The sequence below is a fragment of the Conger conger genome, chromosome 1 (assembly GCF_963514075.1).
Source record: "Conger conger chromosome 1, fConCon1.1, whole genome shotgun sequence".
Classification (NCBI taxonomy): domain Eukaryota; kingdom Metazoa; phylum Chordata; class Actinopteri; order Anguilliformes; family Congridae; genus Conger; species Conger conger.
Window position 1 is genome coordinate 58,658,047 of NC_083760.1, and position 288,358 is coordinate 58,946,404.

The following is a 288,358-nucleotide window of genomic DNA, read 5'->3' on the forward strand; positions in this document are numbered from 1 at the left end:
GAGTTTACTTGATACCCTTGTCTCCTTAACATGCTGAAGGAGCAGGGTGTGAACTATGGAGTCTTTTTTACAATTTTCCCAAAGGTTCACCCATAACTCATCCCTTGCTTTCTGGCGTGTGTGTGTGTGTGTGTGTGTGTGTGTGTGAGAGAGAGCGAGAGAGAGAGAGAGGGAGGGGGTGATGATGGAGAAATAGAGATATTGTGGATATTCTTCCTACAACATTCTTCCCAAATGCTCTTTTACACAACAAAAACACAAGACAAACAAGCAGGTCATTACAGAGGCTAGATTAAATATACTTGCAGTATTTTCTTTTGCGTAGGAACAAAACTCTGGTATAAACTTCCCACTGTATGCTATATTTGTTGGTTTGGTCCCACTTTCTCAAGAGAATTTGTAAGAACAGATAACAAATAGCTTCAATAAATAAATCTGTGTATAAATAAAAATAAAACTCTGTCTGCCTTGCAGCCCTGCAACTCTCCCCTCGAAGACTCCAATTCTCTCCCCAAGGCCTTTTGTTGCCATTCTGTTGTAACTCCTTAGAACATGGAAGCTGAGCCAGTGAGCAAAAACTGGAAACATGACAGTGTTCCAACATAGAAGGGGTCTTGTGCTTACGTAATGGTGTAATTTACTGAAGGGATGGATGCACTTACAAGGTTCTTGTCAATGATGTTACTGAGCGATCATCCTATCATGTCAAATCACACTGACGTTCTCTATGTGTAATGTCCTTATTAGTAACCAGATATGAACCCAGCCAAGTGTGAATAATTGATTTTCTGGTGGAAGAGGGTACATTCCTACTGCTGAAATCCAGGTGCTGGATAGTCTGCGCCAGGATTTTACAGGCTGTGCTGGCCATTCTTAATACTATGAAGGTGAATGTGTCTGTGTGTCTATTCAGGGGAAATTAATGCTAAAATGGCTATAACAAAATCTGTGTTTTGGAACTGCTGACCAAAGTAGCACCATGATGAAAAGAATCAGAATTTTGGACAGTCTATGAGGAGCCTTTGGAATGAAGAACAGGTCACTTCTTGAGTGGCAGACGAAGGAATGACTGACAGGGGTGCAAGAGAGGATGAGGAAAGGATGTTGAAGAGACATGGAGTGGTTCCACTTTCGAGCCCATGGAAAGTCCCACCTTCCAGTGGAAATATTTCAGTGCCCCAGGCAAATGATTGAGTCAGTGTGTGTGTGTGTGTATGTGTGTGTGTGTGTGTGTGTGTGTGTGTGTATGTGTGTGTGTGTGTGTGTGTGTATGTGTGTGTGTGTATGTGTGTGTGTGTGTGTGTGTGTGTGTGTGTATATGTGTGCTTGAGCATGTGTCTGTGTTGAATGAATGTTTGTGTATAAAATGTGGGTGTAAGAGTATTTACGTGTGTTTGAGTATGTGTGTGAGGTCATGTGTGTGTGCCTGTGTGCGTGTATTGTGCTTTGCAATCCTCTCAATTAAAATTATTTGTGAAAAGGTGGGTGGGGTTTCCAGTTTTTATGTACAGCATGGAAAGTTACAGGTGCGATTGATGCTTTATTTCAAAGCAAATAGTATACCATTCCTGGCGCATTACACATACACACGCATACACACAAAAGCACATGCACACACCTTTTTTCCTCAATGAGCTTTCCCACGCCCACTGATTCACCACAAAGCACTTTAATTCAAAGGAACTGCTCTGCTTCTTCCTGAGTGGTTTCAGGAACAAGCAACCACAAACAAGTCCTGCAGGTTGCCAATGATTTCACTTCACTTTTCGGGCATTTAGATATCGACTTATTCTGAGGAACTTGCAATGCAAACACAAATGCAAAAATCACAAGATCAAAGTGCAGAAATTTCCAAGAGGGGAGGAGTATAGTACCAAGAGAGACAACAAGTGCAAGGAGTGCCGACTACATTGTCAACTTGCCAACCATCCTATTTACCATTAAATTAAGGAACAAACCAGTCCTTTTGAGCATAAATCTATATTAAAAGAACAACCACAATGACCCACAGGCTGAAGCTACATCGTATCAGATGCTCACTAGGTCAGTACTAGACATAACTTGAGCAAAGAAATCAAGGTGAAGAGGTGGGTCTTCAGCATGTGCCACCATTCTGTGTAGTATAATTACAGCTTTTACTGCAAGAATGACACGTGACAACATTAAAACACAATAGTCAGGGATTAAACATCATGTATTGACAGTGCAAAACGTTTAACAGAACGTTGACAGTATACTATGTTATTGACAGTATAGTATGTTGATTGCATGATTTGACAAACCTGTGTCTGACTCAGTGATCTGTATATCCACCAGAGTGAATAAGAGTCACTGATCTACTAAGAGTCAATATTGTGAATATACTGTAAGAGCCACTGATCTACTGTACTATAGTGAGACTGAGGGTTACTTATTACAGTGTCCTACAAGATTATGGGAACTGTAGAGTGGATTGTGTTATTTTTGCTACATATATACTTAAGGCATTTGGATTTGAGATTTATTTTATGGTATTTACAAGCATATACTGTATGTTTAATCATTAAGGAACATGTGTTTTTGTGTTGAGCCCCTCCATTTTCAGCTGTGCAAAAGTAAATTAGCAGATGACTGACAGGTGTTAACTGTTCCTCAGGTGCTTCATTTTCCATGGATTTTTCACATATACAATAGTATTGAGTATCTAGTCTTGGTTTTAACTGTGGGAATTGCATTTGGAATTAGAGACATACACCATCATGTCCAGATAACAACTCCAGTTTAAAAACAACTAATCTGGAAGCTGAGACAACAGAAGAATTCATTACGAAGGATTGCACAGAGACTGGGTATACCAAGTGCAGAAGTGTGGAAGATCTAAAAAAAATCTCTTGGCTAAAGAACTGATGTTGGTATCACTCATCAGCAGCAAGAATTAAAAGGCCAGATTATAATTCACAATTAAAAATACATAAATCACAGTGAAGAAGTTTAATGTACAGATCAGACCAAACTACACTTTTTCCAAAGAACCCCCCACCCCTGTCATCTATATGGATGTAGTGTCAAGGCTTGAGCATGTCTGGAAAGGTCTAATTTGTCTTTATTAATTATGTATTGGATGAGGGCTGCAGTATGATGAATTTGGAGGTGTATTGGCGAAGACACTCACCTGATTAAAATCCTATCGAACATGCGTTACACTTTCTGAAGCCTGAATACAGAAACCCCCCCCAAAAAAAGATGAACCGAAAGCAGTTGCGGTGAAGGCCTGTGGGGTGTACTACGAAGGGAGCTTAACATGCTGTACATTGGGTTTCTTTGCGTAACCAGGCATCACAAAACCAAACAACCGCAATCGGGCTTAACCGGTACTACGAAGGTGGTTACCAACTTGTTATGTGAAGATGGCCTTTGTTAACCAAGAGCTGCGTGCCTTCCCGGAAAAGTGGCGGTGTATGGCATGGCATGAGCCTATATCAGTGCAGCTTTGGCTGTAGGCTACTTGAGTGCCATATTTCTCACCTGAGCAAAAAACTGATATAAACAAATATAAAGGACGGATTTAAGGACTTGGTGAATTGCAAAAAGGAGCCCTGATTCTGCCAACAAAGCCAGGGACAAGCCCCTAAAACTTAAACTTAATACAAAACAGGCTATTTAAACTATGCCTGAAGCCAAAAAGTGTATTATTAAACTCACACCAAAGTTTATTCTTAAGCTCAATGACTGTTTCTCTTAATTAAATGTAGATATTCAAGCACAGGGTTCAAGAAGCTTGCATTATGTCGACTGCTGTATTTTCTCCATTGAGAATATAGCCTTTTTCGCAATCGAATTGTGTAACCATGGGGAAAGCCAGGCAAGGGAATGTCGCTTAGGTTAGCTGGCTAACCCCGTAATCTTGCTGCGTGGTACACCAGCCTGGAAAGGCATTTCCAAAGTAGATACTGTACCAAATATTTAAGTGATGTCAGACATAGACTGCAGATGTTGGATTTAAGGCAAAAAATAAAAACATCTCCGGTATATGTAAAAGATATACGTATTTGAATACAAAATAAAAGCTGATTGTGTGTATTCTTGTCTCATTGCCATCTTATTGTCATTTGTGCTCTGCAGTCCACATTGGATATGAAATGAAATAAATATCCAATGTGGGTAAATAAATATGAGGTTGAAATGCAGACTGCCTCCCGTGGGTATTTACATCCATATCTGTTGATGTGTGTGGGAATGAAAATGGATGAATCACATCCCTTTGTACACATAGACCCCCCCCCCCCCCCCCCTCCCAGTTGTCATTACTTGTGTCATTTTCTTTTGTTATTAGGATGATACCTTTGCTAGTTTTGTTTGGGTAGGTAAGCGGTTTATTCATATATTTAAAAAATTCTGATGACCAAATAGGCCCTAGTCCTTATCTTTGTTGTAAAGGTAGCAGTTGAAATTGTTCTTCCCTCTAGGGTCTTTCAGCGCACTTATCCCTGGTTATGGGTATGCACTTTGCACTTTGTTGTAAGTCGCTCTGGATAAGAGCGTCTGCCAAATGCCATTAATGTAATGTAATGTAACATTATGACAGATTCAAATCCACTGGACCAACAAAATTCCAAGCTTCCATGCCCTGAAGCATCTTTCACTTTATCTTTCTCAATAGGACATCAGCAGGAATCATTCAATGCTCTGAAATGAAATCATATTGTATGTATAATTAAATGTTTTGGCTCAAGAGAAAAGAGTCTTAAAGACTCACATTTTATCAGGTGTATCACCTGTACATCTCCCTCTGAGTCTCACCCAGACAGCAGAGCATGACTATGTACACAGAATAGATGCACATGAGAATGAATCACAAATTATTATATTGTACATGACATTTATGAGTAGCATTGTGATTTATGTTGATAGTTAATGTCTGGTGCTGATTCTCTTGTATGGACATGACATATGCTCTGTCAAGAAATAAGCCAGCCCAGTTTCTGTGGTACAAATGGCATTCTAGCAAAATCATTATCCAGAAAATGAAAAGGCATGCCCTGTCCCACAAAGAGAAGCATAAATATATCTGTCAAACCTTTTCAGAATCATCAACACATTGGCCACAGCCTTGTGTGGAAGCTAAAGCTGCATTAAGATATGCTGCTGAATCATTTATTATACATTTATTCTATATTCACACCTTGGTATCAGTTAGTGGCAAAACAAGACATTAACAAAAAGAAAAACCAATATATGTGACATGTGTGCAGGCAGGATGACGTGACATTTTGCGTGCACAGCACCTCTATTTTCCCAAAAGGGATATGGATAGTGGCACTTTGAAGTGCCTATTTTATTACCTGTTTTTTATTAAAAGGAGAGAGAGAGAGGTTCTGTGGTACTGACCAATAGACAAGACACCCAGGGTTCAGGCAAGTTCACATGTTTTTGTCACCATCAGTCATGCACATATGTCATGGTACAACAGGAAGCATTTTGCAGAGGAGATGTTGTTTTGGTGTAAACCATCTATTTGTTGAGTGATAAAGTAATAAATGTCAGAATACAAGCTGGGAACATGTTTACACAGGCAGGAAGTGTGTTGCGTAACATCACCCCGTTCACAGTGTGCCTTACATAAGCGGTCCCCCCGGATCATGGCTGCTCTTGAAACAATTAGGCTGTCCGGATCACATGATGCTTCCCCCAGCCCGCTAGATGATCACATCTCTCTGGGCCTCTTTTTTTGAGCACCCCTCCTCAGACACCATTATTCTGGAACTTTCTTTGGACCCACAATCCACTCTGCCCTAGTTTCTAGTCATAGATTATCATGCTTCGTACTGCAGCGCAGTTTTACCCTGGAGAATATCTTAGGCCTTTCCCTAAATGGGGTCCCCAGTTTCCTTCTTATCTGTAGGGGCTCATAATGAGGCTCCCACATGGAATAAAGTGCAGCCATGAAGGAGAAGCTGTCAGAGGTGTTGCTTGTCTGTGCTGTTTGTTGTATGTTGTGAAAGGGTAACCACGGCATTGTTGCAGGGTTTAGGTAACATAATTGGATTGTTTACAAAGTGCTGTTGAAGAAAAGATGCAGCATTTTTATTGGATTACAGTCTCTGCACGCCCACATTTTGAGTGGACGTGTCTTCTGCTATGGTTTCATTGTAGTAGAAAACCATTATTGCAGGACACAACACAGTACAGCAGAAAATGTCTGAAAAAAATTTGTTAAATGTTTTTCTCTGTAATGCTCCATCATTGGTAATATGAAGAGTCTGTAAGACATGAGAGTCTGTTTATATTAACAACATTACATTTTATTTTGTTTATTTATAGCAACTAATAGAATAACTAATAAAATGTCAAATAGAAACATTTAAGCAATACATTTAAGTAATTTCTAAGGAAATGTATGAAGTAGTGTTACACAACATTACAGTACGTGTAATTGTTTCATCTACATTATATCATGCAACATTATATCTACAACACAAGACAGCAATGAACAAGTTAGGGAAAAACTAGCTTGCCTGATGCAACGCTCCCTAGACTAACCAGCTAGCTAACATTAGCTCACACTACGAATTGTGTTCTGTTCGTAAAAAGTAACATATATTTTGAAAGTACATTAATGTAAAACATTTCCATCATTAATATATGTCCTACCTTAGTGAAAGGATAACTTGGAAGTAATAACATTTTGTTCCAGTTTGTGGTGCGTTAGTCACCCCAAATACTGGTCCACTCTGCTTTGCAATGCAGTCTAATGAGGCCATGTAAACAAGCCGTGAGATCCCTATAAAATAACCTCCCTCAAAATAGTAACTGAACAGCCTGAAGGGGACATTTACGTAATTTTCCATCAGTCCATTACCAGGCATTTGGTGTTCCAGTTGACAGATTACTTTTTTAGTTGAAGCATACATTGTTTTCAGTGAGAACTACAGCAAGCAGTGAAGCGCACAACACACTGCCAAGGAGGTTTCTGTAGCGAGCAACTCTACCAATACCTCCACGTACCTGGATATAGCCAGCCACGGTGCAAGTAAGGAAGTGTTTCTACAGTGCAAAGAGTTTCGAAAATTAACATTATTATTGATGTTTGGAGCAATAACTCACAGTTATCTCTAAAATACATTTATATATGCTAATCAAGCTTTTATGTTGTGGAAAACCACACTTAGAAGGCATTCTAAGGCTTGTTTGTGTGGCCCTGTTACACTGCATTGTAAAGCAGAGCGGAGCAGTTCTCCAGGTGACCAAAGCTCCACAAACAAAGATGTGAAACAAAGAAAATTATCATCATCAGCATGGAGGAATTAGTTTAGAAAAATGGGTTCAAGGAAAAGTAAAATCCTTTAATGTCATTTCTAGCCAATCTGAGAAATCCCTATTTTTTTCCCCCACCTGAGATGCAGGTGCAGATTTTGGGAAAAAATGAGGGGGGATTTTTATATTAACTTCAAAGTATAGCAATGCATTTATCAATCAAGTAGGATTTATTAACACATAATCAAATATACAGACAGATGGAAACATTTCATGAATCCAAGGTGATTGACAAATATTTCTGATGAATATGTGAAACTGTGAGACATTTGAAGAAATAAAGTCTGAAATTGTTTTCTCAGGGTGAAAAAAGAACAGGTCCTCTCTCTGATACCTCTTTTGCACTGGCACATTCAAGCCAAGCTTTGGTTTAAATGTGACCTGGTCCCAAAGCAGCCCGTTATAATTTCTGGTAATCAAGCTGAGAGCTATCAGTTACATCAACAACAATAACTTCAAAATGGCCTCAAGGACGCCAGTAAACCATGGGACAGAAAAATGCAGGCATCCCAGTCAACAAATAAACATATAAAACAAAACTGTTTAGCTAATAGTACAATGACAAATAGAACACATGGAAGAATAGACCCCCCACTGAAGCATTAAAAAAATGTTTTTTTTAAGCCATGGCAATATTTATCCTCGATTACAGAGCTCAGCTAATATTGTTTTCCAATACTACTTTTCTGAGATAAGGCTATGTTTACATACTGTAAAATACACATTGCAAAAACTGATATATAAAGTAGGCAAGGCATTCTTTTATAGCAGCAAAATCCATGATTTCTGTTGTGTTGTGATCATTCAGCACCTGCATAGTACCCTATGTCCATCAACACTGCATGTCTTTGGCACCAAATATACGCCTGCTTCTTTGAAGAAATAAACAACACCAGTGTCTCCTCATAGCGTGTCATATTTCAGTCGATTTAAAATGCCTGTGCTGGCCACACTGCATTTCAATGCTGATAATGATATTGGTTGCCCCTGGGCTAACAGAGTATAATGCGAAAACTGTTTGAGCCATAGCCACCCACTTGGGTCTACTCTGAATATGGCTCGGCTCAAAGTGCAGAGCTTTTGAAGTGCTGGCTTCTTAAATCTGGCATGGAGAGGGTTTGGCTGGTGTCTTAGTAGTGTTGGGAGGTGCATTGGGCAGCAGTGATGCAGAACACTAAAGAAGAAGAGGGAGCCAGGAAGTAGGGAAGACTTGTTTGACTTGTTTTTTGAAGATCCAAGTCTAAGTGTTTGTTCAGTGTCCCTATTCACCAGAATAAACAGGAAACCTCAGCTTGGACAGTTGGGGAGGGGGCTAGGGGTCAGAGGCCAAGAGCACAGGGAGGGGAAGGCAGAAGGGGGAATTTGACCAAGAGGAGTGATAGACTGGTAGATTAGAATGACTGAGATGTCATCTTCTTCCTCAGTCAAGACATGCCAAGGTTCTTGAATCAGCTGGAAATTATTTCCAATATACCTTTGTTCAGTGATAATGGTGGTACCTTACTCATACATTAATTGATATTAAGCCATATATCAGTGCAGATACTTATATATTGTAAATTATGGAAATTAATGGAAATTAATAACTTTCCAAGTGCCTTAAATATAAATATAAAAATAAATAAATGTGACATTTCAAGCCTCACAAGTCTACTGTGAATCATTTGTTTGGGGACATAAGCAGAACATATACCTGAAACTAAGAACTAGGAACTTGGAGAAAGTATTTTCTGTCAAGATAGCATACATTTTTTTCACAATAGCATGCCTTCATTTGAAACATTAATACGACTGTGGTAAGGTGGCTCAGTTTGCGGAAAGGAAGCAGGGCTATCCAAGGACCACGCCTACTGGTTGAGACGGCACGCACCTGGACTACATTGCAAATCAGTCCAGGTGTGTGCCTAATTAACCAGTAGGCATTTCTTCCCTTCCCAGAGTTTGCAGACGTCAGCTGATGGATTACCCGGAAGCGGAATGGCTGGAGGGCCAGATACCACTGGGTAATCCGTGCGTTGGTGTCCTTCATCCAGTGGAGCCACTGGAGCGGGGCATGATCCAAATATAGGACAAAGTGTTTTCCCAGGAGGTAGTACCAGAGAGTCAGTACCATCCATTTTGTGGTGACATTTCATCTCGATGATACTGTACCGACAGTCCCTGGGGCTGAGCTTGCGGCTGATGTAGAGGACCGGCCATTCCTCCCCCTCCACCTCCTGGGACAACACCACCGCCAAGTCCTGCAACGGTCTGTGGGAGAAAAGGTATAGAGAAGACAGGGCTAATCATTACATTACATTACATTAATGGCATTTGGCAGACACTCTTATCCAGAGCGAGGTACAGTTGATTAGACTAAGCAGGAGACAATCCTCCCCTGGAACAGTGTAGGGTTAAGGGCCTTGCTCAAGGGCCCAACGGCTGTGTGGATCTTATTGTGGCTACACCGGGGATCGAACAACCGACCTTGCGAGTCCCAGTCATGTACCTTAACCACTACGCTACAGGCTGCCCAAGGCTAATCAAGAGAGGACCGCCATACAAACACCACCTGGCACTGGGACTACATCAATCACTGTGCAATTCCTTTATTACTCCTATGTCTGGCAACTTGCCAAATTCTTCCTGTAGCACTATTTTCTTGTGTTCAGATAATCGATACAGGCGACTTCTAAGCGACTTCTAACAATAGTGCCTGGAGGGTAAGCATGTGGTGTTCTATAAGGTTTGTCTTCCTGGTTGGGGTGAGAATACGTCCTCTTCCCACTGCTCCCACAATCAGATGGCTGTCAAGTGAGACCGGATGAGTTTTGTTCAGAATGGGAATTTTCAGTCCCAGCTCATCTGACATTACATCTGGTGTGGCTAGCAAGGCAGGGTCTACCTCTCTCCACAATTTCAATAAATTGAGATGGTAGATCTGACTCGTCCCTCCCCTATTGGAACCAATAACCTCAAAGTCTACATCCCCTATACTCCCAGGTTTCAAGGGGTCTTCGCCCATACAATACTTAAAGGGGGATAACCCCTTGGAGGCTTGGGGAACCTCTCTTAGGTCAATTTGTTTATCCCAATTTCAGATATTGGTAATGATTTACAAATCATCGTCTTCAGCGTCTTATTGAACCACACCACCAGTCCGTCGGTTTGAGGATAGTAGACACTGGTTCGAAAAGAACTGACATCCAACAATTTGAATAGCTCATTCAGTGTCCGTGACATAAACAAAGTGTCTCTGTTTTATCTGGTTTCAAGCCAAACCATGACTAAAATTACCAGTATTAGATACGAGCAGGGAAGAAACCTACCCCAATGTCTCTGGCACACTCTCCTGACCTGAGCCAGGGAACTGGCGGGGAATTAAAGGTGGGGCCAGGCTGTGGAGAGCTTGATGCTGTGTCTCCTGCAGTTGCAGTTGCTTCACCTTCTGCAGCAGTGGAAATGTTTCCATCTTCTGAGAACTCTTCTGTCCTGGGTTTTGGCACCAAAATATCACACAACATGACACACCCCAGAGAGGACATAAGAGCAGGTAACGAGGAGATACGGAAATTCTGGATTCCACCAGCGTTTTATTTGTGGTGAAGAGGGGAGGAGTGAGAGTGAAAAAAACTAAAAGTCTTCACCCATCCCCCTCACAGGTTCTGGGCAAAAATAATAAACTAAAATAAGAAAGGCAAAATAAACAAAAACCCAAACGGCAGCTTTTCAGCTTCAGCTTTCAGCTTGCCTTCTTTCCCTGGCTCCACACACACAGCTCTCTCTCATACAGTGTCAGTTCCTCAGTCTCAGTCTCAGTCTACTGAGGGAAGAAGCACACATTTTAAAAGCCTGGACTGATTCACAACGTAGTGTAGGTGCGTGCCTACTTAACCAGTAGGTATGGTCCTCGCATATCCCAGCTACAGTCATATTAATGTTTCAAATGAAAGTATGCTATTGTGAAAATGTATGCTATCTCCACAGAAAATACTTTGTCCAAGTTCCTAGTTCTTAGTTTCAACTAATGTTCTGCTTCAGTCCCCAAACAGTAGACGTGCCCTCGGATTGCCCTGCTTTCTACCCGCCCACCTTGCCATAACAACCTTACACTAATAATTCTACAGTTGAAGTTGGCTAATAATGTTACTAAAATACCACATTAATGGGAGTGCTTTCATGCAAAGAATAAAATTGTACATTACAATGGATACAAGTGCCATTTTATTGAACATGTAGCCTAATTGCCTTTTCAATTATATTTTGTTGGATACTGTACTCCGAAAGCAGGCAAATAATGTTTCTTTATTCAGCGGCACCTCCTGTAACAATATTTCCATTTTGTTGCTCTGAAGCTAGGGGAGCGTTTCTTTTGTTGTTTTTTCCGCCATAGATTATGTTGTTTTTCATATTGGTCCGTTTTATTGAAAACAACAGCCAATCAGAGAAAATAGTGAATTACACCAGTAATGTGATGGGGCTTCTGGCAAATCAACCCTGATTGAAAAGCCATTGAAAGCACAATGACAATGATATTAAAATAATATAAATAGAACATAACATGCCAAAGAAGGCATATTGCCAGGTGGGGTTGCGGGATGAGGTGTGATACCGCAATCTGAGGTTCTTGCACCCATTTGGCAAAAATGATATATACAGTAGGATAATTCAGTTTGTATGTTTTGAATTCTATTAAGAATTCTGTTTGAATTTTAAGTTCCCACCAGTGGTGATAAATGTAATATTTCTAAGTATTCCTGCAGTGTTTTATTCATAAAGAACATCACTTTTTCTTGTAATACATTCAAGCAGTAACTGCATGGTGTGAATAATCGATCCTGGAGCCATTGATGGGCTTAGTAATGTTGCATGTAGAAGCTTTCCTTTAAGCAACCTCCTTAGGCATAGTTTGGGAAACACGGCTAGAGAAGTAAAGAACTTTAGTAAGGTATACCTAACAGCATCCATTTCATCTTCTGTGAGTCATGTGCTTCAGTGGGTACAGTATTTGTCCTCTCTGACCTGTGATTTCCCATGTCTGAGTGCTAGTTCACACTGAACTTTGTCAGCAAATGGTTCTGTTCTAATCTGATACTGTTCTGTTGGACCCTGTCCTGAACATATTTCCGTCTGTAACGATGGGTTCTAACTGTTGCAGTGTTCCTTCCTTCCATTTTAATTCCTTACTTTGTTTTCCAATATCACACTTTATGTATATTCATGAACCAGCTATTTTGTATTTAGCTATATAGCTATTCACGAAATGGCTGTTGATGTTGGTGAAGCTAATAACTGGTGGCTTTAGATACTGAACAGAACATGACTGGGATGGATGGCAGATGGAGTCCTCCATGGAGCATAGCAAAGCAAACCTTCTGGAACATCTTTAATGGGCCTGCACACTTCCTTCCCTGGGGAGACTATTTTACCCTTTCTGTTTTCCTGTTCAAATACAGCAGAATGTGAATTAGAGCGCTCAAACAGCCGTGCGCTCCTGTCCTCGCTCTCCTGCAGTTTATGCCTCCCCTCCATTGAAGTCACATAGTTACTTATTTTCTCCAAGATGATTTGTATAGCAAATCAGCATTCCACCAATGAAGACTGTTATTTCAGTGTACAGTGTACTGTATTTTAAATGTAAAAATGTGAGACTACAATGCTGGAGAGTCCAGACAGCTTGTTTCCAGGACATTGGCTACTGGTTGAAAGAAGCTGCAGAAATCTCCTGATACTGTGGATCTCCAGGATTTGAGATTCAAAATAGGAAATTCATTTTCAATTTCATATTTTAGTTTTTAATTACATGCTTTTATGAAGGCATATCACATTTATAATAGGTGGCATGAGACTTTTGTGTCATTGGGCCAGGGTATAGACCCTGTATTAAGATGTTTTCATCACACACTTCACATCACATTATACATGTGTTCAACATGAACATAAAAATAGCGCTGTGGCTCAGTCCCAGTGTTTTGACGTGCGAATGAGCGCTTACGTTAACAGCCACACTGCTGTTACGTGGGTTCAGGAATCTCTCTTAATAATGTGCCATCTCCCACTTTCGGTTTCACCAAGAGCTTATCTGCCTGTGTATCTACAGCCCTTAAGACGTTAGAGTCTGATTTCCGATTAACTAGATCGTGTAAGGACAGGTCTGAGCGAGTGGGTCTGCGTGCAGGCTGCGCTGCTTCTCAGGGGGAAATTATGCGCCGCAGATTGGAGTGAAAGGGGATACTCCTCGCCGGATCACTCAGGCCCGTAATGACAGGGATTTTATGGGGTGACACTTCTCCGTAGGTGGTTTTTTGTCAGGAAGTCACGTAAAAAATCGCGGAAATGCCTTGTAATTGTAGTGTATGAGACCACTGACTTGAGATCTGTTTCTATAATTTCGTTTCTTAATAACTGAAACAAAGAAAAATCCCCCGCACGAATACTAAAGAAACGGCACAGTTCTTTACAATGTAGCCGCACTGGGCGGAGTTATCGGGAGTTCTAGAAAAGCACCTTTGAAGTGGGGACATAATTCACAAGAAGTTTAAAAGTAAAACCGAGAGCAGTTACTATTTGAAATCCCCTTAATCGGCATCATATCCGAAACAGTTTCGAGTAAAGGATTTCTAAATAATGAGATACTTCTCTAGCCTGAGTGCTGTCTGATACTCTTCATATGTTTCATTAAAAATATAATAGACTTAAAATTACTAGGCCTATCATTTGAAAACTTAAATGTATTTTTACACATAAATTCCAATAAACCGAGGTCAGAACTCATTTATAATGTTTTGATTAATCTGTTGTCCTAAAACTATTCTTAAATTGTATAAATTACATATAGCTAGTAAATGTAATATATTAACGCCTGGCTTGCCATTTGTACAAATGAAGGTTCAAAACCAGAGGTGTCCAGGCTTATACCAAAAGGGATTTTGTGGATGCAGATTTTTGTTTTAGGCCAGCACAATAACATCTGATTCAGTTATTACAACTAATCATGGCATTCAATGATGACTATGAATATTTTGGAGGTGAAAGTCTTCTAGCTGATTACGAAGTAGCCAGCCATCATGGTACAATTTGAGCTATATTGAGGTTAAACTAGTTTTTTTTAAATGTCAAAACGTCTCTCAACCTAGGTTTCCACCCCTCAAGACATCTAGACTCCTACTTCTGCTCACTTGGTCAGAAGTAGAATCAAGTTTCCTAGTGCTAGGCTAAAAGAAAAACCTGTGCCCACATTGGCCTGATTGGACACTCAAACCTTTGATTCAAAAGAATAAACACTGAAGAAAAGTTATGCAAAGATGGTTATAGCACTTTATAGATAGCACAACGAAAATCTGAATCTCATTCCTATGAGAAATTATTGTACATTCTCCAATTCTTTTTCTTCTATTGAAATCATTCTCACTAAAGGTAGACTGGTATGAGGTGTTCTGAAAGAGTGTGATCTGTTTTAATGGATTTATTGGATTTTTTTCACTTTGAGTTCATGGACTCAATCCTTGCTTCCCTAGCTTCATAGTGTCACTCTTTTCTTTTTGTCTCATTATAAATGCCAGTGTCCCCCCCATTCAAATTCAAGATGGCTTTTAGCAGGAAATAACTACCTGCAACAAAAGCAACTATGGCCAAAGCAAGTTGTTATACATTTAAAGGTACAGGGAGTTCCATATGTCCTGGGAAAAATACATATTATTTTAATGACAAGGTGGCACGGATGGTTCAGTGGGTAGCACTGCCGCCTCACAGCAAGGAGGTCCTGGGTTCGAATCCCCATCGGCCGGGGCCTCTCTGTGCGGAGTTTGCATGTTCTCCCCGTGTCTGCGTGGGTTTCCTCCGGGTACTCCAGTTTCCTCCCACAGTCCAAAAGACATGCAGGTTAGGCTGATTGGAGAGTCTAAATTGCCCATAGGTATGAGTCTGTGAGTGAATGGTGTGTGTGCCCTGCGATGGACTGGCGACCTGTCCAGGGTGTATTCCTGCCTTTCACCCAATGTATGCTGGGATAGGCTCCAGCCCCCCTGCGACCCTGTTCAGGATAAGCGGGTTAAGATAATGGATGGATGGATGGATTCTAATGACACAGGCCTCTACAGTGGATGACTGAAGAATCCTCATCATTATAAAGATAACGCTCTTCAGGAGCCAGGTGTGACAGTGACTACTGTCTACAAAAAACTTAATGAACAGAATGACAGAGCCTTCACTGCAACATGGCCAGGTTACAGCTAGCTGAGAAGTACCCAAGCAAATGCCTCCAAACTCATTGGAGTGTGCTTCATCTTACAGCAAGACAATGGGCCGCATGCAAGAACATTTTTATATTCTTATCATACATTTCTCTTACTTTTTTCACACAAAGGGCTCATAAAAGTTCCAGGTTGGATTAAAAAAACACAACTTCAGACAACTGTCCTAAATAAAGATGTCCATTATAATATACCGCACAGTATACTGTACTGTAGGTAGGTTCCATCGGACAGATGGCCATCGGGATTAACAACAACAAGGGATGACCACAGATACCTGATTGTATAGACTGCGGTTAATTCGTTTTTGGTAAAACATAATAATATGGCGGACCATTGATAAAGGTGAGAGGTGAGAAATAAGTAATGCTGTTGCTGAATGTTGATTCATATTGATCTAGTTTGAAAGTCTAATTGATCTAGTTTGACATGAACTGCAAGGTGTTTGTTTACATGACAAGACTAATAAATATTGTCCCTACCTAAGAAAAGAATCAAAATAAATCTATTTGTATGAGTGGTTCTTGCATGAGGCCCAATGATCCCAGACATAATGATGCAAAGCCTGTGGAGCCGCTCACATGATGCTTACATCTCAATAGGAGTAGCTATTTAACCACCAAGCTTACCTGTTCATACCATTGCTCATTCTGCATGCTGCTGCTGCACTGTTGCCATTGCTCATTCTGCATACTGTTGCTGCAATGCTGCCATTTTGCATGTTGTTGATGATCTGTTAGCTGTGCTGCTGCCCTTGCTGGAATTGTCCTGCTAACTCGCAAATCATGCCTTTCAGAATGTATTGCATTTGTTTAGTTCTCCTCACATCCCTCAATGTCTCCGGCTGTGTCTCCCAGCTGTTCAAACAAACACTGCTCAAACAATTGCCTTCGCTTAAGAATTGCTTGAGGTCATGTGGGTGTAGGCCTACCTGTTAGGCATGTTTTTTTAAAGTTAAGTCTAAAGTCCTTTGAGTTTAGCAGAAGTAGAACACTGCAAATGCCATGTAAAGCTAAGTAAAGCTAACTCCTGTGTTTCGGCTATTGCTGTGGTAGATGGCGAATGAGATGTTTCCCTCTTGGATCTAGTTCAGCATTCTAACATTCCAATTTTGCACCAAAAGTTATAAGTCTCCAACTTGGGCAGCAGAATAACAATAATAATTGTCTTTTAGATTCACATTAGGCAATATGTTGCATGGTACAACAGTTTTCCTAGACAGTGCATCAAATTATGGGAATCTCGGTTTCGAAGATGTTAACAGGGACATTGTTAAAGTCGTCCCGATGTTCCCCCATGTTGAACGCTTCGAGGAACCGAAAACGACATGCTCTAGTGGCTAGCTTACAGACTAAATTGCACATCGGATGCAACCAGGTAGTCTGCTCATCTGATTTACATCCTGGAAGAAAGTATGGGAACATGACATCATACAAAGCAACTATGGATGTCTTCCGCATAAAGTTCCCCTCTGAAGAGCAAGCTTTAATTTCTAGCTCACGAAAGTGCCATGCATAATCCGCACAGACATTCATGCTCCATGTCAACCCGCTTCAATGCTGGAACTTTAAAATGTCTGCACAACTAGGACAGACCTTTATGGTCTGCCAGAGTTATGTTTAAGTAGCTGAGCATACAGTTATTTGAAACGTGTGGACCAGCATTTATCTTCCCTATTAAACATCATTGGCCAATTTGGGGGTATTTTTTAATGTAATCATTCCTGGAGTTTGGCCGATGGAGATCCTATCCTTGCCTCCATATGCAAGTCTAATGCTCTGTTTAACAAAAAGCTCATGATACATGCACCGTAAGCTTGCTACAATATACGCTGCCTCACTGCTTCATAATGCATGATTCACAATGATCGCTGGGTAATGTTTTGACAACCAACACTGTTCTGTTTTCCAGGGAGGCAGTACTGGAGAGTCAGTACAGCCCATTTTATGGAAAGACACTCTTCCTCTAAAGTACTGTACCGACTCTTCATGGGGCTCAGCTAGCGGCTGATGTAGAGGAACAGTCGGTTGGTTTGCAATGAGTCCCACTCTTTGCAGCATCTTCAGGATGGCTCGTAAATGTTGCATACCGTGCATCCGGGAAGTATTCACAGTGTCTGCTTCACTTTTCCCACATTTTGTTATGTTACAGCCTTATTCCAAAATGGAATAAACTCAAAATTCTACACACAACACCCCATAATGACAACATGAAATTTTTGCAAATGTATTAAAAATAAAAAACTAAGAAATCACATGTACATAAGTATTCACAGCCTTTGCTCAATACTTTGTTGACGCACCTTTGGCAGCAATTACAGCCTCAAGTATTTTTGAATATGATGCCACAAGCTTGGCACAGCTATCTTTGGGCAGTTTCGCCCATTCCTCTTTGGAGCACCTCTCAAGCTCCATCAGGTTTGATGGGGAGCGTCGGTGCACAGCCATTTTCAGATCTCTCCAGAGATGTTCAATCGGATTCAAGTCTGGGCTCTGGCTGGGCCCTGGCTGGGCCACTCAAGGACATTTACAGAGTTGTCCTGAAGCCACTCCTTTGATATCTTAGCTGTGTGCTTAGGGTCGTTGACCTGCTGAAAGATGAACCGTAGCCCCAGTGTGAGGTCAAGAGCGCTCTGGAGCAGGTTTTCATCCAGGATGTCTCTGTACATTGCTGCATTCATCTTTCTCTCAATCCTGACTAGTCTCCCAGTTCCTGCCACTGAAAAACATCCCCACAGCATGACGCCTGGCATTCATGCCAAAGAGTTCAATCTTTGTCTCATCAGACAAGAGAATTTTGTTTCTCATGGTCTGAGAGTCTTTTAGGTGCCTTTTGGCAAACTCCAGGCGGGCTGCCATGTGGCTTTTACTAAGGAGTGGCTTCTGTCTGGCCACTCTACCATACAGGCCTGATTGGTAGATTGCTGCAGAGATGGTTGTCCTTCTGGAAGGTTCTCCTCTCTCCACAGAGGAACGCTGGAGCTCTGACAGAGTGACCATCGGGTTCTTGGTCACCTCCCTGACTAAGGCCCTTCTCCCCCGATTGCTCAGTTTAGATGGGCGGCCAGCTCTAGGAAGAGTCTTGGTGGTTCCAAACTTCTTCCATTTACGGATGATGGAGGCCACTGTGCTCATTGGGACCTTCAAAGCAGCAGAAATTAATCTGTACCCTTCCCCAGATTTGTGCCTCGAGACAATCCTGTCTCGGCGGTCAACAGACAATTCCTTTGACTTCATGCTTGGTTTGTGCTCCGACATGCAAAGTCAACTGTGGGACCTTATATAGACAGGTGTGTGCCTTTCCAAATCATGTCCAATCAACTGAATTTACCACAGGTGGACTCCAATTAAGCTGTAGAAACATCTCAAGGTTGATCAGTGGAAACAGGATGCACCTGAGCTCAATTTTGAGCTTCATGGCAAAGGCTGTGAATACTTATGTACATGTGATTTCTTAGTTTTTTATTTGTAATAAATTTGCACAAAAAAAAAAAAATGTTTTTCACGTTGTCATTATGTATGTAGAATTTGGAGGAAACAAATTAATTTAATCAATTTTGGAATAAGGCTGTAACATAACAAAATGTGGAAAAAGTGAAGCGCTGTGAATACTTTAAGTGAAGCGCTGTGATACTTTAAGACCACATTCTGCATATGCCACTGCCTATCTGGATGACATTACAGCCTGCCCTTCAGATGCTGGAATGTACCTGGATGTAAACCGAACGGGAGAGTGTAAAACTGGTGTTAGCAAAATCCAGTATCCCTTGGCTAAAACCAGCGCAAAACAACGAGCAGTGTCCGACCAATCCAGCAGCACGTACACCTGAGGCATAGGATAGGCATCACATTTCAAAACTGCATTTACCTTTCAGTAGTAAACGCAGAAAGGAAGAGACCCAACTTACTTATTAACAAGCACGATGGGGCTATACAATCATCAATGTAAGATTCCTTGATTACTCCTATGCCTAGCGTCATGCCCAATTCATCCTAATTCTTCAACTTCACCATGTTCATTCATTAATTGTGACTGCATAAATACTGCATTGTAATTGACACCCAGCTTTAGCTTTAGAACAGGCTGATTCATGTAATAGATTGCTATACATGGGAGAGGCACACAAAGAAAGTTCTAGATATTTGAGTTGTTTGAGTCTCCTAGACATTTTGAGGGTGCCAGCAGTGATCTGGAATTTTCTGTGGTAAGGAAATTTGATACAATATAAAAGTAGTGTTTGGTTCATTGAAATTGAGACTTGTGGTTGGTCACATGGTAATATTAAGTTGGACTGATGGTCGATTTGGAGATCTCATGATACATCTCTAGCACTGATAAGTAAAACATATGTGCAATATGTGGTCTGGCCCTGACTCCTCGTTCTGTGGTTTAGGGGTCAGCGGGCTGGGATGACCACATGCGTGTGACCTTTAACACCTTTCCAAAGTGGAAGGAGAGAGAGCTGTGGTTTCCGCTGTGCTCCTCTGGGGTCAGTGTACATTAACATACTGTATTAGGTAAGGGATAATCCATGACGAGGTGGTCAGCTATCATTGCAACAGTGCAGGGAGTGTGTTTTGTGGGCCAAACTTGCTCTCGAGTAGGCACTAGCAAAGTCTGTAATACAAGAGGGGTCCGGTCCACCCAGCCGTGTCACGTCGATGACACTCTCCCGCTAAAAAATCAGGAATGCTTCTGGGCTTTCCATTGAGGAGGATGGGCCCTGGGTGCAGCAGGGCTTAGTCCAAGCATTGCCGCAGGCAATAGTGGTAGTGTCTCTGCGACCACTGGGCTGCTCTTCAGATGAGCAGCGGGTTTTAGCCCATGAACGCTGATCCTGGTGTCCTGTTTCCGATGCAATAGGCAGATGCTTTTACAGAGTTGGTCTCTCCTCATCCAGTCATTTAAACCCCTGGACTGAAGAGACCTTTGAGAGAGACTGGGGTGTCTAAGAGGGGGACCTTGTCCGCTTCAGGGAGCACAGAGTTGCTCAACCATAAGTGCCTGAGAGATGCTACCATGGCCATAATCCGTCCAAAATCATGTGCCAACACCTGGGTGAGGTGTAATATGGTGCCCATGTTCTTCCCCAGCTCTGCAGAAACATAATCTGTGAGGGTGGAATTGAAGGACTCGATCACGTTTGTCTGTGCTATCGCCAGAATAGCAAGGTTGTTCGTTGTCTCTGCGCCTTTGGAACCACAGATAAATGAACATTCAGACAAGGCAGCTGATATCTGCTGATACCCAAGTGGGAAGATTTTCTTGTGCTCCACCTTGCTGTGGGGGTGAGCAGATGAGCAGCCAAAGAGTCCTCCAGTTGCGGGTTCAGCTGACACCACCGTGAAAGACGACACTACCCGGGGCTTTTGTAGAGAAGGTCTGCTTGTCCCAGGAAGGCTATATGTAGTGCTGCACAGCGGCACACAGGAGACAGTTGCACACCGTGCTTTGATGTGTCACGCCTGTAGATTGGAGTCGGCAGTTGGTTAACAAGCGCTGCAGGAGGAGGGGGCCTGACTTGAAAGTCCTTCAACAGGGAGTGCTCTAAGTCACCTGCTGCTGTTGGGGTAGCAATAGAACCGGAAGGTTCCAAGTTGTCTTCTGGAAGGAATCCTAATCTCTAGAATGGAACAGGGGGTACTCATCCTCGTCCCCATAGCTATTAGCGAGTGTTAGGAGCGACTCTTCCCGATGGGCCCTGTCAGTCAGAACCCTGCCTCCACGAGGGTTCGGTCTGTTCTGCCGAGGATGCATGGCGAAGTCAGCTGGCGTTTTTGCGGTGTATGCCTGCCTGGCGCAGTAACTCCTGCACCCCAAGAGCAGTACATGTGGTGCAGGTCACCTTAGTTGGCTGCGAGAGCGTGACTCTCGCCGAGACACATGGTACAATTGGTGTGAGGAACCGTGTCCTCCATGGCTGTGTTGCACCCTTCGCACTGCATCACGGCGAAAAAGTTCAAGTGCGTCGTCTTCTAGGAAAAAAAGCTCCTTTCTTGTAGCGGCGCATTTCTGCTTGCAGACGAAGAACTTTGGTGTGCTAGAAATGGCAGTCTACAGCTAGGTTGCTAATCTTCTGCTGAAAATTTGAAAACGAAGATTGATGGCCTGCGATGTCGCTTAAATCGGCACTCGCTAAAGCACATGTTGGCCTGATTGGCCATCAAGATGGCGTTCCTTAGATTGTTTTTCAGTCTCAAAATTGCATAAAATCGGATTCCCATAAGAGCATAAAAAGAAGCTAATAAAGAAATGGAACTAACCTAATCCTAAATGCACTGTTTCTAAAAGTGAAGTTCCAAAACTGGCCTATAAATAGGGTGCGTAAGGGTGTGTTTAGTAATGTAAAACTTTCTGATCTTGAACATTGCTTAGGCCTGATAAGAAATGGGTTGTAATATTACCATTAGGTTACATTTTATGATCCCCACATTATAGCTACTATCTTGGGGATTATACATTTTTCATCATGTTGGTGTCGTAGATTGGGGGAAATTGACTGTGTGCCCCTGATTGTTAACCCTATACAAAAACGATTATTTTAATATTGGCATTGCTTTGTATTTCCTTTGTAATTATAGAGGTTGGAGGGGAATACTGGTGTGTCTGTGTGCCTGCGTGTGTATGGCGTACCACCCAGGTAAAAGGCCACCAGCCTCCACTGTCAAGGGGGATATGTATCCATTCTGAAAAAGAAAGCAGCTAAATATAATTCAGAAGTCAGAATTCCTATATATAAAATGGTAAATATTCAATTTCTCATTCAAACAAAATGGTACAAAGCTTTTTAAAGCTATGCTTGTGTATGATCAGAACTAATGGCCATAATAAACTATCATCCTTGCACAACATTGTGGATATGTGTGCTTTTTTCTGCTTGAGGTCATTAATCAATGTGATTTTACCACTGAGGAGGAATTGGGAAGAGCGTCTGGTAAAACCATCAGCCACAATGCCCACGATGGAATCCCTGAGTGTCCATCACCACAGCACAAAGTTAATATGTATTCAAAGTCAGAGGTCAGCTAAGACAACAAGCTACCACCCACTGGTGTACTGACTAGTGTATAGCCTACTCTGACACACACTCTCATGCATGCACAGACTCATACACATATAGGCGGGAGAGAGGAAACATGAAAGGTGAGGATGAATAGCAGACAGATATGAGGATGAAGATTAAGGGTTGAGATAGGATAAAGAAGTGTGCAGGAAAGAAGAACGAGTCGAAGAGTAGGCTGATGATAAGAAGAAGAGAATGAAGGAGGGTGAGAGACAGACAGGTGTTCAGTGAAAGATAATAAACACACTCCAAGATTGTCAGTGATCACGCAACATAGTGTTGTGTAACTCCCTCAGTGCTTGGAACCCAGCACAGCAGGTCTTGATTAAAAGCCTGTGACGTCAGAGCAGTGGAGGAAATACTGTGAGTCAGAGCTGGAGGAGTGGGGGCCTCTATGTCATGGTGACAGAGAAGATGAGAGCCACTGAAGAGCAGCACAGAACAGGAAGTTCTGTAAGCTATGGCATTAGGCTGTTGTGGGGAACGTGTTCCTAGCTGGGGCCATTTACACACACAAAAGAGGATTCTCATTGGTTATCCAGCAGCTGCTTTGTCACTATGGAAACTCACCAGAGGATCCAGGACATAAATGCTGTACAGTAAACTTCAAACATGCTTGCACAAGCGAGGGCATACATATATACATTCAATGAGCACTTTATTAGGTATTTATTACTTATTTTTTAGACTTATGCGGCTGTAGCCTATCCACTTAAGAGGTTTGACGCGTTGTGTGTTCAGAGATGCTCTTCTGCATACCACTGTTGTAATGTTACTTATTTGCGTTACTGTCACCTTCCTGTCAGCTTCAACCAGTCAGGCCCTTCTCCTCTGACCTCTCTCATTAACAACACGTTTTTCCCCTCAGAACTGCTGCTCACTGGATTTCACACCAACTCTAGAGACTGTTGTGCATAAAAATCCCAGGAGATCAGCAGTTTCTGAAATTTTTAAACCACCCTGTCTGACACCAACCAACATTTCACGGTCAAAGTCAGTTAGATAACATTTCTTTCCCATTCTGACCTTTGGTCAAAGAAACAGCTGAACCTCTTGACCACGTCTGCATGTTTTTAGGCATTTTAGTGTTGCTACATGATTGACTGATTAAATATTTGCATTAACAAGCTGGTCTACAGGTCAACCTAATAAACTGGTACATACAATCTCACGCATGCTGAATGTTTGGTGTCGAGTTTCTATGCTGTAGTGTTAGACAGGTATGTTCTTTCTTCACTCATTCCTGAATACCTGGAACACTTGGGGGAGGAGGGGTTGGATCAGATGATATCAATTTCCACAAGATACCCTTACCCTGCTCCCAGTCTCATTCCTTTCTCTCGCCTTTCTCAGCCAACCCATGATACAATACAGAATGTGATATGAGTATGATATGATGCTATACACAGTAAACAAATAATGAAAAACACAAATTAGATTAGCAGGGAGTTAACACTGATTTCACATGGATTTCCACCTGATGAAGCTGCAGGATAGATTTTGACAAAAGGGCAGAAGACAGGGAGAAGTGACCATAAAGGACAGAGAGTGAAGGGAGATTCCCCAATGGTAGTGTGTCGATAATCAGTGGCAGCTTCTCAAATAGCAAAAATGCTGTTTTCTTCTCAAAAATGTATTCTACGATTTGTACATTTTGTCTGCAACTGCAGGATCGTGGCAAAAAATTGCACAGTGTATGCCCAGCCTTAGGGATACTAATATTAAGACTCAGTATTCAAGAGTTTGCCCCATTCGCTTATCAACTTCAATCATTATATTAGCCATGATAGATAGAGGGAAGGTAATTGGGAGAAAACGAAAGAGTCACTTTTCGTGGGATAGCTACCTGGCAAGAAGCAATTACCTGTTCATGGGGATATCAAAATCCGTGGGCACTATTTGAAATATTATTAAAAATATTGTACAGTATCTCAATAGGGAGAGCAGTTTTTTTTCAGTGTTTTGAAGTTACATGATAATGGGGGAGTCATGACAAAATAATAAGGAATAAGGGAAGTGGAAGAATGAAAAAGGTTTAGAGTTTAAAACTAAATTAGAGGTTCAACCACAGATATGCATTCTTTCATAATTTTTCCTATTGGTTTATCCTTATCATCCAAATAAAATTCATAGTAAGCACTGGGTTAGGGACTACACAATCAATGTCATACAGTAGTTCCTGGTTTGTGGGTTCTTGTTTGATGGGAAAATCTTTAAAGGCAGTTTTCTAAAAAAACTGTGTTTTACAAAAATTCAACATTAAAATCATATATCCAGAAATATTTACTCAATCTCTCTCTCTACAAAAATTCTACATTAAAACAATCATATATCCAGAAATATTTACTCAATCTCTACACTCACTCTCGCACGTACAACACACTCACAGTGGCACACCCACTCATACCAGCACATTCACTCATACCAGCACACTCACACATACCACACATTCATGCTGATGCACTTAAGCCCACGTTCCACACGTACAGTGCCCTATATAATGTTTGAGACAAAGACCCATCATTTATTTATTTGCCTCTGTACTCCACAATTTTTTGAAAACAGATTTGTAAAATCCCCTTTATTAAAATCTGACAATGTGCACTACCCAAAAAAATTTTTTTATTACAAAACTAAAATTGTGGAGTACAGAGGCAAATAAATAAACAATGGGTCTTTCTCCCAAACATTATGGAGGGCATTGTATACCTACACACAGTGCACAAAGACATGCTCTCTCTCTCTCTCTCTACAAAAATTCAACATTAAAACAATCATATATCCAGAAATATTTACTCAATCTCTACACTCACTCTTGCACGTACAACACACTCTCATTTTGTTGCTCTTTACATCTGCACTTTAACATGCAATGTAGAACTTAAGTCCAATCTTGAAACATGTATCTGAATCAAGGAGCTGGTCACATTTTGTCGAGTTAATATTGTATCCTGATACAGCACTAAACTCATTAAAAGTGGATAGAATACAGCATGTGGTAGTGAAATGGTAACATCATTAACAAAACTGGACCTCATCAGCATACAAGGATATTTTATGTTGGGCGTTAACACTTATCGGTTTGATGGATATTGACTGGCGGACCAAGCGAGCTAGAGGCTCAAGGGACAGAGCAAACTGAAGAGGTGAGAGCAGACAGCCCTGACGAGTGCCTCTGGAAACGGGGAGCTGTGGAAAGCGAATTATTAGGAGGATCCATTGCAGAAGGTTTGGTATACAAATCTTTGATCATATGAATGAAAACAGTTCCAAAACGCATGTGTTCCAAAACCACCCAGAGGTATCCCAGTCCAGCCGATCAAAAGCCTTCTCTAATTTTTATTACAGGAAACAGGGTTGCCTGTGAGCCAGATCCATGTTATGCTAGCATAGTTGACAAAATTCTGATGATTATTATAATTCTGGACATAAATCCATTCTGAAAGGAAATATTTGCCATAAAAGAGGTGGAGCTCAATGGCTTGCTGAGATTAAGGAGTTATTTTTCTGGGAAAGGAGGAGGAGCTTTTTCACTAACAAGAAAATATATTGGGACAGGCTTGGTCTGGGTGCCAGTCTAAGGATAGTTGTTTATTCTTAGTTTATTGATCCCAAAAAAAGAAAAATTGACTTAACACCAAGCATTGCAGGATGCAATTTTGACATTGCACAACATGTTTATAAACTTGTATTCTGTATTTGATATGTAACAAAATACTGTGGTCACTGTAGGCACACAACCATTATGTGTCACTAGTAACAGATGGCGTAGTGTTTTGTTGTTGTTAAGGTTCCTTACTGCAGATGGAAGAAATAAATACTGATACACCCCCCACCACCAATTATCATCCAATGTTTCATATATAATTGTTTTGGCAACAAATACAGTTGCTATATCAATAGCACAGTAACATTTTCTTAAGCGTAAAGTTTAACGTTAGTTTTCGTTGAGAGTGGACGGATATATGTACGTTTTTCAGTTCATCCAATGTCCTGGTTGCCTAGACTTTAAAACCGGGACCAGGGTGAATTAAGAATCTTTTTATTTTAATAACAATGTCAAAACAACACATGATAAACAGCACCGCAGTAAATAATTGTGCACATTAAAGGATTACAACTTTTCACAGTAGTTTGGATTGTGGGTTCATACAGGCTTCTAGAGTTCTCCTTTCAATACATCTTACTGTCTACAATTATCTCCAGGAATATTCATGACTCATCTATACTGGACTGATTTCCACCCCATTAATAAAAAAGGGGTTGAGTTCATCTCTCATCTTAATTTTTAGAGACATTCTGTATTTGTACAGAGAATCCAGATGTGAGATTGATTGCAAATACTTAAAATTGTAATAGCATAAAAAAATCATCATCTGCATCATATGCAGTGGATCATTTCTGAGCTACTTAATGATCAGGCACATCAATTAAATTGTTTCTTCCACATGTAATCCAGCTGTAATCATGCTCAAACAAATCAATGAACATTGTCCTTTCAAAGCTCACTATTGTAAAACCTGATATTCCACCATTCACCCAGTATTCAATAGTCTCATAGAAAATGATGATCTACTGTATTTATCAGTACCATTCATTCCTGTCACAAAACAATTCCCCATTCACCAATACTCTACGACCCCACCATAAACACTCATCCATTCATCAGTACTTACCATACCCACAGAAAATATTCACCAATTAACCTTATTTCACTTATTCGCTGAGTGCCAAGCATTCCCACAACAAACATGTTGCCTATTCACCCAGTTCTGTCAAAATCCACATTCCAGCCGAGAATTGAACTTTTAGCCCTATTCTCTTTGGAAATCACAGGACACTTAAAGCAGGAAAACAAATTGTCAACAACTTAATACAGTACAAACATGCTGTGCTGAAATGCTTTTCAATATTAAAGTTCAAATATTGGGCTTAGTAACTGTGTGTCGCAACCAGAAAGTTCTCTGAAGGCCAGTCACACCCTTCTTGGAGGCACCCTTCCAGCATGGCTGGGCTGACCTCAGACCGTTCCCTACCACTTCTCCTTCCAGAGCAGCTGTTTAACATGTGTCAAATCACAGCAAGGAAGGCCCACCCTATGGCGGGCGCCCTAGGCCACCCCAAACACATATGCTCAAGGGAGAGAAAGTTGACTCTCTGCCTAGAATGGATGTTACCGAGAATGAATGATCAGGTGAGGGATATGGAAGGCTAGTAACACCATGTGCGTAATTGCATCTTAAAATGCAATTTATCACTTAAGTTTACATACATGCCAACAATTAAGCCTAACACAGAGGAATTATTGGAGAACATTGAAACAAGGGAGACTGAAGTGCTGGGACAAAGTGATACAGGTTAAGCTAATTAAATAAAGAACTTAAAGAACTTCATGAGGACATTTGTAAAGCATTAACAGATGCTGTATCGTTGCTCAGTCCATTAGAACTGGAGGGTAAAGCCAGAAATAATTAACTATAGCGCCACCAATCTATGAGATTGGGTATCACAATAATGCATTTTAGTTAGTCTGACTTGCATTCCTTATACAATTCTGAACATATGCCTGTGGTACCTTTTCAAGTGTATGGGACACTTTTAGAGTGTCTTCAGCTATGTTTACAGAGTCAATTAACTTCAGTGAATGGCATCAATCTATTATTATTATTACATGTCATTTGGCTGACACTTTTATCCAAAGCAACTTACAGTTGATTAGACTAAGCAGGAGACAGCTAGGCATCAAACTGGCTCAGTATAAATAAATATCTGCAATTCTCATGCAGAATGTGAGAAGGATGAAACAGACATTGGCCATAATTGGAAAACAATGTTAATAATGTAATATGACTGTGATATCTGAAAGTCACATGACTTTTTGTGCAGAATTTTATTGTCTATGTTAAAATACGGGCTGCTGCTTTTGCATTGTTGCCAATGGAAAGTTGCTCTCGGAGCTGAAAGCTTGTTGAACTCATAACTAAAGTCAAGCTTTGATGAAGAATCATTTGTCAGGAATACAAATGTATATGTGTTTTCAAGTAAAACCAAAATGTTTAACCGTCATTGGGAACATTCACATTAAATGTTTGCTTAATGATTTGCATATCATTAGCATACATCAGTTGTTATTTCTGACCGACTGCTGTAATTAAATATATTTTTATTTTACATTTTTAACTATTGAAATAAAATACTTACTAATTAGCATAATTGTAATTGCCAATGTGTCACATCTTCACAAATCTTCACAAAACCAAACCCTACCTATATTTAAGTAGGCTAACATATTTGTTCAGTGGTGATTGAAGCAAAGTAATTTCTTGAATGAATACAAAAAATCAAATACCAAAGTTGCTGAAACAAATTCAACTTTATATTTCAAGTCATGTTTAATTGAAACCAGGCCTCGTTCTTTGGTGACAATTAAGTGTTGGCAGTGAGGTATCCGATGCAAGTATGTGTCTGCAGAATAGCAAACAGTACTGTTTATTCATACTGAAATATGATAAGTATAGCCATATAAGAAGCAATGCCTTAGCTTATTTTCAGAATATAACTATTTCCACATTTTCCTCAAGGTAAAACTTAATACAGTCTTTTGGCTCACTCTCCCATTTAAAGCTTTGTCCCAATATTGCTCTCTTGGGGTTTTAATAGAATTTTAATACAATTTATCAATATACAGTAATTGCATTTATAGCACACACATAAAACATAATTTGAAATATTATTTGGTCGATGTGAGGTTAAAGAATGATAATCCTTTGAATAACAGTAATTTAAAAATAGTAATTGTTGATGTACATTCTTTTAAACACATAATTGCATATTAATATGTCATTAATATTGCGGAAAAGTACCTTTCAATGTGTTCAGAGCATATTCATATATTACAGTGAATGATTTACTGCTGTACTGGCAAAATGTAGCAATATGCAACATTAACCTTTTGGCTGGTATATAGCCTTCATCATAAATCTGAATTCTGATAAAGGTCAGGTCTAAAGCATCAATCATTTGAATATTGATGAATATATATTTTTTAATCGTATGAGCTAGTGTTAGACAGAGCTTCTTGCATCTTTAGGACTGTGCCTGGCTTGGATTGGTTGATCACTATCATCTCCTATTTCCATATGAATTAGAAAATTATTCTTGATTACCTTTTTTTGTAGGTAATCTAAACATGCAGTCATCAGATTATGACGTGGAACAGGATTTGATGTAAATCAACCTTTCAATATGATGGTATTCAGACCATATTCAAAAAACACTCAAATTACATACCATATCATACTATTTCTCAACATAAAGTCATTCTAATTCTTAAAGAAATGATTTAGCAGCTTTATTCGATTCAAGACCACTATTGTAATGAACAATACTAAGTTGCCTGGTGGTTTCTGCTGGCATGAATTTTCCAACAGGAAGTGCATGTGCTTCCAGGCTTTATTCTGGAGAATGGCTGAAGGACTGGAGTGGGCCAGGCTCCCAGCTGTCTGCTGGCTGCCCTACTGACTGGATTAGTGTACCAATGACAGAGAAAGTGGAATTGTATAGTGGGTGTGGGTCAATTGATAATAATCATTTCAAACTATCTTTGAAGTAGATTACTGTACTACCCTTATTAATCACTTGTATTTCTTTTGGTTTGCCAAAAGGTGACCACAAAAGATATCAGTCCCCAATGAATAAACCTTAATGGTGCCCTGTGATGGGAACAAAATTGGTTCAAATGTTTTTTAATTAAATAAAATATATCCCGTCTTTTCACATCCCAGATAACCTCATAGCAGGAGGGAGTTCTACTGGCAAGAGAGTAGGGTATTTGGGCATGAATGCATGCATGTGTGTGTATGTGAATGTGAGTGTGCGTTTGTTTATTTGTTAAAAGTGATTGTGTGTATGTTGGGGGGGGGGGGGGCTTGAGTGGACTCAAGAGTGATTTTCAGATTTTTCTTGTGTATGTGTCCGGGAGACTGTGGTGCCCCATGCTTTGATCTCTTGTGAGTAATAAAAAATAAAAATATGTATTATTGATAACTATGCGATACAGGGAGGTCCCCACACTGCTCTCTTTCTGACTTATTCTAGCCCAGTTCACATATTTTGGAGAGGGATCACTCTCATCATTAGGCCTGGTGCACTCTGTGGGGGAGCTGTACTCTGTCACTGAATTCCAGAGGCCTTGTTTTCCTCTCAAACTCTTTAGGAACATCCAATACCACCACGGAGTACAGGTCACACATGAGCTTCACTTGCGGTTAGCATGTAACAAAAACAACTGCATGCAATGATTATAATCTGGACCGCTCTGACAACACTGCTACCCGTAAGTTTCTCACTCTTCAAGCTGCGTTTTTGGCGGTACTATTTTTTCTTATCCAACAACAAAATGTGAAGTAGAAGCAAGTTCATATTTTAATGGCACAAAAAGAAGGTTATCTTGCTACACTGCACAATCAATGGCAAAACTAGGTGACACTGGTTTACTGACAGGGGTCATGTGAGGGTTCAGGCATCAACATGCTTTTCCATAACTAGTCAGCTGATCTTCACTAAAATTCATCACTAGACTGATTCCACCCATTCAGCCTCCAGTCCTGATGTTGAGGTTTTTGTGCGTGCGCTTGAATGTTTTCTTAGTAATCAGCATGTGATTTTTATATTTACCTCAACCTGTCAGGTAATTGAATCTGAGGTAAAGAATTTCATGTTATGAATTACTTTTGAAGTTCAAGGTTAACAAAGTTTCTTTTTGGTAAAATGTGTGAAATAGAGGTCATATAGTTTATTGCCTTGGAGAATGTAAATATTGACCTGAAGGCAGGGAAAAGAATGCAGTATCCGTAATAATTCATCCTTGTTGCACCGGCCTTACATGCACACTTTCTCACACATTCTGCCCGCTGCAAAAACACTGGAACACTGGTATTTTTACACTTTGTCTATAACAGCACATTAATTCTGGTGAGACATCAACCAGCTTGGTAGAATTTGTTTCAGTCTTCTTAACATGCTATTAGTCACCTGCTCTCTAATATGCAGATTCATTTACACACACATACACACACATGCACACACACATACACACAGAAACACACACACACTGTCACACACACAGACACACACAGACATTTAGATGCACACATGCACACACACGCACAGATACACAGACACACACATACAGACACACACACACACACACACACAGTGACACGCTGTAAGAGTTTTCAGTTGGTGTAGGCTGCTGCTGGGGGTCAGTGCCCCCTCCCTCCCTGGTTTTGGATCAGTGGTGATTCTGTCCTCTGGTCTGAGACCCTGAGATTGAGGCTATGAGAGATTCTGCATGAAGACACCCAACCCTAATCCCCTCATGATCAAAGAAAGAAGGAGAAAGAAAAAGATAGAGAGCCAGTCAGTGTGAGAGACAAAGAAAGAGAAACTATGAAAAAGGAAAAGAAACAGAGAGACTGGGTCTCTTTGCATCACTGTCTTCATGCATGCTATTATAAAGTTTGTTTAAAAAACATGAATAAACACTTTTTAATGGCAAAGAAACACAACTAAATTGATTACAGGTATGACATTTCAAAGTTGGCAAGAAAGACTCAAGATGCTCACATTTAGGGATTTGATTGATTGGCATTTAAAAACAGCAAATAAACTGAATTAACAATGGTATTTTGAATTCTATCCGTATAGGAAGAAGCCAGAGAGTGGGTAGAAATCAGCTAAAGGTAAATTTTGTACTGATAACAGGAACGTCTTTCACATGGATAGCTTTGTGATACTCTAAACAGCAGATCAAATTGTCTAAAAGGGCTGCATGGTTTCACCATCAAACATTATGGCCGCACTTTGTAATAAGGTACATGTTATTGGCATTAACTAATGTAGTTGTTAACATGAATTAATGATGTACGAACAAATACATAAAGCTGTAGCGTCAGACTATTAGTTAATGCAAATTCGTGTCATTTACTGTATATTTTTATGCCTGCCTCCTGCCTCCACCCTCTTAAAGCTTGCAAATGGAAATTGAACTTGCAGCAATAAGCCCCATTAAACTCTAATTCTACCCATCGATTGAAATGGGTAGCGTGCACAGCACCACTAAGCATCTGAAAAAGTTGGAGAAATCCAAAAAACTGTAAGTCTGTGGCAGTAAATCTAAGTAGAACTGTTATTTTCGGACGTGAGCACATAGCTAATGGTCTTGTTTCATTGACAAAAGCAATAACTTTCCCCACACCAGGCTCTGTGTAGAACAGGCACATTTTAAAGCATTAATTATTCACAGCCACATTGATCAATGTACTGAGAACGAGTGTTAATTTATTTAAACAACAATCGATGGAAATGACCCCTGGGGTTATTCTGTGACACAGACAGCTGCTCTAAATGTAGTGATGTTTTAAGGACTACAAAAGAGCCCTGGGGCTATGTGCATATCCTGCTTAGAATGACCAGCAGGATGCCTGTTCTGAAAACAAATACATTTTAAAATAAAATTGGAACTCCTAGCAACATTGCTTATGTCTTCATGTCTTTGCTGTCCATGTAGGCCAAGTGTCCATCAGCCTGCTAATTAACACCAATTATACCACGGCACAGTAAAAAAAAAACAGTCCACTAAAGGCAAATGCGGCATTCTGATCGGCCGAGATGTGTCACGTGGGTGGTGATTAATTTCATATAATCTTGCTAAGGAGAACAGATCGACCAGGTGTGTAGAATTCTTTCAAAGCTAAAATATCCAACAAATACCAATGCGTGCCTCATACACTACTATGCAATGCACATCTAATTGACCCAAGTAGTCCGGTTATCATAGCTTACCTGGTGACAAAAATGTTACTGTAGGCTGCATCGCACTTTGCATTACAGTTACACTTTGTCGGAAAGATAACCATGGGAGATGTTTCAAACATAACGCAACCTAGTGTTTTCACTTAGGCAACAGTGATGCATGGGCTGCAGCAGAAGAGTCCGAAATCAAAAAGAAAACAACGGGGAAAGAGACACGAACAATTGGACGAGGAACAGGTTGACCAAATAGAAAATGGAAAAATAACTAGACTACATGGGCCATTGGCTGCAAGAACAAGACATGCCGGCTGATTTTGACAGCTACAGTGCTGTAAAACTCAATGAAATACTGAGGTCTTTCCATGCTTCAGTTACAAATGGGAAGGGTCAGCCATAATCCATTCAGTCGCATGCCACTGAAGTCTGGAATACCGCATCAAATTTCTAGAAATGCTCGAGCTAACATTCATTAATAGCCTGACGTTATATCATGTCCTTTCGGCGATAGTCAACTAGTTTCTTCGGCGATGATACAGTTAACTTTTAGTCGCAGCAGGCAATTTTAAGCTGCGCATAATAATATTGATTTCTAAACCAAACATAAATACGCCATAGCTAGCTACATTACGTTGGCAAGTTAACCATAGTATAAGCAGGGTAATACCTTATGAACGATGTAAGTGCAGCAGTCGTGTCGTCATTCCCTTGGGGAAGATCTGTGGTTTGTTAGCATTTTCTAGACTTCCACATGAAAAATGGGGGTTTATTTTATTTTATAGTTGAAAAAAGTTATGTGTACATTGAAAAAGCAAATTGATACAGCTAAATGGTTAACAACAATATTACACACAGGGCTGGATCTGGCTGTATTTTCAGTAACCATTCAAGTATGTTGCTTATAGCTATTACCTGTTAGTAATAAATTAAACATTTTCTCATCTGTACAGTTGTATATATTGCTGCAAATATCTTTATTGTGGTTATTGTTGTTGTTCTCATTAGTACTTTCAAGTTATTTGAGTGGTTGCTTTAAATTTATTTGCTGGCTAATGGTAGCTTTTACGAGCCTGGGAAACCTTCTCACAGAAAGGATACCAGTGACATATATAACTTGGGCACCAGTGTTAACTTTGTGTGAGCAGAAATAATGATTTTGGTTGGAAAGCAAAATATCCATATATGGGCAGTGGTTTTGCTCTGGGTTGTTTCAGACTTCCAAGGCCTATTGATGCAGAAGGGGATGTGCCAGCTAACCTAGCTTGCTAGCCGGGCAACTGGGGAAATTAAGCTATATTATTGTTAAAACAATGTGAAGGTAAGACGTTTTGCGCAAAACAAAGCAGTTTTTATTTATTTATTTTTTAAAGGGTATCTAACTGGTTAAACATCGTAGTGACTTTAATTAATTGGTCTCTTTACCAATGGCGGATGACATATTTTTGTAGACTGACACTTTCACTAATAAAGTTTATACAAGTACTTATTATTATTATTATTATTATTATAAATGAATAATGTTAAGTGGCCACCAGCTCCCTGCCCCCAGAGCATGTGATATGCTGTTGTGTTGACTGTGATGGCACCCTTGATCCATATTCACTGACACACTGTGATCATGCATTTTCACCAGAGCTTACTCATGCAATAGCCCCCGTGGCTAGACTGGATTACAATTCTCCAAAGGAATTCCTTAATGCATTATTGCATCACTTACACTCGCAATTCAGGGGATAAGTCCCTCAGGAATGAGTCACTTGCCACATTCAAATGCCACATTGGGCTTGTACGCTAGTGTAAGTGATCATATCAGGAGGTGTTGCAACTGTGAGGGAATGTCATTCCTCTGCCCACAGCAGACATTCTCTACATCATGAACGCCCACACAACCACCGCCATCATCATCATCAACATCATCTCAATTATCATCATCTTTAGTTCATACCTAAAATGGCTTTAGTACAGAGTGTGACCTGGAGGTAAAATTCCAATTTTAAAAACATATTTGCTTTATTCCATTTCAGTCCCAATGCTTGCATATGGCACAGCCTGACCTAAGCATGTTTTTTTTCACCCTGTAATACAGATTACACAAACTGACAGTCTTCTGCTCACGTCATTACTCTGGAGACTTACACTTGAGAATTCATGCATGATCTATTGCAGCACTCACATGCCAACAGATGCTTGTCTGAAACTCAAAGGAAAGTGTATCGTCTGAGGACACAAGTTTCTTTACGTAGTTGATGTGTATGCAGCACAGTCTCTCTTTTTATTGGCGGCTTTTGCCACTTTTCCCCATTGTTGAAACTAATATAACTGACCATGTTTTCTGGATCAGAAATTACCACTGGCAGCTCACATCCCCACAGTAACATTAGACTGAAATGTGACTATAACCATTTTCTATGTAAATGTCAGAAAATGTTATTGCCATCTAACTTGTGCAAGCAAGCTTGAACCAATTATTTTTAATTTCACTTTAAGTTTTGCCACTCCTATTTACAAATCTTGAAATGAATGAATCCCTCTTTCTGTCTTATCTAGCAAAAGAGCATAAATATGTTTTCAAGTCTACATATAAGACTGAAATACTTATTAAGATTGACTTCTTTTCTGGTTTTGCAGTGTATTTCAATTTTAAGGGGCAGCTAGACCTCTTACTGCAGACCGTGGTACCATGGTACAGGGCAGAACCTGCTGAGTCTCGTCAGTAATAAGCAATCTGAATGTGTTTGATAATCCTCTTCCGCTCCTTCCAGCAGGAAGGTTGGCAGATGCAGAGCCCTGCTCTGCTCAATCCTCCCACAGTAAGAGCGGACGCTCAACAAGCACAGAAACCACCAAGTACAGTGCTCTACACGGAAAGCAACGTTCTGACACGCAAGATTTCCGCTCCCGATTCTGAACTAAAAACGTTAGCATCTGTGAGCTTACAAGCCGTATGTTCGCAGCTTGTGTTTGGGAAATGGCTCCAAGTTAGCACTGATCTGCGGTCTTATGAGTAGGGGGGTAGACCCGGGGGGAGTGAGGGGGGGGGGGGGGGGGGATGGTAAAGCCCTGCGTTTCTGTCCCATCCCTGCAGCTTAACGTTCAGCAGAGCCCATAAATACTCCAGGTGTGTAAACATGCCACAGCGCCCCCCAGAGCACAAGCTCAGCGCTGCTTCCTGCTGCGCCAGCCCTTCTGGGACAGATGGCCCTGGTCCCCAGTCAGAGATGGGGGCCCTGGTCCCCAGTCACAGATGGGGGCCAGATCAGCATGGTGCTGCAGTGGGGTACGGCGGCAACAGAATGGGAGGTTTTAAGAACCCTGGTATGGGGTGAAGCCCCAACCCGCCGTCAATCACTGTCTTCGCTTGAGCTGGTCAAACGCTTTTCTCTCCACAGGAAAGCACAATGGTTCAAACCATGGATAACATGTGATAGGTTCACCCATTTTGGGGATTTATGACCCTTACTTTTCCTGTTAGCCGGGGCAAGCAAGGGGTGAGAAGGATTGGCAAGCCATGAGACGATGGAGCAAGGGGTGCCGGGTAGGGGCACGTAGAAGTGGGGGATGGGAGATGGGATAGGGGGCAGGGGAGCCTCACTGCCTGATGAATGTTAAAGTTCTGGTTTCCCCCCAGCCTGAATTTATATCCCATGGAGATCACGGGTCAGAGGTCATCCCCTGCACCCAACCAGACTGTAAACACAGAGGGGCACAGCCAAGACCACACTCTATACAACAATGTGAAGACCATTCACTGCTTGTAGGATTCATGTGAAGGAATGTTGCATTTTGGGAGGGACTGCCGCCTCTCCCACCATGCACCAGATCATCAGAGAGAAGGTTCTGTGAGCATGGATCAGAAACTGAATTACTTGTGTACTTCCACACCAAATCACTCCATTACAAAACTGCTCTGGAATCGGCTTACAAGCTGAGGAGGGATAACCCAAGCTCAAGCACGAGAAACGAAGGCTTTTTTGTGGGCTGAGACATTTAACACAGCCACAAAGCAAGTCAGCAATTTCCCTCATGGTGCGAAAAGACAGAAAGAAGCAATAAAAAGTAATGGTTGTGTAGTAAAGTTTTAGTGCTCCACTTTCTGTATGAGCGTACGGGGAAACACCGTGGACCCCAGTGGGCCTGCACTGGGCCTGCCTTGGACCTGTGAGGTCACTTCCTGCACCCCTTGGTGTGAAGGAGCCTTCTGTGGTTGAATGGATCTCTGCAGACTCCCTGTCTCACTTTCCTGTGCTTTGATTGGGCAATAGGGAGTCAGTGTCTCCTTGCTGTGCTGTGAATGGGCATTCTGGAGACAGTGTCTCTTTCCCCTGCTGTGATTGGGCAGTATGGAGTCATTGTTATTATTCATTATTCATTGTATATTATGCCTCAGTGACTCTGTTGATGGATGAAATTTCAGGTAACAGGAAAGATATGCAAACTTTTTCCAGAAGGAAGTGACATTTGAAGCCACAGATATCTCATGCGTCAAGGAAGTGAAATCCTACCATGGAAAGTTAGCGTAAGTTGACATGTTTGAAGTGAAATTAATGGTTACATTTCCGTTAGTCACCCTCCCTGCAGGCTGAGACCAGGCGTTAGTGGTGAAAGTGTGATATTTCACTCTGCGTGGAACCTCTCCTCAGACCACCTGCTTTGTGGTTCTGTTATTCATCCCTGGGTGTATAAGCAGTGACTTCCTGTCTGTTTCACAGGGAAGTCTCAAATGTGTCCACAGCTCTGAGTGATCAGACCTGCTGGGGCAAAAGAGGAGGTTGGGAGGACAGTAACCCCCTCCCCAAACAGAAAGTATTATTCATGACTATTTAAGGAATAATACACAAGACATGACCTACAACAAGTTGAGTGGTGAGGCTTGGCCTGTAGATGAGATTTCATTTGTTAACTATCTTTCTATCTGCTGTAATTTATCTCATTGTTGCACCTTCAACATAATTGATCACCTTGGTACATCCATAGAACAGATCCCAACCCTCCACCCCAGGACAGATCCCATCCATCCACCACAATACAAGTAATTGTTTAGGATTGACAAAACCAATGACATACTGTACTTTCAAAAAGTGCAAACCTTTGGCCCTCCCAGTTGGTTCAAATAGACCAGGCAAGATCATTCATGCTCAGAGTAGTATTTGGATCCAAAACATATTTCTTACTTATTTCAACCAGGTCTACTATCCACCCTAGAGCAGATCCATCCACCTATGGCAAGAAAAGTTCCTATCCCTCCTTCATTCCCCAGAACAGATCCTTTCACTAAATCCACAGTCTAAAGCATTCCTCTATCTCCTGAACAGATCCTATCACTAAATCCACAGTCTAAAGCATTCCTCTATCTCTCAAACAGATTCCTTTCCTGCTCCCTCAGAACAGATTACATTCAATCATCCCTAGAATAGATCCCCTCCCTCCATTTACTGAGCAAATCCCATTCTTTTCACAGAATATAATATATTATATTCCTTCATCCCCAGAATTGGTCACATTATAGGTCAGCAGATTGTTTTTCTTGTTGTTTTCAGAATCACTTCAATAGAGGAAAGGAAAACATTAGTCCTTTCTGTCAGGGCCAGCTTGGTTTAATTTACCAACTTGTGGTTTCCTTGACTTCAATGCAGAATCTGTTGTGCAAGGTTTAAAAAATATACATATATAATTATACACTCAGCGAGCATTTTATTAGGTATTTATTAGACTTTATTATACCCACACTTGTTCTGCTGTTGTAGAAGATCAACAAGCTTGCCTATCCACTTAAGAGGTTTGACATGTTGTGTGTTCAGAGATGTTCTTCTGCATACTACTGTTGTGGTTATGTGTGGTTATTTGCGTTACTGTCAGCTTTGATCAGTCTGCTCCTTCTCCACTGACCTCTCTCATTAACAATGTGTTTTTGCCTACAGAACTGCTGCTCACTGGATGGTTTTTTGTTTTTCGCACCATTCTCTGCAAACTCTAGAGACTGTTGTGTGTGAAAATCCCAGGAGATCAGCTGTTTCTGAGATATTCAACCACCCTGTCTGGCACCAACAATCATTCCATGGTCAAAGTCACTTTATCATCATATCAATCATATTTCTCCCCCATTCTGACATTTGGTCTGAAAAATAGCTGAACCTCTTGACCATTTGCATTAACAAGCTAGTGTACAGGTATACCTAATAAATTGCTCAGTGAGTATATATATAATTTGGACAAATTGCAAAAGAATGATTTCATGTAAATAAAACTGTGCAACTTTGAAAGGCTAGCTGAGAATATTTAGAATAGAATTGGGATCTGTGCTGAGCGGGTAGCAGCTGTCCCTCTTTCTGGGTTTGTGTGTCATTAGATATAGAGGCAGACACCAGCACCACACTGTGCCAGTTTGAACTTGCACATGCAGACTGAGAAAAAGTTAAAAAAAACTAAACAAAAACATTCCTCGTGGGTTTTTGGGATATGCTGTGCAAATTGAAATGGAAAACAAACAATCCAAATGAAGTATCCTGTAAAATTAAAATCTACGGTCTGCCATTAAACGTGGGGTCAGGAGTTTCTCACCTCTGTGAAACTGGATCCAGATCAACATGTCCATTTAGCGTTCACTGGAGCAGAACAGGGCAGAGAACCTCTGAGCTTCCCCTCCCTGCTGTGACAAGAACACTCTACCCCCATGCACATTGACACACGCGCACTAACGCACATACACACACACAAATGCACATACGCACTCACACACACACACACCACCCATACTCTCACATATATGCACTCATGCGCACACACACAAAAACACATACACACTCATACACACATACACAGAAATACGCACTCAGACACAGACACATATCACACATAGCTACACACACTCATACATACAAACACACGCATGCGCTCAAGGGCATCATTTGGGGTTCCAGGTAATGGCAATTGCCACCCCCAACTTATTGATCTAGTTATAGCTTCAGTTATTTTACGCATATTTTCTACACATCTCTAAATGCTGATCTAAAATCTGCAAACCGTACAGTTCTTTGACAATTAAAACATACATGGATCTGTAGGCTACAATGAGGTTGTTTTTCATGCAGCGAGCTCAACCAACATCAGTAATGCGTGTATTGGGGAAAAAACACAAGAAAAGTGCCAGGTGGAACTTAGTAGAACAACAAAATCTAAAAAGTGAAATTAATCCAAAAAAAATGAAACAACAAAAGCAACAGGAAACTGCTCTTTTTTATTAAAACACTTCAAACTTAAAGTTGGTTGCGCTTTGTGATTGTGGGCTGGAGGTAGAATAATTAATAGTCAAATTTATAAGCAAGCTCACGTCCTTGAACAGTAGTAAACATAAATGTGATAAAGCAAAAACTAGTTTTTCAAAACGATTGACCATATTTTAAGTGACTAAACCAGCGACTTCCCTTTTTCATGTGATTGTCTACTGGTTAACGGTGTTGTGGGCTATGCACCATTCCACATGTAGTATCATGAATCTATGTTCAGCAAGTAACATGCTTAGAGTTACAATTTTCTTGTAGCCTACTCAGCCCTTCACAATGTCATAGAATGAGTTTTGAAATATTAAGGAGGTCTTAAACAATGCGTAACACTTTAAGTACACTGGGTAAGTACACAGTTACTTGTGTAACTATTAGGTAAGTACTTGATTTCAGTGTTAAGTTCTATGGAACAAAGTCAGTAAGTGCCATATGTAAGTCATATATAAGTACATGTTACAGCCAATTTCATAGTACATACCTCTGAAATCTAAATAATTACCTTATATGTACCTGGTATTTACCCAGTATGTACTATGTAATCAATGGGCTGTAAACTAATTTCACTGCAAGTTTCACTGCCTCTGAGGTATCATTTTACATTACATTATTACATTACTGGCAGACGGTCTTATCCAAAGAGACTTACAGTTGAGACAGCACAGTTGACTGAGCAGGAGACAGTCCTCCCCTGGAGCACATCCCAGTCATGTACCTTAATCACTACGCTACAGGCTGCCTATTTTAGTGGGCCTACTGTGATCCAATGTCTTAAATTATGCATTTATTTGAGTGTAAAACATTCCATTTCGCGACATTCTTGTATGCATAGCCCGTCTATGGGGTTTTCCATTATTATAAGCATGAAGCTAATCATTTTTAATCGGAGATAGCAAATATATCAAAAGTAAATCAGGGTTTTTCAATACCTTGGCTGTGCACAACAAAATCTCTTAAAACGACTGCCTACACTACGGAATAATATGTTTTTGGATTGTACTTGCACGAACAGAACTACAATCTCTGTGTCAGAGAAGTTTTAAAAAGGGGTGTATACACGTTTTATATATCCAGCAGAATTGGTTAGTTCATTTCCGTTTGCACATAAATTTACACACGGATTTACAAATATATTGATAAATGAGGCCCATACGCCCATTTCTCCTAGCGTAAATACATTACATAATTTTAATTTATTCGGAAATAACGCCCCTGCATGCACACACACGTGCATACACATTTGTACACATGCCCGGAACACCCAAATCTCTTGCCAGCGATACACTATGTACATTTTCTTGAGTTATAAAACACTTGAGCCAGCATGTTTTGACATCGGGGTGTTGGCAGTCATGAGAGGGGTGTGTGTTGTACATGAGAAACAATACATCTGCCTTGTTTTATTGTGTTTTTGTGATTTACATGTGGAGGCAGCGAGGCCGAACACTCCGCTCTCGGGGTGGTGAGTTGTAGCACGACACCCCATTCCAGCAGCTCTGACGAAAATGTTTCATTGGATAAACATAACATTTTTACTTCAGTTTGTTACACCTTTTTTTTGGGTTCTTCACATGCACACACACACACACACACACAGACATACATTACACGTACACACATACTGTATGGACGTACATACAAATGCACATACACACACTTGTTCAAAAGATACACAGGCCTACTACACACACACACACACACACACACACACAAACTTATCCTCCCAACTTGAAACCAGACCCCCCTAAGTTCTCGGTCTAATGGAGAGGTCAGGTGACAGGCGTGGCCTGTGTCAGTCTCGGCACTGACCAGTGTTACGGATCAGCAACTGTCACTGCTCTGACCGGCCTGGCACGATGACTGATTTACTCCGTGGCTCTTTCGGCCATAAACAGTAACCGGCCATCCGCCTCACACCCATTATTCAATCTAAACATTTACATTCCACTGGGCCTCCGAGTCTGGCCCTTTTGTGTCCGTCCCATTCTTTCTGTTCAGCCATCAAAGGGTGTTGAGGACTCCCTCCTCTATCTGTTGAGTTATTTAATGCACCTTTGATGGCGATACGGTTTTTTGGAACACAATGGTGCAATTGTTGGGCTGGTTGTTGGGCGCGACAGGAAAGGGGTGACCTCATGCTTTTAGGAGAGACTTTGTGATGCCAAACAATGCAGTAATAAGTGAGTGGCAGACCGCTACACACATACACACGCATGCACACACAAAAACACACACATAGTGCGGACCTTTCACACAGCCGTAGAACAGAGCTCGGTGCTGCACAGGCATACACATGCACATGTACAAACACACACACGCACAGCCATAGTACAGAGCTTGGTACCATGCAGGCACACACACACATACACACACATAGCACAGACCATTTACACAGCACAGGCATAGCACAGAGCTCTGCTCAGGCACACACACACACACACACAGGCAAACACACACGCACACACACACCCACAAATACATACACAAAAGTATCGCTACAAAATATATTATGCATGATATACAGACAGCACTTATGGAGTATCATATTCACCTGCATTCTCACGCTGTGCAGTTGTGAAAGAACAGATAATGTTGAATATTCAGGAAGGCACCACCACATAAGGTAAGTGGCAGTCAAAACATTGCATCAACGAAAAAGGTACAACAAAAAGACTTTAGTCACATGATGTTGTGAAATTTGAGAACTTTCAGAAAACTTTCCAAAGTTACAATATATGGTCCTTCCTGACATTAAGTGACATCAGGATTTGTACATCACACTTATAAAACAGGATATAGACTTTATGTAATATTCGCTCAGGTTTAAAATCTTAAGTAAAGGGTTCAATGCCAAGGCCAGAAGTAAAACCAAGCATTAATGCCTGAAATATCCAGACACTCATTTGCTCCGGTAAGAGTCTATAATTACATCTGCCTGGTAGAGGGAGAGGTGCTTTTGCAATGCTGATTAAAAACTGTCTGGAAATGAATCTAAATATTCCTCCATAGGTGCTGCATGCAGCCATCTGGCTTCTGGAGTCTGGATGATTAATGAGAGATCGGAAGAGTTTAATCTTTTGAGCAGCAATGATGACTCACAGGTAATTCTCCCCATAGACCGCATAAACACTGCACGCACTGCACATACACTCACAGTGGCATACACGCACTCGCGCACGCACTCAAGAGACGGTCTGTCTGCTTTAGCTGAGTCATCCTCCCTTTCTCTTTCTCTCTGCTCTGTGTAATCACTCTCGATGAAGTCGGAGGTATTTTTTTTAGAGGCTTTGATTCATGGAAATATACTTTCACTATAGGGAACAAGTCACCGTTGGTTTGAATCAGCAGGATCCCATTCAGACATAAACTCGCTGATCCTTTTCCAGTTCGGTGTGACGTCTGATTCCAAATTCCCACAACACAAACCCCCCACCCCCGCCCCCCTCCCCTCCCTAGTTACCAAACCAGTGGCTCACTGTTGTCTAATAGTTTGACCTGTGTGTCTGGATCTCTGTCTGAAAAGCCATAGATAAGAGGTGACTGCACGTCAGGGGAACTCCATACAATACATCTGGGCAGAGACTGTTAGCCCATTGGTCCAAGTCCAGTCCGGAGATCACTGTTCAGAATTCGGTGATAGGTATGCATTATATTCCCATAGGATTTTGGCAGGAGCCTTGGATAATTAGGATAAAGAGTTACGACTGATTCTAGATTAAATCTTGTTGAAATCTCATGTATGAATGACATAGAATAAGGTGAACTCTGAAAGTCATGAGGCACTTCAGCGGCTTAATGAATCATAGTAATGAATCTTTACAGTGTGTGTGAGTAATGCTCTCGTACGTCTGTGAAGAAGTCCTCTTTGGGGCCCCTGCCGTCACAGGCTCCTGGGGCTGGCGTACTCTGCATCTCCACCCCTCCCTGCTGCTCACATGTTCCCCCTGGGAGGGGAGTAAATCAAAACCCAATTTGATACTAATCCCCATAATTGAGTAGCCAGATCTCAAGACAGAGGCAGCTTTGATCTCCAGGATAGATGAAGAGGAGGGCTTAAAATGCTTAAATCCCAGAAAAAGTGAGAGAGAGAGAGAGAGAGAGAGAGAGAGAGAGAGAGAGAGCAGAATAAAGACCATTTAACAGACCTTAGCTCCTTTCATTTGTTTCACATGGGTTTAGAATCATACTTATTTTTGAAGTGATAATGTATTTTACTATTTCGGCGTATACCTTTTCTCCTTATGTGTGACTTAAGTGGTATGCCAATACGGCTCCGTTTCTGTGTGTGAGTGTGTGAGTGTGTGCGTGCTTGCGTGCGTGCGTGCGTGAGTGTGTGTGTGTGTGTGTGTGTGTGTGAGTGTGTGGTGTGTGTGTGAGTGTGTGTGTGTGTGTGTGTGGGTGTGTACATGTGCAGGTGGCCACCATGTGAAAAAGGGTGTGTACGTGCATCTCGCTGTGTAGAAGGGGAAACAGCTGAGTGGACCACAGCTGCAGGCTTTTAAGTTGTCATCCATTCAAGTCCTCTCATCATGGCTGGGAGTACAATAGCGCCCCCTGTCCCAGCCGATCAGGACAGATCCCCAATGCCATGTCCGTTACACAAGCGCAACTCCACACAATTCCATACAAGGGTGAACAGAAAATACACACCTGCGCTCACACACCGATACACGAAAGCACATTCCATATAATAATACACACATACACACTGTCACAAACACACCACCATAGGCGCACTGACACAAATCCTCATAAGCATAATCACAAACACACACTTTAAAGAGCAAATACTTGCGTAGGTGCACAAATATATCCACTCAAATGTCTTGGAGAAAGCATACTGTGGGGCATCCAATCTTTCTCCTTCCATTGCACCAAAATATGCCTTTAGAACATTAATGACGCATGCAAAGGTTACCACAGATAATCCAGAAACTTTTAATGAAAAAAGTTTCATTTAAATCGAATAAAAGCACTGGATATTGCAAGATTGGAGGGCTCAGACAGCTATTTATCTATGGATTACATAAAATCCTATCTTACTTTCACAAACTCAGAGAGATGATCGCTGGTTATCCTACAAATAAACACAGCCTGGAGAATGGCCAGACTGGTCAAAGCTGACAGGAAGGTGACAGTAACGCAAATAACCACACAACATTACAACAGTGATATGCAGATGAGCATCTCTGAATGAACACACAACACATCAAACCACTAAGTGGATAGGCTTCAGCAGCAGAAGACAAATAATTCTAAAAAATAAGTCTAATAAATACCTAATAAAGTGCTCACTGAGTGTGTTTCACATAGTCATGTATTATCTGCATACTCTAATTTTCCCTTTCAGTTTAGAATTTACAGTTCGATTTCTTAGCATGCGTTATTTCCACAGTGTTCTCTATCACATGGCACAGGGCTTGATATCAAATCATGGGGCACACTCATGCACAGGATTCAGAACTTATACAGAATGTTCCCTGGCTAAACCGGCATGGTATGGTACCGCAAATGAACTCCAAACAAAATCGAGTTGCCTCAAAAAAATACGTCTCAACTATCAAATGAAGCACACTCTATTACATATATAACGAAATGGCACACAGTGCAGTTATTAATGTATGAATATACAATCAGTGACAAAGTATTGTGTATCTGTTATTAATTCCAGGACAATTTGGAAAGAGAATAGAACAGAAAATATATTTCACTAGGGAAATGTATTTTCACAAGGGAAAATTGACAGACATTTGGCGACATAAAGGCACTGTTTTTGTTTATAGGGAGGGCAAGTATGCAAGTCACAATTTGTTTTCTTAACCCACATTTTGACTGATGGACATGACAGTGCTGTCGAACGGAATATCCTGTTACAGCAGGTTTGCAGTGTTTGCACAGACAGAAGATGTACATATTGCTCTTTGGACATGCCTCTGTCAGTATTTAATCAACAGCAGTTCCACCTGAGCACGAAGACGCCACCTCACTTTGAATTCCATCATTCTCCACAGTCTGTTTCAAAACCCCCACACCCATGTCCCTGACCAAAGTAAAGACTATTTTTCAGAGCTGTTTACCTGACATGAATCTGGCAAATGTTCATTTTGCTCTGTGAAACTCTAACCCTGCTGGAAAGCATCCAGTCAGGTATCATGTGCATTATGTTTAGTTAGCTATCATTCTGGGAAATTTTTGAAATACCAGACTCGGGATTGCTGTGTGGCTCATGCGTTTAAAACACTGGATTCCAGTGTATGGATTCAACTCGTGGCCTGTTGCCGAATTTTAACAGTGGCAGCGCTGAAAGGGACTGTCAGCCCTGCAGAGTTGCATGTAATCGGCCGTAGCATTTCCCTGTAAGGGAAGGCTCCGGCAGCAGGTGTGACCTCATCTCATTTCACAAGAAAGACCCCTCTGGTCAACTGGTGAGTCCGCTTGAGCCAGCTGCCCGCTAGTTGAACTTCCCATTGACTACACAACCCTGGAGAACTCCAAGGCGAAAAGAAGCAGCAGCTAGCACCACATAGTCTACAGGAGGGTGTGTTTGTCAGTGCTGTGCTCATTTTAAAGCAGTAATTTTAGTGGTTGTTCAAAAGAAATTGACAAACAACAAACTCCACAAAAACCTCACAAACCTTGATTCTGAACACCAAGCTGGTACAGTACGGCCCACCTGCACCTGAATGTGGCAAACGGTGGCTCTCCACCATAATCAAGGCCAGTTTACGCAAAGATAGGTTGAAAATGTCAACAGCTCTCAGCTGTATGACGGACAGATAAGCTGGCTCATCCCGGCAGCACAGGTTCCGGCCCCAGCCCAAGTGTTACATCCTGCTCCAGGCCTGGAAATGCAGGTCTTGCTTAAATAATGTTTACTGTAAACCTCGGACATCCTGCACCTCAATCATCCGCTAAGTCTGACCTTTTTCATTTCTGCCGACTAAACCTGAAGCATGGTACACTTCTCTGTACATGTGTAAATATCACTGCACCACAGCATTCTGCTGATGCATCACAAACACAGGACTGCCTATTGTCTATGGCTGAAGTTTCACCCCCCACAGTAACAGGAGGCATGGAGTCAGTGAGAGTGGCTCTTTAAGTGCTCCCAGATTTGAGGGTCTAGAGAAGGTATGGAGTGATCTAAAGGGAGAGAGAAGAGATGAAAAGAGAAAAGTAACAATGGAAGGAATAATGTTGTTATAGACAGGTACAGAGGAAGAGAGAGGGGAGGGGAGATGAGAGAGGAGTTTTTAAAGACATACTATGCAGGATTTTCAACTTGAAATATAAAAGAACCATGCCCCATTATTACTATGATGCATTAGCAATCTGTATGTATTTGCACATGTACATGCTTACGTGTGTGTGTGTGCGTCCATGCCTGCGTGCATGTGGTGTGTGTTCATGTGTGTGTGCACAGCATTAATATACCTTTCACATACTTGGCAGACTATTTTATTTATTGTCCATTTCCTGAACTGGATACCCCCTGAAACAATCGTTCAACAGTACTCAGTAAAAAAGAACGTAATAGAACCAGCCCTCTGCCTAACCACTGCATGACAGTGCAGCCCACTCTAACCAACTCCAGGTTAACATTACACTTGAAAAAACATTTTAAAAGGACATGAGGAGGCACAGTGTTTGTCTGAGAAAAAGCTATGTTTAATGCAAATCTAAACAAGATTTAAGGCCGTCCCTCCTCTGATGCCACGCAGAGTCAGGAAAACACAGGCACCCACAGTTTCCTCCTTCCTCCTGGGGAACAGAGTTTCAAACATCCGATACAATGGACACGCAGTTTTGTGGTTAGGCTTTTCATGTGCTGTGTGGCTACGTGTGGTTTGGAGGGCCCCACAGCTGGCACTGAACCCCTACCTCCTCCACCTCACCATCCTCCCCACCCCCGCACCCCAACCAAAACAATGAGGAAGAGTAAGAAGTGCCCATACTTTCTTTTTTTGCTGTTTGATACTTCCTCAAAGACTAAATTAGAATTCAGAAACAGAAAGAGCTAGTTCTATTTCCTGTCTACAATCTTCATTCATTACAGAATAAAATAATAAAATCCATTTCCCAGGTCCAGAATTTTATGTCAGACGAGGCTTTCATCAGAAGAGGGACGCGTCTTCAGAACTGAAAATAAAGACAGAGAATCACTGTGCGGAAATGACAGACTTGTAACGAATTCAAAATGATTATTGTTATTGCATGTAACAGTAATCGTTTTCTTCCATTTTAACACGGGAACAGCCAGGGCTCTCCCAGAAAGCATGACTGAATTTGCAACTGAGCTCCAACTTTTGAGCTGTTAGTCCTGCTGGAACAGATCCAGGTGTGGATTTCTTGCCAAGAAATAAAGATTACAGATTTTGACCAACTTTCCTCGGATATGTTGGGCGGAGGGGTTTTGGGGGAGGGTCCTTGTAAGTCTCAGCTGTGTTGGCAGGCTATCAGGTGCAGCTGCAACTGAAAGCATGAACAGGGGTCCCCTTGCTCCCACTCCAGCTGTTAGCACCCTAAATCGCATTTGATACCAAACTGTGAGCCTTCCAGAGATACATACCTACCGTACAACAAATGCCCTAATACGGCTGCCGAGAGTAGGGTCACCAGATGCTGCTTGGAGTGTTGAGTCACTGGAGTGTGCAGTTAGTGAAGTGCAATTTGGAGTGTGCACTTGACAGAGTGCGATTTGGAGTATGTGATGGAATGTTGGGGTAGTGGAGTGAGTCTCATAGCGTAAAAGAGCAAGAGAGAGAGAAAAACGTCTGCCTAATATCTCCAGGATATCTCTGCTACTCAGCCCCATATATTTCAATGGACTCCGGTGAAAGCCTTTTAATTTTGATGACAGTAAAGCATCTTCTCTTTGTCTTGTGGTGGTTTACATTTGGACGGTGTGCTTGTCCTCAGCTGTCTCATGCAATAGGCTGCCTCAGTTTTATACAGCCTACTGCATGTGGGGTGCCATTTGTAAAATGTTGTATGTTCTATAATCCTGTTCAATTAATGCATGTTTGGCATTGCCAAATATTGCAATAATGTATCCCCACTGCACTAACATTAGCTAAGCAATGTGTGGCACCTAGTGGTGGGTCCTTAGGTGCAGTGGGCGGGCACAGCTGAAAACCAGACATGTGAGTCAGAAATTATCAGAACATTTTTTTTTCTGTGCTTTCCTTCTTTTTTTTCACAGGGTATTGGTGATAGCGCCCCCCCCCCCCCCTCCTCAGGGCAAGGATAGGGTAAAACGGGAGAAATAAAAGGGATTTTGCCATTCAGGCAAAATCAACAAAAGTTCTTCAAGCATCGGGGTATGCTTCAGGGCCTCCTTCCTCCTTCCCTCTTGGGCCACGTCAGGGCCGGGGGAAAGCACAGAGGTACAGGGTAAGTTCAAGCTCACGTGTCCAGCATCAGGTTCCGGGTTTTTTGGTTGCCGTCTGGGAAGGTGGGGTCTCCTTCAGGGCCGGTTCCTAGGGTCTGTATGGCAGGGCATAGACGGTCCGTTGTGTACTCGGTGCAGGGCTGACTCTCCTCTCTCTGCCTCTGCCCCTCACTCTCTCGGGATAGGCGCCGAGTGATGCTTGTAGCCTTGACCGCGCCTTAAATATCTTCCCCTGCTTGATAGGGAAAAGGGCTGCAGCTGTGTCCGTATTTTTTTTTTTTATCCACAGGGTTCACTCACATGCGCTGTCCGGGGTCCTGGACTGCAGGTAGAGGGATCTCTCTCCAGGGTGCTGATCTCCCCATCCCCTCCCTGGGAAAATATACTCCTTCGCATACCTCTCCCAATGCGTAACGCTTGCGTGGCTGCGTTGTGTGGGTCCTTCCGGGGTTCTCCACCAAGGTGGCGCAACATGCAGGAGCAGGGGCGCCACATATCGCCCCCCTCAGCTCCAAGCCTCGGGCGGGAGCGTCAGTCCCTTGGTCATCCTCTCTCCTGGATAGTGCATCGGCATTCTGGTGGGGCTTCCTAGCGCGATGCTCCACCTTGAACCTGTAGGGTTGCAACTCCACAAACCAGCGGGTCACTAGGGCATTTCTGTCCCGGTTAAGGTACATCCATTTTAGGGGGGCGTGATCTGTCACCAACAAGAACTCACGGTCGAGCAGGTAATACTGTAATTTACATACCGCCCATTTGATGGGAAGGCATTCCTTCTCGACTGTGTGGTAGTCCTTTTTGTGGCTGAGGAGATTCCGACTGATGTACATCACTGGATGTTTCACTCCGTCCTGGATCTGTGACAGTACTGTGCCAAGGCCCACTTCCAATGCGTCTGTTTGCAGCACAAAGGGTTTCTGAAAATCGGGGGTGATTAGTACCGAAACATTCTCACCTGCTTCTTTGTGGCCGGTTGGGGCCAGGTGACTAGGCCTTGTTCGACTGGGGCTTCACCCATCCCCTCCCGATTGTGGCCAAGATAGGCCGCTTCCTCCAATCCGAGCCGGCACTTGGCAGGGTTAGCCGTCAGCCCGGCCTCCCTCAGTGACATCAGCATAGCTTTGACTCTGCCGACATGACTGTCCCAGTCGGTGCTGTGGATGATGATGCCGTCTAGGTTGGCTGCCGCATACATCTGGTGGGGCCGCAACACCTGGTCTTGCCAGTATCCCTGCGTCAGGTCCAGGGTGCAGATGATAGGGCGGGTCCCAGCCGCTCAATGAGTTTGTCCACTCTCAGCATTGGGTACGTGTCACATAGGGATATATCGTTTGGCCGGCGGAAGTCGTTACAGAACCGCCAGGTGGGTACGGCCAGGCATAGTCGAGAAGATGTCCCGGTTCCGGTCCACCAGCTCACATAGCGCTTGCTTCTGTCGGGAGGTGAGCTGCTCTCCAATCCTCACGTCAGGGGTCGGTGGTGGGACACACTGGGCGGAGAGGGCTGGGGGCGGAGCTGGGGGCAGCTCGTGCCACCTCTTCATCAAGTTAACATGGTATATCTGGAGGCTGTGTCGTCGCCCCGGCTGTCTCACCCGGTAGTTCACCAGTCCCGTGCGCTCCACGACCTCATACGGCCCGTGCCATCAGGCCAGAAATTTACACTCGCTGGTGGGGACTAGGATCAGGACGATTTCTCTCACCTGTGCTCCATGGTTATACAACCTGGCTTGTTCTTGTTGCGCCTGTTTTATTTGGGCCCTCATCTTGGGCCAGATCTGGGCCATCCACTGGTCCATTTGCTCCACGTGCTCGATCAGGCTGCAGTTTTGGGACAGTTGCTGCTCCCAGGCCTCCTTTGCCAGGTCCAGTAATCCCTGGGGTCGTCTGCCGTATAATAGTTTGAAAGGGGCAAAGCCAGTCGTGCTCTGGGGTACCTCTCTGACCGAAAAGAGGAGCTGGTCCCAGTCCCTACCGTCGGTATCGATCATCTTCCTCAGCATGGATTTGAGGGTTTTGTTGAATCTCTCCACAAGCCCATCGGTTTGGGGGTGGTAGACGGAGGTCCACAGCTGGGTCACGTGCAGCAGCCGGCACATCTCCTTTAGGACCTCTGACATGAAGCACATCCCTTGATCCTTCAGTAGTTCCTCCGGTATCCCGACCCGGCTAAAGAGCAGGAACAACTCCTTGGCGAGCACCTTTCCTGTCGCCGTCCTGAGCGGGACAGCTTCTGGGTAGCGGGTTGCATGGTCCAGTATCACCAGGATATACCGATGTCCCCAGCTGGACTTCGGTAAGGGCCCCAGGATGTCCATTGCCATTCTCCTGAAGGGTACATCGATGACCGGCAGGGGGATTAGTGGGTTTTGGAGGGTTACCTTAGGGCTGTGAAGTTGGCACATGGCGCAGTGTCAGCAGTAGTCCTCCACAGACTTTTTCATCCCCGGCCAATAGAACCACCCCAGGATCCTCTCGTAGGTCTTCTCCACTCCTAAATGTGCTCCCAGCAGGTGAGTATGCCCCAAGTAGAGGACTCGGGACACAAACGGTTGTGGGACAAGCAGCTGCTCGACTTCCTCCCCCTGTCGGTTACAGACACGATAAAGCAGGTCATGCTTTACTCTGAAGAAGGGATAAGGTGGTGTACTCACTGCCCCTTGTGGCACCCCGTTAATGTCTCGGACGTCTCTCCAGGCTTGAGCAAACTTTGGCTCATTTAGTTGGGCAGTGCCAATGCCAAAGCCAGTGGGTGCTTCGACCTCCTCGCTGATCTGTCTCTTGGCCATTCAAGAAGGCCAGGCGGACTTCTCTCTCGGGGGGTGGGGCCTCCCCGAGCTCTCTCTCAGAAGCGGTGACGGTTCCACTGGTGGCCGGGGTGCTTGGTCGGCGTTCCCTCTCTGGTGGCGGGGCCTCTATTTCACTGTCCCCGGACATCACTGCCCAGACTGGTTGGGGGGTACGGCGGGCAGCCCGTCAGGGCTGTCGTGGCCTCATCTCCTTCAGAGGCCGGGGCCCCTCCTCCCAATAGGTCTGGAATAACGGGCAGTCTCTTCCCATTAACACTGCCATGGGTAAATTTGGTACCACCCCCGCTCTCACCGAGTGTGTTCCCCGTGGGGTGATTAGGTCCACCCACACCATGGGGTATTTCCTGGTGTCCCCATGGATGCACGCCACCGCCACCTCTTCACCCCTCTTTTCTCCCGCAAAGTCTGGTCGCAACAGGGTGATGACGCTGCCCGAGTCGAGCACTGCTTCAGTGTCCCGCCCCCCCACTCGTACCGGGAATCTGGGGGCCTCCGTACTCTGCTTTGATGAGCTCAGCAGGTGGTCAGGTACAGGCAGGGGTGCGCTGAGCTGCTGGAACCACTGGCAGTGGGCATGGACACATCCTTCCCGGGGCAGTTCCTGGCTAGATGCACCTCCTCTCCGCAGTTGTAGCATCTCCACTCAGGCTGTGGTCTCCCTGCGTTGGATCTGCCCCGGCGATTTGGGTCATCGCTGGGCTCTTGCGGGTAAGCTGAACCTATATCGGGTCAGGATAGCTTTCTTCAACTTGAGGTAGTCGGTGGTGTCAGCCATGGCTATATCCCGGTAGGCCTGTTGGGCCTCCCCCATCAAGAAGGGGGCTAGTATGGCCGCCCAGCCATTCCTTGTGTTGAGCCACGCACTCAAACACATGGAGGTACGCCTCAACGTCATCGTAGCCCGTCATCTTCGTCAAGACGTCTCGGGGGGTTCGTCTCGATCCATCGCATGGGGATAGGCGAGTTCGACCACTGCTTCCTGCAGGGCCGGCTGGGACTGTGCCAGCTCGGTGATGACCATCATCACTCGGGATCCCTCCTCTGCTTCTGTGCCTTGCATCTCGGCCAGGGTAGGTGCGGCCAGTCGTCTCCTTCTTCGCTCTTCCCCAGGGGCACTTTAAAATCACTAATTTTGTTTTAGTTTCGTAGGCTACTAGCGGTAAGATCATGATAACGTTAAGTTACGTTAATTTTGGTTACGAAGTAGATAATGGTGATCTACAAACGCAGAGTAATATTAAAAGTGTCAGGGTTGGGAGGTATCACCGGGTGTGGCCACCAGGGGCTTATTATTATTTTCACCTGGCCCTCATTAGTGCCAGGGGAGCCTACCTCCGGTGGGTATTTAAAGGGCTTGCTGGCATTCCGTCGGCGCTTTGGTATTCACTGTGCGCTCTGATACCAAGCCGGTATGCACGCGGTAAGACTCTTATGAGTCAGGTATCGTGCAAGTTCTGGTTTTGCTGTCTGATTTAAAAAAGAAATAAGAAAGAAAATATATAGGGTAAGGAGGACGCTCAGCTAGCTGGTGCTGTGTGCACGGCTGACGCCTTCTGTAAGGTTTTGTTTTGTTTTCTTTTACAGCTCGTGTGAGCTTGCGGGTGAGGGACGTTGTCCCCGGTATTTGTATTTTTGGTTTGTGTTTTTCCTGAGCTGCGACACAAGGTTCTTTGTTTTCTCGCCTAGTCTTTTATACTAGGTTGTTATTTTATTTTGTCCCCGGTCCGGGTGCTCAGTGCTCAGTTTTAGCACTCCTTTTCGTTGGGTTGTTCGCCCTGGTTTTCAAGGGTTGCTTTATTTTCTGGTAGCCGGTTTTTTTGGGCTGTTCCTTTTATTTTGGTCGGAGTTGTCTCCAGACCTTTTCTGTTTCATTTACCTTCTGGAGTTTTGTGGCGAACACGTTCGCGTTCGCTTTAAAGGGATTACCCTTAGTCGCTCTTGGCTCTCCGCCAGTCCCCGACCCTACAAAAAGATGTGCGAACATTCCATTTAGCCATGCATATATCTTGGATATTGGCTGAACTTCCACATTTTCTATATATTTACATTTACAGGTAAACTATGCAGGATTTGTAGCCATGCTGTGGCTACACCCACTCCAGCAAGTCCAGCAAGTCTAGCTAGATGGATCACTAAAGGTAATGTTACCTATAGGTCCAACAGAAAACATACCGATTCTGCTGTGCTTTTCATCGCCTTGGCCAACTTCAACTGTTACTATTAAGGAAAAGCTATTCCAAGGTTGTCTCTGGCTTTTGAACAAGACCTATCGCCGTGTAGTTTCGCTTCACTGTACTTCTTTACCTCCGCCATTGCAGTAGATAGATAGCTAGCTACAAATGCTCCACTGAAACCAGATCCCACCTCACAGTAGCCAAGCCCAGCCCTCCCCACACAGAGAAGAGTGTCACGCCAAGAAACATGCAGAACAAAACGTAGAAGAAATGGCAGCCAGAGGAGCACAGATTTGGCAAATGTGTGCAAACACAGAGATTGCCAATGCATCATAGATATGACTGAGCATAGTTATTTTATGATATTTTCATGGTAAAAATCTATCCTGAATAGTATGCCTTTAACAATTGTAGTGATTTCTTTTTTCTTTTTTTTACATTTGGCGATGCTAAATGTGCAAAAATTAAGCAGGATTGCAGAATGCGCAATATTTCACAAAAGTCACCCCATTGCTGCACTGATATTTTGAGACTAAATATTTGTACATTTGCAGAGGGAACTAAGTTCTCAAGAGGCCACAGAACTGATAGCAGTTAAAGCAGCAACGGGCTCTGACCTTCCCCCTCAGGGAACAGATTAGTCTCAGTGTTTCATGTTTTCTGTTTCAGTGCTCCACGTCACAGATGTTCTATACACAAACCAGATGGTCCTGGGGTCCTCCTTACTTTCTTACTGTAGGGGGATCTGATGGGCAACAGGATTTTACTGTGCAGTCTCTGCTGCTGTGCAAGCTATATATGTTTGTTTTGAAGGACATTCACTCATGATTCTCAAAATGAGCAAGCATGTAGAGAGCAACCTTGAGATTGAGTTATGCCAGAAACTTCTAACATTACGAATACAGAGATGACCATCGGATGAATATATGACTTTGTGGTTCAATGGTCTCAGTGTTCTATACGCACAGTATCCTGTCTCAGTTCCCTGTGCATCTCCCATCTTATTGCTCCATGTTTCCTGTGTCAATGCGATACATTTCTTGTCTGATTTTCACTTCGCATCAGGAGCAGGCAAACAACAGAACTCAGAACAATTTTTTTTAAGATCACCAGAAACATCAACTTATTGGTATTTATTAGTGGTGTCTGATGCCGTAATTTGAAATGACGCAACCGCAGATGGCTGGGCACACGTGTGGAATGTCTGTTTGTTTTGCAAGACACCACCTCCGCATACACAAACACACATACACACACATGCACGCACACACACATTCATGAATGCACACACGGACACACGGGCGCACACACATGCATGCATGAAGGCACACACACACAGGCACACACACATGCACTCGCTGTGAGTTCACCGACACCATCGGGCATAAAACCGTGATCTCGCAGAAAGGTGCAGACAGGGCCCTTTGATGTTGTGCATGCTGGTTTACCACAGCAGGCACATGTGGCAGGCTCTGTCTCAGAGAGGGGCTGTAAAGCTTCCCTATGGCTTTCTTCCCACCCCTGCTGCATGATTCTGAAGTGTCTGCCGGCAGCTGTCTCCTGTCATGGGTACATCTGGGGTCATTTCATTTCTCAAATGTCTGCCCAACTGGGCGTGCGTGTGTGTGCGCACGTTTGACTGTGTGTGTGTGTGTCTGTGTGGCTGTAATGTCTAGGACAAAAGACATTACGTGATTTCATGATTTGTACTCTGCAATTTTAGATAGATTAAACGGTAATCAAGCAATTCACACATGGTTAAAGTTTTCATACATTTTCTCACCATGTTGAAATTACAGAACTTTTTATATGTAGTCAGACCAATTTTAAGGGACCATTGTTTGGTACAAATGGATTTGCGGACTTTAGACTTACCAAAATAAACTGTTTGGAACATGATTCAGAGCATTGGCGAGTGCCTTAATCGCAAATGGCTTGGTAGGCCGAAGAAGACCTCTACAGTTCATGAATGAAGAATTCTCACCGTAACGAAGAAAAAACCCCAAACACCTGTCTATCAGATCGGAAGCACTCTTCATCAGTCAGGTGTGGATGTGTCCGTGACTACCATCTGCAGAACACAGAACTACAGTGGCTACACGGCAAGATGCATTATCAAGCTGCGAAAACAGGATGGCCAGGTTACAGCTTGCTAATAAGTACCTAAAAGAGCCTGCAGAGTTCTGGGGAAAAAGAAATATATATGGTATATACGTATGTATATATACTGAGAGAGAGATATGCATGGATAAATATACAGTGACTAAGCAGAGCTACTGCACATGGCTGCTGCACAGGAGATAAGATCAGCTGCTCTGAATCCTTGTGCACAGCTGTGGCCATATTTCTCCTGCACCTCTCCAGAGCACAGTATATCAGCCTCCACCAAACACCTGCAGAACTCCCAGACTCCTCGCCAACCCAGCGCCTGTAGCAGGACCCATCCATGCTGACCTCCCTTTCCCAGCCAATCAGAGCAAGCGGAAACATCTGGTCACCATTAAGGCAGATCCCTACTCGAGCACATTTTCCCAGAGTTCAGTGGGAAAAGTGGCCATCTGTAGGGAACTGTGTCTTTGATTACAGAGGCAGACAAGCTGTGAGGACCAAACTCCAGGCGAGACATTAGCCTACTGTGTACCATTACGGTTTAACATCTGTGTCATGGAAAAACCTTTTATGTTTAGTAAATTTCTCATTACAAAATATGTTTAAGCTCCAAATCCTTCTGATGATTAAAAATATGTGTTAACAGAAATGCAAGCAGTTTTTCATTGTTCATAATTATACAGTCAGTGAAAACTTCATTAGGTACAGTATTTATTAGACTTATTTTTTAGACTTATTAAGTCTTCTGCTGCTGTAGCCTATCCACTTAGAGAGGTTTGAAGTCTTGTGTGTTCAGAGATGCTCGTCTGCATATCATATCATATTGTAATGCGTGGTTACGTTACTGTTACCTTCCTCGTCAGATACGACCATTCTGGCCATTCTCCTCTGATGTCTCTCATTCACAAGGCATTTTTGCCCACAGAACTGCTGCGCACAGAATGTTTTTTGTTTTTCGTACCATTCTCTACAAAGTCCAGAGACTGTTGTGCATTGTTTGAAAATCACAGGAGATTCTGAGATACTCAAACCACCTTGTCTGGCACCAACAATCATTCCATGGTCAAAGTCACTTAGATCACATTTCTTCCCCATTCTGACATTTGGTCTGAACAACAGCTGAACCTCTTAACTACATCTGCATGCTTTTATGCATTTAGTTGCTGCCTGATTGACTGATTAAATATTTGAATTAATAAGCTGGCATACAGGCCTACCTTATAAAGTGCTCACTGACAAGGATTTTGAGCAGTGCCATTAATAGACAGGCATTACTCCTTGTAAGTACAACCATTCACCAATCTGGACAACAGACCAAACACAAAGGTACCAGACAGTACATGCTATCAGGTTAAATGTCCTTCTAGTGGGCTGAGTATAAATATATTAAGGGGTGGAACAAGCTCACTTGCTTTTATTTTTAGATTTATTTTTCCGTTCAGAGACTTTATTTTCTATCATTTCAGCTATGTACCATTGTGCTTAGTTTTAAGCAATAGTAAAACAAGAGGAACCTTGATAACTGATACTTGAGGGGGAAGAGAGCATTTATCCTCAGTGCATATTAACACATCTGTTTCAAAGACACATACAGTATTAATCTTTAAGTTGAGTTATTCATGGATAATAATTTAATTTAGACTAGGACTAGGCTTAATGTGTTTGTGAAACTGGCTCGTTGTGTATTAACTATCAGATTTATATATTACTTTTTATGTGGCAACATAACTCAGTTCTACTCATAATCCAATATGTTATTCTATCCTCAGGTCACAATTTCTGCCATGCTGGTGCGGGATTGTTGGCATCTTCCATGACTGACCCCAGCCACGTTCTGATAGAACAGTACAGAATATGGCCCTGAGCTGCAGAGACATTGACCAGAATCTACTGCAGCACACTTCCATATCATTGAGCTCGTCCCTAATCAAAGTTTTCCACTCTCTGCTTTTTCCCCATCAACACAATACGACTCATTTGGGTTTCTGTTTTCTTGCTTTTTTTTCTCTCTCCTCGCGGCAGAAACGCAGACGGTTTTTTATCGTCCCGTCTGATCTCAAAGCGGATAGAGTTTAAAAAGCGGATGTCCCGGATGGGATGTGGTGTGAATGGTGTGAAAGTACAAAGAACTAAACCCCCCCCCCCCCTTCCCCCGGTCTCCTGCCCCTAAAAAAAGTTTCTCCAGAAAAACCTGTCCGTCTCTTGTTCTCACTAATTAGGCCAGCGTGTCAGGCTGGAGAGCCTCAGGAGCGACGGCATTTCTCCGCGCTCCTCTCATCTCCTCCCTCCCCGCAGCCCAAGCGCCTCTTATCAGCCTGTTTTCAGAGGTCTTCCAAAGTACACTGAACACAGAGGTGAGCCCGTCTGAGCCCTGAGAGCGAACTTCCACCGATAAAAGAACAGCGAAAGGGACAAAGATCATTTGTGAAGTGGCCTCTGTTCACAGAATCACAGAAGCACTTCATGGAATAAGGAAAATAGGAAAATACAGCTACGGACATTGAATGAATACGACTTCTGGAGTGTGGGGTCTGGTTAGAGCGTGCTTCATTCTGAGAATACTCCCCTCTTCCATCCCTCTCTCCTCTCTCCCTCTCTACCCCCTCCCCCCCTCTCTCCTCTCTCTCGCTCTCTCACTCTTTCTGGACAATCAATTTAGGAAAGGGCCAAGTTAAGGACAAATGTTAATCTCTGTCATACACATTTACTGTATTTTATTTTTCACACTGACTCCCATGTGACGGTTTGTTGAGTTAGGCCAGACTTCTAATTCCAGAGCTAGAAATTGCAGACCTGTGTGCGTTTAATATTTTACCTCTGACCTCAATGGCTCGTGCCAGCACAGTATACTACGCAGTTTTCATGCATGTTAGAACTTTGCTGTCTGGAAGGGAGCTCAAAATGATTTCTGCTCAAGACACATATGAACAGGCTCTTCCATGTCCCTGTTTGTATGTGTGCTTTTGTTTTCTCTCGCCCTTGTGTTTGCCTGGTGCCCCTTTCCAGCTGGGTATGATATCAGCTGACAGGAAGGGCCTGCAATGCCCCCTGCTGGCCACATTACAGATAGCACTGGCTCCTGTGTACTGCCATCTGATCTGATTGAAAAGGAGATCGAAGGATAACTCATGAAACACGTGATATAAGTAAGTGGTAGGTAAACAGGAATGGGTAACTGAGTCAAAGCAGCTCAGTAAAACTGAGGTCTCGCCTTCACCTGTCCCTTTGGGGGTCCTCGTTCTGGTTGTGTTCATATTTGTATTCGCACCAAAATCTTAAATCTTCATGAACAAATGAGGTTTCCTCAGGGGTAGTTTGTGTAGACGACAAACACAGCTTTTAGTTTTATTCAGGTGTGGCACACTCATTACATTTATATAGAGCCGTGTGAACAATAGCCATGGAGAAGAGATCTCTGTGTGTGTGATCCTCAAAGCTGTCGAGAATATACCTACTGTATATGTGATCTTCTACTGTACATGAGAGATCTGCATGTGATCCTGTGCCACGAGAGAAGGTGATTCAGTGCTAGAGAAGAGAGTCCAGCACAGTGGATCACATTTTTATGATCCACTGTGCTGGAGAGGCAGCGCCACTCTATGGGGGGAATGTTGGGATGACTCCAAGGGCCCTAACTGACAGTGGCCCTCAAAAAATATTATAGAAATAAGATTCTCTGGGGCCCATTACCCTGGTGGTGCCTCTGTGTGGAGGAAAGTTCTATTTGTGATCCACAGCTGTGTTAAAGAGCATTGATAGTTTGATCAGCAGCACTGATTCCATGGTCACATGGCATGTTGGCTGGGTGACAGTGAGGTTCTGGGGCAAGCCCACAGCATGAAAACACAGATGTCATATGCAGTGCTCTCCAACTTAATTAAATCATTTGTTACTTTTATCAAAGACACGACAGGCCTCATTTCCGGGGTTAGGCGATTAACACATGTGAAATCAGCCCTAGATGAACTTTAATAACTGCCCTGAATAATTTTACCATCTGAACTTCACATCAATTATGGGAACAGCCTTTGAAGTACAACACACACACACTTTAATTTCAAGCTGAAATGCAGGGTTTAACAAAGCTCTTATTGAATCAACGAGATCAAAGTTTGGGGTTTTCGTCTGTACAGAGCAACATGCATAGAACTAAACCAACCCAAACCTTTCGGGCACTCTCGGAAGTCAAAGTTGGATTTGAAGCGCTTGAATGGGTAAAAAACGATAACAATAACAACAACGGTTGAAAAACTGAGTGAAGGAGGAATACCATGGAGCCCAGTCGAGGGTCAAAATAGTATATGTGTGACTACAGTAGGTAAAGTCATGCCAATAACAATAATAACAGTAAAAAGTGGGAGAAGAGGGAAAAGAGGGGATGTGGTCAAACAGATTTTGAATGGCAGCTCCCAGGGGCCAAGCTGTGATTATGCAGCCAGTGACGTGGGCTGCATGAGATTACCATTAATGGGCCCGGGAGAAGGGCCTGTTTCTCTGTGCAGTGTGTGAGGGAAACAAAGGCTCAGCGCCTCCAAAGTGGGCCGATGGCAGGCACACAAGGAGAGCGGGAGAGGAGGCGCTGCCGGTCTGCACGTACGCCCCGGTCTCTCTGCCCACCCGCCTCTGCTCACGGGTGGGGGTGGCAGACCGGGGGGGGGGGGAGACCCTCGCCGGCTTCCCGACGTGTCTGAAAATTCACGTCGCTGGCAAACCCGAGGCTCCCTCCGGTCACAGCAGCAGAGAGGCCCAAAAATGGCTGTTGTGGATACTATGAATGTAATCATTCATGTCTTCTTCCGTCTTCGATTTGAGCTGACAAGGAACCCCCACCCTCATCCACCCTTTTTTTTACCCGGTCGGTGGAGTCTTGCATTCGGACACGACCGTTTCTGCTCGTTTTTTTTAAAAAGCTTTGTCATGGATGGAACACTAACCCATCCTTTTTAGTTAATCATGTTTTTAAAAAGATGTGACAGCTTTGTTTAGGGAAGTCCAGGACAGCAGCCCCTAATAAGGAGAATATACTGGCATCTGAATTCCTGTCTGCTAGAAGAGGATGACTCAAAATGGCTGTAAAAAAGAAGAGCAAAATTGCTGTAGCATAAGAAAAATTTACTTAGTGTTTGGTATGCCTGCTGCAGTGCTAGATCAACATGCTATAATGTGAAGTTGGCCTGCTGTACTGTGAAATATACTTGATATAGTCAAAGCAAAGCTTATATAGCGTGAGGTCTGCTGTATGCTGAGGTGTGTCTATACATGCTTCGGGTATATACTGTCCGTAGATTGTTCTGTGAGGCAGACCTTTAATAGTGTGAGGTAGAATTTCTGTGATGCTGAGAGGTGACTCTTCCCTCCACATCTCTCCACATGTGAGTTCTGAACAAACAGGATACATTAGGAGATGACACAATGGAGGAAGAGTCTTCTCCAGAACCCAATCAGTCTGGTCTCGATAAGCATTTCACCCCATTATCGTCATTTTTGTGACCGTCATTCCAGGGACAAATGGTAATTTGTCCCTGCTAGCGTGGTAGCTCCACCCACACCATTCTATTGTCACCGTGGGAAGTACTATGTACATATGAACAAAAGACAGTTTGATTGTGAGAACTGAGCATTTACTCTCCTGCATAGTTCTATTAGGTTTATACATCTAATTCACCTGACCTGTTTTCAATTTGCTGAACTTAAGGTGAAAATTAAATCCTGCCACCCTGCAGCTCCCCAAGAGCAGAGTCAGTAGTTTAGATGTAACCATTTAGCACTGTGTTAAGCCATATTTCTCAATGTGGAAAATGACAAAAAATGAAAGGGTGGGCATTCTGGTTTGGTCACATAGATGGCATGCTTTGTGGTCTGGACCCACAGTGTTGCACAGGGTAGGAGAGTTTCCATTGGACACCAACCCCACACCCCCCACCATTACATACTACCGGCTCCTCCAATCAATGCAGATCCTGCTGGCTACACAAAGACAAACACTATGCAGGTCTGATGCAATGTCTGCAGCTGGTGACTGCAGTGTAGACAATAGTTGGCCGCACGGGCTTCTGCGGATGCACGTGTTAGCCTGCACCCTCGTGATCCGATAATGTTGGATTGATGAGAAAAGTCAAATGACGAGATGACGAAATGAAGGGACCAGACCCGAGGGGCAGTAACAGAGGAAGTACTGGCACAGTGAAACTGACAGGGATCTAAACCCTACCACAAGGGGAGCTGATACAACGGAAGCTGATAATGCAAAGCACTCAAGCATGGAATTATTTGCAGAATCTCCGCTCCACTTGCACATCTTGTCCACAGGGGGCAGTGTGCTGACCTTCTGCATTCTTGCGACTTCCCAACACCGCCAAATTAGACAATTGTTTTAGACAAAATTAGATTATTGTGCTTCATTGCCCAGCATCAAACATCAGGGTCCTGTTTTTATCATCATTTGAATATCAAAGCTGACAAGAAAGCGAAGATACACTTTAATCACTTTCAACAGGCTTTCAGAGATTATGACTACGCGTGCATCTGTGAAGAGGAAACAGCCAGGGAGGGACAATGCACACATTGTCACAAGCATACAGTAATCTAGTTGTTTTTTTCTGCATTGGTGTGAAAACGAGATTGCATGAAAGAACTGAATTTGTATTTCGTAACAATTATTTCTCAATCTCAAAGAAAATTCCTGATAAAACATGCCTGCTATGCACGGAGACACGCCTTCACTTTAAATATTATTTTTTGTTCTTTTCTTCTGGTTTTTCAAATGTGAGAGTTTCCAGCGAGAGCCCTCTGAGAACCAGGGGGAGAGTCTGACCATGTGTCCAAACGGGTACCTGGGAAACACGGTCCCATGGCAACAGCCCAGGTGCAAGGCTGAAACCAGGGAACAAAACCCTTTTAAAAAGCAGCAGACAGACGCGTGGGTCTGCCGGTCACGTCAACGGTGGCATTTCCGGCAGATACGAGGCCGGCGACACAGCTGGGCCTTCCCAGCAGGTGTCTCTTATCCACCCCTGGACATGCATAAAGCAGAGGTTCTCCCCAGCACTCCTCCCTACACTCGTCTTCAATGACTCAGCTCTCATTTTCCCACTTCAGTGTTACCAAGTGTTTCTTGGGTGGGAGGACAAGCCATTTCCTGTCTTGTTCAAAAGAAATCACATTCAGATACTTTTATTACATTTCTTTAAGAATAATATCTAGCACATGTTCTTATGGGAATCATTGACATTACAAAGGACAATTTAAAAACAAAGTGATTTGTTTTATTGAAGGGTCCACGAATGAAAGAGGAGCCTAGATGAAATTCATAAACCCTCACCCCACTGAATGAACAACTGGCTAAACAACCACTTCAAAGAAATCCTCAAACATATTAATCTCCAGGGGGCAATAGAAGTGGATCATTCATCTAAAAGAGGTCAAATGAGGGGTTGACAAGGTGTTAATTTATGTCGTCGTATCCATCAATCTAAACCTGCAGGAGGTTCTGTTGGTGTGGGGGAGGACCTTCAGCACTTAACTTTACATTGTCCTATGAACACAGGCAAAATGATGTCTATCAAGACTGGTTTTCCTCGTTTCTTACATACTGTGTTTCCTCCAGTTGTTTCACCCTTTCATTAGTTTCCCTGGGTTTCATAAAGTGCCGCTGGGAGGAGAGGAGCAGGCATACACACCGGGAGATAAAGGTGTCTCTAAGCATTCAGGCAGTGAATCAAAGCAGCCTGAATCTCTGCTCTCTGACATTTAAACAGCAAGGCTGAGCCACATTCCTGCCTGATCCCCATTGCCTCCTTATTGTCAGACATGCGCAAAAAGGCCAGCAGGGAACGCATCCGACTGTCGAAACCTTACACACCACATTCTTCATTAAAATGACATTAAAACAGATATATGGTGCCGCGGTGTCAATGACAATTCTCGTCTATGGATAATGCTGAATATGAATGGCGTCCATGTTCCTACACAATCCGAAATTCCATATAGGTCATTCCCTCCTATGTTTGCCCTCAGTGTTTGTCAGGAAGTAAGGCATTTTCTGCTGAGATTGCATATACATTCAGAGGATGATGAAAAAACTATGCAAGATATCTTTTTTGCCAATCACTGCACGACAACCATAAGACCACCAAATAAGTCTCACATAATACTGAAAAGTAACAGGTGGCAATATACAGAAGAGCCTCAAAATGGCCTTTGCACAGCTCGTACAGTAGGTCTGTATGAAGACGCAGACAATCTGTCTGCTGAAAGCGCATGAAAAGGAGGATGAAAAGCGTCTGTGGGGCCGCGGCTTTGACAGCGGCCTTTGTCTCGCCACTCTGTGAGCCCCTGTCTATGCTGCAGTCGGCGTCTTTTGTCACGTCTGAGCCTCCCGTCTCCTGAACTCAGAGACTCTCTCACGAGTGTAAACTCCATCCGGACTAAAGAGGGGGAGAGATGGAGGAAAAAGAAGAGAGATAGGACAGGAAGGGAGAGAGTGAGGGATAGAGCCAGATGAAGGAAGATTGAGAGGGATGGGTCGAGAGAGAGCTGGAGAAAGAAAGGGAGAAGGGAAGGATAATGAGAAAACAATAGAGAGAGTGAGAGTTGCAGAAGTAAATGCTTTTACAGTTATTGCAAAAAAAGCCAAAAGGACTGGCAGACCAAATTGTATATTCATGTTTTCAATTGTATGTATATGAATTTAACTTCTTCAGGCTACAATCAAATATGTTTCCTTACAGCATGTGCCATGCAACATGGAGAATCACTGGAACCTCATACAGCTGTATCCAATTGAAATAAACACAGCTGGAATCACATAGAAATACAACTTTCACAGACATCCCCACCCTCATCCCCACTGGCACAAAAACACCAGCCTCATCTGATAAAGAAAGCCCCTCCCCACTGAAACGTGAGGCACCTCCCTCCTGGCACAGCATCTACCCTCTCACTTATTAAACCCGTCCCCATACTGTAGCCAGGGAAAGCCCTTCCCCAATCGCACTCTCAGCTCTTACATATTGACACAGTTATCTCCTCCTACTCACAAAGAGCGCCAGCCCTGGCCCCTTCTTCTGCAATCGCAGGGAGATCACAGGCTGGTCATTAAAGAGCCGCCGTGTCCCTTTCTGTTCACTCCCCAGGCTATCGTGTTCGATCATCTCGAACACGCCACTGCAACACGAACCAGACAAAATACCCGCGCCTGCATTTTAAAACATTGTGTTCAGCTTTCTGGAAAAAAAAAGATAAATGTGTCCATTAGGTTTGTTTGTGTCACAGCCCTGCATGAACAGTGCAGCTACACAGAGGCCTGATGCTTATCTCCAGCTGATGTGCGCTGATATAAGCATTCCCATCAAACACCTCAAAACGTTTTGCTAAGGTTTTCAAAAGAGAACCACACAAAGGCCAGTTCGTTCCCCTCTTGCACAACCTCCATCCACTTAAGCGATGACTTAGGCCTTTTGTTGAGGAGAGTTTGCAATCTGCTCAAGATCACGCACATCAGAGCACAGCAGCTTTCATGCTGTTCTGAGACCCTATTCAACGCCCTACAATTTGAGTGGTGGCCTTCAAATCATGCAGAATCGAACCATCAACTGTCTGAAAGAAATGAGGCTTTAACATGTAGCTGCTGGTGACTTCTGCTCTTGTGTTTCACAACAGAACAGGCTGACATGCAGGCACTGGAGAGATTACTTACAGGATATGCCAATCAGTTTAACAGGTACAGTATACGTAAGTGCTCTTTCAAAGCGACAAAGCGACAAAGGATCGAAAGTATCGCAAAACTGGAACCTGCAAAAAAGCAAAACCATGTTTACAGAGACACAATCTAGGACAAACAAACACGGACCACATTTTGTAATGTGATTCATAGATTTTTCAGATATCCAGGAAACAACATTGGCAAGGACAATCTTAAGAGTGGCACATGTTTCTCATTATTTTCCCAAGGTGAATGAACTTACCATATAAAATACTCCCATTGGTAAACTACTTAGATTTTCAGTAGATAGCTAGTGGGATTGCATTTTAATGTCTCTCCTAGAAATACAAAAAAAGTATAAAAGGCAAAGACACCCAGATATTCTTTCAGTCTGTAGAAAAAGCTCAAGGATCTAAAGCTGGGGACCTGAAAGGTGTGAGCAGTGGTCTTTTCAGAAAGTACAATAGCGGATTTGATGCATGAATTGTATCCTGATGAATTGTGGCGCTCTGGGATGGGGGGAGTCAAGAACCCAGTGACCTTTAAAGACTCCTTCACCTCTGTATCTGGGCACCACTTGAAGAGGCCAGTGTGTACATTCTTGCATCTTCACCAGGCCTCCCATCCCACCCTTCTCTCAGCCAGCTTTGTCCATTGGCACTCCACCCCACAGTGTGCTGTGCCTCTACACGCCGTCTCAGGAGGAGACATATACACCTACATCACCACTTATTCTTACCACCCAGCAAATGTCAGTAGATTGTTGTTGTTGCCATCCAAGATCTGCCACTGTGATTGTTTGGAGTGATAGTGAAGTGACTGAGGTATTGGTTCTATTTGTGAGCAAAAGAAAGTAGAGTACCAAATGGAGGCAGAGTGAGAGGTTCAGCAAAAGAAAGGGGGGCGAGAATTTTGGGATATTTGCAGTATTTGGAAGTCACCAGATAGCACAGAGGTCACCCAGAAATAAATAAATATATAACAAAATAAAAAAATTGGTAACCAACATTCTGAAGCCACGCTAATGGACAGTTTTTGCCAAATCCTGAATACACACACACACGCACACACACATACACACTCTTATGTTGCTTATGTTGCAGATTTACTCTACATTTCTTTCCATTGTAAACAAGTTTCATAATGTTATATATCACCCCCTACACCACTTTGGATATGTTCCAATAACAACCTTTCATGCCAAATTTCAGCAAATGCCTTACTCAAGGAAATACGTTTTTTATTAGCTTGAATATTTTGCTGGTTTGGGAGTGTAGGGGATGACTGTCGTCAAAAAGTAAATTTTCCCAAGTGCTCATCAAGATTTCATACTTGGTTATTGATAATACTACAAAATACCTTCTTAAAATTATTGCACCAGCAGTTATTGGGGTCAAACTTGCCCCATTTTGCTGCTAAGGCCACATTATGTACAGCTTATTGCAAGCTGTTTTTAAAATGTTATGAGGTTTATAAGTTGAAATGTTTTTGGAGAACTGTGCTGTCAGACACACAGGCTTTTCTGTGTGGTTTTTATTCTGTTATTTGTGGAGGTTTATGGAATTATGAAATTGCTCTTTGGAATTGTAACCAGTTTTTCAGGTTCCTTTTCATTTCTGTATGTTCCATAGTCACAATTCAAGCAATATTTGGTTGGTTGTTTGTTTTTTAAGTTCTTAAAGTTCCCAGTTTCTTTAGGATATTTCCATCTGTCTCTGTCATTAGACAGTCCAGCAGGATAAGGGTCTCTGGGATGATTTCACACAGTCTTACAAAATGAATCTACAGTATACTGCATCTCCCCCATACAAACTGCAATGTTCCCCTTCCAAAATCTTCTACATTTCCTTACCCCTTTAAAAAAATAATAATGTAGTCATTCACCATATGCAGAGCATATGATAAATGGAAAGTTACTGTATGTTTTTGCAATACTGAACAGGAGGGAAAGATGCTTTCACAAGTCAAAATTTTACTTTTTTGAGTAATCGCTATTCCAGCTGCAAAGAGTAGGATTCACCAGTAAATTATGACTAGGACGGTTTTACAGAGAATTGAGAGGTATTTCATTTGAAATTGTACTTGAATATGTTTAATGATGATTAAGGCGGTCAAAATGTTAGCAGATGTCATACATTGTATTACAGCTTCCTGGAAACGTATTGCTGCAAAGTCTACTGCACTGGTGCATGTTGCTTTTCTCGTTGTTGTTGCTATCGTTCGTTCGACACCTGCTGAGCATTAATAATCTTTCATAATCTTTATTTTTCATTGCATACAGGTTGCCTGTCTCATTTTTTACCCACCATTAAAGCAAACTAAGCAGGACATGAGGAGAGCACATGCGCGCAGACGCTCTGCCAAATCAACAACAGTTGTTTCGATTGCAGCATGAGCGTGATTGAGCATTCCAAATTGAGGAGAAAAACATTAAATGCATTGTTTTCATTGGCAGGAACCTCTTAGTTCCAGGGCCATCCTGACCGATAGTGATCAAAGCAGACTTTACCGAAATGTGTATGGCACTGGATTAATCCAGTAATGTTTGTATTCGTCTGACTGAATTGCATTTGCCCTTAAACAAGCAAAGTGTGTTTGACTGAATCCAAGAGTGAGTGCGGCCCCAGCACCAGTGTGTGGTCTCAGTGGGTAAAATAGTCTCAATTAATAAATGTAACTTGCAACATTGTAGGTTCTAGATGAAGAATGGGCCACAGAAAACCTTCTGTTTGTGTTGTAAAAATTACTTATGAGAGAGACAGGGAGAGAGAGATAGAGAGGGTGAGATGGAGAGAGAGAGAGACAGAAAGAAAGAGAGACAGAGAGTGCAAACATTGGCCTGAGAGAGTCGTTTATAATGGCTAGTCCAAAAACGTGGATATAATTCAACACAGCACTCTTGTGCAGCCGAAGGCCTCCCTCAGAGTTTACTGCGGTGGGTACAGCGAATGTGGTCTCTGTGGCTGAATGTCTGCGTGAAACTCAGTAAATCAAGAAAAATGAGCTCACAGCTCATAAGAGCCCAGGAACAGGACGTCCACTTCTGATGAAGCAGTGGAGTGACCTAATTGACTGTCACCGTGCTCTTAACCTCAAATTTTAACCAAATTGCTGTCATTGCGATCTTATGCTAAAATCACAATCACCAAAGAGGTTGTCCCACAACAACACAGGCCTCCGCCCCACTCTCAGCGAGATTGATTTACAGTACCTATTACAACATTTACTCTCACATTAGACATCGTGTATGTCAGATTAGCGCCGGTGGAAACGCATAGATTCAGTATATCTATTTAGATACATACGTTTGATAGAATGATGTATTTGTTTTTGGCCCGTTCCAGCTGGGTCCCTGCCGGCCTAATGTCCGCAGCGGTGCGTGTTTATCTCCCCTCCCGTCTCCAATCTAATTTCCCTCCCGCAGATTTGATTAGGCCTCTGCCGGTTCTGCCAGCTGCAGGCCCACAGGCCCGGTCGCCCCTGCGGCGCTGACCGCGTAAGTACATTGTCCTGGAGTGATGAGGCTCCCCCAGCTCCTAAATCTGAGATAGGCTACTGAGGTCAGCAGACAGGCCGCGCCATTAGCAGCAGCGCCATACTTGGGTCACATATGTAATTCTTTTGGATTCAAATGCTTATCTGTGCTCGATTGTTCTTGCCTGGTGCAATTGAACCGACCAGAAGGAACTGAAGGCGGGGTTTGCAATTTCAGGGAGTATTTCATAGGTTCCTATGCACCAGACAAGCTCAGTAAAGTGTGGAAAAATATTTGAATCCAAATTGTATTTGAATCTGAGCAGCACCCAACCACCCTGTTTTAGAGAATGAGCAATTCCCATAATCCAACTTTCCCAAGCCCACCTGTGTGGAATGTTAGGTTTGACGTTAGGGAATTTATGTTCTCGAATATGGGCAAAATGGAAGATTGACCCCTCTCTCATTACTTTTATGTGCCCTCAGTATCTTTAAGGTTAATTACACCCCAGGAACCACTGACAGCCCAGTGACTACATATGTGTACAATGCATGGGCATTTACCTTGGGCAGACCAGCAGCTGAGAAACAGCTGTTTCTGGCAAGATGTGTGTCACAGTCCATAGGGTGGCCTGCATGTAACCCTAGCACCTTCTGAGCTGTGGTCCCTTCAATATCTAAAGAATAACGTTTAAAAAATGCTAAAGGAGGGCACAATGTCTGTTCTATTTCAAAAAACCATGTGTGTCGGACATGTCAGAAAGCATACCTGCGATTTTCAAAAGGTTGTTACACCCCCCTGTATTCCGCCATTACTGAGTCAGCACAATGTTAACCCACTTCTGTCATCATCGAATGACAAGAATAATTACACAAGGTGCTTACATTCTGCCCACTTTAAGTACAAGGCCGTTTGGCTGCAAGGACCCTGTCCAAACTGCCTGGAGAGGAATGCTGACAGAACCAGATGTGTGATTTAAATGGCCAAGCGTGAGAAAGCCACAGTCAGAACACATATCACTTCTAATGTTCTTCTTATGCTGCTTTCACAGTGCATGTTATGCAAACACCGAAAGGACTCTGCTACGTTATTCAGCCGGGCCACTCAAATATTTAGCTGTCCCTGTTCATTATTTAACGTTCTTACGGTCTCTAAAACTGGGATTCATTACAGTGCAACACACAATATTTGTACTCTGCAACTCTTAATTGCTTCATTTAAATAAGATGGATAAATGTCACTGATAGAATCAGTGAAAGGACTTTCTGTTGTCGATTTGTTCAGACTTTACAGGATGTCTTTACAAAAGGCATAATTACAAGAAGAGAACAAGTGGAACTATCAACTGCTTTTCCCAGTTAGATAGCAGCACATCAATCCAGAACCTTGAATCCCCATCTGGTAATGATAAACTATTCTGCTGTGCTGTAGCCAAAGGAAGGAAGAGCACTTGGCGTTTCTTTTTCAGGTCATTGCATGAGGATAAGATGGTCCGGGAAACTGGTTACTCCCCCCAAATTTTCTTGATAAAACATAGCTATGCCCTGTTTAAAATAGACAATTGCCTGCAGATTATTTACCTGCAGCCCGTTCTCAGTGTATACTGTATGAGCACTTACTGTAGATTCGTGTGTTATGCCTGAGGTCAGTGCTCACAGTGTGGTATTTCTTGGATTGGCGTGCTATGGCTGTCATCAGGTTTTATGGTGTGGTAGCTCTTGAACGGATGTATATGCCTGAGGTTCACAATGTGCTATGTTCGTGTTCAGTTCTCTTGCCAAAGTTACTCTTGGATCGGATATATGCCTGGGGTGAATTCTCATAGGCTCTGTGCCATTATGCATACTTGTGTTCTGTGTACTTCCATACTTGATAATACATTCCTTTAAGCATATTACAATATGAGAGTGCAAGTGTATTCCCTTATGTTTGCAATGCACTTCACAATCATCACTAGTGTCAAAATATATTTGACCTTACAGAAAAGATAATACTGTACTTGTAATTGATCATTCACTGGAATATATAGAATATTTGTAATGATATACGTATATCAGAACTGCATCATAAAGAAATGGCACAATTAAAATGATTGCTTTCGCACCATGATAGTTTCTATATTAAGCATATTTATCTCCAGGAACAAAGAGTAAATACAAAAGCATACTCTAAACTCTGGGTCCTATCAAGAACCACTGTCTTAGATTGGTGTGTCTGCGGTCAGTCCTCATTGTGTGATTGCTCTTAGATCGGCATGTCATATGTGTAGTCTGTTCAGTTTGGTAGTTCTTGGGTGGGATCAACATCTGTCTTTAGCTGTGTGGTTCTTGGATCAGACAGTCATCCCTAGATTCTAAACCAATGGAGATACACAGAGTACAGAGAGATCTCAGGTAGAGGACTTCTCTGGAATCCATTAAGGAGAGACCCAGAGAAACCGGCAGCATCTCATATTCCTCTGTGCAGGAGAGGCGTCCAGGTTTACAGCACTGCTATGAACGCAGCAGAAACACTCTCACACAGATCGTATTTCATGTCTAGAGGCATTCCCAATCCCACTTTTTCAGACATGTGATTTAAATGTTGTGCCGTCCTGTTTAGCCAAGGAAACATACCGTGTCCTCAAACATTATCGCCACCCTTGATAAAGACGGGTAAGAAAGACTGTAGGAAACAAACAGGTGTAAAAAAAAAATGGGGACTTTGTTTAACAAGTAATGCTTTTAGTGCAGCCAAACATTTAAGTATGTGTTTTATTGCATACAAATAAATAACTTCCAGTTGCTGTTTTATTACACTACCTGGAAGCATTCTCAGAAAAGTGCAGATTTCAGATTAAACCTAATGCACAGCCTGTCTAGTCTTCTTTAGCAATGTCTTTAACAAAAACAAGTCTCTAACAATGGAAAAAGACTTGTTTTTGTAAAATGTTTGCCTTCAGTTCAGCATCAGTCATAATCATGGAATCATGGAACCCTGGAGTGTTATCATTGTCTTTCCATGTTAACTTGTAGTAGTGTTGTTTGTTGTGTTGTTTAAGGTTGTGTTCGTAATAGGCCTGGCTGCTGTATAACATAACAGTCCAAAGGTATTAAAATGTTATTACAGGTTACAAAAAAAAAAAGCCATGTCATAATTTAGTTATGCACGGCCAGATTAAGCAACTTCTGACAGCTAATTTTAAAGAATATCCACAGTAACTTGTTTCCATAGCTACAGTGTCCAAACAACTTGCAGGAAACTAGCTGCTGTGCACTATGTGAGATTTCATTGGTGTAACTTAATTTTCCTGACAGTGATTTCAGTTGATGAGATACTGAACATGTTAATTGACTGGGAGTGGTCAGAAGTTATGTCATAAAAATCTATTTTATACTGTTCAGTTTGATATGCTACGAATTTATTGTGTAAATAGCTATGCTTCATAGAGGTGTAAGAAAATCAAAGGGGATTTGGGGGGAAAGGCCAAGGGTATGTCTGTGTTTGTGTGTGTGAGTGTGTGTATGTGTGCACATGTGCGTGTGTGTGTATGTATGAGTGTGTGTGTACAGATTAGCTGAGGGTTGCAGTCTCTCCCCCACTGATATCTGTGCTTTGAACCTAATCTTTCTTCATACATGATAGGGGCAGAGTCTGCCCCAGACAATACCCACAATGCCCCTCTCTACTCACTCACAACAATACGGATCTTCTTCAGACATTTTAGAGTGGCGCCCACATGCACCCTCTCTGAGGGTACTTCTGAAAAAATCTTATAATATAAAAACCCAATTTATCTGCCTTCACAGGCCAAACCAAATATTCACAGGGAATATCATTCCACAAATTGAAAGCGAAATGCATGCATCTTTTTTTTCTCTGGTTTAAACTCCAAAACTTCTATTGAGAGTTGGTGAGAGCTGATTTCTCTAGTCAACAAAGTCTCAGACTAGTGGTCTATGAAAAGTTCTATAGATCTTCGCACATTCTGTATCTAGGGAGAAAAGGGTCTAAAATCACAGTCATGCAGTGAATCCATGTTCTGTGCTCAGCACGCAAAGCGCAATAATAATAATTTCCACATCCCATGCACACGTGCACACATTTGCACACTCTCCAAACACATACATAAACATTCAGAATAAAATGACTGGTGTCTAGACATCAAGCTCACAGCTAATCAAAGTGATTGTATGCGGCAGTTGGAATAGCCGAATGTTTCACAACCTACAGGTTTGTCTGCCATGAGATATTATCACACCCTGTCTGTAAAGATTATTACACTGTAGCTAGCAATTATCATATATTGCTGGTAGGGATTATCACGTCCTGTTAAAAACTACTCTCACGTGGGTACAAGCTAGACTGCCAATTCTGAGGACAGGTGAAGCGTTTGCTGTCGCAGAGAGATTGTCTCTTACTACTGCATGGGAAAGCCCTGGAAGCTCATTCCCATTTCTCTGACTTCCTGACTATGTCTCCACAGGTGACTGGAGGGGTGAAACTCTGTCCTCCTGTTGGCACCAGCTGATCCTCTCGCCATGGTCCCCAGGCTGAGAAACTGAGCTGCCAGTGGAGGCAGCACTCAGTGTTGCCGGGCACAGACAATGGAGTTAATCCCACAGAACAAAGAGTGGAAACACGGGATCAAGGGAATGGGTGTGTGTGTGTCTGTGTGTGTGTGTGCGGGTCTGTGCTGAGAAGAGGGACATGCCGATTGGTTCAGAGGACATTGGAGGGCCCACAGCAAAAAAGTCTGTCTAAACAAGCCTTTTAGTTTAACAAAAAAACGTATATTTTCTCTCTCAAACAGAAAATATGAACTAGTTTTATGAACCTTTTTGCTTTCTTACCCCAGTTCTTACCTCATTGTGGCAATCTATAAAACCTTTTTGGCTTTTGCAGTGAAGGGTACTGGTATTTCGGAGTCCTGTTCCTTTGGGTCATGACTTTTACATCAACAGGATTGTAGGAATCAGGTTAGTATGTCAGTCACACTGTCAGTACGACTATACTAAACCCTAAACAATAATGTACCTGGTCAGGTCTGAACCTGCGTATTTTACTACATCTTATTCAAGTTCAAATGCAGAAGCACATGACAGTCCTCGAAGACTCACAATATAACAGTGCCCTCTAGTGTTAAACAGGGTGACAGTCATCCACGCATCACAGCAGGAGAATAGAAAAGTGGCTGTCATGCAATATGTAATAAAGAAATGATAGAAATGTATCTGAGTGGACCAGTTTCTATCAATAAATAATGTATTACTAGTTCATTTCCCTAAGCAAGATTTTGAAGAAGAAGGTCAATTTAATAACGGCAAACTGTAGTTCATTTAGGTCAGTGGACTGGAGAGCCGCAGGCTGTGCTGGTTTTTGTTTTTGCCAGAATATCAGCAATCAATTCGGACCCAAGAAATGAGGTTAGGTGAGTGAACCCTAATGAACTGCTTTAATTGATCAATTAAATGCTGAGTAAAACAAAAGCCAGCATACTATGTGGCTCTCCAGGACCTGGATTAAGGACCACTGATTTAGGCAATTTATCATTTGAAAGTAGTCTACTGTATTGACTGTATTTGAAAGAACCAGCTGTCAGAATATTGTACAGGAGAAAATTACATCCTTCCATCCTCTTTATACTTCACACCCTCTAGTAGACAGAAGCAGTTTGACTAAGGGCATGTAATATGCATAAAGGTTAAAAGGTCCATCGGCTCGGTAGTCAATTTGAATTATACATCAGAAATAATATGATACATGTGTGGATGTGTGGACTTTTGTACTTATTACTTAACTTTTTTACAAAAATTCAGAATATAATTTGTTGGTGTGTGTGCATGTGTGTGTGCGCGTACCTGTTTGTGTGTGCACATGCACACACCACATGATGGCAGTGGTCCTCCCAGCCACCAGACTTAAATCCAGATCACAAATTTGTTATTTGAATTGAGTGCAGTGCACATGCATGGGCCTGCAAGGGATCTGACAAATGTTGAAAGATTCTGTATGGAGGAATGGTCAAACAGCTCTCAAAGGTACAACTCACAATCAGATTGAAATTAAGAAATGTATTAAGATATATACAAAGATTCACATCTAATCTATAGATGAGTGTCCAACTACCCTAAAACAATGAAGGTGTCAAATTATTGTTGCGTTCATATGTATATCATACAAAAACTGTGACGTAGTGAAACCGCAAAACGGCGATGCCAAATGGTTAAAAACACTCTTGGCTAGCGAGAACAGCAGTTTAGATTCCTATCATCCTCTTACCCTTTCTCTACATTAAAAAATCATGTTCCAATATAAGAACAAAAATACAGAATTCATAAGTTGTATGAATAAACACATTGACAGATTTTTTTCTCACCATGTCCAGCTGAACTATTTCCGTTTTGGTAGAAATACAAGTTTGATTTTCAAGTTATTCGATCGACATATTTATGTAACCAAATACCAAATTCAACATGGTTATGAAGCTACGACTATTTTCTGACTAACGTTGAAATTTATTTCCTAATGCATTCAACCATTTTCTAGAAAACAATGTTTTTGCCGGGACTATACCTAAGCAAATGGCATCTTGAACTACTTGTTATTGTTGCATAAATGCATTCCGAAGTCATTTCAGTATTGAACTAATGTAAAACAAATTGTAGATGGTTTCCTACCCTTTCCAGCAAGGTATAATGTGTCATATGTTGGTGACGGAATGCCGCTGCGTTCGCATAGCAGAATCAATATTCAGATTCGTAATACGTAAAGTGAGCATTTCCGTTGGACTTGCTATATAAACCCGTAATTTCACTGGCGGCTCTCCTTAACCTAATTTTGAAATAAAGTTCCATTAGAAATGTGATGCAGGTTCGTTAAGGTGAGTAATCCTTTTTGGAGAGCTTTTTCGATACCTTGGGCATGCTTTTTACAACATACTCTCATATATTTGAATAAAACACACTTTACATTGTGTATAAAAAGTAAGCTTTTCTGATCATTGTGTTTGCACAAAAAGATATGCAGATGTTTTGTATTTGGGGAGATTTGGGGACACATTTAGGACATCTGGGTGCAGTTTTGCAAAAACTCATGTGGAATTTGAATGCCTGTAGATGGCTTTACTAAATCTTGTTCACACATTGAGATCAAGTCTATGCACAAAGATAAAGTAATTCTGGGTTGGTCCTTGACTTATCAATTGAGACATTCAGTGTTAAACTATAAAAACATAAGGCGTTTTGTAATTGTTTTTTATTTTTTGTATCTTTTGTGTACACTGTAAATTTGTTCTGTCTCAAATTCATGAACGGTACAAGTCTCTTCCTTAATTTAAGTCTTCAACTATGTGTGTGCAGTAAATAGTTTTTGAGATATTGACACTATTGGCAATTTATTAATAAAACGCATAGAGCGAGAGACAGTTCAGCCCAAGTGTATGCTCCTGTCAGCTGTATATGTGGCTGACACATAGTTTGTTTTCTGCCACATTTTCTATGACAAACTAGCTGCCCCTCACCAGAACACACAACTCTCACACAAACTGGGGGCAAGGTTGTTGTTGTTATTGTTGTTGTTGTTGTTGTTGTTGTTATCAGATTCTGTGGGGCCCTGGTGATGAGTCTGATCTGGTTTCTGATGGGATGACTGTACCTAATAAGGTGGGGTCCTGCAGTGTCAGCACCACGCTGTTTCCAGTGAAAGGCTTTGTAATAACTGGGACGCTGAGAGTTTAAAACATGAGCAACACGTGTGTTGTGCCTCAAGGGCAGTGTGAGGGAGAGAGGGTGCGGGCGTCCGAAGGAAGACCTGCCCCGCCCCGAGGAGGGTGCGAATGCACAAGGAAGTGATGCTTCTCCGTCTGTGCATTTACTGAGCGCGCTCACGTTAAAACTGTCAGTCTGTCAGGAACTACCTAGGAAGAAGGAGGCAAGAGAGAAGAGACAAACAAAAAAGAGAGAAAAAATAAAACTGCATAGGATAGTGACAAAAGGGCAGGGTGAGAAAGAAAGCAAGTAAGAAAGGGAGAGTGACAGAAAGAAAGGATAAACATGGAGAGAAAGAGAGCGAGTCAAATGGCACAATTAGGTTGTGTCCTGTTCCTGTGGTTCACCGTTCCACTGGGCAGAACTGTCCATGTGTCCCCTGGATTTTCGGTCCCTGGGGACATCAACATTGCTGGACTCTTTCCCATCCACAAGGGCATCCTCAACACCAGCCTCACACACCCAGCACCCCCTGAGTGTATAGGGTGAGTATCCATGGGACTGGAGAGTAGTGATGGGCAATATCACAAATTTGGGTTTCTATCTGATACCGTAATACCTGGGAAGGTATCACTGATACCAATACTGAAACTTTTCTTCATTAAAAAGACTTTGAATGTACAGAGAATATTTTCATGTAATTTCTAAATACCATACAATATGGTTAAATACACCTAGAATTCTATAACAACAAGATTTATAAGTGGGCCAACATCATAGGCCAGTTGTGATATCTGTTAATGAGTAATCAATGTTAAACACTGTTTGCCGAATGTGCAAAGGGCAATCTCTTATTTAAAAGCTATTATTCTCTCGGTAAAACAAAATAATGATGTACTTCCTGAGCAGTTGCAAAATTGAGCAAATATGGCACATACTGTAAACACACAACTGCTTAGCTCTATTGATGTAACTAGGGTATTCAATGTAAAACAGGTGTTCTTTCTCATGCATGTCAGCTTCTGCAATCACAAGTTGATACTGATTTGTTTTAGCTACTGTAGCTGCCACATAACTGCTAGGCAGAATTGCTAGATGGAAATTATAATGAATAATTATTGCATTTATTTGGCACTTTTCTCACACTAAAAGCATGCAAAACTCACCTGACCACCACCATGGTCTTTTTTCATGCCATTATAGGGGGTACTTGTGATGATTCCTTCTGTATTTAAGTCCAACAGTGCAGTTGGTTTGAGTTGTACTGGGGTGTCTCCCTCCCTCTATTTCTCTTTTGTTGCGAGTCTGTGTGTGCTGTTTCATGATTAACTTTGATATGTCTAGCCAAAGTAAATTAGTGGTATTGCCACAGTAGCAGACATCCTTCCTACAGACATCACAGTTGGTGATATTTTCATTCACATGTGAGAAATATGACCAAATAATGCTTTGTTTTTGTTCAGTCATTGTGGAAGATAAGGGCTAGGCATTATTGTGTTTGTCTGGCTGTGGCCATGTGTGATTGTCTGTGCGCAGTGTTGCGTGTGCTTGTTGCTGAGGGAAGGCAGGTAAGGTGAAGGCAGAGAGAGAATGAGAGTGAGTTGTGAGATAGAGATGAAGAATATATTATATGCATGTGTATGTGTGAGAGAGAGAGCACATGTTTATATGATAGTGTGTTTGATTGTCTGTGAAACACATAACTTGACATTCACTTGGTCCTTTCTGATGTCCAGGCTGAACTTGGTAGGGCTCAACAAGGCCCTGGTGATGATCCAGGCAGTGGAGTCCATTAACAATTCCCCCATGTTGGGTGGGATCAAACTGGGGTACTGCCTTTTTGACTCCTGCTCTGATGTCACCACTGCTCTGTATGTCACTAAGTCTATAATGGACCCAGCTGGAGGCTGTGGGGCACAGATGAATTCCTCGTCCGGCCCTCGACCCATCATGGCCGTCATTGGAGCCACCATCTCCGAAGTTTCCATTGCAGTTGCTAGGCAACTGAATCTGGAGCTCATCCCGCAGGTGCCAGCATTTTGTACCCATGCTTGCTGTACTTAGCCTCTTATTTTCTGCCTCTATATTTGCAGTCCAAAACATAAACATAATTCTTATGAGTTACATAATTACCATATTGGTTTTAAATTGCATCCTGTTGATTCTTCCCTGTAGATAAGTTACGGGTCAACAGCCTTAATACTAAGTAACAAGGACCGTTTCCCAGCATTCATGAGGACTGTGCCCAGTGATAACCACCAGACGAATGCCATGGTGAAGCTCCTAAGAGCCAATGGGTGGAACTGGGTGGGCATTGTCACCACGGACGGGGAATACGGACGCGCTGCTCTCAACAGCTTTGTGTCCCAGACGGCAGAAGCCGGGATCTGCATCGCCTTCAAAGAGATCCTTCCCGTCATTCTGTCTGACAGCAGCTATGAGGACAAGATCTCACGGGCAGTGAAGGCCATTCGTGCGGACCCAAAGGTCAAGGTCATTGTTGCGTTTGCCACCCCCACTCACATGCAGGCCATATTCAGCTCTTTGGGTGGGGGGGCTCAGGGCAAAGTTTGGGTTGCCAGCGATGCCTGGTCCACCTCTGAGAGTGCATTGGGAGGGCGAAGTTTGAGCAGCGTCGGGACGGTGGTGGGATTCACCTTCAAGAGTGGGGACACCCCTTCTTTTCTTCGCTACCTGAGGGGCCTGAGGCACCTTCAAGAGCCCCCAAAGAACAGCTCCTTCGTGAAGGAGTTACGCGCATGGCAGAACCACACCAAGGCCCAGGGATGGCTTCCCACAAAAACACTGATGAACAACATAAAACCCGAGTCCATCTTCAGCATAAACTTGGCCATCAGTGCAGTCGCCCATGCTGTGGCAAAGCTCTGTTCTGTGAAAGACTGCAGATCATCCAAGGACTTGCATCCCTGGGAGGTAATGCTAACATCTAGCCTAAAACAGACACAACTCCAGTAAATGATATGAATTAATTCTTATGTTCTGCCATCACTCTCGCTGAGAGGAAAAAGTACCAGCTCCTTTCATTTTTGTGAGGTGCATTGTGGTTTATATATCCACACATCAAGCTCTGGGGCAAGCCCACTTGTTGGTTATAAGAGGCAGTGCTCACACCTACAGGCTGTGATCTCCATATCACAAGACCAGTTTCTTACTGCCAATTAAGTCAGCATCCACGTATACCATACATTTACCTCTTAGCGATATTATCGCAATATTATCAAGCCCTTGATATCTGGTTCTGGAGATGCCCCCTATATAAACTATATAAACTGTATAACTATATAAAGTGCATATGTTCTTTTCTTTGCCATAGATCCCCACTGAAGTCTAAGCAAAAAATATTTCATTTCTTTCTTTTCAGTTACTGACAGAACTAAGGGAATCCACATTTCAGATGGAAGGGAAAAACTACACATTTGATTCCAATGGAGACTTGACCCTAGGCTACGACATCACCTTGTGGAGTTCAGACAAGGGAGTCGTCAGTGTCAATGATGTTGTGGCCCAGTATGACATTCGGACCCGCAGCTTCTCCTATACAAGTCAGGACACCAGGGAGAAAATCTTGGACTTAAAGGTAAATCCTTACTTCATTTCAGATACAGACATCCACCTGAACTAGTTTTTACAACTTCGCCAGTTTGAGGGGGGCTTGAAATGAGGAAAAAACTTTCACAGATCCTTCAGGCTCTCAAGTCAAATCCAGTCTCCATTGGTCCCCACCAGTATCTAGGTACTGTATATCAGAGGAAGTGTCTATGTTGTAGTCAGTCTCGATGGTATTACTGTTTCTGTGTTTACACATGAGACAATTTTATAATTTATAGCATCTGAAGACATCTTATTTCTCTTCAGAAGGTAGAATCAAGGTGTTCACCTACATGTCAACCTGGGCAGTTTAAGAAGACAGCTGAAGGCCAGCATGTTTGCTGCTATGAGTGTATGAACTGCACAGAAAATCACTTTTCCAATGACACAGGTCAGTTCTAGCTGATGTGCCAATGCATTCAGTCCCCCTTCTACATACTATTAATACCAAGCCCAACTCCATACAAATATTATGCAATTTCTGTCCCCAGACACAGATGAATGCTTCAGCTGTGATACAGACATTGCATGGGCCCCAGCTGGACATACTTACTGCATACACAAGACTCTGGAGTTCTTCACATGGGAAGATGGGTTTGGGATGGTCTTATTGGCACTGGCCACCCTGGGGATCCTGCTGGCCTACATCATGGTAGTGCTCTTCCTCAGACATCGGCACACTCCAGTTGTGAAGGCTGCTGGTGGCCCCATCTGCTACCTGATGCTCCTGTCGCTGGGCGGCAGTTTCATCAGCACTATACTCTTTGTGGGCCGGCCGACCAACCTGCAATGCCAGGTGAGACAGGTGCTGTATGGGGTCAGCTTCACCTGCTGTGTCTCCTGCATTCTGGTCAAGTCCCTCAAGATCCTGCTGGCTTTCCACTTCAAGTCTAGTGTCCGGACAGCCCTCCACAGGCTCTACCGGCCATATTGGATCATCGGAGTGTGTGTGGGGTTACAGGCTGTCCTCTGCACACTCTGGCTGGTCCTCTGCTCCCCTAGGGTGAGCAACATACCCAACCCCACCACCATTTTGGTAGAGTGCTTTGAGGGCTCCTACGTTGCATTTGGGGCCATGCTGGGGTACATCGCCGTTCTGGCACTCATGTGCTTCGGCTGTGCCTTCAAGGGGCGGAAGCTGCCCGAGAACTACAACGAGGCCAAGTTCATCACCTTTGGCATGCTCATCTACTTCATTTCATGGGTCACCTTCATCCCCACTTACGTCACCACCAGTGGGAAGTACCTGCCCGCTGTGGAAATGGTGGTCATTCTGATCTCCAACTATGGTATTCTGAGCTGCCACTTCTTCCCAAAATGCTACATAATACTCTTCAAAAAGGAGACAAACACTAAGGATGCCTTCTTCAAGACCTTATACGAATTCTCCTCTAAGTCATCTGGCAAAAGCAACACTGACAACTCAATGAGTAAGAACCCTCCAATGCACTGCTCTGTTGTCAGTGCACCTTCTGCCAAATTTTCCAAAAAAGAAGTGCTGAGTAGGGCACTGGACCACTTCACCTCCCAAAAGAGTTCAAATGTGCTGCTGCCAGTCCACTCACTCAAGGCCTTTTGTCGGAGGAGAAATGCCAGCATATGAAAAAAGGAATGGCAGTTTCTTGGCATTGTTTAGGTGCCAAAAAGAAAAACATGTCCTTGACTGAGAATTAGCTATAGCGCATTGTTAATATTTCAATATTTGATGCAAAATATGATCTTAGATAAAAAAAATGTATCCATAAAATTATAATGCTGTTTTCACATGTTGCAACATCATTAATTCATTCTAGAATGGCTTTTCAGTTAAGTTGGGACTGAAGTCACACCCACAGTGTCTGAATGCATGTTCAGTTCAAACAAATAAAAACATGGAGAACAACACCTGGACAATACCTGGTTTAACTTTACCTTGGAAAGGGAAATTAAATTGCTGCACTTTGTCATCTTTAAAGCTTTTGTAAATATGTTATATTGTACAGTTATGTTGACTTAATTTGTATGTATTGTATTTCCCCTATAAGTATTGCATTACGATTGCCTACAAGTAATACAGCTGTAAAGCCTTGTGCTGTAATATGAAGCCCCTGTTTTCTTTTACTAGAGCCTGAGGGGACATACTGCTAGCTCATATTTAACCACTAATGTCTTAGTCATTTGTGTGTGTGTGTGTGCATATGTGTTTGTCAATGTATGGTAAATGATACACGTTGTACTAAATTACTGTTATGGAAATTCAGGTGCTTAATGATAAAGCAAATACAATTATGATCATTGCTTTTATTATTTCAGCTGATACGTAAATACACTTCCCTTTTGTTTAGTAGCGTGTGCCTCTCGTTGTAGGGACTTTTTTTGCAGTGGTTTGTCATTCATCCCGTGACATAACTAGAACCTTGATCTGTTGTATTTGTCATGTCCTGTGAGTTAGTCATCACAATTCAAAAAATAATATTGAGCAATCTAGGGAGTTCAAAAATACCTGTGCAGGTGTCTAGACATCATACTCCAGCACATCACACTGTCACAGTGGTCTTCCGCATTCATCCTGTGAGCCCTGCAAAAGATGGCAAATGCTAAGACAAAGTCATCTCAGCCCCTTCTACTGCCCCACTGCCGCCACAATTGGTTATGAGGTATTCTTCCCATGATTGGCTGTAGAAATCTTTATTTTTATTTTTATGTGTGGATTTTTTTCCTATGGTACATGGAATTGTGCCAAAATCATTTGTATTTTGTGACTTGTATTTTGAGATTTGTAGTTCTGCGATACGCAGTTTAGGATTTATAGCTTCCAATTTGTAGTTTGAGATCTGTACAGGATTGCAGTTGCGATGCAGGCACCCCCAGCCCCCCACAAAAATTTTTTTTAAAATGCATTTCAGCAGCATCAACATTTCAGCATTCAGGCACCTGTCATTTTTGGTCAAATATACTTTTGGCTAATATAATCAAACAGTCACTATAATGTACATTCAGTGAGCATTTTATTAGGTATTTATTAAACTTATTTTTTAGACTTATTAGTCTTCTGCTGCTGTAGCTCATCCACTTAAGATGTTTGCATTGTGTGTTCAGAGATGCTCTTCTGCATACCACTGTAATGTGTGGTTATTTGCATTACTGTCACCTTCCTGTCGGCTTTGACCAGTCTGGCCGTTCTCCTCTGACCTCTCTCGTTAGCATGGCGTTTTTGCCAACAGAACTGCTGCTCACTGGATGTTTGTTGTTTTTCGCACCAAGTCTATTCTGGAGCGTTTTGATCTTGGGCCTCTGTGGGTAGATGTAACCGCTAGATTGATCAGATGAGTGGGCTGTTCTTGTGATCTGCAATTAGTCAGTGTGATGTGCTAGATTTAGAACAAAATGCTTAAGGCTCTTTCTCCTTCCTGGGAAATAACAGAAATTGAACCGGCCTGACTGGTCCTACCTTGTCATTTCCCCTGTGGGGGTTTCAGTGATGATCTGATAGGTCTTGCTTGAAGTTTCAAAGGAACATGCATGTATCACCTTAAAAATAGTTCACTCCTTTGTTAAGATGACAGGCACTGAAGGTACAAGGCACCCAGTTTGATTTACTGTATTAAGCCATGATGGATTTTCCTGCATTTAGAATTTTCTTAAAGTCCTACTTTTGTGAACTATTCCTAGGTTTTTACGTATGATTTGGACCAAATTTGCATTGTTGGAACTAAACTAAATCAACTAAATCAGTGAACCTTGATCTTAAAAATCGGAAGAAATTAAACCAATGTGGCATATCAGCTTGTATGACTTATTTGCCCTTGCCCTTCAGCCAATCGTATGTCGCCAGCCTCTTCACTTGCAAATTCAGCCACCCATTACTAGCCAGCTAGCTCCACTGCAAAGATAATTCTGCTTTTTATATAATTAGCTTTTTTTCCAACGTGTGTAAATCAGTGTAATTTTTTAAAGATTAAATGGAGTCAAGGTTGCACAATTATTGGCACCCTTGGCAAAGTCCTTTCCTATGATTTGTGAGAAGATTAGATGTTTGATTTTTGACCATTCCTCCATGCAGAACTTATCAGAATTATTGATATCCTTGTGATACCCCCCTCTTCAGTTCAGACCACAGGTTTTTCATGGGAGAACATGGTTGTTGTTTCTTTGTGGATTTTGATCCATGCTTGGAGTCATTGTCCTGCTAGGCAATCTACCTATGACCAAGAGTCAACTTCCAAGCAGAGGCAACCAGATTTTCTGCCAAGATTTCCTGGTACATTGTTGAATTTATTGTGCCATTGATCTTAAATTGTGCCTCTGGACCACTGGCAGCAAAACATCTCCAAAACAAATCAATGACCCACTGTCATATTTGACAGGTGTGAGGTGCATTCCATTTCGCCGCCAAACATGTCAGTGTGTATGGACAAAAAGTTCAATTTTGGTCTCATCTGACCATAGCATTCTTCCAGTCATATTTCCAATGAGGTTTGGCAAACTCAAGATGCTCGGTTTTGTTTAAAGGGCGGCCTGTAGCGTTGTGGTTAAGGTGCATGACTGGGACCCACAAGGTTGGCGGTTCGATCCCCGGTGTAGCCACAATATGATCCGCATAGCCGTTGGACCCTTGAGCAAGGCCCTTAACCCTGCATTGCTCCAGGGGAGGATTGTCTCCTGCTTAGTCTAATCAACTGTAAGTCACTTTGGATAAAACACAACCAATCTCTGCAATTCCTAAACTGCAAACCTTTGGTTACTTATCGCCTCCCTCACCATCTGTTTAACAGCTTTTTATTATTGCCCTTACAGTGTGAAGTGCTATGTTTACCTGTTTATGGATACATTACCCAACTTCAATTACCGTCTGTGTCTTCTGAATTGACAGTTCTGTGGCTTTTCCCAAACTGATGACTGTAGACAAAGGGATGTTCCATGCTTATTACCTCATTTTTATACTCTAGTGAATCTCAGTCCGAAGGAACTTTATTAACTAAATTCAAGTAAAATGGCCAATTTCACTTTGATTTTATTTGCAATGATTATTAGGGGTGCCTATATAAAAAAAATGGCTTTCAGAAAACATTTGATTACTAAATAAAAAAACATTGAAACATGAGAGTAAATGTATTGAAATAAAAGTAAATAGTCCTGTATGTTTGATCAGAAAATATACATCATTATCAACGTTTGGCATTTTTATTATGGTTGCCAATAATTGTGGAGCCCACCGTACATGCTAGCATGCACCTACATCAAAGATGATAGAGAACGCTGCATTAAGGGTTTGGGGGTCTTCATTTGAAAGTTTGACACAAAAAAAACAGGAGAAAGAAATAGATGACAGGTATGTAACAGAACATTTATTTGTTCTACATAATGTTTTTGACAGATTTGACAATCCTTAGTTAAGCAAACTCATTGAGGCGAATCAATTGCAATCGCTGCATCATATAAAGAGAGGCCTATTCTGTCTGCCGTCTCAGAGCCCTGATGCTGAGGACCTTGGAATCAGAAGGGGCCGATGGCACAGTCCCGGGTGCCAGCCCTCCTGGTCTACAGGGGCTTCAGTCACACCACACATCCCCCTCCCTCCGATGGGAAAACCAACCCAAAGCCTAACCGTACAAACATGAGAAATATTAGAAAACTGTACACGATTGAATGTGCTCAACAATTAAAGGTTTACAAATTATTTCCATAATGTATAAATGCAAACATTTACTCATGGATCAATCAACATTCTTGAATGCACATTGCATTTACATAAACAATAAACTTAAACACGGCAACAAAAAAAAAGAGGGGGGGGGGGGGAGATTGAACGTGAACAAAATTAATCTGGTAATATTCTGTGTCATTCACAGAAACTGTAGGCTAATTCACAGCAGTTCTTTTTGTGTACACAACGGTTAAAAAAGTATGTAAAACGCTGCTTCATCTGGGCCATGCTACAGGTGTGACAGGAACAGGTGATACAGGACAAGGTTAGGATTTTAGCAACCTCACGTTGAGAAAGACGTTTTACATCCACAATATCCTGTCAATGTACCTTGACGTAGCATTGTCCCAAAGCCAAACCACAAACCACACCCCTAACTGACCTTCAACCTCACCTAAAAAAACTTTGATTACAGTTTTTCCACATGTTTCATAAGCGTATATATAATATACAGAGCAGTTTTTAAATTCAACTAAAAATGTACAGCTAAGATGGAAGAATTGTAAATAACCTCACCAAAAATCATGCTGAATGTTACTAAACTGCCGGGGACAGCCAGGTAAATCCCTGCCATCTTTAAATTCTAAGAAAACAAACTTGTAATCACAGTTCACATGTGAAATGAGAAAGTAGGGAATACACCCAGAAAAGCCTAAAACATACACACCTCACAGCATTTGTACCCTGTCCCACCACCCAACAAACCCCCAACCCAAATGCACATGTATGACAGCACAGAAACAGCCACCTCCCTTTCCCCCACCACCGACAGACAACAACCATTTCAGAGATACCGATACCACCCCCACCCCACCCCCACCAAAAAATATAGCAGGGCACCCCTTCAAAAGAATAAATAATTTTACATGGAGTCATGTCACACGGAACTGCTACATGCACTGTGCACATTTTCACTGCAAATCTCAAGTGCAGCTGTTCCCTTTCAAGTTTAAAAGGTAACTGACAACTTGTCGCTTGCTGCACATCAGCAAAGATTATAAATATACTCTATGGGAATATAAATATAGTTACGGTTCATATAAAAGGTTATAGCAACCTCTCTCAGCCACACAGAATGCATGGAACTAAACTATCTTCCCTGCTGGTCAATGGAGCCCAGACAATTTTGCACATACTCACAGAAGACCACACACAGTACATTCTAACGTAAAATACCGGTAGTTTTACATTGTGCCATACGCACACAGGCACACACATGTAAACACGCATACGCAGGCTCACACACACACGCACGCACACACGCACACTCACACACACGCTGTGTCAGAGGGCCCAATTGCACGCATCAATTTCACACGCAAATTTTGTCTCATTTCATTTTCCACGGTAGTTCTGCTGACTGACGGAAGAGGTAGTCATTGTGGATGGAGATTCTACCATACCAGAGTCTACATTTACAAAATAAAATAAGAAGAAAAGAAGAAACTAAAAAAAGAGGAAAGAAAGCTTTTTTTTTTTTCTTGCAGCAGTATCCAGGCTCACGCAGTGCATTCTGGGAAGTGTAGTCAAAGGGCGAGGCTGCGGAGGGCGCTGCTGGGGGCCTCTCGTGGAGCGTCTCTGGCCCCCTCTGCAGGCGAGTCCGGGCGTCCCCTGCTGCTGAGAGGAGGCTTGCGCGCCTAGGGACGGGAGGAGCGGGGAGCAGAGGAGGGCGGGCGTGGCAGGAGTCGGGACTAGAGCTTAAAGCCTTCCATCGGCCCCTCGGGCTGCTGAAAGATGAACTGGCCCTGGTGCTGGTCCACCTGTGGCGCAATGCTAGCGTCCTCCTCCTCCACCACAAAGTAGCGCTCGATCAAGTCGAAGGCCTTCTGGTAGATCTCCTGGTTCTCGTGGCTCTGCAGGAACTCGATCTTATCCAGACCTGGAGAGGCGCAGCACACAGGGCAATCAGCTCGGTATGCACATTCTCACTTTTCCTTTTGTATTATTATATATAATATTTCAACTATATTTTAAATATTTTTTTAACAAATTCCATCAAATGTCAAATGTTCAATTGCATATGTAGTTAAATGAAACTGCACACCAGGCAAGGTGAGGTTAGAACTGACAGATTCACATCGCCATGTAGTGGTTAAAGGCAGGAGATGGCCAAAATGTCCTATTCGGATTTAACTCGGACCAGAAGAAGGAAGAGTCATAAGACACCCATCTTTTAATTGCTTATTTAAAGACCATTCTTCTCAAACTTTAGGAGTGCAGTGTAAATTTGAAGCAGATGACCACCTCCTCTGTGAACAGGGGGCAGTGAACCCTGTAGGCCTGCTTGCTGAGGGGTTCAGTGTGGGAGGTGTGTACCATAGGCCTCTTCGATGAGGGCACAGTAGGGGTTGATGCCCGTGCCGTTCTTCTTGGCTTCCTGCTCGCCCAGGCGAAGAATGTTCTCCAATCCGTTCAGAGACACCTGCACGATCTTGGAGTCCATCACTGTAAGCAGGTCGCACATGGGCTTGATGGTGTTCAGCGACACCAGGTACCTACAGGTGGAGAAAAGAAACACTTCAGAAATTACACATTTCCCCTTTCAGTGCCCTGAGTGGTGGGAGAAGGAAGTGCATGCAACCTGATCTGCTGAGCAGTGCCCCCAGAGGTGGGAGATGGAAGTGCATGTTACCTGATCTGTTCAGCAATGCCCCCAGAGGTGGGAGATGGAAGTGCAAGTGTGCAAGTTACCTGATCTGCTCAGTAGTGCCCCCAGAGGTGGCATTGGTAATGGCCCAGGCTGCTTCCTTCCTGGTTCGGAATTCTGCCTTCTGGAGAATCTCAATCAACACAGGGAAGATGTCGGCTTCGATTACTGCCTGCAGAGAGGAGAGTGTCCAAGACAGAGTATTAAACAAACAAGCTGCCTATATCTATATCTATGCTTTAAAATCAGTTTCATCTACCACATGCCACAACACATTATTCCAGATACACATCTGTTACACACACATTTATAAACATAGAATATAGATGTACACACATGGACAGAGTGTACCTGGATCTGTGAGCGGTTACAGAGTGTACCTGGATCTGTGAGCGGTTACAGAGTGTACCTGGATCTGTGAGCGGTTACAGAGCGTACCTGGATCTGTGAGCGGTTACAGAGCGTACCTGGATCTGTGAGCGGTTACAGAGTGTACCTGGATCTGTGAGCGGTTACAGAGTGTACCTGGATCTGTGAGCGGTTACAGAGTGTACCTGGATCTGTGAGCGGTTACAGAGTGTACCTGGATCTGTGAGCGGTTACAGAGCGTACCTGGATCTGTGAGCGGTTACAGAGCGTACCTGGATCTGTGAGCGGTTACAGAGGGTACCTGGATCTGTGAGCGGTTACAGAGGGTACCTGGATCTGTGAGCGGTAACAGAGCGTACCTGGATCTGTGAGCGGTTACAGAGTGTACCTGGATCTGTGAGCGGTTACAGAGTGTACCTGGATCTGTGAGCGGTTACAGAGGGTACCTGGATCTGTGAGCGGTTACAGAGCGTACCTGGATCTGTGAGCGGTTACAGAGAGAGTACTGACACCAGGGCGACCAGCCACTGATCATCTTAATCCTATCTCTGCTGCGTGGAGTGTGACGTGTTCATTACATTACATGTAATTTGGCTGACGCTTTTATCCGAAGCGCCTTGCAGTTCATTTGGACTGGGCAGGTCCCAGATGGTCCCCCCCTGGTGCAATGCTGGGTTGAGAGCCATGGCCCGACAGCTGTCTGTATCTTGTTGTGGCTTACACGGGGGATCGAGCCACCGATATTGCGGGTCCCAGTCATGTACCTTCGGCAGCTTCTCGGTACTGACGACCTCTGCCTCTCCTTACGTCACCAGGGCAACCAGCCACTGTTCATCTTTATCCTCTCTCTGCGGCGTGGAGTGTGACGTGATCACAGAGCTCAAACCGTCATATTATAGATTCATATATACTTGAGTACAATGAGAGAGAATGTTTATTTTTTATCTTGTGCGAGTGTGTGTATGAATGGGTGAATGTAAAGCATCAATTGTACAGCGCTTTGGATAAAGGCGCTATATAAATGCCAACCATTTACTATATAAATGCCAACCATTTACCATTTACCATTTACCAGAGCGTACCTGGATCTGTGAGCGGTTACAGAGTGTACCTGGATCTGTGAGCGGTTACAGAGTGTACCTGGATCTGTGAGCGGTTACAGAGCGTACCTGGATCTGTGAGCGGTTACAGAGCGTACCTGGATCTGTGAGCGGTTACAGAGCGTACCTGGATCTGTGAGCGGTTACAGAGGGTACCTGGATCTGTGAGCGGTTACAGAGGGTACCTGGATCTGTGAGCGGTTACAGAGTGTACCTGGATCTGTGAGCGGTTACAGAGCGTACCTGGATCTGTGAGCGGTTGCCGGCGGTGATGTTAGAGATGGTCCAGCAGGCCTCCTTCCTGATGGACTCTTTAGGGCTGCTGAGCAGGTTCAGCAGACGGGGCAGAGCTGAGCAGTTCAGAATCACCTGAGCACAGGAAACACAGGCCAGAGGTAAACAGACACACGCACACATACACGGACACATATATACACTCACACATGCACATATTACTATTGTATATCACTCAATATTACTCAGAGACAGAACCACATGTATGTAACACCCCAAAATTCACATGCAACTGTTTATGTACAACTACAAGCTTAGCACCAAAAATAAGCAGAAGACAGATGCGTGCGAGCATGCGTGTATGCATGTCTCTGTGTGTGTGCATGTGTGTGTTTGTGCGTGCATGTGTGTGTGGGCATTCCTGTGAGTGCGTGTGTGTATATGGATGTGTGTGTGTGTATGTGTGTGTGTGTGTGTGTGTGTATGTTACCTGAGTCTGGATGCCATCTCCTGTGACAATGTTACCCACAGCTCGCAATGCAGGAGACACCACCTTGTATTCGTTGTGCCTACAGGATATAACAGAGAACAGAACATTCACTGACTTTTCCATGACTGTCCAGTGTCTCAGTGGAGTGTCATTTTAGTCTCAGTGGAGTGTCATTTCAGTCTCATTTCAGTCTCAGTAGTCTCATTTCAGTCTCAGTGGAGTGTCATTTCAGTCTCAGTGGAGTGTCATTTCAGTCTCAGTGGAGTGTCATTTCAGTTTCATTTTAGTCTCAGTAAAATCTCATTTTAGTCTCAGTAGTCTCATTTTAGTCTCAGTAGAATCTCATTTTAGTCTCAGTAGTCTCATTTTAGTCTCAGTAGAATCTAATTTTAGTCTCAGTAGAATGTAATTTTAGTCTCAGTAGAATCTCATTTTAGTCTCATTTCAGTCTCAGTAGAGTCTCATTTTAGTCTCATTAGAGCCTCATTTCAGTCTTATTTCAGTCTCAGTGGAGTCTCATTTTAGTCTCAGTAGAATCTCATTTTAGTCTCAGTAGTCTCATTTTAGTCTCAGTAAAATCTCATTTGTCTCAGTAGTCTCATTTCAGTCTTAGTAGTCTCATTTTAGTCTCAGAGTCTCAGTGGAATCTCATTTCAGTCTCAGTAGTCCCATTTTAGTCTCATTTCAGTCTTAGTAGAGTCTCATTTTAGTCTCAGTAGAGTCTCAGTGGAATCTCATTTCAGTCTCAGTAGTCCCATTTTAGTCTCATTTCAGTCTCAGTAGTCTCATTTTAGTCTCAGTAGAGTCTCAGTGGAATCTCATTTCAGTCTCAGTAGTCTCATTTCAGTCTCAGTCGTCTCATTTTAGTCTCAGAGGAGTCTCATTTTAGTCTCAGTAGTCTCATTTTAGTCTCAGTAGTCATTTTAGTCTCAGTGGAGTGTCATTTCAGTCTCAGTAGAGTCTCACTTTAGTCTCAGTGGAGTGTCATTTCAGTCTCAGTGGAGTCTCAGTAAAGTCTCATTTCAGTCTCAGTGGAGTCTCAGTAAAGTGTCATTTCAGTCCCAGTGGAGTGTCATTTCAGTCTCAGTGGAGTGTCATTTCAGTCTCAGTGGAGTGTCATTTCAGTCTCAGTGGAGTCTCATTAGTCTCATTTCAGTCTCAGTGGAGTCTCATTAGTCTCATTTCAGTCTCAGTGGAGTCTCATTTCAGTCTCAAGTGCGTCTCACAGCCGTGTCTCGCAGTGCATCAGGGCTGCAGCACAGCGTTTGGACATGCTGGAGCAGTCTGGTCCTTACATGAGCAGCTCCACCAGTCTGCGACACACTCCCGAGTCGATCACTATCTGGATCTTGTCGTTGGGCCCGTCGGACAGGTAGCAGAGCGCCCAGCACGCATCTGCCAGTATATCTGGGTCACTGTTGAAGAGCAGCTGGGACAACACACTCAAACTGGGGGACACCTGAGTGAGAGAGAGACAAACAGAGGGTTGGTTTTTATCTGTGACATGGTGAAGAACAGTGATAATATCCAGTGATATGTATATCTGTTCAATCGTGTACGTTCTTTGTATTTATTTTTTCTGTGCAACATAAGCTGTATCCTGTCATTCCAAGAGAGCATTTTGAATTTGAATTTGATGAAAGCGTGCTCGGGTGGGGCCCACCTTGGAGAAATCGGGAGGGGGGTTCTTGCCCCGACAGAGGTTGGACAGAGCCCAGACTGCGTTTCGCGTGGTAGTGAGACGAGTGGACTTGGCCAGCAGCCTGCAGGCGTACAGAGAGGGTACACTGCTCAAACACACACTCTGCTTGAGCCATGTACTCACACACAGCAGGTCAGGGCTGCCCAACCCTGTTTCTGGGGATCCACTGTCCTGTGGGATTTCATTTCAACACTAACCTGGTACACCTGATTCTACTAATTTAGAGTTCATTGAGATCTCTAGCTGTTGACTGAGTGGACTGGAGTGTGCGTTGTTTAAATCTATAAAATAGTAGATATCCAGGACCAGGGTAAGGCAGCACTGCAATACAGGTAGTAAATAAAGTTAGCCTGCACATACACTCATTTTCTTTAACGGCTGACTATTTACCCATTTAAAAAACCATGACATGAGGATTTCATGTTCCTTAATGACTAGATAATTCAAAATGATACATAGACAAGCAACTCATGTAAACAGACACACACATACACAAACACACAATATTTTACATGTATATGCACACAGCTCACACAGAAAGGCAGACAGACACACTTACTGTTGAAGTGAAGGCAGGATGCCACAGCTCAGCACATAGTCTCTGCACTCTGCGTTGTCCCCAGCGATGTTCCCAAGCGCCCACACGGCCTGGAACACAATGTTCAGATCGCTCCACTCAGGCTTCTGTACCCACTCCTGCCCGTCCTTCTCACTGAACACTCCAAGGACAGGTTCTCTAATCTATAGTGCTGGAAAATCTTTTTCATTTCCCCTCCAGATTTGTGTTTTTAGATTTATATATTACTTTTTTGAAGTTGTATTCTTCCTGGTTATTGTTTATTCATTTTTCTTTTCCCCTTCTTTTTCTTTATTTTGAAATAAAACCCTTTACCATTGACATTTATGAAGTGGAACCATGAAAACTTGCAAACAAAGCAGCAGCAGTGTAAACAGAGGAAGAGAGAGGAGGTGGGGGCTTGTATTTGGAGGGGTATCTTTTAAATGCATGATGATAACACTTTATTTCTTTATATATACAGTTTTTTTTCATATGAACAAACAAACATCCGAATCTCATAAGGATTTAGACAAACTCCATTAATTTCTCCCATGGACCAAAATTATTGTCTCTTTCAACGTCAGCCATGTGTTCGCCAGCAGTGTACACAACACAGTGTCAGTCAGCTGGGTTTTGATGATGGTAATATTCTGGCATTCCGTCTGACAGCAGCTGCTATGGGCATTTGTGTTGGGTTGGGAAATTTGCACCTGGCTGCTCCAAACTCATGCTTCTGGCAGCACAGATACTAATCACTGTGCCAAGGGTTTGGATAGATGGTTATTTGTCAATTATAGCTCTAAATTTTGCTGCCACAAACAAATATCTTGTTTTCTCTTTATTTTCATGTAAATAAGATGCACATGCTGGAAGGGGTATTTCCATAACTTCACTTCACAGAGCTAATGTGTTTTTCATCTGCAGCCATTGATAGACCAAGCACAGTTAGCACGAAGCCTGTAGATGGCCTTTTTGTACTGTCCACAGAGCTAAATGGATTCTGTTGCAAACAAACCCCACCACTAGCCCGTTTGACGGAGACAGACAGCCTAGTACAGCTTATTTTCCCATCACGCCCCAATAACACCATCAGCGGCAGATCACCTGCTCCTGGACGACCTCGTAGTCAGAATTGAGGAGTTCGATGAAGATGGGCACGGCTCCCGTTTCAATGACCACTTTAGTATGCAGGAAGGTCCCAGATGCGATATTCGTCAGCGCCCAGGCAGCCTCAAACTGCGAATCACAATTCTCAGCTGTTTAACACTTCCTGTCGCAAAGCGCCCACACACACCCGCAACAAGGCAATATTCAGCATATAATGCTAAAACAAACAAATTAAATGTTGAAAGAAGTACACATGAAAACAAACAAAAAACACAACAGTATCCTTTCTGAGATGTGTACAGTGCAGACCGGCAGAGGCTTGAGTGGGGAAAGACCTTCACAACAGTTCACACATCTGTGCGTGAACACACGTATAAGAGCTTATCCACACACACCTGCAAATTGCAGTTTTCACTTCTTTTGAGGAACTCTACAAACTTGTTCACAACCCCAGGTGTAAGGATGACCTCATCGATGGGAGGGTTGGGCTCTGCAAGAGATGAGAGTAACCAATCAGAAGTCAATTAACATCTTATGTCATTTTGTGTAAATGTTTCCAGGGGGATATAACAGCAAACATAATGAACTTGGATGGCCACAAGTCTGTTGAAAACAAAAACTGCATTGTAAAGCCGCAAAATAACTTTGTTTCCAGCCAGTGAGTAAAAACAATTGCTGAAGAGTAAGTAAGTGTCCAGTCAAATGTTTGCAAAACTGAAGCACACCAAGTCAGTCCCATTCACTTGTCTCTGAGACCAACAGAAGGTAACAAAAACTGAACAACTTTACATTAAATTGGGGCCCCAAAATGTGCAACTACCTTTGGAGAGCAGTTTTCTAAACTTCTGTGTTGCTATGAGCTGCTGGTCGGGGTCGTCAGAGAAGATCATCTGTCTCATGTCTGGAGTTATGATGGCTTCCTGCAGAAAGACAAGATCAAGCAGAGGGAAACATCAGCCTGAGACAGACAGCCTGACAGGAGAGTTAGCACATCATTTGAACTGTCACAATTTTACTTGTTTAACTGTCATTGGTAGACTGAGCGAGACTAAGAGATAGGGAGAGTGACAAAATTGGGCCTTTCTTGGGAGGCCTGACAGAAGGCTTGAGGATTTAGTGGTGACACAAATTTCAAAAATATACTATTTCCTTCAATGCCAATTATTTTACATGGTCAAAACCCCTATTTGAATGGTGTCAATGATTATCTTAAAAGCCTATGACAAATAGTTATATGTAGGCTGTAATATTTAATCCAGCTATAGCGTGCAACAAAAACTTGTGTTGTACACAGGCCGTAGTGGAATGTCATTGTAATGATATTACAAAGACTAGCGCTTGTCTTTTTTGAGCCATCAGGCACCACGTAGCATGACATAATCATACAGTCTAAAATACAGCAACAGATGCAGACACAGAACAGTGACAGAGACTTACACCTGAGACAGGCACGGTGGAGCTGACATCGGGGTCTTGGATGGGACATTCCAGCATGGACTCATCGCCCACGGGCAGAGACACGTTCCTTCTCTTAAACAGCTGCAGAGAGAGCAGAGATCAGGGGTACAGACTCGAACCAGGTAGCCAGTTCCTACTTCCCTTCAATCTTCTTTACACATAAACAACTGCCATCACTGCTGGTAACATGTTTATGGTGTAATAGTACAGTTTGAGACTATTCATGAAAGGTTGGGCCTACGGAAAGAACAACTATGGAAAGAGAATTGACCTTGGTCATGGAATTGGCCCTTCATGAATATTTAGTAAATAAGTTGGGCTGAGAGAGGAGGTTGGGCTGAGAGGGAGAGGTTGGGCTGAGAGGAGAGGTTGGGCTGAGAGAGGAGGTTGGGCTGAGAGGGGAGGCTGGGGTTAGAGAAGTTGGGCTGAGAGAGGAGAGGTTAGGGTTAGAGAGGAGAGGTTAGGCTGAGAGGGGAGAGGTTAGGCTGAGAGGGGAGAGGTTAGGCTGAGAGGGGAGAGGTTAGGCTGAGAGGGGAGAGGTTGGGCTGAGAGGGGAGAGGTTGGGCTGGGAGAGGAGAGAGGTTGGGCTGAGAGAGGAGAGAGGTTGGGCTGAGAGAGCGGAGGTTGGGGTTAGAGAGGAGAGGTTGGACTGGGAGAGGGGAGGTTAGGGTTCGAGAGGGGAGGTTGGGGTTAGAGAGGGGAGGTTGGGGTTAGAGAGGTTAGGCTGGGAGAGGGGAGGTTATGGTTAGAGAGGTTGGGCTCCTCTTACCTGCTCCTCCCTCTTCTGTTTGCGCAGCTGAATGCCCTCCTCCTCCCGCCTCCGCCGCATCTCCTGCGGGTTCAGGGCTTTGTTCTTATAGCTCTTCATTCGGTCATTATCCTTCCCCGGGCTCGCCATCGCGTCTGTGGTCAGAGAAGCAAAGACAAGCAGAAATGTTCAGTCAGACACCCTGAGGTAACCTCTGAGAAAAGAAACACTTTCGTTTAGAGACTTAATCTCTGGTTGGGATCTAAAAATGACTACAGAAGAGGATGCCAATCTTGCTTGAAGAGACATTTATCTCTTCCTGTTCAGCATGCTGAAATGACTCTCGAGGGGGGGGAAGGTTGTTTCTCTCCTGCCAACAGCAACATACAAACCATACCTTCCGGTCTGGTATGAGACAGTGAGAAAAAAAAAAAAAAAAAAATGAATCATTGTCTATCCACATCTTGTGCAAAGTTGAACTAAATAGGTCAAGGACAACTGCACAAATGCCACGAGACCCATGCACTCAAGCTTGAGGCCCCTGCTCTTCAAACCCTGGTCCTTGAGGGCTGAGAACTGCTGCTTTTCCACCCTCCCTTTACCTGGGTTTCAGCTGGGAAGCCAATCTGGCTAATCAGTACCACTAATTGTTCAGTTATTTACCTGGAAAAAAAATCAGGATCCCTGCTCTAGGCAGACTCCATAGGGCTCTAGCACTAGGTAACCATAAGGGTGTAGTATCCTCATAAAACCTGGACTGGCTGGCCAAAGAATGGCTGGAAGGCTCACAAAACCACAGGCCTTCCACCACCCTTCCGTCTCACAGCTTACAACAAGCCAGTCTTGTGCCCTGATCCTAGATCAGTATCCAGCACCTAATACAGTTCGGGATTAGCATGAAGTGTGAGTAATGAAAAGCAGGCCAACAGTCCCTGGGTCAGCTGTCGGGGTCTGACAGAATAAGAAACATTCTTATGACCTGGACGCACGCACGCACGCACGCACGCACGCACGCACACACCCGCTCACAGGTCACAAAGTGCTGTGATTCCCTCTTTGCCCCTTCATGTTCTATACAGCAGAAGGAAACAGAATAACGCAGCTGCAAAGTGTCATTGTTAGTAGCAACTACACGGGCAGGGTTTCCCCTACATCACAGGTTCTTAAGCATTTTAATACCGCAAGGCAAATTAGGAATACTTATGAAATGTATTACCTTTCAGGGACCCTTCCAATATATTGTACATACTAGCATAGCCTAGTGGACTATAGGCCACCTCATATACTCCCATCACCCATTTTAGGTCCCATGCCTTACAAAGACACATCAGTGGCACAAGGCCACCACTAAATAAAAAGTCAGTCAATAACAAGATTCATTTACAACACATGCGTCTGACAGAGTCCTCACATGAGAGACTGCAGGAATCTGAGGAAACTAACACAAAAGTCGTCTTAGAATAGAGAAAGGACAGCGTGGGTACAAGTTTTTCTTGTATCTCTGCATTAAAACAATAAAATCATTGACTTGCTGAATCAGCGAATTGGATGTTTTAGTCTGACTGAGGGATAGCATTCCAAATACATCGCAGTTTGAGCCAAGCCAGCTAATCTTACAAGAAGCAGGTTGGTTTGCTGAGCTGAACTCACCAGCATGCCACTTCCACCCAGCTGTATCAGGAAAAGAAAATGTGGGACTGGCTCAAACTGATAAGCAATAGAAACGCTCTAAATATCCTTATGACAGCAGTGTACAGAGCTGTCACAAGGGGCTACATGCAGATATCACTATTGAGGGGACTGTCATTTATCACAGTCCTTCACATCCAATATCATTAACAAGGTCAGGTTATCAGAATGCAGAAGCACGTGGTGAGTTCATAGCTGCCAACTCTCACGCTTTCGGCGTGAGACACACGCATTTGCCTGTTTTCACACGCACATGCAAATGCGTGTCTCACGCCGAAAGCGTGAGAGTTGGCAGCTATGTGAGTTTATTAAACGATATTGGTGTATTCAGGTAAAAGCCATTAGTGTACTCATGTACTAAGTACTCAGGTGAACTCTTGCTATTTGATTCATCAAGAGTATCCCCAACTTTATCTTTTTCAATTCTGAATGCAGCCAGTCACAACAGTCACATGCAACAGTCAAAATATAAATATCGCCCACAGCAAAATAATATTGCTAAGTCCATATGGAATAACTATGATGAAGATGATACCACAATGAAGCTATACGAATAATGAGCATTTATTCATTTCAGGGACAAGACTTATTTATTTCAGTTACCAGACAATGTTTCAGAATCCCCAAGTTAATTGTGTGGGATTAAAAGGTGTCCTAGTTGATAAAATAGCTCAATCAAGCACGGAGAGGAAGTCCGGAGATGAACTAGCTGGTCTCGTCGAGCATAGCACTGTTCAACCAAATGCATCGAGCTTTTAGCCACCTGCCATGTAGTAGCCAGCGTTAGATAACTTAACACCTACGTTAGCTCACATCATCTGTATAACTTCCGAGTATTACTAGGCGCACCACAACAACATACCCCTATCTACCACTTCCAATGAGGGTCTGAAGCTGATTCTCTAGCATTGTAGTAACTTAACTACTTTGGTCAACTGTTGCCGGGCGTAAGGTTGCAGGTTTGAACCCTTGAGTCCTTGCCTTTTAAAAACTTCAATGGTTGACTATCTAACGCATTTCGTGTCATTTCAATATCCAACTCTAAATTGTTATCTCGATGGTTGATTGTATAACTTAACTGGCTAATATTAAAGTGCGAGTGCTAGCTAGCTGTAGCTACGGACCGCCTTCAGTAAGGGCGTCGCTAATCGAACAACGTTGATGGCCTAAAAGAAGGTGGGTCCAGACACAGTTCAGTGGCTACTAATTTACTCATCATGTGCATATTTATTTCCCTTACATTATTGCTTGTAACACGAAGCTAATTGCATATCAATAGTCGTTAGTCTAGCTAACTACTTCATCGTATCTACCCTACCACTAAACATGTAGCTAGCTAGCATTATCAGCCAGCTAGCAAGATTCCACACACCCCCTCCATGCCAGCTTATAGGTAACGTTAGCGAGCTTAGCTAAAATAGCCAAGCAAGCCACATTTGCTGTTTATTCTGTGAAAATGTATTAGTACAATCTGTTAGTAAATAAGAGCGGAAATATATGACAGTATGTCACAATAACATTACCCATTAAATCTAGAAGTTCTTGGTTGCTGTGTAAATATTGAAATAGTTTATTTCCTTGGCACAACCTTTCCTAGTTAATACAGCTGAACTCAATATGGCGTCCCTCTCTGTCAATCGCTGACAAATTTCCCAACAGCCCCCCTCGAGTGGTGCCAAAGATCGTTTATTTGACAAGATAATCAAATCTTTATTTTCACTATTTCTGCGTTTAGCGAGTTTATTAAGAATATATACAGTTTTAGTCACATTGGATCTAGACTACAGATTTTTTTTTCGCACCAGGTAAATTTGCACTGCTGATGTTTCGTTTGAAAAGAACGGTTGGAATGCTTCCTCATTCTTGCATAAATTGGATACGTTTCAAATACTGTACGTTACCTTACTCAATGGTGCGCTTACATTTTTCGACTCACTACCTGTTTTCATAAGCATCTAAGCATGAGAAACAATTGACCACTCTAAATATATCAGTAGTTTCTCAGGTAAAGAAGCTGTACTATTCGATTAATTAATGAAGTGCATTCATGTCCGCACACGCCCGTGTTTACCATATTTAACAGTATTTATCATTGACTGTTTTATTATACATGTTGAGCTTTTAAAAATCAGTACGGTATGTTGATAGTTCCATATTAGAACATTTAATTAAATTGAATTAATGAAAATATTAGTCGTAATCTGTGCCCTCACTTTCTCCAATCGTGCCATTTAGTTCTGGACTAATTTCATAGCTTTTACAAAGATCCACAAGCTATGGAGAGCCAAATGCAACATAAAATGTTATTCTTATTATTGTACCATGCATTTCCCCAATATTTAACAGAAATATCTCTTATTTTCTCACGTTTAACAACAAAAAAATCCCTACATACATTTTTCTACATAATGATTTATTTTGTTAAATGTTAAATGTGATATTAAAAATGATATACAGTAAGCTAGATGTTTTATTATTTGGTATTTTTTATATTTAGCTAAATGTAGGAAATATTAGCTAAATGTAGGAAATATTAGCTAAATATATATTTTTTTTCCTAAAGACTCCTTTACAGACTCATAGTAAATATGTTTTCATTATACATGCAGCACAGGACCACAATTAATCTTCACAGAACAGAATCTAAAACATGCTAATTTCTGGTCTTTCTGTAGCTCACACGCGTGCCTTTAAAAGCCGTTGCACTGCTGAGAGTATGCTAGGTGAGCCGGGAACCCGAGTGAACACAGTAAGCGCTCGGGCTTGATCACCTCGACATCTCAGGACAGCTTCAGTCTCCCTCTTGTGGACAGATTACAAAGTGCACAGTGTCATCTGGGGGCACTGGATTTATCTCTGTCTCGGATCAGCTCAAATTAGTTTGGACACACCTGATTATAGGAGAGAATACTTCCTACTGAGGTTTCAGTGTAGCTGATCTGCCAGCAGTTTTACACCACCCCTGCTTGCCAGGTTGTTGCAGTTCTCTTATGTTAATCCAAATTTAGTTCAATTCCCCAGCTAATGTCAAACACCCATCTGCCTTTAAAAGCATGATTCAAACAAAGATCCAATGTTGGAGTCCAAAATCCATTAAAGGTAATGGAGAGAACTGTGCTTGAGATAAGGTGTTCTCCAGCACTGATTAAATAATTTTAGTGAAATGTTTGCTGTTAACGGTGGAAAGTGAACATATTTTGTACATCTTGTTTTCACTGAGCAAGTCGCCTGTACATATTTCTACAAAGTATTAACTTTTTCAGACACAATGTGTAGCTAGACACTTCTTATTAAATTGGTTCACTTATGAAGGTCAAATTTCAGCTTTGAAAAGGGGGTATGTGAACATTTTGCACTGAAATAAAAAAAATTTCACAGCCTAATTTTGAAAGTTTTTCCAACAGGATCTGCACAGACTGGCAATGACTTCAGCGACTTTGCAGCCTTGAATTGCATTCCCAACCAGTGTGAGAGCACCAATGTTTCCTTTTGGATGGAGCTACCTTTGTCTGACCTAAGTGGTAACCAGGGCTGTACACCCAGTACCCCCTGTGGCAGCCTGTCGAATACAGTGCAGTGTTTATTATCATTCATTCATTCATTTATTTATTTATTTATTTATTTATTTATTTATTTATTTATTTATTTATTTATTTAAACAACGACTATGGTCAATGTCGGGTAACGTTCATGAACATTCTGCGAATTTAGTCGAGCGACGCAGTATAAACCAGCTTTGTCTTTACATTAGTGCAATGGACTCACTGCTAGATAATGTAAACACCACTGAACATCTGATTGTAAACCAGAAACTTTGCACACTACGCTCTTTGTGAAACCACGATCTTTGTTTTGCAGAAGAACCATACGTCATACTACGAGATCATCGCGATAATAAACCTGTGACGACAGCATACTGGGTAAACATAAAAAAAGAAAGAAAAGAAAGAAAAAGAACAGAACTGTGCGTAATGAAAAGTGAAATAGAAACTGTTGTTGTCGGACTGGATAACCAAAACCACGGCAAGTTATGACTAACTAGAAATATAAATGACATCTTTATTCAAGCTCAGGTTGTAAATACAAGCTATTTTAGTTATAACAGATTGAGTCCGTTTTGCTAGCTAACTTGGCTAGATGGCTAACTAAAAGACAGCTTAATCTGGGTTCCACTGTGTTAACAGGTTCTTCCTGTATTCAAAAATAATAATTGCGCTGTTTGCTATGAGCGAACTGCGAACGTTGAAAAAGTAACTTGGATTGTATAATGTTTGCTAACATTGCAGGCAGTGAGTTACGGATGGCAATGAACCTCACATTTAGCAAGCTAGGATACCTTATTCTCGATGTTAGCTAGCCTACTGTCAAAAAGACGACCTTAATAGCTTCTCTTTTTTTTGACCCGGATGCTTCGAAGGAGACCATATGCTTGCCTACACTCCCTAATCAATCAAGAAGCTGCAGCAATGAGCGTTGATAGCCTATAGGATTATGCATTCCAAATTAACTAATTATTTAACTCCTGCATTCATGCCGTCCTTTCTACTCCCATGCTTGAAAAGGTTTGTAGCAAAGGGTTTTAGGTGCAATATTTGAGGATACATATAGGCCTTTCATTCCCAAAGACAGAACAGCTGTTGCCACTTACTGGCCTTGGCTATGCACCTTCGTGAATATATAAGGGGTGACTGCCATGTTGTTGCTTCAGCTGAGAACTTTAGAGAGGTTTTACTGCTGTCTGTCTGGATGTTATGTAAAATGTGTGGTTGATGTCCGACTCTGGTGTGCCTTGTCTGCTGCCAGGCCGTCATGTTCACATGTGAAATTTGCGGGGAGGACGTGCCCTCAGAATCGGAGATGAGGTCACACCTGCTCCTTGGTCACCTGGAGGCCCAGGTGAGATGCCCTCTCTGTTCGCTGGCAGGCGTGTCCTACGACGAGCTCCAGCTCCACATCAACACAGCCCACGCAGAGGAAGGGCTCCAGCAACAGCCAAAATGCACCAACACAGGGACTTGCCAGACTGGTGCCGGACCTCACCTAAGGTGTTCGCTGGCCTCCAACAAAGGCACGAGGGGTGTGCCCAGCTGTAATGGTGCGCCCAATACGGACAGCTCTAACCGAGTAGCCAGTGTGGGTATTTCAGATGGCTCGTCCAATGAGGGCTGCTCTAACAGGGTGTCCAGTGGTGGTACTTCAAATGTCTCATCCAATGCAGCCAGCTCTAACAAGGTGGCCAATGGTAACATTTCTGACAAAGTAACGGACAGCCCTAGGGCAGAGTGTTTGTCACATCAGAACAAAGCCTGTATGAATGGACATTCCTGCACTCCGCAAGGGGAGAGTATGCACACTCACAACAGTGAAGCGGACCAGGAACCCGTCAAAACAAAACATAAACGCCTGTCCTCACCCAGGAAAGGTAATGTATTATGAACCCTAGTTCTGACTGCAGAAATGCTGGAACAGGGTTAATTTAATTTTGTTCTCATTTATCTGACTCCAAAAGATAAGTTCAACTGCTCCTCTGTTCTAACAGTTCAACAAAAGGAACTGCAAATGTTCTCCAATAGTGTGGCTCTATATGATCGCTATCTATCTTTATTCAGCAACCAGTGTACTACACCACCAATGAAACTATTTCCCACATCATTAGCTATCTAAAGACACCAAACACTGTGGAAAACCCATGGTTTATACAGTGCTATTTCAACTCATCAGTTCTGGGAGCATTCCACTGAGGTGGCAGAATTGCGCAGAGGCAGCACAATGATGGGAGCAATAGTCCTTTTTTGACGAGCACTGTCTTTTCATCAAACCTTGCTGACCCTGTGTCAACATGGTCAACACAGTCTGTTTCCTTTTTGGGGTCTGCAGAGAGACACACTTTTGTAAAATGCCCTACATTAGTAAGAGTGCTGTATGTCTGGGGTCATGTGCTTTGTTGTGGTGGCTGTGATGTTATTTGACATGGTGTGAGGTGATCCTGGATAACGTGCCACCGTGTCAGGTGGTGTGAGCTGCGTTGAGGAAGTTATGTTAGGTATATGGAGATATGATTTGGTGACATGATGTTTCTCTTACAGATAAGCTCCTTCCCTGCCCACTGTGTTCTTCGGTGTTCAGTGACTGCTTCATCCTGCAGGAACATGTAGAGCTGCACCTGCAGGACAAAAATGTGATGGAAGGTACTGAATACCACAAGCATCTCACCTAGCAGAACATGCATAAGTATGACTCACCTGGCAGGTGGTGCACAGCTGTGCTCAGTAACTATGAAGCTTTCATTGCTTCCATTGCTGTTGATCTGCCATGTCTTCTAGACGGGTGAATATATTATCATGTGATAATATGAATAAATAATGTCTAAATGATAGTATTTGCCTTGAAGAAAATTGTAGGCGTCTCGCTCTCATGCACGCACGCACACACACACACACACACACACACACACACACACACACACACAGACACAGACAAAGACACCGTATGCGAGTCCTCTCTGTTTGTAAAAGGTATCGTTTGTGTGTGATCCTCAGGTGATCTTGCTCAGGGTTTCAAGTGTCCCATGTGTTCTCTGACCTGTTCTGACGGCAGCGCTCTGCAGCTGCACGTGGAGCTCCACCTAGAAGCTGGAACAGGTATGATGAAAAAAGTGTACATACTGTTGGTTTGGTATTAGTTTTTTTCATATATGAATGTATATCCGGCTACCTTAGTGGTGGCTCATCAGAGGTTTGTTCCTGTATGAATGTATGTCAGGCTACTTTAAAAACTGGTGGCTCATAGGAGATTTATTCATTTATGTCATTCATGGGCTCAAAGTTTGGGCACTGCGCGTCTACGGTACATGGCCTTTGACTTCACTTTTTTCGGGGCACTCTAGAGAGCAGCCACTCCGACATGCAGCTGGCCAGGCGACTTCAGCAGGAAGAGGACGCGAGGAGGAAGGCAGAGGAAGACAAACGAGAGGCAGCGGAGTTCAAAAAGCTGCAGGTGATTTGTGTGCACGGTCAAGGGCCGTAAATTATTAAACACATTTGGATTATGGTTGCACACTATGACCGGAACCGCAGCCATGACTGCCTCTGTGTGTGTTCATATGTGTATGAGCAGAAGCAGTTTGGCCTGGACAGCAGAGGGGGCTATCGCAGACAGATTGAGAGGAACATGGAGAAGGCTGTGTCCCGTGGTCAAATGGCCCCTGCAGAGTTCCACAGAAAGAGGGTGGAGGTGATGGAGTCTCTGGCCTCGGGGGTAGATAATGGAAAGACCAGAACATCGGGTGTGTAGCACAGTGTGCCTATCAGTTCCTATTCCTGTTATACAGTGAGATATATTGGCAGTTGACGGTGGTACAATTTCAGTTTTTTGCCTCTGTACTCCAGCATATTGGATTTGAAATTTGAGGTTAAAGTGCATACTGTCCCCTTTAATTTCAGGCAATTTACAGCCATATTGGGTCATCCATGTAGGAATTGCCTATTATGGACCTATTATGTATATTCCTTCCATTTTTGGGGACCTTCAGTGGGCTTCTTAGTTGTTTCGGATTAGCCAGGTGCATTCAGTCGCTTCCATAGTGCAGTTCTAAAAAAGATTGCCATTTCATTCAACTGGTTTCTTGCTTACGTCCATATTATTTACTCCCTGCTTCTCTCTTCCTCCTTCCCCCCTGGCTGGCAGGTTTGATAGCTGCCTTATATGAGTGTTACCAGAGGGAGGGGTCTGACATTGCCCACGTGTGGCTGAGCTCGGAAACTGACCACTACTGTTCATCTGATGGGGACCAGGGCTGGGGGTGCGGCTACAGGAACTTCCAAATGCTGCTTTCATCGCTCCATAAGATTGAGGTTTACAAAGGCTGTTTCACTGGTATGCACACTCACGCTGACAGACTCATGTCATACACTCACTGAAACACACTCGCTGAAACACACACTCGCTGAAACACACACTCGCTGAAACACACACTCGCTGAAACACACACTCGCTGAAACACACACTCGCTGAAGCACACACTCGCTGAAACACACACTCGCTGAAACGCACTCACTGAAACACACATACCACGTGCTCTTTGGCAAACACACACCACATACTCTCACTGAAACACACACTGATAAACCATAAACACTCACACTGACGTACTCAAACATAAGGTACCACATACACTCACTCTCGCACATACAACACACTCACAGTGGCACACCCACTCATACCAGCACACTCACACATACCACACATTCATGCTGATGCACTTAAGCCCACGTTCCACACGTACAGTGCCCTATATAATGTTTGAGACAAAGACCCATCATTTATTTATTTGCCTCTGTACTCCACAATTTTTTGAAAACAGATTTGTATTTTAAAAAATCACATGTGGTTAAAGTGCACATTGAATATTTTAATAAAGGGCGTTGTTATACATTTTGGTTTCACCATGTAGAAATTACAGCAGTTCCTCAAACCTCAAACCACAGTGCTGCTGCCAGATATGCAGTCGATGCAAAAATAATTGTTTCTCCTGACAGATTTTCCTGTTGAACTCAATGGAAAAAATATTCAGGAGAAACAATTATTAAACAATTGTCTCCTGCATATCTGGCAGCAGCATGATGGTTTGAGGTTTATTTGATACCTTGGACCCTTTATGACTTAAAGCAATTTAGCCAACAAATGTGTTTCATACTGCATCGGCAAAATTTACAGCTGAATCTAGTCCCACCCCCCCCAATTCCCAAAGAGATCCATTCAATTACAAATACAATTTTAGTATCGTGTGTAGGACAACCTGAAAATAAATAAACAATGGGTCTTTCTCCCAAACATTATGGAGGGCATTGTATACCTACACACAGTGCACAAAGACATTCTCTCTCTCTCTCTCTCTCTCTCTCTCTCTCTCTCTCTCTCTCTCTCTCTCTCTCTCTCTCTCTCTCTCTCTCTCTCTCTCTCTCTCTCTCTCTCTCTCTCTCCTCTCTCTCTCTCTCTCTCTCTCTCTCTCTCTCTCTCTCTCTCACACACACACACACACTCATTTACAATCTTGGCTCTCTTTTTGTGGCAGACGGAACAGTCCCCAGCATCCCCCGAGTGCAAGCCCTTATAGAGGAGGCCTGGTGTAAAGGGGTAGATCCCCAGGGGGCTTCTCACTTTGACCGCAAGCTGCAGGGTTCGTCTGCCTGGATAGGGGCTACCGAAATCTACTCTCTCTTCACCTCCTTTGGAGTCAGGTGAAAATGATGACATCTCAAATTCTAATAACTTGGTTTGCAGTCATGTTTAGGAAAGGAGTTTAACATGTATGTATAGAGGGTATACATTGTGTATGTGAGTAAAATGTTTTGAAGCTGTGGAAGTTCAGTCCCTGTGCTGCCATTTTGTGCAAATTGGAACCAGAGACCGTACAGTAGGGAAAAGGGTGGGGGGGGGGGGGGCCTTATATGGTTATGGAGTTTGGGCCTGGTGGCTGTGTGAAGTCGTAACTGAATTCCATGTTTGAAGTTAGAGAGTTCAAAAAGGATGTTGTGTTTGTACGGAGTGAGAGTCTGTGGTCAATTATAGTAATTTACGTGGGAAACCCTGAATAATGGAAAACTCTTTGTGCTGTGTAGTTATGGCAGGTATGCTGTTCAAGGCCAAATAGAAATAGAAATCCAATCCTGGTTTGGATTTGAGGTCCAGGTTTGATGAATGCTGCTCTAAGCTATTCATCACTGATATTAATATAACTTTGGGCTTTTTTAAAAACCCACTACACTAGAAAAAGCAGTGAGAGATTAGCACCTGACCATGGTGTTTTGGAAAGTGCAAATGGAGAAACAAGTATTTAGCATTCTAATACTCATGAGATGCACACAGATACAGTCTAGACAAATTAAATAATGGATTAAATAACCCTGGAAATACAGAGAAGGACTTGCCTTCAATGAAAATAACAGTATTTTACATTATACTTTATTGTTTTGCATGGACTTGCCTGAATATTTGGAAGCTGTACAATGCAAAACAACAGAATTCGAATACCGTGAGAACAAAACAATTTGCAAGCATGTGGAAAAACTACCAAGAACAGAAATACTTTCTTATGACGGGGACTGAATCCTGATATAATCTTGGTGCTAGCCTGCTAAAACACCAACATCTTTGAAAGATCAGCAGACGCTAATCAGACATCTGGCCACTCCCTCATTGCCTGTCGTCCTGGGGTGGGTCCCAAAATCCGGAAAGTGTACTCCTTAACTCCACTACCACCGTCCTCTACTCCGTAACGCAGTCGTGTGTCGTTATTCTCTCGCATGTCATCCTACTCGGAATGCAAAATGTCAGTTTGTTTTCGTGGCTCATATCGTAAAAACATATTCTGTCATTTTAAACAATAGCCAAGAACATAAATTGTTCTTATTTAAACATTTTAAACAATAGCCAAGAACATAAATTGTTCTTGGCTTTGTTTTTGTTTTGTTTTTTACTTTGATCCAATGTTGCTGGTTGCATATTAATTAGTGTCTCCAAGCGAACCGCAATGTCCAGTTCGCGTTTTTGCAGGATAGTATATCCTACTAACTTACTAAACTTACAAGCGATTTTGTAGTTTTAAATGGGCTGACCACGTGTGCGATCTCTAATTGGCTATGGGAATATGTGTGTGCTCGGCAAAAAAGAACGATGGTGATAGGGCTATTTCCGCAACACAGAACGTCGACTGGGATGATGCTGAAGCCGAAAAGCTTGTCCCAATTTTCCCCTGCCACTGATGTTCTCCATTATGTTTAGTTTGTTTGTTAGCCATTCTAGATAAGGACATGTATAGACATGGACTAAAGGGACTAAGTGCTGAATTCTTGAAGTTAACATTTATTAAGGTATTTAGTGAATAACTGACCACTGACTCTATTGACTGCTGGACCCACAGGGCTCGTATTGTGGACTTCCACCAGCCCACCGGCCCAGGGAACACCCACCCCCAGCTTTTTGAGTGGGTGAAGAGGTACTTCTCTGTCTCAGCCAGCAGGGGTACTAGACTACCCCCCCGGGTGGTGCAGACCACACAACCCCCCATATACCTGCAACACCAAGGTACGCATACACCTACTGAGCAACCTTACACATGCCACACTAATCGGTTAATTGTATGAAGCTAATTGGTCCATCAGTTCCTTTGTGGGCATGGTTGTGTGTTTACAGAGTGTATTCATTGTGTGTGACTCGAGTGTGTTTATCGTGTGAGTTTCAGCGTGTTCACGGTGTTACGCTGTTTAGTTTGTTCGGTTATCACTTGTGCTGACTGTACCCAGGTCACAGTCGATCCATCGTGGGGGTGGAGCAGAGGAAGAACGGTAGCCTGTGCCTCCTCATCTTCGACCCGGGCTGCTCTGCGGGGAACATGAGGAAGCTGCTCGCTCGTGACATCACGGGCGCAAGTTTGCGGCACCTGAGAAAGCACCCTGGGAGCCTGAAGCACAATCAGTACCAGATCGTGACTGTGGAAGGTGTGCTGTCCCCAGAGGAGAGACGGGTGAGACTGCATCAGCTCTGCAGGCTCCGTACAGAGAGTTCTTTTTACTCCGCAAATTATTTCAGACTTTCACAAGGTGTCTGCTTTCGGCTAGAACTTTCAATATAAAAAATAAAAAAAAGATGTCAGATTCAAAGTTGGGAACAAATCGGGCCACTGCGCTAGATGGAACAATGACTCTGAACAATGGCTCTTTTTATAGTGCAGTATGTTCCACAGCATTTTTTGTGCAGCATGTAATTGGAGAAGATGCTATCATTCTTCACGCTGTAGCTTGAAGAACAAACTTATGTTTACGTGTGCCACTGCTCTTGTTTTCCAGACACGGATCGTGAACTCCAGAAGCTTGCGTGCAGATAGGATTCCCTGATATTCGGTGTTTTTATTTTTCTGCAATTTTCATCAATGTGATTATTTATTGTACAGTGTGTACATAGTTGAGATTTTTATTAAGATAATAAAGGATGGTGAATTCTTGATTGTCTAACTTTTTTGTTCCCACCCTATGCGATTAATATACAAGTCTCATAAAATTCTGTCACATTAGTACCCCAAGTACATTGCACTGTTTACAAATTACACACCCCGCTCACACCTGATCAAGTACCTAAACTGAAGTATGCTTGTGTTACCTCATACACCTGTATCCATTGTGTCACATACACCTGTGTCCACATTGTCATGCGTGGACACTTGGAAGACCTCTCAGCTCCTGTACTTCTACATGTCACAGCATGGAAACTGCAGTCACCTTATCCTAGACATGAGTCTCCTCTGTTTCAGCGAATCAGTCTAATTTATTCAGACACACAGTCTTAGTCCACAAAATAATCCTGTTTGATATGTAGCGTTTAGATTATAGCCTATAGGAAGAGTGTCATTTGACTTGTTCAAGGCCCTTACAATATTATATTGTTTCTAAAAGAATGCAGCTGTTCTTCTCTCCTCAAATATCACGGATGCCCATCCGTGATATATGGGTCCCACCATGCGATCTATGGGTCCCACCAGCTGCAGATTTAGTCACCGAAGCGACCCCAGAATACAATGCTATTTATGGGGTGTCAGGGCACTGCCAGGATGAACTTTTTCCATTTTGAATGGAATCAGTAACATTCAATTGAATTAAATAATTGATGGTCTTTATAGATAATGGTTGTTGCACAGTTGAAATAAAAATTTTAAGCGGAAACCAACATGGTGTAATTTTATTTTATTGCGGTTTTTATTGGTTTTAAATATATATTTGCCTGTAGGTGGAGATTGCTACTGCCTGGACTTGACTATTTTAATAGCTAAGCATGATTACCTCCTAAGATATTCATATTTGGTCTCATTAAAAAAAGGCTACAACCACAAAACTATCCTTGATGAGCTGTTCCTTGTCATAAAGGAGTATGAACCCCCCTTTTCTTCCACACCTAAACTTGGCATGACCCAATCAGGGCAAGCATCCTCAGGCCATGCTTGGTAAGGCATGTAAGATGGCCGTAGGAAAAAGTTGGGTTGTGTTGGCCGTTTGTTTTGCAGTCTTGGAGGAGAAATGTTCCTGTAACGCTGAAAGTGGAAGAAAGTAATACTCTAGCAAGGTCTGGCTTATCAGTCTCTCTTTAGGAAGTAGTGAGCCTCCATTCAGTAAGGAATGTATGATTTATTTTAATTCTACAGTAAGTGTCTGTTACTTAAAACAGTGTAGAGTTTGTTTTTTGATTTGGTTGATTTCACCAGATTACTATAGACTAACCATAAGCAAATTTGGTGATTTAATTTGTAATTGTCATTCTCTATAATAACTACGAAAATAAATAATGTAAAATATGCGTGTAAGAACCCCACATTCAGGGCTGGGCTGTATTTTGAAATACAAAATACTATTCTGTAATATGTATTTATGGAAAAAATATTTTCCTCCCCAACTCTCATTACATAAGGAACCTTTCCACTGTCGACCGAACTTAGTGCCTGAATTAATTCCTGTTCCTGTGCCTGAGCTAGCTTTGTCGCAAAACACAAAACATAAGTCGCCAAATTAATTAGCTAGACTATGTTAGAAAACGTTTTTTAAGCAATTAGTTGTATTTTACCTTAGAGAGAGAAGATGCCTAACTGGCTAGCTAGGTAACGTTGGGACAGATGTTTTAGGAGACATTTATTTTTAGCCCAGACCTGAACAACCTGTTAGCTTACACAACAGCGGTTTGCTTCAATATTCTCGTCAACACCACAACCAGCAACAACTTGCTATACACAGAACTAAGTCAGAAAACGTTCTTTACTAACGTTATCCGCTACTAACTTAGCTAACGTGAAATAACTACAACTACGATAACTAGTACAGTTTCTCACTGTTTTCTGATGTTTTACGTATTTCAGTTCTGTCCAGTTGTTTGGTACTGTAGGTATAGCTACCTAACACTACAATGGTTAACGTTACTTATGGTGACACTTATTTGCTTGATACCAGCTAGCTATAGCAGCCTAGCTACGTACACATGATGACAATATACACTCAGTGAGCATATTATCTGTTTATTAGAGGTATTTTTTGGACTTCTACTGCTGTTATGATGTTATGATGCGTTGTGTGTTCACAGATGCTCTTCTGCATACCACTGTTGTAATGTGTAGTTATTTGTGTTACTGTCACCTTCTTGTCAGCTTTGATCAGTCTGGCCATTCTTCTCTAATGTCTCTCATTAACAAGGCGTTTCTGTCTGCAGAACTGCTGCACCATTCTTTGCGAACTATAGAGACTAGTGTGTGTGAAAATCCCAGGAAATCAGCCATTTCTGAGAAACTCAAACCACCCTCCCTGCCACCAACAATCATTTCACGGTCAAAGTCACTTACATCACATTTTTTTCCCTATTCTGATGGTTGATGTGAACATTACCTTAAGCGCCTGACCTGTATCTACATGATTGTATGCACTGCACTGCTGCCTCACTATTGGCTGATTAGGTAATTGCTTGAGTAGGTGTAATAAAGTAAAAATGTTCCTAAAAAGTCCTTGATGAGTGTATATATTCTGAGGCTTTTTAATCACTGCCGATTTTTTCTTGGCTTTCAGAATCAGCTCCATTGTCATTGTTTTGGTCTTGAGATGTGAAAACGACATTCTGCTTCTTTGCCATGGGTACAGCATGGCTAAATTCCAATGTAAATGCAACAAAAAAGTTTTAAATTAAATAAATGAAATAATCGTAAAAAAAATTTTTTTTGTGTTTACTCAGGTTTTCTTTGTCTAATATTACATTTTGTCTAAAGATCTGAAACCATTCAGTGTGACAAATATGCAATAATAGAGGAAATCAAGGGAGACACATTTTCACGGCACTGCACATCCAGGTCCGACTGGTTATGGGGGCATGGCACACCTTCTGAACTTTCTGAACCAACCATGATGTTGCCTAGCTGAACAGCTTGTTCTGTGAGTATTCATTTCCTGGAGTCACCCTCTACCTCAGATGCTGCTCAGTGTGCACAATGCCAAATGGTTTGTGAAGTAAGAGACATTCCTCTAACCTGACCCTAACCCCTCTCTAGGGCATTCCTCTGATTCTCATTTCCTGTCAATGCTCCACGGATCACCATGTAAGGATCCGGAGTGTGTAGACAGCAGGCATATGACTTTCTGATGGCTTTGTATGTGAATGTCCAGAAAAAAGTTCTCTTTTTTTTTTACAGAGCAGGCACTCACTCAACTCTCACATGCTGCAACAACAGGAAGTATAAAAAGAACACTCTAATAGGGGTTCCCCAAAGACCAGCCTATTAGGAATGCAAATATGTGGTAAATTGAGGTTTCCAGATTCTTGGGGAAAATAGTGGCCGAGTTAGGCTGTACACCCACTGGTTGTTGAGGAGAACAATGGTGCTTGGGAGGATGTAGTGGTATGCAATAAGGAACCAGGGAGCAATGATCAAGCTGGCAGCTTGCCCAGCCCTGCCAATACACTTGGAACACCTTTCCCAATCTTACAATGACTTGTGGCCATTCGTTTCCTTCCCCTGTGCCACCAGCAATGCGCCACAGGCTGGCATTAGTGTTGAGGAATTTAATTCATTAAAACGAATCAGTCCGTTCGAGTCAGTACATGAAAATGAATTGAACTTTTGAGTGTTTCTATTTTTTCTAACAGCACTATAAAAAACTGTTGCCAAACATACTTTTTGCTCTTTATTCTTACTATTTACTTTTTATTTCTATGCTTTGAATGACGCCATTAACGTCATTATATATTACCATTTCTTGTTTCTGTCCGTTTCACTGCTGCTCACAGCAGGCATTACCAAGACAAATTCTCTCAGCAAGTTGTTCTTTTTTAAGTAGTGATTTTAGTCTTTCAGTACATTCAGTACATTTTGTTCATCAGTTTATTCAGAGGCCCTTAACCCTGCATTGCTCCAGGGGAGGATTGTCTCCTGCTTAGTCTAATCAACTGTACGTCGCTCTGGATAAGAGTGTATGCCAATAATGTAATGTAATGAATGAATTGAACAAAATTATCATCCTTGTGCTCCAGCACAGTAGTGCACGAGTTATTTCACACCAATGATTTAATTAAATACATAGTATGTGCAATGCCTACAGTGCAAATACCAAAAAATCTAATTTGTATAGTGATTGTAAGTATGCCTGATACTCACATTTCAATTTGATAATTTGGTGGAATTAGATGTTGCTATTAGAAGGGAGAATACAGGAGATGTGAACTAGTCATGGCAGTGGGCAGACCAATAGGGATGACAAAGAAGAGGGAGTTCAGCTGATTTGGCATCAATTGAATCAGTCCAATGGCTGAAATGTATTTTTGGTACGTACCATTGACAATTTAGTACAGCTTTAAAAAAATGTGTTTGTTAAATTTGGAATACTAGCAGGCAAAATCTATTTCCATGTATGAAACGTTGAACAGCTACGGTTCCAAATTTTCCACCCACAGACCATGTCCTGCCAAACAAGCTTTTCCATATTCAATGAAAAACAGATTAAAACAATGAAAAACATCTCAAACACATTATGGAACTGAAATATCACATGCTGCTTGAAATGTTAGCATTGCATTTACATTTTTACATTGCAATCCTGCTGCTACATGCTGTTGCAATATGTCGTGTGTGTATGTGCTGTATCAAGATAGAAATGAATGTGCATGTGCATGTTTTGGAGCTTGGCCCTAGAGATTTGCCTCAGGTCCTCTTTATCTGGGTGTTTGTAATTTGATTACAGAGCACTTCCTGAAATCCTTTAACTTTGAGGCTGGATTTAAAAACGAAGCAGAGCACACATACTGCCTGTAACTCCTGGGAAGGACACAAGACAAGCAACGATGGCAGGTTGGTGAGCCCCATACACAGATTTTAAGTTTAAAATATGGACTTTGCAGCACATCTGTTTGTTCATTTAGAGTAGAAGAAATATTACTCAAAACTGTTTCTGAGGGGACTGATGTGGATGATTAGTACATTTTCTAACTATACAAAGGGAGTTATTCTGCACAACTTGCTGTTTGAACATCTTAGTGCTTTTCTATATTTTTTATTTTTTTTATTAAGTTGCAAATATGCAAACTAGAGCTGGTGAAATATCATTTTATATAATTTAAAGTAACACAAGGAATAGTGTTTAGGAGATTTAGTACACATGGTCATAGTAAGCATGTCTATGCTGGTTTCCATTCCGAAATGTGACAAGTTAACTATGCTCTGTACACAGATGAGGTCTCAGTTTATTTGATTAACATTGCCTCCCCCTTTGACCTATTTTTAAAATCTCTTCCATGGAATATACTGTTGATTTAATTGCATTACCAGCTGCATAGCCTGCTCTGTCGGAAAGTCTCTTGTTCTGCTGTTCACATCTACAGACAGCTCTGCAGCCATTCTGAATCTGACCTAAAGTGTATTCAAAATCCTGTTCTAAAATATGAGTTTTGATTTCATTGTTTCAGATGTATTTGAAGTATTTACATACAAAGATATAGGACATAAAAAAAACTCTGGGAATTCTGGGAATGCATAACGTTACTTATATTAGAGTCAACAGCAACATCTTAAACCTTGAAAGTGACAAACAGATTCAGATTTTAGTATTGGTATTTAAAGCAAATAAAATAATCACGTAATTTACTAAAATGTGAGTTAGGTTTCTATACCAATTTTATGTCTGTATGCGCATATGCATGTGTGCACATCTATGTGTGTGTGTGTGCATTAATGCGTGTGTATTTTCTCACACACAGTGGATGGGAATGAACCTGAGACTCTGGAGTATAAATTGGTTCCACACCGAGATTTCAACCTGATCTCTGGGATCCATTGTCCAGAGGAAGTGGATGAGATACAGAACTGGGAGATCCGAGACTCAGATATCTTCATCATCACATATCCCAAATCAGGTACGATATGTTAAGTGACAAAAAAATTCCTTTGCTCTGAATTATCATGTCACAACAAGCTTGAAACAATGCGTCGCAGGGTTTAACTGTGTGACAATTAAACCTAGAATTACAGATAAACTCATGAGTAAAGTTGCAGAGGCATACATTTACACCCTAAAGAAAAGCACTGCTGTATTTTTATTTCCCTTCACAGTGGTTCTACCAGTATTCTCCTTGTACCAGGGCCATATCTTATTCCAGACTCCTGTTAATCTCCGAAACAGCCCTTTATTCTCAGTGGAAAGTCACGTATCCTGTTTTTCCTCATTGCTCTCTGAGCTCACAGATTTGTCCTGAAACATTGTGTGTGTTGGCACTTTAGCTGTGCCAAGCAGTCAGGCTCCATGGCTAAGGCAGACATGTTACTGTCAAATTGACTTGAACGTTGCTTTTTATCACCGATCTCAAAACAATTTCACAGTGGAAACACACAGGTATTATTGTCACAAGACTTTCAAGCTTAGTGAATCCAGAATGGTCTGTGACCCACGTGGGGGTCACGCGGAATTAAAATGGGGTCGCCTGAAATGTGTAGTAATTGATTACATTTTTTTTTTTTTTTTTATCAAGCCTTGTAGCTTACCTAACTGTACATGTATTTCCTCATCAGGGAAAATAAAATGTCACTTTGTGCACTAATCTGGCTACTCTGTATTTGCAACACAGTATAACAAACATAATCAATAACTAATTCTAGAAGAAAAAAAAGTATCTGGGGTCGCCAGAAATTTGTGATGTCAAAATGGGGTCACGAGCCAAAAAAGGTTGGGAACCACTGCTCTATGGTGTTCACAAGCACTAGCCTCAAAGATAAAACATGCATACCATGCCTCCTCCCTGTAAGGTTTGGTGGTTTGATCTGAATCAGAGGTGATTTGTACAAGAAGAATGCCTCCCCAACCGTCTTTTGAGCTTGCTATCATTCCTGTATCATTATGTAAATAAAAGGAATGTGTCTGCAAGGCATTAGCATAACAAGCTCAAACAAACAAGCAAACAAACAGCAAAAAGTGTGACTCTGCAGAAAAAACTGATATAATGGGGCACTGTGATATACACGCACCGAGCACTTTATTAGGAACATTTTTTACATTATCACACCTACTTATTCATGCGATCATCTAATCAGCCAATGATGTGGCAGCAGTGCAATGCATACAGTCATGAAGATACGGGTCAGCAGCTACAGTTAATGTTCACATCAACCATCAGAATGGGGAAAAAATGTGACTTTGACCGTGGAATGATTGTTGGTGGGAGGCAGGGTGGTTTGAGTATCTCAGAAACGGCTGATCTCCTGGGATTTTCATGCACACTAGTTTCAAAGAATGGTGTAAAAAACTAAAGAAATCCAGTGAGCAGCAGTTATGCAGACTGTTAATTAACAAACGCCTTGTTAATGAGAGACCTCAGAGCAGAATGGCAAGACTGGTCAAAGCTGACAGGAACATGACACACATTACAACAGTGGTATGCATAAGAGCATCTCTGAACACACATAACTCGAAGTGAATAGGCTACAGCAGTAGAAGTCTAAAAAATAAGTCGACTAAATACCTAATAAAGTGCTCACTGAGTGTATAGGGCTATTGTATTTTACAGATACGGTGCCCTTAGTATTCACACCCTTTGCGAAAGATATCCAAAGAGGGCTGTATAAAATAAACAATTCAGCTAAGCAGTTATAATTGTATGCTCAATAAATAGGAAATCATTTATTTCTCAGAAATGTTATATCAGAAGTAATATTCTTTCCAAAATGATATGTCATATATTTACTCACACTCATTTTCAGTAATTTGTGTACCCTCCCATTGCTCTACCAAATCATCTTCTATAGTGTTTTAAAAGATTGGTAAATATACAGATGGATCTTTCACCATTCCTCTGCAGAGAATGTTTCAGGATCCTTCAAAGATCTGTGTTAGTGGACTGCCCTTTTACATTGACAGTTTAGGCATCTGGGAATTGTATGTGATGTCTTCATTGTAAACCCAATTCAATACCCATTGTCATACAGTGTTGCCTAGTCTTCAGTTTTTCCAAATCTTAACTTCAAACCATACATTTCTTAAGAGGTTCTGTTGATTGGAGACTGAGAAAACAGCCATTTTATGGTCTGTTAACCATTTCCTGGTTGATTATCAGGTACAGTGCAGTCCATAAGTATTTGGACAGTGTACAATTCTGTTCTTTTGGCTCTGTATTCCAGCACATTGGATTTGAAATTAAACTGCAAATATTGACATTAAAGAGCATACTGTTGTCGTGTCTAGGAAACGACAGAGTCCAAATCTTCAATTTGTCGAAAAACATCTTCGCGAGGGAAAAGATGACACCAGGCAGTAAGATCTTCAGGAAAATCAGACTTTATTAGCAGCAGAACATAAAGCCGGATCAGCTCTCCAGAACTGAACCCCGACTGTCATTTTTACACCCATTTTATACACAGTTACTCCACCTACAACTCCTCCTCAAACATCATTCCGGCAAATCACCCACACTGTTCTTATCGTCACTCCTCCCAACGCTCCTCCCACAACGTCATTGTGGCAAATTGCCAAGTCCTTATGCTCTGCCAACTCTGTACAAAGTTCAGGGCGTTCTGCCAACTAGAACAAAGTTTGTGTCCTCACTTCACCCCGCACCTGCTCTTGGCAAACTACCAGACCTCATAAAGTTCTGGATGCCCTCCCTCTAACACGTCATCCATACACGTCACTCTGTATCTTTTGCTTTTATAAGACAAACTAAGCAGCAGTAATCATTGAAAATATACAGACAAACTAAACATTTCATTAATATTCACTTCTAATATACTTTTCTAATATACAGATATACTAAACATTTGATTAATTATTCTCTTCTAAGGGAGTAAATGTACGTAGCATTCTTTACTCTCATTTCAACAGTTTTCACAGTGGTTTCTTGCGTTTTCATAAGCTCAGCTATAATTAATGTTCTAGGTCAAATAGATACACTTCTGGCATAAAACATCGAGAGTCCCGGAGAAATCAGCTGTACAGTCATATCTTGCTCTGCCCGTGTCCTTGACAGTTTGGTCTACACAGTTCAAGATGCCCCCCCCCCCTGCCAGCTGGCTGGGTTCACTGTGTAATCCTAGCACAATTTAGCAGTTAATCAGTTTGAAACTATACAGGGTACATATCATACTTTAATACAGATATATTGATAAACTAGATATATTGATAAACTTTTAGCACACATCGTCGAGAGTTTTGGAGGAACCAGCCTGCTCACTAAGGTGGAGTCTGATTTTGACTTGTGATTGTTTATCATGCTTTTAGGAGGTCGATCTTTTGTTCTGTGAATTTTCCCCTACACTGTCACCTTTAATTTGAGGGTATTTACATCCACACTTGGCTTCTCATTTATTTATGATTAGAAAGGTGTATGCAATCACTTCCTTAGTGCATTTATAAGAAAGGTTTCAGTATATAGTTTTGATTCTAGGCTTTTGATTGCTTTTGGAGACTGATTTTTCAACAAGAGGACCAGAGTTGTGCCAATGAACATCAAAGAAGCCACTGTGAGGCTTTGAAATAAGAAAAAAACAGTAGGAGACATTGGCCAAACAATAGGCTTACCAAAAACAGTTTGGAACATCATTCAGAAATAAGAAAGCATCGGTATATGTTTGGGATTATTGCCTTGCTCTGGGATGAACCACTGTCCAATGAGTTTGGAAGCAAATAAGATGCTTCTCTACACTTCAGAATTAATTCTGCCGCTGCAATAAACCATTACATTACCAATGAAAGCAAGTGAGCTAGCACTTGTGGCAGCTATACAGTATGTGCCCAAACTATGGCACCCCTACCACTATGTTTCACAGATAAGGGGGGTGCTTTGGTTCTTGGCAGTTCTTTTTAGCCTCTACACTTTTCTCTTGCCATCACTCTGATGCAAGTCAACCTTCTTGGTCTCATCTGTCCACAAGACCTTTTTCCAGAACTCTACTGTCTCTACTTTATCTACTTATCTACGTTTTGTAAACTGTAACCTGGCCATCCTTTTTTGCAGCTAAAGAGTGGTTTTAAGAGCCATGTAGTAGTGAAGCTTTCTGCGGAGAGTAGTCTTCATTAGTAGTTCTTCATTATCCCGAGAATTCTTTGATCATCAACTGTAGAGGTCTTCCTTGTTCAACCAGTGATCTGTGATTTCTGAGCTCACCAGTGCTCTCTTTCTTCTTATGGGGCGACATGGCTCAGGCAGTAAGAGCAGTCGTCTGGCAGTCGGAGGGTTCTTAATGATTTTCCAAATAGTCAATTTTGGAAGCCTCTTAGTTGGCCGATGTCTCTGCTTGATTTTTTCTTATCTCTCACCCTCATACTGTGATTGCTTCCTTGACTGTCATTGGCACAGCTGTGTTGACAAACACCAATAACTCCAAAGATGATGAAAAGCCAAGACTCAAAACTAAGGTTTTTTATACCTGCAATAAGGAAGCAATTGAACTGATTAATCAAAAACAGCTGAGAAACCATCTGTCCAGTTACTTTAGGTCCTCTAAAACAGAGGGGCTATGCATAAAAAGGGATGTAATTCCTACATGGATCACGTGATAGGGATGTTAATACTACTTAAAGGTGATAGTCTGCACTTTAACCTAGTTTTCATTGTTTAATTTCAAATCCAATGTGCTGAAGCACAGTGCCAAAATAACAGAAGTTGTACCACTGTCCAAATACTTAGATACTCGACTGTATGCTGTAACTGAAAAAGGGAGCAGAGGGAACTAACTTTTTGACCTCTCCCTTTTAGATATGAACACATTTCTGCGCATGTTAACCTATGTGAGAAACAGGCAGAACGTACTGTCTTAGTCCAAATGATATCATCAGCTGTTGATTAGTGGCTTCAAAATAGAAAAGATCTTCACACCTTCATATGGCTTTGCACTTCATATGGCTACACATTTTTGGGCTTCTTTTTTTATGTAATTTAATTTAAATGTAATTTTCAGTTTTTCAGTCTTGTGAGGATCAACAAATGGGAAAACAAGTAATATTTGAGGTGACAAGGAAAATCATAGCCAACATTAAGGATACATTTGTTAGACTGACCAACCATATATTCAGAAGTTTGCTGTTGCTCAACCAATAGCAGGCACAATTTTTTTTTTTTTACAAATTAAGGTTTAAGACAAAACTGCTCATTTGCATATTTATTTATTTTGGAAGAAAATTTTAACTGTGGATAACCTTGTTTGTAGACTTCAAGATAATAAGAGAACCATATTGTTATGTTTATTTTTGAAGATGATAATGTATATCTGTCTTTAGGTAGGGTGGGGGGTTCAATATGGGTAAACTTTAAGGGCCTATTGATTTGTTAACATGTAAAATGGCCCAATGAGCTTTTAGTGATGATTATTTTCTCTCTATGAATCTTCCGCAGGTTGAACAGTCTTGATATTTATATCCACATTGGGTCTCTGTGCCTTTGACCTTTGCCTGTGCACTGATTGGCAGGGACGATTTGGATGCAGCAGATCATGAGCCTGATAGAAGCGAAGGGAGATGTCACAGCGACAAAGGATCAGATGAACTGTGTAGGCATGCCATGGATTGAGCTAGCTGGGAGCAAAAAGGACTTTGTCTCTGCCCCCTCCCCTCGAATCCGTGTCAGTCACCTGCAATACAAGTTCATCCCCCTTGGGCTGAAACAGAAGATGGGAAAGGTGAGTGGAATGTTGGCCAGGGATATTTGTTTGCGTTACATCAGACAATCCTGAACATTTTATTTTTTTTTTCATTTCCAGTATTAGACTTACTGTCCTGCATATAATGAATAACACAATAATAATTATACTAAATTAAATATTATTATTTACAGGTGATCTATGTGGCAAGAAACCCTAAAGATGTTCTGGTGTCTTACTACCATTTCCACAAATATGCCTCTATGCTGGAGACACCAGAGGACTTTGACTCCTTTTTTGAAAAGTTTTTGGAAGGAAAAGGTTAAGTTATGTGGGATGTGACAATGTTCCGCTTGTTGAGCTGAAATGCGTGCTCATCTATTTAAGTATGTACTGCATAGCATTGCAAGTACTTTCTGAAGCATTTAGTGTTTTTATATCAGTCAAAAGTTTTTATTATACTTTACCTGTGTTTTAGTACTCTGTTTGAATTAACTTTAAGCAGTTTAACATCAAATTACCTCAAATTGTACAAAGTAAAACAGAAGTTAAATAGTATATTTTACTTCACAGGATGATTACCTAACTTTTAAAGCTTATAAAAAAGCCATATTTGGCTAAATAGACAGGTTACAACAAGTGTAGTAAAATCTTTATATTATTCACAAACTAGTATGGGACAAATTGGATAGAAAGGCCCAGGAGAACTGCAGCACGTCTGTGTGAAATCTCAGAACAATACGAGCACCCTTTTAGAAAGAATGGCATGGATATGCTCAGCAGTTATTACTGCAAAAAGTGCCTATATTAATCCATCCATTAGGGGTGTAAATCTCTGGCCTAGCAATGCTTCCCAATTATTTATGTAATTCAATGCATCATGAAATCTCTCATTTCTCCATGATTCAGTTTAATTATTTTGAAATTATTCAATTTCATTACAAAATAAATTTTTCAAAACACTGAATACACGAATGCTTGAAAATTCTGGGTGTACTAAAACTTTTGACCATTATTAATTGTTATATTAAGTGCATTTCATTTGTGTCTATGTGTGTCTGTATTTATTTTATTAATTTTATAAACTTTTAAATGTGCATGCATGAGTGTATGCGATTGTGAGAGCTGAATAGTCCTGATTGAATGTTGGACAGTAGCTTTGAATTGTGTTAAGATTCATTGTATATTGAGTGTACTGTAATCTCTATATGTGGCAGTGTACGGGAACTGTTGGTTTGACCACATTAAGGCCTGGTACTCAGAGGGAGACAGTATGAATTTCCTGTACATCACATATGAGGATATGATTCAGGTAGGGCTCATGTAGATCACACCATATTACTTGCAAATAACAGTAGATTAGTATAGTTAATGCATGACACCCAAGGTCACTGGTGTGTGTGTGTGTGTGTGTGTGTGTGTGTGTGTGTGTGGGTGGGCCTGTGCCTGCATGCATGGCTGCAGGATCTGAGGTCGGCAGTGGACCAGATCTGTGCGTTCCTGGACCGGGACCTGACAGCCCAGCAGAAAGAAAGTGTGGTGGAACACAGCACCTTCGAGAACATGAGGAAGAACCCCAAAGCTAACTACCAGGCTGTGTCGTCTTCTCTCCTTGACCACAACAAGGGTGCCTTCATGAGGAAAGGTAAACAAGGTCCTCTGCACAGTCCACAACAAAAAGACACAAATCATTCAGGCCTCTTGCAGCCTACAAAATCACAAATTTGATGCAGTGTAAGCAAAAAGCTATTGCAAATTACAGAAAAATGATATTTGCTATGCGTTTGAACTTTTTCAGGTTTAGTTGTGTCTATATTTTCAGCAGTTATAATCCCACTGATTCCCATCCATCCATCCATCCATCCGTTATCTTAACCCGCTTATCCTGAACAGGGTCACAGGGGGCCTGGAGCCTATCCCAGCATACATTGGGCGAAAGGCAGGAATACACCCTGGACAGGTCGCCAGTCCACCCACTGATTTAATTTAATTTAAAAAAATTGTATCACAATATATAGGTAGGTGGGCTCCAATATATATATATATATATATATATATATATACAGTGGGTTCGAATTATTGGCATAGTAACATATAGGTAGATTATTATCTACCTATATGTTATGTTCAAACATGGGGGAACTATATACTTTTATTTCAATACATTTACTCTTATGTGTTCATGATTTTTTTTATTTTTATAAAATACCTTTTTTTTTCTGAAAGCCACAAGTGTCAAAACTATTGGCACCCCTAACAATTATTGTAAATAAAGCCAAAGTGAAATTGGCAATACAATTTTGTTCAATTGAGTTAATTTCCATTGAAAGAAACAACTGTATATTGTGTCATTCCAGCACTTCCGGTCCTTCACTACAGTATAAAAATGAGGTAAAAAGCATGCAAAATCCCTTCCCCTTAGTGAGGGAAAAGCCAAAGACCTGTCAATTCAGAAGAGACAGATAAAAAAGCACGTATGGTTAAAGTGCATTGTCAGATTTTAGTAAAGGGCATTTTGTGATTCATGGACATGAATTTTGTGATTCATGGACACCCAGTGGCTGGGTGTCTTCCCTGGTGATTCTCTGCCAGGCCTGAGTTGCAGCCATCTTTAGCTTATACTTGCTTTGGAGGGCAGTCCCCTTGAGTTCTCTCTTCAGCATATGAAAGGCATGCTCAATTGGGTTCAGATCAGGTGATTGACTTGGCCAGTCAAGAATTGACAATCTTTTAGCTTTCAAAAACTCCTTTGTTGCTTTGGCGGTATGTTGCTGTAGAATGAACCGCTGGCCAATTAATTTTGAGGCATTCACTTGAACTTGAGCAGATAGGATATGTCTATACACTTCAGAATTAATTTTGCTACAACTATCAGCATTTATATCATCAATGAAGATAAGTGAGCCAGTACCTTCAGCAGCCATACATACCCAGGCCATAACACCTCCACCACTGTGTTTCACAGATGAGGTGGTATGCTATGGATCTTGGGCTCCTTCATTGGTGCCTTCTCTCCTCCATACTTTGCTTTTGCCATCACTCTGATATAAGTTCATCTTCATCCCATCTGTCAACAAGACCTTTTTCCAGAACTGCGGTTGCTATTTAAGTACTTCTTAGCCAACTAACCTTGCCATCCTGATTTTGCAACCAGTGGTTTGCATCTTGCAGTGTAGCCTTTATTTCTGTTCATGAAGTCTTCTACGGACAGTGGTCATTGACAAAATATTGATCTGTAGGACAGTTCTTGATTATGTAGACAATTCTTCCGTCATCAGGTGTGGAGGTCTTTCTTGGCCTGCCAGTCCTTTTATCATTAGTAAGCTCACCAGTGCTCTCTTTCTTCTTAATTATGTTCCAAACAGTTGATTTTGGTAAGCCTAAGGTTTGGACGATGTTGCTAACCTTTTTATTCTTCTTTCTTAGTCTAATAATGGCTTCTTTGACTTTCATTGGCACAGCTTTGTTCCTCATGTCGATAAACAGCAATAATAGTTTCCAAAGGTGATTGAAAGATTAGAGGAAGGACTAGGTGCTGAGAGCTCTCTTATACCTGCATTAAGGAGGCAATTAAACACACCTGAGCAATTACACCGGTGAAACCATTCGACCCAAACATTAGGGTGCCCTGAAATGGGGGTGTGGGGGGGGGGGGGGGGTGTGTGTGGGGGGGCTATGTATAAGCACAGCTGTAATTTCTACATGGTGAAACCAAAATGTATAAGAATACCCTTTAATAAAATCTGAGAATGTGCACTTCCAAATCTAAAATTATGGCAAATCAGAGGCATAATGGGTCTTTGTCCAAAAATTATGGAGGGCAATGTATCTAATTAAGAGCCTGAGTTGTTCCAGTGTTGGAACAACTCAGGGGGTGTTCCAACACTGTCTACACAATAATCTCGTACTACATGCACAGGACACCCCCGGTCACATAATCTATTAAAAAATGGCATACTCTGTCCACTCCCTAATCTATCTAAAGAGCACTCACAGTCCTTCATATTTTTCTAGATGTTGGAGAATAACAGTTTTTTTTCTGCTCTCTGAAAAAGGGACCATAGGGGATTGGAAAAACTACTTCAGCGTGGCTCAGAATGAGAGATTTGACAGAGTCTTCAAGGAGAAGATGAAAGACCCATCACTCACATTTGTGTGGGACATCGCTGATGTCATGAAATGACAAACTGAAGAGAATGAAAAGCTTTCTATTTACCATGAATTACTATGTAGAAAATAATCACCTTCATTTTTTAAAAACAGATTACATCATTTAGAGAAATGTATACAGTATGCATGTCATTTAAAAGTAAAACAGGAAGGTCTGTAGATTTATTAAGACTGTAGTTTTATTACAGCTAGTGGCTGCTTCTCAGAGTTGTGAAATTACGTATTTATTCTGATGCTTCTCTGTGATCGCAATGAAAATGTGTATTTCACACATGCACTGCATGAATAAAGTCTGGATGCATTTAATGAGTTCATGTTCTTTTTTCCCTACACGATGTAGAGCACAAATATATGTTGCTCATGAGGGGTTGGATCAGTGGTTCTCAAACTGTGGGGGGCGCCCCATAGGGGTGGCGCCGAGGTAAGGCACGGCAAAACAAACTTGAACAAGAATCAACAGCATGTTGTATGGCTAGCAAGGCAGCACGATTTGTGGAGTAGAAAAAGGCAAGTGCAACGAAAGATCGTTGGAAGTTTTTAACAGGGAAAAGAAAAGCAGACGAAGTTTCAAAACAGACAACCCAGACAGGAGCGGCGGCTCATTCAAAACCCAAGTCTAGAAAATATGACGATGCATATATAGCTCTCGGATTCACTATTAATGTGGTGGGAGAGGAGGATAGACCCACGTGTCTTGTGTGTATAAAAACTCTGGCAGCGGACCGCATGAAACCCTGTAAATTAAAAAGACACATCGAGACATTGCATCACAATTATGTGAATAAGCCACTTGTTTTTTTTGTTTTTTTTTTTGTTTAAACTTGACGAATATCTTGGGCAGCAAACTCGCTTTTTAAAAGCCACGTCGGTAACTGCCGAAGCGCAAATGGCCTCATACAAAGTTGCTTATCGTATTGCGCATTAGATGCTTTAGATGTGCAACTATGCTCGATGGGGCAAGTGCAGCAAAATTACAGGCTATCCCGCTATCCAATGACACCATGTCCAGACGTATACATGACATATTAAATGACTTGGAAGAACAGCTCATTAACAAAATAAAAGAGAAACGCTTCGTCCTGCAAGTGAGGCCACTAACAGCAACAAGGACTGCTTATGTGCGCTATATCAATTCACAGTCACTGTGGTTATTTATTCTAAAAAGTTTAACTTCTGTTTTTTTCACTAACCAACAAACAAATATATAAAGCTGAAATAAAAAATGAAATGAATGTTTTTCTTTGTATTATTTTCCATTATTCAACATCGTTAAGTGCAAACATTTTACAATATTATTGATTAGAATTCATAGACAGAGGATTGGATTATGATGGGGGGGCTGAAAATCTTTCTATTTTCAAAGGGGGGGCCTGATAAAATATAAGTTTGAGAACCACTCGGTTGGATGGATCAATATGGCAAGTTTAAAAGCTCTGCAATAGCATCTTTTCACAAATTATAATTTCTAAATATAGCTGCAAGCAGCAATTTCAGGGGCCAAGCACGTGAGCCATTGCACATTGTGGTGTACTGAAAACCTAATCGAAGTACCATCCATACCAACCATGGTGTCTATTGGATGCAAGAGTACATCTCAAATAATATTTTGAAAATTGCAATTTGGAAGTGGTGCTGGAGCACCACCTAGGGTTGTAGTGGCAGGACATTTGATACACATGACCTTCACGGGTCCCTTTTCAATTTGTCTTATTTCAGAGAATAAAGACTGGATTTAAAGGTGTGGTCAAATACGTTTTCCACAATTTATGCAGGTTTACATGAATTATTTTAATAATCTAGGGAAGAAGGGTACATGCTTCTCAGGACTCTTGAAGGGAGGCTTTCTGAAGGTCCCGGTCCATTTTACTGTACAATTTGGCCTTATGGAGCCGATGCAAATAATATAGCAAAAAGTGCCCCATACAGGCCATATGCACTATAACACTGTAATCCTGTGCACACTCGTCCACAATATGACTACCCATCCTCCCCTTCAGTATCGGTGCGATCAACGTACTGTGCAGTCCCTAAATAGCGGTACAATGTCTGTACTTTTGGCACTGTACTCCAACATATTGGATTTGAAATGAAACAATGATTATTATGTTAAAGTGCAGTCATCTTTAATTTGAGGGGACCAAAAGTAATTGGACAGTTTGATTCCCAGTCGTCTATGTTTAGTCAGGTGTACTGAAATGCTTCCTCAGTGCAGGTATAAGAAAGCTTTCAGTATCTAGTCTAGATCCTGATTGTTTTTGATACCACTGGTGTTTGTCAAGAAGAGGACTGAAGTTGTGCCAATGAAAGTTGGGAGCCATTATGAGGCTGAGATATAATAAAATACTTTTTTTTATTCCAGTGATCACAATGGGTAGTTCCATGTTCTGTAAAATTGTATTGTTGGAGATTGTATTGTACGGGATTGACAAAGTGCGATTTTTTACAAATAAATGTTGTCTATCATTCTATCCATGTGTTTGGTGTTGAACAAAATAAACTTTGGGAAGACAAATCTCGGCAGGAGAACTAAATAGTTCTAGAGGATTATTTCTTCTTTGTGAAGAAATTGATCTACAAACTTTGGTATTGTGTCTATGACAAGTGGGACAGGAGTAATGTATTAAAACTTTTTAAATTGTCAGGTTATAGTCCCAGCATGTGGCCAGCTCTGGTCAAATTTGCTCCTTGTCCATTTTGGCAAGACTCAACACTAAAGTTCCAGAAAAATCAACCGGTTTTGCTGCAATTTCCAAAAAGGCATAATAAAATCAGTAATTACAATAAAGCGCCTTGCACTGCAGGTGCTTGGCCCCTAAACAACACCACACTTTGTTTCAGGAAACAACCATTTTTATTTAGCGCAAACACTATTCCTATGCGCTAAGCAGTGATCCCATGGTTGGGACAGAGTACTGCTGCCCCCTGCTGGCTACAAGTCCACAGCAGCTGAGCCACCCCAAGAGTGCCGTCCAAATCAGGTGCATGTTCAAACATCACTAAGAATTTGAAGGGAATTTATACTTGGTTTAGTAGCTAATTGAATGCATATATGGCTAAAGATAAAAGGAAGTGTTGTCCAGTGATTTTAACAATTGGGTAAGAATGCGTTTTATAAAGTGATGTCATTACTGATGACAGCCAATGGGCAGCAGAGTTCACATCTGGAACGGAGCCAGCGGTCATGTGACCTCCCAATGGAGACTGCTTCCAAGCTCTAGTGCTTTCACTCCGCTCTCTAGTCATCATCACTCCCTAGACCCACAGGGTCAAAGTCTGGGTCATCTTCGTCCAGGTCCAAATCATCCATGTCCTGAAACAGAGACTCATCCACCTCCACACTGTTCACAGCTGTGAGAGGGAGGGAGAGAGAGAGAGAGAATCACATACATATACACATGTGCAGGCCTGAAGCCCACATTAACACACAGGACTAGTGTATTTTTTCCAACAGTATGACAATTGTGTATATTTCCAGAAAGCATGCTGGTAAGATCTTACCATCATCCAAGAACTGAATATCCGAAGTGTCAAGGTTATGGTCTCGTTCAAAAAGTTGTTTCCCTAGGAAAAAGAAAACAAAAAATTGGTATCACAAATATACCCCAATTACGTAATTCTGCATCAGTGATTTCACCGAAAAGATAATTAATGTGTGCCAAATCACTCAGCCAGCCAAGGGCTGGAGTGGATGTGCTCATAGTTTGCAATCTATCAAGCAGTTTCAAGTTTCTAGAAGTAATTTTGTCACAATGGTCACAATTTGAGCTCATACACCCTCCTGAAATGGGCTGATATACACTCAGTGAGCATTTTATTATGTATTTATTAGACTTATTTATTAGACATGTTTTCCCCATTCTAATGGTTGATGTGAACAATAACTGAATCTTCAGTCCCATATCTGCATGATTGTATGTATTGCACTGCTGCCACATGATTGGCTGAATAATAATAATAATAATAATAACATAAATAAGTAGGTCTACAGGTGTTCCTAATAAAGTGTTCGGTGAGTGTATTTCGGCCTCTGCAGGCCTCGACATTTTCACGTTTCCAAATGATTATTTCACTTGCAGAAGTAGTCAAGTCGTCACATTGACAAATAAATGTAGGAAAAAATAAACTGAGTAGTAATCGTAGTAGATGAAATTTTTGATTCATAACAGGTTTATAATATACCCAAGGTTGGTGCACATTAGAACTTGCTCATCTGCCACTCTATATTGTCCTGGCATATCACACAACACAGAAAGGACTTCTCATCACACCAAACTCACAGCAACTCCTCAGACTGCCATGAAATTAATTTCCTCGCCCAGCACTCTTCCCATTTCAGTTTGCGCCATTTTCATTAATGTTCTCAGATTTCCAGGAGGTTCATAGGGGTTAGGGTTAGGTTTGGCACTTGTTTAGTAACAAACTGATAGCAACAATGTCAGGTAGCAGCTTTCTATGCAAGCAAGCCATTTTATGCCTCAGCGCATACCTAGTTGCCGTTTCCAGGGAAAGCACATACTTGCCATGTCCATCATCGTGTTGCAACATATACATGGATCATTTAAACAGAGAATATTCAGCCCTAAATTAAAGCTAATTCAGTTGGCCGATTACACATAACTGCCCCAGTAATTTGGGCAGGTATGGCTGTCAAGACCAGTTCTTGGTTTCATTTCTTATTGTGTTGAATGTAAATCAGCTTCAGCAGTCTCTCATTATGATTACCGAAAACATTGTGTTTAATTTGGGTTAGGACCTATTGGGCCATCAGGGCCAAGAGTTCACTTATAGAAGAACCAGAGCTTCTTGAGCGAGGGTGTGTTCCCATGCCTGAGTTTCAGCCAAATTGAGGTCATGGTCCTGTTAACTAGCAAAAGAGCAACCATTTGAAAATAATATTCTTATTTTTGGTGTCCAACAATTCATAAAAATAAGGACAGGACCCTTGAAGGAAATTCTTCCTTCTTGAATTTTATTTTCTTCTCGCAAACAAAATGTAAAAACGTTTTGTCGGTGCAATGCACTGCACACCCAATCCTTCCTTTTTTATAGGATTCAGCAACAGGGAGTGGGAACTTACCAGTGAGCTTAGTCTTCCCAGACTGTTCTTCCTCTTTTTGTCTCTTCCTCTTCAGCTCTGCCATATCTTGCTCAAATGTGGCTTTCCAAGACAGGAAATTCTCAATTGTTACTACAGTACCCTGGAAGGCCACCTGAGGAACATACACGAAGGATGTACTGTAAGTGACCTGAGCCAACATGTCATACATTCAGTGCTGTACAAAAGCTTCATGTCTTACACGTGTACAATGTGAAACAAATATATATGCGATAAACATGTTTCTAAATGTTGAAAATAATGTTGAACTGGAAACTATGGGAAAATTCTCATTGTTAGAGACCTTCTCAGCTTCCTCTGCCTCCTCCTCTTGTTTCCTTTTCTCCTCCTCTCTTCTATTCTTTATCTGGTCGACTATTTCATTTAGTTTCTCCTGCACAGCAGTCACCAGGGTGAAGATCATGACCATGCCCAGATTTTCTTCAGCCTGCAAAACAGCCATCTCATTATGAACACACACTAGACTGTTCCACCTTACACGTCTGTTATTTAGATGAAAACAGAGTCTACAAGAGTGAAAAGCAATCATGTGGATATGCTATACCAGTCAGACAGAATAAATGACACAAAGGCTATCTGAAAGGGACAAACAGTTTGTTGGATTCAGACCTACTACAGCAGGAGCATAAGCCAGATACGGATGGATGTACAGGCTGGGCAGAGACAGATTAACAAACAGACAGTTGGGAGAGAAACAGACCTGTTGCTGTAGCAAACTTAAAATGTCCCCAGCATCTGCCTCGTCAAGATTTTCCTGAGAGAATATCTCATAAAGTGGCGGCTCATCCGGATATTTGTCCACATACGTAAATTTCAGCATCGTTTCCACCGCTGGAAAAAAGTGATAGAACACTCACCACACACACCATTGAGGTACAGTTCCAAAGCACATTTAACAATGAGTCTAAGGCTTTCTTTATATGGTCTAAGGAGGACTTACTTTCATCATCTTCCCCTGCATCTGAGGTTACGGTGATCGTGAAGCTCACAGGGTCTTCTGAAAGTACTGCCCGTGCATAAATGTGAACATCGGTTGGTTATCACCACAGAAACCAAATATACAGCCAGTTGCACAGAAGCGCAAATCAACATCATTCATCCAATTTCAATTGGACAACATCAAATCTACGTTCTCACGCATATTTTCTTAGTCGCACCTCACATTACATTTTGGTTTGCCATTTGCTAACGTTACTTGGCTCGCTATTGGACTTTAGTATAGTTGGCTAGCAGGCTATGGTATTTTCACTACAACCTACCTGCTATCTGATATCTAACTTGCAACTAAGTTTCAAACATGTTAGCTTACGTGAAAGTAACATTAAAACTAGTCTGACATGTGTAGACTGCTTACCTAGCTAGCCGGTTAACTGGTTAACTAATAATACCCCAAGCGACAGATAAGCTAACGTTAGCTGGCTAATTAAAGAGGACTACCTTCATATACTCAGTTACCAAGAATGACAACTAGGTAGAAAACTCAGCTGACATTATTGAGTTATGTTATAAAGTAGTCAGTCTTTTGCTTAGTTCTGTTGTTGAACATAGCACCAAGTTAGCCAGTGTGTTGGCTAAAAATGTGTTTGAAGTCGTAGCCTGACTAGCCAACACAACCACACACAGAGAACACGTTTTCATTCTGCAGATGAGGCGTCCAGAAAGGCATACTAGCTAGCGTAGCGAACACACAAGCTCACTAAACGTACCTGTAAATGAGTCAGGATAAATAGACTCAATAGCTTCCAACTCGTTCCGTTGCTCCTCGCCGTAATCTGTCATTTTCGCCCGCAATTGTCCATCGATTATTTAGCACTGTATTTACAGAAAAACTTACATCAGTTAAGTCAGTGATGAGTGGCAAGAGAGGCCTGGGGAAAATCGAGTGTTCTGTTTGCAACTAATCGGGACTTGCCACTACAAAAACAGTTTAAAGCGAAATAAAAAGAGTACTATCGCAGTATTAATATATATATAAAGGGAAGAAGAGAAGACGGTTATATTATATATATTATATTTATATTATATTTGTATTTTCGGAATGAAATACCTTTCTTTAATTGATTATTATGTCTAGAAGAACTGATCACGTGACAGGTCGTCGTCCATCGATTGGAACTCAGTTATTCATTTTTCATATTTAATTTCATTTTAGTATGCGTGCAGTTGAACTCAGACCTTTATTTGTAAGGCGCTATATGTAAGATCTACGTGGTGAAATCAATATCTTCACTTTAACTGTACGCTCACTAAGCACTTCATTAGGTATTTTTTAGACTTCTACTGCTGTAGCCTATCCACTTTTGCGTTGCGTTATGATGCGTGGTGTGTTCAGAGATGCCCTGCTGCATACCACTGTTGTACTGTGCGGTTATTTGCGTTACTGTCACCTTCCTGTCAGCTTTGACCAGTCTGGCCAATCTCTCATTAACAAGGCGTTTCTGTCTGCAGCTCACTGGATTTTTTTTTTACCATTCTTTGCAAACTCCTAATAAAGTGCTCAGTAAGTGTACAGCTGTGTTCAAATAAATAGCAGTGCGTTAAGAAAAGTGAATCAAGTGCAACTATTTTTTAATAGCTTTTAGTTCCATATTTCAAATGTAGTGGAAACATTCAATTCCAAATCAAAGCATTAACAAATTTCACCAAGTCTGCATCATTCTTTTACAGGAAGCAAAGAAAAGGAATATTAATCTGTTCAAAAAATGGCAGTGCCAACATTTTTCTCTTCAATCTCAAACACTTCTGTCTAAACTGAAGAAATGTTTCAAGATTTAACTTCACTTTGAACTAATATTTAGTTGCATAACCATAACTGCTGCGCATCTGTGTTGTATCAAGTAAAACAACTTCTGGCACCTAGAAACAGGTATTTCAGCCCAGAATGAATGAGCTACATTCCACAGTTCCTGTGAATTTCTGGGTTTTGCTTCAGAAACTGCATTTTTAATGTCACCCCACAAGTTTTCAATTGGGTTGAGGTTGGGGAATTCAACTGGCCACTCCATTACCTCAACCCTTTTTGTCTGGAACCAAGAGGTTCCTCGCTTACTCGTGTGTTTGTCTTGTTGAAACACCCATTTCAGGGGCATTTCCTCTTCAGCAAACAGCATACAATCAAACATCTTCTGACTGTAACAGCACTTACAGGTAATTGTAGATTGATCCTTGATCCTTCTGGAGCTGATGAATGACTGAATCTTTGCCATTCTGACTATTCTTCGATCCGTTGTAACAGTGGCTAGTTTTCTTCTGCGTGTTTCGGATTTTTGTTGCCATTTTAAAGCATTTGAGATAATTTTAGCTGAGAATCCTATCCTGCTGCAGTTTTTATACGTTTTCCCCTCTTCAATCAAGTTTTTAATCAAATGACGTTTAACCTGTGGAATGGCCCATTTTACTTAGCAATTCAGAAGGAAATATATTTTATAACAATGTGTGAAACATTTGCTCCCCTTCTTCCTTAATAAAGGACAATTAATGACACCTGTTTTTTCACAGAATGAATGAATTCTCTAATTAAACTCCACACTGCTTTTATTTTGAACATGCCCCTTTTAATTAATTAGTCAATTACTCAGAACAAGTAGCATGCATGTCATGACAGTTGGGTCTGTTGTTTTTCTATTACACTACTATATCTACGAGTAAATTATATCACTGCTACTAATATCAGTGGTTCATCAGGTTACTTTAACACGACTGTATATACTGTATAGACGAATGCAGTTAATTTAATCACATTTATTGAAGTACTTTTTTTTCAGCTTCTGCCTAATTTCTACCTGAAATGTCAACTACAATCTGCTGGTCTAAAAGGGTGTATATCCGTGAAAAAGCATCTGCTGTTAGCCTTCTTCTTTCTGGTCTTTTTTTATTGAACGCTGCACCTGCAAATGTTAAGTATCTTCGTAATTTCTCACTGGGAACAATCTTCTTGCCACAATATATTTACCTGGCCTCACATATCTAAGCCTAACATAAATCCAGCAACTTTAGTGCCTATTTTACTACAGGCTTAAGGCTACCTGTGGTTTAAAAAAAAACCTCCCCCCCAAAATGATTGGATAGATTTCCAATAATTGTAACTGTAATTAAAGCCAAAGGAAGCTATTTTGAGGAAAGTCTTGTCTAAGATTATTTTAAATATACTGCATGCAAAGTTTATACTGGTTTGTTATTCAATAAATGTGCATATATGAACTGCATTCTCTACCTAAAAACACATGTGGCCTAAAATACTTTTGGCCTGTTCTGCGTGTGTTTCAGATGTTTGAACAACTTAGGTAATACACTACAATGTAGCCCTCACATTGCACAACTGCAATTTCTACTAATACGGGGAAATAATAATGCACCATGGAAATAGTGAAAATGTGACTGCTGTGAATCCCACCAATCATGCTTAAAATAATCAGTAAAAGGTGGTTGATGAAAGATGATTGGCATCAGTCTCTTCATCACAGTGCATATGTTGAGTGACACTTTGTGTACTTCATTGTGGCACAGCTTGAAGAGCTAAAACTTGCAATGCTCATTAAACCACAGCATGCCACCATTATACTGAGATGGATTTAATGTATCTATTATCTATTATGTGACCTTCTAGCAATAATAGCCTACTACACAACTCTGGATCTGCTGTAGTGGCGATTCATTCTGGCGACACAGCTGCCTTGAAAGAGACAACTCAAATCTAGCAGCCTTATTTATTGTAATGCAAATTCATAGAAGGTGCTAATGCCGAGGCAGAAATATGTGAGTCCCATATGCAGATTTCACAGATCTGCGGGCCGGTAAAAAGCATGCGGCTACCATAGAGTTCAGCGCGGCCCACAATTGACAGAATATAACTGGGCCAATGAATCATCGACATCTGGCCCACATGTTGTCTGCAGCCACATATTATTGCCGCACCTGGCCCGCACTCGTTTAACATGCCAGCCAACCAGCTTCTTCCAAGAAACGATCATTAAGGAAACACAAATACAATTTCTGTATTCGGTCCATCTTACTTTTACACAAAGTAATAGTAAGATGAACTGACTCAGATTTCACATTACAGATTACACACTTTTAATATAACATAACATAATGGCGAGAACAGGCAATTCACCCCAGCAATGCTTGCCTTTATCTACCACTAAAATGTACCTACTGCTTAGTTTGCCGAAAAGCTAAATTATATCTAGCACCTTATCAAGCCTGGTCTTGAAAACTCCCAGTGTTTCTGTCTCCACTACATGTCCTGGCAAGCTATTCCACACAGTGACTACTCTATGTGAAATACTATCTATCTGTGCAGAATTTATCCTTTTAACAATTTCCATTTATGCCCCCTCGTTCTGCAAACTGAACTCACCCTGAATAATCGCACGTAGTTCACTTTGTTAATCCCTTTAATGAATTTAAAAGCTTAAATCAAATCCCCCCTAAGTCTCATTTTAATAAGCTTAAAGAGATGAAGCATCTTAAGTCTTTACTCATAACTTTATCATTTATACATGGAATCAATCGGGTTTCCCTCCTCTGACCTTTTCCAGCACCTCTTTCTTATAGTGCGGCCCCCAGAACTGCACAATACTCTAAGTGTGGTCTGAGAAAGGTATTGTATACAGTAAATATAACTTGCTTAGCTTTATACTCAAGGCTTTTTCAGCTTGTGCACCTTCCAATTTTTCACTACCCATAAAGTAATCCTGCCCTATGTTTTTATTTCCCACCTGTAAAACTTTATATTTAGTTATGCTGAATTTAATTTGCCAGGTTTCCGCCCACTTCTGGATTCTGTTTAAATCCTCCTGGATTACTTTTGTAAATTCCAAACTGTTAGCTAAACCTCCTAGTTTAACTAACTAACTAACTAACTAACGTACTTTCAATGTCTCTGTGAAGGTCATTTATGTAAATGAGGAAGAGCAGTGGATTCCATCACTGAACCCTGTACAGTACCCTGCTTAGATAAGGTCGCTGGAGTAAGTCGAACAATTAAATTTTTTCATACAATTCCTTTATACAATTGTATACTTACTAAAATAATTTAGGTTAAACACTTTGCTCAAGAGTACAACAGCAGTAGCCCAGCTGAGAATTGAATGCATCAAAATGATTGAAATAATCTTTTAGTAGGGAGTTACATACCCAACTGACTTCCACGTAATTCAGTCAATTTGGCAAAAAAACTAACAAAAAACCCCCATTAGCAATAGTTTAAAACTAATTACAGTTAAGATATAAAGATCACCATCTATTTAGTTAATATAATAGATCTGTGCTTTTGGTTTCTTCCCCTGGCTGCATGAACTTGTTTGCTAGATTTGTCCAAAGCAGTGGAATGCTGCAGGCAGACAGAACAAGAGGCGCCAGGCAAGTCTTAACAGCATACCTGGAAGGCAACTGCTTTCTGCTCTTTAATTGAACTGACATGAACAGCATATGGACGTGCTTTCCATTACTCTCATCATATTCAGAACACTGCCTGTACCAACCTTTAGTATTAGGGGCATAAATGATAACACTGAACTATTGGTTAAATGCATTACAGTTTGAGGAATAACAACGGACTACAGTTTGCAAGGATGTTTGCATTAAAAGCAAGGAACTAGTGTAGCCTGCAGGTGTAAGATGGAAAAAGTACTGTATAGCTATTATTTTGTGGTAAAGCAATATTGTGTGCCTGCCAGGAAGTTCACAAAGGGGCAGCACAGAGCACTGGCAGCTCTGTTCTGTAACAGCCCTACATGCAAACTTGAATTTTCCTGTTGTCATATTCAAATCTACAAGGTGGGTCGCCCACTTATTTGAAAATGGCCAGAGGACAAACAGAATAAATTAAAATGGAAGGAGGCTGTAATGTGGCTGCTGCGATAGTGTCATAAGAGAAGTTCAAGGTACACTGGAAAATATGTAGTTACATTACATTAGTTATTTGCTTTCTGGACATCTGCAAACAGAGTGACTTGCATAGCTTTGATCCAAGACATTAAATATTAACCACCTAACCAGAATTCCACTAAATCAACTCTATATTTTTCTAAATTCCAATTAATTTCCAATGTATTTTGCTTCCTGTTATATTCTTGCTCTTCGATTACATGATATATTAATGAATTATTAATTGGAATTTAGCCAATTGGAATTTAATTGAAATGGATATAACCTAGAGCAATTCAGGTTAAATGGTAAATGGCTGGCATTTATATAGCACCTTTATCCAAAGCACTGTACAATTGATGCTTCTCATTCACCCATTCATACACACACTCACACACCAATGGCGATTGGCTGCCATGCAAGGCGCCAACTAGCTCGTCAGGAGCATTTGGGGGTTAGGTGTCTTGCTCAGGGACACTTCGACACAGCCCGGGCGGGGGATCGAACCGGCAACCCTCCGACTGCCAGACGACTGCTCTTACTGCCTGAGCCATGTCACCCAAGTTGATTTGTAATTCCATTACACATCATTTAACCATTATGTTACACTCAACTGTGTAATTGTGACTGATAATATTTATATACCACATTTGTAGAACATGTACAGTACATGCAGAGATTTCCTAAAGTTGGTCTCAGTGGGGGTGTAGATGAGGGTTACTTCTGACTGTGGTGTATTTTCACCTGAGAGCAGGGCAGCAGCAATATTACTGCGGCTTATGTCATGTAAACTTATTAAGAGTATGTGACCCATGGTAAACTGGGTTCATGCATCAGAACTGATTGCAAACATGGCTAGCCTAGGACAGAATCGGACCATAACATCATAGTTTTCTGCATGACCCTCATATATGTTTGTCTTTTCTGGGTTATTTGCACATATTAGAAGTAATGTAATACGTATCACAAGCCACTAATGAACTAATATGTGATACAATGTTATACTGCTAATTTAATAAGAAAATAAATCAATTGTTACTTAGAATGGCATTTTTAGACACTGATATTTTATTTAGCCATGTTAGAAATGTATGGAAGTGCTGCAGAAAGGGGACCGGCCAATAGCCACTGTAGACTGGTGAAAGTGAGTAGCATTTATATTGCCTCTGCCTCTGCAACATTGAAACTCTGTTACAAAGTGGTTGGTTGGTGAACTAGGAGTCCACAGCAGAACTGAGTAGATTTTGCCCTGTCAGGGGTACAGTATATTTAAGTCAGTCAGGGTTCTTTGGATTATTGCTACATTACATCCTTCCACAGATCTGCCAGAAAACCAGTGGCTGTCAGTGACAACTCTCCTCCAATCTGTGCAAGCTGTGTTTCAGTTCTCTGTCGCCTGCAGTGCGCACCATAGTCACTGGCTTGTGGACAGGTCCATGTGCTCCAGCTGCATTGCTTCTTGTACAGGTGGCACAGTTGCAAACACAGCTGCCAATTCCAAATTGTGAGAGTAATGTTAGCGTAAAAAAATTGTTAAAACAATCCATCCTAGTTGTTTGCTTAGAAGGTAACTTTCTAAGCTTTTAAAGCCCCATCAGCTCAGACTTTGATATGAAATGGTCACTGTAGACTGTAAACTGGCATTTCCATTCCAGATTGGTGGTCATCACAGAGACAGATCACATGACCCAGGTACATGCCTAACCCCCCCACCCCCCTCAGGTCCCCTCTTAGCCGTTTCAGGCCATCTCCATGCCATCCTCAAAGACCAGCACTGGCCTCTTCTCTGGGCTGTAGTCTCGGTCTGAGCGCTCCACGTAGCGCTGCAGTGTGCTGTAATATTGCTCGCCCTGGCTGAAGGTGTAAAGGCTTGATATCGCCTCCCAGGACTTGTGGTTGGGGAATGGGAATATGTCTGGGTTGCTGTTCTCAAAAAAGCTCTTGAGGTTGCGCTTTGCAAGCTTGTCGGCATAATCCGAGGCAAAGACCTCAAAGTTCTCCCTCTCCTTCTCCATGTAGCGCTTCCAGAAGTTGAGCTGCAGGTAACTCACCCGGGAGCGGCAGTTCTTGCAGCAGGCTGCCAACAGCCCTGCTACCGCAGCCGCAGTGATGATGCACCAGCCCAGGACCTGAGGACACACCAAAAGACCACTCTATTCAGCTGAAAATGTGCAGTGTTTTCTTTCAAAATAAATCAGGTACCTAATATGGGGCTGACATTCCCCACCCCAATTTACATTACATTACATTATTGGCATTTGGCAGATGCTCTTATCCAGAGCGACATTTTTAGTTGATTAGACTAAGCAGGGGACAATCCTCTCCTGGAGCAAAGCAGGGTTAAGGGCCTTGCTCAAGGGCCCAACGGCTGTGCGGATCTTATTGTGGCGACACCGGGAATCGAACCGCTGCCCTCGCGGGTCCCAGTCATGTACCTTAACCACTACGCTACAGGCCACCCAATTTAGGTATTTATTGTTTCAGACATTGTTTCAGAAGAGCCTTGAAGGAACTATAAAACTAGGCAAGCATCAACATAAAAGAGTCAGATTGAGACACTTCTTGTGAAGCTAGTCTCATTGTCAGACGACATGCCCACCTGCTGTTTTCTAAAGGGTTTTCATTGTCAGGCTGCAATATTGCCAGGTCCAGGGTTTGCCTGGCCAGTTGTGCTAATTTGAAAATGAACGTTGATTGAAGGTATAAAAAAAGCTATTGGCTAATCCTTAACAGGATCTGCAACCCCTATAACACATTTTTTGAAAATGGAGACATGTAATGTATTGTTTCATTGAAAACCTGTTATTGGTTTCATTAAGGTTACAACACTTTCCTTTCCACTGGATTAGGGGATATATTTGATTGTATACATAACTATTTCATTTTATTCTATTTTTTTGTATTTAATGTATTATACAATCACTGAGCACTTTATTAGGTATTTATTATTTATATTTTCTACTTATTGGTCTTCTGCTGCTGTCGCCTATCCACTTAGAGGTTTGTTCAGAAATGATGTTGTGCGTGAGAATTCCAGGAGATCAGCAGTTTCTGAGATACTCAAACCACCATGTCTGGCACCAACACTCATTCCACGGTTAAAGTCACTTTAAAAATCACATTTCTTAACCATTCTGACATTTGGTCTGAAAAACTGCCACATAATTGGCTGATTAAATATATGCCTTAACAAGCTGGTGTACAGGTCTGCCTAATGAAGTGGTCACTGAGTGTATGTGTGTATTTGTGTATGAGCGTACGAGAGAGGTGGCATTCCCTACCTGAGACTGCGCTCGGAACATGAGCAGGAGCTCTTTGCTCTCGTCCTCGGGGAGCTTGGACCTCTGGCAGGGGACGCGGGCCAACTCCGCCCGGCACCTCAGCGTCTTGTTCTGACAGAAGTGGTCCACCACCAGGTTGTCGTCCAGCCCGCTGACGGCGCACTCGTAGAAGGTGCCGTTGAGCAGAGCCACGCAGAGCCACATCACGGGAGCAATGCAGGCGCCCCAGGTGACCTTCAGGAGGATGCCCGTGCAGCGCAGGCAGTTCCCCCGGGGGCAGAGCTTGCGTGGGTTCAGGCAGCAGCCGGTGAAGAGCCTCCACATGCGCGCGCTGAAGAAGAACCCCAGCACCAGCAGCACCAAGGCCGGACCCAGCAGGAAGGTGATCCCGTACGAAAAGTTCTGCGTCCGGTTGCATGGGCACTCGAAGGAGACCACGGAGAAGATCCGCTCGCCGCCAATGGTCAAGATCGCCATGAAGCTGTAGCCGATAGTGGCCTTTTGGTTCAATAAGAACCGCAGCACGGTGTTGAAGGCGTCCATGTTAAAAGCGTGTGTGTGCTCGCAACGCCAAACGGATTCTGATCAAACTGGGGGGGGATGAGACAGAATCATTTACTTTCTCCTCTTCTGTGCTTCCTGGACTGGAGCGAACGCAAGAGTTTTCCAGTTGTTTTGACGATTTTTCTCCCACCCCTCCCTTCTTCCCCTCCCTTTTCTTCTATTCTCTCTCTCTCTCTCTCTCTTACTCCCTCCCACTCCCTGTGTTTTTCTCTTCCCCTCTCTCTCTCATAGGAAGACACAAGGCATGACTCATCTCGCTCAAATCCTGTAAATCCGGTTTAGCACTTAGTCTGAAATATTTGACGGCTCAGCAATGAAAATACATTGACAGTTGACACAACCATACAATGGCCCTATATGTGATCATTACATGTCCTTTTTGCAATGCAATGTTATTTATTGCCTTGGAATGTCTTCAAGCATTGAAGATTACACAGTATAAAATATAAAAACCCCAAATTCTCAATCAATTCCCATTAGAAAATATTTGTTTCTTATTCTTTTCCTTGCTGTAATGATGGGGTTAAAAAATTAGAACCATTCATACAAACAAATAGACATTTATTGGAATTAGTTTATACACACTCAATGAGTTATGTGTTGATTCTATTGTAAACACACAATGGTATTTTCTCCTGAGATTAGATTCACATGATGAGCAAATTCCTCTGACTCTGACCCACATTTACTGTGAGAGAACATTCATACAAAACCACATACACACAGAACACAATGTGGTAGCAGTGCAAAAAAAAGTATACGCAATTTGGAGGCATTTCAAATTGTATCAAATACTTTCAATGGCATTTTTTATTTAATTGTAAAAGCGACACATCAGTCGATAGATGGGGAGAATGCCACAAGAAACTGAGAGCCTGCGGTTCTTTCCGGTGCCAGCAGGATGTGGCTTCTCAGGTCTACGTGCTGTATGTCAGCTGTTCATATGCATGGTATGGAACTGGTTTCTTTTTTGTGAGCTTTGACATGCCATCATTTTAAGACTGCAAGAGAGCAGAGAGCATTTACCATAAAGTGTATGTTTAAACATAAGTGGCAGTTAAATGTAAAACAGATTTTGTTCAGGCAATATACAATAAATACCTATGAAATTGTCAGGAAAGTCTTAAAACATGTTGGTATATCTTAAACAGTACCTTACTCAAATTTATGCAAAATAGAGAACATGTGCTGTCGTCACTGATCCATTGTAAAAACAGAAAATGTGTGTCCGCCTGAGGCCTTATTGTCACAAACAAAGGAGTTTACCTTTTTTGCTCACAAATAATGTTAATTCAACCCTAACAAAATACATGAGTTCAATCGGGACCACGTGTACCCTATAAGAGTTGTTTCTACACTGAACATTTCACTGTGTTTCAGCCTCTTTATATTATATTTCATTTTCACATCGTACTGAATATAAACCTAGAATCAATGTCAAAATAACATATCAATTTTCTGATTTAAAATGAAAATATAATTTGACACTGCTAAATGTTATATATGAAATTAAGAACAACAAAATTGAGAAATTCAAAGAGAGAAATAACATTTTAAACATCAATGAAAGTGGCAAAGAATCTACTGCTGTAAAGAATGTGATACTGTAATGTTCCTTGTTCTTATTCTTGTAAAAAAAAAAAATTCCATTACTCATATGTCACTAGTTACTAATTACATAGTTAACTTACTAACAGTCACTAGTCTTAGGTCACTGTAATTTAATCACGTTAACTAACAAACTAACTCTACCTCTATTTCAATACTGCTCTATAACTCCACCTCTCTGTTCTATCTCGAATTGCTTGCCTTGATTCAGCGAAGTGTTCGCACCTGCTCTCCCCTATCACTATGTTCCTTAACTCTGTGCAATTGTCTACTCCCTAGTCTGGAACCGTTTGTATTACGTGTGTCTACGTGAATCCAGTCCACGTTTTTGTTCCCCCCTCGTTATTGTATTATTACCCGTCCCTGTTTCTCACCTGATGATTATTTGTTAGATCATCCTCACTCCCAAACCCCAGTCTCAGTAGTACATATTGTCAGATCGTTGATCAATATTTCAGTGCTGATTACTAGTAAGCCTGTTATACTTGAGATTACCGAGACACCCTTTACCTGACTTCGAGTTTTCCTATTCCCTTCTGTTTTGTTTGCTGTGATTTTTTTGTTTTTGTTTATGCCTACTCCTTTGTACTTCTGCCTTTCTGATCTCTTGGATATTTGACCTTTGGACTGTTTTTGTGACTCCCCTCTTGCATCTCGATGTGGCACTGTGTTTACTGTATTACCTGGCTTTGAATCTCGGACTGAAATAAACAACATTTTCTGAATATCCCCTGGTCTGTGTTTGGGTCTCTTGAACAGGAAAACAGATACAAAAGGAAGTAAAATAAAGAAAGTGACCATTTCCACATTTTGTTTGTTAATATTTTCCATATCATCTTTGTATAAACTTTCAAATGTGAAACTAAAAGAATGAAAGACAAAAAGTTTGCAGAGTAAATGTCACACAAATCCATTTCCAAAGGAGAACTGCTGCACTATAGGTATTCTATATTCATCAGTTCATTAAAAATGTAATGCTACGGCCAGAGAAAAGAGGCATATGGGAAATAAGCTGAAACACAGGAACTGAACACAGACGGTAGAGGCACCGCCATGGATGAATAAATCAGTAGACTAACTTGCCAAAGCACAGAAACCTCATTAAGAATCATCTCAAGAGTACATTACTCCTTATTACTGGATAAGAGGGATCTGCTTCCCAAAGTCCATGTGTCTAATCTTGTTTGGGTTTACTAAAGAGAAACTAGACTAAGTGGTTTCAGGAGCTGCAAAAGGCAGAGTACCTCCAGCATTAGTGCTCTACTCAATGGACTAATGTAACTAAAGATAAATGCAAAAACAGAGCGATGATGATGATGATGGAAATACAGAAGCTTGTGATGAAATGTACTCCACAAAGAATCAAATTTGACCAGTATTTGATTCCTTACATAATTGGTGGAGCTACCATGTGTTGTCAACCACATCCACGTGTAAACCAACTGAGCCTGTGCCTTCAGATCACAGAACACTCCGATTTGTTCACATCAGCGGAATCAGTGATAGCACACAGTAGCTCTGCTTATTTGGATTTGTGGGTGCTTCATGTTTCCCTCTCACAGGATCGCCCTCCCGTCGTCCACAAAGCTGAGCACGGTCGGGATGGCGAGGTCTCCCCCCTCTGACACGCCAGAGGGTCTGCGTGCACCAGTGGGGCCCAGGTCAGTCTCCACATACTTGTGCAGGACACTATAGTGCTGTTTCTTTGTGCTGAAGTGAAAGAAGGAGGAAACCTTTTCCCAGGCATTTCTGTCAGGTGTGACAAATACCTCAGGGGGCTTCTGCAGGAAGATGCTGGTCAGGTTCCTTTCTGCAAGGTTCTGGGCATGCTCAGCTGCATACCTGTCCAGCAAGTCGGACTCTTTCTGAGCGTACACCTGCCAGAACTTCAGCTGCACGTAGCTGACTGGAGAACGACACCTGGCCACACACGTTAACAGCAGGGCTGCAGTCATTATGGAGGCAATCAGCAACCAGCCAAGAACCTAAATCATACAGAGAACACAGTCACCAGCAGTGCATTATAACAGCCATAGTGACTCAAGACTGGTGGCAAACCACTCTGACCAACAGACAGACAGGAACAGTGTTCCCCATCTTGTTCATTCATCAGTAGTTTCACATCTACTTTTGGGTTGGGTAGTTATAACTTCCTCATAGAATGCAATTTCATAATGCTGGGCACTCAACCAATTCCTGAAACTCTGTTACAAAGTGGTTGGTTGGTGAACTAGGAGTCCACAGCAGAACTGAATATATTTTGCCCTGTCAGGGGTACAGTATATTTAAGTCAGTCAGGGTTCTTTGGATTATTGCTACATTACATCCTTCCACAGATCTGCCAGAAAACCAGTGGCTGTCAGTGACAACTCTCCTCCAATCTGTGCAAGCTGTGTTTCAGTTCTCTGTCGCCTGCAGTGCACACCATAGTCACTGGCTTGTGGACAGGTGCCTGTGCTCCAGCTGCATTGCTTCTTGTACAGGTGGCACAGTTGCAAACACAGCTGCCAATTCCAAATTGTGAGAATAATGTTACGGTTAAAAAGATTTTCAAACAATCCATCCTAGATGTTTGCTTAGAAGGTAGATTTCTAAGCTTTTAAAGCCCCATCGGCTCAGATTTTGATATGAAATGGTCACTGTAGACTGTAAACTGGCATTTCCATTCCAGGTTGGTGGTCATCGCAGAGACAGATCACATGACCCAGGTACATGCCACTGGTTGATCATATAACACTGCCTTATGACAAACACTTCTTTCATGCAGCTGCCCTGCCTAACCCCCCCACTCCCCTCAGGTCCCCTCTTAGCCGTTTCAGACCATCTCCATGCCATCCTCAAAGACCAGCACTGGCCTCTTCTCTGGGCTGTAGTCTCGGTCTGAGCGCTCCACGTAGCACTGCAGTGTGCTGTAATACTGTGTCGTGAGCCACGGACCCCTTGCCGAGCTCAGACCTCACGTTCCCACGAGCAGTACCTCACAATGAGGTGTCTCGGGGACGAACTCAAGTACTCCGAACGTCCTGGAGCCCTGGTAAGTTCTACTGAACTTCCAGCCCAGTCTCGAAGTGAAGGGTGTGATGCAAATCTGGTAATCGATGTCCTGTATTCAATGTATTCCTCTAAAGACTCTTTATCACATATGATTATAGTAAGATATACTTTATTATAATCAATCAAAAGAATAGAGTTGTACAGATTACAGTGTACATATCATCTTTTGCAGTTTGCTAATCACATGCAAGTTACATATACCCCTCTTAGCTCTTTCTAAATTACCTTTCCACCACGATGTTTAAAAATCAAGGTACACCCTTCCTATATCCATCCTCTTTGGCCTTAGCCTTATCCTATAGCTCCCCCTTCTTGACGTTTAAAAAGAAACTATTCCTATAATATTATATTTATCTAAATATGATCATTTCTCTACATTTTTCTACTTTATATAGTATCCTAATAAGAAATAAAAGATATATAAAAGTAAACTTATAATATGTTACTTTTCCTACTTCTACAAGTAATATAGATTATAATTACCACTCCAGCTTGGTTATAATTGTTCTGCGTGGATCTTTCTTCACCAGCTCGTAGATATCTTCTGAAGCCAAATTCTGGGATCCTGCTCTAAGGTCTAAAAACTTATCCCTTATATATCTTTTTTGTATACAAAAGTGTACCTTTTTTGATAAGAAATGTCCCCATTATGTCAAGCGGGAAGACATTTATCTTTTATATAACCTGTTTTTCAATGACCATATTAATTATTTCTGTTTTTCCAATTGTCATTTTCTCATACCTCCAAAGAACCGTCCCCAATATTTTATTTCATGGGCCTCTCTGGTTTGGGAATTTCCCCCATCTTAATATATGAGTGGAAAACACTAGCCCTTATGTTGTTTTTAATGAACCTATTCATCACTGGTGTCTGTGTCAGTTTCATAATCTCTCCTTGACTTCCTCCAAACTTTGATTTCATGTAAGCCAGACGTTAAAGCCTGCCACCATCCCAACACACTCTTCAGGTGCCCCTCTCCGCGGCGCCTTAAGGGATCTACAAAGGACATCCAGCCAATAGCTGAGTGTAAATCATCCGCCATTAATCATTAATTTTCTTTCGGTATTGACATCCCTTCCGTTTTCCTTATTTTTGTTTTTCTTTAGCCGGGCATTGTGCCCCTCCCCTGTAGGGTTGGGGTATTCTCAGTCAGACCTTTAACCTTGCTCTCTAAAACCCTGAATCTAAGTCCTCTGACTTCAGACTCCTCAGTATCCATATACGGTTGTACATTTATTTTATACCATATACTTTTCCTCTTACGGGAGCTTTTACTCCTACCCCATTGGCGTGTGCGAGGGGTTAACAATGCATTCCTGCTTAACCCATCTTCTGTCAATCTCTCATCAGGAGGGCCTAGGGCCGGGTCCTCGACACCCCCTTCAACCCCTCGCACTAAGCCAATCCTAGCCTGTAAGTGCTTCTCAATTAACTCACATAGCTTTATCATCCAGGGATCAAATGGTAAGGAGTACCAAGTACTGACTGGGCTCCCATCTGTCAGTCTTTGTGTAACAATATCTAACATGGGTCCCCCTTTTGTTTTAATTATCGACACTCTTTTTCTCGTAGGCAACATAAAATCGCACAATATTTGTCCAGGTACTCTAGTTTTTTCTCCTAACACCCCCATGTCCACAAAGTCATACAGCCACTCCTCAATAGTGGCTTCATATCCAAAGTCCTGTCCATTCCTGAGCGTTGTCTTCAGGTTGAAGCAGATGCATTCCAGGCATCCCCGCATGCCTCCTCGCAGCGTGAAATGGGCAATGTCTCTCACATCCTCAAAGCAGATGATGCACCGACTCCTTGGGATCTTTCCTCCTTCAGGTTCAGGGATACAGCGTGTAATCTGGAAACTGTTCCTTCCATCGAGGAAGGCTTGTTGTTCCAGGAAAGCCTTTCTGTACACATCACCACCTCCTGTCCTTGGTTGGTACTTCTCCTTCAGAGGTATACCCCAAACTGTCTTTAAAAATAAAATAATATACAGATAATACAAACCCCTTCCCCACATAGTTCTCCCCGTTCGAGTGTTTTTACAGCTGTCGAGAGGGTACTTTTTTTCTCTTGATTATATATTTAGTTTGTTGTTTCCCTTCAAGGTCTTCGTAGATATACGGAAATATATTCCTGCGTATTGTCACAATATCTTGTTTTTCCTCATTATAAGGATAGAATTTAATCATGCTGATACATGTTATGGGTGTGAATAATCCCTCTGACAATGGGTAATTTGGAATGTCTGTATATACAGTCATTGTATTCTCTAAAATTTCCAATTTTTCTCTGTGATTGTCTAGGTTGATAATATTGATGCATTCATTCTTGTTCAAGATAAAGCATGGGGTGCAGAGACTACCGTATAGGCCCCTGGCCCCCCTCCTAAACCTCACGGTTTTCTCACAGTTCAGACAGGAATCTAGTGGGGGGTATTTGAGGTTGCAGGTGTTAAATAACCTTTTCTTATCTCCAAAAGCAAACAAAGTATTCACTATATGATTACGATACCCTCCTAATTCTATGGGATTTCTGGGTGTATCTGTTTCATTTGCGAACCCCTCTTTTAGGGCTGTCACTGGGAATTGTGATTCACTGGCTTCCACTTGTTCTTTTTCCACAATCCATTTCCCGGTTTTATTCTGTAAGAGATCAAATACAATTTTTCTTTATTTTATATTCTTTTTCCATCATACCTCTACTAAAATATATAAGCTTTTGATTATCTATATTCCCTAGGAACTTAATTCTTTTATATATTTACACGGTTTCGATTAGGCCCGGTGAACAATTTAGGGGTTTATTATTATTATTACTTTTTTTTATGGATATTCACTACAAGATTTCTCTTTTCCTTGTGAGAATGGTTATTTATTAACCAGCAGGATTTTTCCCAATCAATCTTAAACGTTTAAAGGATCAAGTTACATCTCTGTTGGATGCGTAGATTTATGTATACGGTTTGCTGGTTTGGTGCAGGAGGCCATGCAACTATTCTTACACGGGACATCTCTCTTTGGAGTTCATTTTTGAATTTGTAACTTCAGTGTGCGGATTCCTGTGAATCCCCTTCTTTGTTTGGAGGCCCTAGGCCTCAGGTGTCAATTTTGATTTTTAAGTACACAAGATATATAAATCATTCTTTGGGCTCCTACCCCTACATTTTGGATTCACAAGTATTTGTATTTCCATGGACATACAACTGAGGACTGTTATTATTTGTGACCCATTGAACACAAGCATGATCAGGTATAGCATTTATATTATTTCTTAATACCTGCCTATTAAACATTTTTTAGAATTTAGATATCCCATAGCCAATGCATGTTGTATTAATACTAGCCACTTAGTAAATTTGTAATTCCATATTTGTATTCATAAGGTGCCTGTTATTGACAAAAATCAAATCTCATATTCAGCATTCAAATTACATTTGTTATCTTTGTCTGAAATCTTGTCCTGAAATCCGCATTCCAAATAAAACCATATTTTGATTTTAGAATTCAATTAACAATTTTTTCTCCTAATGAGTTTAATTACTGTTACTATGTTACCAAGATTCAAATCAAGAGCTCGGAGGAGGGAACTCACCATGGATAGAGCTAACGGTATTGCTTCACCGTTATCCCGCACTCCCAGATTTCCTTCCCCTGATACATTCCCGGTTTGGCTCATGGTTTCATAGGAACTGTTCCAAGTTGCCATTATTCCAATATGCTTGCCTCAGTTGTTTTTCTGCTGTGACCTGTGTCTCTGACTGTTCCAGGCTTTATACCTTATCTGTTTGTGTTTTGGGTAGCCATTTTGGTTTTTGAGGTCAGTATCCTTCACCCCTCTATCTTTTCCTTATGTCTATCTTAGGCCTCCCTTAACAGTTAGTGATTTCTTGCCGGGGTCGTCGGGTCAAGATTTCAGCAAAAGTACGCTGATGCTCATGCTCTTGTTTTTGAGACTCGAGCTTGTGATATGCATACTGTTGTCCATGACGCCTGCACCTTAAGCATACAAAAATGACATATATTATCCCTATGATTAATATTCCAACCCCTATAACCCATACCCAGGGCCCAAACAGGGATTTAATAGTGTCCCATCCCCAGGACATGATATTAGAGGTGGTTTCTTTAAACATATTTACTCCATTATTCACTCCTTGTTTAACTCCTGTCCAGATTGCTCTGATCACATTAGAGACCCCTCCTCTCCCTATAAAAATACGTTTACTTGTATTGCTATAAAGAGTTAAGTTTCTCATCCACTTATATCCTTCGTATACATGTCCTGCATTAATCATCTCCTTCCAAGCTTTCCATACCAGACGCAAGTCGTCTCGAAGGTCACAAGCTGGCTGTTGCCATATTAACTCTTTTCCTCTCTTACAGGTGTTATCTGGGGTTATGACCCCCATATTTTTAAGTAGGGCCCCAGAAGTCTGATTTACTATATACAACCTTTTCCCAAATTTGTCATTAAAATATATTAGTTGAGGCTTAGCTCCATGTTCTTGCTTCCCTGTGTAATTAGTTCTGAGCGGTGGCACGAAGTGGTCAGGGACATAATTTTTAAAATAGTCCTGGTTTTGTGCATTATTCCCTATATCTCCAGCATAGGCCTCCCACCAACCACTCATTAACGTATAATGAATCCACTCTTCCTTGTAATTTGTTTTAGGATCTTTTCCTTTCATAACTTTGTTCCAGTACCAACTTATCCAATTTCTAAGTTGTTCTTCTACGGGCCTATATCTGAAGGTTACGTATTCATCATCTTCCCAGGTGCATGCCATTGTCATTACACCCTTTTTAATGTCGTTTTTAGAGATTGATTTTTCCCTTATATCTTTTTCGTCTTCTATATATACTGATATTGCATACTGTCTCATTTCTTCTATCATCTCCCTTTCTTTCTGAAGTATCTTCTCTACTATTTCTCGAGAAGGTATTACTGTCTTAATCAATAACGATGGCATTGCTTGGATTGTATCAGCTGCCCAAATGCCCTTTCGAAATTTGTCTTGACTCCAATAGGCTAATGTACACAGTAAAGTTCTATCCTGATATACATATGTATTTGTCCACCCTAGTTCCTTTTGTATCTTTATTGATTTATCTATTTTGGGATATTGTTGCGGGTCCCCTATATATAGACTAGTGAGTAGTGGTGTTGTGGGTCCCCATATTATTCCTTGTTGTTCTAATTGTGACCATCGAAGTCCAGTGTAACTCGGTAACCCTTTCCTTATAAGCAAGGGGTATCTAAGCTCACATCTCCTTGCCTTTTGAGTATTTTTTGTCGGGACCTCCCGCTTCACTTTATGCCCCAATGAGCTTGGATAATATCGAGTTTGCCTGCCTCTTGAACATTTCTGTTTCCCGTCTGTGTTGATACAGCTGACATCGCATTCTATCATACTGGATTTCCGACCTCCTTGAGTCAAATAGTGACAGCATGTTTCGTTTTTCATTTCCTGACCGCAATTTTCAGTACTATTTTCACTTCCTGGTGATGTCATGTTGTATTCACACCAGATCACATTTATTTCCTTAGTAACGCATGTGTATTGGTAAGGGACTCTATATTTCATTATATAATTTCCTAATCCTATTCCTACTACAAAAATTATTAACCCTAGTATTGCTAACCCTTTCTTTTCCCGATTTTGTCCCTTCTTCAAAGACTCACTGCGCAGGATTTGTTGATTTTTCTTTTGATTTCGGATTTTCATGTACTCTGTCAGCATTTCCTGATCGGAAACACCCGCTGAAGCACGACATTCTCGGCCTCCTTGTGCGTCGTTGCTGAGAAGCATCTCTAGGTCCTCCATTGTTCGGGTTATTTCTCAGTGGTATTGTAGTAGCAAAATCGTGGACGTCCTTGTACTCTGGCTCGGGGTCTGGAACTACAGGTTCAGCTGCTTTTCCGTCAGCGTCTGTAGACAGGGGTTCCACTGAGTGCCTAGCTGAAACAGAGTATACACCTTCGCCAACCCCAACTCTGGTGGTGACTGTTATGGTTAGTGTGTAAAGAGGCCCTGTGGCCTCGTCTTTATCATCAGAATGGTTGCGGCGAGGGTTTATCCGCCCTGTGGCTCCCCTCCGAGATTCCTCAACCACAATTGTTTCTCTCACTTGCCCTTTATCATCAATTAGGCCTTCTGCGCACACAATTAATTGTCTTCTCACCCCTTTTAATATCCCTTCTACAGGGAAAGCATGTAACCTGAAGTATGCCACTTGCCCTACTTTTTGTGCTCTAGCTTTGAACTTTCTCATTAATAAATCTGTATCACTGCTGTACCATGCTCTGGTTTTATGATCCCCAAAAGGTATGTCTAGTATTTCAGCATCTTCTGGTGGGTACAGACAATTTTTAACTTCCTCTTTATAATCTGTTAATCTCCATACTACTCTTCCTTCTCTATTTATGGCTTTTCGCCTAAACCTCATAGGTCTGGTATCTGTCTCTCCCCTTCGGTTAACCATCAGCAGCCAGGTGGGCCCATAGTTGTATGTCTGTTCAATAACATTTCTTAGTTGGTCGTCTCTTTGTCTACCCATAATGGGCTGGGCATATGTTGACTTTTCCTGACCTTTGGAGGTCTCATTTTTATCATAGGGGATTAATGCATGAGTGAGGCCCGCTGCTACAGCTGATCCCTCGAAAGTGAGTTCCCTGCACTCATTACATGTCACAAGTTCCCCTTCTGCTGTTTCAAGGCAGCTACATTTTTTCCTAGGCTGCCCCCCCTTCTCAGGCCCCTCTATTTCTCTGGCCATGAGAAAAGTGGTATTTGTCGCAATGCTAATCCTGCACTGTCCACAGACCACTAATCTGTGCATCATTACTACTGGAGAATGCCCTGTCTGGGTTGTCATTCCCCATAGGGCGTCCCCTGGTAACCCCTCTATTTTTGGGGGTACTCTTGCCCCACCAGGTCCCTGATATCCTGGCCTTAATTCATTACATGAACACATGATGCAACAGCCTGGTCCTTTAATTTCTTCCAGCACTGGACAAGGTTTTATTAATTTCTGGCCCCCATGTTGTGCCAGGTCATGACCTTTTCTAGCTGTTAAAACTCTAAATGTTCCCTCTGTCTGTCTGACCACCTTGACCCAGACTTTAGGGAACAAGCTTTTAGGCAGTAAATATTTCTGTGATCCTATCTCCATTATATTTTCTTACACTGTGCTACTGAGGTTATTCCTCCCTTTTTCAATTCTACCGTGTTTTTATCTAACACTTTCTCTACCCTATCTATAGGTCCAAACCTCACCTTTACAGGGACACCTGGTTGTGGGCCTTGATTTCTAGTTCTGACTTGATCTCCTACCTGTAAGGGGCACAGAGGAGCGGTATTTACAACTGGTCTCCCTGTTTCTCTGGTTTCATATTCCCTTTGGAACATTTTATAAAAGGCCGTGCCCCCCCCCGTAGTGTCATAGTCATTTATCTGCTCATGTAATTTTATGAGGTTCTGATCCCAATCCTTGCTATTACAAGTTTTAGCTATTAATCTCTTCACTGTTTGTATCTTCCTCTCTACTATCCCATTTGCTTGGGGATGATAGGGTGGGGAAAATATTCTTTCTATATTGTTTTTGACACACCATTTATTGATAAGGGTATTCTTGAAATGTGCTCCATTGTCTGATCTAATTTCTTTAGGTTTTCCTATTGCCATTACTGTGCTTTCTAGCTTGGCTAGAATCTGTCTCCCCCTACCTTGCCGCAGAGGATGGACCAGGGTGTACCCAGTGCACGAATCAACTATTATCAGCAAGTATCGGTGCCCCCCTGTGGATCGTACTACAGGACCGGCCACGTCCATGCAAATACTTCCCCAGGGTACTCCCGACCTTATAGTTAATCCAGCACTCCACAGGCCGTGTGGTGTATTAATCATCTGGCATTGTGAGCAGTTCTTAACTACTCCCTTCACTACCTCTTTCAGCTTGGGTATATGTAACCTATTCAAGTTCTTAATTACATTAAAAGAGAAATGTCCATTCTCTTTATGTATTTTCCGAACCAATGCCTCTCCCTCTGTCGGAGGCGCGACTTGTTTAGTCCCTACTATGGGCTATTCTTTATTAGGTAATATATTTCTATATGTGGGTCTGGCATATCACTGACAGCCATTTTCCCACCTATTTATAAATTGATATGTATACTATTACTTTATTAGAATTTACTGTCCTATACAGTTTTCTAATATTGTAACTTATTCTAAATTACTTCGATTCCTTTTGAGTTCGAGTATTTACGGTTTCACTACTTAGGTGTCCAGCACCTTTCTCTTCAGTGCCAGTAATCAACTCGAGACCCTCGAGTAGGAATCCACTCGGACAATGCCTCAATAGGCCGTGAGCAATTCTCTGCTGCTCGTGCCCCACGTTGGGCGCCAAAATTGTCGTGAGCCACGGACCCCTTGCCGAGCTCAGACCTCACGTTCCCACGAGCAGTACCTCACAATGAGGTGTCTCGGGGACGAACTCAAGTACTCCGAACGTCCTGGAGCCCTGGTAAGTTCTACTGAACTTCCAGCCCAGTCTCGAAGTGAAGGGTGTGATGCAAATCTGGTAATCGATGTCCTGTATTCAATGTATTCCTCTAAAGACTCTTTATCACATATGATTATAGTAAGATATACTTTATTATAATCAATCAAAAGAATAGAGTTGTACAGATTACAGTGTACATATCATCTTTTGCAGTTTGCTAATCACATGCAAGTTACATATACCCTTCTTAGCTCTTTCTAAATTACCTTTCCACCACGATGTTTAAAAATCAAGGTACACCCTTCCTATATCCATCCTCTTTGGCCTTAGCCTTATCCTATAGCTCCCCCTTCTTGACGTTTAAAAAGAAACTATTCCTATAATATTATATTTATCTAAATATGATCATTTCTCTACATTTTTCTACTTTATATAGTATCCTAATAAGAAATAAAAGATATATAAAAGTAAACTTATAATATGTTACTTTTCCTACTTCTACAAGTAATATAGATTATAATTACCACTCCAGCTTGGTTATAATTGTTCTGCGTGGATCTTTCTTCACCAGCTCGTAGATATCTTCTGAAGCCAAATTCTGGGATCCTGCTCTAAGGTCTAAAAACTTATCCCTTATATATCTTTTTTGTATACAAAAGTGTACCTTTTTTGATAAGAAATGTCCCCATTATGTCAAGCGGGAAGACATTTATCTTTTATATAACCTGTTTTTCAATGACCATATTAATTATTTCTGTTTTTCCAATTGTCATTTTCTCATACCTCCAAAGAACCGTCCCCAATATTTTATTTCATGGGCCTCTCTGGTTTGGGAATTTCCCCCATCTTAATATATGAGTGGAAAACACTAGCCCTTATGTTGTTTTTAATGAACCTATTCATCACTGGTGTCTGTGTCAGTTTCATAATCTCTCCTTGACTTCCTCCAAACTTTGATTTCATGTAAGCCAGACGTTAAAGCCTGCCACCATCCCAACACACTCTTCAGGTGCCCCTCTCCGCGGCGCCTTAAGGGATCTACAAAGGACATCCAGCCAATAGCTGAGTGTAAATCATCCGCCATTAATCATTAATTTTCTTTCGGTATTGACATCCCTTCCGTTTTCCTTATTTTTGTTTTTCTTTAGCCGGGCATTGTGCCCCTCCCCTGTAGGGTTGGGGTATTCTCAGTCAGACCTTTAACCTTGCTCTCTAAAACCCTGAATCTAAGTCCTCTGACTTCAGACTCCTCAGTATCCATATACGGTTGTACATTTATTTTATACCATATACTTTTCCTCTTACGGGAGCTTTTACTCCTACCCCATTGGCGTGTGCGAGGGGTTAACAATGCATTCCTGCTTAACCCATCTTCTGTCAATCTCTCATCAGGAGGGCCTAGGGCCGGGTCCTCGACAACTGCTCGCCCTGGCTGAAGGTGTAAAGGCTTGATATCGCCTCCCAGGACTTGTGGTTGGGGAATGGGAATATGTCTGGGTTGCTGTTCTCAAAAAAGCTCTTGAGGTTGCGCTTTGCAAGCTTGTCGGCACAATCCGAGGCAAAGACCTCAAAGTTCTCCCTCTCCTTCTCCATGTAGCGCTTCCAGAAGGTGAGCTGCAGGTAACTCACCCGGGAGCGGCAGTTCTTGCAGCAGGCCGCCAACAGCCCTGCTACCGCAGCCGCAGTGATGATGCACCAGCCCAGGACCTGAGGACACACCAAAAGACCACTCTATTCAGCTGAAAATGTGCAGTGTTTTCTTTCAAAATAAATCAGGTACCTAATATGGGGCTGACATTCCCCACCCCAATTTACATTACATTACATTATCGGCATTTGGCAGATGCTCTTATCCAGAGCGACGTACAGTTGATTAGACTAAGCAGGGGACAATCCTCTCCTGGAGCAAAGCAGGGTTAAGGACCTTGCTCAAGGGCCCAACGGCTGTGGGGATTTTATTGTGGCGACACCGAGAATCGAACCGCTGCCCTTGCGGGTCCTAGTCATGTACCTTAACCACTACGCTACAGGCCACCCAATTTAAGTATTTATTGTTTCAGACGTTGTTTCAGAAGAGCCTTGAAGAAACTATAAAACCAGTTGGGCAAGCATCAACATAAAAGAGTCAGATTGAGACACTTCATGTGAAGCTAGTCTCATTGTCAGACGACATGCCCACCTGCTGTTTTCTAAAGGGTTTTCATTGTCTGGCTGCAATATTGCCAGGTCCAGGGTTTGCCTGGCCAGTTGTGCTAATTTGAAAATGAAAGCTGATTGAAGGTGTAAAAAAGCTATTGGCTAATCCTTAACAGGATCTGCAACCCCCATAACACATTTTTTGAAAACGGAGACATGTAATGTATTGTTTCATTGAAAACCTTCCTTTCCACTGGCTTAGGGGATGTATTTGATTGTATACATTACTATTTCATTTTTATTCCAATTTTTTATATTATCTTGTGTATAATGTATTCAACACTCACTGAGCACTTTATTAGGTATTTATTATTTCGATTTTTTTACTTATTGGTCTTCTGCTGCTGTCGCCTATCCACTTAGAGGTTTCTTCAGAAATCATCTGCTGCAAACGACTGCTGTAATGTGTGGTTATTTGCGTTACCGTCATCTTCTGGTCAGCTTTGACCAGTCTGGCACGTTTGCTCTGACCTCTCTCATTAACACATTTTTGCCCACATTTTTGCACAATATATGTTAGAAACTGTTGTGCGTGAGAATCCCAGGAGATCAGCAGTTTCTGAGATACTCAAACCACCATGTCTGGCACCAACACTCATTCCACGGTTAAATTCACTTTAAAAATCACATTTCTTCCCCATTCTGACATTTGGTCTGAAAAACAGCTTGCTGCCACATAATTGGCTGATTAAATATATGCCTTAACAAGCTGGTGTACAGGTCTGCCTAATGAAGTGGTCACTGAGTGTATGTGTGTATTTGTGTATGAGCGTACGAGAGAGGTGGCATTCCCTACCTGAGACTGCGCTCGGAACATGAGCAGGAGCTCTTTGCTCTCGTCCTCGGGGAGCTTGGACCTCTGGCAGGGGACGCGGGCCAACTCCGCCCGGCACCTCAGCGTCTTGTTCTGACAGAAGTGGTCTACCACCAGGTTGTCGTCCAGCCCGCTGATGGCGCACTCGTAGAAGGTGCCGTTGAGCAGAGCCACGCAGAGCCACATCACGGGAGCAATGCAGGCACCCCAGGTGACCTTCAGGAGGATGCCCGTGCAGCGCAGGCAGTTCCCCCGGGGGCAGAGCTTGCGTGGGTTCAGGCAGCAGCCGGTGAAGAGCCTCCACATGCGCGCGCTGAAGAAGAACCCCAGCACCAGCAGCACCAAGGCCGGACCCAGCAGGAAGGTGATCCCGTACGAAAAGTTCTGCGTCCGGTTGCACGGGCACTCGAAGGAGACCATGGAGAAGATCAGCTCGCCGCCAATGGTCAAGATCGCCAAGAAGCTGTAGCCGATAGTGGCCTTTTGGTTCAATAAGAACCGCAGCACGGTGTTGAAGGCGTCCATGTTAAACGTGTGTGAGTGCTCGCAACGCCAAACGGATTCTGATCAAACTGGGGGGGGATGAGACAGAATCATTTACTTTCTCTTCTTCTGTGCTTCCTGGACTGGAGCGAACACAAGAGTTTTCCAGGTGTTTTGACGATTTTTCTCCTACCCCTCCCTTTTCTTCTTTTCTCTCTCTCTCTCTCTTACTTCCTCCCACTCACTGTGATTTTCTCTTCCCCTCTCTCTCTCATAGGAAGACACAAGGCATGACTCTGAAATATTTGACGACTCAGCAATGACAATATATTGACAGTTGACACAACCATACAATGGCCCTATATGTGATCATTTCATGTCTTTTTTGCAATGCAATGTTATTTATTGCCATGGAATGTCTTCAAGCATTGAAGACTACACAGTATAAAATATAAAAACCCCAAAGTCTCAATTGATTCTCGTTAGAAAATATTTGTTTATTCTTTTCCTTGCTGTAATGATGGGGTTAAAAAAAGAGGACAATCATTCATACAAACAAATAGACATTTATTGGAATTAGTTTATATACACTCATTGAGTTATGTGTTGATTCCATTGTAAACACACAATGGTATTTTCTCCTGAGATTAGATTCACATGATGAGCCTGCTGTTCTTTCCGGTGCCAGCAGGATGTGGCTTTTCTGGTCTACATGCTGTATGTCAGCTGTTCATATGCATGGTATGGAACTGGTTTCTTTTTTGTGAGCTTTGACATGCCATCATTTCAATACTGCAACAGAGCAGATAGCATTTACCATAAAGTGTATGTTTAAACATAAGTGGCAGTTAAATGTAAAACATATTTTGTTCAGGCAATATACAATAAATACCTATGAAATTGTCAGGAAAGTCTTAAAACATGTTGGTATATCTTAAACAGTACCTTACTCAAATTTATGCAAAATAGAGAACATGTGCTGTTGTCACTGATCCATTGTAAAAACAGAAAATGTGTGTCCGCCTGAGGCCTTATTGTCACAAACAAAGGAGTTTACCTTTTTTGCTCACAAATAATGTCAATTCAACCCTAACAAAATACATATGAGTTCAATCGGGACCACGTGTACCCTGTAAGAGTTGTTTCTACACTGAACATTTCACTGTGTTTCAGCCTCTTTATATTATATTTCATTTTCACATAGTACTGAATATAAACCTAGAATCAATGTCAAAATAACATATCAATTTTCTGATTAAAAATGAAAATATATTTTGACACTGCTAAATGTTATATATGAAATTAAGAACAACAAAATTGAGAAATACAAAGAGGCAAATAACATTTTAATATCAATGAAAGTGGCAAAGAATCTACTGCTGTATGTGATACTGTAATGTTCCTTGTTCTAATTCTTGTAAAAAATAATTTCCATTATTCATGTCACTAGTTACTAATTACTTTGTTAACTTACTAACAGTCACTAGTTTTAGGTCATTGCAATTTAATCATGTTAACTAACAAACTAACATTACCTCTATTTCAATACTGCTCTATAACTCCACCTCTCTGTTCTATCTCGAATTGCTTGCCTTGATTCAGCGAAGTGTTCGCACCTGCTCTCCCCTATCACTACATTCCTTAACTCTGTGCAATTGTCTACTCCCTAGTCTGGAACCGTTTGTATTACGTGTGTCTACGTGAATCCAGTCCACGTTTTTGTTCCCCCCTCGTTATTGTATTATTACCCGTCCCTGTTTCTCACCTGATGTTTATTTGTTAGATCATCCTCACTCCCAAACCCCAGTCTCAGTAGTACACATTGCCAGAACGTTGATCAATATTTCAGTGCCGATTACTAGTAAGCCTGTTATACTTGAGATTACCGAGACACCCTTTACCTGACTTCGAGTTTTCCTATTCCCTTCTGTTTTGTTTGCTGTGATTTTTTTGTTTTTGTTTATGCCTACTCCTTTGTACCTCTGCCTTTCTGATCTCTTGGATATTTGACCTTTGGACTGTTTTTGTGACTCCCCTCTTGCATCTCGATGTGGCACTGTGTTTACTGTATTACCTGGCTTTGAATCTCGGACTGAAATAAACAACATTTTCTGAATATCCCCTGGTCTGTGTTTGGGTCTCCTGAACAGGAAAACAGATACAGAAGGAAGTAAAATACAGAAAGTGACCATTTCCACATTTTGTTTGTTAATATTTTCCATATCATCTTTGTATAAACTTTCAAATGTGAAACTAAAAGAATGAAAGACTAAAAGTATACAGAGTAAATGTCACACAAATCCATTTCCAAAGGAAAACTGCTGCACTACAGGTATTCTATATTCATCAGTTCATTAAAAATGTAATGCTACGGCCAGAGAAAAGAGGCGTATTCATGTTTCCCTCTCACAGGATTGCCCTCCCCTCATCCACAAAGCTGAGCACGGTCGGGATGGCGAGGTCTCCCCCCTCTGACACGCCAGAGGGTCTGCGTGCACCAGTGGGGCCCAGGTCAGTCTCCACATACTTGTGCAGGATACTATAGTGCAGTTTCTTTGTGCTGAAGTGAAAGAAGGAGGAAACCTTTTCCCAGGCATTTCTGTCAGGTGTGACAAATACCTCAGGGGGCTTCTGCTGGAAGAAGCTGGTCAGGTTCCTTTCCGCAAGGTTCTGGGCATGCTCAGCTGCATACCTGTCCAGCAAGTCCGATTCTTTCTGAGCGTACACCTGCCAGAACTTCAGCTGCACGTAGCTGATTGGAGAACGACACCTGGCCACACACGTTAACAGCAGGGCTGCAGTCATTATGGAGGCAATCAGCAACCAGCCAAGAACCTAAATCATACAGAGAACACAGTCACCAGCAGTGCATTATAACAGCCATAGTGACTCAAGACTGGTGGCAAACCACTCTGACCAACAGACAGACAGGAACAGTGTTCCTCATCTTGTTCATTCATCAGTAGTTTCACATTTCCTTTTGGGTTGGGTAGCTATAACTTCCGCATAGAATGCAATTTCATAATGCTGGGCGCTCAACCAATTCCTGCAAGTAAGTTCACCCTCTCCCTGCATGTCCTTGCATGGATCAATAATGAAACAGCTTCAACAGAAGATCAATAATTAAACAGCTACATAATCAGACTGAACAGCTATATGTGTCACAAGACAAATAAACTAGCACACATTGGCCACACACAAAAGCTTATGTGTGACTACATCAAGTTTATGTTGTGTATTTTAAGTACATTATAAAAGTTTTTTTTAAGTATTAGTGTATGCATTCCGTTCTAAATTGGACCATTTTAAGCATACTTCCTGGAACTATACTTTACAACTATACTATACAATTTACAAATAACTTCTGTAGGGTCCTCGCACGGGCCGCCAAATAACGTAGGGATTTTACTCTCTACGAAACCGGGCCGCCAACTTACGTTATGTAGCAGTATAACTGCAAAAAGTAATCGGTCTCATCAGAAATATCTAACCACAAATTTAGTATTTTAATTAATTATTAAAATAACCAATATTAATGATTAAACATACCAATAACCTGAAGGTTGGAAGTTCTTTGAAAGACTGCTTTACCTCGGCTCTCATGTCTATGTGATTCCAAAACAGACACCGGGGTTTAATAAAATATTTATTAAACAAACGTACAAACACAGAACAGATAAACTAACGGGAGGTTAGTAAGGTCAGTTAGTAGGGTGTGTGTGTGTGTGTGTGTGTGTGTGTGTGGCGTCCAGAAGGTGGAGCACCAACAGGAATAACCCAGCCACGAAAATGTTCAGATGACGTCGGGGTCTAGGATGGAGAGGCTGTAGCCTTTGGTAGTCTTGTTCAGACTGACCAATTATTCTAGTCCCTTCAGTCAGGTTGCTGACGAGGGTTGTCATCTGAAATATGTGAGGGGACATTTTCAAATTAGGACAGCTTCCTGTATCCAAGCTTAACCTTGGCTGTGTCATCAGGAAGGAAATGGAGAGGTGGTCTCATTTCTATACGATGAGGTAAGCTCACAAGTGGTCTTGTCTAACTTGGGGAAGAGGTGGATTGAGGCACACTGGGGTGAGGCAATATACTTGTACAGAGTACACTGTAGTTCCTACATGCAATAACTTTATGATGGTTCAGCAGTTGTAGAAAGAAGCAATGAACATTTACAAGTTATAACGGGTGTCGGATTTAACTTTACAGTACCTACTTACGATCTGTGTTTGCTGCTGCTACATGCAAATCTAAGTGACTGCTGTAAACTACCAGTTTATTTTGCCACCCCCCTTTGGTAGGAAAGGTGTGCAAAAGAAAGTGGTCAAAGCTTCAGCTGGGAGTCTGCCTGTGAGGAGACCACGGCTATTGATCAGTCTTACTCAACGTCTTTTGATGGAGGTTGAACAAGGCCAGATAGCTCTTTGGAGTGGTTATTCAAGGCATACACACTACTGAACAAAGGTTAGAGGCTTTAGTTGTCCTCAGAAGAACTGAAGAAGCTCCTTTCAGACAAGGTATCTCCCCTATCAGAGTCATGCTGGTGACTCTCAGGCTTGGGCCTACTGGGTCGGTCTTCTCTCCAATTCTGGCTGGAATCAGAGTGTGAGAGGCGACCATGAAGGCTCTTAACCGGGAACTTACTCATATGCCGTTGTTTTATGTTATTAGACTTTAACGGGGCAACCTGGAAAATGCCAGCGGGCTTGGTTGGAACAACATGTTTAGCTGTTTCCAATACCTTGTTCCTGGGCACAATCCTTAAAGTGTCCCAGACCATTTGGGCTTCATTTCTTAATTCAAGGGCTGAGCGTTGGCCCCTTGAAAACAATGAAATATGAGTTTGGATGCAGGGGTGAAGGTTGTGCACAAAAAGGGATTTGAAAGCTTGATCTTCATCTAAGCCTGGTCCGTTTCTGCCCTGGAAAAACGCATGCTTAAGTCGTTGGTAGAAATCTTTTGGTTGTTCTGTACGGCTATGTTTAACCTCCACAGATTTGATCATGGCTGTTGCCTGATCAAACTGTGGCAGGTACTCCGCTACAAACGCTTCACAAACCTTAGGATAGCTAGAACGAACCTTTGGTGGAAGTTGTTCCATAAATGTATGGATCTCTCTGGTAGAGGTTTTCCATACAAGTCTTACCTTTTCTTGATCGGTTGCCCTGGGCAGATCCGAGAGACAGTAGTCACCTTCTCTCAAGTAACTCTGAATGTTATATTCAGAGTCCTTGGGGTCAAATGGGTGGACATACTTCGCCATGGCCTCTAGCTCCTCAAAGCAAAGACCATGTGAAGTTGCACTAGTCTGCCTGTTTGGGGAAGGAGAGACTGAAATCACATTTGAATGTGAACGCGTTTCATGCGGAACTCAACGTCCTAAAAGCTAAATCAGTAACTTAAGAGGGTACTCTTGAAGTCAACTATTTCACAAGGGCCTTGACCTCCTAACAGTCGGCAATGAATTGTTTCCCAATATCACAATCCAACATACAAGTTGTGATGAAGGATAAAGAATTGAAAACGCTCCTTGAATATTCTCTAACTATAGTATAAGGTAGCTATAGCATCACACAGGGACTCGGGTTGCACTAGTGGTACTGCAATGCAACAACAGCAAAATGACCGAACATATGGCAGATATTCAGACCGTAAAATAGGAACTGTGATGCTGATCACATTAATCCTAAATACCAGAATGTGACAGGGAATGAATAGAAGGAGAAAAGAAGGAAGAGAGGGATCCCAAGAACATGTCTTGCTTTTATACAGGAGATTATTGCTCCCGCCATTACGGGATTGGCTGAGCCGAACTAGACGTCATGCGGGGTGGACGTCTGTCCTGTGGGATTGTGGGAAATGTTGGATCCTACACTTCTATACTTTGTATCCTACTTTGGTAAATTTGGTAGACTTTATGTATGCTTGTGGTTCACTTTTGGTACACTGAAATTAACCTTCCATTTCATTCTCAATTCACTTTCCACTTGCTACGGAAGTACTAAATTGTCTACCGTTTCTGCCACGTACATGATTTTCTACACTTTAAGCATAGCATATTTTGTTTAGCATACAAAGTTCATTTAGTTTACTGTTGGGGAAACAAAGTATACCACTTATAGACTAATTGTATGCATTTTGGGGACAATGCTCAAGATATTAGTATGCTTATGTTAGTATACTTGCTTAAAATTCCTCCAGCTTACTTTATTTAAATAAAACTACATATACACACTACTATGGGGGCGGCCTGTAGCGTAGTGGCTAAGGTAAATGACTGGGACACCCAAGGTCGGTGGCTCCAATCCCGGTGTAGCCACAATAAGATCCGCACAGGCCCGCAACCCTGCATTGCTCCAGGGGAGGATTGTCTCCTGCTTAGTCTAATCAACACGTCGCTCTGGATAAGAGCGTCTGCCAAATGCCAATCACTTGTACTTCAATAAACCTTTTTAAATTAACTCATTGAAACGAAATATGTATACTGTATAGGCCGGTATCTTAGACACAAATTCATCTTAGTCCTGGAGTAAAATTAGTTTTATATGGAGAATCTCGAATTTCATGTCTTTGCCATATGTAGGCCTACTAACAGCGAAATACACCCAAGAGTGAAGTAGCTATAAGATTTAACCAAGGGTACACATTTTTAGGGTACACTTTTTGAATCTATCAGATTTCCATTGTGGCCATTCAGTATTGTAATACATACAAAAATGTGAGTGAGTAGGTCTACTCTGGTTACATGTAATTCAAGCAAACGTGATCCTGTAAAATAAAATAAAGGTAAACAGTATTATCTGTGATTCAGTTCTTTAAAAGGTATATTTTAAGTATGTACTGTCGGGGATTTAGTTCAGAAAATGCTGATTAAATAATTTGTATTTAATGTCATACTTATTCGCCGACAACTTTATTTGGACTATGTGCATAGCTACTACTCAGTTTCTCTTACCTGCGACTCGGCGCGAATAGTCGCCAGGACATCCTCCTTCTCAGGGACAGAAGACTTTCCACAAGGAAACCTGTGGAGCTCGCTCTGACACTGTGGTGCTTTGCCTAAACATAGATAATCCTGGAATAGGGTCGAATTTAAACCAGTCCGGGCACACTCAAAATAAATGCCATTTAGAAGCGCGACCGCTATCCAGCTAACGGGAGCAACCATCGCAGTGGTGCTAATCTGCATAAACATTTTTAAAAACACGCAGGTGTTTCTCAAACGGAATGGGGTGCGTTTACGAAAACAGAGACCTGTGAACATTTTCCAGGTTTTATTGCTAAGAATGTACCCTAAAATCAGCAGCACCAGAGCTGGCACGAGCAAAAACACTGTACCATAGGCAAAGTTCCACGAGCTGCAAGGACACCTGAACACTACCGCCGAAAAGACTTGCTCTCCCCCCGCCGTTAACAATGCCACGAGACCGAATCCCAGGGTCGTTTGCTGTGTTTTCGCAATACTAAGCACCGCTTTTAATTTATCCATGTTTACCGTTGCTCCTTCAGTAGTCTACTGAAGTCGTGTTTTCTATTTCCGTGACGGTGGTGTAAACTTTCAGTTCCTCTTTGCCCTGCCTACACCCTGTGGCTTGTCAAGCCATGGTTGTTTTAATGCGTAGTTATTTGCGTTACGTTTGCATGCTTTTATCATTTAGTTGTTGCCAAATGATTGGCTGATTAAATATTCCCTTTAACAAGCTGGTGTACATGTCTACCTATTAAAGTGATCACTGGGTGTATGTAAATGGCATTTGCATCGGAAAAGTCATTGAAGTTGCTCAGGGGACAAAAGACAAACCGTTAATGTCAAACGAACACTAAATGTGCATTTCAAGTGCAGTGTTTCTTATCTTGCAAAGAAGCTTACAGGTTACAAATAACGTGTTTTCTTTTTTTCCTTTTTTTTTCCATATATGGTTCTTATTTAACAACCATGCTCACTCCAGAATACTATCTATGGCGAATGGCCAAAAACCGCAGGTGCGCATTTCAGTCTCAGCCGTGATCCACGTTTTCTCACATCTGATCGCAGACCGCACATCGCCACCTACAGGATATTAGACTTGTTGCCACCGCGAGGTATTATAATAATAATCATAATAATAATAATAATAATAATAATAATAATAATAAATCACAACATGTTATTTTATCAGTACTAATCATATTAATACATGTCCTAATATTTGTCACATGACAGGTGTTAGGCAATAGGTTTCCACCTCTTAGGACGCAGTCAATATATTTTAACATTCGAATTTTTTGTACTATTTAAATGGCTTTACAGTCAGTATATAATTCAGATGTAGGCTACAGTAGCCTACATTGTTCTATACCTGATTATGGGGGCGCATTTTCATGGAGGGGTGCTCACTGTAAAATGCACAGAACATGACGGTAAGAACATCGCTAGGGGGCGCTAAGCCCCACCCGGAGGGCTGCATGTGACCGGGTGAAGAAAGGCGGAGTTTGGCTGTGACAATTTTAGCTATTATTACTATGTAACCGTACACCGTCCCGTTAACACCGCCGTTACATAGAGCTCTGGCTTCCCGCGACCTTCCAGGATTCCCTTTCTTACAGTTCCTGCCACCGATGTCAAATAACAGGATACTTTTTCTGTAAAACGGGACTAGGGAACGAGAAAGCAGTTGAGTTGCAATCGAATGAGGTGCGTACACCATGTATCACGTAATGTTGCTGGCTTGGTTTAAATGTGTAGCCTATACACACGCTACTGACTGGTGACAGGCAGTTTGTTATTGACCTGGTTGAATGTGAAATCGAGGGTCAGAGAGGGATCAAGCACAGGATGTTGACAAGTATGAATACGACAGAAATCCCGGTGAAGCTGGGATTTATCACTTAAACACAGTGTCTGAGCTGCCCTGTTGCTAGGAAACCATTGACAGCAGCGAAGATTAAAAGTGATAGTGAGAAGGTTCAGCTCATTGGATTCTCGTGTGAAAACATGTCTGAACGCGATTTAACGTAGCCTATTCTGCTGAAAATGTAGTACATTTAACAGCGATGTTAGTAATGTTACTACGAACGTCAAAAGGAAGCACAACTTATTTGTGAGTCCAATCAGGCAGTAATATCAGTAGCTTAATATAACTAGTTAGTATAACTAGTTTAGCCAGCTAAATGATGGTAGATGATTTGTGTGATTATGCAAATATGTGTTTATATGTTTCTACGTTTAGAACAGAGGAGCATGTGAATAATATGGAACAACCTTATAGAAATAGTCTGCTTCGGGGGAGGCTTGGTCTAGAGAAAAATGAAACTAGCGGTGCACATTTTGCCTGCTCCCAAAAAATGATGCGTTATGTTGTACCCAACATGATTGTTCGGTATGTACTGTATGCTGTCACCACATTTCCTTACGCATAATATCACTATAACATACAGAAATACCTGCCTTATTCATGAACACAGAGTGCAGTTTTGTCAGCGTGACAAAATATTTGGGGAGTTAAGCGTGCAATTCGTCTTCTGCAGTGCCTGCCTATCTCTCGCTCTCTTTTTCACTCTCTCTGTCTCTCACACACATGCACACACACATGTGCACATACACGTGCATACAAACACACACGCTCACACGTAAACACACACACACAGTGACTCGGATTCTCCCTCTCCTCTTTGCATGTGTCTGAAGGTCACTATGTTGGCTTGATCAATAGCTCCCTAGACAACGCAGCGACAGGAAGACATTAAATTGGAATGAAATACGCTACCAAGCCTCCCTTGCACCTCTCTGTATGGGGATGAGTAGGACGCGAGTTAGCTCTGTGTTTCGAGTGCCGCACCTGAGACTGCTCTGCCTCGGACATGTGCCTCTGCAGGCGGCGGCGTGTCCTGAGGTCACCCCATCATAAGGACTACCTGGCCTGTGTTGTCCCCTCACTGGAGCATGCCCTCTGAACTGTCTCTCAGGTAAGAGCTCTGCTCACCGTCTGGTGTAGCCACTCTCTCTGCTATCACCTCTCTTCCACCTGAGGGTAAGTACTTTCTCTCTCTCAGGTATCACTTTTCAGCGGCTCTGTGTCTGGACTCTTCATGTGTCCCATGATAATCCTTCCAGCATGTGTCTGAGTAAGCAACCTCATGAGCAGACAGGGTATTTGGGGTAAATGCAGGGGCATGGGCTGTGGGGGTGGGGAGTTGGGATGCTAACTGTTCCCAGGAGGATTAATCCCACAAGGCCTGACAGATGTAAGGGTCCACAGGAGCTTGGTCCCTAATCCACCCACTTAGTCTTCCTCAACTCAAGGTCTGGAGCACAGTATTATGGACTGACGCGCAGACGCAACCTCTATCTCTGTTTCAGTGCTCAGGATATGCTGACAGGGCAGCGGCTGTGTCAGTCCAAATCCCACCAGAGTTCTGTCCTCTCAGCCCTCAACCAGCAGAGGAAAGACGGCCTCCTCTGCGATGTTACCCTGGTTGCTGGGGAACAGAAGTTCCATGCCCACAAGGCAGTCCTGGCAGCATGCAGCGATTACTTCCGGGTCAGTTTGGTCCGGGCACTGGTCACATAGCATCTGCACCACTCACATTGTTGCAGAGACACGTACAGCAGTCAGCAGATATATATATATATATATATATATATATATATATATATATCAGCAGTTGGCAGATATGTGCAGCATTCAGAAGATATGATTGGTCGGTAGTCAGTTCATGCAAGTTTGTTAACACAGAAGTGTTTGTGTGGGTGTAGTGCCATAGTTGGTGGTGGTTTCTCCCTTGTTGCAAAGTTCTTTCATATCAGGGAAGACATAATAGAAATGCAGCGCACAATTATAATTAGTATTGTTGCTGTCTGTAGAGACAAGGGTATGCAGATGTGTCCATGATAAACTATTTTATGAAATTTAATTTGTGATTCAAGGGATAAAATAGGGGAAGTTCATCCAAGGCTATTCCATTGCAGATTCCTATCTTTCTCTCACAACAAAGGGCTTTCTTTTCCACAGCCCCTCCCTCCTCTGTTCTTCACTCCCTTTCTCTGCTCATGTCACAGTCCTGCCCAGTTCTGCCGTCTCTGCCTCCTTCTATTGAAGCACAAGCACATTGCAGGCCATGTAGACATTTTATGTAGTCTCCAGGACATGTTAATTCAATGAGAAATGCCTTTCTGTATGCTGGACAGAGACTAACAGAGCTAAGTACTTAGGTCTTACAGTTACATAATGTCTCTGAGCTGGGAAAAGACTATGTGCTTTGTAACACAATAATTAGGGTGGACTGGCTGCTTAGGTTGATTTTGTGTTTTGAAATGGAGGGCATTTTATGTTTGCCATTCATTTGAATCAAGCTGGAATTTATTACTTGCATTTCAGTTGTCGTTTTGTGTCCTTTTTGTTCTGACTGTTGGGAGAAATGGCTTTAGTGAGCTGCACTAACACCAACATCAAACCGGTATCCCAGTAAATCTGTGGCAAATGAGGTGGGAATTGGTTTTAATTGACATCCAACCCAACCCCTCCTGCATCCTGCAGTCACATGTACTCCGGCAAATGCGGTGTGGCTCACAGATGGTCAAGCACGGCTAATCGGAAAAATAATTTCAGACATCATATAATCCAATCATACTGCAGACCGTTACATATAAAATCTATTTTTGGAGAAGCCAGTGGACATGAATCTAATTGCATCACTGTTCATGCACACCGCATGCACTTTGCATGCTACTCCTCCATGTTGTCAGCATTAGGGCCAATGCCCCCACCTACATGGCAGTATATTATGAATCTGGTGGGCTGGAATACCGTGTGTGATGAAAACAAGCCACCTGTCACTGACTATCTCTTTTAGGCCATCTCAGGGGTTGAAGGTCAATCCAGGAATCATGTGACCCTTACCAAGAGTCCTTTCATCCTCAGTGGGCATGCTGACCTTGTGTAAAGAGGGTTTTCAGGCCCGGGGTGTACAGCCTTCGACCAGAAGGCCTTTAATTAAAGCCGTGTCAGTGAGGCTCACGCTAATGAGCCAACACGTAGAGACGCTACTGAACACGACTCTGCGCTCTCGCTGTCCTGAGGTAGACACCCTGACGAAAGCCAGCTGGTCTTCAGGCACTTCCTGAAGTACTGTATATGAAATACACCCCACTGCACACAAAAAACTGTCTGTGTCAATTGAAAACATAGATGAAAACAGGATGTGGGAAAAAAAACCCCAATGTGGACTATCATTTTATCCTCATATATCAGATCAAACAACATCCCAGTGATGTGTTTTTCTCTGATTGTTTCAGTCTATTGTGGTGTTTTTAGGGTATAGTTGTCTTGGATACTTTGTGAAATTTGGAAATGTCTCAGGAATGGAGTGTGAATAGACACTTGTTGGCCGTACATTAAACAGCAAGCATCTGCCATTCTCCTACCTCCTACAGACCTCCAGCTGAAATCAATACTTCTCCTATACTCCGACTGTGTGACACAAATCAATGCCTTTGATCAGGGCCTGTACCATGTGTGAAGATGTGTGTGACATGTCTGGCCTCTGTGTGGCTATAAGGGCACCAGTGTGTGTCAGTGTTTTACGGCACAGAGGTTGCATGTGTAAGAGGGAGTTGAAGCCTCATATCTGTTCTGAAGGTGACACTAAGGCCTCCTGCTCAGGTCTGTACAATTAATGACACACAGGAGTGTGTGTCTGAGGTATGAATTGCGTGTGTTTTCAGGCCATGTTCAGTCTGTGCATGGTGGAGAGTGAGGCAGAGGAGGTGACCCTTCAGGGAGTGACCAGTGAGGGTCTGAAGCAAGCCCTGGACTTCGCCTACACCGGACAGGTGAGTTCAGCACTCCCTACCCTCAGAGGAGGACTTCACAAACCAGCATCAAGCAATTTGAAAGTCGAAGGGGGCCCCCTGCTGACCAAAAATGATATAGCTATTTTGACAATTTTTTCAATAAAAATAAGACATTTTTTTTATTGCTAATTCCATTGTATAAAGTACATACATTCATAATTTATTGATCTATTGTTTATTACACAAGCAACATGTTATCAAGATAAAGTAAAATTTTTATATGAAACCTTAGTTGTACTTGTATTAAGTACTCAAAGCTACAGTGCCCATAATGTTTGGGACAAAGACCCATCATATATTCATTTGTTTCTGTACTCCATAATTAGCAATTGGTGAAAAAAAAAATCACATGTGGTTAAAGTGCATATTGTCAGGGCATTCTTATACATTTTTGTTTGCTGTTTATGCATATCCCCCCCATTTTAGGGCACCATAATGTTTGGGACACAGCAATGGTATGTAAATGAAAGTAGTCAGGTTTTGTCTGCGATTCATAAACATCACAAGTTGCAGGGTATCTTCTCTGGTGATGCTCTGTATTGCAGGCATTTTTAGCTAATGCTTGCTTTGGGGACTAGTCCCCTTAAGTTTTCTCTTCAGCATATGAAAGACATGCTCAATTGGGTTCAGATCAGGTGATTGACTTGGCCATTCAAGAATTGACATAAATCGTTTTTGAGATATTGAAACTTTTATAGGACGACATAGGGGGAAATTGGAAAGGGTTAATCTCCATCTTATCTGTCCAGAATACCTTTTCCAGAACTGTTTTCCTTCTAAGTACTTCTTGGCAAACTATAACCTGACCAGTGGTTTGCATCTTGCAGCGTAGCCTCTGTATTTCTGTTCATTAAGTCTGTTCATGCAGAAAGTGTTGACAAATTGACAAATCCACACCTGACAACTGAAGAGTGTTTCTGATCTGTTGGACAGGTGATTTTTCTTTATTATGGAGAGAATTCAGCTTTGGAGGTCTTTGTTTGCCTGTCAGTTCTTTTGCTATTATTAAGCTCACCAGTGCCCTCTTTTGATTTTGGTAAGCCTAAGGCTTTGCCGATGTCTCTTACCATTTTATTCTTGTTTCCCAGTCTCATAATGGCTTTTTTGATGAACAGCAATGATAGTTTCCAAAGGTGATTGAAAGACTAGAGGAAGGACTAGGTGCTGAGAGCTCTCTTACACCTGAATTAAGGAGGCAATTAAACACACCTGAGAAATTACAAACACCTGTGAAGCCATTCGACCCAAACATTATGGAGCCCTGAAATGGGGGGACTATGTATAAGTATGTATGTTTTATTTTCTACATGGTGAAACCAAAATGTATAAACATACCCTTTAATGCAATCTGGGAATGTGCACTTTTGTTAAATGTGTGATTCCAAATCTAAAATTGAGAGGCAAATCAAGACATAATGGGTCTTTGTCCCAAACATTATGGAGGGCATATGCTCGGTATATATGTAAGTATGGTAGTTATGCCTACACTTGCACTAGTTTGAAGATTTCCAAATAAAATGTACTGCCCTGACCGCTGCTCTACACTGCTGCCCTTACCACTGCACTAAACCGCTGCTCTGACCACTGCTCCACACTGCTGGTCTGACCACTGCTGCTCTGACCACTGCTCCACACTGCTGCTCTGATCACTGCTCTACACTGCTGCTCTGACCACTGCTCCACACTGCTGCTCTGATCACTGCTCTACACTGCTGCTCTGACCACTGCTGCACACTGCTGATCTGACCATTATTCCCAAATCTGCATAGGAATCTGTTTTATGTCTGTTCAGTTAAATTTAGAGCAGTCAGAAAGTGCAGTAACAGAGAGGCTGTGATATTGTTTCTTGTATGTAGGTCAGAGTGGAGCTGCCAGTCCATAAATGTCTGGCCCACATAAACAGCATTTCCTCACTACTGTGCTGAGGTCAGACTGATACAAGCAGCCACAATCTCTCTCTGTCTCTCTCTCTCACACACACACACACAATCTCATTCTACACCCATTATCTCTCTGCATCCATTCTCTCTACATGCATCTCTGAGCCTCCTGGTCTGTGTCCTGTCTCATTACATGATAATAATGTCATAAACACATTATTAATTGGCAGAAATGTAATCAGCAGAAACAATTACCAGTAATTTGTAGCACACACACACACACAAGCATGCATGCACGCACATGCACACATACACACACACAAGCATGCATGCACGCATACACACACACACACACACACAAGCATGCATGCACACGCATGCACACATACATACACATACACACACACACACAGTAAATGTGGAAATCCGTACTCTCAGTTTCGCAATCCGTACCCTCAGTTCAGTAAACCGTGCACTCCGTTTGCCAATTGCAGGGATTGCAAAACTGAGGGTACGGTTTGCAAAACTGGGGGTTCGGATTGGCAAACCAAGCACACAGTTTACTAAACTGAGGGTATGGATTGCAAAACCAGCAGTACAAATCTTTTGTTGATTATTATTAATTTTTTTACCTAGGTTGACTAAGCAGGCACCTTATAATACTAATCGCACATACATAAAGCTAACATCAATATTTTCTCCATTCCATCCATAGAATGCATATAGAATCCAGAAAATGTGGCTCCAACCCAAACTTTGTAGTTACAAAGGAGATTTATTTCAGTGGCATGCTTGACTAAGAGAACAGGCTGCGTGGAGCATCCAATTAATATGAAATCAGTTTGGAGCTCTACTAACATCACCCAGAGATGAAGGGTTTCCGTTTACAGATTGCTTATGCAAAGTCATTTATACAAGACCATCTATGCTAATTGCAGTGGGCCAAATATTGACCCTTTTACAAACATCACAGGCTATTAGACACATTAGCAAGGATATTGTGTTCTCTATGCTGTGCACTCACCAAGCACAGATGTTGATATGGAACAGAAAATATAAAAAGGGCAGAGAAGTATAGGTTCATACTTCAGACAGATATGTGACAGAGGTACAGACAGGTATGAACATGTATACGCAGGTAGAGATAGGTAGATATACAGTGGGAGCAATAATTATTTGATCCCTTGCTGATTTTGTAGGTTTGCCCACTTACAAAGAATGGAACTGTGTAGAATTTTAATCATAGGTACATTTTAACATTGAGAGACAGAATCACAAAATAATCCACAATAACATCATATGAATTTTATAAATTTAATATCATATTTTCACATGAAATAAGTATTTGATCCATCGAACAATAGGACTTAATACCTGGTGGAGAAACCTTTGTTGGCAAGCACAGTGGTCAGACGTTTGTTGTAGTTTTTCCACCAGGTTTGCACAGATCTCGGTCCACTCCTCTTTGCAGATCTTCTCCAAATCCTTTAGGTTCCGAGGCTGTCGCTTGGCAACTCGAAGCTTCAGCTCCCTCCACAGATTGTCACCCAAAATTTCCTGGTACATGGCCCCATTCATCCTCCCCTCAATACGGTGAAGTCGTCCTGTCCCCTTAGCTGAGAAACACCCCAAAAGCACAAGGTTTCCACCTCCATGCTTCACAGTGGGGATGGTGTTCTTGGTGTTGTACTCAGCATTTCTCTTCCTCCAAACACGGCGAGTCGAGTTGATGCCAAATAGCTCTATTTTGGTCTCATCTGACCACATCACCTTCTCCCAAGCCTCCTCTGGATCATCCAGGTGTTCTTTGGCAAACTTCAGATGGGCCTGTACATGTGCCTTCTTCAGCAGAGGAACCTTGCGTGCGCAGCAGGATTTTAATCTTTCACGGTGTAGTGTGTTACTGATGGTTCTCTTTGTGACTGTGGTCCCAACTGCCTTCAGGTCATTAACAAGCTCCTCCTGTGTAGTACTGGGCTGATCCCTGACCTTTCTCATGATCATTGATATCCCACAAGGCGAGATCTTGCGTGGAGCCCCAGACCGAGGGAGATTGGCGGTGACTTTGTGTTTCTTCCATTTTCTAATAATTGCTCCAACAGTTGTTAACTTCTCACCAAGCTGCTTGCTTATTTTCTTGTAGCCCATCCCAGCCTTGTGCAGGTCTACAATTTTGTCCCTGATGTCCTTAGACAGCTCATTTGTCTTGGCCATGGTGGAAACGTTGGAATCTGATTGATTGTGTGGACAGGTGTCTTTTATACAGCTACATAACGGTGTAACAAGTTGACACAGGTGTTTTGGGTAATGAGTTGAGATTAGGAGTGCTTCTTAATGGAAAACGAACTGGTCTGTGGGAGCCAGAATTATTGCTGATTGGTAGGGTATCAAATACTTATTTCATGCAAAAATACGATAATAAATTTATAAAATGTATATGATGTTGTTATTGTGGATTGTTTTGTGATATTCTGTCTCTCAATGTTAAAATGTACCTATGATTAAAATTCTACACAGTTCCATTCTTTGTAAGTGGGCAAACCTACAAAATCAGCAAGGGATCAAATAATTAATGCTCCCACTGTAGACAAGTACAGACCCCCCATCTCTCCCTCTCTCCCTCTGTAGATCATGCTAGAGCCAGGCATGATCCAGGATGTCCTGTCTGCAGGAAGTCACCTGCAGTTGCTGGAGCTGCTGAGTCTGTGTTCTCACTACCTCATCCAGGTGAGAGGCACCCCTCTGCACACTCACACAGCTGACACCCGACCTGGGACAAATACGCAATAGTTTCGGATTCAAATACTTTTCTGTGATCGATTGATCTTGCCTGGTGAAATTGAGCCAACCAGAAGGCCCAGAATATGGGGTTCGAACTTTTTGAGAGTATTTGATAGGTTTCAATAAAACAGACAAGCTCAGAAAAGCTTAGAAAATCGTTTGAATCCAAAACAATTACGTAATGACCCAGGTGTGGCTGACAGATATGAAACACACACGTTTCCATACGTTTATTATTATGTTTATTGCATGTTTACTATTTAATCCCACCAAAATATATATAAAAATAAAATCATACAGTTTCAAGATTTATAAAAGGTTAACTGGTTTTTAAGAGATATCAAACACCGCAGACATAGTAGGAGGGTTAATTATTCATAAAATAAAATATTTTCACGTCAGTCTGGTCAATCTATTATTATCTCTCATTACATTCTGAATGGTACTGATTCTCAGATCAGGAAGGATTTACCAGTGTCAGTGTCCAAAAAAAAAATCTGATCAGCTTTTATTCTCTGCTATCTCCATGTGGATAATGAAATCTCCTTAGAGGCCTTCAGAATCCCTACTGAATCCCTCTGCTATGAAAATGAATTGTGGGCTGATTTTGGACAGATTTGGACTGACTAATTTGCCAATCATGTTTAGATTTGTAGCTGGTGAGATTCATTCACATATTTGCAGCATCTTCAGAGCCTTCAGTGCTGCCATGCATGTGCTCCGTAGTGAGCCAATTAGGGACTGAATTACGCCTGTTTGTGCAAAGGCGGTAGCGTGATAGCGCTGTGTTGTATTGTAGCTAGCTAGCTAGCCACCTTAAGTGAAGCTGGCTGAAGCAGGAGAACCAGTTGCTGTGGAAAAAGCCAAGCATATGCTGTATGACCGTGTCATTGCCCATGTCATTGCCCATGTCATGAAGAAGATAAATGAGGATAGATTTTGAATCCAAATGAACAGCATTGGTGAGTTCATTGTATTTTTTTTTGTCATAGCAGCTTGCTTGCTGCTTAATTTATTGCTTTTTGTTGAAAGAGTGTTTGATTAATCGGCCCATTTGGGATGTGCTTGTGTTGTCCTTATAATTCATATTTTTGTGGAGCTCCATCGTGTTTTGCAGATGCTTTGGTATGCTTTGGATCTTGGGCAGTTCCTTCTCTCCTCCATACTTTGCTCTTTGACCAGGACAGTGGCCATTGATACCATGTGTCACCGTGTATAAACACTGCTGTAATTTCTGCACAAAATGTACAAAAATACCCTGAAAAATCAGAAAATGTGCACTTTAACCTTATGTTAATTGTATGGTCCCAAATCTAAAACTGTGGCAAATCAAGACATAAGGTCCCAAATGTTGGGTACTGTATTTAGTATATAAGAGACACGTGTCCACACATGAGCAGGTGTCAGTGAGTTCTTGCTGTGGTACCTGACTGACAGTCCTGAGTTCCTTGCTGCTGTGGGAGTTATTTAAGGCTGATTAACTCTAATGGAGAGTGCTCGCCTACAGGAATGCTTCAGAGGATAAATAATCACTTTAAGGCAGGAGAGTCCCAGACTGCAGAACACTCTGTTCTGTTAGAAATTGAGTTTCATCCCAGCATTGCTTCAATACCCACACTATGTTGGTGCTGAGAGAGATCAGACTTCTTGAAAAGTTTTTAAGAGCTTCAAGTTTGGGTGGGTATTTAAGAGTTGCAGTGAGATTGGTAGTTTGTGTCTGTATTTGAAGGAGCACTGTCGCGCTTTTTTCAGTTGATCTTATTTGGATTAAATGCTTAAATTATGTGTTCAAAACTGGAATGCCAGCAATCGCAATCAGCCATCGGTCGCTGAGGGAACGAATCCTTTGTAATTAATGACAGCGGCTCCACTGTAGTCATTGCGTCATGTTCGATGGCAGCGTCAAAGTTAGAGAATCGCCAGGTTCATTTCTCGATGGTTGACGCGCACATTCATTTCCATATGGTGAATTGATTTTAACGATGTAGTTGTTCTACTTGTTTTTTCTCATTTAACTCCATGCAGTTTTGCAATGCAAAGTGGGTGGCTAAGAATTATGAAAGACTGTGGTTAGCTAGCTAGCTAAATTACCTGGCTACAACTGAACCAGTGCATTCTCTAATGAGCAAAAACATCATAGCTTTCGACATCCAATGTAAAGTGAGCTAGTAAACCGCAACAGTAGGCTGTCACATTTATTGACGATGGTGATGGCAGCAATGGAGCCGGTAGAATGTCAAAATGATGGCTGATGGCGATTGCTGATGTTGATGGCTGCAGTGGAGCCGTGCCGTAACTCGGCGAAGTCAGAGCTGTCCTCATATCGCTCAGCCTAGCCAAGGTAGGTTCCGTGATATCTGTATACTAACATTTCGTTGGAATGTCATATGATCACCTGGATGGGTGGCAGCCTATAAACCAGTCTCTGCGTTCAAGGGTGGAGTTTGAGCGCCCCTTACCTTGTGAGTAACACAGGCTGGAGATTCAAGCCAAACACGTCCAGTGACGTCAATGTAAATTTTTATCCATATTTAGGAAACGGCTACACTGACGGTGATTTAAAAAATGGCTTCACACATAATTTAAGCATTTAATTGAAACAAACTCAACTGAAAAACGCGTGACAGTGCTCCTTTAACAGTTGTAGCGAGATTGCTAGTTTGTCTTCATATTTAAGAGCTGCCGTGAGATTGGTAGTTTGTAGCAGTGTGATAGGTAGTTTGTTTTTGTATTCAACAGTTGTAGTGAGATTGGTAGTTTGTATTCATATTTAAGAATTGCAGTGAGATTGGTAGTTTGTGTTTGTATTTAACAGTTGTAGTGAGTTTGGTAGTTTGTTTTAATATTTAAGAGTTGCTGTGAGATTGGTAGTTTGAGTGTGTATTTAAGAGTTGCAGTGTACAGTTGTTCTGATGCATATTAAATATGCTATGATCAGTACACAAAAATAATTTTGTAACTGAATGCACTCTGCAGTCACGCCCTGATTTAATTTTTACAATTATAATTAACTGCCTGTTTGCAGGAGCCTGTGTACTTTTCACTGCTTTGTGAGCAACAGTTCCTGAGATTTGATGACTCATAGCCAGCAGAGGGCACCCTTTCACTGATTTACAATCTTTTATCATCCAGCGTTTTAGATTTGCCTTTCATAAAAGACAATACACCAATAATACTCGTATAACAGTTCAGCAATGCAATTCCTCCTCTCTGCCTGATTTCGGTGAAATTGGTGTGTGGTGCTGTTATTGTGCAGAAGGTTCAGTGTGTGGATGTGGTTGTTTCTACTGGAAAGTACACAGTTATGTGTGTACACTATATACATTTTTGATGCAGTGTAAACAACAAGCTATTGCAAATTGCACAAACCTGATCTTTGCTATGTGTTTGTCTTTGCTTTGCTTTTTCAGGTTTTGTTTCAGTAACCATGTGCCCACATTTTCATCACTTTTATTATCCCACTGATTTCACTTATTAATTAGATACAATGTTTTATTTGTATAAAAATGTATAAGTATCAAAAGTAATTGTATCACAAGGAATTTGTCATATATAGTGGGCTCCAGAATTATTGGCACCCTTGATAAAAATGAAATAAGGCTGCATATAATAATGAACACAGATAATAATTTATAAATGATGTTCAATTTGGGAAAATGATAGACTTTCATTTCAATATATTTACTGTCATGTTTAATTTAGTTTTTATTAAGTTATCCATTTTTTTAGAAAACCATTTTTTTTTTAAACCAAAGCTGTTATTGGCACCCCTCACAATTATTGTCAATAAAATCAATCAGTGAAATTGGCAATAAAATTGTATTTAGTCTGAAGGAACTATATTGTGTCATTCCATCGCTTCCTGTATAAAAGTATAAAATGAGGTACCAAGCATGCAAAATTCCTTTGTCATCCATCAGCATGGGAAAAATGCAAAGAACTCTCAATTTGAAAGAGACAGATGGTAACTGACCTTCACAAGTCTAGAAATGGGTACCAAAAAAAAAGCTGAAATGTTTCAACATACCACATAGCACTGTAAGGGCAATAATAAAAAATAGTAAAACAAAATTGTGGCAAAATTGCCAGGAAGAGGACGCAAGTGCACGCTGTCCCAACAGATGGTGAGGGAGGCCAAAAAAGGATCACAGTTTAAGAATTGCAGAGATTGGTTGCATCTTGGGGTCACCACGACTCAAAAAGAACCATATAATGGCACCTCCATACCAACAAACTATTTTGAAGGGTGGCATGAAGACAGCCCTTACTGAGCACAATAAACAAATCTAAGCATGTAGAGTTCAATGGAATTATGGCTGGAAGAGAGTGCTATGGTTAGATGAGTCCAGAATGTTTGGCCATATACACCATCAAAATGTTTGGTGTAAAAAGAGGAATGCATACAAGGAGAAGCACCTCATGCCTAATGTCAAATATGGTAGTGGGTCATTGGTGTTTTGGAGATGTTTTGCTGCCAGTGGTCCAGGGGGACTATTTAAGATCAGTGGCACAATTAATTAAACAAAGCACCAGGATATTTTGGCAGAAAATCTGGTTGTCTCTGCTAGGAAACTGAGACTTAGGTAGAAAATCTCTGCATGGAGGAGTGGTCATAAATCCTTCCTAATGTGTTCTCTAACCTAATCACAAATTATAGGAAAAGACTCATGGCTGTCATCTTTGCCAGGGGTGGTTGCATAAAGTAACTGGGATGCCAATAATTGTGAAACCATTTTTGGGGGAAATACATTTTTCAAATAAAAAATGTAAGTACATTGAATCATTAATAAAGCACACTACGCATGTTGGAAAATAAACTGTACATCAATAATGGTATTATTTTTTCGTTTACAGTATTTTTGTGCATATTTTTCAAGGGTGCCAATAATTCTGGAACTGACTGTACATACATGTACACCCTTGATAAAGATGAGAAAAGATTGTATAAACAAGAGCTAAAAATATGGGAAAACTATAGGGAAAATGCGTATGTTTCCAAATGCAATAAACGTATACACCCAGTGAGCACTTTATTAGGTATTCATTAGACTTATTTTTTAGTCTTATTAAGTCTTTTGCTGATGTAGCCTATCCACTTAGAAGTTTGTTGTGTTGTGTGTTCAGAGATGCCCTTCTGCATACCACTGTTGTAATGTATTGTCTGCCCATTCGCCTCGGACCTTTAACAAGGCGTTTCTGCATAACTGCTGCTCACTGGATGATTTTTGTCTTTTGCACCATGCTGTGTAAACTGTTGTGTGTGAAAATCCTGGGAGATCTGCAATTTCTGTGATAATCTAACCACCCTGTCTGGCATCAATGATTTTTCCACAGTCAAAGTCACTTAGATCACATTTTTCCCCCATTCTTATGGTTGATGTGAACATCAACTGATGCTCCTGACCCGTATCTGCATCATTTTATGCATTGCACTGCTGCCACACGATTGGCTGATTAGATAATTGCATAAATAAGTAGGTGTTAATAAAGTATGTATATTTTTATATATTTTTATTTGCCAAAGGCATTAGTGTCAAATCCCTTCGTAAGGAGTACCCGACTGATTCATCTTTTATGAGATTTGTGGGGATCTTTGACCATTTCTGCATAGCTTTCAAGATCCATTGGCCTGCAATTGTGGATTGACCTCAAATTCAACCTATGAATTTTTTATCAGGTTCGAGGAGTCAGAGACAATTGCCAAATAGTAATTTTGTTTCTTTTTTTGAAGTATGCTGGAGAACATTGTCTTGCTGAAAGATCTATTTGTCACCAAGCTTTAGCTTAATGGCTTGGGGATACCAGGTCCCCCAACAAACCCCCCCCCCCCCCCCACATATTTTGCTTCTTGCTGGAGTTCATGACTCTGTTGGTCCATTGGTCCATTGTCTGGACAATGGACCAATAGATGGAAAATGGCCCTATAACATGAAAGATTCGCCCCCATATTTCACTGTAGGTATGATGTCTTTTTCAATATAAGCTTCCTTCTCCAAACCCACCATTACACCCAGTTCCCATGCTGAAAACAGGGTTGTCAATCATTTAGATATTTCTTATATTTGGAAAATAAACATTTGTTAATTTGTTGGCGGCACGGATGGTGCAGTGGGTAGCACTGCCGCCTCACAGCAAGGTTCGAATCCCCGTCGACCGGGGCCTCTCTGTGTGGAGTGTGCATGTTCTCCCCGTGTCTGCATGGGTTTCCTCCAGGTACTCCGGTTTCCTCCCAAAGTCCAAAGACTTGCAGATTTAGGCTGATTGGAGAGTCTAAATTGCCCACAGGTATGAGAGTGTGTGAGTGAATGGTGTGTGTGCCCTGCGATGGGCTGGCAATCTGTCCAGGGTGTATTCCTGCCTTTCACCCAATGTATGCTGGGATAGGCTCCAGCCTCCCTGCGACCCTGTTCAGGATAAGCGGGTTAAGATAATAGATGGATGGATGGACATTTGTTAATTTGTTAAAGGTAACCTTGAAATTGAACTTGTTCCCTATGGCATTTATTCATTATCTTTATTAAGCATACCAATTGTTTTGGAGGTGACTAATTTGTAGAAAAATAACTGGAACTGTAGCAATATGTGAATGACTGTATGTGTGTCTGTTGTCAGGAGCTGAACAGTTTTAATTACCTGGACCTTTATCGGCTGGCGGACTTGTTCCACCTGCCAGTGCTAGAGGGCGCTGTTGTGGAGTTCTTGGTGGAGCACCTGTCTGAACTTCAGCACAGTCACCAGGAGGAGGTGCTACTGCTCCCATACCGCCTACTGAAGGAGGTACTGAAGAGTGACCGCCTAACCTCACTCAATGAGGAACAGATCTGGCAGGTAAAAATGCTTCTCCCCAAAAAATACACACCCCGACACACTGACAAACACACACTCACACACCCATGCATACAAGCAGAAAACACACACAAACACACTGAAAAACACACACACACACAGACAGACACTGACACACACTGAAGAACACACACACACACAGACACACACAGACAGACACAGACACACACACACACACTGAAAAACACACACTCACACAGACAGACACAGACACACACACACTGACACATTGAAAAATACACACACCCAACACACAGACTTCCATAATGGCATACAGACAAACAGACAGTAGTGAGTGTGTCAGGGTGTATGTGTGGGCATGTATCCGCATGGGTGAGTGAATGTGTACGCACGTGTGCTGTTTGTGATTTTGTATGTGTGTTGCGGGAATGCTCGCTGTGCGTGCGCATGCTCTGTGTGCGTGTGTGTGCGCTGCATATTTGTTTAATATTCAGTGTGGTTCGCACTGCAGGATTTGAGGTGGAACACAGAGTGGCCAATGGAATTCAGGTTAAAGTGCGAGACCTCATTTCAATATTGTAATGAATCCCCCCCGCCTCTGTTCCGCAGCGAAGGCGTAGAAGACCTTTACTACTCCGTTTTCACAAAAAATGCAACAACAAAAGGCTTTACAAATGTGCAGGATCCTCTGCCTCTGTGGTGATAGTGTAACCCGAGTAAGGGCCACGGCTGAGTTGTGTTTTAATTCGACCGCACGTTGATGAAACTGAATCCCAAATTGAAAATTGAACGGGTCTCTGTCATATCCTCGGAGTGATTAGGTATTTTGAGGAGCCACTGACCGGATTGTCAGACGTTAACTCCCTTGAATTCAGATCTTATTTTCCCTCCCTGTTTCCCTCCTTTCTTTCTCTCTCGCTCTCGTCATTTGAACGGATACATTCTGTCAACCCTGCTCTCTCCCCCACAAACTGCAGTCACCATACCTGTGTGTGTGTGTGTGTCCTGAGTCTTCTCTCCCCCACAAACTGCAGTCACCGTAGAGAGAGAGAGAGAGAGAGAGAGAGAGAGAGGAGGAGAAGGAAAGGGAGAGAGAGAGAGAAGGAGAAGGAAAGGGGGAGAGAGAGAGGTGGGGGAGACAGTGGTGCTGGTGGTGTGTGTGGGGGGGGGGGGGGGGTGTGACTGTTCATTTGCACCAATCATGCCTCCCTGTCAGTCTGTGTGATTAGGCACACGGCAGCTCCACAGCAGCGTGGTCCCCCGGCTGTCACTCAGGCCCTCCGTCTGATGGAAAACAATCAGGCCTTTGATGGCACAATTACCGTGACCCTTTAACCAGCCGCTGCCGCCCTAATCAGGGCTGATTAGGAGAGTTTGGGCCTCCTTCAGTTTGCAGGGAAGGTTAATTTGGGCGTCAGACGGAGGCGCGTGACGAGCGCGGGCCCAGAACCGCGGCCGCCGTCAGAACGTGCGCCCGCAGATATTGCGCGGATATAGCTCAGCTGTCAATCTTTGTCAGGAAGGAGTTGGGAGTTCCTCGCTCAGGAAATCACATATTCTCCCCTCTGCCATGTGCTGTGGTAGGTGGTGGTTGTGGTGGTGGTGTGTGAGAGGGTGGGGGGGGTAGTTAATTTATTCTCCGTCCTGAGCTAGATCTCCCACTCAGCATGACCTTCACTGGAGGCGAATGTGGCAGCGCTCTGGGTTTAACTCTTCCTCGGTCGGAGGAAGAGGAGGGGTAGATGTAGGTGTCGAGGGTGCGGTGGGTCGAGGCGACTGAAAGAGAGCAGTGGTGCGGCAGCGAGTGTCTCGTTGGTAGCAGGTACGGAGACGAACGGTGGAAACGATGCGCACGCCGTGGGAGCGCGCGTGCGCTCGTTTGGGTTGCGGGGTTATTCTATTTCAGTTTCGTCAATCCAACTGAAATGGAATTCAGTTCATTAACTGACAAATTCTCAAAGAACGCCATGTGCCTTTTCACTCCCGTGATTGAATTTCATTTAATCTGCTGAATCGACACGATCGAAATGGAATTCATCCCGTCCCTGGTGCTTGTCGATAATGTCTGCGCGCGTGTGGATTGTGCCTTTGTCTGTCTTTCTTCCGTGTTTGCAGAGACCAAGTATGTGTATATTTAGAATGTCTGTAGGTACAATCTGTAAGCACTTTATTAGGTATTTATCAGACTTATTTTTTAGACTTATTGGTCTTCTGGTGCTGTAGCTTATCCACTTAGTAGTTAGATGCGTTCTGTATTCAGACATGCTCTTCTGCATACCACTGTTGTAATGTGTGGTTATTTGTGTTACTGTCAACTTCCTGTCAGCTTTGACCTTCTCCACTGACCTCTTTCATTCATAAGGTGTTTTTGCCCGCAGAACTGCTGCTCACTGGATGTTCTTTTTTTTTCCGGCACCATTCTCTGTAAACACTAGAGACTGTTGAGCATGAAAATCCCAGGATATCAGCAGTTTCTTAGATACTCAAACCACCCTGTCTGGCACCAACACGTCACTTCACGGTCAATGTCACTTAGATCACATTTATTCCCAATTCTGACATTTGGTCTGAAAAACAGCTGAACCTCTTGACCATGTCTAGTGCATCTCCCCCTCAATAACTCACCCCTGATAATTTCACAATTTGGATTATTTGTGCTTGTGAAATTGGCTGTGATGGTCCTTTATTGAAGAATGCACTCTCAAAAATGTTAAAAATTATGTTTAAGCATCAAAAAGAAATAATGTAACATGTATGTGTGTCCATTTCAGAGAAGGAACTGAACGTTATTGACTAATAAAAGGGACATGCTGAAGGGTTGGGCTGGAGTGTAAGAGTATAGCTTGTGAGACAGGGTTTTCTGTGGTGTCACCATGCATGACTATCGAGCCATTGTTTAAATTTCATTATGCCACTCCCCAGTAACTCATTCCCCTTGAAACCGTGCTGACTTTCGTTGGACACCAACACACGTGAGTTGCTGAGGGGGAGGTGCATGTATATTGTCAGGGAGAGACACTTTGTGACAAGTAATTAGTGCTGTAATAAGGTCTTTGTCTGTGTCAGACTAAAGGTCCCTTTGTTTCTTGATAACGGGATCAGTTATTTCTGGCAGGCTGTGTCTCTGCTTCTCTTGCTCAGTTCATTAGCCTTCATCTAGACCTTGTCCTAGCAGCCATTTGCAGCTCGAGTTAAAAATAAATCTGACAAATGTTGCGGTTAGCCGACCAGGGTCGGGGGTTTGCTCATGTCATACCTGTAAGCAACAGAACATTTTATTTGAAGGCTCCTAAATAAAGCTCCTTCATAAGCACTACATAGCACACTCATAAGCGCTACATAAGCTTTCATAAGTACTTATGTCAATAACCGACATAGGGAACTTGTGTCAGTTCACTCGGTATGTCAGGGTAATGTCACTCGCTGAATAAATGCTGACATAACACACTATTTGCGGTTATTGACATAAATACTTATTAATGCTCATGTAGTGCTTAGGACAGTGCTATGTAGTGCTTATGAAGGAGTTATATAGCTCTTACAGTATGTAGGAGCCTTCAAATAAAGTGTTACCCTCAAACTGTACATATTATAGCAGTATCAGAAGTGCCAACTGGACTCTTACATGACAGAAGCGTCAGCGTCAGATTCTGACACCTTTTGGCCAATGTCCTCTCCACCTCCCTAGCTGGTTGTGCAGTGGCTGGAGCACGACTGCCGGTACGAGCGCATGGACGACCTCCTGCAGTACGTGCGCTACGGCCTGATGGACGCGGCGGCCCTGCACCTCCTGTCGCAGCGCCACCCGCTGGTGAAAGCCAGCGAAGAGGCCACGGCGCTGATCGAGGAGGCCCTGGAGTACCACCGCGCCGTCTTCGCCCAGCCGGTCCGACAGACCCCACGCACCAAGCCCCGCTTCCAGTCCCTCACTCTCTACATCGCCGGCGGCCGCAAGCGCGAGGTGTGCCGCGTGCGGGAGCTGCGCTTCTTCAACCCCGCCGAGCAGGAGCACGTTCACATCGCCGGGGCGTCTAACTGGAGCGAGCTGGCGCCCATGCCCGCCGGCCGGAGCCACCACTGCGTGGCCGTGCTGGGCCACTTCCTGTTCGTGGCGGGGGGGGAGGTGGAGCACGCCACGGGCCGGACTTGCGCCGTGCGCACCGCCTGCCGCTACGACCCGCGCGGGAACAAGTGGACGGAGATCGCCCCCATGAAGGCCTGCAGGGAGCACTTCGTGCTGGGGCCCCTGGGACAGTTCCTCTACGCCGTGGGCGGACGCAACGAGCTCAGGCAGGTGCTGCCATCCGTGGAACGCTACTGCCCCAAGAGGAACAAGTGGACCTTCGTCCAGTCCTTCGACCGCTCGCTGTCCTGCCACGCTGGCTGCGTGGCCGATGGCCTGCTCTGGGTCTCAGGTATAACCTCCCCTCTCAGCTGCTGGCTGAGGTACATTACAGTTTTTTTTCTGATGCTTTTATCCAAAGCAACTAACAGTTGTTTAGACTAAGCAGGAGTCAATCATCTCTGGAGCAATGATGTCATGCCATCAGTTTCAAGTACAGGCTTACAGTCTGAGGTACATGCCATTAGTCTTAAGTACAGACTCACAGCCTGAGGTACATGCCATCAGTTTCAAGTACAAGCTCACAGTCTGAGGTACATGTCATTAGTCTTAAATACAGGCTCACACGTCTGAGGTACATGCCATTAGTCTTAAGTACAGGCTCATAGTCTGAGGTACATACCATTAGTCTTAAGTACAGGCTCATAGCCTGAGGTACATACCATTAGTCTTAAGTAATGGTTAATGGTTGGCATTTATATAGCGCCTTTATCCAAAGCGCTGTACAATTAATGCTTCTCATTCACCCATTCATACACACACTCACACACCAACAGCGATTGGCTGCCATGCAAGGCGCCGACCAGCTCGTCAGGAGCATTTAGGGGTTAGGTGTCTTGCTCAGGGACACTTCGACACAGCCCGGGCGGGGGATCGAACCGGCAACCCTCCGACTGCCAGACAACTGCTCTTACTACCTGAGCCATGTCACCCCTTAAGTACAGGCTCATAGTCTGAGGTACATGCCATTAGTCTTAAGTACAGGCACATAGTCTGAGGTACACACCATTAGTCTTAAGTACAGGCACATAGTCTGAGGTACATGCCATTAGTCTTAAGTACAGGCACATAGTCTGAGGTACACACCATTAGTCTTAAGTACAGGCACATAGTCTGAGGGACATGCCATTAGTCTTAAGTACAGGTTCATAGTCTGAGGTACATACCATTAGTCTTAAGTACAGGCTCATAGTCTGAGGTACATGCTATTAGTCTTAAGTACAGGCACATAGTCTGAGGTACATGCCATTAGTCTTAAGTACAGGCTCATAGTCTGAGGTACATACCATTAGTCTTAAGTACAGGCTCATAGTCTGAGGTACATACCATTAGTCTTAAGTACAGGCACATAGTCTTGAGGTACATGCCATTAGTCTTAAGTACAGGCTCACACATCTGAGGTACATGCCATTAGTCTTAAGTACAGGCACATAGTCTGAGGTACATACCATTAGTCTTAAGTACAGGCACATAGTCTGAGGTACATGCCATTAGTCTTAAGTACAGGTTCATAGTCTGAGGTACATACCATTAGTCTTAAGTACAGGTTCATAGTCTGAGGTACATACCATTAGTCTTAAGTACAGGCTCATAGTCTGAGGTACATACCATTAGTCTTAAGTACAGGCTCATAGTCTGAGGTACATACCATTAGTCTTAAGTACAGGCTCATAGTCTGAGGTACATACCATCAGCTTTAAGTACCCTCAGTCTCAGCTATAGCTTCCTGGACTGCGGTTCACATTCTCAGTGTTCTCTGTCGATTGTTCTCTCTATCCATTAAAATATGAAGGTGGGAGTGATATTACGGTGGAGGTGGGTTAGAGGGAAGAGGGGAGAGATGGGAGAAGTGATGCCATGATCCTGCTTCCTGTTGATTGTAGGTGGAGTTACAAACACTGCTCAGTACCAGAACCGGCTGATGGTGTATGACCCTGTACAGGTATGCAAAGCCTATTCACCCTCACTGTGTAGTTTAGTGTGTGCACCAGCTGGATGTTTGTAATTAGCACCCTGTGAGTAATAGCTGTGAGAGAGCAGGGATGGGGTATGTGTGATGGAGTGAGTCATTTCACACCTTCCTCTGTAACTAGCAGCTGTATTAGTAGCTGCACATATTTGTGTAATTATTATGTATGTGTTACTGATATTATTTGTTTTCAACAATAGGTGAACTAACATTGGTTTAATAGTTAATGTAATACTTTTTTAAATACCTTTATTTACCTCTGTGGTAATATGCATACATCTGAGTTGTCTGGTCAATGGAGGCAAAGGGAAAAAGCTACAAAAAGGGACAAAACACAATATCAAGTAAGAAAGTCTGCTTTTAGAAGTGGGTACAAGTTCCCAGTGATGGGGTATGTGTGACACAGCGTGAGGTCCAATATGCATTCTCAATTGTACCGTTTTAGACCTCACACTGTGATGAACTGCATGACTGCTCAGCAGTTACAGTAATGATCTGCTCGTGTGTTTGGAACAGCCTGTGGCCTCAGGCCTCTTTCTGCATGACATGCAAGTCATATTCCTACTCTGTTCAGATGACCTGATTGTGCTATAACTCACAGATAAAGGACTGCACAGAACAGAATGGCTCTTTTGGACCATTACTGTCAGAACTGGGCCCTGGTTGTAAAATGATGCCAGGATATGAAAGAAGATTGATGAAAGAAAAACAGTATTTTTTTTTAGGCTTGTAGGAAGCTTTAAGGTGCCAATGATGCAAGAAAAGAAAAATCTACAAATAGATATGTCAATTACACTCTGGAGAAAATGGACAAACTCTCCAAAAGCATTGGATTATTTAAGATTTTAAGAGGGACCACTTAGTGACTGTAACAAACATCACACTACAAAAGAAGGTATAATATACTGTGCTAAACCAAAAAATCCCAACACATCAAACTATTCTCCATTATAACAGAAACAAAAAAATCACAACATCCTGCTACATATCCAATTTTATCAGCCTCAGACCAGCACTACTTGGCCAATCAAGCTAATGCAGAGGATCATCCAAAGTTTCCTGCAATCTGGAAAGTTGGTAAATGGAAGCGAAGAAATTTGACTGCACTGCTCTCAGACTTTGTGGAGAACGCGCTCTCTCCCTCTGAAGCGAGACAAACAGAAAGCGCCTTATTAGTATTCATAGTGCTGCATTGTTCACCTGGCAGGGCAACCCACAATGCCTCCCTCCCCCTCCCCAGCCCAGCTCTGCACAAACAGATGGCCACCCATCAGATCCGTCCCTGAAATAATTCTCAAATACATAAACACATACCCACAAACACACACAGGATTCCATAATGTACACACACACTGTACTGTGCACCACACAAAACACACACTCTCTGTTCCGAAACTGCTGGGATACATTATGTATGAGGTTCAGTTTTTATTTTTTTTATAAATGAAAAACAGTGTTAATAATATAAAGTATATTTATTGTTAGTTGTATTCTAATCACTGTTAGCACAATACACATTCACCACTATTACAGGGATCTGCTAATATATCATCTCTCTGTTTCTCTCCGCTGGCAGAATCAGTGGCTTTCTCGCTGTCCGATGCTACAGAGGAGAGTTTACCATGTGATGGCGGCCGTACGACGCCAGATCTACGTGCTCGGTGGGAACGACCTGGACTACAACAATGACCGAATCCTAGTCCGCCACATTGACTCCTACAACATCGACGTAGACCAGTGGACCCGGTGTGCCTTCAGTCTTCTCACAGGTGAGCCTCATAACCTCACCTACGTACATTCAGTGTCAATAGATGAAATAGGTAAGGTTTTTGTGTTTAAACATCCTCTATCCCTCCTATCATTGAAAAAGGCTCACTGACATGTTGACTCACCCTCTGCCTGTGCTTATTTCCTTAAATTCAGGTTTCAAAATATACAGTTGACAGCCCAACACTCTGTACCAAAACATTGCATAGCTGTACAATAATTCAAACTAATTGGTTGAAAATTGGTTCTAATTGTCACAGCCAATGGCGTTTCAACGTCAGCGTGTTTATAGAGAAGGGGGAGGGATAAACAGTGTTGTGGTTTGAAGTGTTTGTTGCTGCTATTCCTTTCTTGACCGTTAAAAGTCTGAAATGACCTATTGTACCTTTAAAGTTACTTGAAGAGCAAAGAGTGCTCCACAATCCACAGTCACCCCCATTGAACATTTATGGGGACACTGAAAGTGATAAGCCAAGCATTCCAAGATGTCTTAATGCAAAATAGAAGCATTTTCACACTTTTGGACCATACTGTACACGTATCTCTCTTCCCAGACTCAAATTCAAAGAAGTCAAATTACCCTCTACATCACTGCAAACCTAAACCAATGGGAAAGTGATGTCATATAATCCTGTGTCTTCCAGGGCAGAATGAGTCTGGTGTTGCTGTTCACAGCGACAGAATTTATGTTGTTGGTGGATATTCCATCTGGACCAATGAGCCCCTGGCTTGTATTCAGGTGAGTTTGCCAGAGAATATTTTTGCTTCGATTCAGAAAAACTAATAATAGGCCTACCATATGCCATAAATGGTGTTCTTAAATGATAATATTGGTAGCATTTTTATTATATCCTCTTAAACCTTATTTACATTTTTTTCCATCTGATAATATACCCTCATTTCCTGTTTTCAGGTCCTGGATGTCAGTACAGAAGGAAGAGAGGAAGTGTTCTATGGTCCAACTCTGCCATTTGCATCCAACGGAATTGCAACATGTTTTCTGCCCGCCCCTTATTTTACCTGCCCCAACCTACAGACACTGCAGGTTCCCCATCACAGGATTGGAGCTGTGTAACAGTTCCCACTGTCTTACATCACACAATTACACACACACACACACACACACACACATGCACGCGCACACACGCACACGCGCACACACACACACACATACACACACACACAAACACACACAAAATGTGTTTGCATCTGCTGTACTTAGGTGTGACATACTGAGGAGAACTACATCTCCCAGGAGGCACCAGGGTGGCATTGACTCTCCAGCTCCATGGCGGATGGCGGTATGAGTGATGTTTACACATGACGTAAGCAGCCATCATCATCTGAAGACATGACAACATAACGACTGGAGGACCAAACATGAGACACAGGCTGCAGCTGTTTGCATTGGTGCCTTCAAAAGTATCACAAGGGCCAAGTGAGCCAGTGAGCTTCTGTGTCAAGAGGTAACACTGTGGGGGGAGGATGGGGTGAGACTCCAAGCTCTAGGGCTTCACCACTCCTCTCAGCTGGTTGCACTCCATTGGTACGACTTAGCACTGGAGGGAGTGGCTGAACATGAGGAACTCTTACACTGTTGTCGCTGGTCAGCCACTATCCTACAATGCTCTTCACCAATGCCTGTTGCTGTGGAGAAGCGTATACTGCGAGGCTTCAGTTTGTGATGTGAAGAGTGGTTTCTGTAGCGAGCGTTTACATTAACTCAGGCTGAGATCATTCTCTGTGGCTCACTCTCGCCTGATGCTCAACGTGGCTAAATCAGACCGATGAAGAGCAGCCACGTTTTTACTGGCATCCTACTTTTTTATTTTTTTGACGTATGAGGAATCGGGAAATTATCGGATTGCACACACGTCCTGTAAAAGACATTCATTAATTTTGCTGCATTTCTGCAAAAGACATTTGCTTCAAGCTACGCTCATGCGCTAATTATGCTAAATTGCTTCCGACATAGTATTAACAAGAATTTAACCAGAACGGCAGAAATCAATAAAGATAAAATTTGGCAGCATATCCATGTCGTCTCCTTCAGTTTCCACATTTGCTCCTTGTTTTCAAGCTAGCTTCCACTTTCTCCACTGTAATAACACACACAAGCTGCACCTGCCTGTCACACAACCTGGTGTCCCACAGGGAAAAGCGTAATTGGTCGTGGTAGCACCCGGGCAGAGGCTGTGTATTGCCTGGCTCACTGCGCATCTTCTGCTCGATTGAGCGACAGCAGCCCACCCGCGGCAGCTGTGCAGAACGTGCGGTCTTCTGCAGCACAGGCTGTCCAGCTCAGCTGCCCAACTGCAGACGGAAGGGAAGTGCTGATTGGCCACACGCATTTGCGCTAGTCTGCGCTCTCCTGTACTGCAGTGGACATGCGACAGAGTTACTCGTAGGATTGAGCATTCCTAATTAGGGAAAACATCAGGGATTAAATGGAACATCATAATGGAAAAAAACCTATCTGAAATTTGTATTTCAGGGATCATCCAATCACAGTCCTTGAGGTCCAAGAACTGCTGGTTTTCCACCCTCCCCTTACCTGGGAGTCATGTGCTCAGACAATCTGGCCAACCAGGAGCACTAATTGTCCAGCTATTTATCTGGGAAAAAAAGGCAGGGCCGGATTTGGATTTGTGGTCTAGATTTGATGATTGCTGGTGTTTATGTTTCATGGCCTCAGTCTCCCCAGCTACTGTTCAGCCTTGTGCCGCTCTAGGGCAGGACGCAGCAACCCTGGTGCTGGAGAGCTGCAGGGCATGCTGGGTTTGGTTGTTACTCGGCACTTACTTGAGCAATGAAAGCGGTTGATTACAGTTAACTCACTTCACCTTGTTTCTTGGGTCTGAATCGGTTGCTGATTTTAAGGAGAAAACAAAAAGCAGCTCTCCAGGACCAGGGATACCAACCCCTGCCTTAGGGCCTGAATGCATCAAATAAACACCAGCCACATTTCAGTTTTTGAGAAACTCTTTTGTGATGCTTTTTTGAAATCAGCATACATATAACACATCTACTCTTATCGAATTAAAAAGCAAACTTAAGTATTTTAAGTGTTGGTAGTGAAGGGACAGTAAGAATCTTCACATGTTCTGTGTAGAAATGGGTTCTAATGAACAAGGCAAATGGATGCAGGGATTAAAGCCAGAAACATTTTTAAGCCTGAAAAGTTATCCAGGAGGAAATGTGTACAATGTATTTAATTAAGTATTATATGAATTTAAAACGGCTCTATGCCTGAAATCAGGCATGGTGCCTGAGAACTTTAGGCCCTGTGCATGCAGTGGCAGACCACACTAGTGTTAAGGTTTGTATGAAAAGAGCACACGTCTGGTCCGGTCTCACGTGCACAGGAAGCACAGATGGAAAAAGGTGCTGATTATGAGGAGGAAACAAAGGGAGGACTGCAGATTGCAACACTATAGCAAGACGCCAGGGATTAGCAGGCTGTTTGTAGCCCCTCTGCCTTAAAGGCACCAGGATGGATAATTGGTGTTTTCACTGCAACCTTTCAGAGGTCTTTAGGAGAACGTGTTACCTCAAAACGACAACATAATTTCAGTCTCTATTGCGGCTATTCCCACCGTACAGCAACACAAAGACACCATGTCTTAAAAGAAGCGGATGAAAAAGAAATAACCAAACCCCGTTGATAGTAATTCAGCCCCTCTAATCAGCTCGTCACAATCTTGTTCCATGTTTGAATTAGTCAAAAAGAAGCAGCGTTTTTCCTCGGAGAAGAAAAACGATTTTCACAAAGGTAGTTTGTTTATCCGTTTCCGGGGAGAGAGGAAGGCTGTGAAAAGTGCCGTCTCCAGCCGTGTGGCTGATGCGATTGCTCCTGGTGACACTGTCGCCAGCGGAGAACTCCGCTGTGCTTTTAACAGCCATTTTCTCTGGGATTGACTGGTCAGAGCTTTATTTCTCCTGAAAGAGCCTCATAGCACAGCCCCATGATAGCAGCTGCCAGATTTTCCCAGATGGTCTACCTGAAGGCACGTGCTGCTACCCTGCATGCACACACAACCTATCCACCACACGCAGACACATGTATGTATGCATACAATTTACAGGCATGAATACCACAGACACATCCAAGCTAACCGACTCATACATACAGTGGACTCCAGTATTATTGGCACCTGTAACTGGCGATGCACAATAAATACCTATACATTGCACAAACACAAACAATATAATTATTTAGATAAACTCAAAATGCCAATGTGAGAAATACTGTACTTTATTAATGTTTTGATACAACCAACCACAATCAATCATTCATTTAATAAAAAATAGATTAAAGTAATTATTGGCACCCCTGGTTTAGTACTAGGTGCATTCTCCTCTGGCAAGGATAACAGTATTGAGTAATTTCGTGTAAGGTTGCACAAGGTTAAAGAACACCATTCCTCTATGCAGATCCTTGCAAGATCCTTCACGTTCTTGGGTTTGTGCTTATGAACTGCCCTCTTCAGTTCGGCCCACAGGTTTTCCATTTGATTGGCCTGAGATGGCCATTGCAGAACATAGATGATGTTGTCAGGAGACCATTTCTGTGTGGAGTTTGAGGTTTGCTTTGGATCATTGTCTTGCTGGAAAGTCCACCCACAGCCATGTCTCAGCCTTGTGGTAAAGGGCAACCAGACTGCCAGCCAAAATTGCTTGATACTTGATGGAAGCCTCTATACCATTGATCTTAACCGGCGCCCCTGGACCTCTGCAATTAAAACCGCCCCAAAACATCACTGACCCACCATCATATTTCACCATGGGTATGAGGTACCTCTCGTTTTATGCATCCGTTTTGCCAAACACGCCAATACTGTATCTGACCAAAACAGTCCACTTGGTCTCATCTGTCCACAGCAACTTCATTCAATCATAATAATTTAAATTACCAAATTAAACCAGAACTGAAGGTGTCCTCTCTCCCACACATACAGCCTCTAACCCACAAAGCTCAGTATTTTTGTCACAAAAAAAAAAAACTTCTCTCACACACATGCACGCACGCACGCACGCACACACACACACACACACCTCAGTACTTAGCATGCAGACCCCTCTCTGCAGGCAAACTTAGAGCGGGGTTGATCATGAGTCACTGACAGAGCGGAGTGAGCACGGCCATATTTTATTTTACATCAGACATTTGCATGCGTCTACACTCTCAGACCAGCGCTCATACATTATACACATTATACAGAATTTCATCTTATTCACAACCAAAGTCCAGAAGGTTACAGGGTTCAGGTCGAGGTACAGGTCCACTGATGTGTGAGACATCTCAGTGTGTGTGGGTCAGGGGTCAGAGTTCAGGGGTCACTCCTCTTCCAAGCTGATCATCTCGACTTGCCCTCCTTCTCCGAGGTGAGAAAGCAGCTTCCTGTAGGCATTTCTGTCACAAAGACAAATGTGCAGTAAATACAGTGTCCTTCCACACCCCAGATCTGAGATATTTAATTTCACATAATACATACGCACACTAAACTGTTAGTGTGGAAAGTCTTGTGTTTTCATGCTCCCATATTAGTATCAGTGGTGTGGCTCTGAGTTGGGTCAGTGCTGTGTGAATGAGTGTTAAGGCTGCGCTGTTTGTCGGTACTATGTGAATCAATGTTAGGAGTGTGCAGTCTGTGCTGTGTGAATCAATGTTAGGGCTGTGCCTTCTGTAAATGCTGTGTGAATCAGTGTTGGAGCTGTACGGTCTGTCAGTGCTGTGTGAATAAGTGTTGGAGCTGTACGGTCTGTCAGTGCTGTGTGAATAAGTTTTAGGACTGTACTGTCTGTCAGTGCTGTGTGAATCAGTGTTAGAGTTGTGCTGTGCCTTCTGTGCTGTGAGAATCAGTGTTAGGGCTGTGCTGACTGTCAGTGCGGCATGTATCACTATCAGTTCTGCACACCTCAGTGTGGTGTTCCTCCCCAGGCCTCTCTTGGTCTCAGTAGTCCTCAGGTTTTGTGATAGCACAGGGATCAGAACGGTCACCACTGACTGGTCCAGAATTGCCACCGTTTCTAAAACACTATAAATCTGTTGGTCGTAGACACCCGTGTTTTCTTCTATGAAGCACCTGTAACATATACAAACATAAACTGTTCAGCCACCTGACATAAGCATGCAGTATGCAGTCGACATTTGAGATTCACAGTGTAGGGCTGTCACACAGCAGAACTCAGAGCCTAACACATACTCTAAATATACACCTGAAACATTTGGCCCCATTACCACTGAAGCTGAGACAGTCCAAGTTGGCTGCACCCAAACCCAGCTGAAGTGTCGATGGGTCACTCACTTCAGAACGGCGGAGAGCTGGTCACATGGTCCCTCTCTGGACGCACACCTCTCCACCACCAGCTGCAGGGCGTCTGTGCTCAGCTTCCTCACTGCGGAGACATGCCCTGCTGTCAATCAAAACTCACAACACCCCGGGCCATCCGGTGCACAACTTCCTATCAGCCAATTCAGTCAGGTGAAACTGGATAATTTAAAAATCGTATATGTGCAATTTACTGACAAATTAATACTTCCTACTAGCACTGTGACACCTGTGAGAAGGTCACAGTGGTTTGACTCTTGTGACTCTCAGAGCAGCAGTATCACTGTGTCTGGGGTTAGGCATGTGATCGTGTCTCTTAGGTACATTATTAATGCAACGGCTGTGCAGTATTAATGTGAGGTTTGGGTGGTATTAATGTGCAGTGAGGGCAGCATCCATGTGAGGGTTGAGCAGTATTAATGTGGCGTGTGGGCAGTATTAATGTGAGGTTTAGGTCCTTTTAATATGGAATGTGGGCAGTATTAATGTGGAGTGAGCTGTATTAATGCAAGGGTTGAGCAGTATTAATGTGGAGTGTGGGCAGTATTCATGCGAGGGCTGAGCAGTATGCAGTATTAATGTCAGGTTTAGGCAGTATTGATGTACAGGTAAGGTGTAAAGCTGGTCCCACCCTGTTGCTCGTTGACCAGCATTAGGCAGCGCAGCACTGGTGGGAGGGGCAGGGTGAGCAGCTCAGGGTTCGAGTCCTTCGTCCGTCTCAGCAGCTCCAGCAGGAAGGCCAGGACTGAGGCCAGCCGAGGGGGCGGGGCGTGGCCCTTAAACTGCAGGAAGTTCTCACTGTAACATCGCAAACACGTTACACATTACAGCGCCACACAAACACAATGCTTCACTAACTTTACTGGTGTGTGTAGGTTCTCAGGTGTTTTTTTCTAGGCGTTTATGAATGTGTAACAAACAACATTGCAGGGTGTGTCGTTTTTTGTCAGTATAAAATGAATACAAATTTCGGGTGGGATAGATTTTTGAACATGTAACAGGATAGGCTTATGTGTGTAGCAGGAGAAGGCTCTGGGCAAGCTAGGTTTCTAAGTGTAACAGTTGACCTGAGCACTTGTATGATGGCCTTCCTCAATGCTGCCCCCTGGGGGTTGGGTGGAGTCTCACAAACAGCCAGCAGGACGGGGTGATTGGCCACGGTGCCGGCGGAGGGAGTGGCCGGGAGGAAGCGGCCCAGGTAATGGGAGGTGACGCTGTGCAGCTGCTGCTTCAGGTACGCCCCCTGAAACTGAGCCGTACCGGCTGCCACCGACAAGCCCTGGGGGGGGTGTGCAGGTGTGGTCAGTCACTACAGCCTTCATTTAATCAACTGTTAATATCAATTCTGTTAATGTCACATCCTGTGCACACTGACATCAGCCCAGAGAGCAAGCAGGAGAGGAAGGTGAGGGTTGGTGTGGGGGAATGGGCAAGGCCACAGGTTGAATGGCAGGTGTGCAGGCTTGAGGGTTGGTGTGGGGGAATGGGCAGGGCCACAGGTTGAATGGCAGGTGTGCAGGCTTGAGGGTTGGTGTGGGGGAATGGGCAGGGCCACAGGTTGAATGGCAGGTGTGCAGGCTTGAGGGTTGGTGTGGGGGAATGGGCAGGGCCACAGGTTGAATGGCAGGTGTGCAGGCTTGAGGGTTGGTGTGGGGGAATGGGCAGGGCCACAGGTTGAATGGCAGGTGTGCAGGCTTGAGGGTTGGTGTGGGGGAATGGGCAGGGCCACAGGTTGAATGGCAGGTGTGCAGGCTTGAGGGTTGGTGTGGGGGAATGGGCAGGGCCACAGGTTGAATGGCAGGTGTGCAGGCTTGAGGGTTGGTGTGGGGGAATGGGCAGGGCCACAGGTTGAATGGCAGGTGTGCAGGCTTGAGGGTTGGTGTGGGGGAATGGGCAGGGCCACAGGTTGAATGGCAGGTGTGCAGGCTTGAGGGTTGGTGTGGGGGAATGGGCAGGGCCACAGGTTGAATGGCAGGTGTGCAGGCTTGAATGTTGGCGTGGGACAGTGGAAAGGGCTGTGTGTTTGACAGTGGGGGTGTGGGCGTGATGGGGCCACAGGTTGAATGGCGGGGGCACAGTCTCGAGGGTGGGTATGGGGCAGTAGGTGGGGCTCACCTGAAGGTAGAGAGGCAGGTTCTCCTTCACAGCGGACAGCACCTGAGGGGAGAGCCCCTTGTCCTGCTGGAAGACGGCGTGGGGGAGGAGCAGCACATCCACGATGCGGAAGAGCAGCTGTTGGGCTTTAGACGTGGCCAGAAGGGGGCTCCACTGCTTCACCACACAGCCTGAAGGAGACATGTATGTAGATGAGGTGGTATAGGTGAGTAGGAGAGGTATACATGTGTTGATGGGGTGGTATAGGTGAGTAGGAGAGGTATACATGTGTAGATGGGGTGGTATAGGTGAGTAGGAGAGGTATACATGTGTAGATGGGGTGGTATAGGTGAGTAGGAGAGGTATACATGTGTAGATGGGGTGGTATAGGTGAGTAGGAGAGGTATACATGTGTAGATGGGGTGGTATAGGTCAGTAGGAGAGGTATACATGTGTAGATGGGGTGGTATAGGTGAGTAGGAGAGGTATACATGTGTAGATGGGGTGGTATATGTCAGTAGGAGAGGTATATGTGTGTAAATGAGGTGGTATTGGCGTGTACAGGTACAGACCCACAGCCCAGTATGCCAGCCGCAGTCCCTCTGGAGGGCCCTTGTTCACCAGGTAGGGCTTGATGTGTTTCAGGACGTCGCCCACATACTCCAGTGCTCTGGTCACCATGGCGGAGCGCTCTGCCAAGCTCTCGAGCCTGGAGTAGGCCCGGCCCACAGCCTGTCACAGAGGGAGTGTCACTATAAAGCCCATGGAGAGTTTGAGTGTGCCTGTGTGTGTGTATGTGTGCATGTGTATGTATGCATGTGTGTGTGTGTGTGTTTGTATTGCTTGTGAGGACTGACTATTTACGTCCCACCAATCTTGTGAGGACATTTTGGCTGGTCTTCACAAAATGAATGCAAGGATGGCCCCCGTTCATCATATACAGTAGCCTATGCAAGTCATCATTACAATACAATGCTTTGACGGTCATCATTACAATACAATGCTTTGACGGTTGAGTTTGCTCCGTTTGTGTGTTTGTGTGTGCGTGTGCATATGTAACAGATGTACTTTACTTTGATAAAGGTTGCCAGAGCAGGCACGGGCTCCTGCCTGCTGGCCCCAGACGGAATCCCTGCCCCCTGTAGTAGAGACTCCACCTCTGGCAGCTGGAAGACCAGCCTGGTGAGCTCTGGCAGAAGATCGGCCAGTGCCCGGCCTGAAACACAACAGCAGCTTTATAGCCACAGCTACAGCATGAGCACTGCAGTTACATGTAGCATACAGGACCCCATGCATGAAACACACAGCAGCACACAAAGTATGTAACATGCAAGACTACATACAGCTATACTGTACAAAAGAGTGCAGAATATAGGAATTTATAGTTATACATGGGACCAGGGCAGGAACTTTTTTCTACAAATTTCACCATTTCACTAAAACCTAGATATTTAGAATAGAAAAGGACCATCCAAAGTGATGGGTCATTACTTGCCAAAGTTGAGCAGAAAAAGTTACCAGCCACAGATAAAATTAACCAGCATTTGGCAGGTGGTTGGTGTTAATTTCCTACTCTGCACGGAACCTATATATTAATGTTAGCGCACACAGTCTCTGTGAGTGACATTACTGTATATTACAGCAGAAATGGGGAGGGAACTGCATTTCACCTAGTTACAGTAGCCTCTGAGGCTCCATCCTGTAGTATGTACCACAGTACGAGCTACTAGCCTAAGAGAAGAATAACGCCCTCAAACCGCAGCCGTACCTGCCCTGCTGTCGGTCCCGTCTGCGTTCCTGTGGACGTGCTGCTGCAGGACGCTCCGGACCCAGGCCCGCACGCACTGGGCCTGGGCAGAACCAGGCCCGGCTGAGCTCACGGAGGACACGAGGGCCCTGCAGGGACGGGGAGAGACCGCTAAAAACCCAGACGCGACCACGGGCCCATGCGGCGTACCTGCACCTGGGCCCGATGCAGAGAACACCCACCTTCTACACACACTCTTTTCACAGGCACCTGTTTAACAAAGCTATTTACAAGCCCTTTTATGCGCGTCAATGCCTGGTGAAACGACAAGGGCAATACAAGCAACAGACGAGAGCTGACAATAACATTATAGGCAACAAATAGAGTGCAGAACTGAAAGGACTCGCACAACACAAGCGAAATAAAATATTAAACATGCAAACATTCAACACAATACTGAGCAATGAATAAATAAAGGAATAGAGGAATAATTGTAGAATTTGAGCTCCAGTCCTGCCTGAAGGCAGATACTGAACCGGCAGGTCAGGCAGTTCATTCCTCCCCCGTGAGGTTGGGCAGGAGACACATGGGGGGGTATGACCTCAAAGGGGAGGGACTTCTAGGTGGGCAGCACAGACTCTTATCCAATCAGAGGCTGCAGCTCATGTGTTTATAAGCAGAGGACCGCCCACCTGTTCTGGAGGAGGTGGATGAGGTAGCGAGTGACCAGCAGGGGGTGCAGCATGTCATCCCAGCCGAAGCTGTGCATGATGGACAGGACAGGGTGGGGCTGGAGGTCCTGGGGGGCGGAGCCGGGCAGTTCCAAGGCCAGTAGTGTGAACCCTGGGGGTGTGAACAGGGGTGGGACGAGTCTTTTTACAAACCAGAAACAGAAACGGCTTCTACAGCCAACATCACAATGAAGCCCATGCTAACTATAACAGCACACACTCCCTCACATTTACAGCAGAAAATCTAATCGGGAGATAACCCACATCCTTCTCAAAAGGGTTGGGGTTTAAACTGGTACTGAAACAGCTGGTCTGCGGGCAAGATTAATGTTCATGCATACAGAGGTCATTTTTCCATTTCTTTATTCATAGTCTGCAACACCCATTATGTAGCCCGCGATAAGGTTCACGCGGGCCCTTGACCTTGGGTAACAGGGACCTTGAAAGGACTAGAGAAGTCGCTGAATCCGCAGCGGAGGCGAGAGTGGGAACGCTGACTCCACGCGGCGCGCTCGCCGTACTCAGCCCAAGGCTTCCTCTCACCTGCCGCGGAGTCGGCCAGTTGGGCCGGGGGGGTCTGGGATAGCCGGGAGCCGCGCAGGAAAGGGAACAGGTTGGCCCACAGCGCACCTGCCACCGCTAGGTGGCGCTCTTTAGCCACACTGGGAGGAGGAGAGGCGGCGGCAGCGTGGGAGAGCTGGGAGCAGCGCTGAAGGACCCTCCTACAGGAGAAAGACAGCAGGAAACACTGAGACACAGCCACTTTCACACACTAACTCACACCAAGTCAGACACACACTAGTGCGCAATTATTGTCACCCTTAGTAAAGATGAGCAAGGCAAGGGAAGGTAAGGTTATATTTTATGCTACAAGAAATGGCAAAACTATTATTTAATTCAGTAAATTTGCACAGAGAAAACATTTTGTGGACACACAAAATAAAATACAAGAATTTAGCTTCTTGAGTTTGGCATCAGAAGGATGTTTGTGCTAAAGAGGAGCACATGCAGAGCTATGAAAACGTATTTACCCCCTTTCCTGATTTACTCTATTATTGCACATTTATAACAACGAATGGTTTCAGATCTCTATACAAAATGCACATGTATGATCTGACACATCTTGAAAGATTATGAATGGAGGACGGGTCAAAATTTCCCCAAGTATGTTCACATACTTCTGGATTCTTTCGATTTTCGATTCCAATTCTGATTCCGATTATGCTTATCAAATCTGATTCTCATTGAATCCCGGTTCAGATTCTTATTTTTAGGCTCCTAAAATGGTGTCTTTCATTTCAGTAAAACAAAATCTAAATAAAAAATCTACATTTTTCAGAGAAATAACTAGAAAATGGGTTATGCTGCTCTGTGAGATTGTCAAAGAGATACATAAATATACAATGGGCTGCAAACCAAAACAATAATAGAGCTATTGACATATTAAAGCTTTATTTCCCAATGTGTAAAGTAGTGGGCTTTATTAATGATTCAATGGAATCAGTCTTACATAAAAAAGAAAAAAGATTTTTCCCCCAAAAACAAGTTGCACAATTATTGGCATCCCTGGTTTCATACTATGGGCAAACACCCATGGCAAAGATGACAGCCATGAGTCTTTTCCTAGAATTTCTGATAAGGCTAGAGAGTACATTTGGAGGATCCTCCATGCAGAACCTTTCAGAATCATTGATATTCTCGGGATATCCCCCTCTTCGGTTCAGACCACAGTTTCATATGATGGAGACTGAGATGGCCATTGCAGAACATGGTTGTTATTTTTACTTAACTATTTCTGTGTGGATTCTGATGTATGCTTGGAGTCATTATCCTGCTGGACAATGTACCTATGATCAAGTATCAGCTTCCTAGCAGAGGCAACCAGATTTTCTGCCAAGATTTTCTGGTACTTTGTTGTAATCATTATGCCATTGGTTAAATAGTGCCCCTGGACCACTGGCAGCAAAACAGCCCCAAAACATCAATGACCCACCGTCATATTTGACATTAGGTATGAGGAACTTGCATACATTCCATTTTGCCAAACATTTCATTGGTGTGTATGGCCAAAACGTTCAATTTTGGTCTCCTCTGACCATAGCACTCTCTTCTCGTCATAATTCCAATGAGGCAAACTCAAGATGCTTGGTTTTGTTTATTGTGCTCAGTAAGGGCTGTTTTCATGCCACCCTTCCAAAGAGTTTCTATTTTAGACTTGGTGACACCAAGACACGATCAATATCTCCAATTCCTGAACTGCGATCCTTGGATTACTTATGGCCTCCCTCACCATCTTCCTTACCACCCATGGGGATAAAATGCACCTGCATCCTCTTTTTTGCAACCATTCCATATGTTTCATGCCTTTTTATTATTGCCCTTACAGTGCGAAGTGGCATATTTAACCGTTTATGTATTGTTTTTTGTACCCATTACCCAACTTGTGATGGTCAATTACCATCTGTGGTGGTATTTGCATGCTTGTGACTTAATTTTTATACTGGAGTGAAACAGTAACATTTTATTGCCAATTTCCACTTTGTTTGATTTTATCTACAATAAGGGGTGCCAATAAAATCTTTTTTTGCCAATAAAGTTTTCAGAAAAAATTAATTACTAAATTAAAAACATTGAAACATGAGTTAATGTATTACAATAAAAGTATATTGTTTTTCCGTATGTTTGAAAATAAAATATAGATCATTATCCATGTGGTTTATTATATGCCTTTTTTCAAAATTTTTATTAAGAGTGGCAATACTTCTGGAGCCCACTGTAATTCTCTATATTGCATATATTATAGTGAACGTACGCCATTTTCTGCTACTGGTGCACCTCTGAATCTGGGGTGGTACAGGGACTGGGGACATCAAAAACAGAACAGAGCTGAAGGTTTCACCGGATTCCTGTCCTGGAGGGCCACAGTGTCTGCTGCTTTTAGAGGTGTATTTGGCACCAGTGGTTCTTCGAAATCATTGATTGGCTAACTAATTAATATACTGTACCTTGTTCTCAAGGCCTTCCTTAACTGACAGCTGACTGGAACCCGTAGACACCTGGGAAAGTACTTCACACACCAGGTTTAACCTTGCTGCAGTAAATTGTGTTGCACTGGAGGTGGTTCTTCCCTTCCGCAAAATGAATTCACTGCAGTGATTACATTTTGCTGTATGTGTATTGCTACTTTCTGAAGTGAAGCCTAACCACACCATTTACTCTGGTGAACCATGCTTTAAACGGCGTACATGCTGTGGAGATGCACAATTTAACCAGGGATGTGGACATTAGAACAGCAGGTCCTGGCAGTTAACTTTTTGAGCTGAATGAATTTCACTCGTTCTGCAAACACACGTAACTCATCTTTCGTAGTGATTTCCTGGTTCTTGGAAATTTGGAAGCGGTTCCAATTCACAACCCTCTCAATTGGCAACCCTACTCAATGTTATCCAAAAGGGAGAGGGCAGACAGTACAATGGTGCCAATAATTCTGGACACCCATCCCCTCACCAAGCAAAATATTTAAAAAGCTAATTGAAATAAGATTCAATTTGATTGTATTTGTATTGTGCTTTAGACAGAAGACTATCACAAAGATGCTTTACAGAGCAACAGAAGGAAAAAGGGAAGCAGCAATGCCTGAATGGCCAGATAGCAAGCACATGAGGTAAAAAAAACCCTCAAACAGGGGAGCCCACGCACTGCTGCCTGACAAAGAGTAAAGGTGGAATGAAAGAGGGTTTTGAATTTCTGTATGTTTACACTAGGACTCGGAACTGTACTGTCCTCTCAGGTCTACTTTTGCACTTGTTCTTGTGATTGATTTGCACTTTGTTGTACGTTGCTCTGGATAAGAGCGTCTGCTAAATGCCATGTAATGTAATGTAATGTAATGTAAAAGAAGCAGCATAAAATATAACTTATTTGAATACAGGTCTTCTTCAAGTGCTACAATGGGAGGTCAGTTTTGTGCGTACAGTATGTGTAAGTATTCGGACAGTTGTACAATTTCTTTTTGTACTCCAACCCATTGGATTGGAATTGAAACATGAACATGAGGTTAAAGTGCAGATTGTCACCTTTAATTTGAGGGTATTTACATCCATATTGAGGGATCTATTTTAGGGGACCAAAAGTAATTGGACAGTTGGCTTCTCAGCTGTGTCTTGTAGTATGTAGTCTTGATTCTAGGCTTTTGATTGCCTCATTTTAAGACCGTTATTGGCGTTTGTCAACATGAAGACCACTATGAGGCTGAGAAATAAGAAAACAGTCAGAGGCACAGGCCAAACAATTTGCTTGCTGAAAAAAGTTTAAAAAAAGTAACAAAAAAAAAAAAAAAATTTGGAAGCCACCTGTCCAATTACTGAAACGGTATAGGTGTCTCGGTGGCGCAGCCTGTAGAGCACTGACCGCATGCTCATTGCGAGCCACGACGTTGGCGGTTCGAATCCGACTGTCTGACATTTGTCGCATGTCTTCCCCTCTCTCTCGCTCCCACTCTTCCTGTCTCTCTACACTATATACTGTCCAATAAAGCTGAAAAAGGCCTAAAAAATATCTTTAAAATAAAATTCCTACACGGATCAACCAACATGGACGTAAATACCCTCGTCGTTTCATTTCACATCCAATGTGCTGGCATACACAGCCAAAAGAACAGAAATCGTACCACTGTCCAAATACTTACGGACTGCACTATATGTGTGCATGTGTATTACTAATCTCATCTGTGCGACTGACACTGTTATTGCCTCAAACCAAGATTAACAATATTGATATTTGATATGAAAATATTGATTTTAGGTATTCTTGTTATTTTTCTTTTGATTGGCTGGGGGAGCAGGGAGCAGGTGCCATGCGGTTGGCTGTCGGGCGGGGGTGGCAGCAGTGCGATTGGCTGTCAGGCTGGGCTGGCTGCAGTGCGATTGGCTGCAGGGTTTAACAGTGGCTGTAATGTGGCTAGGGGTTTGAGAGCAGCTGGCTCTAGCACAGATAAGGAGCTAAAGGAGCTGTAATCCCATTTAGGCAGGGGATGATCCTTCTGTCCTGCCATTCTGTAGGATGAAAGGCAGCGCTGGAGAGGGATCTGGGGGTGAGCTCGGAACCCCACCCCCCGAATCCACTCGCCCCCCGCCCCTAAACGCCTTCCAGCAAGGTTGCACCTAATCCAGAGAGAGCTGAGACAATCGATTACAGTCTGAATTCATTAGCCTCGTTACCGCGACGACCCAGCCATTCACACCCATCGCCTCTTATTGTAAAAGACATCATCAGAGACCCCGTTTAATCCTGTTCACTGTGGTTTCTGTAACACACGCACACACATATACACATACATGCACACACACACACACACACACACACCAAACACATGCACACACACACACGCATGCACACACCAAAACACATGCACACAGCAAACACACACACACACACACACACACACACACACACACACGTACACACACGTACGGACAGACACACAGGAACACACACACACACACACACACGAGCGCACACGCATACACACACACGCATGCACACACGCATGCACACACGCATGCACGCAGACACACACACACACACACACACACACACACGCGCACACACGCGCACACACACACGCGCACACACACACGCGCACACACACACGCGCACACACACACGCGCACACACACACGCGCACACACACACACGCGCACACACACACACACACGCATACACACGCATGCACAATTACGGACAGACACACAGGAACACATGACTGAATGAATCTCAGTGAATCACTCTCTCCCCTACAGAGGTATTCACCGTCTCAATCTCCCTCCAGCAGAGTTCTCTCTCTGTCCATCTCCATCTCCATCTCCCCCTGACAGTTCTCCATCTCCATCTCCCCCCTACACCTTTCCTCTCTCTTATACAATACAGTAAGTAAGAGTCCCCAAAGCAGAAAAATGTTCTCTTCCCTAAAAAACCGTCATATGCCAAGAATCTTCTGTGGCAAGAAGGACACAAGACACATACTCCCATTTCTGCAGAAATCCAAATGTTCTCTGATTCCAGGAAAAACACTGGCCAATGGGATATAAAATGCAGATGTAACATTACATATATAGTACTCATACATGGCCAGTACATGGAATATAAATATAGCATTAAAAGTGTTAATGGCGGTTCCCATGGGCTCCTTAGTGACGGGCGAGTGTGCTGTAGATTAAGCAGCGGGGCCTGGGAGGGAGAGAGAGCGTTGGAGCGGATCGGGGTTACAGCTGTCGGCAGGCAGGGATCCTGCTAATTGATCACAGAGGAGTTGATTACCGCGCGGCCGGCGGGATCGTAGCCTGAATCGGATCGCGGGAATCAGGGGCCCGGTTACCAGGAAGACAGACCCGTCCCCTCTCGTCTCATTGTCTCGGCCGGAGCCAAAACGGGCCGCGTCTCGGCGCTAATCCCGCTAATGTTTTCAGATCCGCTCCCCGGCTAATGACGGTAATGCCACGATGACAAAATTGCAGAGCCGCGTAATTACGTGTTAATTGTATCGCTGGAAAACACGCTAATCAAAAAAATCTAAGTACCGCTGGCAGAATTGGAATAGTGTGGTGAAACAAATTTGAGGCCGGCTAACTGGGTCAGCGGTGCCGGTGTGAAAGCGGACCCTGGGGAATCTCCGCTAACGGGCGGTAATGTGCAGACGAGCGGCCCCGCTCCCCGCCGGCCCTGCTGCGTGGGGTATGGAGAGGCCACGCGGGGCGCTCCAGGGAGCTGCCGCGTGAGGTGCGTCTGGGAACAGGCGAGTGCATGAGGCCGAGGAACAGCACAGGGAACTCTCTGTTGCAGACGGAGACACAATATTGTAGGTGGAAAAACGTCTTCACAAGTGTGTTAGTCTCACAATGAGATCTTATTTTTCTCCCAAGGAGAAAATATTATTCTTAGGTTTTTGCAGTGTACTTCCACTTTTACCACAGTCACAAGCCAGCCTCAGCCAGCTGAAACTCAACAAACATCTGCTGAGGAAGGTTCTGGAACATGAGCCTGCTCAGCTCTATGGAGAGGGCAGGGCTGTCGCTGCCCACACACGGAGCTTAGAGTAATTCACACCCGTGTCCTGCAGGTGAACTCCCCCTATGCCCAGTTTAATCACCCGACGCAACGAGCGTTCCCATGGCGATTGTGGATCTGGGGGGCCCCTGGGGTCGTTCCGGGGTGTAACTCCATGCACCCCTCTACCTGCACCTGTTCAGGGTGACCCGGGAGGGCTCCAACCCAACCCAGTCCAACAAAAAGCACAGTGGCACTGGTGTGGCCTTCCCCTGAACCACATCACAAAGGTCTGCTGCAACACTGAGCTCCGTCTGTCTAACTGTGAGGTAAAGCTGTGTATTTATCTGGGTAGGAAACTAGCTTTTTTTGTTCACTGGCCACAGTGGCTGGTGCATGCCAAAATTCACCAGCCAACGTCACTGTTTTACCAGGCAACTAGACATTTAGAAAAGAACAGGACTTAAACATGATGGGTGGTTACCTGACAAAGTGGCTGAAAGACTAGACAAACAGATACAGATAGCCACAGATAAAATTGACCATCATTTGGCTGGTGGCTGGTGTTCAGTTTCACATGCTGGGATCTAAGTGACAGAAGTTTGCCTGTGCACCAAAATTATGGTCTGTTTATCTGCCAGACAAATCTGTCTTGACCAAAGTCCTTCCTTTTGTGAAACAAATACCACTCTTTCTGTCAGAAATGCCAGAATGTGTCCGATGTGGGACTTGGGAAGAGAACTGCTCTAGGAGGGAAGTGGACTGTGTATTGTCCGAGAGGAAAACCAAGCAAACTTCTGTTCTGTGTGGCTCATAAGAGTAATAATGGGTCTGTGACTGTATGCATGAAAGTGTGTGGATGTGTGTATGCGCACTGAAAGGTTTAAGCCTGTATGCGTTTCAGAGGCAGTGTGTGCATGTGTATGTGTATAGTGTATCGATGTGTCTGTGTGTGTTACTGTGTGTGCGTTAGTGTAGGTGTGTGTTAGGGCGTGTACACGTGTGTTAGGCAGGTACTCACTGCAGCTGGGCGAGGATGTTCTGCACAAAGCCCAGGGCGGAGTTGATCTCTGACTGTCGGCAGGCGGGCAGCAGCAGGCTGAAGCCGTCGTTGAGCAGCCTCTCCTCAGACAGGTGAAGGTAGGCGCTGGTCTCGAACACCTCCTGCACTCCCTCCAGGTAGGACTCCAGCAGCCCCCACAGAGCCAGCTTCCGCGGAGCCTCGGTGGTCTTCAGGTAGAACTCGCGCGCCGCCTGGGTGAAGGCTACCCCCAGCCGCTGGGCCAGCGCCCCTGCGTCCAGGCCCCTCTCCAGGAAGAGCAGCAGCAGGGCCAGCTGCCCCCTCCACACCAGGGCCAGCAGGGCGGGGGTCAGGGGCGGCGGGGACAGGAGAGCCAGCAGGTCGAAGGTCCGGGCGGCCACGTCCTCCAGCTCGCCCACGCGCGCCAGCACCAAGAACAGCAGCAGGAAGTTGGACAGACCGCCCTCGGACAGCTCCTTCATCCTCCGCTGGTGGAACTTTGAGTATATCCTGGAGGGAGGGGAGGGCAGGGTGACGGAAACATTCCAAACACAAACCACACACAAAAATGTGAACATAAAGATGTGCCCCCCTTTCTTTTATCTTATTTTTCAATATAAAGACACGTTGAGTTTTCGCTTTTCCAATAACCCACCAACTAAGAACACCCATGCAAATGGTTGGTATTTCTAACGCTTGTTATTCGGGGAAGCCAGTTTGTGACAGTTATGTTACATTTTTTGGAGAAATTTTTATTTTTGTGGGAAAGGGGTACACAGCATTCTTTGATCACTTAGGGGTGAAATTTTGACACATTCGGCAAAACAGCTGCAGGGCAATTTTACCGAAATCAATAGCCCTTCCTTGTGCAGTCTGGGGCTGTCTGCATTCCCAGTGGGGGAGCGGAGGTGATGGAACACAGGGTGATCTGGGTTGTCCTTAGGCTGGTCACTCCGTTTTAAAAATGTTCACTATGATTTTTTACATAAATTATAACGTTTCTGACACAAAGCTGTGGAGAACAGTCAGCTAGAAATGGCATTTCATGATCAGATATTCTTAAGAAATCATACCTCCTTGCAGAAAGATGCTTCCTGTTGACAAGCACCATTTAGAATTGTGAGGAATGGCACAGTCTGACAAGCAACAGTGGCAGCAAATGTTAAAAATGAGAAATCATAATCCCTGCAATCCCCCTGGTGCTAGCCCCTGTAAAACCAGCCCAGAGCTCAAAACTGCAGCTTTTTTTATATTAAAATAGTCACTAGTCAATTGTCAAATGAGTCATAGAATTTTCACGCGACTAAAATAGTGACATGAAAATTGAAATTGGGAATACCTGGTGACCAAAAGTATTTGTTATTTTAGAGGAAAAAAAGTGTAGAAAGTACAGTGAACAGTTTTTGTTCATCTGTCCTGGTTGCACAAAATAACCAAACTAACCAATCAACAGCCAGCCTTAATTTACTCACGTCTATGGTGGCTTTTGATTGGTTAAAAGTAAATCTGCCTCGAAAGTGCAATGTCATCAGCATAATGACATCCTTAGCAACAGCCTGTTGGAGAGACACAATCCAAACAGAATGAAGGATCCTGCTATTTTATATGCATCTCAGTACTTCTGAAGGATGGGTACAAGTCCTAAGGCGAATCTGAAGACTTAATTCTCAATCCATTTAAACACTGTTGCCCCTCTTTGTGAAATGACAGCTATGCCATGATGTGTAAAGCTTAATTGTTAGACATCATTATTCATACAATGAATGACAATGCAGTATTTTTCTCAAACTTTTTTCAATTTGGGGGTCTCCCACAAAGACATATGGTGGGTACAAAGCGCCAGTGGGGTGAAGCAAATCACCGCTCTGACAGCTACCATGTGATGCATCATGTCATCAGTGACAAAAACTATTCACTAAATAACGTCATTGTTGCTGCTCTGAATTTCTGCTGGTGCTTCCAAAAAAAAAAAAAAAAAAAGTCCATTCTGAGCCCTGCTGGCTCATAGCAAAAAAGGCCAGCCTGAGTGGCTCAGAATGTTATTTCCTTCAAAGAGAAGAGTAGCCAGAAATTGGGATAAAATTGATTAGCGTGGGCCTTCATGTCCCTTCAGTCTTCAGCCATTTCCGCTCATGTTTAAGAAAAAGATCATCCCCCAGCTGCACTTGCCACGATGTGCCCACTGTAATTCCCCAAAACGTTCATTCATACAGTAAAACTCAAAGCCCCATCGGGCACATTAAGATAAAAATAGGTAGTACTGCCACGTTCAGTGCCGTAGCAGATGAATGAAACCCCAGAGAAAGAGAACAGTTGGGAAAGAGAGATGGAGAGTTCGTAGAATGGAACAGAGGGACTGTAGAAGAAGGAAAGAGATGGGCTGGGGGTTGTTCCGTACGGTCTGTCCGTTTGTTTGTCCAGCTTTTCAGAGGGGTGAGCAGATGCGGCTGGTTTATGCAAGATGGACACACACACACACACACACACACACACACACACACAGACACAGACACAGACACAGACACAGACACAGACACAGACACAGACACGCACACACACGCATGCACGCAGACACACACACACACAGACACACACACATGGACACAGACACACACACACACCTCATTAATGCTAAAGTGCCATGCCTCCCACCAGGGCTGGCTAGAAGCCGGAGCAGGACACGCAGAGATCAGCACGGACCACGCCGGGGGGGTTGGGGGGGGTTCTGGACCGGACCCAGACCACTCCGTGCCAACTCCAGGCGCCTACTCCACGTCGCAAAAAACCCCTGCCTGGCTCTCTCCGCACGCCTCGAACCCAGCCGTCTCGGATGAGGCATTAACCCGCCGCGCTCATTAGCTAATTAGCCTGCGTGTCTGCTCCGTGTCTGTGCATGTTCCAGCAGACGGGAGTCATTATCCGGATTTATCCGGCCGGCTCCGGTGGGAGCCCGTCTCTGCTGGCACGGCCCGACCGCTTCGCTCTGCGATTCGGGTCGCGGGTTCTGGTGCGAGCCGGGGCGTGGGTCGAAACCCCGGCGGAGAGGGGCCGGGCGTGTCGAACCCTGCCACACTGCCGGGGCAAGAGGAGGGTCCTCCAGAGCACCGGGGTGTGCTGGGAAAGCCCCGCTTTCAGCTCATGTCATGTTAGGAACAGAGGGGCCCAGAAACTAAACTATTCTCCCGAATGCCAGGAAGCTACAAACTTGTGAGAGAATCTAACACAACTACTTAAACAAGCACAGATCCAGAGCAGATCCACATCACGCCCTCTAGAAGCCATGTGACAAAGCGAAGGTGAGCGAGCGACTAAATTTGCCACCTTCTGCCCCCGGCTGCACCATGGAAAAAATACAATAACTAAAAAAATATATAAATGTCAAATACAGTTCTCAAATAAAATAATAAAAGCGAAATCCATAGAAATCCATAATAAACAAATCCCAACACTCCATACCAGTTGTTTTGAAAGCTTACAGAGCCAAAGGTGGATCCTACCCTCGAGGCCTTCCTTACCTGCCTTTCATCTGCCTCCAGGGGGCGCCGCTGCCCGTGCTGTCCTGGGACAGGTGCAGCGCCAGGATGCGCAGGAAGATGTGGAAGGAGTTGGAGGAGCGGTAGAGCTGGGCGTGGCCAGCGGAGCGGAAGAGGGAGGGGCTCCGTGGCTCCGGGGAGCAGCAGACCCTGGCTTTGTCCAATAGGGTGAGGGGAGTCCGGCTGACGGAGCACAGCTCTGCCACGCCCAGCCAGGGCACCGTAAAGGAAGCGTTCTGGGGAGAGAGGCAACCCTGGGCTCAGATACATGGCCATACACCTGAGGGCCTGAATGACCCATTTCAACTGTTAACCAGCATTCAGTCAAAACTTCACAATGACTGAGGGGCTTTCTAGTTCAAACCTATTTCCCTTGAAGAACATTTCACCCCATACTTCAAATATAGCAAAAGTACACAGAAAAAATAAAAAACCCAGTTCCAGAGAAAAAAAAAAAAACAGTTTGATTCTCCCAAGATCGTAAAAAAAGAAAACCACAATCGAAGTTCAAAAAACAAAAAGGCCGCAGAATATTTCATAGCAAAAAAATTTTGAGCCATAAGACCAACGTCAGACTCTGTGCACACCAAACACCAAGAAACACCAGGTCCAGATGCAAAACTCCCAAGATTCCCCAGATGCCAACAGCAGGCCAACCCCCAATGTCCACTCACAGATGTTGCCCAGGAGATATTAAGCTGCCTAAAGTAAAGAAAGGCCCACATTTCAAGTAGTTGAGAGAGGGGACCCCGCCTACTCCTGGCTTATGCTTGCTTAAGGGAGTGGTTGTGCTGATTAGTTGAGGGGCGGAAGAGGGTTGAGACAAGGACTGGCTTATCTAAAAGCTGACAAATTTACTTATTCAAGATTCCTTATGTTTTTGGAAGCAAAGCACTGATATTATTATGAAAGGATTCATGGCTTTAGCCCCACTCTAACAAGACCAAGCATGAATATGTTAGGAGGTAATCCAGCTCAGATATTGAAATTTGCTGCCTCTACAAAAACAGAAGTTTACTTCTGCTTCCAACAACAGAGATGATAGTTGTAGACCAGAGGTCCCCGACCCTGGTCCTGGAGAGTTACTGGGTCTGCACCCAGGTAACCAGATGAGGCGAGTTAACCGAGTAATCAACTGCACTAATTGATTAAGTGCAGAGTATCAACAAAAACCGGCAGGCCCAGTAGCTCTCCAGGACCAGAGTTGGAGACCACTGTTGTAGACAAAGAATTGTTAAGTTCAGTCAGTAGCAATCTTCTACCATTGGTTTCCGCTTGAACCTGGAAGTGCTTCTAAAAAATGTTAATTCCAACTGCCAGCCCTCAAAATCCATTATCTATATAGATGTCAAGCCTCTCGATTAATGATTTAAATTAAATGTCACAGATTGCATTCAAACTCAAAAAGGATTATGGTTCTTGTGGTCTCTGTGGCCATGCTGGACCTCTGAACCCAACAGTTCTGGTGTGCTGGGCTTCTTCAGAAGGTAATAAAATGGTGACACCTTTAGACTTGTATACAGAGTTAAACCTTTTCGTTGACTAGACATCCCATTTTATGCCTGCGGGGAAGAGTAAGACAACATTCCTATGGTTTGCCATATCAAATTATACTGTGTCTCTCGCAAAGGCCATCATCTGAAATCTAGACATCCGACAGGCTACTCACAAGGTTTTTGCAGTAGTACTCCCACAGGGTAGTGACAGCACTGCTGTTTGAGTCCCACAGGAGACACAGACTGAGACAGCAGTGAACGTGCATCCGCACCTGCTCCTCCTGCAGGCCTCCCTGTAACATATTACACACACCGTCACACAATTACACTATTACACACACAACACTATGACATACACCACACTATTACACACACAACACTATGACATACACCACCCTATTACACACACAATACTATGACATACACCACACTATTACACACACCACACTATGACATACACCACCCTATTACACACACCACACTATGACATACACCACCCTATTACACACACAACACTATGACATACACCACACTATTACACACACAACACTATGACATACACCACTATTACACACACAACACTATGACATACACCACACTATTACACACAACACTATGACATACACCATACTATTACACACACAACACTATGACATACACCACACTATTACACACACCACACTGACATACACCACCCTATTACACACACAACATTATGACATACACCACACTATTACACACACAACACTATGACATACACCACACTATTACACACACAACACTATGACATACACCACTATTATACACACAACACTATGACATAGACCACACTATTACACACACAACACTATGACATACACCACACTATTACACACACAACACTATGACATAGACCACACTATTACACTATAACACACACTAAACTATTACACACATTATACACACCATCACACTCCTACACACACAATCACACTCAAAAACATTACACCACTATCACACTATTAGACACCCACCATACTATTACTCTCACACCATCACACTAGCAATAAAGCTTTTAAAGGCGGGGCCCTACCTGAGGGCTGCAGGTTAACTTCAGCAGCTCAAGGACAAAGCTCCAGTTGTCCTCTGCTTTCTGCACAACAGGATAAATGGGTTAGTGAGGTTTGTGCCACCACTGTGTTGTCCCATTCTAAATATGCCTCCCCCCTGATCGATCGTCCTCCCCCCATCCCCGTGCAGTACCTCGCTCTGGAAGGTTCCGTTACGGCTGTACTGGCCCAGCTCGGCCAGCTGTGTGACCAGCCACCAGGTGAAGCCCAGGGCATCCCTGCAGGGGGTGGGGAGACTGGCCTGGATTTCTCCCTTCAGGAGACCCCGGAGTGGTGCGCTGATGTAGCTCCAGAAGGACTGAAATCACACGCACTGGTGAGTGCACGCATACACACATACACATACACACGCACACAGTCAGTGCGACTCCTTCCCAGAGCACGTCACACAGTCCACACTGCAGGGTACTGGTCATTACAAGACTTTAGAGACCCAGTAACACCTAAATTGGCCTTCTTATCCCTTCATGTTTGTGTTTAGTGCCTAATGTGCTAGTGCCAATTCTGTAGTGCATCCAAACAGCCCAGAGTTCTGCTCAACACTCATCATCATCTCTGCAGATCATGGTTATTTACCAGTTAGGCACTGTGATTCACTGCATGCATGTTAGCTCTAGTGTGAGCACCTGCAAACATGTGTTTGTGTGAATTCAGTTATCTTTGTACCTGTGTATGTGTGCACGTGTATACACATATACTCACCTGTATGCAGGTGTATGTGTGTTGACGTGTAAACATATACTCACCTGTGTGTGGGCTCCTGTATGTTTGCGCGCGTGTGCGTGTGTATGTAGTCACCTGTGTGTGTATGACCCTGCTCCTGTGCTCCAGCAGGTGCCTGGTGAGGATCCACAGCTCCTTGGTGCAGGTGCACTGGTAGTGGTGGGTGGTCAGGGCCTCTGTGGGTCTCACCTGCAGGAGCACACAGAGGCGGTCTGAGGCAGACAGTCAGAGACAGTCAGAATCAGTCAGAGACAGTCAGAGACAGTCAGAATCAGTCAGAATCAGTCAGAATCAGTCAGAGACAGTCATAATCAGTCAGAGACAGTCAGAATCAGTCAGAGACAGTCAGAGACAGTCAGAGACAGTCAGAATCAGTCAGAATCAGTCAGAGACAGTCAGAATCAGTCAGAGACAGTCAGAATCAGTCAGAGACAGTCAGAGACAGTCAGAGACAGTCAGAGACAGTCAGAAAAGTCACCTTCTACACCTGCAGGCCCACAGGTGTCCTCAGAGTTAACGCAGGTACAGAGAGGGTCTGCACCCACCAGGCACTCACCTTGCTGTACTTATCCACCGCCATGCTGATCAGGTCACACAGCAGACTGTTCAGATGGTCCTCAAACAGGCTGGTGCTGGTCAGATTCTCCCCGGTGAGATTCACAAATTGGTGCGCATACACCACCTGACCTGCAGGGGGCAAAAGTCGTTGGTCTCTCACTTTGATGGTTTAATCATCACCGTGTCTGAAAGCTCTAAAATCGCATCCTTCACCTGATACATAGAGCATGCAAAGGTAAAGGCACTAGGCAACAATGTCACCTTGTCAATCAGTAGTTATTTCCAGTCAGTGAAATGACAGGGGGAAGGGGGGGGCCTTGCTCAAAGGGCAGAGGATGTGTTCAGCATCTTCCCTTTATACTTCTTTTTGGAAACCTCTGAGCCCTGATCCTATGATGTGTTCAGGAGCTGTTCTGAGGAGCTGTAAGTCAGTGCTGTTCTGAGGAGCTGTAAGTCACTGCTGTATTCAGCAGCTGTAAGTCACTGCTGTGTTGAGGAGCTGAAGTCAGTGCTGTGTTGCGGAGCTAAAGTCAGTGCTGTGTTGAGGAGCTAAAGTCAGTGCTGTGTTGAGGAGCTGAAGTCACTGCTGTGTTGAGGAGCTGAAGTCACTGCTGTGTTGAGGAGCTGAAGTCACTGCTGTGTTGAGGAGCTGAAGTCACTGCTGTGTTGAGGAGCTGAAGTCACTGCTGTGTTGAGGAGCTTTATTTCAGTGTGGATGAAAACTCACTCTGCATCTTCTCCCCCAGCAGGTGCAAGATCTCCAGCAGGGACCAGTGGCAGTCCAGGTACAGATGCAGCAGGTGCCACGAGGGAGGGAACAGCTGTAAGGAGGAGAAATGAAGATAAACACACACGATACAAACGGCGTGCGTGCGCGCACAGACACACACACACACACACACTGTGTGTATGCCGGTGAATGAGTATGTGGGGGTGTGTGTGTGTGTGTGTGTGTGTGTGTGTGTGTGTGCGTGTGCATGCACGTATGTGCATGCTGGTAAATGAGTATCTGTGTGTGTGTGAGAGGGAGAGAATCGTGGCTCTACCTTGCCCTGGTGGTGGATGGTGAAGGAGCTCCGAACATTGGCGGGCAGATCTCGGAGTCGTCCGATGAGGAGGGTGACCCCAAACAGCTCCTCCAACAGCACTGAGGGAAACTGCGCCTCCAGGTCCTCATACGGGTGCACGTCTCCCTCCCCCAGTGTCCGAGGGGGCTCCACAAACCTACGAGACACACAGTCACACACAGGAATGCCTGTGAGACACACACAATGCTACACACACACACAGGCCTGTGAGACACACACAATGCTACACACACACACAGGCCTGTGAGACACACAGTCACACACAGGAATGCCTGCGAGACACACACAATGCTACTCACACACACAGACCTGTGAGATACACACAGTCACACACAGGAATGCCTGTGAGACACACACAATGCTACACAAACACAGAGGCCTGTGAGACACACACAATGCCACACACACACACACACACACACACACACAGGCCTGTGAGACACACACACAGTCAACACACAGGAATGCCTGTGAGACACACACAATGCTACACACACACACAGGCCTGTGAGACACACACAATGCTACACACACACACAGGCCTGAGAGACACAGTCACACACAGGAATGCCTGCGAGACACACACAATGCTACACACACACACACACACACACACACACACACACACACACAGGCCTGTGAGAGACACACAAAGTCACACACAGGAATGCCTGTGAGACACACACAATGCTACACACACACACACACACACACACACACACAGGCCTGTGAGACACACACAAAGTCACACACAGGAATGCCTGTGAGACACACACAATGCTACACACACACACACAGGCCTGTGAGACACACACAAAGTCACACACAGAAATACCTGCGGGCCTTCACAACCCCCCGCAGAGACATTACCTTCGGACCAGCGTGAACAGGTGTCGTTTTACCTGAAAGTGAAGACCTTCACATACTGAAGAAACTGCACACACTGCTGCCTCAGAGCTTCTGCTTCAAAATGGAGGCTGCTGGCCTGGCCTAAAGACACACACAATAAAATAAACAACAGGGGGAAAAATGGCTCAACTTCTTTACTAAAACAGCAACGCGATAAACAGCAGAGGCGCTTGTTTGCTGGGAAGCCACGCAGATAATACGCCGAAGCCAAGGAGGTTTTACCGAAGTCGTGCGAGCTGTTCTGCACCACAGACTCCAGACTGAGTATCTTCTGCCTGGAAGAGATGGACAAACAGGGGCACTGGCATCAAAGATTACTGAACACGACAAAAAACTCAACAAAAAAAACAAGCTGAAGGAAACCAAAGTTGGAACCCGAGCATTCAGAAGCAGCACGAAGTTTAAAGAGCCAGCCGCTTACATCGGAGTGCATCCTCTGCTGTTGGAGCATAGAGTACAGATACTACAGACGAAGCAGGCTGGCAGCCCTGGTGATGTTTCCATCCTCAAGACGTCCTAACTAAAGAAGGTTAAAGAAGGCTTCTTGCTGTCAGGTGACAGTGCTAACCACAGCACCCCCGTGTCACCCTATAAAGCACCATCGAGGAGTGAAAGGGAAAGAGAGCCGTGGACTCACTTGAACAAGCTGAAGAGAAAACTGGAGGACTCGACCAGTGCAGTCTCAGTGACCCAGGGAAAGCCAAAGAGCTCCACAGTGTCTGCCTCGCAGTCCCCTGGAGCAGGATCCAGCCTTAGCAGGAGCCTGGAGCAGGGGGACACACACACTGATCAGGCACACAGAGCACACCACCCCTACAATGCAGGGTTTCAACAGCGTGCCCCAAAACTGTCAGTCAGGTGCTTCTGGCAGGCCGTGGAAGATATTGAGGTGTATCACGAGGTGACACTTAAGAAAATAACTGGGAGCATACTTTACACTTGTCACACTGACATTAACAACAGTCACATTAGACACTCCACCCCCTCACACGCACACCACTATTTTTAGTGTTGTCAGGGTGCAGAACGTGCGTTTCTGCATTATGTGAGTCCCGGCCTTGGGAAGTTGGGGAACCAGTCTTCTACAGGTGAGAAGCAGTATGTTGAGTGCAGAGTGGTGCAAGCTGACCCTTACTGTATGCAGAATGGGTCACTCTGGGGCAGACTAACCTCTTTAGCGAACCTCTGGCGATATAACCTTCCGAAGACACTGTCCTGGATTCGTCCCGGCCCTGTTCAAACGCGCAGGAGAACCAAGGTGGCCGGGCCGGGCTGAAATCGCACTGACTGTCCGCCTCGAAGGGCGACACTGGCGGTGTGAGAGACTGGCTGAAGTCATCCTCCATTTCACTCGTAGACAACGACAGATATTTATCTGCTAAGAATAAAATCAATTTTTATACCGTGTCAAGATTCAGTACATTATAGTACGCTACTGTAAATACCACAACGTTCTGTAAGCAACGTTTACATTAACCACGCAAACGATAACTTTAACACAAGTGAGGCACCTCACAAGCTTTTAGCTACGTAGACAGGCTACATTATAATTGGCTTGTTGACCTGATACTTATATTAACGTGTTCACCTGACAAACGAACGTTAACTGTCTTCCTGCTCTTTAACTGGCTACCCACAGTGAACATGTAGCTAGTAGTTGCTAACAAGTAGTACTGATAACTCGCCGACTAGTTTATTATCAGATATGCCATATGCTGATGAAGCAGCTAGCTATGTTTAATATAGCAGTTCATACAAAGTGGCTGACAATTTTATGAATTACTCACATTGTACGAGCTACACTTTCCGTATGTAACTTCAACAACACCCCTTCATTCCAATTCTTCGTGTCTCTCCCGCGCAAGTGGAAAAATAAACGGAACGCATGCGCACAGCCTTCGCAGTTAACTCTGTAATTTCATTGGTTAAAAGTTCTCCACGCTGTAAGACCAAAATAAGGTGGTAACAATGTAGCTGGCGGCAGTGACTAGAGTCGCGAGTCGAGTCAGATGGGAGTAGAGTTTTTTTAAATACTGACGTTGTAAAAAGCATGAAGTCATAAATTGATCTGTTGGTCTTTCTTTTATTTTTAAATCATTACGCCATTGCCAATTTTTAAATCCCGAACTGGCAGTTATGTAAATCATTGCTAGAAAACATAGCTGATGTAGTGAAGTAGTTGATGATAGCCAGGTCATTAGTCAATGTGGCTAACTAAAGTGGCATGGGTCATGAGATTATGATGTCTGAAACGAAAACAAGGAAGAAAACTGGCACGTTTGCCACGACCTCTAAGTGTATGAATATCACGTCCTCTGCGCCCCTGTCTGACTCCGAGAGTTCCCATCTAATTAAAAACCAGTACATCAGTTATATAAAATTGGACCCACAGTAACCCTGATTTCCATATGCAGATTTCAAAGCGCAAGCAGCCTCTCGCCGTTGCATAGTGTCTACGGTCAATAGCTACTCCTTTCTCAGCACGTTGTCTAAATTTAAAATAAATGTAGTGACCCACAAAATGTAGCCTACTTTTTACTTGCAGGGACAATTTCATGAAATTATTTTATCGGGCACGAACGCGAATTCTTGGAGAATTGCTTTCGTGTGGACAGCCCGCGCTAATGCAATACTTAGACTATTTCGTGCTTGTGCAGGAAAATTGGGACTCAATAAAGGAGCTACAACACACGTCACTGAATGTATAAATGATTAATGTTAGAACACTGACATGATGTTTTACTAGAAGTTAAGTGACCGACACCCTCCAGGCAGTGGATAGAAGGTAAGTCAGTTTCCTGTAATTTCTCGTGCAACCTCTGTTAGTAATAGTACTGGGGGAATCAAATCTTTGTTCAATTGAGAATTAACCCATTTCGTCCAGCCGTCCAGCCGATTCCAGCATGAGGACAGTACGCGCTTGTAAAGTAACCCACAGAAGCGCACTTTCAGCCTCTGGTGATGTGTGGCTATGCGTGCTGCAGGTAGAGTTTGATGTTGATGTTGACAGTTAATACATTCAAATTACTGTAATGTGTGATATTATTATTAATAATAATTAATATTACTGAAATATAGATAACCTGGATTGGATTTCTTTTTTAGCATAAAAGTTACATTTTTGGAAAAAAATATTTGTTCATTTTTTCTTTCTTTTTAAACCAACATGCATTACAAAATAATTATACTGTACATTAACGCAGGTCCTCCGATTTGATCATTGTATAGACCAGGGGTGCACAACATCCATTTCAGGATTTTGTGCCACCTTTTGCTGACATTTGTATAAGCACATTAGCTACAGTTTCAGACTGCATGTGCATCCTAAAATTTTTTGCTGTGCCCAAGTGCAGGAGTGAACCAACATAGTGCATAGCAGAGGTCACCAACCCTGGTCCTGGAGGGCTACTGGGTCTGCTAGTTTTTGTTTTCACCTTAAAATCAGCACCCTGTTGAGACCCAGGTAACCAGGTGAGGTGAGTTAACTGTGTAATCATCTGCTCTAATTGATTAACTAAGTGCAGAGTAACAGCGAAAACCAGCAGACCGAGTAGCTCTCCAGGACCAGGGTTGGTGACCTCTGCTTTAGATAAAGGCGCTATATAAATGCCAACCTTTTGCCATTTACCATTTACTAATTTGTTAAAGGGATGAAAATAAAACCCAGATTTAGCTAAACACCATGTATCATTCTGAAACATTTTTTCAACAGAGAAGAGGCCTGATCTGTCAAGTGCTGTCCACGTCCTATCAACAACTTAATTAAAATGGATTAAGGTGAAACAAAAAATAATATGGAGCAGAATGAGAAAATATGTGTTCCTACTAGCTGCTGATGAGTCCTGAGAAGCACCCATATTTGAGCTCAGTTGTCACTGAAATGTTCCAGATAGGACTGCAAAAACAAATTTCTTTTTCAGTATACGTTGGAAAATATTGTCCAATTCAAGCCAGTTAGCACTTAAGAGTTATGATGCGCTATGTGTTCAGAGATGCTCTTCTGCATACCACTGTTGTAATGTGTGGTCTCTCATTAACAAGCCGTTTCTGTCTGCAGAACTCACTGGACTTTTTTGGAGACTAGTGTGTGTGAAAATGCTCGGTGAGTAGTGTTCCGAGTATGACCTGCTCAGAGTATGACCAGTACCTCAGTCTTAAGAGATTGGTATTGCTGAATGGGTATCACTAGAGGTGTAGCCCTGTGGAAGCAGAGAAGCTTCCAGAGATTGTTAAGTTAAGTTAAGGCCAGTTTTGTAGACATGAGAGAGAGCCTTATGAAGGAAGTTGAAAGCAAGCTGATACTGCTAATTTGGAGAGCTGTCGGCTAATATCGAGTATTTGCATGATTATTTGCGGATTAAGACTACAGAGAAAAAAAGTGTCCAGTGGTCAGGGCCTCTGGGTTGTGTAAACTGTAAAGATGCTCATTCCTAGCAAAAACACAAGCCCTGCAAATGGGTGTTCGACTCCCGGTCGCACCATTGCCGGCTATGGCCAGAGATCGGTGAGGCAGTAATTGCCTCAGTCATGCCCGGGGAATGATAGGGGGTAAGCTAGAAACCAATGATAGTCTCATTGCTCTCTAGCGGCCACTATGGGCGCGCAAACCAAGAATAAGCTGACCTCCAACGACATGGGCAGTATGTGATTGGTGGTGTAGAAAATAGCGAGAATAGGCTTCATGTGAATCGGGGTGGGGGTAACATATCTGCTATCTCCTCCTGATGTTGGCAGGAGGGGTTGCTGGTAGGTAAGAGATAAACAAGTTCGGTTGAGTTTGTGGGTGGGAAAAATGGGGAGCTATTTATGCCCAGACTTGAATGAGGGTGGGATGTTGCAGTATATGGTCACAACATCAACAAGTAATCCCACATAGATGATTTTGCTACACATGCTGTATGTGCATTCAGATGTGTGTGATCAGAGTAGTGTGTTTTTCTCAGGGTGCCTGTGTGTACTACTCAAAGGGCCAACTTATGCTTGTGTAAAGTTTGGATACCTGCAATCCTATATGGAATGAGTGCATGTTTTGATTGGCCCACATGTACCATGGAGGATATTTTGATGCTTACAGAGGTTTTAGATACGGGGCATTCGAGGGATTGTGCTATAAAGCAAAAATATATATTTTGACTAACTCCAAAAAGCTGCCTGCTTTTTTTCACAGATATTGTTCTGATACGTTTTATAGAATATATTCAGAATTATAAACATAAATGTCAGTTTATATTCATACTGGTAGTTCTTTCCTTCTCGGTTCTCAAGCAGCCCAAGCTCACTCCCCGGGACCTGTGTAGGAAAGTTGATATAGGCAATTGTTCCATAATCGCATTGAGTGCAGCACTCTTGGGTTGCATGCCCCATAGGAAATTGTTCCAACCAAAAATTAGTAAACATTTTTTTAACACTAATCAGGTAATATACACTCATACATTCTCTGGAGGCAATACATCAATACTTTGGCAAAACAAACTACTTTGGAGTTACCTAAAGTGTTTTTCCCCTTCAGACCCCAAACCCCCAAGTGCCCAAATTTCTGTAAATATGAAAAATGTCAGCCATTGCACACAAAGAACTGTCTCAGTTCTAAAGTATTATTTTCTGTCCTATGTAGGCTGCCTGTTGATAGCCATTGGCTCTGTATGCGAATGTTGGTGGCAGGTTAAACCCTGCTGTAGTACGGCCATGCTTGGCTCTGGCTGGAAAAGCCTGTATTGGGGTAAATGAATCGGGACCTTCAGGATGTAAATAATGGTGGTTCAATAAGATGATAATGTTGAAGAAAGCTAGTGGCTGCTGATTTTTTATTCATTTTTTGGTTGATTGCAGTACAACCAGTCATTAGCCACTGGCCACCAGTATCCAACACTGGACCACCCGGTCATATTTACAGGGCAGAAACCAAGTCAGAACACACCCAGAGTTTTAATACATTCAAACATATCACCCAGTCTTTGATGGTTTGGGTGTCAGTTTAACTGATTAATAAAAGAGGGAATTGATTGGTTAGATTACTGTACCACCACAAAGATGAACAAATGCAGCTGGCACTACTGAAGGTGACACTGGCACTGCTGAAGGTACACACACTGGCACTGCTGAAGGTACACACACTGTCACTGCTGAAGGTGACACTGGCACTGCTGAAGGTACACACACTGGCACTACTGTAGGTACACACACTGTCACTGCTGAAGGTGACACTGGCACTGCTGAAGGTACACACACTGGCACTACTGTAGGTACACACACTGGCACTGCTGAAGGTACACACACTGGCACTGCTGAAGGTACACACACTGTCACTGCTGAAGGTGACACTGGCACTGCTGAAGGTACACACACTGGCACTACTGTAGGTACACACACTGGCACTGCTGAAGGTACACACACTGGCACTACTGAAGGTGACACTGGCACTGCTGAAGGTACACACACTGGCACAACTGGAACGGAGCCCTGCAGACAACCTTATTCTCCCTCCCTGGGAGTTTTAGTAGAATCTGACAGTCCTCTTCCAGAACATGTTTCCATGGTTATTATGTAGCATCTTTTTGCAATATATACAGAGGAGTCTGTAATGACAATTCTGAACAAAAGCTGTAGTGGATTCAACTGCATCATTGTGTGTCCCCATGATATTTGTATTTTACAGTAATTCACCATTGAACTTTTGTCATTCCAAATGCTTGTGTGCTGAAATATTTGGATTTCTTGAAATGAGTTGCCAATTATAGGATATGCATGAATTTAGTTTAAATTTGGTTTTTTGTTAATTTTACGATTTAGTGGCCTTCTTCAGATCAACTGTGTCAGTGTTCAATGTGAATGTACTGTATTGTGCTTAAATATGTAAACATAAATAGTTTTGAAATTACATGTTTTTTAATAAAAATTGTATTCGTGCTAAGGACCTTTCTGCTGTGTTTCTGTCGAGGACCGTAAAGAGCTGGGCCGGCCAGCTTGCTGTGTGCTGTATGCTGCAGTGACTGTTGGCGGCCATGCGGGGGCAGCGTGGTGCCAACTCGCACGTGTTCTACACTGTGAGATGGACAGAGGAAGCGCGCCAGCCACAGCGCTGGTGAAACATCATGGATTGTAGTTCATCTCACGGGTCAGTGAATATTTAAACCTCCTTTTATTACATTCACAGGTATACCCCTCATTTCCCTGCTACCAAGAACACTTTATAGGGCGGGAATATGAAATTGCTGACTGTTTCCGTTTGAGGATATCAGCCTTTTTTAAATATAATTACAGCTGTGTTTCGTGAATTTTTTATATCTGATTTAAGTACACCCTCACCTCCATCTCGGGACATCTTCCATGGATTATCATCGTACAGCCAAAATGTGAATTTACTTCAAGGAATTGTATTTGGTTAATTTAGCCAACAAGCCCAATACAGTACATGTTTGGAAATGTGGTGTCATATAATATGATATAATAGTATGTCATTAGTTCTTAGTGAAGAATCATGTATTTATAATCCTATCAGCAAACCAGTCAACTATGAATTGGTGTCAAGTTTAGATTAATATTTGATAACCTATGAAATCTATGAGTTTCAATGAGGATAATAGTTAAATCCCTCAGAGGGTTATGTTTTGCTAATCCCAAAAAATACTGCACTATGTACATATATTTCTGAACGTGTGTTTGCTTGCTTGTTTGTGTGTGATATTATATATGACTGTTTTTGTGTACAGTATGTCTCTGTGTTTGTGCCTGCTTGTTTTTGTGTGTGCTCATGTGCTTCCACGTGGGGACATGCGTTCAGGTCATTGTGGATACATTCAGCATTTTTGAGAGGACAGTAAAAGGATATATAGTATTGTGGGATTTCTTCTTTTAGCATGTTTTAAACTTCCCAAGCTTTAAGAATGGAACTGGATCTGTGCTCTGATTGTAACTGAGCTCCTTAATCCTGGATGAATTTGAAATGAGAAAGAAGTCCTAGTATGTGCAGTCAGTCCTCTCCCAATATATAACTATCTCTCAATTATATAACTATGTTAGTGGATTCCTTTCTTTCATACAAAGAGAGAAGAGGCAGCCCAATGCAATGGCTCAGTCAGATTGGGGTTTGGGTTAGGGTTAGGGTTTGGAGTTTGGTGGTTTTGTGTGTGAGAAATACAGTGGGGTATGAGAAACATCATGGAAGTGTGTGTGTGTGTGTGTGTGTGTGTGTGTGTGTGCGCGCGACCAAGAACACTTCACCTTTTGCTTTTCTTTTATGAGTAACCATTTTTATACTGAGTGAACTCTATGTTTGTGTTATGTAATCTATGAGTAGCGTATCTGTGAGTGTGCACACACTACCTTACTTTGTGCAAGTACAGTATATGTGCTTAAATGTTGTCTTTGAGGAAAGACTGCATGTGTGAGTAGACTGTGAGTAATCTAAGTATTCTGTAAACTCAGTTTGTGTAAACAGCGTGTCGCAGGGCAAACTGTCTGCGATTAAACGTTAAACTCTGCATGGCACTGTTTTTGTCATGGATTTCAATGTGTCTAAAAAATGTGCTGTTTACCCCTTCTGCTGTAAATTGCAGTGCACACTGCAACAAAAAAACAGAACTGTCTCCGAGACTGCAGCTATAACAGAAGAGCTCACACACATACACACACACACACAGGGGCATAATATATCTATGTTAGTGGGTCCCTTTCTTTCATGCAGAAAGAGAGGAGGCAGTCTACCGACCAAGCAGAAGAGGCTTGGCCAGGTTGGGATTTGGGCAGTTTGGGGACGTGGAGGTTGGAGGTTTTGTGCATGATAGCTGACAGGGGGTATGAGGGTAGTCACTGTGATGGGTGTGTGTGTGTGTGTGTGTGTGTGTGTGTGTGTGTGAGGGGTGGGGGGGGGGGGTGCAAGTTACTGAGTTTGCAGAATTGATCAGCAATAAACAGCCACCCCACCACTGATCCCAGTTTATCTTAATGGGAGAGAATAATTCCTCCACCAGTTTCCCCCAAGCGTTAAATTGCTGACGGGTCCATTTACCTGTCACCGCTGCTGACGCTAAATGTCACTGACTTTAAATCCCTTCGTTAAGTTAAACACGATTTAACTGTGTCATCGGCAATTTTCTTATTATGCGAACAAAATGTATGAAAGCCTCACTTGACAGTTCCCTCTAAATTGTTGAAAGAAATAGAACTTTGGCCTGCATTTCATTCCTTAAGCTTTCAGTGTCGGTCGTAATCTCAGTGATAGTGTTATTGGAATGAATTGTGAAAGTAATGTGTCCCCACACTGCATCGGTGATGTGGGTTTAATTAGAAACTTTTCTCAGCAGGTTTATGCGCAGAACAGGTCTGGACTCGGTTCTCTGGAAACTCTTGTATAACCCCTTGCACAATGCTTTTCCCTACCTACCCATGAAAAACAATAGAGCCAAGCCGAAGTTCATGAATAAATAAATGGAAGAAAACCTGTATTCTGGATAATGAGCATTCAACATTTCTTTGTATGTCATTTTATTTGGCTCTGTTTTGACTTAAAACTGGTATTCAATCAATTATCTATTCTAGCAGTGGTAAGGTTCATTCATTTTCAAAACATTTCAGGGTTAAGGTTTGGGTGTGTGTGTTTGTGTGTGTGTGTACATGTGTGTCTATGTGTTTGTTCTGTGATGTAGCATTATGGTTTGTGCGCATATATGTGCATGTGTGTGTGCGCACCTGCACATGTGTTCGTTTTGGGTTTAAGTTGTGTGTGTATCCTGCATAGCATTTTCATTTGTTTGTTTGTTTGTTTGTTTGTGTGTGTGTGTGTGTGTGTGTGTGTGTGCATGTGTGTGTTACTCTGAGACCTAGAAGTTTCTCCCCCAGTGGTGAGGAGGCTCACAGAAATCCTCTCACTGTGGTGATGTGGAATATTGCCACCAGATTACCATAAAATTACCATGTCATTACCATATCATTACCATGTCATTACCATACCACGGAGTGCGCTGGTGTCTGTGGACATGATATCAGCTCATCAGGAGCACCACCCCACCCACCCCTCCCCCACACCCCCCACCTCTCTTTCTCTCTCCCTCCCTCCCTCTCTCCCCTCTTCCTCTCTTTCTCTTTCTCTCTCTCATACTGTCACTCTCACTTTCATTCTCACCCTCACTAAAGTCCATTCAGTCTATCTTATTGGCATGTGTTGTTTCTAAATGCAAAGCTGTCATTGGCCAATCTGTGCCAGGCCTGTCTATGGTGACTGTTTTCTTAGTCTGCCTGTGTTGGACAATTTCATTGGCTTTTCTCAGTGAGTAGGGTTGTCAAATTCTGGGAATTTCTAAATGGGAATTTAGAATTAAATGGGAAATTTGTGGAATGAAATTTGTTTTGTGAATGCTGCTGGCATTTTCTATGACCCTTGCTAATGAATCTCTGCTAACTTACTTGTTACAGTGATATGCAAAATTTGTACACCTCAGGTCAAATTGCATGTTTCATTGATTTTCTAAGTGAAAAGAAGTTAACCTCTGTAGGGAGCAAACTTAAAAATAACACATTTCTGTAATTTGTCAGGCATGATTGCTTGCATATTACATATTTGCTGAATTTAATAGAATTGCAAACTGGAACAGTGAATGTTGCAAGTGCAAAGGTTTGGGCACCCTTTCCCTTAACTGCCATTACGCAATGATGTTTCTGACAGCGGAACTTGTATCAAGTTTTGAGACCTTTTTAAGAAAAATGTATTACTGAATCAACTGGTAGGGTGCCAAAACTTTTGCACATGCCGCATTTACTGGTTTATTTTTTCAAACTAAAATTTGGCAAATAAATAGTAGTTGTGCATAAGATTTGTAATATATACCTGGATGTAATGTTTAAGTTTGTACACAGAGAGAGGTTGTGTTAACGTCTTCTTTTTGATTCAACAAAACATGCAATTTGACCAGGGGTCCCCAAACCTTTCCATGTCACTGTATATGCAGGTGAGCCAATCTAATTCACTGCTGCATCAGTGTCAAATATAGAGTGTAGATACTATAGGCTACACACTATAATTGAGCCAAGTTTGAATGCAATCTATTAAGTTATGTTTACCCAACAAGCAAAACAAGATGCACCCATGCAGAGTTGGCTCTCAATTTATGCCTTTGCTTTCAAAATGAAAAATGTATTATTAAAAATGTGTGGGTGTATTACATTTAAACGGGAAGCTATTGAATTAGAATCATTCTAGGTAGAAGGATACATGGGCTGGACTGTGTCTTTAAAGCTAGGAATGATTCTTGCTCTCATAAAAAGGAAGCACTGGTCTGACTAGCCAGCTGAAATTAACCTGCTTCAAACTGAGTCAAACAACACATTAAAATTCATGTTTCATTGTTCACAAGTTCGTACCCTTGTTTTGGTTTCATTATGCTGCTCCCTTGGAAACTTCCATCTCTCAAAAAGCAGATTTCTGATGGACTGTATAAATGCCAGTACTGCTGCAGCAAGCCAGGTTCTGCTGCGGCTCTTGTTCAGTGGGTGACAAGAGAAGCGGGTCATTTGCATTGAGCCCATATTTTCAGCCATTATGCAGAGGCTGGAGCCACAGGCTCTTGGTGCTGAGCTTTGTTGGGCTCACGCGACAAACCCTCTTCACACACTTGTGTGAGTAAATCTTACTTGCAAATTAATTTCCAAAATATGGCAAATTAAATTCAATTAATTATTTTTTACAGAAAACACAGACATCAAGCAGTTTATTTTTTTATTTTTATTTTTTCCATTTGGTTGTACCAGGTGTAGATGATAAAATCACTTTTCAGCAAGACATTTAGATTCATTATGAATATTAGTAATCTTGTTCTACTGGAAACCATCTACCCCAGCACTATTGGGTTCAGATGTTAAAGCTTTCAAGTACTGATTCCTTTCTGGTAGAAATGCCATTTTAAAACTGTGTAAAAGATTGAGTCCTTTAAAGTGGTGTATCCTGTCCCATATTTAATATACTTTCAAGTCCACTAGCTTGTCTGGTTTGTCAATTCATCTGTTTTTCCAATTCATCTTCCTCAGTAATGACGTAATCTGCTTGATTCTGGTCATCTACAATTTCTGTCCTAAGAGTAATAAATGTGTCGGTAACACTTTCTATGAAGCCAATATCAAAAATACATTATAAATGCTTTGACAATGGATTTTAATGCAGTATAAGCCGAAGTACAATAGTGCATAATGGTGCATAGACATAATTATAATCAATGCTCATAATACATTTTAAAGTGTTATTATCGTGACTTATCAGGTCAAACATAATACTTCATAATTACTGGTTCCTGACATATTTCGTGGCAAGATTATAGTGGATTATAAATCCCATAGCTTTAATGCATAATACCTTAGAATCATTGTTATGATGTGTTATATTTGGTTGATGGGAGGTGAATTGCAGAGCTTGAGCATAATTGTTCTGAAGGCTGAGAACTTCACCTACCATCCTTCCCAGTCCAAAAAGTCTGTTTCATATTTTATTAACATGCCTTTCTTTTATTGTGGTATTTTGGCTTCATCTGTAACTGCAGAAGATGCTTTGGCTAGCTAGCTTGCTCTTTATAATCTTAGTTTTCTGTATTTTAAATTGAATCATGCATTGATATGGGCAGCAACGTTTTCTGTTCATACAGCTTCTTGGTGTTGTGTGTTGCTCTTGCAGAGATTATGTGAAACTTCACATTACTTCAAGCAGACAATGACGACTTGCAGTACTTTACAGTAAGCTCATAATAGTATCTGCATATACCTGCATAGGTTTTTATTCACTTTACTTGCAAAGATCATAAATCATTTGCAATGGAGTATAGTAATGTTATGACACATCATAACAATGATTATAATGCTTTATGAGTGCTGTGCAGCTCATTTGGTAAAACATGCACAATGTATTACACCCATGGGCATTATTAACACATCTTGACCTCTGCAACAGAATATCCGAGTGTGACATATAATTGTGAAGTATTACGTTACTTGACCTTTGATGTCATTATAAAAATACTTTATATTGCACTCTAGTGATACAGAGCATTATTAGCCATTGTGTATGTGTGTCTTAAATCTAATATAAAATTGTTATAATAATGAACCTTCTACTAGGCCCCTGGGCATTGTAGACAGTGTTGCCAAAACATCTAATATCAGATGAGAATGGCACTAACATTGTATTCTGCTTTGTGAATGATAGCATCACAGTAAAATTTGAGCTGGTGTTGATGTCACACTGAACTGGAAATCACAAAGGGTCCTCCAACCCAGCCAAGCCTGTGTATCCCCCGCCCCACAATGCACCTCAGGAATACTCAGCACCTGGCCTGTAATGGCAGAAAATGAGATGCATTACAAGAGCACCACCGCTTTCTCTCCATTAGGAAGAGAAGATGGTGTCAGAAGCCACAGTATCACCTTTTAAAGGTGCACCATATTTGGCCCCCAAATATCTTTTCTTACGGGGAGGAAAGTGGAGGGGAAAGGGGCGGTGTCTCTGGGCGAGGAAGGGGAAGAGGAAGAGGAAGAGGAAGGAGACGGGCTGTGCTCTTGGTACCGTGCCTCCAGGCTAAGGTGATTTATGCCTGGAAAGGCCACATGTTGGCTCTGTGATTAAAGCACTTTGCAGAAAAATTACCGAGAGCAGCTTACCACCCCTGAGAGAGAGAGAGAGTGATAGAGAGGGAGGGAGAGAGAGCAATAGAGAGGGAGGGAGAGTGGGAGCAAGAGGGGGAGAATATAGAGCACTGGGAAGGGGGGGGGGAGGGCAGAGAATAGCCGTGAGTTGAGTACATTGGTCGGTGTGAGAGCAGATGTTGAATCTATCAGTGTGTGAGTGCGGTAGTACGCTCTCTTTCTCCCTTCTTGCCCCTTTCTGCACGAGATGGTGGGTATTTGATGGCAAGAGACCAGAGAAAAAAAGATATGTAATCATTATACTCATCTGACCGATATGAGATGCAGGTCCATCCTCTTCTCTCCGTCACTCTGCCTCCTACTGTATGTGAAGTGCAGCTATTTAACCCTCCTATTATGTTCAAATTTTATGCAGTTTTTATGTTTGGGGTCAAATCCCCAACAGTGTAAACCGACACAAAATTATTGTAATAGAAAATGTGTTTTAGAGCACGAGTTAAGTGACAGTTTGAAACCTGTATGGGAAAGTGCCACCAAAATCACCCACACACAAAAAATCTGAGATAAAAAAAGAAAAGAAAAAGTAGCTACAAAATATCTCTGAAACCTTAAAGACCCAACGCTAAATTTGACAGTAGGTATTGAGGTGCTTTTCCTGGTATGTATTCATCTTTCTTCAACGAACATGTAGATGGTGTGGCCTAAACATTACATTTTGGTCTCATGTGACCATAACACTCTCTTCCATTCATAATTCTTATGAATCTGGCAAACTCCAGATGCTTGGTTTTGTTTATTTAGAGGGTTGTCTTCATGGCACCCTTCCATAGAGTTGGTATGGAGGTGATATTTTATTACTTTTTCGTGACTTGGTAACCCCAATATAAAACCAGGATACGACCAATCTCTGCCATTATTTAACTTTATGGCCTCTCTCACTTGTGAAGGTCAATTATCATCTGTATCTTCTCAGTTCCTCCCATGCTGATGGATGACAATTATGCATGCTTGTTACCTAATTTTATACTCTAGTGAAAAGGAAATTGATGGAATGACACAAGTTCCTTTAGACTGAGGTGAACTAAACTAAATGAAATTTTATTCATAATTTCAGTATTTAATTTTATTTACAATGGGTTTTTTTTTAAATAATTTTGATACCTATGGTTTTCAGAAGAGAAGCCCACTTGTAGGTCTGGTCCTTCCACCATTAGTCCTCCTCCCTGTCATTCTGGTCATACAGCGTATCCTGTTGCATATTCTTGCTTCCTGCAGAAACTGGTGCTGTATTCCATTCCTCTATATCTACATACATACACACTCTCTTTCTCTCTCTCTTTCTCTCTCTCTCTCTCTCTCACTATTTCTCTCTTTCTCTCCCTCTCTCTCATGCAAACACATTTTAAAGGCATTTTTTTCCTTTTTAAAAATCAGAATGAAGTCACCCATCCACAAAGCAGAGGTCACCAACAGAAATTAAAAGGCAATTCAATTTCTGACATTAAAGAAAGCAATTTACCTTCCTTCCAGGGGTTTCACACTTAAGAAAGCGACCAATGAATGTTGGGTGGGCTAAACTGCTGAGGTGTATAGCAGTGTGGGGCCAGTTGCCGTAGTTCCTGGGGTGGGTATGGGGTTGGGCTGTACTGGTGTCCAGTTGCATGGTTCTGCTGGGCACAGGAAGGGCATTTCCCTTATTCAAGGGCCAGAAGGAACAGGCACAGCCATAAAACAAACAGAGCTGCAGTCACATACTCTTCTCGTTACAAGCAATTTATGATGCATGAAATGCATATCTAAGTAATAATTAACACAAACAGTGAAAATCCAAAAGTGTTGCGTTCAGGGAAATGGTGAGGGTGAAATAACAGGTGAGAGAGATTTTGGGTGTCACAGACAACTTACTTTGCAAACTTGACTAGAACAAGTTATCTGCTTGTGTAATTGTTATGATACTGTGAGTGTGTGTCAGTGCAAGTTCATATTCCAGTACTTGCCATTGTATTTCAGTCTTCAGAAGTTTATTTAACTGTGGGTACTATGGTGACTCCCTCCCAAGGAAACACTTTGAAGCTATCCTTTAAATCAAAATAAAAGTTGCATTCAGTTCAGATGCGGAAAACTGCTATGCTATTCAAAACCAGACGGAAGTGGTTCACCTTTCATCCTGTCCAGAGCAGCCGACTTTTGCTTGCAAAGTTAGAACATTTTTGAGAATTTGAAAATATTAATATTAAGACATGGATTTGCCAAGTCAGCAGTTTTCACAGTTAGAAGCCCAGGCCAACAGTATGGACATAGTGACATATACAGTTGTGTTACAGCAGATGTTAGAGGTGTGTTTGTGTCAGTGTAAAACATGATTAGTGTTCTCACTCATTACGTAGCTGATCAGGTTGATTGGTGCTTGTGCTCTGGATAATGGTGCATAGATCCACACAGGAAACAGTGACTGAAGGCTGGGGTAATTGGGAGTGACAGTCTCTCCCAAGTTTAATTGCATACCGTGAATTAGATTAGCGTTTAAACTGCCTTCATTAGGAGGAGATCTATATGGACACAACAGTGATTGAAATCGCATTGTTCTCTGTTGCTGCTTGTCAGTGTTTTCGTGTATGTGTTGTGTGGGTTTTTTATGTTGAGCACTGAAGTGTAAGATCACTGTGGGATCATACAGGTGTCTGTTTGTGTTTGAGCTAGTTTGCATGGGTTTGTCTATATTTACATGCGATACACATGCGTACCTGTACATGTGTAATGGTGTAATGGTGGTCCAGGTATGCATATGCGACCCTGTGCACCCTGGCTTTATGATTGGCTGCAGGTATAGCAGTGTTGTTACTGGCTGTATGAATGGCTGCAGGTTTAGCAGTGTTGTAGCTGACTGTGTGATTGGCTGCCATTGTAACTGGGTTGTAGCTGCCTGTGTGATTGGCTACAGGTGTACAGTAGCAGGTTTGTAGCTGGCTGTATGATTGGCTGCAGGTGTAGTTGTTACTGGCTGTGTGACTGGCTGCAGGTGTAGCAGTGTTGTTACAGGTGTAGCAGGGTGCTGTGTGAGACAGCAGGAGCAGTGGGGGAGGGCTGAGGAGCTGGGGCTGTGTTTGTATTCAGAGTGGGATCTGTGGAGAGGAGGCAGAGCGGAGCGATCATCCAGAGCGCTGAACAGGCACTTCCTGCGTGAGCTCCACGCACCGCCCATCCACACACAGGAGCGGACTTCCCAGAAATACACACGAGATGCACACATTCTTCTGTAAATCCAACCACAAAATCCAAAAACAAGGTCCCTAAAGCCTTTTGTTTCAGGCAGCGTATGTATTATTCAAATGAGTGCTTATTTTATTTGTTTCTTTTTTACAAATGGTTTAAATCAAGCCTATAGTTTGTTAGGAGAGAAAGAATGACACTAACAGCAGGGACATGTGGGTTACTGCACACACACGCTGTTGCTCCTGACACCATGTGACCCGCGCGTGTGTGTGAGAGCTTTGTGGTCGTATCCTCCCTGATTCCCTATCCCCTCCCCCTCACCCTCCTGTGCAGAGCAGCCCGCAGCTCCACGTTCAGAAACCCTCCTCGCCATACGGCGTTGCCAGGGTAACTGTCACCTACGGACAAGCCTTGCGACAGCCCAGGGGAGGAGACCTGGATGCAGATTGATTCAAACTGCTGACTCTGGATCAGCTCCATGTTATTTTCCCGAATACTTGGGAATTGGTTTTGGATTTGGGTAAACTGATCCAGGATCAATTGTCAGAGGCAAAAAGGGTCCATTTACCAGTTCACATCTCCAGCATAAAGGTGGGAACATTACCAACATTCAGTTTGTGAGTCAGTGACAATTCACAATTGTGTCATTTAGCAGACACTTTTATTCAAAGCAGCTCAGAAAAGTGCTTTCACATGCTAAGCAAACACCTTCAGAGCTAAAGACATTTACAAGCATAAAAGTACCACAATCAAGCTGCATGCCTCAAGACCTATGAGATAAAGGGAGCTAAGAGTAGAGTAGAGTGTAGTCTGAAAAGCGAGTTTTCATATGCCTGTAGACGATGGGCCTGTGAATCTTCCTCATTGGTTGGGGAATGTTGTTTCACCATCAGGGGTAGAGAAGAGTGGGAGCGTGAAATCGTGGCATGGTTAAATAGTGGGAGGATACCCTGCTGAAAGAAAACAGAGCTCAAGCTAGGTTTTGAAACAGCTGGTAGCTGGTTGACCAGTTAGACCAACTCCATACTCAACATGGTTTGACCAGCTCAAGCTATGTTTTGAAACAGCTGGTAGCTGGTATCTGAAGCTGGCCATAGCTGGATTTTACACCAGGGTAAAAGAGGGGGAGGCCGCAGGGGGCAGCTGCCAGACACTGGAAAGGAAGTAACAGCCAGCTGGCGTGAGGATGCTGAATAGAGACCTCCGGTTGGAGTGTATAGTGTGGACATTGTTTGAAGATCGGTTGAGGCAGCACCATTTGCAGCTTGGGATGACAGTACTAGAGACTAGAATTGACATCAGGCAGCTACTGTAGGCCAGTGAAGTGTGTTTCAACAGCGGCGTGTCGTGTGAATTTAGGCAAGATGAAGACCAATCTGGCAGCAGCGCTCTGGACCAGCTGAACTGGCCGGACAGGCTTGCAGGCCGGCCAACAAGGCACCGCAATGTGAGAAATTACACCGGGCTTCTGAGGTTGTGAAGGAAGAACGTGAGGCCATTTCTGTAGTATGTGAGAGAGAGAGAGTTTGCGGAGATTTAGAAGAGCCATATCAGAAAGAGAGAAGGGGATTCAGGAATTCATACCACAGATATGGAGCAGATTCTGAAGAGTAGTCTTAGAGAGAGAGGTAGAGGAGATTCAAGGGAGCTGTATTTGTGAGAGAGTTTTTGGAGAGTCATATTTGAGACAGATTCAGGAGAATAACACGAAAGACGGGAGTGAGTGTGAGTGTGATATTAAAGCACCATCACGTGTGCCATTCAATGCAGCTGCTGTATCTATATGCATGACATGGTTTATTTAAGAGCAACATGCAACTGTGCTTCCCATAATCGCTATTTCTATTAACTTAATTGTTTGTTATTGTTACAACAGAAACTATGCTTTGTTAACAGTCTTTTTCACGTGTCTCAGCCAGCAAAATGATGCTGGACACTGCCTGCTGGCCAGCCTAAATTGTGTCTAAATGTATCTTAAATTGCAGCTTATTTTGGGATACTGTTCATGGTTAGTACAGGTATGTAACTACTTTGAAAAGAGCTGGCCATGGAAAATTCATGTTAGTAACCTCACACTTAAATCAACAAAACACCAGAGTAAGCTAGCTAGCTAAATTCGTACTGTGGAAAAAAAATCTAGCTATGTCAAAGCAAGTGTAAACACAATCAATTCAACAGCCACCAGATGGCAGTGTGAACTTTATACTGTATCAGTTGTCGCTGAACGCAATATACTAGACTACTTACAGTCTGCGTTAAAAATAATTTACAGTGCAAAGTCAAAAAATTAAATTACTACACTACACTAACAAGCTAATCGAATAGTATACCCTTGTGTGACTATTTCCATTTTTTTTTTACTCATCCCAACAGCTTTTTTTCTTTTCTTTTTGTTGATGGGTGTGTTTGTTTATCTCAGAAGGAAGTTGTCAGCCACCTGTGGGCTGTCAACTCTTGTCTGTTGACTTCTTGCTCCGAACTGATTTACAGATGCGCGTCGCTGGGAATGGCGAATGCACCCTGCTTTCGCATTTTCTGCAGGAATAGTACTCTGAGTGCAAACAGATGGCCATTCCTGGGCTGATGGCATTTAGGATGCAGCCATCGGGGAGAGGTGGAGGGGATTTGGGACCGCCGTATTCGTAGGAGGTGGAAGTTTATTTGATGGTGTAAAACATGACACATACGGTTCCCTTAGAGTAAACTAACAATTATCCACAGTGCTAATTGCAGCAGTAATGACATAATTACCAGGCTTTTCTGAAATGTTTCAATTAAGAATGAGCCCCGACAAAGGCAGGGCTTTGGGACTGACCATACTTCACACACGTGCACACACACATGCACGAGCGCACAGACGCACACACACACTGACTTGTGTGGACACACACGCTACATATTCACAGGCACGCATGCACGTGTTGTGCACTATTAAATGCATTTCCATGGACCTGCCTTCTACCGAATGTGTGCTGATCTATTTACAGTCAGTTATTGGAGTTCTAGTTTGTAATGTAATGCAGTTTGCATTTTAACTACAGCCCCCAGCTGTCCACTGCTCCTGACCCCAGAGCGCTTTAACCGTGTCATTTCTCTGACTTAGGCTGCACAGACATCTTATTCTACATTTGTCTGTTTGTTGACTTGCTTATAATAGAGCAAGAAACCCCTGATGTTCGTGCTGTTGTTATTACCGGTGTTGAGAAATGTAACAAAGATAATGGTGAATGATGATGACTGCACTCAGATGTGAACGGAGGCAAATGCTCATTTTCTAACGTGAGTTATAAATTAAACCTGCACACAGACACTCACTATGCGGACTAGCTCACAGTAAGCGTCATTACGGACACCTGGCTCTCACCACTGCTGTATCTGCAACTGGCTAATATGTAGTCAGCTCTGGTAACCTTGTTCTGAACTGCTTAGCTGACATAGCAGCAACTATGATACAGCAGTTGAGTACAAATGCAGAAGCACAATCACATGCAAGGGTCAGTAATTGTTCATAGTAGCCAATTGCAAGACATGCAGGTTAAAAAAGATTTGCTGACACACACAATGTTATTTCAATAAAACATTTACATTACTTTGGTTATTATTGCTTGCTTACTGACAAATTGTAGCCAAACGATGGATACCCTTATACTGATGTACACTCACTGAGCACTTTATCAGGTACACCTACTTATTCATGCAATTTTCTAATCAGCCAATTGGGTGGCAGCTGTGCAATACATAAAATCATGCAGATACGGGTCAGGAGCTTCAGTTAATGTTCACATCAACCATCAGAATTGGGGAAAAAATGTGATCTCAGTGATTTCGACCGTGGCATGACTGTTGGTGCCAGACGGGCTGGTTTGAATATTTCTGTAACTGCTGATCTTCTGGGATTTTCAAGCACACTAGTCTCTAGAGTTTACTCAGAATGGTAGGAAAAACTGAAGACATCCAGTGAGTGGCAGTTCTGCGGATGTAAACGCCTTGTTGATTGTGAGTGACTTGGCTTTTTTAACACTGAAAGCATTTTTGATGAGATATAACAAATATAGGCTGTGCTTGTTTATGACCCTGGGTAAGTGGTTTCCTGTAAGCCTGTGCACTCAAAGCATTCTCTGCTGAGTAGAATTGAAAGGGTTAACATCTGTGAGGGGACGCTGGAGCTCACAGTTGTGCTGTGTGACAGTAATGATATTCTGGGTGCTGAGGGCTCGTCTCTGTGACGCAAAGCAGAGCGGAACAGGGCTCCAGCTCGGCCCGCTCCCAACTCCCAGCGTCCTCTCTCCCGCTGGGGGGGGGGCAGGGCAGGACTCGAACCCGCTCCCCGAGGCCTTGCACTGCCCTGACCTTTTAAAGCACGTCTCCTAGATAGACATGCGACGACCCCCCGCTAACACTGACCTACTCACAGGTCACCTCTAGTGCTGTTCCCATCAGACACACAAATGCACGCTCATACACACACACACATGCACACACAAATGTGCGCTTACACACACTCACACACACACAGATTTGCATCAAAACGCACACGCATATTATTCATATTGTTATTCACGTATTTATACAAGCACACACACGTAAACACACAAATATGTGCTCAGAGATACACACACATATGCACACTCATGCAATCGCATATGTTCCCATCCAAAAACCCATGCATATATGCATACACTGCATGTCTGCACACACCTGCACTCACACATGCACATGCTCTCACTCTCTTGCATGCACCTCAGACACACAAACACATGCAGCTTCTGATATATACCATGTATGGGTTGCCATTCTTATTGTCCTCCAGGTTGTTGTGGTATTTCTCAGAAATGTCCATGTCTCTATGTGATTGTTCCTGTTTGTGGGCTTGTGTGCATGTGTGTCCGTCCGTTTGTGTGTGTGTGTATGTGCCTGCATGTTTCTGTGAAAGTGCATGTGTGTGTGTGTGCGCGTGTGTGTGTGCGCGTGTGTGCGTGCGCGCACGTCTGTGTGTGGGCTTGTGTGCATGTGTGTCCGTTCGTTTGTGTGTGTGTGTGTGTATGTACCTGCATGTTTCTGTGAAAGTGCATGTGTGTGTGCGCGTGTGTGTGTGCGCGCACGTCTGTGTGTGTGCGTTTCTGAGAGGGGCCCTGACTCCTGACTCCTCGGGCCGAGTGAGTAACATCCACAGAAGGTGTTTAAGAATTCAGTCACATCGGCTTCCCGCAGCCTATAAGGGGCTTTCACGCTTTTGGGGTTTGCTTTAGATGTTTAATACCCCTCTCCTTTGTGTGGAGGAGCTCACGAGGCGTTAAGAGGCTCTGATAAACCCACTTAGATCCCTTCCTGCCCCGTCACCCTGCCTGCCAAGCCGCTTTAGCAGGGAACTGATCTGTGACAGGCTGCCAGTCAAACTGAGCACTTCTGAGAGCTGACACAATAGACTGAGCTCCGCAGGGGGGGAGGGGGTAGAGTGTATCAGTGTCTCTCTTCCCTTCTCTCCCCCTCCCTCTCCATCTCTCTTTCCCTCCTTCTGTGTTTTTCCTCCACCTTCTCCTCCATCTCCCTCTCTCCCTCCTTCTCAATCTCTCCTTCTCTCTGTCTTTTTCCTCGCTCTCTCTCTACCTCTGTCTATACCTCTGTCTCCCTCTCCCTCTCCCCTCTGTTCTCTCCGAGCAGGGCCAGGGATGGAGATATGGATCAGTGGTCAGTGCGGGGCGGGGGTAGTCTGGGCTCAGAAGTGATAATGGGGGCAGAAGTGTGATTGACAGGTGGGGGAGATTGACGGCGGGGTGGGGGGGTGCTGTCACTGGCGCTGTGGTCCCAGGAGGGGGAAGTGGGGGGTGAGGAGTGGGGGTAGGGGGGTGGGGCAGTGCTGAGCCCAAAATGTCAGCGCTGATATCGGAGCAGCTCCACGCGTCTGCACAGCCCGTTACGCACACCTCCAAATGCCAATCACTCTCCCCCTCCTCTTTTTCTCTTTCCTCTATCTGCTCCGTGCCCTCTTTACCCCGCTCCTCTCGTTCTCTCGCCCTCCCCCCTTCCCCCGTCTCTCCCTTTTTACTGTTCTCTGTCTCTCTGTCCTCCCCTCTCTATATATCTTTCCCTCGTTCGCTCACTCCATGTCAGTGTCTGGAGTTAATATCATATTTATGTGCTTGTTTGGTGTTTTTCTTCCTTTAAATGATTGCAGCATGTATATTTAACACGTTTATGCGTTGTTATGTTGCCGGCATTATGCTGACAGAGTGAGTGTGACAGTTTGATGTGCTGATGCAGTGTCTGTCTCTGCCGGGGGCTGGGAGGACTGGCACCGCTCTGGGTTTTAATGTTCCGCCGTCGCGTGTGAGGACCACAGCTGATCTCAGATCAGTGCAGCAGCAGGGTATGAATCCTTCTTCCAGTTCAGTTCAGGGTGTAATGTCACAATATTATATAGGGCTGGCCAAACCTGGGTCTGTAGATCTGCTGTCATGCAGGTTTTCATTTCAACACTATTTTGGCGCACCTTTTTCTACTAATTAGCAACTCAATGAGATGCTTGCTGTAGCTGTTGAATGACTTGTTTTGTGTTATGTTAGGCTTGGAGTGGAAAACCTGCAGGATCTCCAGGAACAGGGTTGGGCAGGCCTGTTATAGAGAGATCCACTCTGGCTATAGCATGCAGAAAATCTAAATGAAAAGGCCATTAAATGACTTTGGTGATGAGGCATCTAGGAACTGGACACCAAGGTATAAAAACGGGAAAATCACAAGATGTGATTTCTGAATCTCAAGAGGTGTGGCATGACACATTATTTATATCTACCAGGGATGGACGACAATAGCAGGTTGTATTGGTATCTATCAGCTGACGATAGTTTGAAGTGAACTAACTGCCATTGACTCAGGGCTGAGATCGTGGCTGATATGTTGGTGCAGCTTGCAGCAGAGAGGTGACACGTTTGATGCTCCACTGATGCTGTAAATTAAGCGAACCTCATTCATTTTTTATTTTCACTTTTTTACCAGCCAACCCTGCAAGCAAAGCTATACAGAGAGTTTAAACGTTTTGTTTAATAAAATGTTGATGTCTGTGCTCATTAAGCTACTTATTCCATGAATGTGGAAACGTGGTTGTGGTTTGAATTTAAGAGGACAGTTATTGGCCAATATGACCAGACAAGTATTGGTTATTGATAGCAGCCCCAGAATGTACATATAGCACACCACTTATATAAACACAGCTCTTTCTCCAGGCCTAGGTACCCCGCATCTTGTCTACTACAATGCCCGCATTGCTGGTCCCTGTGCAGCTAATGTAGAAGGCACCCGCATGGCATGTCTACAGTCTTCCCAAGCGTGTTGATGTCACACCCTCTTATCTCACTTCATTGGCTGCCTGCTACTGCTCACATCCAGTTTAGAACTTTGGTGCTGATTGACAGGACTGTTAATCCACCATAATGTCCAATCAGTCTTCACCCTCACTCTGTAGATCCTCCTCCCAGTCATGATGCCAGCCTCTACTGGTCCCCTAATGGTGGAACGAGTGTCCCGCAGTGAACAGGATCATTTTCTGTCTTCAGACTAAAGATCCACATCTTCAAACTGCGTCTTAGTTCTCCTCTCATCCCCACCCCTCGAACACTTACATTATGTGTTTTGTTCTACTTCAGTTTATGGTGTTTTCCTTGTATTTTAAGGTTCTCGTCTTTGGGCTTGTTACAGATGCAATGTGCACTCGGACATTGTAAGTAGGTGTGGATAAGATGATCCATGAAAGTAATGTAATATGTTTTAAAATGTTGGATATGTTTTAAAGACACTATTGTAACATCTGTGGGACGGCCACCAAGCTACACACTGAAACACTGGGTGATTTACAGCTCTGATAAAGAGGAACCTTTCCCTTTAATAGCAGAAAGGTGGTGAGGCACACTGGCAGCACTTGGACTTCAGTTAATGTGGGTTCTGCGGTTTAGCCCCATCCGCAGGTTTAGCCCCATCCACACGTCTTCCGAGGGGAGGGTCAGTGTGACCTGGACTGTCGTAGGAATGGACGGGCGGAGGAAAAGACAGACCCAGCAATGTTCCTACGCCTTTCCACGCCACATCCACTCCGCAGCACTTATCTGCACATAATTGCACAGCCCGATTAATTATCACTTCCTGGAGAAAACCGGGTTTTTTTATTTTCAATTTAAAATATACGTGTGAATTACAGTGACTTGCAGCTCTCCCCTGTTTCATTTGTTTAATAATTATTTGGCGAGCTTTCAAAATCACGAGCTCCCTATAAAAGGTGTCTTGCTGCCTCTAAATGCGGAGGAGCGTTTTTGTGAAGAGCTTCCCCTGGCACAGGACTTTGTGTTTTTTTTCTTCTGATGACTGCGTTTCGTTTTTTTATTTTTAGTCTTCGGCGAATTCATTTTATAATATCAAACATTCTTAGAGATGAATTCTATTTTCGCCTTTAAGAACTTGCAACCGTGGATGTCTCGCACAGAATTACTGAGAAAATGAGATACAAATATAACTGTAATACCGAACATGAAATGGTGTATAAGCTTTGGTCTGTGTCTCACAATGGCACAATGGGCCCGTGGATCAAAGCTGCAACGGTTTCATCTGGAAATGACAGCGATTTTAAAGTCCGCCTTCAGGTTTAAAAAAAAGGTATTCCTGTGAAATACGTTTCGGGTCCTATTCAGGGGACGTACACACCTACTGATGCATTTCTGGCTCCGTCAAAGTTACGCTTTTTTCCGATGCAGGTATTGAGTCCCACCTTGTGCACCTGCCTATCTGAGATATTGTTAAGCACTCCCGTACAGTGGAAAATGTAAATCACACTCCCACGCGTGGACAATAATGCCTGCAATGGAATTACACTAACACCGCACCCCTCGTATCTCTAACTCCTCTAAACACTTATGAGACTTTAATTATGAAACGCTGAAATTAAAGCACCTGTGAAATCGAGAGGTTTCTGTGCGATTGGGTGTATATATATCGGGTATAATCTGGGTAATACCACCTTTAGTCCTCACTGTAAAGCTGGAGGTAGCCCCTGCTATGTTAACAAGACTCAATTTGATTGATTTACAGCCCATAATTGGTTTTTATTTGACCAACCTGATTAGAGTGCATTCTTCCGGCTCTCCTTATGGAAGGCCTGTGTGTTGAAACAAGGGGCAAATTGATCATTTAAATAATGAAGCAATCTCAGAAAATGGTGTTTATCTTCCTTCTCTTTGCATTTTGAATGCACAAACAGGTGAACTAGGCTTCATATTATTGGCTGAAGACCTTCAAACTATATGCAATAAATGCCGAAAAAAAGCAAGTTGCAACATTTCTCTGTGTAAACTCACAAAAATCCACAAATGTAACAAATGTTATAGCTATTTGCGAAATCTAGCTTTATCCGCTCATATCAACATGGTTGCTATATAGGTGTAGATCACTTAGCAAGCTAGGTAAGATGGCACCTTCACAATTGCTCATGGCAAAGCTTTGAATTTAACTAAGCATATTTTATTACAACACATTCCCCATACCAAAAGCAAACCTAGCAGATGTTATTGTAAATCCAAAACTGCAATAGCTCCCTAGTTCACCAACCGTATCATATCTTAGGCTACTAAAACAATGTTAAACATGCTTTTTTGGCCAGCATTTTTAAATGACAGATATATTATAAGCTTGATTTAACTTACACATATTGTACAATGCCATTTTTCTTTTTCAGTTATTTTAGGCATACCGAAACTTAACAGTTGCTTTCCTTGAATTATCATGAGAGTAGAGCAGAATTTTACAATTCTGCTGGTTTCTAAAGTGTTCACCCATTAATCCCCCATCTGTGTTTTTCTTTATTTAATGTTTTTTCTATTTAAAAAATCAATCTATTTTAGTCTGCGTATTGGTGTATTTTGTGTGGTTGTGGTTGCACTTCTCTCAGTGGAGAGATTCTTTTATTTTCTTCCTTTTTATTTTCATTAAAAGATCTGTTAAGAAATTACATCACAACATATACCATCAATAAGCGCTCTTATCTTTAAGTCCCATTAGGTTGGTGAGCTGAAGGCTGCCAACATTTTTAAGACCAAGGAATTGTGTTAACACTTGCTATCTAAAATCAGCATTGTGCTTCAATGTCAAATAATGGAGACTCTTAGGAACACAAAGAAAGATGTGGAGTATGTACAGATTTTATTTTATTACAATCATGACCATTACTGAGGTTAAAATATAGTCACTTGGTTTACTAGAGCATTTACCACATAGCATAACTAAGTATTGAACACATTTGCAGAGGATAAAGGAGTTCTAATCTGTCACTTGATTATTGTGTTATGAAGCTGGCTGTTTCAAGTGGTCTCATTCTTTTCATAATAAATGTTATTGAGGTACAGATTGTGTGACTTTGCTTAATGGTGATTTCTGCACTCAAAGAGTGTCTGACTCTGAGCCACCTGTGTTTCATGTTACGCTTATGAGACTTAAATTAAATTGGTCACAGATTGAAAAGAGAACTTCAAATGTAGCGCAGCTGAATTGATTAATAATCGTGCACCTAGAGGCGTGTGCGATTCGGACCGTGACGATGAGATTCCCGCAGCAGGCCTACCAGGAATACCTCTCCTTCCCACAGAGCACAGGAGAGACTCCAGGCATCTCCTCATGAGCAGACATGTTCAGTTTGTTACATAGGACAACCTCCGACTTGAGCGGCAACTCTGGCACTCTCAGACTTTAGAATGCCTTGCCAGTAACCTCCCAACCTGCTCTTGGTACCTTGCTGCAGCTCAGCAGAACTGGTTTCATTCCAGTCAAGCTGTTGTCATGCAATTGGGAGGGGGCTTTGGGTATGGATAACAATACCTTAGGCTGCTTCCTTCACATATATCATCCCCCCCGCCCCCACTCACACGCCCTCCTCCACTCACACACTTCCCGAGGCTGTATGCTGATCATTTGTTGTGACGAGTTTCAGTATTAATTGAAATGGGAATTCTTTGTTAAAGGAAATAACGGTGTTGTTTGCTCCACATCAGAGCAAAAAAAGTAACAACAGCATTTTGCAAAGTATTCTGTGATGCAAGTGATACTAGCATACAGGTACTTAAGCAATCAAAGCCCATAAGCTTCCCTATGTCAGAGCTGTACCCTGGGTCTGGAATATGTGTTATAAGATCTTGGTGGCATGAGTGAAAAATTCTGGTTCTCAGGGGACTGTGGTGCTCAAGTGCCGATTTGTCTACTTCAGAGTGCAGGGAGAAGTAGAATTTGAAGAGTTTCAATCCTGAGCTGTGAGCTGTGTGTCCTGGTGGCGTTCACTGTTGAGACCTCACTGTTGTGACCTGGTGATGTTCATTATGGAGGCATGACTGTTGTGACCTGGTGATGTTCATTATGGAGGCCTGACTGTTGTGACCTGGTGATGTTCATTATGGAGGCCTGACTGTTGTGACCTGGTGATGTTCACTATTGAGTCATGACTGTTGTGTCCTGGACTGGTGATGCCCACTGTCGAGGCCTGACTGTTGTGTCCTAGTTGGTCCGATCAATATAGAATATTTGTTGGATATGGTGAGCGATGGACACCATCAGAGTCCAACTCTGGTATATTGTTGGTAGTACTGTAATTAAGGAGCTATCACTAATTTTCTGCAGCAGCCAGTGTTGTTCCAGTCATGGCACACTGCATTTCTCTGGATTATCTCATCAGTAAGCAGCCACTGTTGGCATTCTGAATGGTGCAATCAATTTACTCCAACATATTTTTCCATCTGGAGCTAACTGAGGCTAAATTATGGCACAGTCAGATTGGCCACCAGCAGTGGAACACAGATGCCTACACCTAATATGACCAAACGTGACTATCAGTCAGCAGCCTACATTGGTGACAGAGATTAGTACATTAGAATAGAGAGGATTAGTCACATTTTGTTTGCCAAAGAGCAGAGCCCATGAAGGGGAAACTTGGCCGATGCTGTTGGCTAATGTTGGCATTCTTGTTGGGTTCTGATGAGAAAATGTTTCAAATGTTTGCCGAGTGAAGGGAAAGACATACAGCCAGCACGGTTCCAGCTGGGTCATGTTTTCGGGGTAGCTATTGTGTCACCTCTGAGGACCAGATTTGTCTATGATTTTGAAAGTGAACTTGATGCAAAATCTATAAAAAATATGGTTTTCTGGGTGTGACATTTTTTGATTTCCAATATTGTATGTTTAACAGTTCAAATTTCGCTATGATTTTGAAGGTGAACTTTCAATATCTGTAAAAAAATATGGCTTTCTGGATGTGCCATTTTTGATAATAACGGGACTGATTTGTCTGTTATTTTGAATATCGTGTGTTTGACAGTTCTAGAATTCTGAGGGGGATACTCTTTAATTAGTTGTAACATTGTGAATAAATGTGTAATCTCAGTGAATGTTTTGTTCACGCTGCACAACAAACTGTATTCAATTTACAAAATAGAATGTTTGATTTCCCTGCACATTTCACCATTAAAACACATTTAGATAACATTTTGGAAAACCAGCAGTTCTGCGTGAAGGTGTTTAATGCTCAGTATTTAAAATAGTATTTTTTGGGAAAGTATTGTACCCTTTTTGAGGTTTGTGTATGCACTGATAAAGACATCTGTACATACTCTTCCTGACTGCCATCCCTGTGAGCACGCCCAAACTCCCCCTTCCTGACCGGCATCCCTGTGAGCACGCCCAAACTCCCCCTTCCTGACCGGCATCCCTGTGAGCACGCCCAAACTCCCCCTTCCTGACAGCCATCCCTGTGAGCACGCCCAAACTCCCCCTTCCTGACCGGCATCCCTGTGAGCACGCCCAAACTCCCCCTTCCTGACCGGCATCCCTGTGAGCACGCCCAAACTCCCCCTTCCTGACAGCCATCCCTGTGAGCACGCCCAAACTCCCCCTTCCTGACAGCCATCCCTGTGAGCTCACCCAAACTCCCCCTTCCTGACAGCCATCCCTGTGAGCACGCCCAAACTCCCCCTTCCTGACAGCCATCCCTGTGAGCTCACCCAAACTCCCTGTCTTTGTAAGGTAGGGCCCAAATACATCTGTATTATGGGTGTGATTTTTTAATTGTTTACTGTTGAAATAAAAAGGATGAGAAAAATGTTGTCATATCTTCAACATTTCTAAAAAAGCATTTCACACCTTTGTCTTATTTACTGGGACTGACTTTGCTCTTTGTGAGTGAAAGGTGTGAATGGTGGCTGCTGTGTTGGCTGATGTGGTGACTGTGTTTTGTGCTGGGTCTGCAGGTGAAGGGGGTCCAGAGACAGCAAACCCAGTACAGAGATAAGCAAGCCTAAACTAGACTAGCATTTTCAGGGTTTGTGTGTGTGCCTTATAAGCTTTGTGTGAGGTGGTGTGCGAGTAGTGTTTTAGATATGTTTGTGTGTTGTGAGGTGTGTGTTTGAGGTGGTGTGTGTGCATTAAGCATGCTTGTGTGTTGTGACGTGTGTGTTTGCGGTGGTTTGTTGATGAGTAATGTTTTAGGTATATTTGTGTGTTGTGATGTATGTGTGTGTATGTGTTATGGTAGGTGTGTTTGTGTGTTGTGTGTGGAAGCAGTATGTTAGGTATGTGTGTGCGTTGTGAGCTGTGTGTGTGTTTGTGTGTTGTGTATGGAAGCAATATGTTAGGTATGTGTGTATGTTGTGAGCTGTGTGTGTCTGCGTGTGTGTTTGTGTGTTGTGTGTGGAAGTAGTATGTTAGGTATGTGTGTGTGTTGTGAGCTGTGTGTGTCCGTGTGTGTGTTTGTGTGTCTGTCACGTAGTGCTGCAGGGAGGCTCTTCTCGCTGTGGTGATGCCTCAGTCTCTCTCTCTGTTTTTACTCTGAGCCAGAGAGAGAAAGAGAGTCGGGGGGGAGGGGAGGGAGGTGAAACAAATAGCGAGAGGGAGAGGAGGAGGGAGTTGTTAGAAAGGGCAGTTGTGCAGTTATGAATAGTGTTATGAGAAAGTTGAGCCTTAATGGGGCTTTTTACTCTGAAACGGATGCATTTATCCATTTCAGTGGCTGAAACAAACCTTGGAACATAACGGTAATGCACTGCTCCTTGCAGTCCTGTCGTGTGTGTGTGTGTATGTGTGCCTGGGACGTGTGTGTGTGCGTGTGTTTGTGTGTTTGTGTGTGAGTGTGTGCATGTGTGTGTGTGTGTGTGTGTGTGTGTCGTGTATGTGTGTGTGTTTGTGTGTGTATGAGAGATTAAGATGCCCTGGAAACCCTGGTGATGTGCCAGCCTCTTTGACTCTGAGAGGGGCTGGTGTGAGTGATACTCTGCAGTTTAACAACCTGTACTGCCCCCTGCAGTGGGAGCTGGTGAGTTTGTCTCTCACACCATTTACCCCATACCCAGGTCCCCAGCGCAAACTGTGTGGTCCTCAGGCCATGAGTCTGCTCTCTGAACGTTGCCCTACACAGCTGCCACAAGTTGAGATATGTATTATGTGTCCAATGTGTCTTATGTATCAGTGTCTGCTGTGTATCAGTGTGTCCTGTGTATCAGTGTGTGCTGTGTATCAGTGTGTACTGTGTATCAGTGTGTGCTGTGTATCAGTGTGTCCTGTGTATCAGTGTGTGCTGTGTATCAGTGTGCTGTGTATGTGCTGTATATTAGCGTGTCCTGTGTATCAGTGTGTCCTGTGTATCTGTGTGCTGTGTATGTGCTGTATATTAGCGTGTCCTGTGTATCAGTGTATGCTGTGTATGTGCTGTTTATTAGCATGTCCTGTGTATCAGTGTGTGCTGTGTATGTGCTGTTTATTAGCATGTCCTGTGTATCAGTGTGTGCTGTGTATGTGCTGTTTATTAGCATGTCCTGTGTATCAGTGTGTGCTGTGTATGTGCTGTTTATTAGCGTTTCCTGTGTATCAGTGTGCTGTGTATGTGCTGTTTATTAGCATATGATTGGCTATTAGCATGTGTTGTGTATAAGCGTGTGCTATATATTCATATGTGATTTGTATTAGCATATGCTGTGTATTAGTGTGTGCCGTGCGTTAGCATGTGCTGTATATTAGCGTGTGCTGTGTGTTAGCATGTGCTGCATATTAGCGTGTGCTGTGTGTTAGCATGTGCTGTATATTAGTGTGTGCTGTGTGTCAGCATGTGTTGTATATTTGTATGTGCTTTGTGTTAGCATGTGCTGTATATAAACATGTGCTATATATTTGTATGTGATGTGTATTAGCATATGATGTGTGTTAGCATGTGCTGTATATTTCTATTTGCTCTGTGTTAGCATGTGCTGTATATAAACATGTGCTATATATTTGTATGTGATGTGTATGAGCATATGATGTGTGTTAGTATGTGCTATATATTTGTATGTGCTCTGTGTTAGCATGTGCTGTATATAAACATGTGCTATATATTTGTATGTGATTTGTATGAGCATATGATGTGTGTTAGCATGTGCTGTATATTAGCGGCCTGTCCTCTGCCCTCTGTCCTGTCCTTCTCTACTTGCTGTTAGAGCCGCTCCATTCACTGTTGATAACTTCAGATTCCTCCCCAGCTGTCGTATTCAAATCAATATTCATATACAGCACTTCATCATGCTGAATTATCCCCCGATAGAGACATGGTCACGAACACGCGTGTGTGCTCGTCACAGACTCACACTAACAAATGAGCACACAACATGTCTGTCCAAGATTTGTGTGTGTGCATGCTTGTGTGCTTGTGTGTGTGTGTGAGAGAGAGCGACAGACAGAGAGAGAGAGAGAGAGAGAGAGAGAGAGAGAGAGAGAGAGGGGATGTCTGATTGTGTTCGAATGTGCGTGCATGTACCTGCTTGATTTCTGTATGTATTTTCATGAATGTTTCTTATATGCCATCAGTCATACTCATATTTGACAAAAAACCTAACTAACATTAGATATCAGGACTTTGTGGTTAATTGTGTGGATAGAAAGCGTTTTCTGATGATTTTCCTTGGCTTGAAACTGAAATGCAGACAGACAGGTTTTTGGGGGGAGTGTTTAGTGCTGCCCCCAGTCAGCCCTGCATGGTGAATTCCCTGGGGTCAGTACTGCTGGGCGTTCAGACCATTCAGCTCACAGACCTTTTCTTCTCCTTCTACAAAGCCGCGCTGCTGCCCGAACACCCCTGGTCCCCCCATGCCCCCTGCTGTGCCCCACAACCACCCACCACACACACACACACACATACACACACACCACCTCACTCCCAAACCCCACTGCTGTGGACTGTTTACTTTTGTCTTTAGTTCGATTCATCTGGTCCTTTTTATTCCATAGGGGGAAAAAAAATACAACACTCGCTTCAAATAATAAACACACCCTGCTTATCAGATGTCCATGTTGTTATCACGCTGTTCAAAACGTTTTTTTGTTTTTATTGTTAGTTTTTGTACCGCCTCCTGTTTCAAATTAATTTGAAAATGTGCTTTCAAATGGAAAGGAATGGCGTCCAGTCGAGGTTTTCTGAGGGCAGAAGGGCGCCGAAAGGGCATATGGCATGAACGAGGATGTGTCCGGGGCTCGTTACGTTCAGAAAATCACCTCCCTCATATTTAGCACAGATGCTGTTTCCCTGCTACCTGCCTACACTTCAGATCTAATGAGAGCTCTTTAACCCTTTATGAGCTCAACTGTCCTGCTGCATGCTCTCTGTGTGGCCCTCTGGGGGGGGGTTGTGAGGGGTGTCAGAGGATTATTTGTGGGGGTATTAGATGATTGTTCTGTATCCTCAGTTGTCACGATGGTTTGGCACTAAGCCGCTTCTTTGTTTGATTGGTGACTAATGAGTGAGGTCACGTTAGGTCACGTTGCAAGCTGTGTAGGAAACTTCTCATGAGAGTATGGACGCATACGTTTTGGGCTGTACAGGGCTTGAATTACACTGGCTTTTGGGGGGGGATCTGTAATTGCTGTTAGGGTGGTCACACGCGATCGTGGACAGGGGCTTCCCCTGTAATTCACACCACGGTGGTGTATGAACTGTAGTGCATAACTCTCTAATGCTGTAATTCATGTGTCCTCCATGTTATGCACCGTGTCTCTTTAAGCTGTGAGAAGTGTGCTCATACTGAGCACAATGAAGTCAAAGGTAGTCCAAGCCTGGCTACATGCCCGTTTGTGCCTGTGGTCTGATGCGTTTATGTGTGTTTCCCCCTGCCATGGCACCTGGGCAGCTCACAGCCTGAGAGTGAATGTTATTTCAGTGTGGAGGAGGTACATAAGGGGCACAGTGTGAGGTGGTGAACCTCATGGATGGACAGTAAGGTCTAAGTAGTGATGACGATGGTGGTGATAACGGTGGTGGCGAGTTGTTTAGCGTCGACGACAGACCTAACCTGGCCCACCAACAGCACGCTCACATCTCTCCATTACACATTGGCACACGACAGTGGTGTGTTATGGGTAAACACTTGGTAATGCATGTTGTACTATGGTGAAGAGGCTGCTTCTCAGCATCGCTAATAGTTTTGAAGACCAGCAGAGATTGGATTTTCCCATAAATCCGCAGTGAATTTCAGTGCCCGCTTTCTTTCCCCGCAAACACCGCTTGAGTCATTAATACGCATCATTTTCAATTGATGACTATTTCCAAGCATATGGGTCTTTACATAAGGAAGCAGAGACTTAGTGTAGAAGTTTAATTTATGCCTGCTCTCCCAGGGAATGCCTGGTTCCCTCAGTCAAAGCTCAGTGAGAATTCATCTCATAATGATAGCTGAAATATCTGGTGACAGGGGAAATGAGGGGACTGGATCTTATGGGCTCATTCATCAAGAACTAATTGAAGTACCGGAGTGCTGATCAAAACAGGGAGCAGAAAACACTGAGAATTCTGCTGCCTTGGATAGGTTTTCTGCAAGGAAGTGTGCGTGCGTGTGTGTGTGTGTGTGTGTGTGTGTGCGTGTGTGTGTGTGTGGGTCTGCATGCGTGTTTGTGTGCATGTGGGAGAGATTGTATTATAGATTTGTGTTTCATAGCAGTGTGAGTTTCGTGGTGATGTGTATTTGTATGTGCTTAATTGAGAGGTGTGTGGTTGTGCATATTTCAATGTGTGTGTGGTGTGTGTGTGTTATAGTGTGGTTTGTAAGGTGTTTCATTGTTTCACGGTGAGGTATGTGTGTTGTAGTGTGGTTTGTAAGGTGTTTAGGTGTCTCATGGTGAGGTGTGTAGTGTATGCCATGGTGAGGTATGTGTCTGTTTCATGGTGAGATTTGTGTGTATATCATGGTGAGGTGTGTGTGCTTCACGGCGAGGCGTATATATCATGGTGAGGTGTGTGTGTGTTTCATGGTGAGGTGTGCTTGTTTCATGGTGAGGTGTATGTCTGTGTTTCATGGTGAGGTGTGTATGTCACAGTGAGGTGTGTGTGTTTCATGGTGAGGTGTGTGTGTATTTCACGATGAGGTGTGTGTGTTTCATGGTAAAGAGCGTGTGTGTTTCATAGTGAGGTGTGTGTGTTTCGCGTGCTTTGTGCCAGTTTGTCTCAGGGCAGAGAGGAAGGGTTCATGCTGAGAGGGCTGGATTGCAGAGATGCATTAGACCTGCTCCACTGGAGCTCCAGCTATTGTGTAAACTCCATCTCTCTCTCTATCGATTCCACCAGGAGGGAATTCTCTCTCTCCCGCTCTCTCCTGCTCACCCTCACTCTCAGTCAACCACTTTCTCCCTCTGCCTCTGTCAGTCACTTTCTTGATCTCAGATTAATCCACTATGGAGTAAAGGCATTAAATATATAAATACAGTATGTAATATATAAAGTGTATATGTACATACAAGTAGTACAGGTGCAAAAACAATGTGTAGTGAAACCAAGAAACATTCCAGTTTATTGCTCTGCGTTTGCCTATTCTTTTGTTTGTAATTTGTCAGAGCTTGGTTTGCCTCAGGCTGCAGAAGGCTGGGTTACTGTACTGTACATAAAGACCTGATAGGTCATATGTGACAATATGTCAGATGACTAAAAGGCTTAAATATGCAAAACTGTTTGGATATAGAATTACAAAGATTGTCTGCATTATGCCAGCATTCAATTACAAAATATCCTACTAGCCAGTCAGTTGTTTTGTTCTTCTGAAGTGATTCCAAGGATGACAGAAAAACAGAACATTTTACCTTTCAGTCATTTGGCATTTTTTACAGAGCATATTTCAAAGGTTTGATATTTATGATTTCAAATGGAGGCAACCCTGAGCCGATTGGGAGGGCTAAGACTGTCTGTAAGCACCTTACACTACAGGATAATCTGGCCAGATAATCAGTTTGGATGAGTGTCATATCAGGAACACCCTAGTGATTATCTGGAAGGGCTAATCAGCTCTGGAATGGTCAACATCGGCCTGATTATCCTGTAGTGTGCATCCGGCATAGATTCACTGTAATGTTGGACGTCCAAACAAAACATGTTCAGACATGTTTATTATTGGTATGGTCTTACAAATGGAGATCGTACTTTATAAGCCTTTTGCGATTTTGCAATGATTCTGAATTTACCAATCTGTCGAATTTGACCAGACCACAAACGGAAGGTTAAGCTAAACACTTTAATGTGGGCTAATGCTAATGCAAAGCTAAGGCTAATCATTGATTAGCTAGACATGGCTTGTTTTATGGATTTGCAATACCCATGTGATTTACAATTCCCACATGAAATTATCAAATAGACATGTAAAATGATTTACAATTAAAATGTTGAAATTAGACATTTAAATAAATATCTTCAAGAGAGCAGTGACCCTAAAAAAGAAAACAAATCAAATTAAAATAATTGTTTGGCTTATCACTATACCATCCATAATTGAAATTGTCATCATGAAACAATTATTCTTATTATAATACAACCAAACTATGATATTACTAGATCTTATATAAAAAAGTGTTGCTGAACCCCTCCAAAACGAAAAAGTGACTGTCCAGTGTCCAATTGTCTAGTGTCATAACTACGTTTTTATGCTTGTAATACATGGAGTAAGGAGAGACTGAAACTACCGTCGAATATATGAAATAGTTCTGCAGTGTGATGTGTGTATGTTAAATGTCAAATGTTAAATGTTATACCTCAGATGTACAAATGGCAGATGGAACCCTGTAATTCTAAGGTGCAGCACTGTGTGTGAGGCTGTTGGCCTTTTATCTGAAAGGATTTGCCATTTTGATTCATTAGTCATGGAAAGGAAATTGCCATTTTAGAAACATATTGAAACATACTTTCCAGTTCTTTATATTTTAACACTATACAGGAAACCTGACCTCTTCCTCTGTCTTAGTCTCATAGTGACAACATACACATTCTTAGGAAACTTAAGTTCATATCTGTCTTTATGAATTGCACGGACATGATCACTGAGGCTGTACATTGTCACAGTTTCTTTCTGCCTCTTTATATTCTAAGGGCCTGATAATGGCCAGTTTTTACACATTTATTCCCATTTCCCCATTACACGGTTTTACTTGTTGTATCATTTGGTTGACTCTCAACTGTGCTGACTCTCAACTGACTCTCAGCTGTTCTGAAGAAGTGCTAGCCTCTTAGTTCTTAGGCTTAGATGTGTGTAGTATAAAGAGATTTTCTCATTCTAATGGGATTGCTTATTTTATGGAGTCTTTCTGACTGCATATAATGTTCTTGGTGCTTGTGGTGTTAATTAATTATCCAACAGCTCCCTGATCCACTGATTTTCTGTCCAAGGCAATTGTAACTCATAGTATTTTCTAGGACAGTGTTGTTTAATGAAAAGCTGTACTTGCTTTCCTCAAATCCTTTCCAAAAACTGTAACTTCTCACCTTTTGGTTAGACTGTACACTGTAATCTTTCCCTCTCTGTCTAGCTATTTCTCTCTCTCTCTCATTGTGGGCTCTTTCTCTCTTGGCACTAGACTTTAGGTCTGGTGGAATCTTGTATATAAAAATCACCTTTAGCAGCCTCTGAATCGATGCATATTGATTTTAATATTACAATGAAATAAATTGTTTTTTCAGGGCCAGCCATTCCCCCCCACTCCTTCTCTTAAGAGGTAACATAATCAGGGCCTGAAGCACGTCTCTTCTAGAACAAAATAAGATTTGCTCCCGACTGTGTGTGTGTGTGTGTCTGTGAGTAAGCGTGTGTGTGGTCTGTTTGTGTGTCCCAAGTCCCATTATGGTTCTATTTTCTTGGGCTACAAATATTAATGGATTACCTGTGTCTGACAATCAATCAGAACCTTGATATGTGAATATAAATGTCTAAATGTTTTAAAAATATTACTTCATTTAATATTTTTTATTTTGTGTTTACGATGAATGTATGTGGTGTATAAGAAATTAATCCTTATTGTAAGTCAATGCATTCTGAGTTAAGAGCACTTAAAATACAGGAAAGGGCTTCAACATGAGGTAGAGCTTTAAGAAGTGATACATTTCTCTGTAGATTAGTTGGCCGGTGGTTAAATCTAGTGAAAAACTGATTCCTTATAAATGTGTAATGCCTGACGTGGTTAAGAAACACATTTTGAGGGATTTTGGACTATTCCTCTATGCAGAACCTTTTAAGGTCCTTCATATTTTTTGTTTTGCCCTCATCAACTGCTCTCTTGAGTTCAGTCTGCAGGTTTCCAATTGGTTTAAGGTCAAGCAACTGAGATGGCCATTGCAGAACATTTATTAAGTTGTGACAGAACCATTTCTGTGTGGATTTTGAGGTTGGCTTTGGGTCATTGTCTTGCTGGAAAGTCGACGGCCAAGACCTTCTGGCAGAGGCAACCAGATTGGCAGCCAAAATTGCCTATGCTGTATCTGACCAAAACATTCCATTTTGGGCTGATCTGATCACAGCACCTTCGTCCAATCATAATACAAATGACATTTGGCATTTCCAAGCTTTTGCTGATCATATTTCATTCCATTGAAGCATTATGAAACTATTTTTAACATGTTGGCATTTTGAGTTTATCTCTAATTATATTATTCATTTTCTGTGCATTGCCAATCAAGGTGCCAGTAATCCTGGAGCGTATATCCTTTCTCCGACACTCATCACCATTGTATATTTAATTTCACCTCATGCAATGCAGCGCCCAGTTTACAGGTTTTCTCTTAATGTTGTACATTCTCTAAATGCATGCGAGACTAAAGCTACATCTAACCCATGGTTACCGGAGCATATAACGGGAGCAGCTGTAATGTTATTCTCATTGCGCGGCCTTGTGCAAGAGCTACGGCGCGGTGAAATACAGCGGGCTGCTTTACCTTGATTTTACGGCCGCTTCATTTACAGTAAATCTACTTTCTAAGTGCAACACCCCCTAATGCCTTCGCCTGCTCAGCTACAGTGCTCTGCGACGCCCGGCTTCCCGATTCCCGTTTACCGTTTCGCCACCCTATTCCCTCTTCACTACAATGAAGAAACGGGAGCGGACGCGGTCAATGCGACCGCGGTCGCGGCGAGCCGTTGGGCGTGGCTCCGCGGCGCGGTCGCTGGGGGCTCCTAATTGCGTTATGAGCGTGCGGGGGGTCGGGGCTGGGGTTGGGGCGCGTTATATCCGGGGGAAGTTTGTTTAGCAGAAATGACACGACCGGCCGCGTTAAAATCCCTCTGACAGCTGAGCGTCGAAGTCAGCGCTTTTTTCTTTTTTTTTTTTTTTTTCATTTCCCTGCTGTTCAATCCATCCAGCAGCTGTCACCATGGGGGAGCAGGCAATCTATCAAGGTACGGAGAGGCATTCCTCTCACCTGCATGGCTCCTTTAATGAACAGCCAACATGATCCCGGCTGACAAGCAGGAAATGGATGTAGTAAAGGTGCTTTCTGCATGCTCTTTGCATCTCTGATGAATCGCCGTGCTGTGAGGCAGATACGAGCCCCGCGCCGAGACGCGGCTTCATGGGGAGACGGAGCTCGTCGAGCCAGAGGGTCACTTCATTTTTATTTTTTTCCCCCCCTCTCCTCCTGCATGCTGGTGGAAATTGCCAGGCCGCATGGAGCTGGGCTCCTCTCGCCTCCTCTCGCCTCCTCGCGGCGAGGATAACCAGCTCCATCTCCGGACCCCTCTCGCTCAGCCCCTCGTCTGCAAATGGAATCGCTCTCCGCGGGGGTCAGAGGTTAAGGCAAAGTCGCCCTTCCTTGGGGACCACCTCCCTGTGTCCCTCTCTCTCTGCACCCCCCTTCTCCTGGTGCCCCCGCACCCCCCCCCCTCCCTCCACTCGGGTTCTGCAGACACCTCAGACCTTGCCTACTCTGAGCGGTGGAGGAGGAGAGGGAGTGAGGCGGATAATTTATGATTTAATTTAATGCAGGCAGGCGCAGTAATTCACCCGGACCTCCAGGGGGAGTGGAGTGAAGTCGTCTGTAGAGAGGCGCCACCCTCCTCCTGCTGCTGCTCTGAAAGCTTCTGCTTCCTCTCTTTCATCTGGCCAATAAAGCGCATATCCCCTGTACCCCCATACAGAACAACCAGTCCACTCCAGAGCCAAACGCTACCGAGCCGCTCATTGTCCACTGGAATTCACAAGGCTGCTCTGTTTCCTGTGAGCTGTGAATCTGAAAGAGAGTTTCAGAAATTTCTGAAGAGAAACCACCTCACACACATTTTTATTTTATTTGTACGGGTATTCTCATTGAGATCAATATCTGTTTTGCCAGAGAGACCTGTGAACAAATATAACACATGTAAAGAACTGTAAACATACAAGTACAATTCAATTAATGAAAGGTCTGTTCAAATCACGCACACTATTTGAAAGGGAAGGGCAGATGTCTCTGTTTTGTTGTTTTTTTTCCCTGTTTTGTTTTGTATCATGTCTTAATGCTAAAGATTTGTATGTTGAAATATTAGTAATAAGTCAATGACATATGATCTGAAGTGAAAAATAATGTGTCAGATGCAACATGTCAGTCAAACACGATTGTACATTTGTCAGAGTGCACCATACATGTTCAGTATTTTTAACCCAGCCATGCACTATCATCTCTACCCATTACAGGGGGCATTTAATCATTAGTAAAAAAAAGAATACATTGTGTTTAATCAAAATGTACTACATTGTCACTGAAGGGCCCTTGTTGTGACAAATGACACTCTTGCAGAGTTACACAAATATCCACTATGACAGTGGCCCTCACCCCTGGTGCTGGAGAGCCGCAGGGTGTGCTGCTTTTTGTTGTTGCTCAATTAATTGATCAATTAAAGCAGTTAATTACACATTTAAGTCACCTCACCTGGGTTCTTGGGTCTGAATTGCTTGTTGATATAAAGGCGAAAACAAAAAACAGCACTCCCTGTGGCTCTCCAGGTCCAGGAGTACGGACCTCTGCTCTATGAGCTAAGATAACAATGATTTAACTTCCCTGGATACAGGTGTCCTAAAACTGTGAACTGAATTTATTCTCACTAATACATTGGTTCACTTGCTTTCTGACCTACTGCTTTCCCAAACACCCGTGCATCCCCAATTAAGCCTAATTACTCCTTAACAAAGCCTTAACGAATCTGCACCAGAGCCTCCAGCTAATGACCTGCTAACTCCTGGGAAAATGCGAACAATGTTTCTTATTGGCAGATGCTCTCTGTACTGTATGTACAGTAGAGTATGATATGATGAGTTCTTTAACTGTTTCTATTAAATGAAAGATGCTTTGTTTGCCCTAATATTTTGTGTGATGTGCGTGTTTTTACATGAGTATTTCAGCACCGGTATGTGGACAGTGAGAGAGATCTGGTTCCACTGCGCCAGTGATGTGGATTATTTCTTTATTTTACTGCTAGGGGACATTCATAAGAAAATTAGTTCTGTCAAAGAATAGTCATTCATTATTACTGGATCTGGAACAGTATTACATTCTATACGAGAAGAAAACGTGTATGCTTGTACAGATGATTGATTTGAATGACACGGGGTAAGTTTTTGTCCTTGTAGAATTAGGCCTGCTATGTCCACTATTCTACTAAACCATGTGTGTGCTATATTTTGGATAGGTGAGTGATGTGTGTGTGTGTGAGCGTACATGCACACGTGTGTCTGTGTCAGTCTCTTTTCCTGCAGTCGTAGATCAAAGGTATGGTGAGAATCAAGCAAGGGTGGCCGATATGGCCAAGAAATCATCATGGTGGCTCCAGATATATTGGTGGTACACAAAGTATTTTGCTCTAATGTGTTTAATAAACAAATTAATCATGATAACATGATTAATCCAAGTTTTTGCTAATTTGCTTTAAAAACTCATAAATTTGATGTCAGTTTTGTCTAAATATATTTTGAAGTGCTTAGTTTGAATAACTAATGTTCACATATTTCTTTGCACTGAGGAAACATTGAGGCACAAGATTTCGAAGTTGAGCGTATATACATGCAAATATTGATGAACTATTCTCTCCAATTCATGGCAGTGCCATTAGGTTCAAATTGATACTGTGAAACTGGTTAGAGTGGAATGTTTGAGGATGGTTATCATACTGTCAACACATTATTTGACATGTCAGGCAGCAAGCAATCAATCGTGACAAAAAATGTTATGGGGGAAAATAATGGTCAGTTTTACTGTGGTTCTACTTCAATAAAGTGATGAAATCTTTCACCATTGGCTGAAATATCATAACAGTTAATCATGGCTTTTCAAACATGCAACACTAGTTGGCATGTTACTTTGTTAGCCAACTACAGTTGGAATCAGAAAAGTCTCTCCAATTTGCATGGCTGAAATTGTACTGATGACATTATAAAATCATAAAAATCATTATAAAATTTCATCAACCCCCAACATCAAGGGATTAGTTCAGTAGTTTCTCCCGTTGAAGAAGGAAGAGGTCAGAAGAAGAAGTCCAGCCATATTGATTTTATTTGGCTGATGGGAAAATTGAGCCTTTAGAATTGAGCCGATTATTATATTCAGAATATACTAAATATAATACATAATACAATGGTTTACAGTAGGCTCCAGAATTATTAGCACGCTTAATAAAAATGGGGGGAAAGGCTGCGTATACTAAACAACGTTGATAATGTTATGCTCAAATGTATGGAAAAACAATATACTTTTATTTTAATACATTTACTCTCATGTTTCAATGTTTTTATTTACAGTAGTAATCTAATTCTGCTCTTCCCCAATTGGGAGGCCCAAGGATCACAGTTTAGGAATTGCAGAGATTGGTTGCATCTTGGGGTCAACAAGTCTCAAAAAGAACCATACAATGGCACCTCCATACCAACAAACTATATGGGCACAAATACAGCCCTTACTGAGCGCAAACAATAAAAACCTCAGACTGGAAGAGAGTGCTGTGGTCAGATGAGACCAAAACTGAACAGTTTGGCCATGTTTGGCAGCAAAAGAAGAATGCATACAAGGTGAAGCATCTCATACCTACTGTCAAATATGCACACTACTTTGCAGGTGTTAGAAAATATAGATTATATTAATAACTGTATTAGGGTGTCAATAATTCTGGATATATAAGAAATGTTTTTTGATAACTTATTTTTATGCTGTGGTACCAATAGTACATTAATAATGATTTACAGTGAATTACAGTGAAATTTCAGCTGGGCGTCATTGTGACAAATGACTGCCTCTCTTGTATACAGAGTTACACACATATTCACGACAAACTTTAAGATGTCATCTACTTAACGTCAGTAGGTATTGGTACTGGAACGAAGACAGCCCTTACTGTGCACAATAAACAAAACCAAGCATCTGGAGTATTGCAAACCTCATTGGAATTATGACTGGATGAGAGAGCTGTGATCAGATGAGACCAAAATTGAACAGTTTGGCCATACAAACCATCAATATGGTTGGTAGCAAAAGAGGAATGCATACAAGGAGAAGCACCTCATACCTACTGTCAAATATGGAGGTGGGTCATTGATGTTTCGGAGATGTTTTGCAGCCAGTGACTTAAATCTCATCAAAACCTGTGGTCTGAACTGAAGAGGAGCGTGCATAAGTGCAAATTGAAGGTTCGGCATGGAGGAATGCTCAGAAAACCCTCTTCTTTGCCAGGGGTGTTTGCACAAAGTATTAAACTAGGGGTGTCAATAATTGTGGAACCTGCCTCTCTTGAATGGAAGGTTACACACATATTCACTCCAAACTTTAAGAGGTGATCTACACTCACTGAGCACTTTATTAGGTAGACCTGTACACCAGCTTGGTAATGTAAATATTTAATCAGCCAATCATGTGGCAGGAACTAAATGCATAAAAGGCAGGTCAAGGGATGTCTGCTGTTTTTCAGACCAAATGTCAGAATGCGGAAGAAATGTGATCTCAGGGACTTTGACCATGGAATGATGTTGGTGCCAGACAGGGTGTTGGATATCTCAGAAACTGCTGATCTCCTGGGATTTTTATGCACTACAGTCTGTAGAGATAGCAAAGAATGGTGTAAAACAAAAAAACATCCAGTGAGCAGCAGTTCTGGAGGCAAAAACACCTTGTTAATGCGAGGTCAATGGAGAAGGGCCTGGTCAAGGCTGACAGGAAGGTGACAGTAACGCAAATGACCACACATTACATTAGTGGTATGCAGAAGAGCATCTCTGAACATGTCAAACCTCTTAAGTGGATCAGCTACAGCAGCAGAAGACATCTAAAAAATAAGTAATAAAGTAATAATAAATAAGTAATAAATACCATATACAGTGCTCACCGAGTGTATTTAACTTCAGTAGCTACCGCTGTCTGCTATAACCAAACTGTATTTATGTACAGTAATACTTTCACTCCCAAGTAAATTTCAGCAGGTCTGCTTTTTGAGCATTTATCTACATTCACAGTCTGAGTGACAACAGGTTGGCTGGTGGTGCCTACAGGTGTCTGGAGGAATGGCAGGCTGGGGTTGGGGTGGATGAGTAACACACTGATGAAGCGGGGTTCAGGATTTGAGGGGAATGTTATATGGAGTGACATTTCACTCTGCGCTGACCGCTGTTGACCTTGTACTGGCTGTGCAGCTACCGGTAACCTCATCACTGTGAGTCTCCGGTGTTGACCTCATCACTGCGCGTCAGTATCGCCGACCTTATCTCTGTGCGACCACGGTCACTTTTCTCTACAGCGGGGGAGGTGGAGCGAAGCCTACCTAGATGACTGGGGCTGCAGTACGGAGCGCGGTGACAGATTGGGGCGCGCACTGAGTTAGCCCACCCCATGATTTCTTGGCGGTCGGTAACGAGCCGTTGGTAACGAGGCTGTTTGGCAGGATTAATGAGCGCAGTAGTGGTGGATGGATGCTTGGGTCTCGGTTGCACTCCATCACAGCGAGGCAGAAGCCCCCACTGGGCCCCCAGTGGGCCCCCACCCTGGAGGACAGAATCACTGCCGCTAATGCATTTCTTAATTACACGTCTTTAGCAAACACTCATTAAAAACATCATAACTAAACACAGGCAAAATGCGCACACTGCTGCAATTAGTCAGGGTACAGAAGTTGTGGAGAATGGCAATTATTTAACAGGTCAGTTCCATCATATGCTGCGGGTGTGGTCACTAGTTTGTTCCCATAGCAACACAGGTACGAACATGACTACCACCAGGAGCTCCGTCTGACGTGTGATGTGCATCCATACAATTTCTTAAATTATACAATGTTTAAAATATCAGATGATTTCCAACGATATTGAATGAGGTAATTGTCATACAGCTGTGCTAGTTGGTACAACTGTAAATTAGCTTGCTCGCTCGCAAATTCCATCAAGATTGCTAACTCGTTATGGTGTCTGCAGATTATAGCTGGTCAGCTGTCATGCAAATTGCAGTCATTCAAATTCATTTCCAGCAGTTTAATTACACTGTTTCCCCTCTTGGAGCTGGGCAGCCTACTCGGTTAAGTCATACTTTTGGTCTGTTACAAATCTGTATTTTTGTTTTTCCACATTAATTGGTGCATCAGTGGTTTGATGCATTTGTGCAAGTCCTAAATGGCCTAAATGAGTGAGAATATACCGTATAGAGCAGCCATCATCAAATCTGGACCTCAAATCCAAATCCGGCCCTGGTTTTCTTTTCTCTCACGTCATTAGGTGAACAATTAGTGCCACTGATTGGCCAGACTGCCTTCACACCTGACTCCCTGGTAAAGGGAGGGTGGAAAACTAGCGGTTCTCGGACCTCCAAGGCCGTGATTTGATGATCCCCAGTATATAGAGAATAGGCTTCGGTTTGACAATGTGCTTCAAATGGATCATTTTTAGAAATATCTCGGTGAGTTCTGTTCAGCCACTGCAAGAGGAACCGCAGGTAGATCTACTGTCCTGAACGGTGCATTCTCTCTCTCTCTCTCTCTCTCTCTCTCTCTCTCTCTCTCTTCTCCTGTCTCTGTCAGAGATCACAAGGAATAATTTTTCCCATCAATCTTCGCCGGGTAGTTTTGCCTGAAAGCGTGAGTGAGTGTGTGTGTGTATGTGTGTGTGGGAGTTCCAGGTGGGGGGGTGGGGGGGTGGGAGGAGAGAGGGGGGAGGGGGACTTGGGGGAGAGCAGAAATCAAATCACTTAATTGCTGCATTTTTCATCTCCATCTTTTGTTTTATGGCGGTGAGGGCCCTGGAGTAGCGGCGTGTGATTCATGGCTGTCACTGCCGCGCGAACAGGCCAATCCCTCATAGCGGGTGGGACGCCACTGAGCGCGCCCGCGACATCATGCTGATGAATATGACCCGCCTGCTTCTCCCGTTCTTAGCAGGAGGCGAACGCTAAGAGAAGATTAAAGCACTGGACTCCGCACTCTCCTTGTGCTGGACACACCTCCTCCTGTGCTAGAGACAGCACTGACTGTGCTGGGAAGTCCTCCTCCTGTGCAAGACACAGCACTGACTGTGCTGGGAAGTCCTCCTCCTGTGCTAGACACAGTACTGACTGTGCTGGGAAGTCCTCCTCCTGTGCTAGACACAGTACTGACTGTGCTGGGAAGTCCTCCTCCTGTGCTAGACACAGTACTGACTGTGTTAGACACTCCTCCTTCTGTGCTGAACACTGCACTGACTTTGCTGGACACACCTCCTTCTGTGCTATAGACAGCACTGACTGTGCTGGGACGTCCTCCTCCTGTGCTAGACACAGCACTGACTGTGCTGGGAAGTCCTCCTCCTGTGCTAGACACAGTACTGACTGTGCTGGGAAGTCCTCCTCCTGTGCTAGACACAGTACTGACTGTGCTGGGAAGTCCTCCTCCTGTGCTAGACACAGTACTGACTGTGCTGGGAAGTCCTCCTCCTGTGCTAGACACAGTACTGACTGTGTTAGACACTCCTCCTTCTGTGCTGAACACTGCACTGACTTTGCTGGACACACCTCCTTCTGTGCTAGACACAGCTGGGTAATTGTCCTACTGTGCTAGATACACACCTTGTTTGAACACAGTACACTGAAATGATCTGATGTCCCTCCAAAGATGTCTCCTAATATTTGCTAAATATTATCTCAGTGACTAATTAATTATCTAAGCCCTTTTGACTGCAATATTTTTGTAGTCATTGCAGTTGCATATTTGTTATGCAATGCCTTCCTTGAAAAAATAAACAAAAAGGATGGTATGAAATATGAACTGATCTGTATTTTAATTCCCTTTAATTTTAATAATGACTCAATAGATTCAACCAGAAGAAAAACACTTCTCAAATGATACTTGTCACAAATATTCACACCCTGGTTTTCAGTACTTTCTGATCCCTCACATTGCAAGAATAACACTGGCATTGTCTTCTATAGTGTTTTATGATTTTGTTCTACATATTTCAGCATGATCTTTTACCATAATCTTGTTTACACCTCCATAAAAAATATTTCGAGATTCTTCAGATCCTTCGTTCTGTACTTGTGGACTGCTCTCTTCAATTTAAGAAATTAAAGTCTGGAGACTGAGGTGGCCATTGCAAAACAGTAATTTTGTGACCAGTTAACCACATCTTGGTTTTGTGGTATGTTTGATATTGCTAAAAGATCCATTTGTGGCAAAATTACAGCTTTTCGGCAGTATATTATCTTACAGAGTGTTGTTTTTTGTAAAGTGTAAACCTTGTGTTCTTATGCAAAGAAAGTGGTGTGACAATCGCTCTGCCAGAGATCAGAGATGTATCTGTGGCTTTGGTGGGGGGTCATCTGGGACGGCCGAACACGGGGAACAGTCTGTATCTAGTGGTCGTCTGTCTGTCTGTGACAGGGAACAGTCTGTATCTGGTGGTCATCTGTCTGTCTGTGACAGGGAACAGTCTGTATCTGGTGGTCGTCTGTCCGTCTGTGATGGTGATCAGTCTGTTTCTGCGGCAGTCTGTCTGTCATGGTTATCAGTCTCTTTATGTGGCCGTCTGTCTGTTTGTGATGGGGAACAGTCTGTATCTGGTGGTCGGCTGTCCGTCTGTGATGGTGATCAGTCTGTTTCTGTGGCAGTCTGTCTGTGATGGTGACTTGAAGAAAGAGATCTCATCACAACCCTAATGTGCCCTGAGGGTTTTCAGAGTGATGTCGTGTTTTATACCGACTCTCTGCGTGAGTGAGCGGCTCCGTTTAGATTGGGAAATCCAGAAAGACAGAGACACATTTATTTGTGCCGTTCGGCGCATCTGCGCGGAAGTAATTCTCAGCTGCGGCGAATTTAGTTTCTGAAACTATTCTTTGATCAGACGCTCAGGAGTGCCGTCTCCTCTGTCAGCCTGGCCGCTTCCCTGTTGATCCTTGAAGAACACTCGTCTCTGTTTCATTTGCGGCCCTCGTGGAAGACGCCGCCCGGGTTCCCGTTGCAGCGTTTTTCATGGAGAGGACTCCGGGGCTGACAGCGGTGCGCTTGATCAAAGAGCCAGAGTGGAGAGGACTGGAGGCCCCTTCTCCACACAGCCCCGCTCCCCGATAAACATGGTAGAATGAGAAAACGGTGTGATTGTGGCGCGATAAATTCTCTGTAAGAAGATATCAAACACTTCTCAGGAGGAAGCGCATCCTCTCTCCTCCCCTCCTCCCTTGCTCGCTCCCTCCCCCCTCCTCCTGCCCCCAAAGGTTTTCCTCTTTTCTAAAGAGAGAGGGAATAAGCTCTAGTTGTTTAATCTGCCGGCTCTGCTGGGGCACTGAACCTACCTGTGGTGAAAGATGTACCAACCCAGAACAAGGACACCTGCGTTCACAGATCCACCAGCGGAGAACAAGCGCTCCGAGGGCGAGAGGTCTGTGTGTCCAGAACGAGCGCTCCTACGTTTAAAGGTCTACCTGCACTGAACAAGCACACCCACGGCGAGACTGACCGCGCTCTTTCAGAAAACCTCTGACTTCTTTCCGGCAGTTTCTTTAATTACTTTTTGGAATTCCACAAGGAAACCCATTCCATTTGTAAAATTTCATTTGTAAGCCAATGAATGTAGTTTAGGCAAAATAATACCTTGTAATGTACTGTACTTTATGTTTTATGTATTCCTCCTCTATAGTAAGCTTCTGGAGAGGGCTGTCTGCTTTAATAATAATAATAATAATAATAATACAATAAAATAATTATAATAATAATACAATATTTGCACATGTTGTAGTGCCAAAAGGAGAACACTTAATGCAATAAATACATTAATGAAATAATAAATGAAATTGAAATATTGTAATGTGAATATCTCAATTCCTCTTATGAACATACACAGAGGTTTTAAATCATGATGTCCAGGGAGCACTCATTGTGCCGTATAAGATTTCCGCTTCTTACCTTCAAGTTGTCTAGTCTCAATATCCTCAGCCCTTTCCTTTCAAACAGCTGGGGCCCTATTAACTGTATTTCTCTGTGTGTGCGTTTGTGTGTAATGAGGTGTGTGTTCTTGTGAGAAGGTGGGTGGTTGTGTGCGTATTTACCTATACGGTGTGAGGTGTGTGCATTTGTGTGTAATGAGGTGTGTGTTCTTGTGAGGAGGTGTGTGGGTGCGTGCGTATTTACCTATACAGTGTGGGCGTTTGTGTGTATTACGGAGGCAGACAGACACACACTGGTGTAGCTCTGCCCTTGATAGTCAGGGTCTGTCTGGATGGCTTTATTGACAGGTCAGTGTTTATGTGTTGTCAGCACGCTGTCTACAGGGGGGGGGGGTCAGCAGGGGGGGGCTGGCACAGGCCCAGCTTGCTTTGGCTTTAATATTCTCTGGCTGAGAGGATGGCGGTGGTGGGCAAAGGGTGAGGAAGAGACTGTGTGTAATGAGGGTAAAAGGTTAGTGTGGGGGGTACTTCCCGCAGGTGAGCATGGACAAGAAGAAGAGGGCCCTAACTAAAATGCACACTTACTGTGATTTCTAGGCAGTAATGAGAGGTGACATTTTAAACTACTTGAAACAAATCAAGACCAACTAACTTATAATGAACTCAGTTCCGTAGGTGTTTGGGCAGCGACATAATTTTTGTTGTTAAAGCTCTGTATTCCAGCACATTAAGAGAATGAGAGAATGAGCACCAGGTTAAAGTGCACACAGTCAGCTGTAATTTGAGGGTTTTTACATCCATATTGGGTGATCTGTGTAAGAAATGCAGCCTTTTTTATATGCAACACCCCCCCCCCCCCATTTTAGGGGACCAAAAGTAATTGGACAAATTTACATAATCTTAAATAAAGTCAGGATATTTAGTACTTGGTTGCAATCCTTTGCATTCAATAACTACCTGAAGTACTGTCAGTTCCTGTTTGTTTAGTGGGATTTTTGCGTTCAGACTTGTCTTCAGTAAATGAAGTGCAAGTTCATTTGGATTCAAGTTGGGCAAATGACTTCGAGAACATTCCACCTTTTGGCCCTGAAAAAGTCCTTTGGATTGGATGTTTGGGCTCATTGTGCTCCTGCAAGGTGAAATGCCATCCAATGAGTTTGAGACATTTGCTTGGATTTAATCAAATAAGTTGTTTATGTACACTTCAGAATTCATCCTGCGGCTGCCATCAGCAGTTACATCATCATTGAAGAGAAGTGAGCCAGCTCCAATGGCAGCCATGCATGCTTTAGCAATAACAGTACCTCTATCACAGTTGAGGCATAACACTACCTTTATCACAGTTGAGGTGGGGTGCCTTGGATCATGAGTTTGTTTCTTTCTCCACACTTTCCACTTTCCATCACTTTGGTACAGGTTAACACTTATTTAATCTCTCCATAAGTCTTCAAGGACAGTTTTCAAGGACGGTGAGTCCTCTGAGGTCATGCTGGGGTCATCTTCTCTTCATGGTGGTCTTTGACACATCTGTCTGAGTGTTCTTGATTTGTTCAAGAGTTGCAAATCAGCATGCCAAATCTCATTAAATTCCGTTATGATGCGATCCAAAATGTGGAATTGACATGGACTTACCCAACTACAGATCTACAGATTGCTGGATATACGGATGGTGACTTTGGATTCCACTTTGAGACACACTTAGGCATTTATGGAGTTAATTAATGACCTCACCAGAGCTGTTTCAAGGATCTAGCCCCACCCCCTTTGTGAGTCTGTAGCGATTGACACTGACCGTGACCTGGTACACCAGATCACCTGCACTTCCCCCTTCTGCAGTGACAGTGGTGTTGACCTGCCGCTAACATGGCGTCCTAAATCACACATGGTGATTATGTATGCAAACACTTCTGCTGTCAGGGCAGTTCTCCAATATCTGTGGACATTCATGCATGTCAAGGAGGTGGGGTGGGGGTGGGGGTGGTGATCGCACAGGATGGAGGTCATGTCGTATTTCACCTCCCTGTTCCCAACAAGAACGACCCCCCCAAACTGGCTCCGCGGCTCTGCTCTGTCCTAAGGCTGTGTGGCTAAGCGACCTCTTTAATGTTATGTCCTATGGCTCGTTGACTGAGAAATTCTGCAGTTGCTGTGTCTGAGACTGATATGAGCAATTTTCTGTGACTTGATTATACAGTAGATATGTCTGGTATTTATAATAATCTGTATGGTGTAATTGGTTTATAAAAACGTATCAATGTCACAAGTAGAGGCAACAGCAGTCAGAAGGTCACAATTAACCCTCCCACAGAAAGTCTCATGGGGCCACACAATCCCACCCTCAACAATGCTCAAGAGACACACACATCAAAACCTAAGGTCCCCATAGTCCTGGCCCTATAAGTGCAGGGTCTAGATAAACCTAGTCCCACTGAAAAGAGTACAGTCACATAGAGTACAGTCCCATTCACAGTGAGGGGCCAAAAACTCGAACCTACACTGACACAGGCACAATAGGTCAGTGTGCGTATGCAGTGCATAGTTAATTGTTACTTGTTACTTGTTCAGTTTATACTCTGTTTTTCATGTCCATTTACCAGGTCACAGAGAACATCTCTGGAACCTTCTCTTCTACATTGTGCCACATGTTTGCCTGACTGTTTACTTCTGCTAATGAACTATGCAGATCTGAAGAATGGCTCGAATTTTGATGAAGCTGAAAACCGCAGAACTGCATTATTGATGGTTAGCACACTTTTCCTGTGTGTAAATAGGCTTGTTAGTGACACACTTTGCCCAAGTGTAAATATGTTGTACGCACTTGCATTCTGGTGGGACTGCGTTTCAGCCCGGCTGCTACATTATTGAACAGAGGAGATGTTTGGTTGAGTTAAATGGACTCCAATCATTAATGCATAATGATAGCAAGGACTACTGTAGCTGTCTACACATGTTTCTCAATCTTCAGAACATCACCTTTTCAGTGCGTTTCAGCGGTGATGTCTCCTGGCTGTTGGTGATTCTGCTATATGGCTCCATGAATTGGGGTATAAAACAAGTTGACCTGCTTTACATAAATTAAATGTTTTTAGGTAGCTGATGAAGAAATGAATGTCCCACTGTATTATGATTGATTGTTATAACTTATGTTTCTGCTAACTTGGAACTTACATTTACGCCGTGCAGAATTTGCACACTTTCAATTTATGTTGTAGATTATATTATTAGATGATTAATTACAGTGGGAATTATTTTTCAAAGAATACTTTCTGAACTTTGGCATTCTCATTAACAATGAAATGTATTTGTGGCTGAGGATGTAAAATATGATTAGCCTGTTTCTCTTCTTGCGAAATTCATTTTCAGAAGATGGTGCTGTTCTCCCACCTTCACGCACCATCTAAACGCATGAGAAAGTGACTATGTAAGTGATTGCAGACAGTATTGGTGGTAGTTTAAGTTCAGGTTTTGGCCCCTCAGGTGGTAGTGGTAGTGTGTTTATACATTTTCATTCCTTCCCCTTTGAGAGTTTTTTTTATTATTGATACAATTTACACTGTGCAACAATAAGGTTCAAGAATAATTCTCAATCCATACTGTAGCTTCCCCTTTGACAGTTGAGGTGGATCCACGCAAATAGTTCCCAGACACAGGAAGTACAAAAATGACAGATTCTGTATTGTGTTTCCAGCAGAATCTGGTGCAAAGGCACTGAATCTTACTTGTTCAGAGTGTATAATCTCTGAATCTCTGAATTCTGTACTTTTTCAGAGTGTATAGACTGTTTTATGAAGGGCTTTTATGTTACAGTGAGGTAAAAGATCAAGTGCATATGACAGGTCAGTGCAGCAGGTTTGGGTATACCCTCTACTACAGACCTATTGTGGGTTGCATATGAGATACCTCCTGGTGGGGGACTCAATGTGTATCATATCTACACTCAGTGAGCACTTTATTATTCTGCATACCACTGTTATAACGTGTGGCTATTTGCATTACTGTCACTTTCCTGTCAGATTTGGCCAGTCTGGCCCTTCTACTCGGACCTCTGCCATTAACAAGGCGTTTCTGCCTGCAGAACTCATTGGATATTTTTTTTTGTTTTTCACACGATTCTCTCCCAGTCTGTTGAGTATGAAAATCCCAGGGCTCCATCTTTCTACAGTCAAAGTCACATTTTTTTAGGTCACATTTTTTCCCCATCTTGATGGTTGATGTGAAAATTAACTGAAGCTCCTGACCCGTTAGGTGTTAGGTGTTCCTAATAAAATGCGTGTGTATATTATCTGGTGGTAGGGTTGGATATTTGTAGAGTAGTGGTGGTAAGGCTCTTTTGGTTTTTGAGATGGTGGTATAGGGAATTTCCAGTGTCTGGTGGTGAATATCAGATGTATGTAAGAGTGGGGAAAGTCTCTGGTCTCATGAACAAATGATTATGAATGGAAAAACCCTGTGTGGGGAAAAAACCATGATGGTTTCAACACCCACCTCCACAGAGACCTTACTGTAACTTCTGTCTATAATCATTGTTAACTTTAACATTGAATACTGAGTACTGCTTCACAGACAATGTGTTTTTTTTTAATTATTAAAAAATATCGGCATCTCCAATCTCACCCAAATTTGGAATGTCCACAGTGTCCAAATTCAGTCATATACGACCCCTGCTTTTCACACTGCCCAATGCCTGCATGTTCAGAGCAAGGCGGAGGAGACCCAATCATACGTGTGCACAGATAGCGAACCATAGGGCCCCGGCTGGCCAATTGGGGTCGCTCGAGCAATGAATACCACTATCCCCACCGAGGACAGGTTAGAGTCTATCACTCAAGCAGCACTTTTACAGAGTGAGCTACTCAGCAGCCTATAGACAACACATTTCAGATAAATCACTGTTTCATATACAGTATGTTTAATGTAGAGTACTGTTTCATGTACAATATGTTTAATGTGGAGCACTATTTCATATACAATGTGTTTAAGAGGAATATGGTTTAATCTGAAATATGCTTAATATCTAAATATATAGAACTGTTTCATATACAATATGTTTAATTTTGAGTGCTGTTTGATAGTTCAGACCCTGTTTAGAGGTAGGTCATGCTGTACAGCGTTAATGGCCTGGCATTACCAGTAGATATATAAGCCATTGTTTGCTGAATGAAGTCCCAATTAAACCATTGTTTATTTTGACAGAAAAAACAGCATTTGCAAGACAGAGCACCACAAAAGGCCAGCAAAAGGAAAGAATGGAATGAAATCACTGCAGAGTTTTAAGTATATTAAATGACATAATAATACCACTTGTCAAGATTATTTATGTGTTAGAAATGTGTGTCCATTATATTAAATGCTACTGGTCGTGCAGTGCGTGACTAGCACAGCACTGCCACAAAGACTACTGCTCCATGGGCCATATCTCTAATACAGTGTAATGACTCATGTGGATCATATTTGTAACACAGGCTACTGCTTTATTGATGATACTTCATAGAGTTTTGCTTCATAGACTATAGCCCAGAGAATTATTCTTAATAGTCTATGAGTGCTGCTTCATAGACCGTACCTCCAGTACCCTATTGCTTCAGAGGCAATCACTTCATCCATGGTATAGGTTTTAGCCCTGCTGGTGTTTTTAACAGCCCTGTAATGAAGTATATTCCCCCTGCCTCCCCCCTGTTACTGAATGTCTCTCTCTCTCTCTCTTTCTCTCTCTCTCTCTCTTTTTTCTCTTTCTCTGTCCTGTCCATTCAGACTAGGCACACCTCTTTGCATCTACACTTATATTCTTTTAAGACTGAAAGTGCGTATTCTCCTTCTTTTTTGACGATAGAAGAGGGAGAGCATCGCCTCTTCCTCCGGCCAGGACGGGTGACACGTTGCCATGGCGACGGTCCCTCCACAGGCCCCGTGGCGTGTTGTGCGACGGCCCTGCAGGCGGGAGCGTTCAGCGCAGCGTGGCGCGGCCTCCTGCAGATGTTCCCTGGCCCCTCGCCTCCTGCCAGCTGCTCTGAACCCCCAAACCTCCCTCCCCCCCATCCCCCAGCCTTAATTACAGCCAGCGTCTCAGAGAGAGAGCCGTAATTACGGGCGAAAACACGCGGCCGCGTCCGCACACCGCCGCGTCCGTTAAGCAGCGGGCCCCGCCGCTCGCCGAGGCTTCCGGGGGAACCTGCGCTCCTCTCCAGAGGAGTCATCTCCTCTCCAGAGGAGACTGCGCGCAGTCATCGCCGTGGAAGGGAGCAGGGCCAGAGGTGGGGCTGGAGAGGAGGAGGAGGAGGAGGAGGAAGATGTGTCCCCTGCCACAGTCCCCACACACTGCGCTCTCGCTGTGGGAGAGCCACGGCTCCACGGGGCCCCCGTCGCTCTCGTCGCCGAGTGCTAGTGCACACTGATGAGTCACGCAGCAGGTAGCAGCAGGGAAACTTCAGGACCCAGGGGCTGTGTTTGTGCATCCGTGTGCGTGTGCGTGTGCGTGTGTGTGAGGGAGACAGACAATATTTTATAGTTGATATAAATGATATAGAAAATTATCCTCCCTGTCTATGCAAAATCACTGATATTCTATTTATGTTTCCCTTATTTCTCTAAATCTATGCCTCTCCACTCTTCCATCTCTATCTTCTCCCTGCCTCCCTCCCACCCCCCCCCCCCCCTCTCCCTCTCTGATACACAGCAGAACACTTTAGTTAATAATGTCCTAATTTCCTCCCTTCACACAGTGAGGTGGGTGTTTCGGATAAACTGATTTCTCAGATGGGTATTAGAATGTGAATCAGGCATATTAAAGAAATGGACATTAATGGGCGCATCGTTTAAACAACATTGTGAGACTAATGGATTTCAAAATGAATTTGTCAACATGATTCGCTGTGAATACAATCAGCGGGATAAACGAGCCCTCGAGATGACCTCTGAAACGCGGCGGCATTAAAGGTCTCATGTAGGATTTGCTCGTGGAAACACCAGGGACACGTGCGGAGCAGATGCCTGGAGAATCCGTGCATCGCTACGGAGCGATTGGGAATGTGCTTATTGGAAGTGCGTACATTATGGAAATCAGAGCCAATCAGGAAGGGGTGGTGTAGGAGCAAAGAGGGTTCCTTCTTTTTAATTGGTGTCAGCCCTGCTGAAAAAAAAAAACAGATCAAGCTAGTTTCTGAAACAAGCTGGTAGCTGGTTGACCAGTTCAGATCAGCTCCTAGCTGGACATGGTTTAGCTGGTTGACCAGCTCATACCCAGCAAGACCAGCCTATGTCAAGCTTGACCAGATGGATTTTAAAGCTGGTCATTTTGTGACATAGCTGGATTTTGCAGCAGGGAGCTGTTCTTGCTTCCAAAAGCCTGTAGGAGCATACCATGGACAATGGTGGCCACACATACAGGAGGTTGACTGGTGGAAAGGCTTGGATGTTGTTCACTGCTGTCATCAGGCCTGTTATAAAGGCCAGAGAAGATCAGAGATGTCTGAATTATGGACATAATTGCAGTGTGGGGTTGGTTTCTCATGCCAGCATTTTGAGTATTGCAATTTGCACTTTTTTGCCCGATTCCATTCCTTAATTTTTCACTCATTATCTCACTTCACTTGCTATACTCAGGAGAGGGAATGTCCTGTAACACTCTGATGTTACAACACCCCTATTTCTAGGAGTGGAGTTAACAGTCGTCTAATCACCCTACCTTTTTATGCTGCAGCTAAGCACAATTCAGTATGTCACTGTTCACTTGAATGTTTTGTCAGTGAAATGTGACTGGCATTGTTGTGGTAGCAGGATTGCCAGATTTGGTGTTTTGAGCCGGTCTGACTGACTTAGGGACATCTGTCAGTATAAAGCTATGGACTTAGGGTAGATGAATTGTGTGAAATTACTGACTCAAAGAAATGTACCCATTTGAAGTTGACTCCTTATATGTAGCAGATGATTATATAGTAGCACAGGGCTGGCTATTCTTTCAAAAGGTTTTGGTGTTGATAAAAGTATTATCTTTGAGAAGTCATACTTTTTTAGCAACAGAACCTCTTGACTCGAGAATTTTTCTCCTGGTTATGTTGCAGATTTTCTGGCTTATCGCAGCATTTTATTTGTATATATAGCCAAATATTCAGCTTTCATTCATTCATTTTTTAAGGATAGTGGCTAGGCCTACCCTCATAGTTAGTATAGTTTACTCTATTCAGACAGGCACCTGCATAGAGCAGGGAGGGTATCAGACAGAGGAGGGCCCCCTGCTGGGAAGGTGTCACAGCGGCAGGGTTCGTCTCACGGATCAACCTGCGAACTGCACCACACGCCTCGCCGTATTCAACCATTTTGTGACAGTTATTTTTTCCCCCCTGATACTGAGATAGACTTTCACATGCCTGGCTACAGGAAATTCATCTCTTGGCACCTTAATCAAGCGCGGGCTCATTAGGGCACAGTCAAATCAGGGTTTTTAGCACGCGGCCTTTCGCGGAAGAGTGTCACTTCTCGGTGGAACAGCGGGAAGGAGCGGAGTGTGTCACTGCCTGGGGCCCTGCTGAGAAGCTCCATGGTCACCGGCTCACAGAGAGCATTATTATCATTATGGCTGCCCGCAACCCACGGTCTGCTTCCTGTGCGGAGCAGCGGCCCGCTTGATCCCAGCTCCTCCGTGCTCTCTCCCCCGGGTCCTCTTATTCTCCATGTAAATGCAACCTCAGGCTGCATAAGCCTGTTGCTCTTCAGCGCTGACCGAACTTGGCATGATCTGGCCTTTCTCACTGAACTTGCTCACGTCCTGCTCCAGGGCTCAGTTTTAACCCTGTTTTCACTTTCACGTTAACCCTCTTCAGCGTTTCAGCTTTTTTGCTGATTTCTTCTTTTGTCCCATTGGGATGGCCAGTCGTATTTATCGGCCCTTCCTATTGCTGCACCACCTTCCATCAGTCTAGGACAGCGCTACGCAACTCCACGTCCTGCAGGCCACAGTGTCTGCTGCTATTTACTACTACCGTGTGCTACACCACCAGATTTCAATAATTATTATACCCGCTTGGTTCAGATAATACGCCAATTGGTGAAATCAGGTGGTATAGCACAAGGTTGAAGCAAATGCCTGCAGGATGTGGAGTAGCGCTGGTCTAGGAAGTCGAATAACAGGATTTTGCTTGACTGGCAAGCTTGCACTCTCTGACGCCAACTGCCAGTTCTTCTGGCTGCAGTCCACCAGCTGTGCTGCATTGAGGAGTAACACTTTATGCAAACCTGCCACATGCAGCCAACTGTTTTTTAGTCATCGGTGGGTAAAGGCCCCCCAACCAAATCCCCACCCTCCATGGGCAGTGCTACAACTGACTATGGCAGAGATGCCAACCACAGCTGACACTGACAGTCACAATCTGATCCGATGGCCATGAAGCACATCCAGAGGCCTCAACAATGTCTTAAAAGGACGAGGTACCATTTACCTTCAGTGTTAAAGTGATAATTCACCTCCTTTAAAATATTATTTCAGTTTTAGTGCATGTTTTCAATTGGCCCAGACAGTTCTGACGTGCAATGAAGGTCATTTTTGAAATTTATAGATGTTTCTGACAACCAGGCGGCGAATGGCTGATACGGGGTCATTCAGGCATCACAGTTTAAAGCAAGAAACTCCAGAAAAGCAGCTTGCAGGGAGACGTTATGTTCCCAGGGGTTATATATTGCAGCCAATATTGCAGCTCCGTCCAGAATCTCCTCCAGCCGGTGTTCTCTGTGCACTGTGGCAGTTTATCTCCCTGTGTCCGCTGGCTCCTTCCACTGCTGTGCATTTGTCTCAGTGGAGAACACTGGGTGTCTCCCGTAACTAGATTTGTGGAACAACCTTATTCCATAGTCAGGGGCTTTATGAATGAGGAATGGAGCTGGCCAAGCATGCGTGGGGCAGCGTAGGGTCAGAGGAGGCCCTGGGTGCAGAGAGTGCGCTCAGTGCGTGGCACACGTTCCTTTTCAATCATGTCCCAAACTGGGGGTCATTAGAATGGCTGGAGTTACATACAGTCTATGGTCTATGCATTATGCCTATGGAATTACATATCATACCTCTTCTGCTTATAAGTAAATGATGCACAGGTAAGTGCATACAGTGGCTTCAGAAAGAAGAAAGAATACATTTTTTGCACACTTTATTGTGTTGTAGATTTCAGTTTAATTGGATAAAATGAAACATGGAAATTGCTTTTTTTTCCCCATCAGTCTGCAGAGTGAAAACACGCACACAAATTTATTAAAAAATAAAAAACTGAAATCTCTCATTTACATTGTCATCAGGTGCATCCTGTTTGCTTAATAATTTGCTTATTTATTTTCCTTGAGATCAGGAGTCCACCAGTGGCAAGTTGAATTGGACATAGTTCAGAATGGCCCACACCTTTGTATACAGTCCAAGGTCCCATAATTCACACTATGTCAGGACAAAAACCAAGCCATGAATCCAAGGAACTCTGCAGACCTCCGCAAGGCATAGATCAGGGAAAGGGTATAAAACCATTTCTACAGCTTTGACTGTTCCCAGGAGTTGACAGTGGTCTCAATAATTATGAAATGGAAGAAGTTTGGAACCACCAGGACTCTTCCTAGAATTGGCCGTCCTGCCATCCTGCCATCTCAGCAGCACTCTGTCAATCAGGCCTTTATAGTAGAGGGGGCGGCCTGTAGCGTAGTGGTTAAGGTAAATGACTGGGACACGCAAGGTCGGTGGTTCTAATCCCGGTTTAGCCACAATAAGATCCGCACAGCCGTTGCGCCCTTGACAAGGCCCCTAACCCTGCATTGCTCCAGGGGAGGATTGTCTCCTGCTTAGTTTAATCAACTGAACGTCGCTCTGGATAAGAGCGTCTGCCAAATGCCAATAATGTAATAATGTAGAGGGGCTAGACAGAAGCCACTGTTTAGTAAAAGTTTGCCAAATGGTATTTAAAGATAAAAAGATGATCTGGTCTGATGAGACAAAAAACCCATAGTATATCAGTGGAGAGACCTGAAGGTGGCCATTCACAGATGTTTCCCATCCATTTTTCCACACTTTATTGACCCTTAATTCAGTACTATGTAGAGACATACTCAAGAAGACGCAAAGCTGTAATTGGTGCCAAAGGAGCATCTACATAGTACTGAATTAAGGGTAAAGTGTCGAAAAAATGAAGGGGTCTGAATACTTTCTGAAGCAAATGTACATGCAGGATATATAGATTTGTATTTTGGATTGTTGATTTATATTTTATTTAAGCAGTTGTTTGGCAATGCTATGTTGATACGTGGTCTTTTCATTAAAGCATATTTTATTTGAATACTCAGAATTTAAGTATTTAAACAGTTGCTTTTGTTTTAGTTTTTTGTTTTGTTTTTTGTTTGTAAAAACATAATCTCCATTATGTATTACTTAGGTCATCTAGTACACAGTGTTGTGGATAGTACTTGGCTTTTCAGCTAACAGTTAATATTTCCTCTAATTTCATCCCTGCATTTACTAGAACACAATTGAGCACATGGATCTGAAATATAATATTATTTCTAAAAATAATTTTCTGTGCAGTCATTGTAATACTGTTTGTTTGTACTATTACTGTATATCTTACTTGCAAAATTGTGCGTACATTCCCAAGCTGCCACGTTGTCTCATCAGTGCAACATCCTACGTTGAGCTTTTGCCATTGTTTCACCATTACAGCTGGTCTGATTTCAGGAGTCTTTTGCCAGTTTGGGCCTGCATGATGCCCACGGGTTGTCACATGATGCAGTGCCACTGCGGGATTAGGATAACAGGTAATTAACACACTTGCGGCACGCTGGTGAACTTCTGTGTTCCCCGGACCCCTGGGAAGAGGCCCAGAGGGCAGTGTCTGCGTCTCCCACTGAAAGCAGTCGCGTGCCTAACGGGGATTTATACTGCCTCTTTGACCTCGGTGAACAACGTGAGATGTGGATGAGAGGGAGACGGTCACTGTAGTCACTGCTTCAGTACTCTTCTGTTACTGAATTAATGAGTTTAATTAATTTTGGGGGAAGGGTTGGGGTTTGTTTATAAAACATCACTTATTTAATCTCATGATGAAATTTTTCAGCGTTTTTGCAGATGAAGTGACTATTATTTAGATATAAATAGATGTCAGTGGCGTAGTAATGGCTGTCGGTGTGATATTGGCTGTGGCTCTCGGTGATGTGTGTTTAATTGTGCCTCATTCTTCGCACCAGGTGTGCAGGTGAGGTTCCAATAGAGGCTAACAATGCCTGTGGATTTGGCATCATTTTCGACACCAGAATAGGTGGTGAGGTGTTTGCTGATTATATACAGTATTGACGGAGCCTCCAGAAATCTGCAATTCCACAGTTGTGGTGCATAAGTGAACTTATGTAGAATCTTCCATATTGATAAACAAACATGTAAAATGTGTTGTCACAAAGCTCTTACACCACTGTTCATTTTATGTAATCATTAACTGGCAAAACGAGTTTTAATTTGTTACTTATGGTAGTTAGCAAGGCTAGTGCCATGCCAAATGCTGCAAATGTGTTTTAACAGATAGGTCTGTCTGTCTTAACAGTTCTCACTTGACTGGCTAGCTGATGCAAAACTCATTTTAGTTCCATCTGTTTTAAAAAGGAGAAGTTTGTTAAATTATTGCGTTAAATAAATGTTTAAATCAAATTAAGGGAGAAGACAATGCAAATGTAGGTGGTTATATAAATGAGGTTTTGCTTGCCTTGTCATATTAATTTCATGTAATACACAGGGTTGTTTATGTGATTTAAGTGAGAAATCACTTTATGTCTTCACTTTGCATTAAAATGTATATCACTAGAACATGACAAAGAAGAGGTCGAATGAGATCATGTCCATTTCAGACCAGTTGGGATGGTGCTGAGGATATCTATTATTAGTGTATTATGAGTCATTATTGTAGACCTGTCACAGTTCTGTCAACCAGCAGATACAATCATTTGGAAACACCAGAGGAGGCAGACCTACATTACTGCACATGAGGAAGAAACTTGACATTTTAAAGATTGTGTGCGCTGGTTTTCATTAGTGCAATAAGATTAGTATGATAAATGTAAACAAACCATTTTTAAAAGGATTACTGAACAGGGGTATGATACTTTGTTCTTTGGGTTTTTTATTTCACACCATTTTTCATTCAATTTACAAATCCATATAAATTTGGAAACTAGAAAGGTATCACCTGTTCAAATGTTTTCCCCAGAGTTGAGCTGAGATATACCGCAGTTCCAATCCTGCCTTTTTGTTCCTTTGATTTGCAGATGTTCACAGACAGTACTTTTTAAAGGATGAAATGAAAGTAGCTTTGAGGTTTACTGAACATGTTGAACTATCATACTGTCACCTCTTTATTGCTGCTTTTCATACAGTTATATTCCATCTCCTTTTCTGTGCTATTATTTTTTTCCTTCACTATGGAACCTATGCCTGAACATGTTTTTACAATGACTCTTCATTTTAAGTTATGTTACAGTCAGATATGTGTCTATACTGGTGTCCATTCAGCCAGATTGTACACATGATATCAACGCTCTCCCATATTCTGCTACGCTTTATTGTTTCTCAGCAGGTATCTGCTCAAAATAAGCGCTGTTAATTCACCAATGTACTGTATATAAAGGTACAATAGGTCATTTCAGACTTCTAACGGTCAAGAGAGGAATAGCAGCAACAAACACCTTCAAGCCACAACACTGTTTATCCCTCCCCCTTCTCTATAAACGCAGGGCGGCCTGTAGCGTAGTGGTTAAGGTAAAGGACTGGGACACACAAGGTTGGTGGTTCTAATCCCGAAGTAGCCACAATATGATCCGCACAGCCATTGGGCCTTAACCCTGCATTGCTCCAGGGGAGGATTGTCTCCTGCTTAGTCTAATCAACTGTACGTCGCTCTGGATAAGAGCGTCTGCCAAATGCCAATAATGTAATGTAATGTGATGTAAAAACGCGCTGACGTTGAAACGCCATTGGCTGTGGCAATTAGAACCAATTTTCAACCAATGAGCTAGAATTATTGTACAGTTATACAATAATTGTGAGTGTTGGGCCTTCAACTGTATATTTTTAAACCCAAATGTAAAGACTATAAACACAGGCAGAGGGTCAGTAAACATGTCAGTGAGCCTTTTTCAATGATAGGAAGGGATTTACAATGGTCTTGTAACAATGTTTTAACACAAAAATCTTACCTATTGTACCTTTAAGGTGCAGAACATATGCTAGATAAATGAACAGAAAATATAAATGAGCAGGATGGATTGGGGATGTAACAAACTGAATTTAAATAGACCTAAATGGTAAGTACAGAAGGAAAGCCATTTTCTACTTGAAGCACAAAATTTTCAGCCTCCCGCTTGAACCTACTATGGCACTTTTTTGTAGGTTTATGTATTGGCTACTTCCAAGGAAGTTATGTTTTATGACTACTATCGTTTGTGACCCTAATGATTTGGCATCTGCTCTTCATTGCCTAAACCTTTTTCTGCACACTTATGTAAGTCTCACTGGATTAAAGAGCCTGCTAAATATAAATATACATTTCACAGATTTATTTGTGATTTGTATGCAGGCTAAGTGATAAATGTTGCAATGAGGAGCCTTTTCCGATGCTAGTCTCAATCTGTGCTTTCTCTTTAGCCTGTTACATTTAGGATTATAGCAAATAACTTGTTTTAATGGGGTGTATAGGGGATAGGGATGTCAGGTATGTGTATCAGGGCTTAAGGGATGTGGGTGTGCATGATTTGTGTGTATGGGGGTTGAGTGGTTTTGGCACGTGTGTGCATTTGGCAAGAGCGGTCGGTATGGCTTGTGGGTATGGGGGTTGAATGATGTAGGGGGCAGTGCATATGTATATGGGCGCTAAGTACTGTAGGGAGCAGTGTATATATGTAGGTTGAGCGGTGTGAGGAGGGTGTTTGGGGATTAAGTCTGCAGATCTATAGGTCCTCTATGATTGATGGCGTATTCCAGGGGTACATAGGGAATGTGAGGTAGTTGCCATATGGCTCCTGTACGTGTGAGGAGGCATATGTGAAGGGGGTGGAGCTGTATTAGTCTTAATCCACGGAAGGGTTCCTGTTTGACGGTGTGGTATGTATTTATAGGTTGACCTCTCGGGGTGGGTGTGTAACAAGGCCGGATACTGAGGCTCGGGTGTTAATTAGGAGCGAATCCTTTCACTGGGGCTGGCGGGAGGAACAGGAGAGGTGTGGTGGTGCCACAGAAATGCACTGCCAGAGGGAGAGAGAATGGGAGAAGGAGAGAGGGACAGAGTAATTGTTGAGAAAGGCGTTATTTGACAGTTTCAGTCATCCCTGTCTAGGCGTCTTTTTGCAGCCATACCCTTACAACCTGTACTCACGTGCGTGTGTTTTAAAGGTGGCAGAGCCTGAATGAGGGCTGTGTCACACACTTCTCTGGGACATCCCGTGCTGCACTCAAAACTGCTGGGGTCCTCACCCTAGTCCTGAAGGCCAAGTAAGTAAACCAACTCACACCTCCTCACACCCTACTACACCTCCTCAAACACCCTACCACACTACATGACCCTATACACCCTACTACACCTCATCAAGCACCCTACCACACTACATGACCCTACACACCCTACCACACCTCATCTACCACCCTAACCCTTCCACACTTCCTCACCAACAGTATACTAGACTTCAGACCTCATGTCTACAATGAATGAATCATTTTTTACTGTTTTCTTTATTTTGGAGCATTGGGATAAAAAAAAAAAAAATACTGCTTGTTGCAAGGATTCATTTTGCTGTCCAAAGTCCTTCCTAAGGAATGTTATCTTAAAACATGATTGATAAAAGAAATGATGATCCCAGTGTTCTAGAAATTAGGAATCTATAAATACCTGGATTGCATTACATTAGATAACAAACTGCATAACAGGGACAAGTGCGCTAAAAAACCCTAGAGGGAAGCATAGTTACAGGGACAAGTGCACTAAAAAACCCTAGAGGGAAGTATAGATACAGGGACAAGTGCGCTAAAAAACCCTAGAGGGAAGTATAGTTCCAATGCTGGATGTTTGTGTAGAAATGCATTTATCTTACAAAGATATGCCAATATGAAGCCTCACCTCAGACTAACCATGGTGACCATCGATTAACCTTACAGTGACCTCGGACTGCCCCAGAGTTACCTCACGGTAACAGTTGTGTCCTCTCTGAGTTCTGTGCTCCTCCTCTGCCTCTCCCTGGTTCTGGTGTTTTGTGGTGCTCTGTCAGTTGGGGATTCTCTCTCATTGATCACCAGGGTCAGACTGTAATGGCAGGCCACACTCTGTGGTGGTCTCGGCTGGCTGGCACTAATTGACCACTCGCCCCTGGCCTCAGAGACCAGGATTTAGAGGGTTTAAGTGACCTGCCGGTGGAACAATCATTTTTTCTTACCAACACTCCCTTGTGACTAAATATACTTCTGCTGCTTTCTGCTCTCTGTCAGAATTCTGCTTCTCTATACTGACGATTTCATAGTTGCCATGCATGAGGCATGTTACCTCATGTCCAAACACATACATGAGGCTGTTATTTTACTGTTTATAGTCAGGTCCAGAATTATTGGCACGCTTGTTGAAAATGATAGAATCAAATAGTTAAATCTGCAATGAAATTCCACTTAAGCCCATCCCTTCACCATGGGGAAAGCTATAGAACTGTCAAATCTAAAAAGACAGATGGTCGTTGACTTAAACAAATCAGGTAATGGGCACAAAAAATCATAACATTAAACATTGTTAGGGCAGTAGTCAAAAAGTGTCAAACATCTTGAAACTTGCCAGGAAAAAGATGCAAGAGTATGTTGTTCCCATGCACACTACTGATGGTGAGATAAGCAAAGAAGATCAAGAAATATATAGTTTGGTTGCATCTTTGGGGTTACCAAGTCTCAAATAAGTTTAACTTTTTGGCCATGTAGATCATCAGCATATTTGCGATCAGAAGAGTGATTCTTGCAAGGGGTATACTTCATACTTACCATCAAATAACTTACCATCAAATATGATGGTGAACCATTGATGTTTTGCTGCTGTTTTGTGGCTAGTGACTCTAGACTTCTTCTAAGATCAACAGCATAATGAATTCCACTAATTACCAGCACATTTTTGTCAAAAACCTGGCTGCCCCTGCCAGCAAGCAGACCCCAAGCGTACCTCATATTCAACAAAATCGATATTTCCATTTCAGTCTCCACACCTAAACCCTGTCAAAACCTATAGTCTGAATTGAAGAGGGCCATCCATAAGTGCTAAGGATATCTTGAAAGGGTTCTGCATGGAAGAATAGGTCAAGATGACTCCAAATGTTCTCTAACCTTATCAAAAATTATAGGAAAATACTTGCCGTTATCCATGCCAGTGGAGGCTGCACCTAGTCTAGGCCTGCCAATAACTTTGAAAACTTTGTATTTATAGTTTTTTTGCTATAAATACATTTCAAATTTGTAAAAATGTGGTAAATAGGTTAGTTTCATTGTAACAAGTAATTCAATAAAATTAACTAAACATTTTTCAAATTCTAAATATTTTCCACATTGCACCATATTTCAGAAATGGTGTTATTTATTGTGCACGTTTATCACGCTAATAATTCTGACCTGCTTGTTGGGCAGTAAAAAAAAAGATACCCCCCTCTCAGTATACAGCATTTTACTAGGTCTTGTTTGGCACCTCACATGAACAGGATTAGGCTCCCTGAATGGAAACAAGCATTTTCACCAGTCGGGGATCTGGCTTTCCCCCCTGCCAAAACGGTGAGATGAATCCTTCAGTGCCAACAAAGAATCGGCACTCGTCCGGGATTACCCATCTCACCAAACCTCTTCCAGGATGGAAAGTAAAACATGGAGGCTTCTCGTTTTAGGCTTTCGACAAGGGAAGGCACTGAAGCGGTCCCACGACACGTGTTTAAACGTGATAAACACGCTCCCTTAAGATGTTGAGGCATGGGGGTATGTTTTTCTATATTAAATGTCATTCCATCATCAGACTCCCTTGTCTCAGACAGCTTGTATACTAGAAGTGCACCCGCAGGGTATAGGGTTTCAAGTGCAAATGCTCTGCACTTTATTTAACGGCTGAGATTCTCTTGGTGATTAAATACTCTTGTTAAAGGACATTTGCACTTCTCTTGAATTTTGGAAGAAGAAAAAAATGAGTGTTTTTTCCCATTATTAGTTTTAATGCGGTTTTATGATTTTATTTTAGGGCTGTTGTGGGAGGGATTCTGTGCAGTAGTGAAGTGCAGAGTATAAATTGGGAGTTTGTGGGATTTTCTGTACAGGTCTCGTTTCAGACAGCAGGGGGGTGATTACACACGGTGAGCATTATCGCCACTGACAGCAACACCGCTGCTCTTCTGAGTGCGCTCGGGCCGTGCCCATCGGTCCTGGATTATAAAACCACACACATGTTCTTTTTTCAGCACTCATTCATGTTTTTAATGTACTCCACCTTTAGCGGCTTGCCCACCTAGAGTTATATAACAAAGACAGGCAGGATTTCTCCAGTGTCTGTTAGTTACCTACACTACTGGCTCTGTTAGCTGCAGTCCAATAAGTGCACACACTCAAGTACTGATTTTAGAACATTTAATAATTTTCCTCATAGTGATTGGAAT

The 288,358-nt window shown here is 42.9% G+C and overlaps 11 protein-coding genes across 22 annotated transcripts; 4 read left to right on the forward strand and 7 right to left on the reverse strand.

Moving 5' to 3' along the window:
* Positions 1-77,079: 77,079 nt before the first annotated feature.
* Positions 77,080-83,516, forward strand: gprc6a (G protein-coupled receptor, class C, group 6, member A). Its single transcript, XM_061259685.1, has 7 exons — positions 77,080-77,199; positions 77,918-78,570; positions 79,762-80,053; positions 80,201-80,959; positions 81,408-81,623; positions 81,902-82,025; positions 82,126-83,516. Exons 2-7 carry the CDS (start codon positions 78,371-78,373, stop codon positions 83,235-83,237), a joined length of 2,703 nt encoding a protein of 900 aa, XP_061115669.1. The 5' UTR covers positions 77,080-77,199; positions 77,918-78,370; the 3' UTR covers positions 83,238-83,516.
* A 4,640-nt stretch (positions 83,517-88,156) lies between these two features.
* On the reverse strand, positions 88,157-101,096 carry kpna5 (karyopherin alpha 5 (importin alpha 6)). Its single transcript, XM_061234029.1, has 14 exons — positions 100,947-101,096; positions 97,756-97,889; positions 96,966-97,067; positions 96,349-96,448; positions 95,924-96,018; positions 95,526-95,657; positions 94,422-94,510; positions 93,824-93,923; positions 93,456-93,619; positions 92,161-92,239; positions 91,680-91,805; positions 90,012-90,139; positions 89,637-89,815; positions 88,157-89,199 (listed from the first exon to the last, which is right to left on the reverse strand). The coding sequence occupies exons 1-14, from the start codon at positions 100,948-100,950 to the stop codon at positions 89,012-89,014; spliced, it is 1,620 nt and encodes a 539-aa protein (XP_061090013.1). The 5' UTR covers positions 100,951-101,096; the 3' UTR covers positions 88,157-89,011.
* Positions 100,525-111,424, forward strand: zufsp (zinc finger containing ubiquitin peptidase 1). 4 transcript variants are annotated; one of them, XM_061234020.1, is made up of 12 exons: positions 100,525-100,599; positions 102,828-102,890; positions 104,227-104,845; positions 105,510-105,611; positions 105,963-106,064; positions 106,310-106,419; positions 106,540-106,708; positions 107,110-107,298; positions 108,497-108,662; positions 110,345-110,508; positions 110,727-110,947; positions 111,270-111,424. In XM_061234020.1, exons 3-12 carry the CDS (start codon positions 104,233-104,235, stop codon positions 111,315-111,317), a joined length of 1,884 nt encoding a protein of 627 aa, XP_061090004.1. In that variant the 5' UTR covers positions 100,525-100,599; positions 102,828-102,890; positions 104,227-104,232; the 3' UTR covers positions 111,318-111,424. The 4 variants fall into 4 exon arrangements, with proteins under 4 accessions (XP_061090004.1, XP_061089989.1, XP_061089997.1 ...); XM_061234005.1 differs by lacking the exons at positions 100,525-100,599; positions 102,828-102,890 and adding an exon at positions 103,311-103,446; XM_061234013.1 differs by lacking the exons at positions 100,525-100,599; positions 102,828-102,890 and adding an exon at positions 103,311-103,343.
* A 4,756-nt stretch (positions 111,425-116,180) lies between these two features.
* LOC133134691 (amine sulfotransferase-like) lies at positions 116,181-127,531 on the forward strand. 3 transcript variants are annotated; one of them, XM_061250984.1, is made up of 7 exons: positions 116,181-116,287; positions 117,193-117,348; positions 122,886-123,094; positions 123,250-123,376; positions 124,273-124,367; positions 124,520-124,700; positions 127,111-127,531. In XM_061250984.1, exons 1-7 carry the CDS (start codon positions 116,281-116,283, stop codon positions 127,236-127,238), a joined length of 903 nt encoding a protein of 300 aa, XP_061106968.1. In that variant the 5' UTR covers positions 116,181-116,280; the 3' UTR covers positions 127,239-127,531. The 3 variants fall into 3 exon arrangements, with proteins under 3 accessions (XP_061106968.1, XP_061106975.1, XP_061106986.1); XM_061250991.1 differs by lacking the exon at positions 127,111-127,531 and adding an exon at positions 125,413-126,678; XM_061251002.1 differs by lacking the exon at positions 116,181-116,287 and having other exon boundaries at positions 117,216-117,348; positions 122,812-123,094.
* A 2,522-nt stretch (positions 127,532-130,053) lies between these two features.
* rwdd1 (RWD domain containing 1) lies at positions 130,054-134,226 on the reverse strand. Its single transcript, XM_061251016.1, has 7 exons — positions 134,048-134,226; positions 133,282-133,347; positions 133,042-133,172; positions 132,625-132,768; positions 132,303-132,435; positions 130,724-130,786; positions 130,054-130,573 (listed from the first exon to the last, which is right to left on the reverse strand). Exons 1-7 carry the CDS (start codon positions 134,118-134,120, stop codon positions 130,461-130,463), a joined length of 723 nt encoding a protein of 240 aa, XP_061107000.1. The 5' UTR covers positions 134,121-134,226; the 3' UTR covers positions 130,054-130,460.
* A 6,030-nt stretch (positions 134,227-140,256) lies between these two features.
* On the reverse strand, positions 140,257-143,128 carry LOC133139526 (calcium homeostasis modulator protein 5-like). The gene is made up of 2 exons (XM_061259101.1): positions 142,493-143,128; positions 140,257-141,340 (listed from the first exon to the last, which is right to left on the reverse strand). Exons 1-2 carry the CDS (start codon positions 143,033-143,035, stop codon positions 140,951-140,953), a joined length of 933 nt encoding a protein of 310 aa, XP_061115085.1. The 5' UTR covers positions 143,036-143,128; the 3' UTR covers positions 140,257-140,950.
* Positions 143,129-147,479: 4,351 nt separating this feature from the next.
* On the reverse strand, positions 147,480-159,758 carry LOC133138226 (calcium homeostasis modulator protein 5-like). The gene is made up of 4 exons (XM_061256813.1): positions 159,216-159,758; positions 157,644-157,930; position 157,443; positions 147,480-147,581 (listed from the first exon to the last, which is right to left on the reverse strand). The coding sequence occupies exons 1-4, from the start codon at positions 159,756-159,758 to the stop codon at positions 147,480-147,482; spliced, it is 933 nt and encodes a 310-aa protein (XP_061112797.1).
* On the reverse strand, positions 147,900-153,977 carry LOC133138220 (uncharacterized). Its single transcript, XM_061256801.1, has 2 exons — positions 153,402-153,977; positions 147,900-150,361 (listed from the first exon to the last, which is right to left on the reverse strand). The coding sequence occupies exon 2, from the start codon at positions 149,734-149,736 to the stop codon at positions 148,822-148,824; it is 915 nt and encodes a 304-aa protein (XP_061112785.1). The 5' UTR covers positions 149,737-150,361; positions 153,402-153,977; the 3' UTR covers positions 147,900-148,821.
* A 485-nt stretch (positions 159,759-160,243) lies between the features above and the next one.
* Positions 160,244-167,411, reverse strand: calhm6 (calcium homeostasis modulator family member 6). 3 transcript variants are annotated; one of them, XM_061257504.1, is made up of 3 exons: positions 166,666-167,409; positions 162,409-162,551; positions 160,244-161,858 (listed from the first exon to the last, which is right to left on the reverse strand). In XM_061257504.1, the coding sequence occupies exons 1-3, from the start codon at positions 167,197-167,199 to the stop codon at positions 161,507-161,509; spliced, it is 1,029 nt and encodes a 342-aa protein (XP_061113488.1). In that variant the 5' UTR covers positions 167,200-167,409; the 3' UTR covers positions 160,244-161,506. The 3 variants fall into 3 exon arrangements, with proteins under 3 accessions (XP_061113488.1, XP_061113505.1, XP_061113495.1); XM_061257521.1 differs by having other exon boundaries at positions 161,655-161,858; positions 162,336-162,551; positions 166,666-167,411; XM_061257511.1 differs by having other exon boundaries at positions 161,716-162,551; positions 166,666-167,408.
* Positions 167,412-168,225: 814 nt separating this feature from the next.
* On the forward strand, positions 168,226-193,903 carry klhl32 (kelch-like family member 32). 4 transcript variants are annotated; one of them, XM_061247985.1, is made up of 11 exons: positions 168,226-168,384; positions 169,565-169,655; positions 170,050-170,230; positions 172,414-172,521; positions 177,051-177,149; positions 183,816-184,031; positions 187,699-188,425; positions 190,017-190,075; positions 191,679-191,871; positions 192,514-192,608; positions 192,783-193,903. In XM_061247985.1, exons 2-11 carry the CDS (start codon positions 169,633-169,635, stop codon positions 192,942-192,944), a joined length of 1,863 nt encoding a protein of 620 aa, XP_061103969.1. In that variant the 5' UTR covers positions 168,226-168,384; positions 169,565-169,632; the 3' UTR covers positions 192,945-193,903. The 4 variants fall into 4 exon arrangements, with proteins under 4 accessions (XP_061103969.1, XP_061103977.1, XP_061103986.1 ...); XM_061247993.1 differs by lacking the exon at positions 168,226-168,384 and adding an exon at positions 168,696-168,790; XM_061248002.1 differs by lacking the exons at positions 168,226-168,384; positions 169,565-169,655; positions 170,050-170,230; positions 172,414-172,521; positions 177,051-177,149 and adding an exon at positions 177,953-178,165.
* A 3,095-nt stretch (positions 193,904-196,998) lies between these two features.
* Positions 196,999-222,156, reverse strand: mms22l (MMS22-like, DNA repair protein). Of its 2 annotated transcripts, none has more exons than XM_061255048.1 (25): positions 222,042-222,156; positions 221,425-221,632; positions 220,892-221,017; positions 220,477-220,529; positions 220,248-220,335; positions 219,304-219,481; positions 218,985-219,078; positions 218,256-218,386; positions 217,775-217,888; positions 217,110-217,274; positions 216,940-216,999; positions 216,041-216,160; positions 214,354-214,607; positions 210,839-211,348; positions 203,317-203,495; positions 202,735-202,885; positions 202,064-202,191; positions 201,369-201,511; positions 200,868-201,027; positions 200,317-200,486; positions 199,269-199,480; positions 198,833-198,999; positions 198,178-198,268; positions 197,788-197,955; positions 196,999-197,282 (listed from the first exon to the last, which is right to left on the reverse strand). In XM_061255048.1, exons 2-25 carry the CDS (start codon positions 221,598-221,600, stop codon positions 197,207-197,209), a joined length of 3,714 nt encoding a protein of 1,237 aa, XP_061111032.1. In that variant the 5' UTR covers positions 221,601-221,632; positions 222,042-222,156; the 3' UTR covers positions 196,999-197,206. The 2 variants fall into 2 exon arrangements, with proteins under 2 accessions (XP_061111032.1, XP_061111041.1); XM_061255057.1 differs by having other exon boundaries at positions 221,425-221,629; positions 222,042-222,132.
* Positions 222,157-288,358: the final 66,202 nt, after the last annotated feature.

Bases quoted from the DNA above. Each gene is read 5' to 3' on its own strand.
- gprc6a (XM_061259685.1), top strand. From the start codon at position 78,371: ATGGAGAGAAAGAGAGCGAGTCAAATGGCACAATTAGGTTGTGTCCTG. The intron at 80,054-80,200 runs GTGCCAGCATTT...TCTTCCCTGTAG, and splicing joins ATCTGGAGCTCATCCCGCAG to ATAAGTTACGGGTCAACAGC. The intron at 81,624-81,901 runs GTAAATCCTTAC...ATTTCTCTTCAG, and splicing joins AGAAAATCTTGGACTTAAAG to AAGGTAGAATCAAGGTGTTC.
- kpna5 (XM_061234029.1), bottom strand. The intron at 95,658-95,923 runs GTGTGTGTGGAT...TGTGATTCGCAG, and splicing joins GTGAAAACTGCAATTTGCAG to TTTGAGGCTGCCTGGGCGCT. The intron at 94,511-95,525 runs GTGATCTGCCGC...ATTGTGTTCCAG, and splicing joins ACGAGGTCGTCCAGGAGCAG to GCCGTGTGGGCGCTTGGGAA.
- zufsp (XM_061233997.1), top strand. The intron at 106,065-106,309 runs GTATGATGAAAA...GGGGCACTCTAG, and splicing joins CCACCTAGAAGCTGGAACAG to AGAGCAGCCACTCCGACATG. The intron at 106,709-107,109 runs GTGTGTAGCACA...CCTGGCTGGCAG, and splicing joins TGGAAAGACCAGAACATCGG to GTTTGATAGCTGCCTTATAT.
- LOC133134691 (XM_061250984.1), top strand. The intron at 117,349-122,885 runs GTACGATATGTT...ACTGATTGGCAG, and splicing joins CATCACATATCCCAAATCAG to GGACGATTTGGATGCAGCAG. The intron at 124,701-127,110 runs GTAAACAAGGTC...TCTCTGAAAAAG, and splicing joins GGGTGCCTTCATGAGGAAAG to GGACCATAGGGGATTGGAAA.
- rwdd1 (XM_061251016.1), bottom strand. From the start codon at position 134,120: ATGACAGATTACGGCGAGGAGCAACGGAACGAGTTGGAAGCTATTGAG. The intron at 132,436-132,624 runs GTCTCTAACAAT...TATGTTCCTCAG, and splicing joins AGGCAGAGGAAGCTGAGAAG to GTGGCCTTCCAGGGTACTGT. The intron at 130,787-132,302 runs GTAAGTTCCCAC...TCTTTTTCCTAG, and splicing joins TGGGAAGACTAAGCTCACTG to GGAAACAACTTTTTGAACGA.
- LOC133139526 (XM_061259101.1), bottom strand. From the start codon at position 143,035: ATGGACGCCTTCAACACCGTGCTGCGGTTCTTATTGAACCAAAAGGCC. The intron at 141,341-142,492 runs GTAGGGAATGCC...GTGTGTCCTCAG, and splicing joins TGTTCCGAGCGCAGTCTCAG to GTCCTGGGCTGGTGCATCAT.
- LOC133138220 (XM_061256801.1), bottom strand. From the start codon at position 149,736: ATGTGGGGAAGGGGTTTGTATTATCTGTATATTATTTTATTTTTAAAG.
- LOC133138226 (XM_061256813.1), bottom strand. From the start codon at position 159,758: ATGGACGCCTTCAACACCGTGCTGCGGTTCTTATTGAACCAAAAGGCC. The intron at 157,931-159,215 runs GTAGGGAATGCC...GTGTGTCCTCAG, and splicing joins TGTTCCGAGCGCAGTCTCAG to GTCCTGGGCTGGTGCATCAT.
- calhm6 (XM_061257504.1), bottom strand. From the start codon at position 167,199: ATGGATAAATTAAAAGCGGTGCTTAGTATTGCGAAAACACAGCAAACG. The intron at 162,552-166,665 runs GTAAGAGAAACT...TGTATGATTTAG, and splicing joins CTATTCGCGCCGAGTCGCAG to GTTCTTGGCTGGTTGCTGAT. The intron at 161,859-162,408 runs GTATGCAGCTGA...TTTCCTGTTCAG, and splicing joins GAATCGGACTTGCTGGACAG to GAGACCCAAACACAGACCAG.
- klhl32 (XM_061247985.1), top strand. From the start codon at position 169,633: ATGCCCTCTGAACTGTCTCTCAG. The intron at 169,656-170,049 runs GTAAGAGCTCTG...TCTCTGTTTCAG, and splicing joins CCCTCTGAACTGTCTCTCAG to TGCTCAGGATATGCTGACAG. The intron at 177,150-183,815 runs GTGAGAGGCACC...GTCTGTTGTCAG, and splicing joins GTTCTCACTACCTCATCCAG to GAGCTGAACAGTTTTAATTA.
- mms22l (XM_061255048.1), bottom strand. From the start codon at position 221,600: ATGGAGGATGACTTCAGCCAGTCTCTCACACCGCCAGTGTCGCCCTTC. The intron at 214,608-216,040 runs GTGAGTAGCCTG...CTCTCTCCCCAG, and splicing joins AGTACTACTGCAAAAACCTT to AACGCTTCCTTTACGGTGCC. The intron at 203,496-210,838 runs GTGAGTACCTGC...TTTCTCCTGTAG, and splicing joins AACATCCTCGCCCAGCTGCA to GAGGGTCCTTCAGCGCTGCT.